Consider the following 272,706-nt stretch of genomic DNA (forward strand, 5'->3'; position numbering starts at 1 on the left):
TTCTTACAACTTTTCAGGAAATGCTGAAGAAAAAAGTGACAAAACCATATTCACCAATTGCCCAAGCTGAAGTAATTCAAAAAGAAGGGGCTTGCATATGGTCTCCTCCACAGCTGCCTGCATCGGTGCCGCTAAGTTCAACTTTTGGAAGCAGCGGTGTCAATTGATTTTGGAAGGTTAATTTAGCATCTTATTGGGTCATAGGCAGATTCTGCTGAGCAATACTGATATTGACTCCTACATCTCTGTTATTTTCAACAGGTATGGGATAGAAGCTTTTGGTTTTTATCATTGCACGAGAACTAAATTTGCTTTTTTCCTCGAGGATTTTTCTCTGGTCGAAACTTCAATTGCTTAATGAAGAAATGAGCAAACTGATACAATTAGGAAATTAATCACCCTAAATAAATGGGTACCAGTTAGGGAATTCCACTGACAAAGAGATTTAATTTGGTCTGCTGTAACTAGACTATGTATACCCGTGTATACATGCTCTTAATACACAAATATTCAATTTTTGTCTAATTCCACGTGGTATTAAAGTTTCTAGATTCCTCTTGACCTTTGTTGTCATTTATGCTTAGGGCTTCGTATAATTCCAAAGGCTTTGTAAGACTCCAAAACTAAATCGAAGCGACCCGACCGAGAATGGAGGGTGTGGACTGAAAACTGGATTTTCGTCTGGTCCAGTCTGAACTGAAAATTCACTCTGGTTTTGTTTAAACTGAGGAGCAATTTTTTTTACTCTTCTAAAACGTTTTTTAATTAAAAAATAAAATAAAATAAATATATGTACACATACTGACATTGCCTGTATATACTTTCACAACTTAATTATTGATTTCTTAATTTTATTAAATTAGTTAACAAAAAAAAAACTATATATATACACACACACACACACAGACTAAACTTGTGTCTTTTTCTAACTGGTCTTTTTGCTTTCAGGTGTAAAAAGACCCTACAATGAACTACTCATCAATTGGGAATTTGGGATGCACATTGACACGAGCTTCTTGGAGGATACATTTCAGAGGACATGTGTTGCTAGTTTGTTGCAACAAAAATTTTGGAATACAAATTGAATTACCTTATACCTAAATTTGTATATAAGATAAAAATTCTGCCTCTCACCTGTGGATTCTTTAAGTGTACATATACATGTACATATGCACTTCAATTGCCTTGTACTACCTCAAGATCTGTCAACCGCACGAGTATCATTTGGTTCAGTGATCAATGTTGATATATCAATGTGTTACTGACCTGCACAGCAAGTCATGATTTCCCAAAAAACTGAAGAGTAAGATTTACCATCTTATTTATTTGTTCACAATACAAAATTTCACGCTATCAAATCTTCCCAGCTCCTCAAAAGATCAAAGCCTGTACAGGTTGTAGGTTGAGTTGGATGGAGTAGGAGTTGCAGTAACCATATATGCATTCATGTTACATGTGTACTAATTTCGCATATGCACGAAAGGCAGGTGCAGCCAACTGGAAATAGCTCGTATCGGTCATGTGGGTTGAGTTGGATAGTTTTGACTGACCCTCTAGATGTATGTATATATATTCATTTTACATATCTATATAAATATGCGTAGAGTTGTCTGGAGTTAGGTTTGTCCATGACCTATAGATTATTAGTTAAGAGTTCTTGATGATTCAACATGAATTAATATAACACGAGCACATAAGCTTTATACGAGTATGGTCGACTAAAATTAGGTCTATTATGGTGGGTTGAACCTGATAAATGTTTCTGAGTTTCACAACCCTTTGTGACTTTCTTTATGACTTCATATAAACTCTTCTTCCCCCTCCCCTATCCCACTTACCCCTTCTTCCTTCCCTTCCTTCTGGTAAAACCTAAATAGCAAGTTACTCTGGGCTGTCTTACAAATTTCAGTTATTTAGGATATACTCATTTTTTAGAACCTGTCATCACCAAGTTCAGGTTATGATATGTTTATTTTAATAACACTCTGTAAATTCTGAAATGTGAAAGATTAAAAAATTAGTTTAAAATTTTAAATAAATCATTCATAGTCTTCTCAAATATATATTTTTTTTTTATAAATTTTAGAGTTCTCCATTTGACAAGTTTACATAAACCTGTAAATTTTCTCATGTTATAACTTTTCTCAAACTTATAAGAACATTAGCTTGAGAAGCTTTTGAATGCAATATTATGGTTTTTAAAATGGCAACATGATGGATAATTATCCATGGTCTCATTAGCATTTCTCATAATTTCTCAATTCTAGTGGATTCAAAAGAAGACTCACTCTAATTTCATAATTCTACAGGCAGGCTACACCCAATCATGGTAGTTGTAGAGAATCATGATGTGGATCCTAATATACAAAAGATTAGCTATCCCGATGTCTTCACGAACAACCCCTGTGTTGCTTGCTGAAGACGAAAAAAACTCTGTTGGCCTTAACGACAGAGAGCAACTCGTGCATCGAGCAGCTTCATTACAGTTAACATGGCTGGTTTATACTTATTCGCAACAGACGGGTTTTTGCTCTTTCTGCAGCTTCTCCCAGAGGCATAAGACTAACCTTGGACCTTGATAATGGGCAAGAATATAGTTTGATTCACATCCAGCATTGTAGAATCTCTCATCACTCATGTAATGCACTTCTTGACCACTGTTCTTGAATTTTTCAATCCAGATGCCCATTGCAACATCTTCTAGTTTGAAAAACTGTGTAAGTAACAGAGCAAGAAAAGAATTAGCCTACAGTTCTAGTTATTCTTAATAACTGCTCCGTAGGCAAGGCTTCCTACTGCAATTAATCAGCAGTAAAATTTCCAAACTTATATTTTACAGGCTATACATATTTTCCATCTTGTTCTGAATAGAGAATGTGCTCATTAGATAACTATGTTGATTAGGTTTTCATATTATATGCACCAGTTTTACTGTGAATAGGCCAAATTTTATGCATATCACAAGAAAATGCAGATTTGTTCTCCTTCCCTGGATGGCTAAATGTGTCCTTGAAACTCGCAAGGACTCCAGGAAATAGATAATAGTCTGTAATCTTTGCTTTTGATCGACATAAACAAACAGAGCTTACTTGGAGATCCATCTCTTGATGGCCACGAACAATGAATTTTGCAATGTCTCGGGAGACTATGTAGCCTGGCCCATGTGCCCATGGTGGATATGATGCATGTGGCCATTCCTTCACAAGAGAATATAATCAAACTTAAGAAGCAGAAGGAAGCAAATATTACCAAACACTGACACAAAACTTGTACAAGTATTAACTGGTACCTCGGTACTGATATACCATTTGCTGTCTTTGTCCCTGTTAGGTGAGGATTCAAAGGATATAAGACCATACACAAGCCCATTAGATGCCTTCTCCTTGAGACTAGAGAGAACTTCATCAATCCTAACAAAAGCATCATCATCTGTTTTCATAATATATTTTGCAGGAAGGATTTTGGTCTGCACGGATGTTAATAAACAAACAAATCGAATGAGTAAAGGAAAAAAAAAAAAAGAAAGAAAGATCGCAGGGATATTCCCAACATGTTGATCAATGAATGACTAGGGAACCAGGCACTTGTTCATGCCATACAAGACGACCAAAAATCAATACAGCACCCTGCCTCTTAAGTGAGAACGAAAAGGATGAATTTCAGAGGATATAGTTCATATCTGTTTAGGGACTTTAGCAAATATTCAGTACTCACGGCAGGCAAACTACATTTCTCTATCCACCCAAAAACAAAAGACGGACTTGATACCACAATGTGTCATATATTTCAAGTACGTTACTACAAATTTCTACTGCCTTAAAAGTCCTATTACACATGATCTGAACCCAGACAATAAAGACATGTAAATCTACAAAGGGAATCTACAGAACCAGTTAGGAGTTACCATTGGATGGTTTGAAGGAAAAAAATCTAAACATTCAAGCTCATAGGAAGTCCCTTATTTTTCAATACTTAAACATAAGAATTACATACCCCAAGAATGCAAATTGCAATTGTTTTCAAACTAATCAGGCTGTAGTAGTCAACGAAAGGCATAAATTGGATGTCCTTGTACGCTTGTGCTTCTTTCCATAGCTCAAAATTAACTTGCATGTTCTTGTGCTGCAGGTACCAAAAATAGGTAATATGTTAGCAAGAAAGTTTTATTTTCAGTAAAGAATGTCGACCATTAGCAGATTAAGTTGAGATCAACAGTCACAGGTGATAGCAAGCCTTTGGACATGACATATTCCTCTTAAAATGGTTATTTTCCCATCATGTACATTTTAAACAAAACTCACCTCCAAAGGAATCAAGGATAATCTATACACAGTTGGCCCTAATCTGGCACTGTTACATACAATATTTCTTTTCACAACATGTTGGTAAGCTGTTCTAGTGTTTTTGGAAACTAGAAACTGACTGTTAGGTTCCAATTCATAACTTACAAGGCCAATAAGAAACCGGACTGCTACTTCACCAGACCTTACAGCCTTGTATTGCATCCAAGACCTTCTTATTGCCATCCGTCGCTCGAAATTGTTTCCGGTAGAGGAAACACCTATCAACATCACTAGTCTTTTCTTGGAAATTGAGGGAGCTATGAGATGCTCATCAACGACTAACGTCTGGTCTTCAGATACAGGCAAGGCTTTAGCCAATGCAGACAAAAGATTCAAACCACCAGCAACTCTGACTCCACCTACTGACCATGGTTCAAGTTTCTGCATTTGTAGAAATTCCATCCAGGGCGGGAGTGATCATTCCTATCATAATAGCATACTATCATAGTACCCATTTTCTTATTTTAAAATCTCTAGCAATAAAAATATTCATAAGGTACCTCCTTATATGCAAATGATGTTTCATGTCTTCCGTTCACTGTCATATGGAACCCCTCGAGACCAACCCATAATGTGGCAATAAAAGGACTTCCTCCAACAAATGGGAAATTAGCAGTTGCATGTGCGCTTTCCCAAGAAACATTGGTCAACTTGTCAGCACTAGGACGACTCACATTTTGGTTCTTGTCCATGGTACTTCTAACAATATGTTCATTGCAAAGTGCAAGTTCATCAACTGGAGAGTCACTAAGAGATGTTAAATCACTGACACCAAGGAAGCTCCTCCAGGGTTATGCATTCAAAAAAATTACAGCACATGAACTGAAGAACCGTGAAAATTTATTAACAGAAAAGGATCCTGTGATGTTATATATTTCTTTACTAGGGGACAAAACAGTGATCCTCTGATGGTCAAGACAGAAATGTGGGGATTATTTAACTGGCAAAAAATGCATTGGGTTTACTTTCTTAATGCAATTATGATATTGTACAGACTATAATATTTCCATTTCTAGTATTAACCAGGAATTCCTTGATTAGCTTACCATGCAAATACGCCAAAGATATCTTCTGATGAATTTGATTACCTTTTTTTCCCGAAAATATTATATCAACCTATTCCAACAAAAACAGAATCGAGATTTGTAAAAGAAAAAGTACCTGTCTGGCTGTTAGCAGAACCATGAGAAGGGCACCTCTCTTCTTTGCCCCACCCAAGTTCACTGGTCCAAGTGTTTTGAACAATAAATGGCTCTTCTGTCATATTACCGCCTGGAAGACTGACATTGTAATGCAAGACAATAGGAGAACTTGGCTCGCCAGAAAGTTGTGAGCCAACAAGTTCAATATGAAAACTTCTGCTCTTTCCATCAGGAATGCCAATCAATGTTATGGAAGAATCTTCAACTAGACCACAAGGGAGTTCAAGGATAAGTCTGTCGTTAGATAATGGCTGGTCAAGTGCCCTAACAGAGAAAGGGCAGGTTCTATTTCTTGTTTTATCATTGTCACTGGACTTTGAGACCTTATCCCTCTCAATTACTGAAAGCAAATCCTTCCAAACTATGGCGGCCTCTTTAATCCCTTGAGCCATTTCAGGCAAAGAATCAGACCTTGAAAGTAGAAAACGCATATGAGTCCAAACAAGCAAGGAATTTGACTCTTCTTCAGAAACATTTCTAGGAGCAAACAGATCATCAAGGCCATCAACATTTATAAGATGCGGCTTCTTCACTGGTTTTTGCATTTTCTTGACTTCCATCTTAGGAGATTTAACAGAAATGCTGCTCTTTGTGCGAGAATCATTTGCTGGATGGTTCCTAAAGAAATCATATGCACGGTGCTTTTGTGGTTGGTTTCTTTCCTTTTGCGGCTGGGCAGCTATTAAGCTGTAACGGAAAATTAAGATCACAGCAAGAGCCATAATCAACATCCCACCAGACCACCTCTTCATTCTGAATGAGGTAAAAAGCATTTTAAACTTGGCCATAGATATATATTCCAAGACAAATCTTGACAGCCTCTTCACAACCAATGAATTTGAGTAAATGTATAGTAATAGCACGGAACATTAACTGTTATGAACATCTACTGCAATCTCCATTTGCTACTCCAAATCCAAAACTTCTGCAATTGTATAATAAACAGGTAGATCGTTAGTTGGAGCAAAATACAGGCACAAAGCAAGTGTACACTGGAAGCAGCTATGCTTGAAGACAAGACAAAAGATGGCACATGTGGAAAAGATCCAAAAATCAAGTAGACCCAAAAGAAGTACTTCAAGTACTTCTTTATACAGACAGTTAGTTGGGAGGAAAACCCAGAATACCATTTCTGAGGTCTAAAAAGGAGGCTTAAACAAACCGTAAGCCCCTTGTTCTCTTTGCAACCAACCCCAAGAATATATATAGACGCAGAGTTAACTCATAAACTCGTGATGAAGTATCAACTAATTGAAGCAGAAAATAAACCCAGAAAGTTCATAGTTTAGCAGAATTTACAGACCCAAGGCCAAAAAAAATCCTTTTTTGCCTAGGAAAGCACAAGCTCAACTACACCATACAAACTAGTTTCCCTACTTGAAGAACTTCAGAAATCACTGGATTGGTCGGGGTTCCTAGCAAAGAAAGATCACTGATTTGAAACATGAATATTGCAAAATGAGTAGCTTATTTTAATAACAAACGAAAAACAAAATGAAAATCTTACCATTTCCATTGATCCAGTTATGGTCTACTACCAGAAAGCTCTAAAAGATCTCAAATCCAGGGCAGAGGCACCCAGATACAAATACTGAGCCAACCTCAGTGCTGAAACTAAATCTAGATACCCAGAAGAAAAAAAAAAAAAAAGAATGAGGTGAAGCAAGAATGGCTGGACTCGTGAGGCATTTGGGTGCAGGAAGAACACAAAGGTTCATTTTGCAGACGAAGAGAAAGGTTGGCTTGTCAAAATGAAGCTCACTCCATACCTGGTATTTATGGATCTATTTGTAATTATATCTAAATCTTAGTGTATGTATATATATATATATTTAATTCACATGATATATACATGAAAATATATTTAAATATATAAATTATTATCTTCCTATTAATTACAATTTGACTTAATCCATAATTATTAATAATTATGTAGTGGACACTAGAAAACCATATATACAATTTAAGGTAAAAATATTTTTTGACTTTTTTATTACAAGTAAACAAATAATAATAATTACTTTTACCGCTAATAAGTGTAGGTTATTTAATATAATATAAATTTATCTTTTTCCATTTATTAATAAAAAAAAATTATAAAAATATTTAATTTATATTAAATATAAAATATTATTTAAAATTTAAAATTTTATCCTTCACAACTTTAGATTAAATAAAATAAAATAAAATAATTTTTACTCTAAGGTTGTAATCATAAATATAAATGGCAGCCTCGTCACACCCACTAGCGAATTCCACGACCTTAATTGTTTATATCTACCATTAATTAATTAAATTAAAATATAAAAAATTTAATTACTTTGAAATATAAAATTATTTAAACAAAAAAAAAAGGACACGTGTCTTAGGTAAGAGTCTAAGACACGTTTCTTGGAAGAGAAAAGTAAAAAGCACGTTTCTATAAAAAATAAATAAATAAATAAATAATTACAATGGCAATTCATTGTAATTAAATTAAAGGTTAGTTTTAATTCTATACAAATATCATGCTTCTTATAGAGGCAAAAGGAGTAGGAATGAAATTTTTTTAATTGATTCTTTACGATTATATATATAATATATATATATATATGTCTCGTATAAAACATGCACCACTAGTAAAATAATTAAGATTATAATCACTTCATCGTTAATTATATAAATTTAAATTTCATTAATAATATAAAATTTACTATACAGATATCGTCGTTATCATATTTTATTAAAAAATAAAAAAGAGTAATACGAGATTTAATAGACCAATTTACTAGTAGAAAATTTTACGTGATTGTATGCTTTAACGGTAACATATTAATAATATTTGATTTATCTTAATAAATTATAATAATTTTAATAAAATAAATATTTTATCACGATTAAATTTTTTTAATTATAATAATAATAACAAATTAATATCTAATATGGTTGACAATTGTACGTTTTTTTTTTTTATTTATATAGTGAATGATTTAGTTATATATATGTGTATAATTTATATTTTAATTAAATTAATAAGAGATTTTTATTGTCCCTAAGTAGGTTTCTTAATATATATGTATATATTTTTATAATAATTATTTCAATGGTTGGTATAGAAGAGACTTTATAACAAAGCTGCCGACAAAGGGGTAATAATAAATTGGGCATGCAGTCAACTTTCCAGGAATACTCCAAAGTCAACATGTATGGAAATTGTTTTTTATTTATAATTTAGTATCGTTAATATCGAATTAAGGATGCTAAATTCTGATTATTTACTAAATTAATCTTTAGATTAAGATAATTAACCGAACGGCACGGGCGTGAGGGGGGTAAAATAAAAGTGTTAAGAAAAAGGCAAATAAAATAGAAGCGTGGAGGTGGCGTCCACGTAGCCGCTACTTGGACGCCGTCAGGACGCTACCGTGTGATACACCATATTTATACGACTATATCGGATTAGCTTCAAAGCATTACTAATCTTTCTCTCCATCTTCGCTTTCACTTTCTCGCAGAAATTCACAGAGGCACAAACAAACCCTAATTCACCCAATACTTCTTGTTTATCATTCTACTTCTACTTCCCCCCTCCCCCACCCCATATTCAGAAGCCCTAATTCATCCAGTTTCGATATATTGGGAACTCCGGTTTCGTTACTCAAGATTCGAGTACAGAAAAACTGGGTGCTATTCCAAGATGATTGTCAGTCCAAAAATGGTTGCAGAAGCCGAGGTTATTTGCCAGCAGAGTTTACCGGCGGGTTTGGACATGAAGTGTCACGTCCGCGCCGGCAAAGAACAGAACTATCCGATCGACGTTAAGTCTCCGTCGACTTCCATCCTCCGTGAGGTTTTGGTCACCGACTCGATTTCCACCGAAATCTCGCGCCTTGAATCGGTATGTGTCTTCTCTGTAATTTAGTTGCTTGGTTAATAAGCTTTTCTCGATTTATTTGTTGTGGATATCTTGTGAATACCACGTGTGAATTACTGAGAATTTGTTTGCTCTGCTCTAGTAATTCTTGAATTTGATGGGCTGTTTATTTGCAAGATTAGGCCGAATAAGCAAATTTTGTGAAGAACTACATGATCATTTGTTTTATTATAAAATTTAGGAGTATAATTTTGGTGCTATTGTGACTATTGGGGTTAGGTCGCAGTATTCTTTTGGTGGGGGTAGGAATTTTATTCTTTCCTCACTGTGATGCCTCAAATATAGTATAGGAGCAAGAATACCTTCTGGGTAATTTTTATTGGGCAACTGGAATTATGGCTGGTATTTTATATTTGAAATTAGGGTTGGGATTTATGCGCTTTTATAACCTTTTAACAGCAATTGTCGTTTGTGGTTCTTGTAAGAAGTTTCAATGTTGGGTTACATCAAGGTAGATAAGTGTATACAGAATAACAGCCCCGAATTCCTTATAAACATAATAGAACGGGAACGTGGAAGATATGGTGTTTGTTCCATGGGCTATTAGGTTTAAAATCTGGAAATGAGTAGTCCTCGTTAATGGTTTTTAATGGTGAGTTTTCAGCATGGAGTTTATTTTACTATATGCAGCCATTAACTTGCCTCTTTCAATATGTTCAATAGGTTGTTACTTGCTCGGAGATGATTAAAGATGCTGTTATGGAGTCACCTGTTGCGAAGTTTGTTCCAAGCATTCGTTCAGGCAGCTATGCTGATATAGGTTCTCGGCCGTCCATGGATGATGAGCACCTTTGTATTGATGATTTATCTGCCCACATAGAATCTTTGTTCAAAGTCCCTATACCGAGTGCTTTCTATGCGGTATTTGATGGGCATGGTGGGCCTGAAGCAGCTGCATATATCAAGAGGAATGCTATTAGATTGTTCTTTGAAGATGCTGATTTGCCACAGACATTTGATATTGATGCTGTCTTCTTGAAAGAGCTGGAGAATTCTCACAGGAAAGCATTTTTACTAGCAGACCTTGCTTTGGCCGATGAAAGCAGTGTCAGAAGTTCATGTGGGACAACCGCACTTACTGCTTTAGTACTTGGAAGGCACTTACTTATTGCAAATGCTGGTGACTGCCGTGCAGTTCTTAGCAGGAAAGGAGCTGCAGTTGAGATGTCTCAAGATCACAGACCTAGCTATCTTCCAGAGCGCAAGCGAGTTGAGGAGTTAGGGGGCTACGTAGATGATGGCTATCTTAATGGTTCTCTCTCAGTCACAAGGTCCCTTGGAGACTGGGAGTTGAAGCTCCCACTTGGATCATCATCGCCTCTCATTGCAGACCCAGATGTCCAACAGATTATTCTAACAAAGGATGATGAATTCTTGATACTTGGGTGTGATGGGATATGGGATGTAATCTCGAGCCAGTGTGCTGTCAGCCTTGTTCGACGTGGATTAAGGAGGCATAATGACCCCCAACAATGTGCAAGGGATCTTGTCATGGAGGCCACAAGACTAAACTCGTCAGATAATCTTACTGCTATTGTTATCTGCTTCTCCTCCCCTCCTCCGCTTGAATCGTGCCCTTCTCACCGAAGAAGGTTTAAGCTCAGCTGTCTGACTGATGAAGCCCGAAATAGATTGAAGAACTTGTTAGAAGGAAACTGATGTACACACAGCTTGTTTCTCACTAGTAACTGAAATAGTTGTTATGAGAAATGATTATTATCTGTTTCTTTGGGCAGCTTCAGATAGGTTAGAAGAGCAGCTGGAAATTTTGTAGTTGTAGGGGTTAAAGATGAGATAGAGAAGAATGTTTTGGGTAGTTGAGGCAGATGTAAGTACTGTGCGAGATTATTTGAATTCCAATGGATTTTGTTCATTGCAATTCCAACCTGTTTCTTTATGTAGCTTCATATAGTTTCTGCATATGAAGTTGCAATCTGGGATGAAGTAGTGTGATTTGATTGATGACTTCCATCTGCCTTTTGCCAAAGTTGCAATTGCAACACCTGTAAACTTAACTATTGAACAATTTATACTAATTGAATACCCTTAGGCTATACATATGATGGTATCAAAATAAGACTTTCAAACTTCAAAGTTTTTCACTTTTTAGTATAATGTAAAATATATGTTTTTGTATTAGGTAAGAGTTAGAATTTTTTATATGTTATTTGTGTGATAGATAAGAGTTTGAAGTTTTTATTTTTTCTCTCTGTAGAAGTGGAGAAATACTCAGGGGTGAAAATGATTTCCTTGTCGATATTTCTTCTGGGTTTTGTGCCTGCTTGGATTTGGAATTTGGTGAGAGAAATATCCAGAGCAGAAGGTATATGTATTGTTTGGCTGGTTTTGTTTCAGCCAAGTGACAACTCCAGATAATGATCTCATCATCTTAGCAACAAGGCCATCTGGCCACCACCAAAAATTCTTTTAAGAGAGAATTTGTAAGGCCACCATTTCATATTTGTCTATCTCCATTTTCAATTATAATATATCCCAAATTCTTCTGATTCTTCCTCCTACCTACCTACCTAAACCTAAATAATGCTAAATGTCCAATCAGAATTTGCAGAGCCATTATCAGAAAGATCTTGGCCAATGATATCATGCCACTTGTTACAGTCTTGTAATATTAATATCACTAAAAAAAACAAAGTAAAAATCTAATAAAGAGAGAAAAATCTAGTAATTGGAGAAGAGAATACCAGTAAATAAAGCAACAGTGAGTGGAACTTTCTAAATTGTATTTTGAAGAGTATTATCAAGTCAGCAATGACAATTTCAGAAGGGTAAAGAAGTCAAATAATCATGTTGATCATCTGCAAATGAGTTTATATCTATATCCTACACTTTACCACACTAGATTTTACTGCCTTTCGAACAGAAAATCAAATAATATAATCTTAATAATAATAATAACAATACACAAATTAAGGTTGAAAGAATAAAAGTTCATTTTCTTCTCCAAATATTTCTCAAAAGCCGCAGCCTCTTCTGCACCAGCCTCTCTGTATCTTCTGAGGGAAAACGCAACAGGGGAAAATGGCAATGGCAAGCTTAGCAAGGAGAAAAGCCTACCTGCTTACGAGAAACCTCTCGAATTCTCCAACTGATGCTCTCAGGTACTCTTTATCCCTCACCAGCTTCTCTCGAGGCTTCGCTTCATCGGGATCTGAGGAGAACGACGTCGTCGTCATCGGCGGTGGACCCGGTGGTTACGTGGCCGCCATCAAAGCCGCCCAGCTCGGTCTCAAGACCACCTGTATCGAGAAACGTGGCACCCTCGGAGGCACTTGTCTCAACGTGGGATGCATCCCTTCGAAGGTAATGCTCTCGTTCAAAGTTTCCGAATTTTTTGGTTGGTGTAGTCGAATCTTCGACGTAGATCATTGGGATCTGATGATTATGATAGTTGATTGTTGTTATGTTGGTTTTCGCTTATCTTTCTTCTTCACCAATTAAAATGAGATACTGTGGGAAATTTTTGGATTGATTTTTGACGTGATTTATTTGCGAATGTGATTATGTTGATGCGAGTGATCTTTCTCTGGCTTCTGGTTGCTAGTAATTAGAGAAATAATAGAGTAGCATATGAGGATCGAGTCTAATTGGATTTTGGTAACTGTTAGTGGTTAAGCTTATTATATATCATATGCTTTTCCTCTTCGCCACTTATTACTAAATTTAATGGCTTCTAAACTTGGAGGCAGAAAGTTATGTGGAATGAGCATATCACTTATCAACTAGTCGTAGCTGATGCAAATTTTTCTTGAAAGAGAGCAGTTATTTTCATTTTCCCGCGGGCTTTTTCCAGTTATCTTCATGTTTTGGTCCTGATTTCTTGATGAAGTTGGGTTTTTTTTTTTTTAAACAATGATTAAGCAGGGTTTATTTTGTTAATTTTCTAACTCCTGTACCCTAGTTTATTGATCATGTTGGAAATATATCATTTTTCTGTTTTGTTGATGTTTAGGCTCTTCTTCATTCTTCCCACATGTACCATGAAGCCAAACATTCCTTTGCTAGCCACGGTGTGAAATTTTCTTCTGTGGAGGTAGATTTGCCTGCAATGTTGGCTCAAAAAGATAAAGCTGTTTCTAATCTCACCCGAGGTATTGAAGGTCTATTTAAGAAGAATAAAGTTAACTATGTCAAAGGCTATGGAAAGTTCATCTCCCCATCAGAAGTTTCTGTTGAGACCCTTGAAGGGGAGAATACTGTTGTGAAAGGCAAAAATATCATAATTGCTACTGGTTCTGATGTTAAATCTTTGCCTGGTATCACCATTGATGAAAAGAGAATTGTTTCGTCAACTGGAGCTCTGTCTTTGTCTGAAGTCCCGAAGAAACTTGTGGTCATCGGAGCTGGCTATATTGGTCTTGAGATGGGTTCAGTTTGGGGAAGAATTGGCTCTGAGGTCACAGTTGTTGAATTTGCCCCAGAGATCGTTCCAACCATGGATGGGGAGATTCGCAAGCAATTTCAACGTGTGCTTGAGAAGCAGAAGATGAAGTTCATGCTTAAGACTAAGGTGGTAGGCGTTGATATCTCAGGTGATGGTGTGAAGTTGACTCTTGAGCCAGCAGCTGGTGGCGAGAAGACCACACTTGAAGCTGATGTTGTTCTGGTCTCAGCTGGAAGAGTACCATTCACAGCTGGACTTGGGCTTGACAAGATAGGAGTTGAAACTGATAAGATGGGACGAATTTTAGTCAATGAGAAATTCGCTACAAATGTGTCTGGTGTCTTTGCAATTGGCGATGTAATTCCAGGGCCTATGTTAGCTCATAAGGCAGAAGAAGATGGGGTCGCCTGTGTAGAGTTCATAGCTGGTAAACATGGTCATGTGGACTATGATAAAGTTCCTGGAGTTGTATACACTCACCCTGAGGTTGCATCCGTTGGAAAAACCGAGGAACAACTCAAGAATGATAATGTGCAGTACCGTGTTGGGAAGTTCCCTTTCTTGGCGAATAGCAGGGCCAAGGCAATCGATGATGCTGAAGGAGTTGTCAAGATACTGGCTGACAAGGAAACAGACAAAATACTAGGAGTTCATATTTTGTCACCCAATGCTGGAGAGCTCATCCATGAGGCAGTGCTGGCCATCAATTATGATGCAGCTAGCGAGGACATAGCACGAGTATGTCACGCTCATCCAACAATGAGCGAAGCTCTGAAGGAAGCTGCCATGGCAACCTACGACAAGCCCATTCATATCTAAAAAGCAGGTGTTACTTGCTAATTGTTTTTTATTTGAAAGAATTTCAAGATGAGTTTCGAAAATACTTTTCCATTTTGACATGGTTCTTTCTTGAAGCCTATATGACATGTTTGAATAGAATTTGCCCGCCCTTCATTTTCCTTTGTCTATGATGACAGTAATGCGTTCGCATTGTCTTGTAATCTGTTTGGTGAAATGAAATGCCTAATAATGACAGCACCAAAGGAGATAGTAATTCTAGACAAATTTTTGCCAAGTTGAATTATCTTTCCTGTAGCTGCCAAGTTTTGGCTTATGATTTCTTTACTATTGCTCTTTTTGGGTGATTTGATCTCGTGATCTATAAATATATGTATGTATATATGTGTTTTTAATCTCCATCCTTCACAGGAAAATTGGTTTTACCAGATTGATTTGATTTGGTTGTGGGTTTATGTCATTTATAAATTTTTAACTTAAATTTGTACAATTTCAACAAAAAGAAAAAGTTCATGGCAATGTTTAAAACAGTAAAAATTACTTTCATATGCTAGTCTGTGTGAAATAAAAAAAGTAACACATTTCAAATTTTATTAGACTAATTATCTTATAATAGAATTACATAATTTCTTAATTAAAACAAATATCAATTTTCAAATAAATGTTATGAATCCACCCATAATCTCAGAAATATCTTATGTAAAAAGAATATATATGTATATATATATTTGACAAAATTATCTGGAAATTCATGAAAATGGATTGTCCAAGAGTAAAGGTCCAAAACAATTCTGGGCATTGATGACATTCACTGTCAAATTTTGCAACATATCAAATGTCGCCAAGACTGTAGCAGGAGATGAATGGAATGGTAAATGACGCCAGAACAATTTAATATGAATCATGAAAGGAAAAAGGAGACAGAAGAAGTGAAATTTCATTCATCAAGCTGTAGCTGGTCCTGCCTCCAATGAACACCTTAGAAGGATAAATAAAACATTTAAACAGCTCTCTTATGTCTTCTCCTATCTTTGGCAGCTCCCGACCATTTTGTCTCTCTCTCTATTAAAAACCCCATGCCTCTCCTCCCAGTGAAAACAAAAAGCTCACTCCAAGTTTTCAATCATAGCCTATTTTTTTTCATGGCTCCTCACACATGTCAGGTCTCCTCCTGGCTTGTAGAGCCAACCGAGCATCCCTCTCCCTTTCAAATTCTCGGAGATCTGTTCGTTGCAAGAAGGAGACCTTCTCTAGATACTGGTTTGAGCTCTTCCTATAAGCACCCAATTCATCTTCCAGGCCTTTATTATCTTCCTTGAACTCTCCCCAGTCCTTCTTCGTCTTGTCAAGAACACTGAGTTTTGGTTTCTTTTTGATTTGTTCAAGAATGGCATCAACAGCTGAAGATGCAGGAGCTTTGGACTTTTCAGTTGCCTCCTTTGAGTCCGCATCAACAAGCTTTTTATATTCAATTTCTTGACCAGCAAAGTCCCGAACCTCAGTTATCTGCATCAGAAAAGACTCATTTTAGTCAAGAACCTGGTCTGGAAGTGTTAACTCTTTTAATTGCTTGGACAGTTAAAACAAATCAAATGGTCAAGCTGCAACTGATTTTCCTGTGAAGCAAATCAAATAGGCCAGAAAAGCAAAGTAATGAACTGTACAACTCAGGCAGTATCGGGAGTTTAAATTAGACAAACCTATGCCAATTTACGATGTTCATGTAATGTAAACCATCACTTAGTTAAGGCAGAAAATAATGTCAGAACCAAAAGGAGCAGCAACACACAAACAAAATGCACAATAAACAGGGCTAAAAAGTAAAGAAGCTAACCTCAATTTTCCCCTTGCCCAATGAAGTAACACTGGCATCTTTAACTGCTGAAAGGGCAGCAGCAGCAAGTTTCTTGGCCTGTTCACTGGCTCCATTCTGCATAGGCTCTTTCCGGAGCACGCCCTGTTCAAGGGATCCTACTTTCTTTGGTTCCAACCCCAGATACATCTTCCAATTCTATAAAACAGAAACAAGGAAGAATTTTGAGGTAACCATCTTCTTGACAATTGCCTAACAAACTGAATAAGGAAAGAAAATTCTCACCTCAGATACCTTCTCATTAGTTTTAGCATCAACAGTTGAACTAGGACTAACTGAGTATGATTTGACTCTCCTATTAAATCTTCCTTGATTCATTTCCTCCCACATTGCAGCAACACTCTTCGAGACACCACCAGAACCATTCTCAAAAATGCTAGACGATGTCTGTTCTGTTTCTTGCAAAGGTGCCAGACCAAGATATGCCATCCAGTTCTAAGAAGTAACAAGCTTATTAACTTACTTGAACCATAGAAAAACCATCAGCATGTAAGTCCATTCAGAGACAGAAAATAAAGGAGTCCTTACATTGGATCTCCTCTCAGACGTTCCATTCCTGCTTGATATATACTTGTTTGTGGTCGGTTTGCAGGTTATATTAGATACTCCTTTGTTCATTTCGTCCCATAGTGATTGCACCGAAGTTTTAGTCTCTAACAAAAATTAAAGAGGATATATTAGTACTCTCTGTTTATTGCCGTCACTAATGTTTCAATTTTGAGAGGAGTCAATAACATTACTGTATATTAGAAAAAGTCTAAGAGTGACGCAGGAGTATTCAATAATCCATCTTTTTGACACATACTCAACCAGAGGAAACAGAAATTTCACACACGAGGCTTACAAGAAGATGCACGTTATCACAGGACTTCAGTTAAGTTTTCAAAAATAAAGGGCCAAGAGAATGGACCAAAGTGTTTGATGAACTAATTTGAAAATTCCTGCCAGCCCATCATTTTTCTGTACATTCTGAAGGTTGCAGGGAAAAAAAGAATAGGAGAAAAAGGAGAAATACACCCAAAAAGTAAATTCCTCATAAGCTCCCTTATAGTGTTTGAATACTTGGGAACAAATTAAAAAATTTTGCTTCAATTGCATCTACCCACATTGCTACCTTATTCTGTAAGTCAATTATGCATCAAGCACCTGATAAAATCAAACGACTAACTCAACTCAATAATGTTAATAACGCCCACGAGATTCTGATATAAACCCTAGTTCTTACAACAAATGTTCATCCAACGTGATCAAACCACACAAGTTGCCCATACTTGTTCACTTCCCAAGCCATTCAGGACTCTTAGCATTCAATTTCAGATCATTACATTGGTAAACATCATGTAAAGCCCATTGCTTTTACCGCTATTTTCGGTATGCTTTTGACAAACTATCATCTTCCAAATTAACAAAAAAATATTTTGAACCCAATAGCCATATATCGAAGTTCGAAAGAACAATTTTAAGAAGTTCTTAAGCAAGAAAAAGAACCATAAGAAAAATTCAAATCCAATCAGACGAAAACTTCTTCATAAAAAAGGATCTTCTTGCAGGAGCCATTTACTGAGCAACCAAACAGAGCTTCAGAAAAAAAGGATAATTCATATAGTACAAAGGAAAGGCATTGTTACCTGAGGGATCGGGTCCGTTTTCGATATCCATAGACTAGAAAAGCTATATCGATAGAGCAAGCTCTCAAAGCGTGCTTCCTGAGGAAGTAAGATCCGATTCCAGCACAAGCTTCGACCACCGTGCTACGACACTTTCTTATTAATATATAAGAAAAAAAAAATGAATAAAGGAATTAAAAATTGTGTTTATCTGTAAATTGTGAGGGAAAACAATCGACTGAAATCTTTTTTTGAGGAAGACGAAAACCCTAGACAGATAGCTCATGGGAAGACGCGGAAGGACGGAGGAGGAGGAGAAAGAGAGGCATGTGATCGGACCGTAGCCAAACGGTGCGTTTCGATGCTGGATTTTTTGAGCAAAAAGGCCAAAAAAAAAACATATTTCTAAATTATTATTTCTAAAATTTATAATTTTAGTTTCAAATATCAACTTTATTTCTTTAAATTTTATTTTAATTTGTAGAAATTTTTAATTTGTCTTTAAATTCTGAATAGCGATATTTTTTTTTTGGGTTATATTTAATTTTTTGTTTTAGTTGTTTTATTTTTTGAAATAATTTATTATATTTTAATTTTTGAAGTTAAATTTTAAATTTCATTTAATTGAATTGTTCTCTTAATAAAAAAATAATTATATTATTATTAAAATATGTAAATTTTTATTAAAAAAATTAATATACCAGCCCTCTTAAAATTAACACAACATAGAATTTCTTAGAGGATCAGAGAAAATTCTGAGTTACAAACTAGAATTTAGGGTTTAGAACAGCAAAAGTAAAAATAAGAAGAGCAAGCCTGACTGACCATTGACTTTTTTGTATTTGCTCGTTGAGTAATGAGCTAAGTAAACGTATATATATATATATATGTGTGTGTGTGTGTGTGTGTGTGTGTATATGTGTTTTCTTTTTGCATGTAACCATTATATGCTTTAGACTATACTCAGACTTCCTGCAATATGTAAGCAGTCTATGACTGAGGCAATATATTCAACCTTCAGCCAAAACCACCATCGGTTAATAGATGATTATACAAGATCCCTTCGTATTTCTACAGCTTGGTAGATTCTAAACATCTAATAGCATGTTGGAATAACAGGAGGAGTAAGAAGAAGAAGAAGAGTGAGCCTAACTGATGATTGACTTCACTTGTATTCAATCCTTCAGTAATAAACAAGAAACGTTTCCGGGATTCTTACATAGTATGACGATTGACTTTACTAGTACTCAATCGTTTATCGATGAAGAGTAAGAAACTTAAAATACGGGATCTTTACATAGTGCCTTGCCCAAGAATCTCGAATCTCGAATCTCGAAAGCAAGAGAAGCTTTCCCATGGCAGAAATCAGAATTGTATGTGAATGAAATACTCGCAGCAGAATATATGAGAAGATGTTATCTATCTGCAATTAATTACAGAATTAACACTTAAAAAATAGATCTAGAGTGTAATAACAGCCTAATCAAGATCCTGAGACAGCTCAGCTATTTGGGCTGCAGTACCAGTCCTAACATTCTTCCTCTAGTTGAACCTTAATGGCAATGCAGTCAAACTCTCTTTGAGACAAATAACATGAACACACTGAAGGTTACACACACACACACGTAGACTCTTTGTATATAATCATTATATGTTTTAGACTGTAATTAGAATTCTGTAACATGTGAGCAGCCTATGACTCAAGACAATATCTTCCAACTCTGTCAAAACCACCATTTCCTCAGAGACGATTATACAAAATTCCTTTTGCATTCCTCCCGTTTGTTATGTTCTAAACGTCTAATAACATGTTAGATTTTAAACCAAAATGATGTAGTATGTATAATAACCCAACATATACATATATATACATATGTAGTAGTCATTGCAAATCCTCTTACTCCTGTTGATGTGAGATTATGGTCACTTGATACAAGTGAAGGATATCAAAGCAGATAGCTCACATGAGCAATATCTAGGCCAAATGGTCCGCAACAGTTTTCCTTGCAAAAGGAAGTTCAAGCAGGCATGAGGAAATTACTGTAACACACAAAAACTCCACATCGGTAGAGCTTGTAATTCCTCTTGCATTTCCACCCTTGTTAGGTTCTAAACGTCAAATAACATGTTAGATGTTAAACCAAAATGACATAGTGAGTAGAGTAATCCAACATAAATATACATATATATATGTAATAATCATTGCAAATCATCTTACTCTTTTTGATGCGAGATTTTATGGTCACTTGATACCAGTGAAGGATCTAAAAGAAGAAAGCTCACATACAGAGAGTGCATTCTGACAATTGACAAGTTAAAAGGAGGGGTAAGACTATGGTGAATTGGTGCTCCTTGTATAAGAAGACGGAGGAGACATGTAACAACTTACTACTTTGGTGCCTCATTCCTACACAGTTTGTGGTCTATGGCTTATGATTTGTCAGGTGTTATTTGGGTTACGACTGGTACGGTGAAGGATGAACTACGGGCTTGGAAGGGATTAGTAAAAGAGAAAAAATACTTGGAGCTTATTCCAATAGCAATATTTTGGGTCTTGTGGAAAGAAAGAAACAGAAGAGTATTTGAAAGGGGTGGATGAGGGTATTGACAAACTCAGAGAGAGAGAGTTTTAAAACCTTAGTTTTTTGGTTCTGGGTCAACATGGGCAGCATGTTGGGAGAACTAGTTGATATCCTTACTGATTCATAAATGATTTTGTATAAAGGTTTGCACCCTCTTGGTGCCTATACTTAATGATACATTTATACTATGTTATTTCAAAAAAAAAAAAGCAGAAAACTCACATGGGCAGCATCTAGGCCAAATGGTAAGCAACAGTTTTCCTTACAAAAGGAAGTTCAAGCGGGCATGAGCAAATTACTCCAACACCAGAAAAAAACTCCTTAACATCTGTAAAGCTTGTAATCATTATAAAAATTTTGCTTTAAATTCCAAGACCCTAATAATCGAATCCTTATTGGCCAAAGCCAATTAAGTAAAATGAAGCAAACAGACCCTGGAAAAAGATCACATTTTACATACTAGAATAATACAATTTATTCAAGCCTCCCTTAATCAAGACAACAAGGCTTTGGCATACAAGTGTTAAACCCCTTCACCAAATCAAACTAAAAAGAATCACATAAAACCCTCAAAAGGGAGTTTATCCAATTTATTCATTTTGCCTACTAATTACTCTCTCCTTCGTTATCCGTCTATTATTCAATGAAGCAGAAAGCAAACACCAATGGCAGAAAACCTGATAGATTTAGAATACCCTTTTGAATCTAGAAAGAAACAGTAGTGGGTTTGTAGTCAATCACCACAAATTTCTCCAGAACGGGCAGGAACAAATTGGCAAATTCAACATGCGCAGGGTGATCTATGTACTCAGCAATCCCTTCTGTGCTCTCGAAGGCGGACTCAAACACATGAGTGAAACCCTGATGCAGGTTCTCAATACTCACATCCTTCCCCCTATCAACAAACAGGGAAGATTTTTTTTGCTTAATTCATCTGGGTAAAGAAGAAATTCATGGAAAAAAGTGATTGAGAGAGAGAGAGAGAGAGAGAGAGAGAGAGAGAGAGAGAGAGTACCAGTGGAAAGATTTCATGGGTTCAATAAGATTGACGAGATTGGCGTACCCTTTGATGAGTTCATCGATTTGAGCAGGTAGGGTTTCTTCTTTGAACTTTGCCACCAATACGTGCTTCACTACTCCTTTCGCTTCCTCCATTTCTGCTACCTGGTAAGTATTGTTGACATACGTATTATATCATTATATATTTTTGGATGAATATTATTATATCACCTGATCTTGGAATCACTACTTGGGATTTGGGTGATCTAAATCAATAGAGCAGTTTTCAGTTGTGAAAGATAAACAATCAAAATATAAACCCACAAGAAGACGCAATTTCCAAAACTACCCAACTGGACTAAACAAAAGGACCCGATGTTCAATGGATTTGATCTGTTCAAGTTAAAAATTCTGAAAATTTCCAGTTTCCCAGTACAGAAAATAAAATATTATTTAATACCCAAAAAATTAATTTTAAAATTTAATTTGTAACTCTTTTAAAAAAAAAAAAAAATCTAAAGCCCTCTTAGAAATAATCCGGAACAGTACTACAAATAAACATAATTAATAAATTCCATAAATAAATATTTCTTCCTCAACAGTATATATCCAACAGTGAATTACAATATATCCAACTTATTTTTATTCTAAATTAATATGGAAATATATTGTTCCCATCAAAGGTTGGATTACAATATTAACATAATAAACTGTAATTCAAACAACACACAGACCACAATATTCAAAAGAAAATTTCAAAAAAGAAATTACACAGAGAATATATATATTTATATATATAATTATATCAATTAAGGCTCCATTGTTAGAAGCATAATTATTAGGTAATGAACTAGGCAATTAGTTTATGTTATTTAAGCCGCAGAAGGTGCCCTCCTGTGATGAGACACATCATTGTCATCAGCCTGCAACTGCTCTGCAATCAAGCTTCCAAGCTTTGCGTGGTCTGACATGGCGGCTTCGCTTATTATATTCTTGTAATCAAGAGATTCATCTTCATATATCTCCCACCATTTCTTCACCAGTGTCTTTATATCTTCCCTGTCCATATTCTCTTCTTTCCCAGTGTACCTCCATGGCTTCGATCCCTGCCCACGTACGGATATTAAACAACAGTTTATACCAGTCTTTCCTTCTATACATACACCTTATCATATATTTTATATATGTACATGTGTGTGTGTATATATATATATATTGTTGATGTAAATTAATTGTGCGAATATTTTGTGTAGATTTCAGAAAATATTATGGAAAACCTTAGAAAAAATTTAGATCTTATATATATTTTTTTTATTTCACTCTTTACTTTTGTGTATATTGAAGATTATTCTCTCAATATATATATATATTTATACATTCATGCATATGTAAATAATCAAATGTTAATAACTTACCGCAGCACAGTAATGAACAACTTTAACACGGTCCAAGTCAACATTTTCAGGGTGGCGCCACAGCATAGCCAGAACAAGATTGTAAGTAGGAGGAAGAGGCTTGTAAATACGGTTGAAGTACATGTTGAGAAAATCCTACAAAGTAATAATAATGTAATTAAATGTTCATAATTAAGTAAGTAATACAAGATTAGCGGTGTTAATTAATTATAAGTTTAGTTTAATTAATTACTTGCTCGGCAAATGAAGTGGGAGGGGTGACTCTGACGGTGTCCAGGAGGTCAACGTAAGTCAACAGATTGGGCTGGAAGACGAACATGCCGGCGTTGAAGTAGAGAGGAGGAGGCGGGCCCATGTGCGGTGGCCACTGGACTCTGTCCGGAGATTGTTGACAGTATCCGATTTTGTACTGGGGAGAGTGAGTCCATGTCTGCTCGCAGAAACAGTCCATCACGGCGTAGAAGAAGCAGTTCTCTAAGTCAAAGAGATGGTCAATGTTATCGAATACTTGGATATCTCCGTCCAAGTATATCATCTTCTCGTACTCCACGAACTACCAAACACAGCAATGTTATGTATATATATATATATATATAGAGACATATGCACTAACTTCTTTATTAACATACAAATTTATCCACTAACCCACTAATTTCTCTAATGAGAAAATTTATTATTTACTTTACCAAATTAAATTATAATAGACGATAAAATTGAAGAACATGTACGTAACTTTAACAATATTTAATGAAGCTACCATTCTGTATCTGCTTATTTATATGTATATATATGTTGATGGGTAAACATATAAATATATCTAAAGATATAAACACGAGCATGGAATGTATGTATAAGGATATAATGTCAAAAGCCTACATGCCATGCAACACGTGGACTCAAGATCCTATATAATCAACCATGTATGCACGGCGTATAAAAGTGAATGCATGGCTTATAACTATTAGTTGCGGGAAATTAATATGCATATGTCGTCTATACATATCTGCCAAAACCCACCTTCCCGAAGAAAGTCCAAATTATACCAAGTGGGTAGAAGTCGACAAAGATATATATGTATATAGACTGCTATAATATCCATGCATATATGTACATATGGGTATGTACTTATATCTATCCATATTTAACCTCTAAAATATTACATATATTTATTTTTTGAAAGGCTTATATCTATGTATATAGCGTCAAAAAGGGTAAAGACTACATGCTATATTACACGTGGATTCTTAACAGCTTCGTATATAATCATACGACCTACTCGCCAATTATCATTAATGCATGGCTCGTTAATAATGGCGGCAAACATGCGTAAAACTAAAACTATAAGATACATACATATAGAGTACAATTACACATAACGCATACTATTATACATAGAAACCATATATATGTATATATATATTATAAAATGGTTTACCTCCCAGATGCGAAGTTTGGAGTAGTTGATGACATAGTAAGCCATGGCGAACTGCGTCTGGTTCTCTGGAGGATAAACAGGCTGGATCTCTCGAACAACGCAGCCCTGAGATTCAAGAATCTGGCGGTGCTCCTCCGGCACGTCGGGCAACACGGCGACGACAAGAGGGTATTCAGACTTAGCCTTCCTCAAGCCCTTGGCCAAGCCCACCACGCCTTTCACGTAGTCTCCATTGCCTGCCAGGAAGGTCACGTACGCCATCTTGGGTCCGGTCAGAGCTTGCTGCTGCCCATCGAGAGTTGTCGGAGACATGGCGAGATTGCTAGTCGGCTCAGAACAGAGACAAGGCAGGTAAAAGAAAATGTTGCGGAAATTAAAGAGGTGTGGCAAAGTGTTGGAGGGTTTTTTTTTTTGAGCGGTGTGTTGAAGGTTTAAGATTGTGGGTGTTTATATAAGGAAATGGAAATGGTGGTGAGGATGGGAGAGGAATTGATTTGGGATCTGGTGTTGCTTGATTCTTTTTCTCATGGAGTTTTCAGAGAGTTCTTTATACACGTGGTGGAGAAGGAAGGAAGGACACTTGCCTTGTTTTGGAAGATGACACGGCGAAAGCAGTGTTTCTTTAGGTTGCAGGGTATGATTCAGTCACCACTTGTTTAATTGTTTGGAAATAATATATAAATAATGGTGGAATTCACTGCTCAATAAGCATATTATATCTAACAATTTTCGAATTACAATACATAATTTAGTATAATCGAGAACTTAATTCGCTAATCTGTTAATAAATTTATAGTAAATAAATTAAATTTTAGCCGTTGATGTTAAGTCGATCGACGGCTGTGACTTTGTTCTGTAAATAAACAGTCGGTGGTGCGGATAGGGTTGAAGAAGTGTAATAAAGCAGAGAAAGGAGACAAATATTGGACGTTTTTGGCGTAAGCATGACGTGGCACAGAGGACTGCCACGTGGCACTGATGCAAATAAAAATGTGTATGTATATATATATATATATATTAATTTTAATTGAAGTAAAAGGTGGTATGAAGAGAATCAATCAGAAACGAGGACGAAGTTGGAAGGTTCCACAAATGACTTGTGCATGTATATACACATATACACGCTTACAAAAACATATATACATATATACATACATATACATATATATATATATATATGTATATACGTATACACGTGTCATGTCGTTTTGCTGGCTGAATATTATGGAATCAGTTTTCTTTGAAGGTTGTCGTTTCAAACTTCTTATAGTGCATGGGGTTATAAGTAATGCATAGAATCTTTTGACGAACACACGAAGAAAGCCGCGATAAAGAATCATATCATGCATCGAGTGGATCCCATTTAACTTTAGCTCATATATTATACATACACACACACACACACACACACACATATATATATATATAGATATATATGTTGTAAGTAAGAACTGAATTGAACTCTCTTAACACGCGCGCGTGTGTGTGTGTGTGTGTGTGTATATATATATGCTCTCAAATATGTCTGTTACTAGTTAATGTTCGAACAACATCATTATTAAATAAAAGAACATACATATATATATAGGCGGTATAATATATATATATATATATATATTTACGTACATATTATTATCACCAGCATTATTAATTGGTGAAATAAAAAATGTTATATGATTTATATATATCATTTTCATCTTTATTCCTGATGAATCCAAAAACATGTTCATCGTGGATTTCTCTCCTTTTTTTTCTTGTTTTTTTCACTTTGTCTTTTAGATTATATATATATATATATATATATATATACACCCATATACATATATAAATATATATATATATATGTGTTATTTATTCTTGATTCCAAACATTGTATATCTGATCCACGCATCTCCTAACTCATAGAATTCAACTTTATTCTTGTATATACTCTTTATTCTTTCTTTCCCAAAATAAAATGGAAAGAACAAATAAATTTGTCTTTAAACATGATGAATCTCCCAATCGACGAGTCTCAAAATCTAAATCGATTTTTCGGGTACAACGATCTTAGAAAATTTCGTAATTAGATCAAATTTCAACTCGTACTTAACCGAATAAAATTGTATATACAATATGTAATATAAAGAGGGTTTTTTTTTTTTGGTTAATTTAGAATATCTTAAATTTCTTTAGTTGTAAATTTTCTAAAACATGTATATGTATGTCATTACATTCTTTATATAAATTAATTGGTACTTTCGTGAGTTCTTAATTTGATTTAAATCTTGTTTTTAATTAGTAGATAATGGGCAGTTAATTTAATTAAGTTTAGTGGCTTATTGATTTTGGTTTATGTGAATAATGAGATTTAATTAATTGCTAAACAAACTTTTTTTTTTTGGGGGTGTGTCCAAAAATATCATCTCTTTCACAGATTCTACCTTCTTTTCTTCACGTAACTGCTGCCAACAACTCCACAAATCTCCCTCTACCAACAATAATTCTAACCTTTATATATATATATACACACACACACACCCATGTACGTATTCATGTTTCCAGTGACGACAAAAGTAATGGGCTAGCGTAATACGAAATTTTCAGGCATTAAAATTTCATTATACATATACATTCAATACAGGATACATATATGACATTTCATTACTAAAATTTTAGGATAACAAAATTTTCAATTCATTTAACTAGGTATATTCATTGATTATATGATATACATACACTAACCGTGTTATAACACAAATAATTTTGAAAAAATAATGAGAAAAATAGAGGTGTGTTCCGATCAAACTCGCGAACTATTCATAGAAAAAAATAACATATCAATCGTTAAGGTAAAAAATAGTTAGTTATACGATATTAAGTTCGTACATGAATGTTAATACTTACGGACTCAATAGAAAGTAAAATTACCAAATCAGCAATTTCTTCATTTCTGTAGATTACCAGAGAGAAAAGAAGGATAAAAAAGTGGGGAAAAAAGGGCGACCCACGAGGACGAGAAGAGTGCGAAACGCATGGCAGACGAGGAACAAACGACAACACAAGCAACAGCCAATACACCAATAAGCAAACAAGAGACCGAGAGTAAATCAACTATTAGGCTTTGGGGGGGGGGGGGAAAGAGTTGCAGATATAGAGAAGTAGTAAATAAGCTACAGCAATCTTTTTACAAAGAAAAAAAAAAAATTAATGTTACAAAAACTTAAAAAGAGTTAATCAAGATTCATCAGCAGAGGGAACATCAGTCAGATCCAAACCTTCTGCTGGCAAGTCTGATGTCAATGGACCCAATATCCCATCAGAGCTGAGACTTAAGCCGCTCTGCAAATTTATGTAAAGATATCAGAATTTTGTTGACAACCCTCTGCCTCTCTTTCTCTAAGAGCTTATACTTTGAATTCCCTTTTTCTATTTTTGGAGAAATTTTCTTACCGTCTTTTTTTTTTTAATTTATCCCAGTCTGAACTTAATATTTTTAAGGAAATTATAATTAGGAGTACCTCGGGCTGGAAGCGGAGCATGTCAGCACGAGCCATGGCTTCTGCCTGAGCAATTCTCTGCCTGAATGTCTGAGCCATTTCCTCGGCCTGTGAGGACAGAAACACAAAAATGAATGCATGGATAAATTGTTATGTAACTGAAACTATCTGGTTTGCGTTTGATTCAATTCCTATTCTGTTCTCATCTGATTCCTACCCCTAACTTCGTATTAGTCTTGACATGTAAAATAAAGTTTTAGTTTATATGTTTAATTTCATTCTTTGCCCTATCTTGAATTCTTTTAAGGAATTGACTATAATGAATTAAAATCAAACATAAACATGTCAGAATGCTAAATGTTCAGAGTAATGTGAAAACTAGAGACAATAATTAAGTAGAAATGAAATGAGAATTGAAGCAAACCCATCGTCAGCATTAGTGCATCTTTGTTCTCTATTGTTTGAACCATGACCAAATTTAAAGCACTCGATTTGGACTACCGTAACAACAAAGCATAATTGACATTATTGCTTCCAATAATTGCTGATAAATGCAGCTTTGAAAGATGGTTAGGTTCAAGAATTTACCTTCTCAAAGACAAGCTTTGGATTGCGAATCATATCTCCAGGAGTAGGCTCTAACTTCTTCGTAGACAGACTCACCCGGCCTCTTTCTCGGTCATGGCTCAGTATCATGACCTACAATACGAGACTTGGCTCATGAATTATCTCAAAAAAATAGTTCCATGTGAAAAAAGTGATAATAATTCTCACCAATATCAAACATAAATTGTTGTAGCATACCTTGAGTGTATCACCAGGCTGAAGAACAGTTGCAATATCTGACACACGATCATGACTGATCTGACTGACATGAAGAAGGCCATTGATTCCACCAATGTCAATAAAGGCACCATATGGTTTAAGGCTCTGAACAGTTCCAAGAACCACTGATCCAATCCCAAGCTGGGCCTGGCTGTCCGCCACAGCTTTGCGGTTACTGAGCACAAGCCTAGCCTGTTCCTCATCAACCTCCACAAACTTCAGAGGCAACTCCTTTTCAAGAAGCTCTTCTGCCGTTGATTTCTGATGAGTAAATAACAAAAAACATTGACAAAATCTTAGACATATCTAGTGATAAAACAATTAAACACAAATTACAAACGAAGGACAGACAATTTGAAAGAACAAAGCATGACTCATCATTCTTAGTAACAAGAAAAGAATGATTGACAAACTCTAAAAAATAAGTAAATTGGAACATAGATTGCACATACAAGATGGCCCATAGTTCCTTTTGTTACAAATCAATATGCTAATAATATAACAATCAAAACCATTTGGCTTGAGAAAACATTCTTGCGCTAACAACGGTCCAGCCCACTCATTGATTTGAGATAGAGAGCAGAAAAAGGATAAGTAATATTTCTCCTTGTTTATAGATGAGTACAAATGTGCCACCTGATTTTGATAATTTATGATGCACGAGGTCTCACAAATCATTCAGTCCTGATGCAAATTCATTTTTCTTTTTCCCAATTTCAATTATGAATAAAAATCTGAAAGAAACAAGAATTAAACTTAAAATTACAAACAATACTGAAACTAGGCCAGGGGGCGCACACATCACTTTTAATGACAAGAAAAGAATGATCCATAAACTTAGATTGAACATACAATGATACAGATAAATGTGCTAAGAATATGATAATCAAATCCATCTGAATTGAAAAAAAAAAAAACAACAATCTCGTGCTAACAAACGGTTCAACATTTACTCATTTGAGAAAAAGAAAGAAAAAAGGACAAGTAATATTTCTCCTTGTTTATAGATGCTCGAAAATATCACCTGATTTTGATGATTTATGATGCATGATTTTTAAGGAGTCATGTAGTTTTTATAACTTGCTGCAATCTTATTTTTCTCTTTCAAATTTCAATTACTAGTAAAAACTCTATTAGAAAATAAATAGCCTTGATCCAATAAAAGCTGTTTAAAGCACGGATTGCCTCTATTAAAAATTATAAGTGATCATGACAATTCCAAGATGAACTTCTGTCATTTATGCAGGCTGCATCCAACAGGAGATTTAAATATTAAACAATAGCCACTACTAGAAATCTGAAACAGCAAGAACAGAGCCTCGACATTATTGAAGCAAGTTATAGAACTAACCGTTGATATTTGCGAGAAAGGAACAAACCCTCGAATGCCCTCCACTAGAGCCACAACTCCACCCTTGTTTGCACCAACCACCTACATAGATATTCCAGTCAGACTCATCACTTTAGCAGATTGTCCAATAATGGAACAAATTAAGTACCAAATCTTAGAGGAAACTGTAATGAACAAGATATTCATCGAACCATCCTAATAACTTCAATTTGTTTCGCCTAATTTTTCTTGTATAACCAAAATGCAGCACAAATTAGAGGATAAGACAAGTGCAAATCTGTGATATTTCATCCATACCCACCTTGCCCTTCACAACAACATCCTCAGCCTGAAGCTGCCGGCATCGTTCCCAGGAAAGTTCATACTGGATCATCCGCAAGCTCAGAATCAAACTATCATCAGCATCATTTTCACCAATTATGACAAACTCCTCCCTCAAACCAGGAAATATACCAGCTTCCGCCACATGCTTAATTCTATGAATGCAAGCCTCCTGAACTGGCAAGTAAGCTGAAGATTTTGCAGTAATGTCAACTAATGCTCCATTTGCTTCAGTTCGAAAGACTGTCCCCTTCACCTGAAACACAAAATCACACATTTATTTACACACGCGATCTTCATCAGGCACTAATTCCCCGTTTGCACGAGCAAGAAGAACAAGTACACAGCTTCATGGTAGCAATTCGCATTTCCTATTCTCAATTCCGTGGAAACTGAAGAGCAGAAGGAAAGAAAATAGAGAATACGGGGATAAACCTTGGTGCCAAGCTCAGAATTAAAGTCGTACTTATCGAGAGCGTTGTGGAAGCTGTCGAGAGTGAAGGCGACGCCTTCCATAGGGGCAGTGCGACACCGTTCGTAGGCTTCCTCGAAAAGCTCCTTGAGCTTCAGCCTCTCTCTAGTCTGCGCATTTGATATTGCTACGGCAGATACTAGGGGGAAGGCAACAGCGGGCTTTTGTTGGGTAAAACTCTTGGCTTGTTTCTTGGATAAACGCGAAGACGAGAGAGGCGGGCATCTTAAGCCCGTGAACTGCTGAGCTAAAGACGCCATTTTTTCTCTATCCTCTGGCGTCTAGTTTTGGTGGATTTCTGGTTTGAGTCGGATAAGGCAAGAGAGAGCCGAGGAGATGAGAGAGAGACGGGAGAAATTATACGCTACGCCGCCACTCGCCATGTCAGCAATCATCGTCCAATCAGAACGTGACACATCAGCAATAAGTTTTTCGATATTAAATAAATTTTATTTTCTTTGTTTTCTTGACTAGGTAAATTTGGACCAATTTTCTATGATCTGATCATCGTCCATGATCGTGGATTTCCTACTTCATGATCAAAGGGGTGGTCATATGTATAGATGGATATATAAGTGTGGGTTTAGTAGCCCCTGTAACTCACTTCACAATCCACTCTCTCCCCAAGTGGGTGAAAAAACACATTCAATAAGCACTTGTCAAATCACCCGTGTGCTGAGAGAAAATGAATTGGCTTCTCAGAAATACATACATATATATATATATATATATATACACACACACACATGTATTTAGATTATGTTCAGAATAGACCAATAGTTTTTACAAAATCCCTTTAAAATCTATACTTAATTCATAATTAACAGAAGAAAAAAATAAAATTAAAACAGTACATTCTAAATTCTTCAACTGTAAAAATAGTCCAGTCTTGTCCGACATGTACACCTTGGAAGTTTGAAACTAGTACGAAGCACCCATTTGCCACATTGATTTTTTTTCCTCTTTTTTACTCAAAATTCTGCTCCGTGCGTATAGGTATATGGGAGAGAGGTTCATATCAACAAACTCCTAAGAAATACCAGGGCTAGCTTTCTTCTTTGCTGGTCTTTTTGCCTTTCTTTTGCTTCTGCTTCAGTTGAGTTAGACCAGCAGCTGTGATCTTCACGTTACCAATTATGGCGGCAACCAGTTCGGGATCGGTGCATGCCTTCATCAATTCCTTCTCCCTGTTTGTTGCTTCCGACATATGGCTAAACAAATTCATGGCAGTTTTTGCAGCTACAAAAAATTGAAAAGGAAGAAGTCAGATCCACAGTGCAGTTTTTGTCTGCATTTTTTACTGTATTAGAGCTGAGAAGCTAAATGAAGCTGCGCGTGCACGGTGTAACCCGAATAAAAACTGTGTTAACAGAATTTTAGTCACTGCTATTTTACTTTCCAAGTGTCAAAGAAAAAGCATGCATACCTTTTCCTTTCTTTGCGGAGCCAGGAATTATCTTCACTCGGTATTTGTATGACTGCAGTGCACTGTAAGGACCACAAACAGGCACTGCATATAAGAGAATATCACTGGATAGTGGATTCCCTGTCAGGTAATCCATGTCATTTAGTCTCCCTTTCTCGTCTTCGCATATCTCATTAACATCCTCCTCCTCCATGGCCGCCCTGTCCATCTCAGTAAGATCATCTGGAGCCGCACGCACATCATCTCCAACTCTGTTATTTACATGTTCATGTGAAGAATCATTTGGATGTTCTTGACAATCTCGGGAAAGGTGACCTGCCTTTTTACATTTGTAACATATTTTCGGAGCATCTACAGGACCTGCCAGATTTTAGAAATTAAAAATAGTAATGACAGCAGCAGTTTCAAGTAAAGTTACTAGAAAGGGAAAAAGGACACGGTGATTTCATGCTTTAGTACGAAATAAAAACTGATTCAGCCCCATCATGAAATTCCACAACTAAGATATTGAAAACATACCAGAAGCAGGCTTCTTATCCTCTTTGGCGGCTGCATTTCCATTTTCTGACTCTCCATCATTCTTTTGAATCTTTGCAACAGACTGAAAATTTCAGGAAATAGTCATTCTCAGAGTAAATAATGGGAAATGAATTATGAGTACGCTACCTTAACAAAAAAAGGGGTCCAAGGCATAGAGACCCAAAAGCAAGCAGCAAGAGGAAGAACTACTTTTAAATAGAGAAATAACGATTTGGTCATGCCAAAGGAAAAGATAAATTAAAGCATGTAAAAACACTCACGCCCAACAGTGCCATCCGAATGCTTCTCTCTTCTTCATCTTGATCAGCATACTTCTCCTTCATCTTCTTCAGTTTACCCCTTTGCCCACGGCTGATCTTCCCACCACCTTGTTTTTTATTCTGACCATCTTTCTCAGGCTGAATGGAAGAGAAATCATTGTCATTTAATTTTTGCTTTCCCTGCTCAATATTAGCCTCAATAGCATTACTGCTCTGCCCCTTCTTGAACTTTCTTCTTTCAGCTTTTGAAACATAAGGCTTATCTCTTACAGTGGCTTTTTTCTCTTCATGTTGTTCTTCCTCCCCCAAATCATCCTGAGATGTTTGAAGCCCATAATTCTTATGTGATACGGTAGCAGATCCAAGCCCAAGAGTTCTATCGATGAGGTCCTCAAGTTGTTGGGTGACTGGAGAAACATGTCCAGTATCAAGGGAATTCAGGACAGGCTTATCAACAGCAGGGGATCCATTCAAATCAATTGCCATAGCCTTTGCGGGTTCTTCCCCAAAAACTTCCGTCTCTGTTTCAGAATCAGATTGTTCTTTGGTAGGCCCACTTTCTTCAATATAATTTGTCCCATCCTCTTCACCTCTTACCCTTCTTTCATTTAAATGTGATCCCAACGAGCTCTCATCTAAGCGAAACAATAACCCAAAGCCCATAATAAGAGGGTGAGGTGGAAGGAAGTTTTTCTTCCCACGCACCATGAAACTGCCGACTGTGAGATATTCTCCTGTAGGAGCAGTTTTACTGACCTGGTGAGGATAAACCCACCATGCACTAGTAACAATCTTTGAGTCCCATGCCTGACTATGACAAACCTACACCATAAAGATGAACAAGTTAGATCATGCTGCATGTGTTATATTTTATACCATCTTTTGTTATTACAGCATTAAAAATGACTTACTGTGAAACAGCCTGCTTGGTTTAAAGTGAGAGGTGGCACAGGTTGTTCAGGCCTGTGATTTTTTATCACTGTACTTGAGGCTCCATGCAGGTCTGCATGAACATATCTGTTCAACATTCAAAATCAATATCACCAGTGGAAGTTCAATATTCCAAACTAACTGTCCAAGCATAAAGCTTTTTAACAACTGATATGTCCTCTTCCCTATAGAACTGATGATTTGCATGTAGAATTCAATGAAGTAAAATTATTACAGAATCATAGTGCTAAACAAACACGATACTTGATCCGAGGTTGGCACCAACACAAAAACAATGCCATACAATCACAATAGTCAACCTTAGTAGAACTGGTGTCAGGAAAAGCTATCAACTGGCATTCCTTATGATGGCCATTTTCATTTTGTCTTCATTTTGGAGAAAGCCATAAAGGGAAAGGCAGTCAAAAGAAGATAAAAAGCACAACATTGAACGTCCTTTACTTACAGATCTCCTTTGGACATATAGCGCTTTACTATCATTTCATTTTGCTGAGCATCACGTCCACTAATGACCAAATAATTCTCGCTACTGATGAACCAGTTGAATTTCTCAAACCAGTGAACTTTCCTCATATGTGAAATTGTTGCAACAGTTTTTTCCTGCATTTTCAGGTGAAAGTAAAGATTAGCACAAACTAGTAAAAACGGGATAGAGAGTTAGCATACGCAAAAGAGAAGCTACCTGAGAAAGCTGGATACGAGTTTTTCTCTCAGCTGCTTTAAAAGCTTTTTCATGTGCTGTGACAGTCTTTTCCTGTTTGCTCTCCTGTTTCTTCTTCATTTCATACCATCGCCTAGCATTAGCATGTGCTGAAAGTGCCAAATCAACTTCTACCTGAAATACGAACATGCAAATTAGAAAAAAAAAATTGTAAGCACAATTATAGTGCACAAAGATTGAGCAGAAGCCAGCAAATGAATCGCATCACTACAGGTCCCCGGTTCGGAACCCGGGCTCAGACATCAAAGACAGTTCATCTAAAAAAAATTAACCGCATCCCTAGAAATGGACAATAGAATGGAAGCCAGATAACAAATGCCTCCATTATTTTCTAAGAGAGAAGTTAGTATTAAACAGTACCAATGGGTGCAACCTGCATATGGAAACATTATAAAAAATCTATCAAATGTCAATCAGGTTCCCTAACTTATCACAAGTGCTAAGAAGATAAAAAAGAACTAAATCAAAAGACAATACTACGTTCTCAAAATTGCTTAAATTTCTTAGTTTCTAACTAACCTGTAAGGTAGCTAAAAGGATTAAACCTAAATTCTTATTGTAGCATTTATACCATGGATGCCTCACCAAGTGATTGAAAGATATATTTCTACCTCTTCCTTTGTTGTTCTTGTTAATAGTTGACCTTATGACATCCTTTAGAGGCCTTAGACAAAGTGATCCTCTTTCCCCTTTCTCTTCATCCTTGTCATGGAGGCTTTTCAAAAGACGCTTCTTCAAGCCAGAGCTTATAATCTCATTGCAGCATCAGGAGTTGGTAAAGGATTCAAGAAATGAGGTCACTCACTTTTTGCTGATAATAGTCTATTGTTTCACAGACCTAAAATGGATGTCTTGATAAAAGTTGGATGTGTCATCACCTGTCCTAAAGTTGTATCCAGCCTCTGCATCAACTTGGAATAGCCAGAATTAGCTTCTTTTGGTGTTGTTTTGGGGTGGATGAATTCACTTACACTTTAAATGTATGATGCTTCTCCCTCTCAAATATCTTGGTTTCCCCCTAGGTGCCAAGTTCAAGGATCTAAAGTATTTAGGATCCTACTATCAGCATTATAAGTACTTTGCTTTCAAGTGCTTTTTGTGAGTCCCTTTCGTGAGGGATTCAGTCCTTTTTGTGAGTACTTTTCGTGAGGGATTCAGGAGGGTATGTTATCCCTTGCAATTTTGACTCGTCTTTCTTCATCTTAACGACATTTCTTTTTCTCCAGCAAGATGGAAAAGAGTTAGCTGTACATGAAGAAGATCCCTCTCTCCAAAGGCAAAAGGCTCACTCTTTTTGAAAAGACGCTCCCCCTTATCAACAATACTCTCGATTTTGCCCATATAACCTCTCTTTTCTACCTTGCTTTCACCAGTCAGCACATAAAATCTCTATATGCTATGAACAAGACTTTCTTGGCAAAGTGGCTCTGGAAATTAATGTCCAGAGGAAGTGGCTTGTGGAAAGAGTTGACTATTTCAAGTACGGGATTGAAGGACATCTAGGATTAATTAAAGTTATGTTCCAAGCCTTTGGAATTGGATTAGTAAGGATACAAGCTCTTTTATTGACATGATATTGTTTAGACTAGGCAGTGGTCGGAATATAGATTGCCTAGCACCTATGCTATTGCTAGGGTGAAGGACCCTTGGTCAATCAATGATATTGTGGTTAGAGATGGTGTTTCTTTTCCCTTGTGTGACATCCATCTGTTGTGGAATCTTAATGGTTGCGAGATTGACAACATGGTTTCTCTTGTGACTCTCTTACATTCTTGTCATTTTTTATCTCGGTACACGCAACCACCTTGTATGGGCTTATATAAAGAATGAATTGTTCACTGTGAGATCCTTCTACCACAACCTCATTTCCCATAACGATGTGGGCTCAAGATAAAGTTGGTAGCAAATCTATAAGAAAAAAAAAACATTTCTCTCATGTTGCTTTCTTTCCTTACGAGACTGCTTGGGGCAAAATTATTGGGATGGTCAACGAATGCCAATGGGCTTGCAAGAGAGTGAATTCCCAGACTCTCTTTCTTTGTTGTCCGGCAGCTTGAAAGTCAAGGAGTTCATCTCTTTGAATTGGAAAATAATCATGGGATTCATCTCTGTCCATCCCAAACTTGTCCTATACAGCCAGTGGTTTGGTTGCATATGGATTATTGGCATGAGATGGCTTTGGTGTGTACAAGTCTAGGAGAGACCTTATCTCCCTCATTTTGGTGGCTATCATTTGGGTTATTTGGAAATAAAGGAACAAGAGGCTTTCTATGGCACTTTGTCTCTTTTTACTAGCATTAGAGATTAATGGTTCTAGACTTGAAGTATTTTGTTTAATGGTCAATATGTTAACTATGGACAGGATCTAGTAAGCTTGTAAATATATTTTTTTTTCTTTTTGCAATTTGTAAAGCTTCTTATCTATTTGGGAGGCACGCCTTCAGTTCCTTGTTAATATGGTTACTTCTCTTATTCAGTTAAAGGAGGCCTCCATTCCAAAAACAGAGGTCTCTTTTTAATAAAGAAAAAGTGGTGCAAACAAGGAAGAAAAACCACCAAAGAAAAAGGATAAGTCATCCTCATACAAGAACAAAAAGAAAAAAGAAAGCAAAAAGGGCTTAGTATAAGTAATGGCTTAGTTTGCAAATGGAAACTCCATTGCTTTGCAAACTAGACAATGGCAATTTTACCCAAAAGCAAAAAAAGAAAAAAAAAACGAGTCATAGTTCATAAATGTGCCAGAAACACCACCTTATTCCAAATACGAGAAGAGCATTGAGCTCATTTATTAAAAATTTTGGCTTTGTGCTCCAGAAACATATGCCCAATAAAAAGAAACACAAAGAACAACAAAATGAAGTACCTTTTCCACTGGCAGTGTCTTTTCATCATCATCCATTTCATCGAGATTGTTGCTCAAGAGCAATGTCATGCAGTTCCTCTCAAGATAGAGTTTATCAATGAGCCCGGCCACTGGATTTCCAGATTTCTTCTCTTCCTTCACCATCCGAGCAAGATCCTCCCAATTCATTCCTTTTGCAAGAGCTACACGGACAGCTAATATAGCAGCATCCACATCTTCTAAGTTGTATTCTATCAATTCCGCCATTTTGACACAACGATCAACTTCTTTCATCAATGTTTGGACACGATTTTCCTAGTATAGAATGTAAGAGCATCAAACATGCAAATAAATTCATAAGAAATCATAGAATTTATGCTCGAGCAAATTTTCTTTGACAACCACTGGTATCAACTTCTAAAACATGGAAACATTAAAAAAAGTGTAAAGAAATAAGAAAAGAATACATTATTCACATTAATTCATCAATGCATGCTAGCACAATCAAATGATACCATCCTAAATAGAACTGTTACCTTATAAATAAATGTTATCACTAAGCCTTAAGACAATAAACTTCAGTCAACTATCAAATGGTTTTTTTGGAAGAAAAAAAGGTAAGTTTGTTTTTTAGAAGGAAAAATAGTTTATTATTATTAATAAAGCACCAAAAGTATCTGATCCATAAACAAAAACCATATAATCTCTAAATTACAAGCAACATATCCTACACATTTACAAGTTCCCCTTCCCAAAGAAGGGATGACTCTAAACAATGACAAGAAATTTGGAGCCAAGCAACCTCAACTCAAAGTATTGGTACTTTCATCCTTTCAAAAACCTTCCAATTCTCATTTTTCCATCTGCTTATAACACTTAATATACTGAGAGAGTAGTACGCCAAATTATCTTCTCTACACTTTGATGTATCGATTCTAGAGTCTACTTGTTCTGCATCATATATAATACATAGTAAATCTGATAAAATCTAGTTTTTTGTTAAGATTATTTTATCAAATTACACATTGATGTCCTTGGATCCCAAAAGAAAACATCATGTTCAAATCAAATAGCACTAAACCTCTCTATTACAGTCCAAAAATTTGATCTCTAGCTCTCAAAACCACGACTATCTTGCAGAGAAGCCAATTATAAAAAAATTGCAAGCACCATATATCTGAATATAGAAAACCATCAAAAAACATAGATGCCCGTCAAAACCTGATCCAAGCGTATTTTGTTAAGTTTCTGAGTGGCAGAGCTCTCTTTTGCTTTTTGCTGCTGCTCAGCCCTTTGACTCTCAATTTTGCTGTAGAACTCATCCAAAGCTGCATCAAATGTTGCAAACCTCATATTCTCTCTTGATTTGAATTGGTTCAACAAAATAGGGCAGAATTCATCATATATCTGCAAAACATAACTAAACATGAGAACATTATGAAACTGGACGCCCAAATTTCATACCGTTTGTTTGCAATGTGTCCGCTTTGTCAAATTTAAAAAGAAACTAAAACAAAAAAGAACAACAAAAACACCTATTTACTCAAGATTATGGAACATGGAATAAAGAAACATTGAGAAATATAATTATAACCTGGATAGAACCATCTGGTTCAGATAGGGTATGTTCCTTCACCAAATTCTTCTTCTGCATTAAAATGTATCCTTCAGGAATTCTTTCACCAGAAATAATGTCCTCAAGCCAGTCCTCAAATTTCTCAATGGCTTGGACCAACATCTGGATTTTATCATCATCTAACTTTCCATCTTTGGAAACCTTTGTATTTGGAACAAGACCAGCATCTAAAATAATATGTTCAGAAAGTGCAGGCCCATAACCCAATGCTTCCCCAAGAACATTCTTCAAAGTGGCTTGTTTGGTACGAGTAATATCACCAACGCTTTTCTTTGACTCAGCAGACTTCCCGCCCTTGCGGTTATCGTGCTTCTCTTTTGATGTGTTGGATTCCTCAGTTGTACCTTTGTGAGCCTTAAGAGGTTCACCATCATCAGGCTCCTGAGAAGTGAGCACAGCATGCAACTTCAAAGCGGAAGTTCGCTCAAACACTCGACATATCTCAGTTGGGTACCGATGACGCGACATGATTGCAACTCCTTTATCATCATCCCTGCGATTTATAGTCATATTTCTAAAAGTCAAAACCATTTAAACAAAATAAGATGTATCATTTATTGCTTCCCACAAGTATGCTCAACCAAGAGCCACTAAAGAGATTTTCATCCTCCCTTTAAAACAAGAAAAGAAAAAAGCATACCATTATGCTTGATTATTGTATGTGCCACGTAGAAAGGAATAAAGAATGGAAACTGGACTAGAACCTGTGTGACCGGAGAAGAGTCATGACTGTAAACTCAGAATCTGTAAGGAGAATGTTTCCTTGGGCATACAGTTCCAAGATAATATAGTGCGCATTAGTGCCCAGACCGAACTGGAAGAGAACAATCTGAGAATAATGCAAGACGAAATTAGACAAAATTCACAACCATACAGTAAACTGATGGTCAAATATACAGAAGGATTCAACAGAGCCATACCCTATCATAACCAAGCTGTCGCACATCTTCCAGCCTTCTTGTTCTAATATGCTTTCTTAATTTCAGAGTAAACCCAGATGGACTGTTACTCTTGTCTCTGTGAACAATGACTATGCCAAAAGTTAACAGCATCCTTAATTGATTTTCTTCTCTTTCTTTGTCAGGTTATCTTTTCTTTCTCCAAAAAGGAAGAATAACGAAGCAGATATAGAATTGATATGTCACAATTATGAATCATAATAAGGCTCCACTTAAGCCACCTTTCCTTGAAGCAATCACAGGATAAACTTTGCACTAAGCCACCATTTCATTTAGCATTTTTTCCATGAACTACAGAGGTAAAAAATCGTTCCTCAGTGAGTGTTTGGTTCAGCTTTTATTTTTTTTCAGTAAGAGCTTACAAGCTTGACAAGCTAAAAGCTCTTACATCAGCAGTTTAAAGTAGCCTTTATTTTGAAGAGATTGTAAACTCTCTATAAAATACTGGTACTACCCGATTATAGACCAAAACAACGTTTCAACAATTTTAAATGTTACATCCTTATACAATCTGTGGTATTCCTCCTTTTAAGCCACTTTTTTTTCATTTGGATAAAATTGAGAATTCGTGAGCTATATCTCATAAACCCTATAGCTTATAGAAGCCCTCTTAATCTTTTATCCGTCAATGATAACTAGAAATCAGCACATGCAGATAAACTAAAAAGAAAAAGATGAAGAAACAGGAATCGAGAATCAATTGACTTCTCATTATTTTTCTTTAAGCTTTTGGCGGAACCATACAGAAATTAGAGAATTAAACATTACCGAACATAAGCAGTGGTGTGCAAACGGACACCGCTTTCCATTAACAATAAAACCTTCTCGCTCTCTCCCGATTCCGTCACTCCGCTACTATTCACTAGCTTGAACATATACGTCTACCGTAGACCATCAATCAACAATAGTTCCATCATCAATATCCACTTAGTACAAGCTCAAATTATGGAAAATGATATCGACAAAGAAGAAAATCAAGGACAAAAAGGAAATGGACCTTAGGCGAGAGATCATAAACATTGGAGCAACGCATGCCGATTAGCCGCTTCAAGCACTTGACCTCTGCGGCCACATCGGCCGTGTTCATGCGCACCTTCACCATAGCTACTCGGTTTTCGTTGATTTCTTTTTTCAATTAACGAATATGTATATATACACACACACACACACAAACAAAAGTAAATATATATATATATGTGTGTGTGTATGTATGTGCTAGGTTTTGTTTCCGAGAATCTTGCAGTAGCTCTCTGCAATGGAGAGTTACATGTTGGGGAGAGGAACTTGACTCTTGAGACTTGGCTGCCACGCCTTCCCCTATCAAGTTTCTTGGAAACTCTTCTGGCGAAATCAACCGTTTGGTTCCTCTTTATTTTCTCGTTTTTTTTTTTTTTTTCTTCTTGAGAGAAACCTCTTTATAGAACTGAAAATGACGATAACAGAAGGCCACATTTTTCACTAACCAAAATAAACAAATAAAATGAGTGAAGTGAGCGGAAGTCAAAAACATTCGTAATTGAAAATTTTGAGAGGAAACAAGATTTGTTCATCAGATCTGAAATCTAAAAGGTTGACAGATTTTCAGATTTATTGATTACCTGAAATTTTTGTAAAAACATTAATAAAAACCAAGAAAATTTGAAGTTCCATGGATGTCCCAATTCAGAAGACTTAACAAATAATTTTGCTCAACCTATGGTCCAGTTTGTTGCGAGGAAGAGAAGAACTACCAAACAAATCAAGCAAATTCAATTAATCCATTGAGATGCAGTAATGCAGAGAGCAGAGAACCGGAAACTGCGAACGAATACAAAGGCTCGTTGCCATTTCGCGACTTCGAAGGAGGTAAGAAAAAAAGAAGATCACTGAGAACCATGCATTGACACCCATTTTATTTTTCTACCAGCCATCAATGTCAATATCAAAGTATAATTATAGCTTCTACAATTGACTTGAGTTACAATAAAACATTCCTTCTACTTTACAGACTAGTACAACAGACAGATGCCTTCAATGAACTACAGTTTTACAAGAATCATCCACTTGCGAGAAGTCCTGGAGTACATGAGCTTCGCGAAGTTGGGACTGAGTATCTGCCATGTATATACATTGAAACAGAAACTGCATCTAGGCTTTATGTATCTGTACACCACTATACTCGGGCCTTAATCTGTTTTTATACTGTTTGTATGCTCCATGATGGCCTTGGTAAATGGTCCTTGATCATTACCATAAAAGCTCAATAGAAATGGTACTATATCATGAGTCAAAAAATAGGGTTCCATCAACCAAAGAATGGAGCTATTACATTGATTCTGTTCAAAAAGGAGACGGGGAGTCAACATTAGCTCAAATCAAAACCAGCATCCGCATTTATCGCATACAAAAGTTTGGTCTCCAACTGCTCTTTGCTGCAAAAGGAACATGTCACACAAAAGTGAATAAGGGTACCAATAATGCAAACCTAAGGCATAATAATAGAAAAAGAAGCTAAAAATATAATCCTAAAACGATAAAGATGTACATATTTTTTTCTATCTTGGGAGAATGGTGAGGGCTGACTATGGTCTTAGATGACTTGTGAGTTCTTTTTCTTCTTTTCCCGATGAATATTGAAGACCTGAGTTCTAAGTTCAAGGCAAAGGGTAAGAGAAGTAAACCCTAGTACCAGAAAGATTACCATTCTCTTTTTCAGTGAGTAAAAACCGGTTGTAAATGGGAATAGCACACAGGAATTCTATTTGTTCAAAATACGTTTCCCTCAAAAGTTTTTGTTTTAGTAATTTGCTGTTCTGTTCTGTTCTGTTCAGTTAAACAACCAGAACCTTAATATAAGATCTTATTGACCTCACAATCAGTAAGAGAAAAGAACAGCAACAAACCTTCTGTAAGGTGGAAGCTTCAGAAGATTCATACAAGTAGCTGATGTGGGTAATCGGTCTAAAGCTTCATCTGAGGCAATGCCAGCAGCCCTGGAGTCCAGAAAATGCTCTAAGTAATACTATATTACATAAAGATGTCTTTGTTTCTTCTTTTTCAAAAGTACTGCTGCTGATAGCAACACGATAGAAGCTGATGCTGTTGATTTTAAACTCTGTACATCTATTACCTCTGTATACAAAATAATGGTTCAAGATATCTGAATCCAAGCAGCGGTCCTCGAGAGCACCCAGTCACAAACCTTTAAAAAAACCACCAATAACTATTATCTTTGCTGATAGTTGTTAATCTTTGAAGCCAAGAGAACTCCAAGGTTGAAACAGGCAAGTAATCCAACAACAAGAGTACAACTTACTTCAAAAACTTCTTCTGATTTTCCAGTGAAAAACTTTTGAGGACTTCCCAAAATATTTCAATGACATAGTGCTCCTGTCAAAATGAATAATGAAAAAATTAACTTGTCACTCCAAATGGACACCTGCGTTATACACAAAAGCTGCATCTCCATATTCCACTAAAGCCTCCTTTCTTTATGGAATGGTATCATAGTTAGCAGTTATTTACAAGCTCATGCAGTATATTTGTATTTCCCGCAGAATAAAAATCAGCAATCCAGCACTTATCTTTCATTCAGAAAGCCCATTGGACCAATGTAACCATCAGATTTGAAAATTGATAAAAATGATAATAAAGGAGCTTACAGCATGATAGCCACCCGAGTAATTGGTGTGGCTTCGTAAGTCATCAACATCCAAACTTTCAAGGGAACCTGATATCAGCAGCTGGGAATGAAACAAAAAATCCAAAATGATTAGGCAACAAAGCTCAAGGTAAAATAGGTTTTCCAGGAAACAATTAATTTCTTGACAAATTCTGATGTTTCAAACAGAACGTAAGAAGTAAACATAAAATCATTCAAGATAAACACATAGTCCCTTCATTTACAAAGTAAAAACTAGAAAAAAAAAAACATGCACAACAAATGAGTTGATAACCAGGCACTTTTTATATTTGAAATATAAACAAGAGTAAGGAAGAGAGAGGAGAGAGAGAGAAAGAGTGGTTGTTATTTAGGTGATGTAGTTCCATCAGGATAATCCTAAATTAGGTTTCCCGTGCCACTCCTTAAATAAAAACCAGCACCGACAAATGTTAACATTATCAAGTGGGGTCAAACATGTCAGAGCTAATTTGCACTCCTTTTCACAAATAAGATCAATTGTCTTGGAGTCAAAGTGACAAATTATAGATAAGTCAAGGTACCTGTAGCTCATGCTCGTTAAACATATCAATCCAATCTTTCTGCATAAGTTGCTGAAAACCCCTTAAGAAATAAGAACTTTGTTGACGTATCTGAAAGAAATGTCATTCCACCATAATATCATGATTGTGCAAAGGAAGATGTGGTTTTAGAAGAATGGCTTGAATAAACAAAACAAACTAAAGATGAACAGTTGCAATACCTGAAAGTTTAAGCGGTGATTGGACACAAGATGAATAAATGTAATTACGTTCTCATTAGTAACACGTATATCTTTCCCTCCTGGAAGCAGCTCTTCTTCTGTCTGCTCTCCATATTCATTGTTAACAATCACGAAGTAGAGCTCCAACTCTGAAATATTCCCTTTGTAATGCTGTTGAGCAAAGTAAATACCCATGTCAAACAACATCTAGCACAAAAAAAAGCATCCCATCTATGTACATTCTTTGTTCTTTTGTGTGTAATTATATGTCAATCAAAGCCCCCACCTCAGCTCTGCTTCCAATCTTAGTTTCGGTCACCAATGTTACACTAAACAAAATGAATAATTATTATGGAAAAAAATAGTCTCTTGACTCACTTCAAAACACGAAATTCTATAGAGTAATTGTTATATTATTTAGGAATCTGTTCACATTATACTTTTTTTGCAGTTTTCAACACCAACACCAGGAAGAATCGGTGTCCAAAAGTGAGGAAAAAGAAATCAGTATCTTAAATTCTTGTCATGGTACATTGGCTTGCTTTCCAAGAAATGGTAGCAAAGTAAAAAAAGTGAGACTTGCAGCAGAATTTCAATATATAAACATTCTTCTCCTCTGTCTAATCATCTAGCAAATATGAATAATAATATTATTAACAAGACAGAAGCGCAGAAAAAAAAAAGGCATCACCTTTAAGAAAATAAGGTGGCGATATAATTCAGGGTCCAAGGATGGCAAGTCATTCAAGTAGTTGTACCTAACCAACAAGGGGAGACAAAATGAAGTCAATATATTAGTAGTACATTAAGTACGCGGAACATAACTCCTTAGGCTATGTTCTCTTCTAAAATGTTTTTTCCTTTCTATTCCTATTTTGTAAAGACCTTTTCATTTCCCAGTTTCTTGTTTTTTTAAATATAAAGTATAAGTATTAATAACAGCACCAAGAGAGCATCAAACCCATATACATGGAAACATTTACATATCTATCAATGTATCAATAAGGTCCCCCAACTCCTCATTGAGTGAGGAGAATGATCAATTGACAAAAAACAAAGAGTTTGGAACCATCTATTCTTAAGTAACTCAAAATCATTCACATCATCAACCACATCAAAAACTTTTTTGTTCCTTTCCTTTCAAACAACCTAAAAGATTATAAGCGGAATTGAGTCTGCTCACTTCCTCCTTCTTCCAGTGCCCTTCCACACTCAAATTTCATCTTGCACTGATCCTGCCCTCACCCAGCTTATGCCTAGAAGCCTATAAAACATGGTCCAAATTTCATTTCCCATTTTCTTAAAAAATAAAGAAATGGAAAAAAATAAAAATTAATTCTCAAAAAGGAAAAATTAAAAAATATCCTCAGTGAAAACATTTTTGAACTCCCGTAAAGCCTTTTTAAAAAATAGAAAATTGTATCTGCCAAGTTTTTTTTTTTTCCCGTGATTCAATCACCATTGCTGACTAATATAATGCTGGTAAATACTTATTATGCTTAATAATATGAAATCATATATAGAGCAAGGGGGAACAAGAAAAGAAAAAAAGAGAGTAAGAAGATATTATTGTTTCATCAAAGAAAAATTATTATTAGAAAGGAAGGATTACAACTAAGAGAATAAGCTATACATCCAAAAGAAAAAGAAACAAACAGATGTATTAATACCAAATAGCATCCAATCCCTCTCAAGGGTGGGTAAAAAGAAGATATCATTAGGAAGAGAAAGCTCTTGAAGGAACAGTTATTTTCTAGAAACTTTTTCCTTTTTCTTTTGTGACAACTGAAAATTTGTACATAGAAGACAATCCTAATTTTCCACAACTAAGTGCAAAATAGATATCCAGTATTTGTTAGAGATAAACAACAGCCAATAGTTGGCAATGGTCATTCTTGCTTTTTCCATGCATGACACAAAGCCACAAAAAATGAAATGCCTACAAAATTAGACTGGGAAGCCTATTAAACCTTACTTTTGTTTCAATTTGCTCAAGAAGAATGTTGCAAATGGTATGTCAACAAGAATTCCTTCAAACATTGCCTACAAGAAAAGCAATATCATATCAAAACCCCACAGCAAACAAAAATAATAAGAAATATAGGCCCAGGAAACGGAAACATCCAACCATACAATTTCAAAATGCTGACGATAGTAATCAACATACATACAAGGAAAATTAACTATCCAATATGTGCATTGCAGAACAACCATAAATATGACCAATATATCTAAAATAGAAATTGATACTAATCTAGAATGATTAACTCAATATTGCCTTAATGGATTAAAAACCACAATTCTATTAATATAAAACTATTATACTATTTAGGACTCCACTATATAGTATTACTAATTTTAAGATTTTATTATTTTTAGCATTTAGTTTTACGTATGTATCAGGAGTATTATTTCTTAATTTTATTATTATTGCTATTTCTTATTTAGTTTTATATAGTAAAAATTACTTATAAGATATTATAAGCACTTTTATGATTTTACTTTTCGATATAAACTTCAGTTATTCAATAAAATATTTTGAGTTTCTCAATTTTTTGGTTATACAATGTGATCAAACTCATAAGCACATTTTTAGATTTGTTAGATTTTATGTCTAGATTTTTACCTTTAAATTCCTAAGCAAATTGCTTCTAATTTATCCTACGATAAGAGACTCTTCTCCATAGACATCTCAATCAAAAGCCTTCTGTCAACCAGTAGAAATTCCTAGAATAGGAAGCCTGCTCAAAGCATGACCACAACAAAACCACAAAATAACTTCTTCAATACGCAGTTTGAGAAAACGCATCCAAATACGGGACCAAATAGATGTGACAATTGCTTGACTGTATGAGAGGTGCAAGAAGATGAAGAGATGTGAGACCAGGTCACCAAGGCTGCTAAGAACTCGAACAAATCAGCTTATATAAAGAGATGTAGCTGAGAGGAAATGGGGACAAACAGAAGAAACAGCTCTATCTTAACTACAACAAACCCTTTGTTTACAAAGATGTATGAAAAACTTTTCTAGCTGGGGTTCGTGGAGGAACCTAGTTAAAAAAGCTCATGGCAGCCGGGAACTTCGGGAAGAGGAACACAAGATTTCATGCATGCCATCACAGGCATTGCAGCTTTCCAGCTTATTCTTGTAGACTCTGGAGCATTCACTGCTTTATTGATGAAATTGTCGTCAACCAATTGTCCCTTCTCTTGGAACTATACGAGAGTCTACAAGTTATGGTAGCCAATGGTGGCAAGCAAGTGTAAAGCCTATATATGTTCTAACTCTCAATAGCTTCGGCATGGTATTAGAGTCAATAGCCTTCGCCAATTAGGGCCAACTATATGGAATTTTGCAGCCATGCGTTTCTTCCATAGGGTACATTACAAACTTACAAGGGTCAAGAATATTGAACCAACGGGAGCTCCAAGTTAGCTTTTGTCTCCTCTATGAAGAACCACCATCCAGACCGGCGAAGGCTGTTAATTGACTTTAAGCAAATATTTGCTGTGCATCTATTGGCTTACCACCTCAACAATCACATGATCCACATAATGATATTGAAGATAAACACCAAGATTCTCGTAGTAAAACCTGTATTACCACACTTATAAGGAAAGAAAATTTTGAGAGACAAGTTGAGTTTTTTTTTAAAAATAAAAGTATATAAATGTATTATTCACATTGGTATCAAGGAGGTACTGCCCGTACACATATTACTTACAAGTCGATAAGGTGATCAATGACATTTCCAAAATCATCCATCCTATTAATGTCGTGACCAAAAAGCATAGAACCAAAAACAAGTTGAAGAGATATTGCAACAAGGATAAGTCCAGCCTAGTCAAAACCTCTTCTTGGCCACAGTATTACTAGCCAAAAAGGTAAATGTTACATGGCGATTATGTCTAGATTATTGTTCCGTCAACCAAAACCCAATCAAGGACAATATTTTATGTCATTGATTAATGAACTCCTTAAAGAATTACATGGCACCCAATTTTTTAAAGACTACACATGCTTCTGGCATCATCAGAATAGGATGCATCAAGAAAATGTTAGAAAATTGTCTTTCCAACACATTACAGCCACTATATGTTCTTGGTTTTGCCATTTGGCCTACCCAAATGTTGACCAACCCAAGCTCTCATGAAAACAGTTTCCCAACCACATTTTTGCAAGCTTGTACCAGTATTCTTCAAAACATCCTATTCCGCAGCAAAACAAGGATCGAGCATATTCCTCAAGCCAATGTTCTCCTTGCTTAACAACAATAACTTGATTCTGAAGATCTCCAATGCCTTCTCGCACAACCTGAAGTCTCCTTCTTAGGCCATACTACTTCTATCAAGGGCATGGCAGGCTAGTCTCATACTTAGGCCATACAATTTCTATTGAGGATGTGGTAAGCTGGCGACAAATAATTCAAAATTTTTTACCATGCAACAACAGACCAGGCCAATTACCACTAAAAGGATTTGAACTTTTCTGGTAACTGACTGCTACAAGGATTTGCGAAAGATTAAGCAATTATTGTCAAACCTAAGATTAAGGAATTACTGTCAAACCTTGATATCAATGCTTACACAACAAATCTTTAATTTGGATCCTAGAAGCCTTGGCCGCATTTTGGGAAACTGAGACTATCATGATTGTTGCAGTTGTTTCGAACAAATCCTGATTTCTCCCAAAACTTTATTATCAAATTCCACGCCTATGACTACAACATTGGTGCAATAATGGTGAGTATACTGTGGGAAGATTTCCCATGATAAGGACTAACCATTATAGTTTTAAATTTCTTTTGGGACAGAGAATGGTAACTTGTCCACAAAACAATAGTTGAACACTATAATGGGATTTAACTTAGTGATGGAGTACTGCACTGAGAAAGAAGACATGGTGACAAATGCTTTATCCTGATATATGAGGATGTGGTACCTTAGAAACAATCTCCATATTGATGTTGGGCAATTTATGGTTAATTTACCTACTCCAAATATGGAAAAAAATGTAAGTACACATATAGGATTCCTAGGCACCATATATAAGGGTCTATTAAATCTCAATCAAGTACCGATAAATTCTCAAGATATATTATTTAGTATGTAACTGATCTTCTTAAGAGGTTACAATCATATTTATAGAGTGCTAGGTAGGTCTTTCCTAACTAGATTACGAAATACCAAAACTAATTTAGAAATATTACTTGTAACAAACTAGGAATACCAAATATTAAAAAGAATAAGAAAACTTATTTCCAAAAAAAAAAGATTAAGGAAATAAATATAATAACCTAACTACCATTTTTCTTAAATAGTAAACTGATATTATGACCATACACCACCACATATTTCATGCCATCCCATATTACTCTTTTACAAGGTCCCACCTAAAACTGTCGTTCTGGGGATTTTCCCAGCCCTTAATAGCCAATGAAAGGTACCAGAAGAAACTACAATGTATTGCTAGTGATCTTTATTAGGATGATTCAAAAGCAACTGGTGCAAGACTTTGAAAAACTTGTTAACCACAAAATTGAACAGTTTTTCATGACGGTTTATCTTTTACTTCATGATAAAACCGTGCTATTGGTATTCATGAATTTCTTATCAAACTATGCGCACTTCCCACGACTAGCACACACTTACACAAGTGCAACTCAGTTAGGGTTTATCTTTTACTTCTCTATTCCAGGTCCCTTGATCAGATCCCAATTCTGGGATCATACAGAAATAGATTAGCTAATGCATCAAAATAGACACGCTAACAACAAAGGGCACTGATTCTCATGGTTTTTTCTGGTACAACAGCCCTTGACTCTCCACGGGAGATTTAATTTTTCCACATCCAGAGCCATATTTTCCATAAGAGGCCTAAATTGATACGTTACCTGAATACACAACATACAACAGATGCCATATCTGTAAAAAACGCATCATATCATTTCAGTAATATGAACAACAAAAAACATACTTTTGCAAGAAGACTTCCAAGAAAATGGAAAAAGTGGAGGTGCTGCTCATGAATCATCCCCGATCCAGGATTAGGGTAAAGCAGGTGATCAGCTGTTTCCTGCATAAACAAAGGAAGCAAAATTGAAAGAAAAATGAGTCGGGCAAAAACCGAAGCAAGGTCAAGCATATAAGATCCTCCTGTTAATTGTCTACTAATTATGACTGCTTCCTGTTCTGCAAAAGATCATGCTTTCTTCCAGTTGCTGATAAAACAAGCATGCTACCTTCCACTCCTTCATTACAACAGATGCTCTGGAATATTCCCCATCCAAAGGATATGAATATCTGATAGAAACTTGCACGCAACATGGTATACAAGTAGATCCATCTGTATCTATGACTGTTCAAGGATTAGGGAGGGAGGATGGAGGCCATTATTTAGTATTGGTACTTTTTTTCTTCTTTGTTTAATTCTATGCTTCTGCTCTTTTAAATTTCTGCAGGATACCTTATCCTCCTCCTAAGTTGCATTCCCCCCCCCCCCCCCCATCTAATATATTTTTATCCTACGAAAAAGAAAAAGATGGAAATCACAAATGCAAGTAGTTGGATATGTTATAACCTTGAATAACCCATATTGTACATCAAACGCTGCTCGCGTAATGTTCTCCATAAAATCTTTAAAAATACCACCTCCGTCGATACCAGCCTCCTCAACTCCAAATTCATTGACGAATGTTACACGAATCTATAGGTAAAAACAGCAAACAGAATTACTCCAGTGTTCATAGATCAGAATTGCTATGAGAAAGCAGAGAATAACTATCCAAATAGTTATTTCAATACATACACAATCATGCATCTATGAGACAGGATCTAAATACATTACCAGTCCTCGTAGGTCTTCTTCAGATAATGCACTCATTTGATTGTAAGCATCTTCCAAAATGTGATGCCGCCGTATTCTAAATCGGTTTCGGGGAACAACACCATGAGACCCTTGTCTTTGTCTAACATTTGTTAGTTGTTGCTGGCAAACAATAGCAAATAAATCAAAAAGAGAAAATGTTAGTGAAAAAAAAATTTCTTCACTAGGAACTCCAAAAAACAACGGCATCCAAACTCAGTCATCATCTTACAATGCTGTCCAACCAAAAATCAAAGGCAAACTCAAAACCTGTTCGTCACTTACTGAGAATATTCTAACTCTGCTTGTGAATGGTACCAGGAAAGGAGCTTGCTTCAATATCTCATATGCTCTTGTACCTTCTATTACAGCCTGGAAAACAAAAAAGATGTTAGAAAGCAGAAATCCAAGGAAATGAAGATGCAATTTAGAAGCAATTACCTGAGAGATAAACAAATCATTGACATCCTCAGCATGAAAGTCACCAGGAGAAGTGAACTGTCGTCTATTATTCCAGTCTTGTAACTACAGCAGTAATTTATATGACAAATTAGGAAAACTAAAGAGCACAATCCTTGTGGCATGTCCAAAATCCTCATCCCTAATAATGGGCGGTACCTCATTTTTGGTACTTTGTTAATATATGCACATCATACTTTTTATCTCAAAAAAACAAAATATAATAATCCTTGCAGCATACTGCCATCTATCAAGAGCATAATTTTTGTTCACCAAAATAGTGAAGCTAAAAATCTAAAGAGATATATAAAAATTACCATAAGAATATAAAACACTAAAATGTTCAGTAAAAAAGCCAAAGAAAAAATCTATTAAACAAGAGACCAGATATTTCTCAACAACTGTTTATCTCAAAAAAAAAAAATTCACAACGACTGCACACCTGAGAGAGAAGCCCAGAGACTGCAGTGCTAACTTTATTCTCAATAACATCAAGAGGGCCTTTTTTATGAACAAAGATGTGAGCCACAGATTTTCCCTTATTAGAGTGCATCATTGGATTAACCCAGAGCAGCTGCCACAAGGCCTGAAGCATTGAGCAAATGCATGTATCAGTCGAGACATATAATTTGAAAATAATATACCAAATTTTTCTTGAAAAGAAGAAGAAGAATTAAAGAGCACCGATAGATTCAGACCAATTGCAAAAGAAAATGAAAGAATAGAATTTAACATAGTAAGGGTGTGGGGCTGGAAGTTCGAGCATGCTTAACCTCCAAATCCTGAACCTCTCCACTGTAAAGGTGCTCCTGTAGGGTCTTTTCCCAGTGATCCCTGTTTGGTTAGAAAAAAAGCACTTATGTCCCGGATCCACAAACTTCCACATTTTAATCAAATTGACCGGGTGAGTGTTGTTAGGTGGTGGCATATGCACACTCTGATAATGTCCCAAAAGTTGGTCATCAAACACTAACAAACACGTTGGTAATCTCACTTAGAAAAGACCAACTTCCATTCAAGTTATGCTTCTACGAACTATACCCATCTGGCCAAAAGAAATCTTAGTGTCAGCCCTAATTCCTTACAGCATCTAACCATGAGGACTTGGTAACTCTCCTCACACATTGAGGACATGGGTTCAATCCCAAGCTTAATTACATCCTTGGGACATAGCTACACCCAAAGAGCAAAAAAATTGATATCATACCGGCAGTTCAATGTTTCATGTCTATCGAATTTTACGTTGGATATTGAACATTTAAATTAAGAACTGACGTAAGATCTTTTTGCCATTTGAGAAATTTCAGAAAATTAAAAAATTTATATCCACTTTAAAATGTATGTTGAAAAATATGTAGTTTAGAAACAAACCTGTCTCAAAATGACAATTAGGCATCTGATATCCTTCAAAGATAATGGCTTCTCTCTCTCATAAAACTCCTCATTATCAACTATCATAAGCATGTGCCTGATCAACAAGAAAGCAGTTAAGAGTAGCGAGGCACACTTATACCAGGCTCAAATAGATATATATATAGATCTAGCATAAAAAAGAAATAAATTTTTGAAAAGACATAGCTAATACATCAGGAAAACCACCAGAATTAAGAAACTAATCTTACTTGTAAACAGGACAGAAAACAGCCAGGGGTAGCAACCAACCAGGGGCATCCCCTGAGAGATATGCCAAGTGTACAGGCAAAGATGACCATTTTTTATTCTTATGAGACCGCTCCATAAAATTCCAGAGCACTGGAATAAGCTCAGTTCTATAAGCTAGCACCGTCATGATTCTTTCAAGGGGTAGAGTCTTGAAGGCAACATGCAGGAAAGCACAAGCAGCACCAACAGCTGCCACCTCCTTATCATCTGGTTCTTTATGTGACTGGCTGACAAGTGAAATCCCTCCAAATAGAGCATTTGTCTGCACAAGAAAAGCAAAATTCCAGACTATTAGATTGTGCTAAAAAGAAGTAGAGATGTCATCAAATATAGGGAAATTCTTTAGACCCCCCTTCAGTAATTTCATTTAACTTTAGACAAATAAAAGATAAAAATGTAATTTGCACAATTTTATCACTAAAATAATTATATTTTCTACATTTCAATTACAGAAATTAACTCTAATATTTTATTTTTCCACTATTAATATTTTCTTTATTTTCACATCTTTCAACAATAATTTTATAAACTTACACAAAAAGATGCAATAGTAAATAATATTTACTATATTGCTCTAACAGCAATTTAGTAAAGTTATATTCTGTACCAAGTAGAATATCAATGGAAACTAATTAAAACTGAATAAATTGGTAAAAACTAATGATTACCAACTCGTAAACTGATACCAATAAAAATTTATTACAAAAAACTAAAAACAGAATAAAGTTATTATTAAAATTAAAAAACCAAAATCAAAAGGAATATTATTATATTATTGCCCACAAAAAATGGAAAATAGGGAGAATACAACAGCAGGAAAAAAAAAATTCTAACTTTTTTCATGAGACGGAAGAAAATGAAGTGATTTTGGGTAGTTATGATAACAAAATAGTTAACACATTCTTGTCCTTCGTTTAACATTACAAGAAATTGATTGAATGAGGATTCAAATGTGTTATAATAACAAAGTATAGGGGGACAAATGTACCATGAAATTGATTGAATGAGGATTCAATTTGTTATAATAACAAAGTATAGGGAGACAAATGTACCAATTAGGGGAATAGTTGTTACTGTAGTAAGAAATAGGGGGTAATAGTAATTTTCCTACAAGTTATTATCATGATATGGAAAGATCACATACCAATTGCAAAAGAAAACGTGAATCTATGGCATTAATTATCTGCTGTTCCAAATCCCCATTTAAGGTAATTTCCATCCCCGTATCACCCGCAGCCATATCATCCTCACCAACTGCAGACCCTGAAATTCAGCATATGCATTCATAAACTTTCTTGGGAATAGAGAAAATAAATATTTTTAAGAAAATGAGAAAGATAAAACGTACAAAAAAAGAAGGTTAACCAAGACAAGGACAGAAAAGCTAATCAGGACAAATGTAAGTCTTTAAAGTGTCCATGTACCCTATATACTCATAAGCTTTCTAATCAAATATTTCAAAGGAAAGCATAAACTCTTGCGCAAGTTCTAACCAAACAAAAACTATAATTGATACAAGAAATTTATGCAAGAAGAAATTCTTCCAGAAGAGCACAAGAGGCAGAAAAGACAATTAAATTCAAAAGAGTCAAATTGCTGCAGAAAATGGAGGAAGGCATACTTCCTGTACTTTCTCTACTAGAGGATTTTACAGGAGGCAGTGCCTCCAGTAAAAATGTTGCAACAGCAGCTACGTCTGTAGCCTGAACAAATCAAATATAAGTACAATTAGCATCAAATAATTTTGCCCAGAACCTGTTTTAATTGTTGCTAAGAATTCATAATTTAATAAAGCAACTTAAGCTAACAATACAAGCCAATTGAATGAAGTAAATTACTCAGATTAGGATAAATAAAAGTAGCAAATTACTCATTGAAAAATTAGGTTTAGCTCATTGTTAAACATCTTCACTATCAATTTCCCTAAAATGATTGGATTCAAGTATACCAAATGCCAATTCATATGACTGAATATAAAACGAGATAGTGAAAGGTTGAAATAGCCCAGCAGAAATCCTTATCTACACATCTTGACCAATTAAAAGATTTCAGTTGCTCAAATTTTTTTGTTGGATAGAACCAGTTGCTCAATATTTTAACAGCTGTTACTGCTGGAAATAATAATAAATGCTGTAACTGAACTTATCATGAGGTATGATAGTAAAGCAGACTAATGAAAGTTCCCGAGAATCAAAAAGGGAAATTTCCTATATGAAACAAAAACATTAAATTTATAAAATAATTCTGGTGTAGAAAAATAAAGCATTTCCATTTGAAACAGTTGGCACAAAAGATGATGCCTAAATATAACTTTCGTGAAAATAAGCATATATTGATCATTCTGTGGCAAATATTCCAAAGATCTAAGTATCAGAAAGCTCATCTTACAAGCAGAAATTTGGTAATGCTGACTTTTTGTAGGCTACAGAGTCATTGGTTGCAATTTCTCAAATATAAAATCACATTCAGGTACAAGATTTTCTTGAAAGACCCTAAAGTATGCAGTCTCTTGAACAAGGAAGAAAATGAACTAAGTAATATGGATAAACATTATTGATTACTACCACTCCTTAAGAAAGAGAATGAGAATAATTTGAATCAGCTTCCTACCATTTCGAATGAGCAATCAGGCCGAGAAAAAGTGACTCCAGCTACTTCTAAAATGTTACCAAGAAGGCAGGCATAGCTAGGAAACTCCAATGATATATCATCAGGAAGTACATTCATATGATCTTGCATGCCAGATACCATCTGATGAATGTAATGTTGACTCACAGCTGGATTTGCAAAACCCTAGATAACAAAAAATCATCCCAATTACAAACTGAAAACTACAATTAGAATTCCGTACTTCAATGTACTAGGATTTAGTACCCAGCAAGGTTAAATAAAGAACAGATGAACAACTCTATAGAACAGTAACCTAATAACAAAACAAATCTACAAAATAAGGTATGAAGTAACACCAGAATATTCTTTTTTTGGAAAATAGATTTCAGGCTTTTTTCAGCAATATTTCCAAGTAACTATAAGGAAAACGGTGAAATTGCATCAATAAAATTTGAGTATAACTCTTTACTATCTTTTCTTTCTTCTTTCCATTAAGCAAGAAAATACCTTTTTCAAGTATGGAAAAAGTTGCCACAAGAAAGGCAGTGTAAGTATCTGGGATGAGAAACTCCACTTGGGATCAACACTTGAGCATATACATGGCTCCCCACCAATGTGATATACTATGAGCATAAGTACGTGCTCCAGTGAAGATATTTCCGCAATAAAACGAAAAGCATCACTTTCCTGCATCATATAATATCAAGTAATTTCATAAAAATTGGAGCACAACCTACAAAATTAATTACCTTACAATAAATTAAAAAAAAAAACAAAAACAAGAAAGCATGCATCTGTGCAAATTTATCTGGACCAATAAAATGATTACCTTTGCTGTAAGAACAATTTCTCTAAATAAATGGAATGCATTTCTTTGCAACAGATAGACGACTACTTTAGAAGCCCATGGAAGTTGAGGATTTATCAACAATACAACTGTTTCTAACAACAGTGCTGGTGCCATGCTGGTTAGATCTTTAGTTGCTAAAAGCTGATCCTTCAATCGATTTCTGTTTAACAAAACAATAATTTAACCTTATTTTCAGGCAAATATAAAGTATAAAAATTAACATCATATTACCCCAAAATAAAAGTTTGTATCAATTACAACATGATAGATCCCTGAAGCCAGCATTTAAAACACAATACTCCTAGAAATACACACATTCAATTTTTTGCAGCTGCAGTATACACGTTTTGGTGTGTGTGAGTTTGCCTGTAAATTCCAGCGCTTACTGCCCAATGACATGAATCATTAAAGCGATTATTAGACATGCGATGATTTTAATTTTTCTTCTGTTCTATTCCTTCTGACAGGGGATTGTGGAGAGAGGAGGCCAAGAACTCATGAAAACAATAGGTAAAGTGAAGAACCCACTTGATATGTATGGATGAGAGCTTCATGAAGACATAAAAAGTAAACCACTTAGGTAGCTCCACACTTAAGTACGATAAAATGAAACTTATCTCACTGTTATCCACTATGATTTACAGGAACGAAGAGACAGACAAAGAGACAGACATTTTTATCCCTAGAATAGAACAACTCCATAAATCCAACTAATCTCAAGTTACCAAAGCCTTCGAACTTAAGAATCTAACTCTATAAACCTCTATTGTGAAATTGGATGAACCATTTTTTTTTTAATTAGAAAAGGAGAAATAGAGAAAGTATTTTACTTCTCTTAGGGTAGGGGATGGCTCCCTATTTCTTTATTTTGGAGGACCATTGGTTGGGGTGTCTTCTCTTGCCTATTGATTTCCTCCTACCTATATACTTTCTAAACATAATGCAGCTCTTGCTTTTTTCATGAATCATTTAGATGGCATCTGTCTTAGAATCACTTTTTGTTTAAAAACCTCAATGACTTGGAAACTTTAGGTTTTTGGTCCTTTATCAATTTTTTTAATATGTCATGCTCCTTGAACTAATTGATGAGTTTGGCTACTTGATTCCTTGGGTGTGCAAATCTTCTTCCCTGGTTTTCTTCCCTTGTCGATAGAGAAGTAATGGTTTTGTCTCTCTCTAATAATATCTCTTTGCAAATTTTGTTACTTGCTAAAGGAGAAACAGTAGTTTTATCTCTTTCTAATATTATCTCTTCTTTCTTAAAAGATGGGGGGAAAAAAAAGAAACTATGCTGAAAGACAATAAATTAAGATCTCAGGAAATAGATTCTCGTGAGAACCATCCACATTAGCACAACAAGGCTCAACTCTGAAACAGTAACCAAATCTAGACAAGATGAAGGATACAAAAATATGGTGGTCAATTCAGAAAAGGCAATTAAGCAGTCAACCTATTCTGATGTATAGCCTCGATACAAGCAAATACAAGTTTCTTCACTTTGTAATCCACCAAAGCACGGCATGATGAATAGTCCCCACCAGCAAAAAGGCTCACAATATCTCCTGGTGCACAATAAGATATTGTTAATATTAGGAAACAAGAATCAAAAAAGCAATAACCTATAAAGCAATATTTTATTCAAAGAGATTTTGTTTTAACTCCAGAAATGTTAAACGTAAGAGATTAAGCAACAAAAAGACGTATGCAGAACCATGAGAGCGAAGTACAGGAGAAGAGACAAAAACTATATAGTTAAGACGGACTGATAGATAAAAAATTAAAGATGTAAAATGTGCACTGGTTATGAAATAGACCACTAAAATTACCATAAAAATACTCTAAGAAGGTATCATGATTGAAATACCATTATTCTGAAGAAGATGCTGGAGCCACTGGCATGTCGCTTCGAGGGTAGCAAAATCACCATCATTCTGTGCATTGAAGAAAAAAAAGAGCTGCCGAAGGAACCCTGAATCTGGTCCAAAACAATGTCTGAACCAAAAAGGAAAATCAAACAAATTAACGGATGACGTAGAAGAACTCATTCAGAAGAACAAAGATGCAATGTAATAGAAGAGAACAAACAGCTGCAGATATCGATGAGGATAAAAACAAAAAGGAATCCAAGAATTTTCTACAAACCATCAGAAGTCAAAAGCACTGGATAAAAGGGACATAATATCCCACCTGTTTACATTCTCGCAGTATTCTCCATAGGTTTCATAGAACTGCTCTCTCAACTTAGAGTGTTCAACTCCCACAACCTTTCTCCCTCTGAAATATTTCTGTAGCAAGTAAAGTCAAGATCTTGAAACCAAAAAATGCACAAATATTTGAAGAGAATTAAAGACTCTCAGGTGCACTAGGTACGGGTTAATAAATTCTCTTCTTCTCAAAAAAAAAAATGAAAAAAAAAATTACTTGAAGCAAGAGCAAAACTCAACTCAGCCAACTATAAGTGATATCATATAGACTACCATACAACAAATGAGAAATTGACAATTCATTCTGGCCTTGAAGATTTAATAGGAAAAACTAGTAGAGAGTATAACCCCATCATATAAGCAAATCTGCAGCCAGTAAAGTATGAACTCGAAGCAAACTTTGTCATCCGCATTATAAGAAGACGCCAAATTGAACTATACTAAGTGTATTTTCTTTTTAAAATAGCCATATTAGGTAGGACCTAAACTGACCAATAAGATGTGAGTCCATGGGCATGTAATAGTTATGGCTTGCCTATCCCCATTAGCAAGCATCCCATATTTCTTTACAAAAATGCATCCAAATTAATTTTATTGCCAATTTGGGAAATTTGTGTACTCCTTGTAGGTTTTTTGTGATAAATCACGATGAGATCCACTTGCCAAAAATAGACCACTTCATTCTTGGCATGTATTCCTATAGGAATTTGCATTTAATACTCCAATGCCAATCAACGTGCATCCAATGTCTTCAAATTTTCCATTGCCCACATAATATACCTTTATAGCAAACTGTTTGGAACTGGAAGCAAATCAAATAGTTGCCCTAAATTCACTTTTTTATTTCCTGCCAATAAATTCTCCAATAGGATGTAGTAACAACAACCTTATGAACAGCAACACCCATTTAAAATTCATCCTGAAAATTTCATCATACCAATGCAATGCAATAACATAAACCCACCCATTATTAAGCCATATATGCCACCCAATCATCAGAGTTGTCCATCAGACCAATCCCCCGCCTCCTCTTAGCAAAGAACTACCGGCTTTACAGATACAAAACTAGAAAAGTGAACTCGAATTGATAACTCAACACATACTTAACATCAGCATGGCGCACTAATGCAGCAATCTATCCAGTAAATAATCTCTCAAAACCATTATAACCCCCAAAACAAGAGTATTCGAAGAGACGAGCTTCAATTTAAAAATAATAATAATAATTAAATGGCCAAAACGGAGATGGTCAAAAAACGTTTAGACAAGAAGAACAATTCAATAAAACCTCACTTGAATTTTTATTGCAGCAGAGTTCTGCTGGCGCAACAATAGCCTCCGGTTCCTCTCCAGCCTCGTTTGCTCGATGAGCTTCTGAGTGTCTCTTTCCTTCGAGCTCCGACCCCCCAAATCGACTCGTTTTCGAGTCGTTGATTCTCCCGTAAAGAACATTTTGTCAGCCGACTCAATTGAATGTAAAACCTAATCACAATACGAACGAGTACTAGAGCACCGTTCGATGAGCGATCAGAGATTCGTTGGTCCGATAAGCTCTACCACCCCTGTAGTAAGTTAGAAACCGAAAAGTAAGAAAGAAATGGGAAACGGATAGAGAATTCGTTGTAATTACGATTATATGAGACAGGAGAGAGAGAGAGAGAGAAGGACTGTACTAGGTGTTTGGATTGGAGGAAATCAGACGAGAAAACGAAGCGACAATGACTTGAGTTTTCTCGCTTGGAAGGCAAAAAGTGAAGGCGAGAGTCGGAATTGCAGTATTTATTGGAAGGCAGGCAACGGCGCCGTGTTGCGTTTAAGTCGTGATATTACAGCATTTCAACAACTCTAAGTCATTGGGTACGAATCTAAACAATTACAAATACTGAGTATATTTTTATTTTTTATTTGATTCTGACGTAATTAATAAATTGGATTTTGTATTTAAATTAAATTTGGATTCTAAAATTTTGAAACTTAAATAAATAAAAAAATATCTGTAATATTTAGAAAATGAATAATGTACCGTAGTTATAAAAACTTAAATAATAATTACTGTTAATTAAATATCTTAAATATACCCACAAAAAATACGGTTTGACTCGAAATTTTGGTGGGGAATTTTAGGATTATTTAAAAGAAATATGATTATAAATAATAAAATGATTTTCAAAATTACTTGCAACAAATAAATTATTATTAAAAAAAATTAAATTAGATATATGTTTGGATAATGTATTTTTGAATGTTGGATGGTCCTACAGTAGGCTCCAGAGCCCAGGCCCCCTTGGCTACGAACCAAACGGTGTCGTTTTAAATGATTTTTAAGCAGTTGGTAAGATTGCTTCAAGGCCCAACGTATTTGGGTAAGGCCATTTAAAGGCAGTATATCAAGAACTTATAGTTTTTTTATTATATTTATGTAGAAATAAATAATTAAATAAATGAAGAAACTATAATCCCCTATGATATACATATATATATATATGTATATATTTGATTTAGCTTTAACAAAACCCATAAATATATTAATTTTATTTTAAATATTTATACAAATATATAAATATATTTTTATAATATTTATATAGATTTATTTGTTAGACCACCTGATAATTTTTCCCACAGCCTAAATGCCAAAAAAAAAAAAAGAACTTTAGAAAATGAAAATGGACGAGAGTCCAACAGATATGATAAAATTCCTGACGGTCAAAGAGAATTAGGTGACAGCCGAGCTGTAAATATATATATATAAATAGAAATGATAGTCGGGGTATTTCCCAACTTAAAGACTTTTGGTCAACAGTCAACGAGTAATTTAACGACCGCAGCCGTAGATTATTTTGACTGGCTTTTCAGGGCGGTTTGACTCGATTATTTTAATTATAAAAATAAAAATTATTTTGTAAAAATAAAAAATATTGGATTGATAAAATTATTTTTAAAATGTTTTCATAATTTTTTAATACAATAATATTTAGTTTTTGTCTGCCAAACATGTTTTCTAAAATTATTTTTATTTTCATTTATTGAAAACAAATAATAATAAAGGAATCCAACGTAATATTAATTTTTTTAAAAAAAATAATTTTAATTTTAATTTTTTTAATAAAATATAAATATAATCATCAATTATACAATACATAAACACCAACTACGATAATATATAAATAATTTATAAATAATAGCACGTCCAATAGTATAATTCAACTTGAATTCAGAAAAATAAATATAGATTAGAATTCAAAAACCAATACAAAATCATCATACACAAAAATACAATCTAATAAAAATACGCGGATTCTAACTTTTAAATACATTAAAAAAATGCACACGTGGAGACCATTTTCGTAGTTCCGTTCATCTTTTTCTTTCTTTCTAAAAAGAAAAAGAAATTTTTTTGAACATTTAAATGAAACATTTGCAATGATTTGTAAGATATTTTAATAATTCCCGATTGGGGTTGGATCATTTTCATCAAACTAATATTTTAAACTTAATATAAATGAGGTAAAGAGAGTTCACTTCCTTTGTTGACAAGGAAGTAACTAGTTAAGTAATTATTTGTCAAAATAGTTATGATTATATATAATTTTTTTGTTAGAAAAATAAATCGAAACTTAGTCAATTACAAAATCATGATTGCTTAAAATAAGTGTCGAATAATATTTTAAACAATCATAGTGTTAAATATAATAGTTCATTTGTAGCTAATTTCGAATAAAAAATTGAGCTTGTCCCTTGTTTTCCATTTAAAAAACTAGGGTTGAGCTTTAAGGTGCAAAGCACGAAGTGTTATTGCATTCACATGTAGATTTGGACAAGGTAGTGTTTTGGATGTCGAAAAGGAAAAAAAAAAAGTGAGTTTTAATTATTGTCTTTAATTGATTAATTGCAAGAATCCCAAGTACATGAACTTATCGTAGATCTAACCCATAGTTTTATTATTTTTTATTGACTAAATCATAGTCTAAAAAGAAACAAGAAATAAATATGTACACAACTTAACAAACATCGACAAAATAAAATAAACTAATGAGTAAAGAGAATAATAAAACTTAGTATACTAGTTAAGAATAAAAAACTAGACATTAGTGCGATAGAGATAACAAAATATTGCTTACAACAATATAAAAAGTAAAAAATAGACAAAAGAATAAAGTATATGTAGTGATTTATAAGCAAACACGTCTCCACGCAGGGAATCACTCATAGATTATATTAGACAACCAATGAGAGTATGACAAGGATAGTAAAGAGAAACTTCAATGGGATGGCAAAAAGTTAAATTAGACTAAGAAACAAACATTATTTCATCAAATCAAATGGGATATAGAGTAAAATAGTTCACGAGTTTTATTAAATAGATGAAAATCATGGTTTTGAGAAATAATTAAAACTTTTAATTTCATCTAATACAAACTATAAAAACCATATATTTTTAACCTAAGATGAAGCCGTCATATAGTCATTTTCCCTAACCTAATGAAAAGAGCATGTGAAACTTGACAACAAAATTCGGACTAATATCTCTCTGCTAGCATGCAACTTTTTCGAGTACCTTTAATAAAGTCATATAGAAGGTAAATAAATCATTCAGTACTAATTCAATCAATTTTATCCAAATTCAAAATAAGAGATGTCTCATTTTTTATCTTGCGAAGTCTAAACTCCAATTTCCTTGACACTAGTTCCCAAGCACATGCAACATGAGGAATTACAACTAAAGTTAACCCTCAATACTTCATTGATAAGATAATTGCTTTGCATTTTAATATTTTATCTCCTAAAGCTACTCAATCCCCATGAATCTTATTGCCAACTAGACTACACCTGAAGAAACTGTCTTTAAGATCGAAAATCAATTGAAATTGTAACACCCCGAGCCTAATGAAAAAAGTTATCTTAATAATAATTTCAAAGAGTTTTAAATTCAATTTTTTGTTAATTTTTTTGAGTTATATGCATTTTTGACATATTTTAAATAATTTATGTAACACTCAGCTCCAGAAATTTGGCCTAAAATAATTTAAAATTAATAAAATAAATAAATTAAAATAATATAAATTTTAATTTCTATGAAATTTTTATGAAAATTGAGTTTTGGGTGCATTGAAAAAAAAATTCGAAAATTATTACCAAAATAAAAAAAAAAGAGATGACTTATTTGAAAAGAAATCTACAAAACTGAGGAAAAAATAAAATTTTCAAAAGTATGGTTACGTGGACGGAACGTCAACAACGCGGCCAGTGTCCGTGGGCTGCTGTTCAGAATCTTGATTTTATTCTTTTTAATATGAAATAGTTAAATCGAGGGATTAGCTGCACTAGAATAGTAAGAATATAACACTTATCACTGACACGAAAAATCGAAGATTAGTAAAAATTATAAAATAATTAATGGAGCCTTTAATTTCTGTAAATTCGTTCAGTATAAAATCTTTTATTCTACACTTACTGTTACGAGTTTTCAAAATCGACCTATAAAGCCAATAAATCATATAACAATATGATTTCATATATAAGTAACAAAAACAACAACTTTTCTTTTTATCTGCATACTAGTACATCTGGGGGTCAATAGGGATGTCCACCTACGCATGAATCTAATATTTAAATTTGTTAATTAACCGGTAGTTCCCATACCCCGTCCAGTAATAGGCACCAAACACAATCGTTTTGATGCTCCGTCTGATATGATGGTAAACTATATCTCCAAAACTCTTTCCGATATGGGACTGTTCGACTGAGAAAATATTCACAGTAGGGTTCTTTATGTATCAGGTCTGTCCACCCCTTCCCAAAGTTCTCAATAAGCTTTTGATACATAGATTTACACCATTAACCAATTACCACTTACATGTCAATATCTCATATTTATATATCAACTGTAAGTCATGTAAATAAACGATATGTACATCAAGAAACATGAGAGCTATGCAGTTAGGTAAACTAAACAACCGAGAAAGTAATTTAAACTAGCAATTCAATGCACACAACAAAATAGTAAGTATTTTAAGCGATACAGAAAAAAGTAAATAGTAAACCAGGGCAAATACGCACTGACTGGTTTCGACTCTACTAGTGACTTGTAATCTTTTTTAGGGTTTTAATCTACTATAACAAAAAAAATGGTGAGGAATTTTTACCACAGATCGGCGTTCAAAATACCGTGCTCTCTACTACACCTCCTGGCAGCGCATGAGTTTCCTGAATTTTTTATACGAAAATTAAAAAACCCGTCACATATCCAAAAATACATCAAAAGGCCAAAATAGGAGTTAAAAAACATCTTTGGCCAATTTAAGGGTTCCGACACAGCGGCACCGTCGTGCTCCAGCGTCGGCTCCACCTCCCACAGTGGCGGTTCACTTTAGCCTACTCGGTTTTGACTAGTTTATGCCATTTTTTGTTAGTTTTGCCTGTACATTTGCGAAAAAAACGAGTTAAAAGGCCTTGATTGGCCGAAAAAGGCAAAAACACAAAACCTACTGGTGAGAGGGTCTCCGGGTATGGTGGTTTCACCGGTCCTCCTTTGCAGCTTAGTCGGCTAAACTGCACCAAAGAAGGACGGTAAATACGGTGGTCAAAAAATTCTGTAAAGCGGAAAACGGGAAGGGGGTCATCAAAGAGGATTTTAGGTTTTGGCCGCGGCAGCTCAACCGAGCTTAGCTCGCGGTGTAACGGCCCCAGAAATTTAAAATGAAATGTGTATCAAAAATATCAAATGCGGAAGCGAAGTCAAAAAAAATTTGATTAACATCCCTTACCCTAAAACCAAAAACGTGCTCACAAAATATAAAAGATCAAACTACCTAAAGGAGAAACTCGAAAGTAAAAGCTACGAATATGACTATGGAGTCTTTAGGCGTCCCCTTCGTCGTCCTCCTGCGGAATGGGCTCGGGAACAATGTCTTCCTGATCTGAAATGATTAAATAAGGAATGAGCTACACTAGCCCAGTAAAGACATCACGATATCTCACCGTCGCGGAGGTAAAGGTGGGTAGAAAACACAAAAAGACCAATGGAGCATAATTTACAACAAATTCTTTTATCAATAATAAATCTTTCACCATCCACTTACCCCGGTAAAATTCATAAAACAGAATACGAAAACAATAACATTATCATCATCATGAAATCATATATAAACTGTATAACATAATACTTATCACGCCTTTTGTAATTCAATCATTACACAACATATTTTCCTCATTTACCAGCCCACTAGTATCCATGGGGATCTATAGGGGTCCCGCTACCCGTTAACCCTTAACACTTGAAATCAGATTCCAGAGTCGTCCCCATACCCCGTCCGGTATGGGCGCCAAAACTATAAACCCCATTACCCCGTCCGGTATGAGAGACCACAATCCCGGTAGTGTTTCCTACGGACCCGATCCGTCCACCATCTCCCAGGATATCTAGTCAGGTTGACCACATTATACAATTCCCAATTTACATAATCTTTCATTCTCCTTTTCCTCAGTCAGCATCATCAATTCACACACAAACAAGCAAAACAGTAATTTATGCCAAACAGGCAACATACAGCATCAGTATCTCAGTCATTCAATTCATAATCAATAAAACAGTAAAATATGCACACGAAACTATAAAATGAAAACATCAAACCTCATACTGCATTTAAAACTGTAAAATAGGCCAAATAACAGTTAACCGACAAAGACACTAGACTCGGGCTCCATTAGCAACCTTAAGCAATTTCACACATTCGTTGATTCAAGAAATACCGTTTTATCATTATTGAACTTTAATACCGTGATAGAAAATAGGGTGAAGGGTCCTTACTCGTTTCGGGGTCCGAACACGTCTTCACAGTGCGCCTACAGGCTGTCACTAATTTTTCCTGAATTTTTTCTGGGGAACTGAAACGCACTACTGGTACCTGCACGTGTTCCAAAAAATCCCAGATTAGGCCCAGGGCCCCTTTTTGGCCAATATCGCAATTCCGGCACGGCAGCTCCGCCGTGCTCCGGCGACGGCGCCGCCGCTTGCATCTGCGATTCGCCTCGGTTTGGCCGTTTTCAGCCGTTTCCGGCCGAATTCGGCCAAACTTACATCGGTCCTTGCGATAAAACAACCCTAGGGCCCTCAGGGGGCTAAAAAATTACGAAAAACCGAAGCTTACCGGCGGCGGTGCTCTCGGGTGCGGCGGCTCTCCGATGAGGTTCGTGTTTTGGTGATTCGGCTCCGATCAACCTGTAGAGAAAAGAATGGTGATCACTGTGATATAAAAATTGCATCAAACAGAGGCCGGGAAGGGCCTCATCGGAGGCAAAAATCGAGGAGGGGCGCGGCGGCGTCGCTGGGTTTCGACCGTGTTTTTCGACCGTTTGGCCGGGATTTTGGCTCTGATTTGGCCCCAGGGGAAATCAGCGTGGAAAAACAAGTCGGAGGTATGAAATTTACCTCGATCAGCGGTCGAAAATCTCCCCGGTGCGGCGGCGGGTGGCGGTGGTCGGCTTCTCCAGCGTCTGGTTCGTCTTCTCCGGCGAGGGCAGGCGGCTAGGGTTTTTGTGGTCAGGTGTGGGGGTTCTATTTATACCCTTTTGCCTTTTGATCTCAGCTGTCCATTTTGTTTTAATCTGGGCCGTCCGTTTTTGATTGAATCTGGGTCATTCGTGCGATTGCATCTGGGTCGTCCGTGCGCCCGCTTGATCTGGACCGTCCGATCGCGCGTACGCGGATCGCCAACGTGGCCCGTCCCCGGTCGACGTGGTTTTGCCACGTGGCAGGTCCTGGTTGGCCAGGACTGCTGACTTGGTCTGCTGACGTGGCGCTTTTTTTTTAACCTAATTAAAATATTTAAAATAAAATAATCAATTTTTTTTTCCATATTTTCCAGGCGTTACACGCGGTTTGTAGCTCATCCGTCGACTCTTTGGCTCCAATATGGGCATGGGGAGACTCGATATTGAATTCTGATTAGAAATGAGGAAAAAATTACATGTTTCGGCGTCAGCAGTGGCTCTGATACGGCGGCAAAAAGCAGTTGGTTTCTTTTCGGTTGCCTCTTCTTCTTCTTCTCCAACAGAGACTGATGCAGCAAGGGTTAGGGTTTCCTGAACGCGATGTTTAAATGCCCTCTCTGAATCGATTTGGGCCATCCGTGCGGAGACATGTGGCCCTCTCCCATCTGTTGGATCCTTCTTATTCGGGGAATGAATTTGAGCCACATGATTAGATTAAATCTGACCTTTCGATCACATTTGAGGGAGAAACATATTTGAGCAGTCTGTGTGCGCGGGATGTGATCTGGACTGTCGAATTGCCCAGGTACGTTGATCGCCTGCTTGGCCTCCCACGTGGAGCCGATGTCAGCGTCTCAGCCATGTAGTGTGTCATGCTGATTCGTCGTGGCTACTAACTTAGACATCCCACGTAGCCATATTTTTTCTTTTTGTTATTTCACTTCCTGTTTTTAATTTTTTTTTCAAAAACACCCAATTATTCACAATTTCACTCATTTTTCACATAATTATTTTCAATTTCGTACCTAATTCATTTTTTCTCAAAAATTTAATATAAATTAAATTAAAATAAAATTTAGTTATATTTATATTTTATATAAGTTGAAAAAATTTATCTCATACCAAATTCCGGACTCGAGTGTTACAGATGGAACCAGTAATCGATCAGTATATAATTGTCTCTAACTTATATATGTTGTCTATTTATTATTATATTGTTTTACTTACCTACTGTTACTTCATATACTTTAATTTATCGATTTTAGTATCTTTTCTTGTTTATTTAGTTTATTTCACTATTTTCATCCTTATCCGTTAATTTAGTTTGAAACAAATGTCTTAATTACGTTTTCTTGAATTATTGAGTATCAAATTTTATTGCCTTTTAAAAGATCGTTATATTGTCCTGTAATTTTGGAATGTAAGTGTTTCATGTATTTAATGGCTACATGGTAATAAGGACTAGTATGTGTATCCAACGTGCTAAAAATTAAAAGGGTTTACCGGGTGTCATGGAAAACGGTATACGGATCTGATACATAGGGTAAATCTTCTCGTGAACGTTACCTTAAGTCGGACGGGGCTGAGGAATCCCATACCGGAATGAGTTGGGAACTATTTTATTACACTCATTACCGGACGAGGTATTGAACCGTTGATGTGTTTGGCATTCATTGTCAGACGGGGTATAGGAATGATCGGTTGATTAATAAAATACATACTCTGTACATGTATAGTGAGAACCCCTATGGACTCCTATTAGCACCGGTAAGTAAATAAAAAGGTAAATATTGATTACTGTTGGTATTTTAAAATGTAGAATATGAATTATTATTCTGGTTTTTTCCTTTATAAATGGTATCTGAGAATTTAAAGGTGAGTGGAGAATAAATATTTTTAAGTTAAATGAATTTACTTAAGAAATAAAGATAAGCTTGTTTAGTTTTTTTACGCTTTCTACAAATTTTTAATTTTCTTCGTATGAGTGGTAAAGTGTTGATATTCTTACTAAATTAGTGTTGTTCACCCACTTATTATTAACAATTTCAGATCATGACGATTAAGATCCGAATCCTGACCAATAAGAAAATTAGGAAAAAAATTGTCTCCCGCTTTCCCAGTTACGTAGCGGAGATTGATCACACAGATTTTCAATTTCTCGTAACTTTATTGGGTATAAACTGTATAAGGAATGTAACTCCAAATTCTAAATTACTTCTATAAAACTAATAAATTTCAATATTATTATTTAAGTAATTGCGGGCCTTTACAGGAAAAGCCTAAAACGTCTTTTAAAAGTTAAGAATTTTTGTAGGTCTAACAATCTATTAAAGAAAAATTTCTCATTAGGAAATTGAAGTAGGCTAACTATCTTGCCTCCTTAACCTCACCCTCATCCCTATAACACCAATGAATGTAACAAAAAGTTTGTAATTTTGAATTTCTTATTACCCATTGAAATTAAATTTTTTCAATAACCTTAATATACTGCATTTATAATTTTACTCTTAGAATCTTACCAATAAAAGTTGAACTTAGGGTAAAAGAGATACCACCATCACCAACTACTTAAATTTTGGTTGGTAGTTTAAGAAGCTTAATAAATTGAGTTACATGAAAACTATAATGATTAGGATTCTTATAAGCATATATATTATATCTATTATTACCAACTTATATATATATATATATATATAATTACCACTAAGAAAATGAATGATAATGAAAATTAGTGTCTTAAACCCAAGCATAGCATAATTATTACTTGTGAAAAAGATTAATAGACTAAATCATTCTCTTGTCCTTAAAAAAGGAATCAAAGTTTAATTTTGATTAATTAACATAATTAGATTCAACTAAATGCATTATAATGCTTGTCTTTTACCCAGCAAAATGTCTCTGATGCTTACAAAAGCAAAGCACATGCGCGTCTTATCGCCTTGCTTTCACTTTGGAGGGATTATTAGTCTTATTATTATAACTACATAATTAATTAATTGTGTGTGAGACAAATCCCCTCTTAAACTTTATATACATATATATACATATATATATATATATATATATGCTGCTCGTATAAGTGTGTTCATCCTTATAAACTCAGACTGGTTTGTTTCACTGTATTTACAGACTCAGAAAATCTCTATTCTGAAATCACTCCAAACTTTCTTCATACATAGTTTTCTACTCCATCGATTATAACTGGTGTATACACTATACACGCACGCATGTATATATATATTATAGGTGTTGTTTAGCTTAATTTTGATCAGTTGCTAGAATAAACTCATGACTGATAGTTTAAGGATTTTAGGGGGCGGAAAAAAAAAAGTCAAGATAATTTAGTGGGTATGAGGAGTTACCTTGAGTTCTACTTATATATATGTATATATGTATATATGTTTGTGGGTATGAGGAGTTACCTTGAGTTCTACTTATATATATGTATATATGTATATATGTTTGTGGGTATGAGGAGTTACCTTGAGTTCTACTTATATGTATGTATATATGTTTGTGAGTATGTGTGTATATATATATATATATAAAGAAGTAAGTTTGGATATATATATATATATAAAGAAGTAAGTTTGGACTTGTAATCTTATTAGTCAAATTCTCTAAGAGACTGGTTTTTAATAATAATTAGGACAATATGCACAATTGTGAACAAAATAAAATTTGATTTTTATATAAGTTCTTTACTTTTGGTGTTGAAACTATATATTTAAGTAAGTGTTTAATCATAATTTAATTTTGTACTTTTAAATCTTAAAATATTTTTAATTAAAAGTTATTTAGCATTTATTAAAAATAATTATAAAAATGTTATTTTTTTAAAAAAAATTAAGAATTTTATGTTTAATAAAATTAACGTGTCGAAAACATATTTCGTCTTTAATTATTGTCAAAAGTTATTTAAATTTCAATTATAAAATATTTTTGAAATGTAAAAATTACAATTAAATGATACGTCAAATAAATTTTAAGTCGATCAAGAGAAACTTAGACAAAATATGCAAGATTTTATTAAAATTATACTAATATTATGTTCACTAAAAATTTATTATATTTTAATTTAATTTCTAAATTTTAATTATTTGATATGTAAAATTAAATCACAATTTACGTAATTAATTATGATTAAATCAATAACATTCATAATTTTAATTATACAAATGTTATTATTTTTTTTATTAAAAAAAGAGTATACAAAAATAAACTTAAATATTGCACATTCTAGATTAAGACATTCCAACGAATTCGTTTCTGGACGAAATCGGCAAAAAGTTGATGACGGAAGTAGGGTCCAGGAGGATCCGAAAATCAAAAGATCAGCGCAATAATTCTCTTTTCTATAAACATGTTCGAATACGATCTGTTCTAACTTCTAACAAAACGAAATCAATAAATATAGTTTTTTTTAAAAAAAAATCAATATAAATATGATTACTAAAATTAAAAATATCAAGACCATGTAATAAATTCTTCAACTTTGTTTTTTTTTTTTCCAAATTTGGGACCATATGGATTTTTTTTTTTTCAGTCTTCATCTTGACTAATATATGTATATATATGTGTGTGTGTGTGTATATATATTAATTTTCCACTCTCCATTAAAGCCCACATGGTAGTTTAATTTGTTTTCGCTATATTTGAGGAAAAATTATAATATCCTTCAACATATATATATATGTGATATATATATATATTACATATCATATATATATCTTATACATTTTTGGCTAATTCCCCAATATAATTTGTTACCTAACTTCTTCCAATAGAAATATTTTTATTTTTCGGTAGAAAAATATTTTCATCAAAGTGTGGATGGTATATAATATTGTATTGATATATATATATATATATATATATAGAGAGAGAGAGAGAGAGAGAGAGAGAAAGAGCTTAGTTTGAATCATGTTGATACATTAAGGGTCGGTTTAATTAAATTCAACAAGTACTAAAACTATAAAGTTTAACCTTAACCACATATATATATATATATGTTTAAGGGGTTGATTAAAACTAAAGCTTAAAATGGAACCCGAGAATATATTTACGTGTATAGATATATGAACGTGCATAATACTGGAATATATATATATATATACACACACACGCATATATATATATATATATATTTGTGATAGTTACAATTACTAGGAAACATGTTCACAAATTTTTTATGTCTAAAAAAATCCGAATTATTTTAGAAACAAACTTGGCACAATTATAGCCCTAAACGCAAGATTATAAAATTAATATTGAAAAAAGCATATATATGTATATATATATATATATATATAAAGAAAAGCTAAAACTCAAAACGTGGGCAAGTCCTTTTCGATTGTAGACTTGATCATCAATCCAAAGCGGAGAGAGAGAGAGAGAGAGAGGGGGCCATTGAATCTAGACAAAAGATGGTTTCATTTCTCGAGTCGTTTCTCTTTATAGATATATAATCGATACATACATAGATAGATACATACATACATACATACATATATAGATATAGTTTCGATCTTTTTCATGGACACAATTGTCCACATTACAATCAAAATCTATCCTTAATTCTTGTCCTCATCACTTTCATACAGTTATTATTCATCATCTTTTAGCATCATCATGTTGCGAAATTTGCGTCTATTGATTTGTGAATATTTAAATTATATTTTTTGGACAAATAAATTTAAATATGTGAATAAATAAGTTATACATAAATATAGAATTATAATGCTATATATATCAACAAAATATTGTAATAACCGGACGTGGAAAAAGCGGTCCAAGATATTTTTTTTAATTAAATTACTTAATTTATTTTATCTTTATTTAATTGAAATTTTGAGAAAAAATCAATTACAGACGAGATTGAAAATAATTTTGAGAAAAAAAATGAGAATTTGAGTTCAGATGATATTTTTAAAAGAAAAATTGAAAATATTGGGGTCAAAATATAAAAATAAAAAATTCTGTCATTTGGGACGTCGAATCGAAGTACGTCACGTGTCAAACATGCTGACGTCGGCGCCACGCGGGATGTAAAGGACCGGAAGCTTAAAGAAAATGAATTTATACTTTAAATACAGAAGCGAAAAATAAAGTTATGGTTTACATTCCTTACACAATAGTTTATAACGTTCAATAGGGATATGAGAATGTTCATTCTTAAATATAATAGTAATTAAAGAAAAACGAATAAATAAGTAACGGCCCCGGAAAATTTAAAAGGAAATGCATATAATAATTTGAGTGCGGAAGCAAAATAAATGTTAAGATTAATATCCCTTACACGATAACTTAAATGTACTAATCAAACATCACGGAATAAATTCTTTGAAAGAAATACGAAAAATGAAAAAAATAAAGGAAACTATAAAGTATCTACCTTCTACTCGCAGTCTTCTTGTGGATCGTGCTCAGGAACCAGGTCCTCCTGATCTAAAATGGTTAAATATGATATGAGCTATACTATCTCAGTAAGGACATCACACTATATCGCTGGTACATAAATAAAAGTTGGTAGAAAATCAAAAACAACCAATGGAGCACAATTTTAAACCAATACATTCATTAAAAATAAAATCATTTTCCCTTTTTACTTACCATTGGGGAATCTGTGGAAACAACCTATAAAAAAAAACATCATACATATCATAACTTCAAGCACAATCAGTAACATAGAACATATCATAAATTCATATTCATTAACAATAATTAATCATTACCGTTTTTCTCGTTTCACCAGCCTATTAGTATATATAGGAATCCATAGGGGTGTCTCCGCTACACATGAACCATTTTCCTTAATAATCTTAATTCCAGGGCCGTTCCCATACCCCGTACGGTATGAGCGTCAAAACATTAAACCTTAATACTCCGTCCGATATGAGGGTGAAGCGGGTCATTTTCATACCCCGTCCGGTATGAGTGCCAAATGACCAAGTCTCCATATCCCGTCCGATATGAGACAACGTTCACAGTAGGGTTCTCTATGAATCCGCTTCGTCCACCATCTCTCAGGATATCTAGTGAGGTTGTCATCTTATCTGTTTATTAGATCACATCCCTTCTCCTGTTTATCCTTAATCTCCGTTACCAAATTAAACACGATCACATAAATAATGAACATGCATACAGTAATACAATCATATCTTAAATCTAAAAATTACACACTGGTCAAATAATACAAGAATACATGCATTTAAAACTATAGAGTAGATAAATTAGATACCATCATGCATTTAAACTTTAAAATAAATCAACTGGAATCAATAAAAAGTAATGTCCGATTTTGGGCTCCATTTGCAATCCGTAATTAATTATGCATATTTATCTAACTTGTACAAAGAGTCGTATTATTATTTATTCAAACTTTACATCTATAATAGAAAATAGGGTGAGGGGTCCTTACATGAGTTGACACTAAAAACAAAATAATTACTGCACCTATGAGCGGTCCCTGAGTTCCCTGAATTTTTTTTCGGGATCTGAAATGCACTTACGGTACCTACACATGTCCCAAATAACCCAAAAATCATACTCAGGCCCCACTCAGCCAATTTCAGAATTCCAGCACGGCGGCTCTGCCGTGCTATGGCAACAACGTCGCTGCCCACGGCAGTGACCCGCCTCAAGTTGGCTGTTTTCGGCCGAATTCAGCGAAACATGCATCGACTCCTACGAGAAAACATACTTAGGGCCCTTGGTGGGCCAAAAAAACGTAGAAAATCGAAACTCACCGGCGGTAGGACTCTTCGATGCGAAGGCTCCTCCAGCTTACATTGCGGCTGGGTATTTTGCTTCGGTCAACATGTAGGGAAGAAAACGGTGATCACAATAGTGGAAACATTATATCGAACGAGAATCGAAAAGGGCCTAATTGGAGGTATTTTTCGAAACACCCCATGGCGGCGTCGCCAAGCTTCGGCGGAATTTTTTGGTCAATTGACCAGTTGTTTCACTCTGATTTGGCCATGGATAGTTTTAAAATTGAATTTCGTGCAAGAGGAAAAATTTTTATCTCGTTTGACGATCGAAAATTGCTCCGGTGCAGCGGCGAGTGGCGGCGGTAGGTTCCCCGGTGGCTTGATTATCTTCTCCAGCGATGGGCTCTAGCAGCTAGGGCTAGAGCTTGGGTACGAATGGGGTTATTTATACCTATTCGCTTTTAATCTGGACCGTCCATCACTTTTGATATGGACCATCCATCGTTTTTAATCTGAACCGTCCGATCGCGATTAAATAGGGAGTGAATTTACGTCATTCATCGCGATTCAATCTGAATCGTCCGTGCGCGATACAATCTGGGCTGTCTGTGCGCATTTTAAATCTGGGTCGTCCGTACGCGCGGGTACGGATCTCAGCTGTTCGATCGCGCGCACCCAGATCGCCCACGTGGTTCCCCCCGCGTGGCCTCCCGCGTAAGCGCCTCTGCCACCTGGCGCGTCCTGGTTGGTCGGGGCTGCTGACCAGGCATCTGACGTGCCGTAATTTTTCTAAATTGCGTTTTGACCTCCGATTTTTTATTTTTCTTTCAAAAATACCTCCAAAATCATAAATTTCACCCTTTTTTCTCAAAATATTTTTCAATTAAATCCTTAACTAATTTTTTACCATTTTTATTATTATTATTATTATTATTATTAAATTCATTAAATCAAAGTAAAATAAAATAAATTCAATTAATAATTAATTATATTTATAAAAAAAATAATAATAAAATAAAAATAAATTAAATTAAATGTTGGGTGTTACAAAATAAGTTTCATAAAACAGGTTTTACTAGTGCTTGAAGGGAGTTCCGGTGGTGAATTACTCACAACCCTTTTTCTGATCGGGATCTTGATCCTGGTCTTCTTGATCTGAAATTGTTAATGAAATGGTGAGTTATACTAGCCCAGTAAAAATATTACACTAATCACATATATGAAAAACTTAAAATTTGTAAAAATCAGAAAAATAACTAATTTAGTTCTTATTTTAATTAAATACATTTAACATAAAGACGTTTATTTGATACATATCATTACAAGTTTTCCAAAAGCAACCTATGAAAAATAAAAAACACGTTAGGGAGCCTCGATTGGCCCAAAAAATCAAAAAACAGAAACCTATCGGTGGTAGAATTTTTTAGTGCGGCTGCTCCGCTGGCTTGCCTTCGCGGCTAGGCATTTTCCTTCGGTCATCCTGTGAAAAACAAAACGGTGAAAAAATCGCACAAAATTGGAAACGGAAAGTGGCTCATCAGAGGTGGTTGCAGGTTTTGCCCGCGGCGGTGCTGTCAGGCTTCACCTGTAATTTTCAACTCAACTGCTGTTTGTTTTGCTCTGATATGGCCACATGAGTGCTCAAAATCGAATTCCGAGCGGTAGAAGAATTTTTTACCTTTTTTGGCCGTCAGATGTGGCTCCAGTGCGGCAGCAGGCGACGATTGGCTCCCTTCTCTGAAGGGGAGTTGGCGCCTATGGTTCAGGTTATGTGTGATGCGAAATATTTATACTTATTTCGCATTAATCTAAACTATTTATTGAGTTTAATCTCGACCGTTTGATCACGACTAAGGAGGAAACAAATCTAAATCATTCATCACGTTTGATCTCGACTGTCCGATCGCGACTAAAGATGAAGCAAATTTGAGTCATTCATTATATTTGATCACGACCGTCTGATTGCACTTGAGGAGGCAATGAATCAGGACAGTCCACACGCGGGGGAAGACGTCTGGGCCGTCTGATCGTGGGACATGCGAATCTCCAACGTAGCCTCTCGCGTGGCATCGAGTCAGCGTGCCTTGCCACGCGACGCGTTCCGGTTCGTCGAGACTGCTGACTGGACAATCTTACGTGGTACAATTTTTTAAAATTACGTAATGACCCTTAATTTCTGATTTTTATCTCAAAAATACCCTTCGAACTTAAATTTTTACTCTTTTTTTTCAAAATTATTTTTAATTTCATCTACAACCTATTTTTTTTTTTATGATTTCACATTAAATTAAAATTTATTAATTTCAAAAAATAAATTTTTATATATTTTAAAATGTTAAAATTAATCCCGGACTAAATTTTGAATCCGAATATTACATAAAACATGATTAACATGGGTATTTAATTACATGGATTTTTTACACCAAAAAAAAAAATTTGAGAGAGATATAGGTTTGACCAAAAGGGTTATGTTAAAATGGTCCCCCTTTGGTAACACATGTCTTAACATTATGTGATTACATTACATTATATTACACCTAATTGGATATATATATATATATATATATATATATATATATGGCTCCACCAAAATGACACTTCTTAAGTTCTTTTCATATTGCTAATCGTTTTCAATTTGTCACATTATTGAATTCGAACCTATTTCTTACACATAATTCTAATACAATTTCGATAATAATCTCGTTAACTATAACTAGTCAATGTATTATAAGTGAGTTAAATTAGTTTAAGTTGATTTATTTAACCCGTGTCAATGTACTACCACGACATCCTACGTAACCCGTCTCTCACTCTTTCAATGTGAACTCAATTAAACTGAACGACATAAAATTATATAATTAAATTTGTCTTTTTGTTCTAATACTAATTTTATATATTAATAATAATAAAATAATAACGATCATAAAATATAAAATTTTAATTAATTAATTAATTAGTTAATTATATCTTATAAATTAAACATTAATCTATATGGAAAGTAGTGTTGTAGAGTTAGAAACCAACATTGTTAGCTTTAACTTTATTCAATTGGCAAGAGACCATATATATATATATAGATATATATATATATATATATATATATATGTATGTATGTATATATAAGGGGGACATAAGCATATTCTTTATTAATTCTTAAACCTAGTTTTAATTATTTTTAAATCTAGAAGGCTGCATGCGTGCGTCTAACATATGAGACATCATGCTCCTCTTTTTCTTTGATGTTTTTGGCGGCTTTTTTCTTTGTTCTTTATATGTACATATGCATATACATATACATACATATATATATATATATATTTGTACGTATATATAGACATAAACTAGCTTAGTTTTTGTGTATTTGGATTTACATGTTACTAGTTCAGTTAGCATGTTTTCCCACGAGGCATAATATATTATACATACAAAAGTAGATATATATATATATATATATATATGATACCTTTGAGAGTGATGACTTGTAGAGAGCTCCATTCATTAATTCTTAATTTTTTTCTTCTAATTGAGATTAGTTGTATATGTGGTTTAACTTATTTCACTATTTAATTAACATAAAACATGTATATAAAGTAAAGGGTATCTATATATACACACACACACACACACAAATACAAAAATGTGTGTGTATATATATACATATATATCATAAATCTTAAAAGAAGTCCTTTTTGTTGTTCCAAAATTGGTTTGATTGTGCAATAAACATGTTAGATTCAATGGATTGATATCATTAATTTTCTTGGAACAACTTTTTCTCACCACTTTATTTATAATATTTAATTAATTATATTAAAATAACACACACACACACATGTATATATATATATATATATATTTTTCAATTATTGGGGAGTGTCTCCTTTCCTTTATTCTACTAGGAGAATATAGATGGTTTGTCAAAGTTTCAAGATAAATATATATATATATATATACCTAACATATAATATGTTTTATATATATATATATGTAACATGAATTAAGATTGGTGAGAAGTAAATACGCATGCTTTAAAAGGGGTCAAACAAATGGGTTTAACCAAAAGAAAATGACAATTAAAAATTATATATATAACATATATGTATGTATACATGTTTTTCAGTCAAAGACGTGTAAGATATACAGAGAAGGTGGTCATAATAATTTAATTTAGTACATGATAATTTATTTAATCATAGATTTTAACAAATCATAAGGTGCCAAATATAAACTTACAAACAAGATTATATATACTTATATATGCGTGTGTGTGTGTGTGTGTGTTGTATATGTGTGTCTCTCTCTGTGTGTGTATATATATATATATATATATATATATATATATGGATATGAACACCGTCCACCGGAAATGTCAACTGTCAACGCCAATAAAGCAGAAAAACCCGGGCTAGCTTTTGACAAAAAAGACGAGGAAATCAATGGATGTTGTCACTCTCATCAAACCCCATATATATATATATATTCAATGATTCACTCTCATATAACATATCTATATATATATATATAGCATTTGTAATTTCTCCAGTTGAATTTACCTATGTGATTCACAAGTTGGAAGTTTGAAAATGGTGGTAAACTTGGTATACGTGCAACATACCATTACACATGCAATTCCGTATACTTAATTAATTAGTACAACTTTATACACTAATACATATATATATATATATATATATATATATATACACGTATCCGTGTTTGTGTGTGTGTGTATGTATGTATATATACGTGGTGGTGCTATTAGATTCTGTTGCTGTTATGCCTAAATTTCTAATTATATTTCACCGAACAATATCTTAACTCATTTCTAATTATATATATATACATATATATTAGAGTTATTTTAGATATTAATTAATTTCAACTAGTATAATTAAAATAATTGATAGAATATTAAAAATAATTTACTATAAACCCTCATTTTAAATTCCGTAAAAATATCATAATAAAAAATAATATATATATATACATATGCTTATTTGGTGGGGTTGGATGAATTTAAAAATAATTAAAGTGGTGTTTAAGGTTGATAAGAAAGAGATAATTAGTGTGGTGGAGACACGTGTCAAACATACAGAATGTTATTTAATTATTTAATTATCTTGATTAATTAATTAATTAAGTAATTAATTAATTAATTAATTTTCAGCAGTTGAGAGTTAAAGTGAGTCTAGCTGGAACCAATCTACACCTCCTCCCTTTTCACGTAAACCCCTTTTCACACTTGAGCTACTTTGAAATTCGGTAATTTTTATAATTTGTTTTATTATAATTTAATTCATAATATTATTAAATTATTTTTCTATTGATATTAATTTAATTAAAAAATTATTTTAACAATTTATTTAAATAGATATAAAAAATTTAACAATTTTAGTTCTAAAGTATGTTGATTTTTATATATTATAGTAAATTTAATAAAGTTTAATATAACTTGTTATATGCTTTAACTATATCCAAACATATAATAATTTATTTCTTAAATCAAACATATACAATTTTAATCATAATTATTTCAATAATCTTGAATACCCTTTAATTATTTACACCAAAATTATATCTTATTTTAGAAAGAAGTGTATAATTTAATAATAAAATAAATTAATTTTTCTAAAAAAGGAATCATAATCATTATTGTGCACTAACTATGCTAATTATCATATATTCTAAAAAGAGAATTTTATAAATTAAGTGGAAAATGATAATTTATAAAATAAGAATCAGAATCGTATCATCATAATTTATGCTTCATTTGGAGAGAATTATGTTCTCTCATGGGTTAGTAATTAATTAAATTAATGTGATTCTTATTTTATTCGGAATTGTATTAGTTACTAATTAATAAGAATATATTTAAAAAAATCACAAGTTTTAATCTCATTAAAAAATATTAAGCTCATTATTTTATAAATATATTATATGTTAACAGTAATCGAACTATAATACTTCATTTTATATGATTTGATATTTAACTTACTAATATATCGGTAGAACTATAATTATAAAATTGAATTCAATTTATAAAATTACATTAAAAATATAAAAATTATCATTTTAAAAATGTATTATATGTTAACAGTAATCGAATTATAATACTTAATTTTATATGATTTGATATTTAATTTATTAATATATTAGTAAAATTATAATTATAAAATTGGGTTCAATTTATAAAATCACATTAAAAATATTAAGCTTATCATTTTATAAATATATTATATATTGACAGTAATCGAATTATAATACTTAATTTTATATGATTTTATATTTAATTTACTAATATATCGGTAGAACTGTAATTATAAAATTAGATTTAATTTATAAAATTAAATTAAAAATATTAAATTTATTATTTTATAAATATATTATATGTTGACAATAATCGAATTATAATACTTAATTTTATATGATTTGATATTTAATTTACTAATATATTAGTAAAACTATAATTATAAAATTAAATTCAATTTATAAAATTACATTAAAAATATTAATTTTATCATTTTAAAAATGTATTATATGTTGATAGTAATCGAATTATAATACTTAATTTTATATGATTTGATATTTAACTTATTAATATATTAGTAAAATTATAATTATAAAATTAGATTTAATTTATAAAATTACATTAAAAATATTAAATTTATTATTTTATAAATGTATTATATGTTAATAGTAATCAAATTATAATATTTTATTTTATATGATTTGATATTTAACTTACTAATATACTAGTAAAAATGTACTTATAAAATTAGGTTCAATTTATAAAATTACATTAAAAATATTAAACTTATCATTTTATAAATGTATTATATGTTGACAGTAATTGAATTATAATACTTAATTTTATATGATTTGATATTTAACTTACTGATATATCGGTAGAACTGTAATTATAAAATTAGATTTAATTTATAAAATTACATTAAAAATATTAAATTTACCATTTTATAAATATATTATATGTTAACAGTAATCGAATTATAATACTTAATTCTATATGATGTAATATTTAACTTACTGATATATCGATAGAATTGTAATTATAAAATTGGATTCAATTTATAAAATCACATTAAAAATATTAAGTTTATCATTTTATAAATATATTATATGTTAACTGAAATCGAATTATAATACTTACTTTTATATGATTTAATATATATCTTACTAATATATTTGTAAAATTGTAATTATAAAATTATATTAAATCTCTGCAAAAAAATATTATATTTATCAATGAAAATAACATTTAATTTTAATTTGATTTTTTAAAATAATCATTGGACACTGAAAATTATTAAAAGAAAATATTTAAGTTCAAATTGTAGAACTTTTATAATTATTATAAATAAAAAATAAAAAATTCGGAGCACTTTATAATTATTATAAAAAAAATAACATAAGATCCTTATTTTTTATTTTTTAAATTATTCCTTCCAAATATATCTCATTTAAAAAAAATTGTCGTGGAGTGATGACGTCACACAGACACGTAGGGGGATCTCACACACACACATATATATATATATATGTGTATGTATATATTATATATAGATATATATATATATGTATATATTGTGGGCTATGAGGGAAAAGGAAAGTTCACGTGGTCGCATAATTGCTAAATTGCATATTAAACCTTATTGTAAGGGACAATTTATTAATTAAAAGTACAACTTTAGACTTTTAAGCACTTTCACCACTTCACCACAATTTAACTTTCTTTTCTCATTTAAAAAAAAAAAACATAATTAAAAAAATAAGAAAAATAATATTATAAAAATTTAAATCATGGTTATTTTTATATTTTAATTAATAAACATAATTGCTTAAATAAAATTTAAAATAATGTTACAAGTTTGAAATTATAGTCATCTTTATATTTTAATTAATATAAGTACAAAAATTAAAGCTTAATTTAATGACATGCAAGAAGAAAATATTGCAATTACCCTTTAATTAATCAACTTGGTCATCAATATATACATATATATATACGTGCCTGTATGTATATATATATATATATGTATATTTAAAAATGCCCTAAATTTGGGGGAACAATAATTAAAAGCAACTATGATTAATATTGAGTAATCCTAATCTTGGATAAGGATTGGTCCAACATCTCCATAAACCTCTCCTTAATTAACCTAATGTAATAATTAATCAATGTAAAGCCTACTAATGCCGTCCTACTAATTACAGCTTATAATGGTCAGCTGCCCCAAGCTCTAAGAATGAAGAAGAGGGCAAGCTTATTAAAAAATTAAATAAATTAAACATAATAATTATTCTAATTATACTAAAAATTTATAATATTACGAGTTAAAATTGTATTAAAAATATAAAAATTTATCACTTTATTAATGTATTATAAATTATTGATTATATTTAATTTAATTGAAGTAAAATTTTAATTTATTAATATATTAATGAAATTACGATAAATAAATTTATTACGAATGAATAAATAATTATTTCGTGATAATTAAATTTCGTAAATTGATATTTTTATAGTTAAAAGAAAAAAAAAAATTTGCGGCCATAGTGACAAAGGCAATTGTAGAGCAGGGGGTGACCTATTTGGTCTATTGAATCCCCCAATGGACCAACCAAAAAGTGAAATTTATGGCATTGTTTAAAATACATATTATGATATACCCAAATACGTACGTACATATATATATATGTATGTATGTACATATTTATTGTATTAGGATATTGCTATTTTTCATGGTTGTAAAATAGCAATTTAGTATATTTTCTATTTACACTACCATAATTTTAATATTTTAAATCATAATTTATTAAAAATAATAAAATTTTATTAATTAAGGAACTAATATATTACCGCGCTCGTAATTGAAAAAATTTATATGACGAATATAATTTTAAATAGACAGTATTAACGTAGATTTTACTGAGACCGAATGAAATATTATTATGTCAAAATTTTATCATATAAATGGCGTAGTATATTTTATTAATTTTAATTAATGCACATAATTATAATTTTTTTTATACACCATTGTCCATAATATTAGTGAATTTTTTAAATATTTTATTTATTCATATATTTTCAATAGATATTATAATAAAATTTAATTGGTGATTCAAATTAAAATTTGTATTTTTAATTAATAGTTAAAATTTAAATTTGAATTTTACAAAAAAAATTATTATTTTTGTACGAGTAGAGGTAAAAATTTTAAAAAAGATTAAAAACTCGTCGTACAAGAGTTAAGAAATATTTATAATATCGTTAATAAAAAATTATTAAAAATTATTCGATACTTAAATATGAAAATACATTTTTTATCAAAAAAAATACATTTAATTTCAAAATACATTTTTTATAAAAAAAAAATACATTTAATTTCGTTAATAAAAAGTTATAGTAGGAGATAATTCGGTAGTTGAACATGAGAGGGGGATAAGCTTCTAAAAGTTAAAAAGAAAACTAAAAGCACTTCCGCGGAACTGATAAACACACCCGCACAAGCAGACGCAGACGCAGACACAGAGGAGGAGAAGGAGAAGTCAAAGCGTCAAAGGTTTCAAAAAATCTCTCACTACACACAATTACTATCATTACATACCTTTTTAACTTATATTATTCGACTATATGTATATATTTTATTATATACCCAGCAGACCCAGTTTATATTGCGGCTTGTTCTCTACTTCCTCCCTCATTTCTCACGAGCCACCTTTTCTTTTTTGTTTATTAATTTTCTAGTGTTTAATCAGTTTTCTCCATTTTCAAAACCTATCCAACTCTCTATCTATAAAAACCCACCTTCTCTGTCTAATCCCCTATCCTCATCTCTCTCTCTCTCTCTCTCTCTTTCTCTCTCTATATAAACACACCCAATATATATATATATATAGAGAACAAGAAATCCGTCTGTGTGTCTATATATACAAACACAGACAAACAGACCATTCTCTCGTTTCAATGTTCAATCAGTCTTTTTCTCCATTAGAGGGTGGCATGGAGATCGTGGAAGGATTCTGTAACAGCAACAACAACAACAAGACAATTACAGGCATTAATCATGATGATCAGGATGACGATCATCAAGAAGACATGGAAGAATTAAGGAGAGGTCCTTGGACTGTTGAAGAAGACTTTAAGCTCATCAATTACATAGCTAGCCATGGCGAAGGAAGATGGAACTCCCTCGCTCGCTGTGCAGGTAATTGTTATATATATATATATATATAATTATATATATACACATATCTGTATATATATGTTACCCATCATGTATTCATGTGTGCTTTCTAATTTTTTTTCTTGGAAAAGAGCCAAACAACAAGTTGCCCACTTGATTAGAGCTTTGATTAAAGCTTTTTAGCCCATTACTCAGCTTCCTTTTTGCTCATTCAAATGACCTTTTCCTCCATTTGTGTGCATATACACATACACACACACACATATGTATATATACCCACTGAAGAAAACCTACAAGTCTTCCTTTTTCTTCTCCTAATTGATTCTTCTTCACATGTACTTGGCGATCTATACATGTACATATACGATAATCGAGTACATGTAGTAAGATTAAGCCAAAAAAAAAAAAAGAAAAGAAGAGAAAAAGCTGCACATGTTTAAGGGGAAAAGGTATACATACATACATACATACAAATATATATATATATATATATATATAGAGCCAGGAGATTAACTAGGGAGATAATATTATCGATCATGATAATTGATATGATATTCCACTTGAAGAATAATGAGATACAAAAGGATCCGTACGTACATAAGATATTGAATAGATTTTCATTTTAAAATAAAGCTGAAAGCACAAACACATTCCAGTAGAGTTGTTTTGTACTACTCAAACTCTCCCACAAAGCTTTTTTTTTTTTTATTTAAAAAAAAGCACTAACTCATTAAATTAAAGGTACGAATTAATTAACTTCTTGTTAATTAACCATTAGTGGTAATAATATTGATTAATTAGTTAATTAATTAATTAATTAACTTTACCCAAAAAAAAAAAAAAATTATTAATTTCGTGTCCGACCCCGTATACAACAGGTCTGAAACGAACCGGAAAAAGCTGCAGATTACGGTGGCTCAATTATCTCCGCCCTGATGTTCGACGTGGAAACATCACTCTTGAAGAACAACTCTTGATTCTCGAACTCCATTCTCGTTGGGGAAACAGGTACTTACTTACATCTATACTCACACACACACACACACACATATATATATATATATCTATATATATACTAGTATAGATTGACGTCAATTACCCACATTGTAAGAACAGGAAAACACCGTTAGTCAACCTGAATCTTTCGCACCAACAGCAATCATCTAATCAATTCTGTACTGTTTTGAAACTATATATATAAATATAATGAATTGGGTAATTTATAAATTAATTTAATGTTAATTATATGTGTATAGATGGTCAAAAATCGCTCAACACTTGCCGGGAAGAACAGACAACGAGATAAAGAACTACTGGAGAACCCGTGTCCAGAAACACGCCAAGCAGCTCAAATGCGACGTCAACAGCAAGCAGTTCAAGGACACTATGCGCTACTTATGGATGCCTCGCCTCGTCGAACGCATTCAAGCCGCCGCCGCAGCCACCGGAAACGATCACCGCCGTTTGATCTCCACGGCGGACAACATCGACGGCGGTACGGTTCAACAATTCGCCGGCGGTTCTGGGATCCTCACGACGAACAACAATGATAATAACCACTACGGGACACCCAGTTACACGCCGGAGAATTCGAGCACGGCGGCGTCTTCGTCGGAGCAGTCGTTTGGGGCGCAGGTATCGCCGGGATCGGAGTTGACGGACTATTATACTATCCCGGTTAACGATAACCCTAACACGGATAACTATTTCCAGGCTAACAACGGCGGGGAAGTTGGATACTCAGAGTCGTTGGTCAGTACTTGCGGGAATTACTTCAACGGCGGATTAGGGTTTGAAGGTTTCGATCAGATGGACTGCCAGCCGAATCACAACAGTAATAATAATGGTTCTTGGAGCTTCCTGGACAGCCTTTGGAATGTTGATGATGCATGGTTTTCACAACAACCATTCAACATGTGAAAACTCAATTTATTGATGTTTTAGGAAAATTCAATTAGCTGAAAACCCAAAAAATACATATATATATATATATATATATACATACAGGATTTCATGATAGGACAGAGGAGTCTAGATTATATCATAATTAAACCTAGGGAAATTCAATTGTGAATTTGATCAGGTTTGATTATTTAGATTATTGTGAATTATTTTCTTTTGGTTTGTAAGGTGAGCTTTTTTCTTTAATTTTATTTAAAAATTATATCGTATATCAATTCATTGATACTTTTATTGGCTCAAATATTTATTTAATTAGCATAAATTAAATAATAATAAATTAAAATATGTGCATAATAATAATTGGTGGATCCACCATTACTTATATATAAATATATAATAATTGAAATTTATAAAATAGGAAATTTAAAAGCATATATAAGTCATGCTACTTTAGAAACAATTTGTCCACGGGGTCTGAACCAGAACATTAAAAGTCACACATCCAATAAAAAGTTTCTAGAAGACAACAAAAAAGCTTCTTTCACTAATCAACCTCCCCAAACGTGGCTTAACCACATTTCTTGTCTCATCCAGCTTCTTAATTGGCCATTAACCAATTTCTTTCGAAAGCTAATTACATCATTACCATAATTCATCCCTAATTACGTCATAATTATGTCTTAACCACTTGTTTCATCTTTTTTAATCAAGTAATTAAAATTTCGTAAAAATTAAAAGAGATCCGAGTTCCCGCAAAAGCTATGCGTCGCACGTGCGAACGGAACCCGGAAGCGGACAGAAAACACGTGCCGATGTTTGTCCGTATGGCGGCTGAGGAATCTCTTTAGTCCGCGTGCCGATGTTCGCCCCGGTGGTCCCCGCTCCGCCACGTGTCGATTCTTGAACTGGAATTTACGGTCTTTTTTTTATTATTATTATTTAATTTAAATTATTTTCTCAATAATTTAATTACCGAAGCACTCGTGGCCGCAACCCTTCAAATTACCGCATCCCCTCATTTTCCACGTATGACTTTATTTAATTAATTACACCCTAAAAAATACGCGTATTTGTATTTGTAATTGTATTTGTATTTGTATTCCTCTTTGTGGGCCCTCAATATATTTATTTTAATTTTTAATATCTCTAATAAATTAAAAAATGGGAATTAAAAATAAAATTAAAAAAAAAAGAAATATTACTCTACAACTGGATTCCACCACAGTTGCAATGACTTATAATGCCGACACGTTGATTTTGGGTACTTTTAGGCTCCGATCTAATCTTCAAAATGTTGGATCTTTTTCTACGGGGGCCCACATCGAGGTGGGACCACGACTTATGTTTCTAAAATTCCTTAAACCAAGCGGGCCCCACCGTCCTCTGACGTGGAACCTACGTGGCATTCCCGAGAAGTGGTCGGTTACGGGTTCCCCCGCCAACAATCGCCATTGCTTTCAGAGTTCAACCCGTGCAAGTCTCTCGGTTTTGATTGGATAAAAAAATTCGTATTAATAATAACAAATATTATAATTATCCCAAATGCTCAAATAATATTTATTTCACTAATAAAAATTGTATATAAGTACATAAACATACACACATATTATATACATATACATATATATATCGATTTCAAATGCGTTATGTATATAATAAATCATACATATATATATGTGTGTTAACCCAAATATGATATATTATATATACATATTTTTATTTGGGTTAATTTAATTCATATTTATCCCTCTATATATACAATGTCATACCCGTGATATTTATATATATATATAAAATTATGGTTTGACTCCACATACGAATTTATGTATGTGGGTGCATTTTATACAATTCGAAATCAAATTAATTCATTAATTATAATAATATTCATTTAATTGTTATTAGTTTATAAAATATTTAATTTTTATTATATATATAATTTTTAATATTTAATTTTATCAACTTATAATAAATGGAGACGCAAATTGCTTGTAATATTAATGCCTTAATACTTGTTTTCTTGTTTGGAAATAACAATGCTTTCAAGTGTTTTAGCATTTAAGCCTCTTTAATTTTCTTCTAATAGCTTATATTTTAAGCCACAAGCTGAATTAAGTAGTTATAAGAAAGCACATTAAACCTAATAAAGCACATCACACACACACACACACACACATATATATATATATCTCACCACCACATGATCACCATAATTATCACCATTGCATCTCCTAATTTTAAAAAAATGAAGTACAAATAACTATAATACATATTAATTAATGGGTTTTATTCTAATAGTTATTCGTATTCTCGTTCAAAATATAAATTTAACATAAATATAATATATACTATATTATGTTATATTTTTTTTTATAAAAAAATTACAAATATACATTAATCTATTCATGGTAATAATGACATAATTTATATACATTTTCAATAGAACTTAAAAAAATTATAGCAAAAAATTACATGCATAAGTATATCTATATGTGTGGGTGTGTGTGCCCCCTAAATACTTTGTATATAACTCCCTTACTTTGCGTAATAATACACTAAGCTAATGTGTGATGGCGTTGCACCAAGACCTCAAGATCTAATCACAATCTCATACTTCCCAAAACCATTGAATTTCATGTGGGTTAGTGATGATTTACAAATGGGTTGTTAGTTTAACTTCCTAATATGAACATATATGTATGTATATATATACATATATATATGTATAGGTGTATGCATGTGTGTACATGTACATTCATTGTTGAAAGGGAAATTAAAAGATGTCGATGATGGTCAATCTATGGCCGTAACTAGGTATGGGGATGATCACATATTTGTCACACACTTAGTTTAGGTGCATGTACATAGCAACATCGTATAATGGATATGATTTAGTCTAATCCATATATGTTATTTCATGAATAGGCATCGAAAATGATTGTTACTAGAATTTCGAATCATCATCCCCACGAGCAAGTTTTTTTTAAATCAATAATTTTAAAATAGTCGAATGGTTCGTGTTCGCAAATTTGAATACTCCAAAAAAGTTAAATAACTTTGACATTTAAACAAAAATTTACGTACGAACTTTTTATAAATTTCATACTCAGTTTCTAATTTATAACTTTCTATTCACACTTGTTTTATATTTTATTAGTTGTGAATTTTTACCCGTCTGATTCGAAGAATATTGGTTCGAGAATTTTGAATAAATATGTGTAAAGAAGAAAAGGAAAGGTGGAAAAAGAAGAATTAAAGAAGTGGAGTGAGGATAATTAGGAATCAATTTGTGCGTCTAATCATAATTAGCAATCTTAATTTTGTATAAACAATTAGTTACCAATGGGATAAGTAGCCTAATAACCTTGACTGGTTTAAAAATTAAGTTGACAGGAATTTCATTGAATTTTAAATTAAGAATATTAGAAAATTGGAGCCAATCATTATATATATATATGTACATATAGATATATTTATATTTGTTGGACAAAAAATTAATATTAAAATTTAGGATAAAGTATAGTTTCATGATTTATTATAATTCAAGCTGATTCATTATGATTTAATTAAAATTATGATTTTTAGAATATTTGTAATTAACTAATTTAATAAATTAGTTTTAAAAATTTGATACTTATTATAATTTAATTTATAGTGTTTGTTATTTATTCCAAATTTTAATTTATTTGAATTTATTAACAGAAAAAAATGATCTAAAAAAAGGCACCTCTAAAAAATTAATTTTGACTAATTACTTACATTAAAATTTAATTAAAATTATTCTTTAAAGTTACTTTTTAAAGTAATAGGACATAATCTTATTATTTTAATTTTTTTATTATGAAATAAATGACATTAAATTACAATAAGAGAAATATTAAAAACTAAATTATAACATATGCTAAATATTTTAATAATTTATCTCAAAATAAATAAGTTTATGCATGATGAAAATTATGTTATATACTAATAATAGTATTATTATATTATTAAACAAATGTACAAAATGTTAAAGGTTCTAATCCTGTATTCTTTTTTCTTTAAACAGTAACGAGAGATCAATTTTAGATCGATTCAAATTGAACATACATATGCATATCCAATTACGACCTGCCCGCAAGAGCCTGGACCGAGTGTTAACTGAGGGCATGCCCGTTGGTTCCGTACATAGATGCCCCCCTATGCAAGAAACGCGGAGGCGTCAGCCCTGTCCCGTCTCTCGAAGCTCTTGCTCCGTAAGAGGCCATTACGGATGTGACAGGGGCTACGAGTCACTCCACGACACCTCTTCGCTTCGAGGTTTGGAACGTGCCTGCGAAGTAGTATCTCCGGGAATGCATGTGTTTAGGAAGGTAGGCCCATGAAATGATTTTTCTTCACCACAAGTGGGCCAAATTTTAAGTGGGATTGGGCTTCTAATGTGACACAATTATATAATTAAATCACAAAATTATTATATTTTGTCCCACAAAATTCCACATAATCATTATAATATATATAATTATATGGTTTTTTTTCATGATAATTTACCAAAAAAATAAAAAAAGTAGGGTAAATATAATTCATGGTATATATTTTAAAATTAAAATTAAAATAATTTTTATTTCGTTCAAAAATATAATAAATTCGTCGTAAATTTGCTAGGAGATTCAGGGTTTGGATTGGAGCGTGCTGACCACGACCGAGCATAACGTGTGGGAAATTTCTTCTTTCCTTTTACTTTTATTTGGATAAAATGTGTCTTACAAGTTACACCCGCAGTTATCCTGGACAAATCAACTACGTCTATTTGAAACCACGCGCCAAAAAAATAAAATGTCGCTTTAAAATAACGCGATATTTCCCCCACCTAAAATATCTTCGTGCCGAGATATTTTAGCTTCTTATCTCAGCCAATCGTCAGTTTCCACGTGTCCAAAGTGACTAAATAAACAATATTTTAAACAACGAACCACCAGTATTAAACTGCCACGTGTCAGTTTGCGTATAATGCTGCGGTAATCCGCCTTTTTGGAAAGCGGAACGGAAGCTGAGGAATTGAAAGAGAAAAGAAAACGAAAAACTTCACGCTTTTTTGATTTCCACACATTTGTTTTGTGATTTTCTCCTTTTTGTGGGGGGACCACCGCCGACCCATCTGATCCATTCTTAAAATATGCAAATTTCTTAAAAGACAATTTTACCCTTATCCAATAAAAAAATATTATATCATATTATATAATATATATTATTAATTTTGTATTTTATGTAGCAAATTTCATTTTAGATTAAGTTTTTTTTTTTCTTTAAATTTTAATTTTTAAATTTACTGCCTAAAAATATATTAATTTCTTGAATAATATAATTAAAATTTTAAAAAATATTTTTAATTTTATAGATATCGAACTAAATAATTCAAATCGACAAATAAATTATAATCCTAAAATTTTCACCTAATTAAACGTATTTTAATATATATTTTAATAATCATAAAATTATTATAATTCGCTCATGCAATTATTTATTTATTGACCCAATTAGCTATTTTCATGAAGTTTTATTATGTATATAAAAATTAAAAATTTTGTTAGAAGATGGTTTTTAATAAAATACAATATTATATTTTTTTTTATGTACAACTAAATATTTTCGAGTAAAATAAAAATAATAATTTTTTAAAATATTAAAAAAAATCAAGATATATTAAAGACAAATTTTATTTTAAGGAAAATATTTTTTATTTGTTTATTTAATTAAGTATAATTAAATTTTGTAAAATTGTTAATTTCTTACCGGCATAATTTTTAAAAACAATTTTTTTTGGTTAGTAAATTAAAATAAAAAATAACGCGGGGATTTTAGGGAGGGTATTTCGGTAATTGTACTGCAAAGATATCAATACAACTTGCACGTGTAGGGGCACTGATGTAAATTCATGTATTTTTTGAATTTACACGTTGATAAACCTGTCCCATCATCACCGGGCCTCCTCTTTCCTCAGCCTATAAAAAGGCTTCACGGCCTTTCTTTCAAAATCTGCAAAATCTTCCATTTCCTCATACGATTCGGAGGTTCTTCATCAGAGTCTTTCTTCATTTGTAAGTATATATACATATATATATATATATTCGATTTAGATTCAGCTTCCATTTTTAGTATATAAGTATAGGTTTCAAGGTTAGTTGATCTCTGTTCTTCCCTTTTTTAAGATTAACAGAGTTGGATTTATAAATATATATACACATACGCCGGTACATACAAAACAGCCGTAGGTTTCTTGTTCTTAGTTCCGAATACTTACTTGCACATAAGCCTTTTATTCGATTCTTGGATTTTTTTTCCAAGGATGAATACTGGAAGTTGTATTGCAGTCAATAGTATGAAACCTTGTTGTAGAATCTTGATTAACTCTAGAAGCTCGTCAATATTCGGCTCTTCTCCTTCAAAATCAAGTTATTCAGTTGTTGATAATCTGTTCAAATCGCGGTCTAGCAAATTGACTCGTCGACGCAATAGATTCCATTGTCATTGTATTTGTAAGTCCCAAGCTGTTGGTTACAAGCGTGCGGTAGATCTGAATCGGAAGGCTTTTTGTGTTTCCTATTCGAATTTGGGTCAATCTAGGGTTTCCAGGGCTAATTTTCGGGTTATTAATAGAGCAGATGGTAATAGCAATAGAGGTTTGTTAGTAATTCCCAAGGTAGCGTCTGATATAAGGAACCACTCAACATCAGTCGATCCTCATGTTAATGAGAAGAGCTTCGAAAAGATTTACATTCAGGGTAGTTTGAATGTGAAAGAATTGATGCTTGAGAGCATTGAGACAGGTAATGGTTTGACGAAAAAGGAAGACGGAAGGCTAGAGGTTAATAAGCCAAATGTGAGTGTAGATGTTGATAATTCAAAGGGTTTGAATGAGACTAAGGTTGAAAGAGAAGTGTCACAGATTGAAAAGGAAGCTTGGCAGTTGCTTCGCAGTGCAGTTGTGAGTTATTGTGGGAATCCGGTGGGTACTGTTGCAGCTAGTGATCCTGCTGACAAGCAACCACTTAACTACGACCAGGTCTTTATTCGTGATTTTGTCCCATCGGCACTTGCCTTTTTGCTTAATGGAGAAGGAGAGATTGTCAAGAATTTTCTTCTTCACACGTTGCAGTTGCAGGTATTTCAACTGCTTAACATCTTACTGTAAGTTATTTATTAATATATTTGTATGAATATGATTATTGTTGTTGCATCTTCAGTTTAAACCATAGCTTGAAATTCTATTTTTTCAAATTTCTTTTGACTTTATGCATTTGATAACTGTTTGGATCTATATGTCAACTAAATAATTCTATTTGCTAGTGCCGTTAAGGCAGGACAAATTAATGGAACTGATGGAATCTTTTAGCGTAGTCAAACCAGATAGAATTCACCATCTACTATAGAATTTTAATGAACGACGATGATTCAGTTTCCCTGTATGATTTTATTTATGGTTCTTAATTCTTGTTATGGTCCATAACATCTATGCCTACTGTTGACGGTTGCCAACTCGTGCAATTTTGTTTTCCATTTCAAACTGCTCTATGGTTACCCTGTTCAACAAGGAGTCATTTCACGGTAAATATTAGTATAGTTCTGCTCATTTATGAAGCTTATTCCCGGGGCATTTTTTCCAAGACATTGGCTTGTGAAGTATTACCATGCAAGACGTAAGCATTGGCTGTCTGAAAAATATAAATTGAATGAAGTTTCATTTTTGGTAGAGTTGGGAGAAAACTGTGGATTGCTATAGCCCTGGGCAAGGTTTGATGCCAGCAAGTTTTAAGGTTCGAACTGCTCCCCTTAAGGGTGGCAGTGGAGCAGTCGAGGAAGTTTTAGACCCTGATTTTGGTGAATCGGCCATTGGCCGTGTCGCCCCTGTTGATTCTGGTAATACGTTAGTTGCATATCTGGATTTTCACCAGATTTTCTTCTCAACCTGGAATTCTACCTTTTTCCCTCCTCAGGTTTCGAGGTTATGTTACCCTCCTTGGGATCTAATATTATATTGTTGCCCTTTGCAGGGCTGTGGTGGATTATTTTGTTGAGAGCATATGGAAGGATCACAGGTGACTATGCACTGCAAGAGAGGGTGGATGTCCAGACCGGCATAAGGCTCGTTCTGAATTTATGTTTAACTGATGGATTTGACATGTTCCCAACTTTGCTTGTCACTGATGGTTCCTGCATGATTGATAGACGGATGGGCATTCATGGGCATCCACTTGAAATCCAAGTAATATTTTCGATAACACTTTCAGTTGAGTGTTTGATGCAGATTTTGTCATTGTGTTATATGTCAGCTCAATATTGCGCTTGACATGGCTACTATAATTGCAGCAATGAGAAACTTAGATATAGGCTGACATTTAGTTGTGCTAATTATGCTTCATGATATTCTTCATTTTCCATGTTCTTGTTATTTTTTGAGGACTATTATATTAGGTTAAATTCGATTTTAAGGACAACAATTAATTAACTGGAAATTTGAGTATTTTTTATCACTTGGAATGATAACTGTTAGCAAAATCAATAGCCTTCTTTTATAAGCATTTATTTCTCTTACAAAAATTTGATGCTTGAGCATGTGACTAGAGATAGGTTTAAAATTTTAGTAGGATCCCTTTATTTTATCAGTAATATCAATTGACATCCTTTTAGTATTATAGTTTTTGAAATATTTTCCCACTGGCTTATGGCCTCAATAGGGAAGAAGGTGCTAAGTTGTGTTATGGCCTACAAGCCACAAACCCAGCTCAAAAAAAATAAAAACTCCACAAACCGAACTCAAAACCAGCAGTTTACTGGTCAAGTTTATACAATGTGGATCTACAGGAAGTTCAAAACAGAGTAGAATCCCCAGTTGACAGCAATTCTGCTGACTCTAGAATTTATCCCTGTTTAGGATAGTCAGATGTTCTCACTCAGGATTTAGGTTTTCGGATCTTTGCTTCAATAGGCCTGTCACCTGATCACGAGTCAGGGAGCCTAATATCTTGGTGGAATGAGTGAAGATTTCCCATGACCCCCTGCTCCAAAACGGGGGCAGATTCTGAAGTCAGCAGAGTTGCTTTTGACTGTGGCTTCTACTCTGTTTTGGACTTCCAATGTGTCCCCCTTGTGTGTACCTGACCGGTAAACCAGTAGGATTTGAGTTTGGATTGTAGCGCGTTTGGTGCATAACTAGTTGCTTCCTGGAAAGGACTCCAGGAAATGAAATTGATGCACTTAAATGGAAGTGAACTGCATAGTTTGCTGATTTTTCATTACACATTTGGTCCACAAAGATACAGATGAATTCATTGTTGTTTTAATTTCATGCTCCTATTTGCTTCATATCAAACTCTTTGCCACTACTTGGATTGTTCTTTTGTCTACAACTGCTGACAGATATAGTTGCTTACAGGCCTTATTTTATTCGGCTTTACGCTGTTCTCGTGAGATGCTTATTGTCAATGATGGAACAAAGAATTTAGTAGCTTCCATCAATAACCGACTGAGTGCACTGTCATTTCATATCAGAGAATACTATTGGGTGGATATGAAGAAAATCAATGAGATCTATCGATACAAAACAGAGGAATATTCTACAGATGCCATCAACAAGTTCAATATATATCCAGATCAAATTCCTTCCTGGCTTGTAGATTGGATCGCTGAAGAAGGAGGTTACTTTATTGGCAATTTGCAACCTGCTCATATGGACTTTAGGTTTTTCACTCTTGGAAATTTGTGGGCCATTGTTTCTTCTCTGGGTACTTCGAAACAGAATGAGGGTATTGTCAATCTGATTGAGGCCAAATGGGATGATATTGTGGCTCAAATGCCTCTTAAGATTTGCTACCCTTCTTTGGAGTCTGAGGAATGGCGTATAATTACTGGCAGTGACCCGAAAAATACGTGAGTTTCTTGATATCTGTCCTTCCAAGTAAATGTCTCTTCCCCCCCACCTCCTACACACACATGCACATCTATATATTTTTACCAGCATGGCAGCTGAATCTGAGTAGCTTTATTAAAGCACTTATCCTCTCTGTTTGTACGCAGTCCCTGGTCATATCACAATGGTGGATCTTGGCCCACGCTTCTTTGGCAGGTAAGCTTAACAATGCAAAAATTGGAGCACACTCCGTCGTTATTTTTGCCGATTAGATTAGACACGCATTGAGAGGGAGTCCGGCATAAGTTCAAACAGAAGAATTTAATAGTTGTAGCAGTCTTGTATTGCTAGTTTAAAAATCGTATGAGTTATTCAACTTACTAAATTTGTAGGTCTTTTAAGTAATAACTTAATTAGATTTGACTAGATTTCATCCCCCAGTATAATTGTCATATTTTGCCATCTCATTAGAAGTCCACGAGAACTGTCCTTGAAGTCTTATGTTTAAAAAAGATGTACTCATACTCATACATATATAATTATTTTACTAAAAATGAACTGAATATCCCTAACATCTGGTTATGGCATTCCAGTTCACATTAAGTTGTATAAAAATGGGGAGACAAGAATTAGCAGAAAAGGCGATTAGCTTGGCAGAAAAAAGGCTATCAGCAGATAAATGGCCGGAATACTACGACACAAGAAGCGGGAGATTTATAGGAAAGCAGTCGAGAGTTTTCCAGACATGGACCATAGCAGGTTTCTTAACCTCAAAAATGCTGTTGGAGAACCCAGAAAAGGCAGCCCTGTTATGGTGGGAAGAGGATTATGAGCTCCTCGAAATGTGTGTTTGCGGACTTGGCAAAACTGGGCGAAAGAAGTGTTCACGCCTCGCTGCAAGATCTCAGATTCGTCCCTGAAATTTTATCATTTGAGAAGTGGCCCTGACACCCCTTACTCACCTCTTTCTGTTTGTTTTTTGGTTTGGGTCTGGCTGGCAGATTTGAGGAAAGCCCAAGGAGAAAGATAACACTTACTTGCTCGAGATTCACGAACCTGTCTGACTCGGAGATGACTTTGACTACAACTCAGCAATAGCTTTACAGTACTTACTACTTACACTCTTGCATTTTGTACCCACTAAATTGTACTATCATTTTTACTTTAGTTAGATGGCTGTGTTTTTTTTTTTTGGAGAGAGCCTTCACCATGTTTGTATTGGTTCCTGTACAGACATAACTTGAATTATTTAGGATTTCACTGTATTATTCAGTACTTCCTTTTCTCTTTTTTTTTTTTTGTTTCTCTTTATGGTAGTCGCCGGACATGTATATGATTGTAATTCGCCGGGATCGAATCAGGATGTCCGTTAATCACCAATAACTTAAAAGTCATGAATTCAGATTTCATTAAACATTTAGAATTTATAACCCTTCAGAGATATTATGAGTTGATGATATTTTGATTTAACGAGTTATGATATATTTAGGTAAAAAGAACATTTCATAATAGTTAAATTCGTTTAATTTCAATAGGCACAATTGAAAAAATATCCGACTTAATCTTTTATCATTAAAAATAATTACATAAAGTTTTCAATTTTTTAAAAATATTATGACTAGTTGGTAGTTGATTAATAATATTTGATTCAATAAAATTATCCCCCGTTAAATTCGTTTTACAACACATTTTTTCAGGCATAATATTCAAAAGTGTTTGTACTTCTTAATACATGTTTCTCAGACCAATTTCAACAACTTTTGAGAATTTTTGACACGCCCACTTCGCAAGAAGAAACTAGCAGCTGATAAATAAAGCAAGATTTCGTGCATCTACTCGAACTTGAAATTCACCCTATTGCATGCCACAAAAAACCATAACACCTCATTCACAGAGCCACAGGCTGCAACTACTAAATATAATAGGAAACTAGGTTAGGTTAGAATGCAAAACAACACTATATATATATATGTGTGTGTGTGTGTGTGTGTTTGTGTGATATGTAGTTTTGTAAGCAGAGGATTATCTTGGGAAGAGTTTAAGTGGTCCTGTAAAGGTTAAGCCGGGTATCTCCCAAGCGCAGAGAATAGGAAGTTTTCTTGTAGTCAGCCCAAGTGAACGGCTTATAAAGACCAGGCTTTTGAGGTGTTAGCATCTCTGGAGGAGCTTTTATTAATGTGTCGAGCGGCGGTCCTCCGAAATAAGCCATTGATATCCTACTCTTCTCCCTGCTGCTCACTACGGCTCTATGCCTCACACTCACCAGCCTTCCGTTTGTCATTGCCTTCCAACATTTTTTTCAAGACACATTAATTAGTTCCCTCTTCCCGACCCAGAAAAAGAAATGAACTTGCGATAAAACAACATGTAATGAAACTTGTAAGGGTGGTCGAAACCGAGTAAAACAACACTACTGGACAAAAACCCATTAGTTAGATGTAGGTAGTTTTAAAAGATTAACTTAGAAACAAACAGTAAATTACCTCAGTAATTATTTCTAACGGTAAAAATATGGAATTGGGTTGGAATTACAGTCAAGATTTTTATCCAGAAGAAATTGGTCGATAGAAAAAAACCCTAGAAACTGGTCATGTTGCCTAACCAGTCAGACACTTTTTAGTTCCATTTTTCTGTAACATCTCTTTTCCTCATTGAGTAGAAACTGGTGGTACGTGGGTCCTCTATTGCTTACAGATTTAAATATAATGAATTTAATATTATTAAAAAGTAATATAACAATCGGAATCTACAAGAAATTACAGTGGTTCCCCGTCAATCCCATTTTACCCTTTTGAGACAACTGTGGTAATACTTATAAGTTCCATTCCCATGGTGATTTGATGTAAAAGTAACTCTATCACGGTTGCTTTCTTTTTCTACAGTCTGATTAAGTAATAATAATGCAAATAAGAACGTATATACATATATATATATATATAAAAGTATAGTTCTAACGAGGGTGGTGAAAATGGTAAAAGTAGGGGGAAGAGAACCAACCTGTAAGAGGTCACCCACATTGACATAAAAGGCAGTGGGATCAGGTGAGACCGGGACCCACACTCCATCAGAGAGAGAAATCTGGAGACCGCCCACGTCGTTGGATCTGAGTATGGTCAAGATCTGAGGGTCAGAATGCTCCCCGAATCCAACCTTGGAGAGAGCAGAAGGCGATGATGACGTGTCGTCATCAGCCAGCAGGGGCGGGTAGTGATTGAGCCTCAACACTGAATCGCTATCGACGGCTCTGATCAGATCACTGAACAAGGATGTCTGGGGGATTCCCAACCCCTCTGCCATCAGATCCAAGATTTCACATGCCACCCCTGTAACTGCTTGTATGTAACTATTCACCACAGAGCTGTCACAAAATCACCATCAACTGTCACGTAAGTTTTTTTTTTTTTTTTTTAATACAAATTATGTGGATAAAGGTATGAAACAGGGTTGTCACTGTCACTCTAGCGAGAGGAGGCTGCAGGGTAGGATTGATAAAGTCACAGTGACAGACAGCGATAGACCCCCCCACCCCCCTTCCCTTTCCCCTATTTGCCTATATTATTACTTCAATTGGTAAAATAGGTAATTCCCACTTCTCTCTGGTTTGGGAAGGACTCTTCCTCCTTTCATTTAGGGCAATTATTGTTGCATTCTTCTACACATGTGCTTTCCATATTTATATTCACAAAATAACCCACGGTTACTTTAGCATTAAATTTTTAATTTTTCCAAATAAAATATTTTTTTTAAAAAAAAACCCACTATTAATTTAGGATAATAACTCAAACCCTTAATTTTTTTTAAAAAAATAAAGAAAATATACTAAATTAAATATAAAATATTATTATAACTTATTATAAATTCGAATTAAACTACACATTATTATTAACAAAATAATATTATAATAAATATATAAATAAAACACATAAATTCACACAAAGAAAACATACAATAAGATGTATTTAAAAAAAAAATGAATTTAATAAATTCCACTATGTAAATTATTCATCTCTAAATTAAAAAATAGTTGTTCCATGTGATTTCTAAGTTTTTTATTATACCCTATTAAACTCATATATATATATATATATGTACACACACACACATAAGTATGGTTTATGTATGTATATATTTTAAATTCTCTCTATTGTTATTAATTAATCTAGTTATTTTTTTATATAAGCTATTTGACTTTTCTCTACCAATTGGTTTTTCTAATCATACTTTTCTCTTAATTTGGTAAAAAATTGTCTATAAATAAATCTATGTATACATACATATATATATATATTAGTCCGAGAATAATTATATATAAGTAACTTATAATAATTACTATATATGTTAGTATATAGATGTAATATGTTACTACTAATTTAAGTAAAAAAACACATTACAGTATGACTCAATTATAAGTTATGTTTACTTAATTTGTTATGTGCTTAGGACTTCGAACCCATAAAATAACACCCAAAAAATAGAAATTCTACATTGAAAACACCAAAACAAAATAATAGTTTCAATAAACTCAAACCCAACTCACCATTATATATATACATATATAGGTATATATGTATTAAAGGTATAGTTATAGCGTGTGTATATAAAATATCATGCATGCACACACACACACACACACACACACATAGTTCTATATGCATAATTAGCAATAAGCAAATTAACTAGTTAGGTCTAATTACAAGGCTACAGATGTATATATACATATATGATTCTTTTGATCAATGCATACATATATATATATATATATTATTTAACCACTAATTCATCATGAACGTAATTAATTAATCTCATTCATAAAGCAAGAATTTATGAATGTTAAACTAAATATAAATGTCCAACTTATTACAAGGTTATTAATCTTATACTCCGTTTAAGTTATATTTTTATATATATATATATGTATATATATATATTGAAGATTTGTTTATATATACATACGTTTTATTAGTTAACAATAATATACAACTTGCTATAATTTCTATCTTTACTTTGATATGTGGAAAGTTAGATAAACCAAAAGCATATATGTAGATAGAACATACATACATAAGAATATAGAACATGAAATGAACTGAAACATACGTACATGCGATTAATATACACGTGTATATGTATACGAAGTTACCTGAACTTTGGCGGGTCATTAGAGAGAGTTCTGGATCTTTGGGCAATGGCTAGAGGATTAGCAGGAAGAAGAAGATACTCAACCTCTCCCATGTCGCCATTAAAGCCAATATTCTTAAAGCCATAGCCAAAAGGGTTTGCAGGTCCACCTCCCTGCTTCTCAGCTAAAGGCTTAGCGAAGAAGTTAACACTCTCCTCCTCCATCTTCTTAACGATATCTTCTGCGACGCCATGGTTGATTACCTTGAAGAAACCGTACTCTTGGCTGGCCTTCACGATCAGCTTCGACGACTCAGCTCTGTCGAGCGACAGGTCCACCATGGGAAGCTCCAAAGCTTGAGTCTTTTCTGAGCTCCGAATATTCGGGCTTGGAGCAACGACTACCATGGTGATAATGTTGCAGAGAGAAGATGATTTATATCGAAAGAAGAAGAAGAAGAAGAAGAAGAAGAAGGAGGGTAGTCAAATATTTTCAAACATTAAAACCTACAGCAGCTTTAATATCTTGTTTAGATAAAAGAGTTAAAACTCATTATATTAAAAATTTAAATATATTAAATATAAATAATTAATTATTTGTAAATTAATATTTATTTATACACAAATTCAAAAAGTAATTATTGATTACGTAATTATTATAATTTATTAATTTTTTTTGTTATATATTTGAATTTCTATTTTTTTTTTCATAAATATCTTTGAAAAATTTCTCTCTCACATTCCATGCTTGATTTTACAAAGAAAAGAATTTCTTGGATTATCAAATTCCACCACTGTTGACTTTGACCAAACCTCACCAAAAAAGTCATTCCCGTTCGCACTTCTAAACTCCCACGTGTCACCTTTCGAGTGGCTGATTAATTATTAAAATAATTAACTCCCACTGAATCACACGTGTCACTTTTTGAGTGGCTGATTAATTATAAAAATAATAATTATTTTTAATTCGATTTCTCGGTTTCCTCAAATGTCTTTGGCAAATGAGTTATAAGAAAGGTGACGGAATGCAACACATCAAAATTCGAGCACATAATTTTTTAATTCATATTAATTATAAAATTAATTTATGAGTAATAATTAATAATAATGAAATAATTAATAATAATGACAGATCATAAGATCGGATCAAGAAATTAAAATAAAAAATATTTAATCTAATATTAAAACCACATATTAATCTATATATATATTTATACATATGTTACCAAGAAATTAATTCATATATTTTCCCGAATAGTGAAATTATCAGATATATTTATATATGTATAAATACAAACTTAAAAACTTTTTTTTTTAAATATAAAATATCTTTAAAATATAACTAATATCAAAATAAAATAAAATTAAAATATATATAAATATTTATATATATGATAGATAAATAGACTTTATATATAATATTATCAGTTTTTTAAAAAAATTAAAATTAAATAAATGTAAATAAAATAATTAATTACAATAATTAAATATTAATTAATTACAATATTTAAGGGCATATATAGCCATGGGATTCCAATAAGCGATCTCACACTTGGTGAGGAGAGCTCATTGGCGATCGATTATGATACTATATATATATATATATATATAAAGTGTATATATATTTACATACGTTATGGGTATATGTATGTATACTTTATATAAATATATAAAGTATATGCGAAGTATATTCGTAGAGTATATAGCCATGGCATAAATATATAAGGATTGCATGTATGAAGTGTATATATATATATATATATATATTTACATTTCTAATCACTAAATTAGGTACAATCTAAAGCAAGGGTCAAAGCAAATGCAATATATATATATATATGTATATATAAATAGTTGTTTTGAATATTTTAAAAAATAATTTAAAAAAATAATATAATGATGACTATAAATTATATATACATATATATATATATCATATATTAAATAGAAACTGCTGGTATGGTGTTATTTGTATTGTTGGTTCATTTATATTCCCAGTAGTAAGAATTTACATTGGGCTAATGCTTGGTAAAATTCAGGCTGGCCTAATAAGCCTGTTTTCCCAATAGCCCAGACCTTTCCCCCCCACAACACCCAACCAATACGTTGTCGTTTCTCTCTCTCTCTCTCTCTCTATATATATATATATATATATATCATACTCACATAACATCATTTCATTAGATGCATCAAATAAAATAAAAAGATCAACATGGACACCGAAACTTTACTAATATATTAAGTTATTAATTTTATTAAATTAAATATTATAAATTAATTGCTGTCAGTTCATAATACACTTATAAAATATAAGTTGAAATAAATAAAAGTAAGGTCGAAGAGGGAACCCTTTTGTTTGTGAGATTCTTGAAAAAAAAAGTTATTGAATTTAGGGTAATGTATATGGGTCTTACAAGAGAGGAGAGATTATCATACTCTATATATATATATATATATCATACTCACGTAACATCATTTCATTAGATGCATCAAAGAAAAAGACCAACATGATTACCGAACCTCTATTAATATATTAAATTATTAATTTTATTGAATTAATTATTATAAATTAATTACTGTCAGTTCATAATACACTTATAAAATATTAAATTGAAAAAAAAAAAAATGACGGGGGAGGGATCCCTTTGTTGTGAGATTTCTAAACAAAAAAGTAGTTGAATTTATGGTATATGTATATGGGTCTTACAAGAGGGGGGGAGATTGTGATAATTACCTCTCTTTATATATATATATATATATATGTATCATACTCACGTAATATCATTTTATTATATGCATAAAAAAAAAATAAACATAGTCACCAAATCTCTACTAATATATTAAGTTATTAATTTTGTTAAATTAAGTATTATAAATTAATTACTGTCAATAATACACTTAAAAAATACAAGTTATAAATAAAAAAAAAAAAAGAAGAGTAGGTAGGGACCCATAAAAAAAAAAAAAAGAGGAGGAGGTAGGGACCCATTTGTTATGAGATTCCTGAACAAAAAAAAGTGGTTGAATTTAGAGTATATATATATATATATATCATATTCACATAACATTATTTTATTAGATATATAAAAAAAAGATCAATATAGTCGCTAAAATTCTATCAGTATATATTATATTATTAATTTTATTAAATTAAATATTATAAATTAATTACTTTCATTCATAATACACTTATCAAAATACTAAATTGAAATAAAGAAAAAAAGGGAGGGGGGAGGGACCCTCTTGTTGTGAGATTCCTGAACAATGAATTTAGAGTATATATATATATATATATATATGGGCATTACAGAGGTGGGGGGAGGGGGGAAGATTGTGATAATTACAAAATTGAAGAATATAATTTAAAATATATTTAAAATATTTATATGAGTGTTAATATAATCAGATGGTCTTTTCACTGCCACAAAAAAGAGAAGAAGTGGATAGAGGAAATTAGGTTTTAAATTCCCACTTGTGGACACAATGATTTTGTTGGAGTCAATTGTCAAATACTCTTCAAAAACTTTTAAAAAAAAAATCTAAAAGGTTTTTCCAAAGTCCAAACCCATAATCATGCTTTTTTTTTTTAATCTATCATGATTATTTTGTTTTAAAAAAATTAAATTATTATAAAATAAATTACTTATAATATATTAACCAAGTAAATTTTTAGCTCAATTGAATTAATATTATATATTAATTATTAATACGTTTTTATTGAAATTCAAATTCGTAATATTTAAATAAAATTTACCAGTCTCATAATTATTATTACTTATTTTTTTCAAGTTTATAATTTTTATGAATTATTTATATCATTCCATTAATTAAGTTGCCAATCTTGTATAGACTCATTAAATTTTTTTAATTGAATAGTCAGGATGATTTTATAACTAGTTATTGATAGTACATAATGTAGCGCCCGGACCGAGGAAAAAAAAAACCACGTCAGCAGGTCCGGTCAGCAGTCCCGGCCAACCGGGGCCTGCCACATGGTAAGACCACGTCGCTCCTGAACGGGCCACGTTGGTGATCCGCGTGGGCGCGATCGGACGGCCCAGATCAATCGCGCGATCGGACGGCCCAGATACAATCGCACGGACGGTCCAGATTTAATAAAAAACGGACGGCCCAGATTAAAACAAAATGGACGGCTGAGATCAAAGGGCAAGGGGTTATAAATAGAACCCCCACACCAGACCACAAACCCTAGCCGTCTGCCGCTCGCCGGAGAAGACGAACCAGAGGCCGACCGCCGCCACCCGCCGCCGCACCGGGGAAATTTTCGACCGCCGATCGAGGTAAATTTCATACCCCCGACTTGTTTTTCCACGCTGATTCCTCCTATGGCCAAATCGAAGCCAAAATCCCGGCCAAACGGCCGGAATACGCGGCCGAAGACCAGCGGCGCCGCCGCGCCCCCTCTCGGTTTTTGCCTCCGACGAGGCCCTTCCCGGCCTCCGTTTGATGCAATTTTTATATCACCGTGATCACCATTCTTTTCTCTACAGGTTGACCGGAGTCGAATCACCAAAACACGAACCTCGCCGGAGAGCCGCCGCACCCGAGAGCGCCGCCGCCGGTAAGCTCCGTTTTTCCGTGATTTTTTGGCCCCCCGAGGGCCCTAGGGTTGTTTTCTCACAGGGACCGATGCGAGTGTGGCCGAATTCGACCGAAAACGGCCGAAAACAGCCAACCTGAGGCGACTCGCCGCCGCCAGCGGCGGCGCCGTCGCCGGAGCACGGCAGAGCCGCCGTGCCAGAGTTGCGATTTGGGCCGAAAGAGGCCCCGGGCCTAATTTGGGTTTTTTTTGGAACACGTGCAGGTACCGTTAGTGTGTTTCAGTTCCCCGGGAAAAAATTCAGGGAAAATTAGGGACGGCCTGTAGGCGCACTGTGAATCGTATTCGGATCCCGAAAACAAGTAAGGACCCCTCACCCTATTTCCTAACACGGTATTAAAGTTCAAAATGATAAAACGGTATTTCTTGAATTAACGCATGTGTGAAATTGCTTAAGGTTGCTAATGGAGCACGAGTCTAGTGTGATTGATGATTTACTGTTATTTGGCCTGTTTTACAGCTTTAAATGCATTATGAGGTTTGATGTGTTCATTTTATAGTTTCGAGTGCATATATTACTGTTTTATTAATTATGGGTTGAATGACTGAAGAACTGATACTGTATGTTGTCTGTTCGGCATGAATTACGATTTGCTTGTTTAAATGTGAATTGATGATGCTTATTGAGGAAAAGGAAAATGAAATATTGTGTAGACTGAAAATTGTACGATGGGGTCAGCCTGACTAGATATCCTGGGAAATGGTGGACGGACCGGGTCCGTAGGGAACCCTACCGGGATTGTGGTCTCACATGCCGGACGGGGTATGGAGATCTTATGGTTTTGGCGCCCATACCGGACGGGGTATGGGGACGGCCCGTTTCACCCTCATACCGGACGGGGTATTGAGGTTTATGGTTTTGGCGCCCATACCGGACGGGGTATGGGGACGGCCCGTTTCACCCTCATACCGGACGGGGTATTGAGGTTTATGGTTTTGGCGCCCATACCGGACGTGGTATGGGGACGGCCCTGAAAACTGATTATGAATGTTAAAGGTTAACGGGTAGCGGGACCCCTATGGACCCCCATGGATACTAGTAGGCTGGTAAATGAGAAAAGGATATGTTGTATAATGATTGAATTACAAAAGGCGTGATAAGTGCTATGTTTTACAGCTTATATTATTCCATGATTGTGATAATGTTATTGTTTTCTTATATTGTTTCATGAATTCCACCGAGGTAAGTGGATGGTAAAGGTTTTATCATAAATAAAACGAGTTTGTTATAAATCATGCTCCATTGGTCTTTTGTGTTTTTCTACCCACCTTTACCTCCGTGACGGTGAGATATCGTGATGTTCTTACTGGGCTAGTGTAGCTCACTCCTTATTTAACCATTTCAGATCAGGAAGACATGGTTCCCGAGCCCGTTCCGCAGGAGGACGACGAAGGGGATGCCTAGAGACTCTGTAGTCATACTCATAGTTTTATTTTCGAGTTTCTCTCTTAGTTAGTTTAATCTTTTATATTTTAAGTACGTTTTTGGTTTCCGTGTAAGGGATGTTAACCGAAATTTTGATCTCGCTTCCGCATTTAATATTTATAATATAATTTCCATTTTGAATTACCGGGGCTGTTACACATAATACGCTAAAAATATAACGAATTATACGTTTTTACTGAAATTTGAATTCATGATCTTTAAGTAAAATTCACCAACCTCGTAATTATTATTACCTACTTTCTCTTAGTTCATAATTTTTATAAATTACTTATGTCATTCCACTAATTAAACTGCTAATCTAGCATGGTTAAATTTCTTTAATTGAATAGTTACGAAAATTTTATAATCAGCCATTGATAGTTCACAGTACATAAAATAAAATAAAATATGCATTTTTAATGAAATATGAACCGGTAATTTTTAAATAAAACTCATCAACCCTGTAATTATTATTACCTTCTTTCCCTCTATTCATAATTTTTATGGATTACTCGTGTCGTTTTGCTAATTAAGTTACTAATCTAGTACAGACCGGTTAAATTTCTTTAGTTGAATAGTCACGTCACCTTTATAATCAGTCATTGATAGTCTGCAATATACAATAAAATAACGAGATATGCATTTTTAGTGAAATCTGAACTGGTAATTTTTGAGTAAAACTCATCAACCCTGTAATTATTATTACCTACTTTCCCCTCATTCATAATTTTTATGGATTACTCTTGTTGTTCCGCCAATTAAGCTGCTAATTTCTTACGGACTTGTCAAATTTCTTTAGTTGAATAGTTACGTCACTTTTAAAATCAGTCATTGATAATCTCTAATACATAATAAAATAACGAGATATGCATTTTTAGTGAAATTTGAACTGGTGATTTTTGAGTAAAACTCATCAACCCTGTAATTATTATTACTTACTTTTCCCTCATTCATAATTTTTATGAATTACTCGTGTCGTTCCGTCAATTAAGCTGCTAATTTCTTACGGACCGGTCAAATTTATTTAGTTTAATAGTTAGAACGATTTTAATTTTTTTTTTTTTTTTCCAAATGTGTAGGAGTCTTTTTATATTAGATTTCATAAATTTATATTAGATCCAATTTGGGTTTAAATTTAATTTGAAAATAAGAACATGAACCAGGCCTGCACCACACATAAAGGTCTGGTTCATGTGGTGTAGAAGAAGGAGAAGAAAGAGTTAAAGAGTATATTACTGCCAGATCGACCTTACTCCCTCTTGTCTTCTACAAAACGAGAGAAACAAAATTAAATTGCAGGAATTTTCTCTGCAACTCTTACTCTAATCTCTCACTTTCATACCTTTTGTAAATATATTTTTATTTTAATACTACAATTATTATTTTTTGTGGGTACAAGTGTATATATATATATATGTATATATATTTAAAAGACAAACACAATAATTTATACAGAGAGGATATTTTGTGTGTATACAAGAGAGCAGTCACGAGGAGAAGTAAGTCTTACACAATACACAGAGATCTAAAGAGAATAATTATTCTCTTTTACTTCCTTTCTTCCCCCAACAACAAATAAAACAAAGAAACTGCTGCCTGCAAAAGCATTTTTCTGCACCACATAACACCAAATTCATATTGATGGCCTCGTAAATTATATTGATTTTCTCTTTTCTAGTTTCAACTGTACAAAACTATGTCCTTTCAGATTATCCAAAACTAAAATACAGAATACGATTTAGGGTTTTGCTTTTTTTTTTTTCTCGGTTGGAAAATTTTCATGGAGAGACATGATAGGTGCTGGTTTATATTTGAGTAGCTCAGGAGGGATAGACAAGGAAGGAGAACGTGAGTTGGACGGGAACGGAAACAGACAATCATCAAACACCGTGTCAGTCGGTGACTGACATAGAGTTTGTGAGTAAAAGAAGAAAAAAGAGATCGAACACAACGTGGGGTCTTACAAGGTCAAGAAAAGGTCTTACAAGGTCAAGAAGGAAGCACGAACGGATTAAAGAAAGCGGGACGAAGAATGGAAGAAAGCGACAAACAGAAAAGAATAAAGCTCGGGTAGGATAGCACCAATAATTTTTTATCCGAAACAATAAGATTTTCCCAAGAATATGAATGGAGTTGTACGAGTAGTCCTTGAAAGAGTCGAATAATTGGTTCTGCTGCTCATACGGCTTCCATGCATCAATCTTGTTTTGCCTTGAGGTAGGTGATGGTGATGGTGATGGTGACGGTGACGGTGATGATCATGATGATGAAGATGATAACCTGCATGACAATCATGTAGGTGGAACATGAATAATAATCATCTCGTGATGATTTCAGAATGATGGACATCAAAATCAATAACGTAATTGGAAAAGCAAATGAGAAGCATACATTTACGTAATATAACAACTAGTAAGAACCCAAAATTTTTACGTATTCCTGTTACTAAAATGAAAATATACCCAATAAATATCTATGCAAGACACACACACACACACACACACACACCTGGTAGTAAGTTCATTCCTGAAGCTTCTTTTTACGGAGAGGGTGAAATGTGAAAGTGGAGAAGAGGAAGGAAGAGTGAGAGAGAGCGAGGGAGGGAGGGAGGGAGGGAGGGAGGAAGGGGAAAGCCTTTTTAAGGGGCTGCAGTGATGGACCTGACAGTGACAGGCCCAGGAAGAATGTAAAAAACACGGGCTGGATGACGTCAGCGCATAGTGGGAACCGCCTGCCCAAATTTGAGGTGGGATTGGCTGTGGGCGTTGGAGGGTGCTGACCGTTCTGCCCGATCAACCGGCAGTAAGTCAGTAAAAAAGTCAAAAAGTGTGCCTGACTTCCAGTAAAATCACACGTGTGTGCCTCTAAATTTACCCTCTCGCAGAGAAAACTGCACACGAGTAATCGCCCCGCAATAATTAATTACCCTCTTGTTTTTTTTTTAATTAATTAATTAAAAGAAAAAACAAACAATTAAGGCCTTAATTACAGTTGTCTCAGAGCTAATAGTCAACCCAAATCAACTAATTAAGGTAAAAAAAAATATTAGTGGGTGCCAGTTAATTATAAAGTAATTGGTATTTATTTTAATGGGATAATTTTTTTTTTAACTACAATATAATATATAATATATATATCTTAATCTTGTACCACATAAAAATTAAATTTAAAGCTCTGATTTAATTAAAAATTTAAATAATTATTGGGTAAAAATGAGGTAATTAATAAAAACAATTTTTTTATAAATAAATATTGATTTGAATTTGAATAAAGCACTATAAATACCAACCAATAAACAACATTAATTTTTTGTTAATTGGGTTTAAATTAATTATATATTTTTTTTAAAAAATAAATAAAAGAGATGGGAAAATGGGTATCTAGGTAAATGGAAATTAAAATTTATTAAAAAAATAAATTAAAATTTGAAAATTTTCAAAGATTTGTGGTCAGAATAATATATATAATAGTGGGTATAATTAAAATTAGATTAAAATTAATTAAAGAAACAAAATTTATGTTGAGGTTTGTGTTATGGGGAATGGAACCCGCGAGAGGTGAGAGTGTGCGGGCATATGACCGTCACGGTCTTCAAAGTGACGGTCAAAATAATGTTAAAATTTCCCCCTTGTTCTTCGTTATTATTATTATTATTATTTAAATATCATGATCTTGGTTATTTTTATAAATTTAATGTGACCTCTTTCACATTTCTCGTGCAATTTTGATGGGTTCCATAAGATTCGTATAATACTTCTCACCACAACACTCCAAAATTTTGTATAAAAATGTCGAAGTTGCGTGTAATTTCGAAGTGTTTGTGGTTCGATTGAACTACTGATCGAGTAAATTTAGAGATTTAATCAAAAATTAAATCGTATTAGTTTTAAATCGGTACTCAATACACCTAATAATATTTTAATGTATTTAAACGTAATATATTTATACATTAAAATGACTATTATAATTAATATTTTTATTTTATTAAACATCATCATTAGAAATGATCGTTTGTATTCGAATTCGCTTTAATCTGACGTGCTCAAACTCGATCGTGTATGCTTTTTTTTACATTAAATTGTGTATTTCAATTAACCGAAGAACAAGTTAGTAAAAAAAAAAAGATGTGGGTTGGACACGTTCGGAGTTGACATTTTAAAATCTATTCAGACCTGACCCATTATATGTATTTGAATTCGATGATGTCCAAACAAAATATATAATTTAAACCCACTTAAGATTATAATAAATTCAAATTTATTTTCTATAAAAACGAGTTAGATTCATATTTAGTAAAATTCACTTTTAATTCAACCGTTGACATTTCTGTTAGTCATATATAGTAACCCGACTTTAGTAATATAGTCAAAAATCTTTATCTTTTTATCTAATTTAGTTTTCTTTAAAAATATATAAAAAAAAAAATATTTGATATAAGTTATATAAATATAATATATATTTTTTATAATTATTGTGGATGATGTAATTTGGCTATGACATAAATTAATTAGCATTTCCTAAAGTGGCACTAATAGAGTGACAGGTTAAGCCCCATACCATGCCCATACTAAACTACATTATTTATAAATTATACATATATCTATATTCTTATTTAATAAATATATTTTATTTTAAATTTATGAATTCCGGATTTATTGAATACGTAAACTCAAAATATTATAATTAATTGTGATTGATTTATAATATTTGATTAAATAAAATTAAATAATTAATTTATTAATATGTTTATTGAATTATAATGATCAAAACGAATTAAGTTTCAACAAATTTTTTATATTTACAAATAAAATAAATATTTTGTAATAATTAATTTTTTTAATTTTCAAACTATTTTGTTAGTACTATTTTTCTTCAAAAAAAAAAAATCATGTTGGCATTATTAAAATGTATATTTACAATTTTTTTATAAATAAAAATATTATTTCAAAATTTTAATTGATTATACTTATTATAATTAAAGAAATTTATTAATAATAAAATATTATTTTTTATCTAAAAATATAATATAATTGTTGATATTTTACCGACTTCATTATTATAGTTCTTATAATATACTAATAAGTTAAATATTTAAATTTATTATATCAAATATTATAATACACATTTTTCACATTTGTACTAGTTTTTATTAATATCACCGATTAATTAAATCTGAAAATTTCAATTTTAAATTCACTTGGTACTTCCTTTTCTGAATTTGTTTGGTACCATACACATATACATACATACATACATACATATAATATATATATATATATATATATATATTATAATGTAGCTTTATTGTTGTTTTCTGATATAGTAGTGGTTAGAATACACGAAAATGAACAGTGTAGCTAGTAAAAATAAATAGGGGCGGTGCAGATAAGATGAGTAAGTTGATGTGACTCGTGATCTTTCTCCCATGGTAATTTCTTTTACACCCTTCAATCATGCATGCATGCATATATATATATATACATACTTACATATATATATATATATACATATATTTTTTATGTTTTTTCTGCAAATTGATAAATTTAACTAACAAGTAGAAAATAAAAAGTAAAGGGACAAAAAGAATTTGCAAGCATTGCTCAAGTTTTCAATATATACATACATACGGCTATATATAATATCCTAATCTTTAAGTTTCATGGGGTTGGAAAAAAAAGCATACCCAATTCGTGAAATCATTTACATATTCTAATATATATATATATAATATTCAAATATTTCATAGAAGAACTCAAAATTTGAGTATGAGAATGAGAACATGTAATAAATCTTACGTAGAATAAAATTTGACATTTTCAAAAAATTTATACATACATATGGTTATAGAAAAAAAATTCATGAAATATATAATATTCTAATTTTTAAGCTTCATGGGGTTGGAAAAAAAAATATACCCAATTCGTGAAATCATTTACATATTATAATATATATATACAATGTTCAAATATCTCACAAAGAATTCAAAATTTGAGTACGAGAATGAGAGCGTATAATAAATCCTACATAAAATAAAATTTGATATTTTCAAAAAATTTATACATACATATGGCTATAGGAAAAATATTCATAAAATATATAATATCCTAATCTTTAAGCTTCATGGGGTTGGAAAAAAAAACATACCCAATTCGTGAAATCATTTATATATTCTAATATATATATATTTAATGTTCAAATATTTTATAGAAGAATTCAAAATTTAAGTACGAAAATGAGAGCATATAATAAATTCTACGTAAAGTAAAATTTGACATTTTCAAAAAATTTATACATACATATAGCTATAGGAAAAAGATTCATAAAATATATAATATCCTAATCTTGAAGCTTTATGGGGTTGGAAAAAAAAAGCATACCCAATTCGTGAAATTATTTACATATTCTAATATATATATATATATATATATAATGTTCAAATATCTTGCAGAAGAATTCAAAATTTGAGTACGAGAATGAGAGCGTATAATAAATCTTACGTAGAATAAAATCTGAAATTTTCAAAAAATTTATACATGTTTATGATTCAATAATACTTACACATGGGTGAGAACACATTAATTTTTCAAGTAGAAGACATCATAATTGATTTTTTTTAAACAATAACTACACTAAACTTACGTTTTTACTTGAACCCATATTTCTATATAACTATAAATAAGTGGGAGAGCCAACACGAAATGCATACGTGCACAGATGAGCGGAAGAGTGTATGTACATGTACATATGGTGAATGATGGAAGCTTAGAACAGTAATCATGTGAAGAGAGAGAGAGAGAGAGAGTGGGTAAAGGGGTAAATAATGTTGCAGAACCAAATCAGGAAGGTATATAATAACGTATCATGCATGTGGGAGGGAAAGGTGGTGCAAAAGGAGATTGGGTGTTAGTGTGGTTTTTGACACCAATCCAATCCGTGCGTGCCTCAATTTTTAGTATGTTGTGTTGGGGTGTGTCCAAAATTGGGGCCTGTTTGGTTTTGTTTTGGATGACACCCATTTTGGAGATAAACACCAACCCTGCAAAGATACTTCATTCCCAATTTTCCTTCTTTCTTTTCTCTGAGAAAAAAAGTTAATGAATAGATAAACAACTTAACTTCTGACCCCTCATGCAAAAGGTACGCCGTTAGAGCGAGTGCGCTTTACTAATAGAAAGTCAAGGCTCTAAGCTCCGCTCCTTCAACTGATCGTTCGCAATCGATTTCAGGTTCTTATTTGGACATTTTGTTTGGGCTTCTGAATTTATGTTCTTAATTTCCTGACGTTTTTCCGGAGAATCAGTAAATATTTCTACTACGAAAAAATGGAACTTCTAACTGAGATATGATGGGTTTGATATGTCGTGAATCTTATAAAATGAACACATCGTATATATTATACTTGTTATTGTATTTACAGAATTAAAATAAAAAGTTTACATAGAAACGAAAACTTAAAAAGCACAATCAATATGTATGTCATTTGGGTATTTACTTTGAAGAAAAAAAGGCATCGAAGCCAATATTACCCGTGCTTCTAAGTAGATCACGAGCTATATTTCTTTTTGCACTGTACTCAAAGTAGAAAACTCTCTGTTCACTTTTTTTTTTTTTTTTTTTATTTTGTATATTTTAGAGTTACATCGAGTAACATTCAAGAGTTTTGAGATGAATTTTGCTCGTTTAAAAATTAAGAGATTTTTTTAGGTCAATATATATACTAAGCCGAGCATAAATGATGATTTTCGTTCAGCAGTGAACTCTTCATCCAACAACAAATACTATTTTGATATGGATTATGTAAGTCTATATATGACTAATTTTAATCTTAAATTGTACGGTACAAAATTCAGTAACAATCATTTAATTCACGACCTTCTAACATAAGTTCTCCCATTAGGTTTGTTGGGCCAACTTTTGCTTATGTAAATTTACGTCATCAATAGTATATTCTTATTTATCTAAAAAGATTTTGATGTATAAAAGTTTATAACAAAATTTAAAATAATTGATTTGATGACAATTAAATATTTATTTATAGTAAACTTACGGTATAATTAAAAAAAAATATTATTAATAAACAAACATTTGTATTTACGTAAATAAAATAATTTACGATATATTATGTAACGGCCCCGGAATTTTAAAATGAAATATGTGTATTAAAAAGGTCAAATGCGGAAGCGTAATAAAAATTTTGATTAACATCCCTTACACTAAAATCAAAAACGTGCTCAAAATATAAAAGAACAAACTAACTAAAAGAGAAAACTCGAAAATAAAAGTTATAAATATAACTACGGAGTCTTCAGGCGTCCCTTTCGCCGTCTTCCTGATCTGAAATGATTAAATAAGGAATGAGCTACATCAGCCCAGTAAAGACATCACACTATCTCACCGTCACGGAGGTAAAGGTGGGTAGAAAACACAAAAAGATTAATGGAGCATAATTTACAACAAATTCTTTTATCAATAATAAAATCCTTTACTATCCACTTACCTCGGTGAAGTTCATGAAACAACATACGAAATCAATAACATTATCATTATCATGAAATCACATAAACTTTATAATACAATATTTATCACGCGTTTGCATTTCAATCTTTAAACAGCATAATTCCCCTTTACCAGCCTACTAGTATCCATGGGGGTCCATAGGGGCCCGCTACCCGTGAATCCTTGACGTTTAAAATCCTGATTTTCAGGGCCGTCCCCATACCCCGTCCGGTATGGGCGCTAAAACCATGAACCTCACTACCCCATCCGGTATGAGGGTGAAACAGGCCGTCCCCATACTCCGTCCGGTATGGGCGCCAAAACACATAGGATCTCCATACCCCGTCCGGTATGAGAGACCCGGTTCCTGGTAGGGTTCCCTACGGACCCGGTCCGTCCACCATCTCCCAGGATACCTAGTCAGGCTGTCCACATTATCCGTTTGCCAATTCACACAACCTTTTATTCCATTTCCTCAATCACCATTATCAAATTTCACGCAAACATGTAGACTAGTAATTAATGCCAAGCAAGACAACACACAGTACCGGTTCACCAAAATACAAATCTTAACAGGAAAACATGATACATGCGTACGAGACCATAACAATAACTACATTTAACATCATGCTGCATTTACCACTAAAAAATAAATCAAACTGTAACCGACCAATCCTGTGTCAGACTCGGGCTCCATTGGCAACCTTAATACATTATACATTTATAAAACCACACAAACAGTTTAATTAATTATTTGACTTTAAAACCGTGATAGGAAACAGGGTGAGAAATCCTTACGTGTTTCGGAACCTGAAATGGGCTCTACCGTGCGCCTGCGGGCTATCCCTAAATTCCCTGAATTTTTCTTGGGAAACTGAAACACGTTACCGGTACCTGCACGTGTCCCAAAAATCTCAGAATCAGACCTAGGGCCTCTTTCGGCCAATATCGCAATTCCGGCACGGCGGCTCCGCCATGCTCTGGCGACGGCAAGCGGCGGCGATTCACCTCGGGTTGGCCGTTTTCGGTCGTTTCCGGCTGAATTCGGCCACACTAGCATCGGTCCCTGCGATAAAACAACCTAAGGCCCTCGGGGGGTCAAAAAATTACGAAAAAAACCGAAGCTTACCGGTGGCGGTGCTCTCGGGTGCGGCGGCTCTCCGGCGGAGTTCGTGTTTTGGTGATTTGGCTCCGATCAACCTGTAGAGAAAAGAATGGTGATCACGGTGATATAAAAATTGTATCAAACGGAGGCCGGGAAGGACCTCATCGGAGGCAAAAATCGAGGAGGGGCGCGGCGGCGCCGCTGGGTTTCGGCCGTTTGGCCGGAATTTTGGCTTCGATTTGGCCACAGGGGAACTCAGCATTGAAAAACGAGCCAGGAATATGAAATTTACCTCGATCGGCGGTCGAAAAACTCCCCGGTGCGGCGGCGGGTGGCGGCGGTCGGCTCCTCCGGCGTCTGGTTCGTCTTCTCCGGCGAGGGCAGGCGGCTAGGATTTTTGTGGTCAGGTGTGGGGGTTCTATTTATACCCTTTTGCCTTTTGATCACAGCTGTCCATTTTGATTAAATCTGAGCCGTCCGTGCGCGTGCATCTGGGCCGTCCATGCGCTTGCATCTGGGCCGTCCGTGCGCACGCTTAATCTGGGCCGTTCGTGCGCGCGGGGACGCATCTGGGCCGTCCGATCGCCCACACGCGGATCACCCACGTGGCCCGTTCCTGGGTCGACGTGGTCTTGCCACGCGGCAGGTCCTGGTTGGCCAGGATTGCTGACTGGGCCGCTGACGTGGCGCTGACGGGGCGCAATTTTTCTAAATTGCGTTTTGACTTTCGGTTTCCGATTTTCTTTTCAAAAATACCCACAGAATCCTAATTTTCATCCCTTTTTTCTAAAAATAATTTTAATTAAATCCAAATAATATTTTTACCAAATTTTATAATTATTGTTATTTTTATTTTTATTAAATTAAATTAAAATAAACTAAATAAAAATAAAATAATAATAATAATAATAAAATTTTAAAATTATTGGACGTTACATATTAGAATTTATAAAATTATTAATTCAGTTATTGAAGTATGAATATATTATAATTTAATAAATAAATAAATACGCAGGAAATAATTATTTTGTTATAGGCGGAAAAACCGTTGGTTCTAATTGGCCTGGGGGGATTAAGTGGGGGACCAATTAAATGGCTTAGCGTGTGGTTCAAGGATTCTCACCGGGATTAAAATCGAGTGAAACGACACCGTTTTCCCGAAAAAGGACGAACTGAGTCAGTACCTCGAGTCGCACAAACTTATCGTGTCAATTCCAAATTGCCACGTGTCCATTTCTCGCGGCTTTTCTCTTACTTGTAACCGTCTCTAACCATCAAAGCAAGTCACCGCCATTCCCTTATCTCCTTTCTTGGTTCGAGAATGGCGTTTGTGGCACTCTTCGTATCGGCGACGAAGATCGCGGCAGTCCTGGTAACACTAACTGTTGCAGCCAATGCGTTCTCTTTCTCTCGTTACCGGAGAAGGAATTTGCGTCCATTCCGGTCACCCATCGATGAGTCATCCGACATACTCGCAGATTTTAATGTCGACGGTAAACTCGCAATTCCTAGAAACTCTAACGTTTGTTAATTCTTTAGGTTTTCGTCATCAGTGGCTTTATTTCGTGAGTAGTTTAGTAAATACTTGGATGTTTTTTTGCGATTTTCACTGGATTAAGTGTCGAGTAAGAGCCTAGCAGCAAACATCGGTTTAGCTTCTGTGAGTAGTTATGCTGCTTGTTATCATTGTTTTCTTTTTGTTTTGCGTGATTGCTGCTTGATAGCTTAGTTTTCTATTTGTTCTGTGTGATTGGTGGTAAGGGCTAAAAGAAGAATCTACTTGCTTCAGACAGTTTTGCTTGAAAATGAATGTATTTAATTTACTACAGTTGCCTAATATTGATGTTAATTCAATGACATTCCCTAGTATTCGAGATCATTGCTTAAAAATTTATGTTAACGCTGGATGTTGTGGATGCATTTTTTTTTTTTTAAAATGTATATGTTGTTATCTGGGTATGGGCTTACGTCTTCTGACCTTTGAGCAATCTAGTACTGGATTGACATCCTTGAGAAATGGCTTCTGTGATTGCTTTTAATTTATCTAAATATGCTTGTGCAAATTGGGATTCTCCTGTAAGTTAGTGGCCGAAACCACTGGGTATTTTCCATTTCTATCAATGTAATTATAATTCATTGTGTTATATGTTGTAAATCTCAGCGGAAGGGGAGAACCAGTTTTTCTTTGGATTGGCAACAGCTCCTGCACATGTTGAAGACAGGCTTAATGATGCCTGGCTTCAGTTTGCAGAAGAAAATCCTTGTGAGAAACCAGAATCACAGCACGGCATGACTTCAGCAGATGCAATAATGGGTTCAGCTACCGCTGATGGTGGGTCTCAACTAGTCTCCCTTCCTGGCAAAGAAGCAAATAAGAAAAGAAAGAAGCCTCTTAGGATAGCTATGGAAGCTATGATAAGAGGGTTTGAGAAGTTCATGGATGAAGAAGAAGTAGAAACCACACAGAAAGAAGAATGCCATCATAATGTAGCTGCATGGCACAATGTTCCTCATCCGTAAGTCTCCCTCTGTAGTTGATTTCTGAAGAAATTTACATGCCAGATTTCTAGTTGCAGATGAAAAAACTTCTTTGATCCTTGGTAATAGCATGCATTTGTTAGTATCACGTATTGTTAGTATTACATAATATATGGATTAGATATGTGGATATATATCAAAATGGCAACTAGTAAAGTGTGTTGTTGGAAAATTATTTCAGGGAGGAGAGACTAAGATTTTGGTCTGATCCTGATACGGAATTGAAATTGGCTAAAGAAACTGGTGTCAAGGTGTTTCGAATGGGAATTGATTGGTCACGGGTCATGCCAAAGGAACCACTTAATGGACTTAAAGAAGCTGTATGTATGATTACCTTAATGGTTTTGATGGTACATTTCTTGTACCCTGCAAATGAAATAAAATGTGCATGTGTCATCCACCCCAATGTGATTTATGATAGATACTATATATAGCTTGGTCTGAGAATATTAATTAAATCTGCAACCTAACTAGGAGCTTACCTACCTTACTGCTTTTGGTGGCGCATTGTGTGCTCATAACTTCTTTCATCTAGGAAAAAGAAGCCTAAAGGGACTCTTCAGTTTATTAAGGATTTCACTCCTGCAGTACTGATTATCCCAGGGAAGTACACCTCCCAAAGAAAAATAACAATAATAATAAAAAACAAAAACAATTGAAAACTAAATCTTGGAGAAAATGTATAATTCCTTGAAGACATCCATATGCTCGTAATAGAAACATTACCAAGGTTCTCGAAAGTTACATGTTTCTGGTACAGTTAGTTGGCAATTAGTTAATCACATTTTCCTTTTAGGTTAATTATGCTGCATTGGCAAGATATAAGTGGATCCTGGAGAGAGTCCATTCATATGGGATGAAGGTGATGCTGACCCTGTTTCATCACTCATTGCCACCATGGGCCATTGAGTATGGCGGATGGAAGCTTGAGAAGACTGTTGATTATTTCATTGATTTCACCAGGTTGGTCTAAAAGTTTAAACTCTGCACGGGGAAGTTTCTTATTATCATTCACTTTTAAGTTTTACTTCTGGTTTTCCAATGCCCATTCTGGTTCTCACCTGTATTTCATTAGAAGCAAAGACCATAAGATACCATTCATGAGTTACCTGAGAAGTGTTTTCATTTTCTTGAGGAGTAATGGAAAAGAATAGTTAAACTGAGACCGAAATCACTTTTACATGGTGATGATTCAATATCGAATACTGAGCACATGGACATGTCCGAGTTATTCCCTTGTAACATATGTTAGAGAAGTACCTGGTTCTTATTTACTTGCTACGTGATAACCATTGTGCTTCAAACAATAAATAAACTTTTTTACTTTGTGAAATAACTCATATTCGATGTCCAAGTTCTGTAACATCTGTGTTACTTCATCATGCAGGCTTGTTGTAGACAGTGTTGCAGATATGGTAGATTTTTGGGTAACATTTAATGAGCCTCATGTCTTTTGCATGCTTACTTATTGTGCGGGTGCTTGGCCTGGTGGTCATCCTGATATGCTGGAGGCAGCCACTTCTGCTTTACCAATGGGTGCTTTCAAACAGGCCATGCATTGGATGGCTATTGCTCACGCAAAGGCCTATGACTACATTCATGGACAAAGGTTCTCTTCTTATGAAGCACTGGAAAATTTTTCAGGAAATATCATATAATTAGTAAATTAATGCAAATGTATCGATAAGATCATGAACACATTGCATTCCAAATATCTTTGAGGTTTCCACTTCTGCTCTTTCCGCTGTTGTTTTCAAGATGCTATAAAATACTTAATGAACAAAGGCCTTAAAGAAAAGTTTCTCTCTTGGAAGCTCTAAGGCCCTATTTGAGTTTTAAAATATGGAGATTGGATTTTAAAGATGAAAATAACAGAAACCCGTGGCCAGAGACATGGACACATGCGTGTATCATACTAGGTTTCTAGCGAACCATCTATTCAAGTCTCTGAACTTATTATTGTCTTAAACAGTTGGCTCGGTTGCTTGAGTAGTATCTTTTATTCTTTTAAGTCGTTTGTGGACCTGCACTGTGAGACTTTTTGTCCTTGTGCCCTTCCAGAAAGGGGGAGAGCTAGAATATTTTGAACAAAGAAGTGAAATATTTAAAGAGATGTTGATGGTAAGGTCAGTATGTAGTACTTTCCTTATGTTAGTATTTATTTTTAAAGAAAGAAAAGGATAGAAATGTGTTTATATTTTTGCAATTAATTTCATCATTGACTGCACATGACAATTGGTGGGTTTAGAATTATCAAAACTCTGAAAATAAATCTCCATTTACTAAAAGATTTCACACAATATATATATACACACATAAATTTGTTTATCTCAAAAATTATACACACATAAATTTGGAGTCAATTAACCTCATGATAAGGGAGCTGACCTTTTTCCTCACAGTATGTATATATATATATATATATATATATATATATATAAATATAAATTTGGTGGAGTCAATTAACCTCCCGACAAGGGAGCTGACCTTACTTCCTAATGACTATATTCTTTTTAGCCTTCCTTTTATCCTATAATTTAAGCTACATAGAATTTATGCGTCTATTTACTTGTTGTTACGAACATATGATAAATCTGAATTTTTGTTTCCAGCAGTGCCGTATCAAAACCGATGGTTGGGTTTGCACACCATGTGTCATTCATGCGGCCATATGGTCTCTTTGATGTTGCAGCCGTTGCAGTTGCAAATTCTCTTAGCCTGTTCTCTTATGTGGATAGTATCTCTGACAAACTGGATTTTATAGGCATAAACTACTATGGACAGGTTTCTTCCTTTTTAAATTCGAATTTACCTTTAAGATCTTGAGTCATTTATTCGTGAAAGTAGTTCGTGTATGCTTAATGGCTCTGTTCTTCCAATGCACAGGAAGTGGTCTCTGGTGCTGGATTGAAGCTAGTGGAGACTGATGAATATAGTGAATCTGGGCGTGGGGTTTATCCTGATGGCCTCTTTCGAGTTCTAATTCAGTTCCATGAAAGGTACAAATACCGCAACTTACCTTTCATTATCACGGAGAATGGGGTTTCTGATGAGACAGATTTGATCCGCCGGCCATATATGTTGGAGCATCTACTTGCGATTTATGCAGCAATGAACATGGTTTGATTCTTGATTCCTGGTTCCCTGGAAATTTTGAAAAACTTCATAATTTACTGATCAGTAAAAATTTCTTTTTGGATCTCTTTTGGTTGGTTGACAGGGTGTTCCTGTGATTGGTTACTTATTTTGGACAATTTCTGATAACTGGGAGTGGGCTGATGGATATGGTCCCAAGTTTGGACTTGTCGCGGTTGACCGTGCCAATGATCTTGCCAGAAATCCACGTCCTTCTTACCATCTTTTTTCAAAGGTTTTTTAGTTTTTTTCCCTTTGCATTTGCCTGCTTGATACTATTAATCATTTCTGCTTTTCTTCGATGGCTTTATGCTTTTTGGTTGCTTTGTTTTTGTATTTAGGTGGTTAAAACTGGTAAAATTACATTTGAAGACCGGGCACATGCATGGAGTGAGCTCCAAAGAGCTGCTAGGGAGAGAAAAACACGACCATTCTATCGTGCAGTCGATAAAAATGGTTTAATGTATGCAGGTAAACTAAGCAGCTTGGGTACATCCGATTCTTATAATTGAAATTATCTTCTTTTATATATTGTGATTTATTGTTCCCAATTCTATAGACACAGGTTCTTTTGCTCAAAATATTTCACTTACCGAACTTGTCCTTGAAGTCATGCAAACTATATACCAGATGCTTTCCTCAACTAATGCCTTCATGCTAATTAACTTTGACATAGGTTTCATAACAACTAGATTCTTGGAGTAGAAAATGCCTTATCTGCGTTTAGTGTGGAAATCTAGGATCCCTCGGGAAAGGCATGGTGATATCTTATTTGTTGACATGTTTCCCCTATTACTTGTTAGTAAGTATCAAGCCTTTGGCAGTTAAATTCTCTGCAGAAGCAGAATCAAATCCAGCTTCATCTTAGTCATGGCAGTTGCCTATCTTTTGTGTTAATGCTGCATAAGGAAAAAGAAAAAAAAAAGAAGAAACATCCTGTTAATAATGTAGGAATGATCACTCAATTGTTTTCACAGGAGGCCTTGATGAGCCTACACGGCGACCCTACATAGAACGAGATTGGCGGTTCGGACACTATGATATGGAGGGCCTCCAGGATCCATTAAGCCGACTGTCAAGATGGATTCTTCAGCCTTTCTCTCTCAACAGGGAAAGAAAGTATAAAAATGAAGATTCTGAGTTGCTTCTTGAGCCTCTTGAACTTAGCATGTGACTGCTAATCCATCTCTGTTCTTGCACTAAGTTCTGCTGAGGTCGGGCAGCATCAGAATCTTTTGTGAGGTATATTTGCTTGCCAATTCCGAGATTCATTTATACAGAAGAATTTTTGATGCGTTATATCTACCTTTAAAATTTCTTAATGGGCAACTTATATCTGTGCTTGTTTATCTATAATCATATTGTCTTAATTTGGAAAGAGTGGCTTCTATGTAGCAACTGCTTCAGTTGAACACGCAAATGATTATGTATTTCATCTTTGCTACCGTATTCACCTTAGCTATTGTTCCAGATGATGAGAATTGCCATATAGAACCTATGGTCGGATCAATGGAAGCTGGATGTGGTGGGCCGTATTTTGATTACTTGAAGTCTAGAATGTACCATTTTCTATTTCCTTTCCGTTTCATATTTTCCTTGTGGACAAGATGCGACACTGTGCATGGTCTAATATCCACGGTAACATGGCCAAATAATGCTTCCACAAGTTTTCTTCTACTGTATTTTCTTTAAAATGCTGCAGTGATCCCTTGCCTGGATTTGTAAAGGCTGTCTTCCACAACTTATAAAAAACATAGAGATAGATGGATGATCTCAATGACTTGGACACGCAAGGATTTAGGTGGTGCAGACTTGTTTGGAGCATCTAAGAAGTTTGCTTTCAGTGGAGCTCGATCTGAACTTTTGTAATCCATTTAGTACTACTAGAAAATTGTATTTTTTTAATGAAGCATGTTCATATGATAGATGTATATATCACTTGAATCGAAGTGTGCTACACTATGATCATTTGGGTCAAATACGCAGTGTGCTAATAATACTTTGTGCCAATAATACTCTCGTCTTTATTCTCTTAAAGAATTTAAAAAGTAGAAGTTACATTGCTTGCTGAGGTAACCATTTAGTTATTTGAAGTTATACCTAGGAGAGAATTCATACAAAATTCTTAGAGATCAAAGTGAAGCAGGAACTTCTCCAAACAAGTTACAGTAAGGTGTGAAATTTATTATATCTTTCAAAGCTAAAAAGAATGCAGACAGTTTCTGGAACCAGATCTATTAGAGTTGTCACAAGTATTCCCCCTTGGTTATCTTCCAATAGCCGGTGAGAACATTTACACTGACCAAAAAATGAGCTGCATACACACTTCTTACTACTCAATCATTGAATAGACTACATAAAATGTCATTTTCGGCACTTAGTGCGTAACGATAGGTAGTAGTACCTGGAGCAGCTGAGCTAAATGACACATCAATCCAGACAAACAGGAGATGAAGACAAATATCACGCGGAAGAGAATTTCATCTTAGTTATTTGTGATTGGAAGGTAAGAATCACCTTTTACCTGTCTTAGCCAGTAAAATGATCAATTTACTGTTCGGTAATTGGTTCCCTGAAAGATAGTAGTGCTATGTTTGTTATGCAAAAATCATTGCTCTGCTTTTGTGACATCATATCTTCTACTCCAACTCTTATCCAGATGATTAGATTCTATTGTCTCCTCTCTCTCTCTACCTCTGTCTCACGCATACACAGTTTTATGTTTCACTCAAGTGGTTCATTCAAAGTTTGGAACAACAATGAGCTCAACTCCAGTTAAAAGAGTTCCATTATATTTCTCATTTGCATTTCTGTTTCTTGGTTCCTTAATAAATTTCATTAAAGCTTCGGATGTGAACACGGAAGCCCAGGAATCCAACAGGGTAATTCATCTACCAGGCCAGCCTTCTACCCCGTCTATCTCCCAGTTCTCAGGCTATATCACTGTCAACAAAGACCATGGGAGGGCCTTGTTCTACTGGTTCTTTGAAGCTCAATCTCAGCCGGCCAAGAAGCCTCTTGTTCTCTGGTTTAATGGAGGTTTGCAAATATTTGTTTCAGCTGTTGTTGAATGTTTGATCATTCAGTACTCTTATGGTGGAATATCTAATAAGGCAGCTGTTTTTTGTTGTTGAAGGACCTGGTTGTTCATCCATTGGGTATGGTGCAGCCTTGGAATTGGGTCCTCTTAGAGTTAGTGAAAATAGAACTGGGCTTCACTTTAATAAATATGCTTGGAATCGAGGTACCTTTTAGTTTCTCTACCTACTTTGATGTTCATATAGCTCAAGTATTAGTCATTGTCAGCTGGGACCTATTGGCTTTTTCACTCTTCAGACTTTCTTTTTGAACGCATTTGCAGAAGCCAATTTGCTATTTCTGGAATCCCCTATTGGAGTTGGGTTTTCTTACACAAACATGTCTTCTGATATGAACAAATTAGATGATGGCTTTGTGGGTAAGTCACCAATTATATATGTGAATTCTGCTCCATTATTGTTTGGTAATTAAGATATCAGTACTTAGCAATTATCTTCTTAAAGCTGAGGATGCCTACAATTTTTTGGTGAATTGGCTTGAAAGTTATCCGCAATTCAAAACTCGTGATTTCTTCTTGGCGGGAGAAAGTTATGCAGGTGAGATTTTCATATGTATATATATATGTATATCTGTCTCCTTTCCCCCCACCCTCCCACCTCAAGTCTCTCCCTAACTGAGAATTTGTTGATCTGCATCATTTTGCAGGCCACTATGTGCCTCAACTTGCAGAGCTTGTATATGATCGAAATAAGGAGAGAAATAGATACCCACATATCAATCTAAAAGGTTTTATAGTACGTAAGCCTCACTCCTGCCTAGAGTGCTTAACCTATAAAGACAGACATACACACACACATATGCATCTCTTCATGCATATAATAATTTTTCTTTGCATGCATATCTTCAAGCTTGATACAAATTCCTTATTCAAAATTTTTTTCGAAAAAGGGCTGCTAAAAATTCTCTAAAACTAACGCATTGCAGGTAGGAAATCCTGAAACTGATGATTATTATGATTCCAAGGGTTTACTAGAATATGCATGGAGTCATACTGTTATATCTGATCAGCTTTATAACGAAGCCAAACAAGTATGTGATTTCAACCTTTTCAATTGGTCTGAAGAATGCAATGAGGTCATGAGCATTCTCTATGAGAAATACCGAGAAATTGATATATACAATATCTATGCCCCGTCATGTCTTACCAAGAGCACAGCTTCGGTAGCCGATAGTAGACGTGATCACAGTGTTGAATCACTGTCAAAGGTGACAGTCTTGTGAATCTTACAGTTTCTTTAGCAATATTGCTCCTGATCTGTGCATGTATAATGTTGTAAGAAACATTTATAAAGTGAGAATTGGATAATTGTAATTTTAAGTTTGCCGAAAGTGAGTTTCTGCAGGTAAGTGATAGAGGGTTAAGGAGGTTGAGAATCCCTGGAGGGTACGATCCATGTTATTCTAGATATGCAGAAGAGTATTTCAACAGAAGGGATGTTCAGTCATCCCTCCATGCAAACCTTAAAGGTGGAAAATGGAGGGTCTGCAAGTAAGTCAGAATTGTGATATCTCGTGTATCTGTGTCATATGTGGAGTAAGCCATATATTGATATATATATATATATATTTCAGTATATTGATAGTATACATATATGTTTCTAAGTAATGGTTAGATTATTATGATACTGGTTTGAAGGCTCTGATTCAGCGTATTGGTGTTGCAGTAATGCCATCTTCAGGACATACAACTATACAGTGTTTTCCATTTTACCGATTTACGCCAAACTCATCAAGAGTGGTTTGAAGATATGGATTTACAGGTAGGTATCTTTTTTGAATTTTGCTTTTCCAGATCTCTCCAAACTTTTTTGAACCCGTGGTGAGCTCAGCCTGCTAACTTTGGAATCAATGGTGTAAAAAAGACAAAATCGTGGGTTGACTTGTCAGTCAGTAGTGGCAATATGATTGAACACCCGTGACGTTGTGCTGGCTGGTTGGCTGGCTTGTTCTTGTTTGATTGACAATTAATATTGGTTTGTGTGTTTTTGACAGTGGGGACACTGACGGTAGAGTACCAGTCATTGGGTCTCGATATTGTGTTGAAGCTCTCGGTCTTCCTCTCAAATCTTCTTGGGGCTCTTGGTTTCATCGCCATCAGGTTCCTTCCTCATCCTCTTTAATTTGTCACTTTCTAATTTCAACGTCCGCATACAATGCTTATCAGTTTAGGTAATAACAAGTTACACCAACAGTTACCAATACGGTAATATAGTGGTTAAATTTTTACCGTTAGATTTGAAGATTGTAAGTTTGAATTTTATAAGAACTGCAAATTTATTATTTTATAAGTGTATTATAATCAGTAGCGATTGAGTGATGTATAATGTTTAGTTTCAACGATGAAGTACTTTTGAAGATGACACTCAGAGATATTGAAATGCAGGTCGCAGGGAGGATGGTGGAGTACGAAGGGTTAAGTTTGGTGACGGTGAGAGGGGCAGGTCACTTGGTCCCCCTTAACAGGCCAAGTGAGGCTTTGGCACTCTTTCATTCATTCTTGACCGGAGAACAGCTTCCCACACATCCGTGACCATTCTATATATATATATATATATATATATCTTATATTTATTAGTACAACCCAAATTAAGCTTGTTTGATCTCTTCCACAGTATGTTTCTAGAAAGCTTGATTCACCTCAACTCTTCATTATCTCTCCATCCAATATTATAAGCTTTCTCTGACATTTAACTTCCGGGGTCTAAGGAAAAAAAAGCTAAATTGTTATGCCCTTAAAGCCCATATCGAGTAAACAGCCAAGGCTTAATCTTATCTTAATTCACCGTATTTTCAGTTTCGTAATCTTATACAGGATATATACATTTACATTTTATTTTTTATATTACGTTAAGTTAATCTAAACTACCGTACAACGTTTTATCTTATTCGATTTTACTTCCGTCTACTTTTTACAAATTTAAAAAATTTAAAATAATTAATCTCTAACGTAGTAAGATCTAATTTCGAATTGAAAAATACATCTAGTTGTGGGATAGTCTTATCGTAAGATCACGCTACGATCGGAATGTTACGAAACATCATATTATACTTTATATTATGTTACTCTAATTTAAGATAGTGAGGAGAAAAAATTGAAATGTAATCCAAATCACTAAAACAATAATGGCAAGTGGCAATTATTGATAAATAATATCTTATGTATAAATACATTATGAACGCACCACGAGTATAATATCATAATGCATATGTACATATATACATACATATATATAATATGTATACATACTTTATACTATGTTTTGATTGAGTACACACCCTTTTTCTTCCACCTTCGAGATGGTCTCTTTTTGGGTGCCCAAAAGTGAAATACCTCTACATATTGGGTTAGAGATACTATGTCCAATCTGGTTTTAATTAGTGTAATTAATGATTGATAGTAATTATATAAGCAATTAATAATATCCAACTTAGTTAGTAAAAAAATAATTTTAATGTGATTATATTACTATGTTTGAATACAATAGGAAAACAAAAAATCATTATTAATTTTCAATCAAACGAGAATCAATAATATGATATGTATTAAGATATAGTTTAATTATAAAAATTTTTAACGACCGATCGAGATTATGAATATTAGTACGATGAATATAAATAATGTTTTATCTTTTTTATTTTTTATTTATTAAGAATATGTTCGAGTTTAATACACATAAATTACTTGAGTACGGTAAGATATAAAATTTTTATATTGATATTCTAATTTTTGTATATCTCATATGTAACGGCCCCGGAAAATATTAAAATGAAATTAGTATTTAAATATATCAAATGCGGAAGCGAGATCAAAATTTCATTTAACATCCCTTACACGAAAAACCAAACAAACGTACTTAAAATATAAAAGGTTAAACTAACTAAGAAAGAAAACTCGAAAATAAACTATGCGTATGACTACAGAGTCTCTAGGCATCCCCTTCGTCGTCCTCCTGCGGAACGGGCTCGGGAACCATGTCTTCCTGATCTGAAATGGTTAATTAAGGAGTGAGCTACACTACCCCAGTAAGAACATCACGATATCTCACCGTCACGGAGATAAAGGTGGGTAGAAAACCACAAAAAGACCAATGGAGCATAATTTACAATAAACTCGTTTATTAACAACAAAACCTTTTATCAATAATAAAACTTTTACCATCCACTTACCTTGGTGGAATTTATGAAAAACAATATGAGAAAAACAATAACATTATCATAATCATTGAATAATCTAAGCTGTAAAACATAACACTTATCACGCCTCTTGTAATTCAATCATTGTACAACATATCTTTTCCTCATTTACCAGCCTACTAGTATCCGTGGGGGTCCATAGGGGTTCCGCTACCCGTTAACCTTTAACATTCATAATCAGTTTCCAGGGCCGTCCCCATACCCCGTCCGGTATGGGCGCCAAAACCATGAACCTCAATACCCCGTCCGGTATGAGGGTGAAACGGGCCGTCCCCATACCCCGTCCGGTATGGGCGCCAAAACCATAAACCTCAATACCCCGTCCGGTATGAGGGTGAAACGGGCCGTCCCCATACCCCGTCCGGTATGGGCGCCAAAACCATAAGATCTCCATACCCCGTCCGGCATGTGAGACCACAATCCCGGTAGGGTTCCCTACGGACCCGGTCCGTCCACCATCTCCCAGGATATCTAGTCAGGCTGACCCCCATAATACAATTATCAGTTTACACAATCTTTCATTTTTCCTTTTCCTCAATCAGCATCATCAATTCACATTTAAACAAGCAAATCGTAATTCATACCAAACAGACAACATACAGTATCAGTTTTTCAGTCATTCAACCCATAATTAATAAAAACGTAGTGCATGCACACAAATCTGTAAAATGAACACATCAAACCTCATTTTGCATTTAAAGCTGTAAACAGGCCAAATAACAGTAAATCATCAATCACACTAGACTCGGGCTCCATTAGCAACCGTAAGCAATTTCACACATGCGTTAATTCAAGAAATACCGTTTTATCATTTTGAACTTTAATACCGTGATAGGAAATAGGGTGAGGGGTCCTTACTTGTTTTCGGGATCCGAATACGATTCACAGTGCGCCTGCAGGCTGTCCCTAATTTTCCCCTGAATTTTTCCCGGGGAACTGAAACACGCTAACAGTACCTGCACGGGTTCCAAAAAAAATCCAAATTAGGCCCAGGGCCTCTTTCGGCCCAAATCGCAACTCCGGCACGGCGGCTCCGCCGTGCTCCGGCGACGGCGCCGCCGCTGGCGGCGGCGAGTCGCCTCGGGTTGACTGTTTTCGGCCGTTTTTGGCCGAATTCGGCCACACTCGCATTGGTCCTTGTCAGAAAACAACCCTAGGGCCCTCGGGGGGCCAAAAAATCACGGAAAAACGGAGCTTACCGGCGGCGGCGCTCTCGGGTACGGCGACTCTCCGGCGAAGTTCGTGTTTTGGTGATTTGGCTTCGGTCAACCTGTAGAGAAAAGAATGGTGATCACGGTGATATAAAAATTGCATCGAACGGAGGCCGGGAAGGGCCTCGTCGGAGGCAAAAACCGAGAGGGGGCGCGGCGGTGCCGCTGGGCTTCGGCCGCGTATTCCGGCCGTTTGGCCGGGATTTCGGCTTCGATTTGGCCATAGGAGGAATCAGTGGGGAAAAACGAGTCGGGGGTATGAAATTTACCTCGATCGGCGGTCGGAAATTTCCCCGGTGCGGCGGCGAGTGGCGGCGGGTGGCGGCGGTCGGCCTCTGGTTCGTCTTCTCCGGCGAGCGGCTGGCGGCTAGGGTTTGTGGTCTGGTGTGGAGGTTCTATTTATAACCCCTTGCCTTTTGATCACAGCCGTTCATTTTGTTTTAATCTGGGCCGTTCGTTTTTGATTGAATCTGGGCCGTCCGTGCGATTGAATCTGGGCCGTCCGATCGCGTGATTGATCTGGGCCGTCGGATCGCACCCACGCGGATCGCCAACGTGGCTCCTTTTGGAGTGACGCGGTCTTGCCACGTGGCAGGCCCTGGTTGGCCGGGACTGCTGACCGGGCCTGCTGACGTGGCTGCTGACGTGGCCGCCCTTTCTTTTTTTTTTTTTTTTTTTTTTTTTTTTTTTCTCCTCCTTTCCGTGTGCTACATCATATATCAATTTGAGTTAAAATACGTATTATTTATTTTTTTAATAATATATTTTTTATTTTTATTTTTATCAAATATTATAAAAGTAAATTTTTAAATGTACGATTCGAACTATATAATAATAGAAAAAATGTTATTACTACTTCGATATTATTAACCGGGTATAATTTTATCTATAAATTAAATTAAATGATAATTATATGTTTTAATAATTTTTAAATAATTATGAATTTTGTATAATAATTTTCTTATTCTTATGTCAACTTCTTTTATTTTTTTCTTCAGAAAACTGAAAATTTTTGTCATTAAATTTGTTTTTTTTGTTATTTATATATAGACGTATATGTATATAATAGTGAGATATTTAACAATATATATATATATATATATAATTTAAAGAATTTATCAAAAAAAAAATTGAAGAAATGCCAAATTGTTATTAAAGAAATTAAAATTGGCGTAAAAGAAGGTGAAAAAAAAAACCCTTGGAAGTAAATGCTAGAGGATTGCGAACCAAACAGCTGCTTCTCCACCAACCTCCTGGTTCAGACGATAACTCGCATCACCCTCAGCCCAAGGATTCCTCGCCATTGACTAGACAACAAGGAAAAGGGAAAAAAGGAACCCAACTGTGCCAGACGATCCCTTAAAATTCGATTCTCGGGGGAGACCAACACTCTGTCTGTCTGTCCGTCTGTCTCTCTCTCTCTCTCTATATCGCTCTAGAGCTTCTTGTGAGTATCTCTGCTACTTTTTGCTCAGTCAAATTCATCGAGATATATATATATATATATATATATGTATATATAATTATTCTGTATTGACGTTCTCTCTTTGTTTAGCAATTTCGATTCGGTTGAAGATAGCCGATGGTTTATTAGATTTAACAAGAAAAATACCACGCTTTAGGGCCTGTCTTGTTCTGTTTCGATTCTCATTTATTCATTGGTTTAGGGCTTTTTTGTCACTCGTTTTTGGGTTTTTTTTCCCCTCGTTATTTCCTTCTTCTGAGTCTCTGGTAGTTGCTACTGCTTCTGGGTGCTTGTCTTCACTGTTGCGTTGAATGCTTTTTCGTGTTCTGTATCGGACTTGCCCATCTGCGTATAGTTTAAGATTTTCGTTTTACTTAATTCTGAGTTGTTTCTGATTTGTGTTTCAAATATTTTATCACTCCAACGCTGTTCTTCTACTGGGTCGTTCTTGACGTTTATGAGATTTGCGGGTGCCGGGAGTTGATGGTTTGTTTACTGTAAATTCTCAGTTGTGCGATTTTCTGTTTGCGGCCATGCTTATACTCAGATACCGATTGATTGTTTTCTACACTATTATTGAGAATTTTGCTGTAATAAAGAGAAAGTTAATCATCACTTGAAGCATGTGCGGATCATTGCAGTTGTTCTGCTTTTGTATGTAAATTGCCATCTTTGGTATTCATGTTTTGTCATACTAGGTATTAGGCAATACAATTTATTTAAAGTTATTTGTTTTTGTTCGGGTGCCCTGCTGTAAGAATTTGCATTTGATTTATGGAATTTAAACCCCAAAAGGAATTATGAAGGCTAAAACAATACCATCTGTGTAAGTAGATAGATATCCTTGTATTTATATAAACATCGTAAATGTTGGTATGATTTTGGTAAGAACACTCCAAACTTAAAAAGAAGTGTTGATAGGTCAAACCAGGAAGTTGGATGAATATGTAGTCGTAGAAAAAGGAATTATGAAGAATGTTTAAACAATACTATCTATATAAGTAGATAGATACCCTTGTATCTACTATATAAACATCGTTAATGTTGGTATGATTTTTATAAGAACACTGAAAACTTAAAAGGAAGTGTTGATAGGTCAAATCAAGTTGTGTGAGTCGAGAGAGGGATATGGGCATGAGAACATTCTTCTTGGTCAGGGCAAACAGCCATCATTATCATCAATGTTTCCAGCCTCTAGTGTTACGGTGGGATTTAGGTTTGCTTTTATAGTTTTAGATAATGTATTAAGTCTGTAATGCCTGATTCTAAGCTATGTATCTATACACAAAAAGCACATTTCGTATCAACTTTGTTACCTTTCAATCAAAGTACATCTGTTCAAATTACCTTTTGATGCAGAGTTGAAGGCTTCTGCTTATTTTGCCTTGCTAAAATGGCATTATTATGAAACATTTCATGTACAGATGGGAATATAGATGGACATACATTCTTTTCGTTAGGGAAATAGATAGATAGATAGTCGTGTAGGTTGTGTCTGTTGGCTTATTCCTTCCATCTCTTTTAGTCATTACTTAGTTTTTTGGTGGTCATAGTATTGAAGGAGGAATTCTAAATGTAAGATATTATCATAAAAAAGAACCTAAAAGTAAGAACCCTTTTTAACATTTTTATTTTTATTGGAACCTTTTTGTCATATGGGATCATCATCTCTTTTTGCATCAGGTATGATTGTGACTTTTGGTTCCTTGGACCTAGGGCTTCAGAGGGTAATTGACTTTGACATGTCAAGTATTCCATCTACGAGAATAATCTATTTGAGTTTGAAAATTTTTCTCTCTTATAACCGTAGTACAAAGAAAAGTAGGTTTTGGGTTGGTCAGGCCACTAAAGCTGTTTAAGATACATCGAAGGAGATACTACTGAGGTTGGCTCTGCATTTGCATTTCAAGATATGTTTTCCTTGCAGTGTGTGCATGACTTACTCCACCTGTGTGTACCTACATATTTATATTTCCTTCAGGTATCATACTAGATTTTTGTTCTTTACAAATCGACCACTTTGTTGGTGATTTCTCTGTTAATGACATGACGCATGCACCGTCTTGTGTCAAGTGACTTCATCTATCTGGCTGTAGGTAGTTTTTGCACTCTTAGGTTGGCTTAATTGGCGTGTGCTCGTTCTTTTTCCATTTGTATTCTGTTGTCATTGTGCCCCTATTTGGATCAATTCTTAAATCAAGAAACATTCTTTGGCAACCTTGTATAGAAAAGATGATTGATGTTTTTGCTATCAAGGAGCCTGCTTGCATCATGGTGATTTTTGGTTAGACTTCTTTTGAATTTTGTGGAGATGAAGCTCATGAAATGATCTATCTGTTTGTAATGCCATTGATCCTTCAAAATATGAGAAAATTCTTACCTTGCTTTTTTCTTTTAGGGAAGAAACAAACATGTGGACTGACTACCAAAAGTTTTAGTGACAGGTAATTTCTTTTCTGGAAGAGTCTTATGGGTTCCTTGATCATTAGGAATGGACTGATTTAAGTTCCTCTCTGAAATAGTGCGATATATATCCCATGGCTCGCAGAGGTAATAATCAGAAGCATGGGCAGGATCATCATATATCAAACCACAAAAAGAAGGGCTCAGATTTCATGCCAGTCATGAAAGGGCAGGGAAAAGCAAGTGAGGTAAAGGTTTTTCATGGGGAGGAGGTACGAAATGGCAATCAAGCTAGTGAGTCGTTTATAGAGACTGCAAGCAAAAGTCATCATGCTGACGATGAGTATAAAAGTAAAGAAAAGTGTGGGAAACCTATGGAGATTGAGAAGAATGCAACAGATGGCTCTGAAAAGTCCACTTCTTTTGGGAGTCTTTCTGGGGATTTCATTGAGAACATATCTCCCTTGCAAACTGGTGTTACAGAAGAAAAGAGAACATCATCCAGCGGTAATCTTGGTCCGAAACGTGCAAAAAGGGTTTTGAACGTGCTGAATGGATTGCACATTAGTAGTCTGATGGAGAACATAGAGTTCTCAGATAATGTGGTGGTCAGGTACTTGAGAGATTATTATGTTTTTCTCTTGAAGGCAATGACTGAAGTCATGGAGAGGCAGAAACCTTATATATTTAATCTAAAAGGGAGAACACATAAAGCTTGTGATCATGTGAGAATGAAGATTAAGCAAGCATATCCTATTGTTAGGAAATTGCTGGTGCATGTTGGGAACATAATGCTTCTGTTGTCACTGGTTTGGTTGGACTGTACACTTAGGGGTATTGATTCTTTCCTGCGCATGGGGACAACATCCTTTTTCTCAATTATATGGTGCAGTATTCTTTCAGTAACGGCTATGGTTGGGGTGTCTAAATTTCTGATTGTCTTGGTAAGTTGTACTCATCCTATGACTTCATTTTGATCTTTAATACTCACTGACATAAGGGTCAAAGTTAGTCTGTGGAACAATTCTTTGAACAATCGCATATTGTGAACTTGGTTAACCTATTAGTTGCATGAAATATATTTGCATGATGGGCTAGTATGATACATGTAAAAGTCCTATTCATGCTTTTTTCCCCTTGTGGATCATATATTGTATGGTCATCTAAGAGGCATTTTGCTGTGTTCATATGTTATTTAAGAACATTAGATGCAAATAATATTTCTGAAAGATGCAAGGGATATGAGGTGTTCGAGGAGCACAGAGTGAATTCAGTTGGCATTAATTGGACAACACAATTAGGATTGCACTAGACAATGCAGTTGGCATTGGTAATATATTCTGTTATAGGTTATGGAACATTGCATACATGTCTTCAAAGTGAATGATAACACATTCATCTACTAAGTTATCTGGGTGTCAGTTGCTTCCCAAAAATTTATGCATCCCACTGAGGTGGTAGTCCAAGTGGTACTGCTCCATTCTTCCCACTAGCTAGTCATGGATTTGGGATGCGAGTGTGGTTAGTAGTCCATGCTTCTAACCAATGTGGGGAAAGAGTGCTTCTGCTTACATCTTGGTGGGGATTAGTGGTTGTCGGTTGCCCTTTGGACAATAGTTACAGTTTAAATCAGACATTTCCCAACATGTTGGGTGACCCTTGGTTCTGCCCAAAGAGAATTGGTTGATGGCTACGCTGATCATATTCAACAAAAGACAACATACTGTGGAGTTATTGATTCCATGTAATGCTGCTTCCTGATTTACCCTAACAATATCGCCAACAATAATGTGGTGCTAGATGAACCACTTCAAATCTGTATTTTAATAATCTGCATTTAGAACTGTTTTATTTTTGTCATTCACATATATGCTAATGACTTTACTAAAGTTTTCATCTAAAGGTTGATTTAGTTACTTGTGCTGTTTTTTCAATTTTGGTTGCAACTGTTTGGATCCTGCATCCATTTAATTGGTTGATTATCTGATAGATAGATCCTTATGTGTCTATTAGCATATTAATTTAGTTGCAGTTAGAATATTTGGGCGGGATGTTTATTTCAAAAAAAAAAAAAAAACCTGGGCGGGATATATTTTCATATTTTCTAAATAAATTTAGTTGAAATTATCCATCCTTATTTCCGTGTATCAAATGTTGTATTACTCAGGTCATAGCTGCCTTAACAGCATTATTTGTTGGATTCACTCTCGCAATTTTGGTAGTTGCGGTATCTGGGTCTGTTTTTTTATGGTTCTATGGAAGCTTTTGGACAACTGCCCTGGTCATCTTCCTTGGAGGTAATCACCTGGCCTATTTTCCTTCGTGTTAATTATTGATTTACCCTTTTCTTTTGTCGAAGCTATTTCAGGTCTAACGATCATCAACATTCAGGTTTGGCATTCATGTTGAGCCATGAGCGCATTGCACTATTAATCACCACAGCTTATTCTGTATATTGTGCATGGATGTATGTCGGGTGGCTCGGATTGCTCTTGGCTCTTAATTTTTCTTTCATTTCAAGTGATGCTCTTATATACTTCCTAAAAAATAACATAAACCAACGAAGACAATCTGATAGACCTGATGAATTTACCGCTGGAGTGCAAGGTCAACCGGGATTTTTCAGTGATGAGTCAGTGCATGCTTCATCCTTTGAAAATTTTCCGGGCTCGGCAGCCGATCGTAACCCAGGAATGCCTTCAACAAGTGAAGCTGAATCTGAATTAACGTCTGAAATGGAAGTAGTTCGGTTGTTGAACTGTACTGATCACTATACAGCACTGGGCTTGTCGCGGTATGAGGACGTTGATGTTTCTTTACTCAAGCGAGAATATAGGAAAAAGGTGTGTGCTCTTTTTCTTTTCAGCAATTAGCAAGATTCAACATTTCCTTCCTCCTTGCTCTTTGTTTGTTCGGACAAACTTTAAAAGTATTATTTCCCAAATGTCCAATTTAGTTTTTCATGGCTGTCCAGGCATGGGTTCATTAATCAAGGTGCACTATATCATGGCCCATAACTTATTTCAGGAAAAGGAAAGATACATATCTGTACCCATTTATCATTTCTTTTTATGGCATTATGAGAATGCTTATCTAAGTGGGAATTCTTTTAATTTTTGGTTACCAAAGAAAGTCTTAAAACCTTTCCTACCCGGAGATCAAATTTAGTTTTCCACTTTTGACTAGACATGGCTGCCTAGAGTTACCAATAGATGCACAATATCATGATAATTACCATGTATTTCAGGCAATGCTGGTCCATCCTGATAAGAATATGGGAAATGAAAAGGCTGCAGAAGCTTTTAAGAAACTTCAGAATGCATATGAGGTGAATATGTTGGTTATCATTTAAATGAGTGTTGGTTCTGTTATACTTATGTATTTTTTCTGGATGATGATTATGTAATACTTTTATGCCCATTAGGTTTTACTTGATTCCCTGAAGCGAAAAGCATATGATGATGAATTAAGAAGGGAGGAGCTGCTGAACTATTTCCGTAGGTTTCAAAATGTATCTCAGAAGGTTTGAGCATAGATCTTATTTCCGTTCTATTCTCCACAACAAACTTTTTGTATGTTTGGAGGAAGTAGTGCCATCTTGCATATACCCCCAAAACAAGAAAGAGACCTTTTAATAGATCATATTAATTCATGTATGCATATTGAAAATCACTGGCGATATCTCCACTTAACTAATTGGTTTGCCTTTCTCCCCTCCTTCCCTTCAGCAATCTTGTGGTGAAACTGAGTTTATCCGTAGATGTCTTCCAAATTTGCCCTAGACTTGTTATCAGTCCCAACAGATTTTTACCCTCTTTTTCTCTTCTACCATTGTTTCATTCATTTGTTACATTCATGTGTCAAATTGATGCAGTTGGTTATTTTTCCTAGAGTCCCTCTATGTTGATCTTGTATTCTCTAGTCTGTCCTTGTGATAAGTCATCTAAAATTGAGCAAAAATCTTCTTCTGGCACTTGATGATCCTTTGGTCTAAGCATGCATTCTGTTAACTTGAGCTGTTAATGCAATTGATTGATCAGAATGGAGGATATGGTTTCTTTACCTCTGGATTTGCTCGCTCAGAGGCCGACGGTGAGGATATCTTTGGAGATTCAAGGAGAATAGCCTGCAAGAAATGTGGCAATTTCCATTTATGGTTGCAGACCAGAAAATTAAAATCTCAAGCAAGATGGTGCCAGGTTTTCTTTTCCTTCTAAACATATAATGGTTTCTGATTGTCATGAATTGAAGGAAGTTGGTTCTTACATTATTATCATTTTGCAAGACTCCATCCTTAGTGTTGCAGCAGCGTGTCATCTTGTTTCAAAGAGATCTGGTTCTTATGTTTTTCACAATTGGTAGTTTACCTTTTGAAGGACTGCAAGGATTTTCATCCAGCAAAAGACGGAGATGGATGGGTTGAGCAATCTCTGCAACCTATCTTCTTTGGATTACTTCAGAAGGCATGTGCATATGATGCTTGTCTAACACTTTCCTCTTGTGATTCATCTGCATGTATGACTGTAAAATAAAAAGAGTTGAGGAAAAATACACTGTGTGATTTTATATATTGTAATTTGATATCTGTCGTTTAAATTTAGATTAATATCAATGATTTGCCTAACAAAAGGTTTCTTTTCAGGTTGATACTCCCGTTGCCTACGTATGTGCAGACAGCAGAATATATAATGCTACTGAATGGTATATCTGTCAGGTAAGGCAGTTATCTCTTATCAATTGTTGGTAGTGTCATGTATGAGAAGGAAGTCATCCAGCCAAGAAATGTTGGTATCCGATCCCGCTCATCATATTCATGAATAATCCACAATTTTGTTACAGGGAATGAGATGTCCAGCCAATAGTCACAAGCCAAGCTTCCATGTGAATGCAAGTGTAACCTCTAAGCATATTTCTGGAAAGGGAGCTACTTCAGGACAAAGAGGTGGTCGGATACCAACACCTAACATGGAGGAGACAATGACGGAAGAACAATTATTTGAGTGGTTCCAGAATGCTTTCCATGCTGGTGTCTTTGCTGGCGGCACCTTCACCGAGAACCCATCTCCCAGGCCTGGGAATACTTCCAAGAGCAGTGGCAACCATTCCGGCGGTGCCAGTGCCAGTGCCAGTGCCAGTGCCAGTGCCAGTGCCAGTGCCAGTGCCAGTGCCAGTGCCAGTACCAGTGCCAGCAACAAGAAAAAGAAAAAGGGAAAGAGGCAACGTTAAGCTTCATGCTACGGGGCCTTCCCATGCTCAGAAATTCTTATAAGCATTCAGAATCAGAACAAGAAACATCAATTTTAGTCGGTAAAGGTTGTTTTCTTTTGCCGGTGTGACTGTGAGTAAGCCCCCCCCCCTTGAGCCGATCTCCTCTAGACCTAACAACTTGTACAGCATTTTCTATAGCTTTGTAAGTTTTGAAAAGATAAAAGATGTAGACCGTGGCACCTGGTTGAAAATAGTTTCCCAGCAGAAAGTATCTTGTTTTGGTTTTCATGGTGGGGGCATCAATGGTTGCACTGGCCTAAAATTTTGTACCCTTTACAAAAAATTTACAGCTTCAGAAAAAGGGATCCGAGTAGGTTTGAGATTTGAGTCATAACATGTCCGGGATCCAAATTCCTTAATTATTACTCTCTTGGAAGAAGAAAGATCTTGTTAATACATCACCTTTCACTCATCTGCTGCACATTTTTTACTCATTGAAAAATCTGTTCTTGGCTCCACTTGGTGTGTATTTATATGTCATGGTTGAAGATAAAAATAATATTTAGAATTCAAGAGTTAAAAAAATAACATGATGTTTTTATCTTAATGGGTATTGAAAGTAAATATTAAAAAGTCAAATGTCTTTATAGATACATATAGTATATTCAAAATTTTGATTTATTGTATAATTTAAGAGTGTTATTAATATATTAAATAAAAATAAAAATTATATTTTTAATATATATATATATCCTCGGCTTGATGGTTGGGTGGATCAGTAAATTATAATTACAAAAGGGACCCTCAACTTTTTGTAATTACCAGAAAACCCCTCCTGTTCTCCCCCTGCTGACTGCAACAAAATGTTTAGATAAAAAATTTTACGAGTGTCCGCTGTCCACCTCCAAGCCTCTTTGCCAATTCTCCTGTAATGGAGTCCTTACTTCACACCTCCTCAGCGGCATATCTATCTCCAAGGTTAACAAATCTGAAACTTGGCAATCAAAACTCAACCTTGAACTTATCAAAATGGTTTTCCTCTTCTTCTTTTTCCTGCAATCTTCGACATGGGAGACAGTCTCTCTTCATTAGAGTGGAGGCTAAGAAGAAGGACAAGAGCGACAAGGAAGACACTCATAGCTTTGTGCCGAGACCAGATGAAGCCACTGGTCCTTTCCCTGAAGCCGTCCTCCTCAAAGAGGTAACAACCTTTTGATGTCGCCATATTTTCTCTTTTTCCCATACTAATTTACCATCCTTGCCATTTTAGAATTCTACTACCTTAATTTGTTATTCTCTTTAAACTTCTTGAAGTAATTTTCGCCAGTTTTCTGGCGTTTGATTATGTGAGTACTGTAAAAGATGATGTCTTTTTGTTGGGTTTAAAATGTTGAAGCTGTTTATCTTTCGAATTTCGTTTAATTATTGGTTTCCTTTTTTGCATCTTCTTTGTAATTGAGCTATCTGGTTTATTTTGGGATAAGAGGTTTATTATTATTATTTTTTAACTGTAGAAAAAAGTTCAGGAAGATGGTAGATTGCTCCCTGAGTTTGCAGATGCTGAGGAACGTAAGTGATTTAACATTTGCATAGCTGTTGAATTTGGTTTCTATTGTTGAGTGAACGAAAGCCTTTTCAGTATATGAAACTATTGCTGATTATATTGTTCTTTGATTTTACAGAGGAGCTCTATGAATTTCTGGACCTTCAGCTGCAAAGCCAATTGAATGTGGAACTGAGTAAGCATATGCGTGTGTATATATATATATTTCTTTTCTTGGGGGCTCATAAGTAAGTGAATTTAGTTAATTCCTCAGAAATATGATACTTTTTAATTGTAAACAATACTTGCATTTGGTATTGAAGAAGTAATTGTAAAACCCACAGGACGTTACTGGTCAAAATCTACTGTAACGTAACTTTCAAGTTTATGCCAATGTGATGTGCCAAGTCCTTTTGGAGTTTGGTGGGTCATGCTACATCTGGCCTTTGTTTGGAACAAATGAACAATGGAATTTTATGTTATTTGTAAATTATTTGAATATGGAATTTATTTAGAAATTTTGGTTTGTTCCGAAAATGGTAGAAAGGAAATGGATTGAAGAAAGCTGTTACTCTGTGATGCTATGAATATATAAGATGTGGTTTGGCCTAATCCAATTTGCTTGTTTGAGTTGAAGCAATTTGCCTCTAATTAGAGTTGCTTGAACTACAGAAACTTTTCCTTTTTGTGAGATGCACAAAGGTTTAATTGATCTTAAGCTGTGGCTTACATTTCATTCATTGAACCTAACATGCTCAATTGCTCGTATAACTTACAATATACACTGTCTTCGTTGTTTGGACAGTGCGCCACTACGAAGTGGTTTATTTAATCCATGAGAAGCACGCAGAAGAACTCACAAGTGTCAATGAGAAAGTTCAAGGTCAGCTTTTACTTGTCTGTTGTGTCCGCATTTTTAGAGATACTGAAGTAGCTTAGTTGTGTCATAGTATGCTAATTGAACTTTGATAGTGTTTCCAGGATCTCCCTGATTTCCGTACTGGTCAATAGTTTTTACTAGCATGTTTTTCGGTATTATATTCTAGGATCAGCAAGAACCAAAATGCTCATATTCAGTTTTGTGCAAGAAGCTGGGGTTAGCTACTTGCTTATGGATTACCTCATTGGCATTGCTATGAAGATGGTTATTTTAATTTTTTTAAAATAAAAAGTATAAACAATAATGAAACCAAGAAGGTGCCACCCATGTACAAGTATTTACATCTCAGTAGATATTTGTATGACATTTCTAATATCATCTATTCTATAAATTTGATGACCTAAGACCATAGAGCCAAAACAGTGAATTTATCTGTCCCTAACTTCATACATCTCATTCTCAATTCTTTCAAACACTCTTCTGTTCCTTTCTTTTCCGACAACCAAAAATATGGTTAAAGGAATAAGATCCGCAGCTTTTCTCTTTTCACAAATACCTTCCCAAGCCCTCGGCTCATTCCTTACTGACCCTGCAATGACCCAATTAATCCCCAACAACCTATAAACTATGATCTACAAATCATGCTTATTTTAGTGATTATGCTTGTAAAATTTTTAGTATAAGTTTGTTTCTTGTTGCGGTAGAAATCTACCATATGTTTCTTATGAAATTAATTTGCTTGCTGTAGCTTTTCTGAGGGAAAAGAAAGGCAAGATATGGAGATTGAATGACTGGGGTCTTCGAAGACTAGCATACAAGATACAAAAAGCCAGTCATGCCCATTACATGTTGATGAACTTTGAGTTGGAAGCTAGATGGATTAATGATTTTAAGACCATGTTAGATAAGGACGAGAGAGTCATCAGACATCTTGTAATGAAAAGAGACGAGGCAATCACTGAGGATTGCCCTCCTCCACCCGAGTTCCATACTCTTCGTGCAGACATGGACGACAATGATGAAGAGGAGGATGATGAAGATTACAATGAGGGCTACGACGATGAATTCGACGAGGACTCGGATGGTGAAGGAGAGATAGAAGTAATCTATGATGATGCGGAGGCTGAGGAGAACTATGGTACTATTTACAAAGATGAGGAGCTAAAAGGAAGCAGGAGTAACGAATCAACTCGTGCAAATAAAATTCGAAGAGAAAAAAATTTGGAAGTTCTGAAAAAAGTAGGTAGATTTTGATCTTGGATTCCAGCTAGACATTCAAGGCAAGTTAAACAGTCTGTTGTGTTGCTATGTATGATTTTGTATAACAATTAAAGTAGGCGGTTTTTTTAACCAATGTTAGGTTTTGCCGAGTTAATACAAGAAAGAAGGTAAGGAAGAGAAAGTATTTCCATTGTTAGTTCTTCTTAGTACAACATAATGCACAGAAAATTTGCATCGGACAAACAGTTAAAATCGATTCTGAATATGCAAAAAGGCAGGGATGACGACTGGGTTTCAACTTGTGAATTCTGTAGTTTTATAATATCATCTTGTAAATCCACCTACTTACCTAAATTTGAAAGGAAAATCGCTCTAAATATACTCTCAAATTCCATGGTATGGTCTCTGAAAATTTTGATTATTACGAGCTATGACTCCAAGTCTTTTAAATGATTTTCAGAAAGACTTCATTTTTCATGAAATTTATAGTTATACTTCATTTAATATCATAATATAAACTAACCATTTAACAAGGGGTATGAAAAATTTATACAGATTAAGAGAAACAAAAAACAAAAAGTTCATATGAACCCTGAGATTCATGCAAATCTCGTATCATGAACTATATAATTTGTAATCTTTTATACTATCTTTCATGAGCATGAAAGTTTTAGTTTTTCTTTTCTTACACAATCCTGTTTTTTTACAGGAGAAGAGAGAAGAATGTATATATATATATATATATATATATATAATCTTCTTTTAGTGCTTGTCACCATGAATGTACCTTCATACCCATAACTCATTCTTGTATAGAAATCACTCTAAATAAATACTCAGTTTAATATTGCAATTTTCAAAATTCTAAATATCATGAACTATATTATACATAATAATATTCTAAGACATTTTTTTTATAAACTTCGATTTATAATTTTTTAGAACCAGCACATAAATCTCATTGATTTTATTTTATGTGAATTCAAACTAAAAACCAATTCAAGTGAAATCTCCAAATAAATATATACCTATTTATATATATATTTATAAATTTTAAAGTATTATTTTTTAATACTCTCATATTAATATTGAAAAATTATATAAATTAGGGTTTTTTTTTTTTTTCTGTATTCTTCAAAATTTCCTTCTTTTTTAGTGACTCATCCTTTATTTTTTTTTTCAATTAGAACTAAATTTTTAAGTTTTTATTTTACTTTTTTAATTTTATTTTCCTTAATTACATTAAGTATGTGCACAAAGTCTAATATTTATCCCATAATTTATGCAATTTTCAAATTTAAAAAATATTGCAAAATTTTAAAGTATTAAATCTTTTTGAGTTCAACTTTTCTTCCAAAATATTTACTTAGTTTACGTGAATTCTACGGAAATAATTATTTCATATGGTCTTCTAAAATTTTTAATATCTTGAATTATATGGTCTTACAAGTCATTTTATTAAACTGCCCTCCTTAAATCCTCATTCACCGATGATAAATAAGCACAACAAGATAGATACCCACATGGCAGTCCCACAATCAGCCAAGTATTCTATTCCCAAAAAATGCAAGTTCCGTTTCAAATGCATCTTTGTATATTATACACGTTTACGTAAGCCTATAAATACATATGACAAAACCCTTCACACACCACCAACCACTAGCCAAAAAGAGATAATGGCACTCACCTTCTCTGCTTCATTGATCTGTGTTCTTGTTCTGCAATCTTTCCTCTTAAAAATAAACTCGCACCCATATGGGTCTGATGTGCGAAAGGGTGATAAGGATTTGCTAGAGTTCCCGTTGAATCTGGAGTACTTGGAGGCTGAGTTTTTTTGCCATGGCTCATTAGGGTATGGGTTGGACAAGGTTGCTCCCGAGCTGACCATGGGAGGTCCTCCTCCTATTGGTGCCAGAAAGGCCAATCTTGATCCCTTAATAAGAGATATCATGGAGCAATTTGCATGGCAAGAAGTTGGACACTTGAGGTTTTGCATACGCATTGTTCAATCTTCAGTTTTTTTTAATTATTTGTATTGAATTGCTTCGGATTAGATTTTTTACTTCATTTTCGCGTAGGGCAATTAAGTCGACGGTCAAAGGATTTCCAAGGCCGCTGTTGGATTTGAGTGCAGCAACATTTGCCAAGGTGATTAATAGTGCATTTGGGAAGAACTTGCGGCCTCCTTTTGATCCTTATGCCAATAGCATCAACTTCCTTACTGCAACCTACATAATTCCTTATGTTGGACTTACTGGATATGTTGGAGCAAGTCCTAGGCTCCAAGGTGCTACTTCCAAAAGAGTAAGTCCCTAGCACATAACAAAGAATGAAAACCGTAATATTTCTAATTCATAAAATGATATATATATCAAATTATTTTGTATTTTCTTTTCAAGTTTGTAAACTAATCTAATTTTGGGTTGTTTCAGCTTGTTGTGGGGCTTTTGGGTGTGGAATCCGGTCAAGATGCTATAATCAGAGGATTATTATACGAGAGGCTAAATACGACAGTAAGACCTTATGAGAGAACAATTGCAGAGTTCACTGATCGCATATCTAATCTAAGGAACAAGCTTGGTAGAGCAGGGTTGAAAGATGAAGGCCTTGTGGTTCCTAAAGAACTGGGCGCCGAAGGCAAGATCGAGGGAAATACACTTGCAGGAGACAAATACTCGGTTTCCTATGAAAGGACACCTGAAGAAATTCTTAGAATTGACTATGGAACTGGAAATGAATCAATTCCTGGTGGTTTTTATCCAAAGGGAGCTAACGGTGCCATTGCGAAATCTTATTTATCTACCGCAAACTACTAAAAGTGGGAAACCTGACAGTTTTAAGTTACCACTGTCAATTTAAGCAACTATCTTGTGTGATTAATGTTGTTCTTTTGAGTCGATAATTATGTCGTTTCATATCTTCTACGTATCTTGTCTTTTTGACTATTTAATCCTACTCGTTTATAAATGTACAAGTTGTCATATAAATAGTTCGAGATAACCAATAAAGTTAAGAATCTCATGTTCACAATTCAATCATTCGCGACACAAAAATAAAGAGGGCAACTGTAAAGTTTGATGCGCTTAAACCCATAATGCACTTGCAATCAGGTACTATTAATGGTTGACTCAATCAATCAACAAGAGCTACAAATCTGTACACAATTAAAAGTTGATGACTAACAAAATGCACTTGGCCAAGTCTGCATTCATACTTGAAGTAAGAATCTCTGCAGATTGCACATCAAATTGATTTTATGTAGTCTCAATCAAAAATTTTATAAATACTATGAGTTTTTATGTATAATTTTATTGAACATTTATGTAAGAATTTAAAGTTACAATTTTTTTTCAATACTATAATGTAGATCTAGTAAAGAAACAAAGTGTGGCATTTTTCATGTTTCTTAGACAAATTTCAATTTATGATTTTTAATATGATTGAATTGAAGAATTCTCAAATATAATGTTAAGAGTTCTTTGCTATTCGAAATTCTTCCATTGCTAACTATCACTTTTTGTATTCTTTTAAGTTTTTCTTCTTATTAAGTCGATAGATTCTTTCTCTTCTTTTTCTTTTTTTTTTACTCAAAAAACATCAACCCTATTTTAATTAGAGCTAGATTTCATAGGTTTTTTTGAAAAAAAATTAATTTCCTTAGCCGCATTAAGTATGCACCACTAAGTTTCATCTTTATTCCCTAATTTACGCAAATTCAAAAGACAAATTATTCCAATATACTTGCAAATTCAATACCCTAATTTTTTGAGGTGAAAAATATTTTCAGCTATGAACTACCATTTTTTACTTTATTTTTCTTAAAATATATGGTCAACTTAGTCGGATTCAAACAAAAAAAAAACATCATTGAAACAGACTCAATTTCGATGTTATGATTATCTAAAGTTTTAAATACCAAAAATTATATAGTTTTGTAGGTCATGTTAAAAGCGTATTTTTACTTTGCATTTAGCATGCCAAAAGTATTTTGAGTTGTACTCCTTTGGTTGCACAAATGCTTTTAAAGCACAAAAATCAAAGCCGAAAGTTCAACCAAATGGGGTCTAATATATATTTATATATGTTAATTAGGTAAATACTATTTGTAGCATATATTATTAATTAATTTATTTTGTTAAATAGGTCATGAAAAGATTGTATTTTTCATTTATAAGTACGATAAAAGAGTTTTTCCTATTAGAGACACAATACAACCTAAAAAAGAAAATAAATTTATAGTTATAAATATACAAAAATAAACCTTGATTTCTAGGAAGAAAATCATATCCCCGTAATTATAAAATATACGGTCATGGATTCTCAACACTCTCCTTCAAGCTGCCTGAAAGTCGTCATTAATAGCAAGTTTGTTCACCAATTTTATCAACTTGCTTCTTCAGTAAGCCTTTAGAGAGTACTGCTACTTGTTCAAACATAGAAATATAGGACATAACAACGAACCCAATTTCCAATTTCTCCTTAATAAAGTATGTGTTAACTTCAAGATACTTAGTTCTATCATGGAGTAATAGATCATGTGCTATTGCAATGGTGACTTTATTATCACAAAAAACTTCCATGGATAAGGGACTAGTAGCTTTTAAGTTCTTCAAGAAACTATTTAATCCATAAAGCTTCACATATACAATGTGCCACCATCTTAAACTCTGCTTCAACACTATTTCTAGCCACCATATTCTGTTTTTTCTAAGCCAAGTCGTAAGATTTCCTCCAACAAAAGTACAATACCCGAAGTTGATCTTCTGTTTTACTTCCTTTGAATCATGGGCTAAGGCTCCCTTCGCTAGGGTCATACCTACACATGAATGGATGAATTATTGTCATATCTTAAATTTGTAATCAAATCAAAATGATCATCATTTCTTTAATTTACTTGCCAAAACAATATATTTCAAGCCAAAAGAAAAAGAACACCCTAATAATTAATTTTGACTCCAGAAGGAACCTTACGTGTAAAAAATATTCAATTTCCATTATTGTTTTAATTATTTTTATTATTTACCTTGTAAGTAATATACTTGTCTCATTTACATAACAGTTAAGTATTCAAGTCCAAATCCTCATGTTCCATTTCTAATAGATATTGTAAATAGAGATATGTATATGTAAGCCTATAAATACATGTGACAAAACACTTCATACATCACCAACCACTAAGAAAAAACAATGGCAGTCACCTTCTTTGCTCCATTGATCTGTGTTCTTGTTCTGCAATCCTTCTTCTTAAAGATCAACTCAAGCCCATATGGTTCCGATGTGCCAAAAGGCGATAAGGATTTGTTAGAGTTCCCATTGAATCTGGAGTACTTAGAGGCTGAGTTTTTCTTGTATGGCTCATTAGGGTATGGGTTGGACAAGGTTGCTCCCCAGTTGACTTTGGGAGGCCCTGCTCCTATTGGTGCCAAAAAGGCCAATCTTGATCCCATTACAAGAGATATTATAGAGCAATTTGCATGGCAAGAAGTTGGACACTTAAGGTATCGTATCCGCATTTTTCACTCTTGAATTTTGTTTAATTATTTGTGTTGAATTCATTTGGTTTGTCTTATCTCATTCCTTGACTTCTTCCATTATTTAATATAAAGGGCAATTAAATCGACTGTCAAAGGATTTCCAAGGCCACAATTGGATTTGAGTGCAGGGTCATTTGCCAAGGTGATTAATAGTGCATTTGGGAAGAACTTACAGCCTCCTTTTGACCCCTATGCCAATAGCATCAACTACCTTATTGCATCCTATGCAATTCCTTATGTGGGACTTACTGGATATGTGGGAGCAAGTCCCAGACTCCAAGGTGCTACTTCAAAAAGGGTAAGCTCCTAATATATAACGAGGAAAGAAATCAATAACATTCTTAATTCATAAATGATATTTAAATCAACTTATTCTATAATTTTTTTCTTTTACTTGTCAAATAATTATCCAATTATCTGTTGCATACAGCTTGTTGCGGGGCTTTTAGGCGTGGAGTCTGGCCAAGATGCTGTAATCAGAGGGCTTTTATATGAGAAGTCAAATCTGAAAGTGATGCCTTATGGGATAACAGTTGCAGAGTTTACCAATCGCATCTCTGATCTAAGGAACAAGCTTGGCAAAACAGGGTTGAAAGATGAAGGCCTTGTGGTCCCTAAACAACTGGGTGCTGAGGGCAAGATCCAGGGAAATTCTCTTGCTGGTGACAAATACTCGGTTGCCTACGATAGAACACCTGAAGAAATTCTTAGAATTGTCTATGGAAGTGGCAATGAAGCCACACCTGGTGGTTTCTATCCAAAGGGAGCTGATGGTGCCATTGCTAAATCTTATCTACACACTGCAAACCATTAATAGTGTGAAACCTGGCTGTTTTATGTTATCACCATCCATTTAAACAATTATGTTTTGTGTATAATGTTGTTTACGATCGTGACAACACTAAACTGAGCCAATAATTGTGACATTTTATTCCATTTATGCATCTTGAATTTTGAATTATAAACCCTTATTTAATCATATACAATAAGCATCATTAGTTCTTTTCTTGTATGATGTTGACTAAAAAATCATCTTCTAATTATAAGCTCTTATCACAGAGAGACCGGTCCATATATTTACAAGTTATCATATATGTAGACTAAAATAACCAGTAAACTTAAAATCTGAATAAATATATAAGAATCTCAGGTACGCAACTCAAATCACTCGATTTAGCATCAACTATTAGAAATATTATCAGTAAAGAGAAACAGTCAAGATTGTCAAATCATTTTACTCAGGTTGGGAGAAAAACCTTTCATGGAATCATCTTATACAATTAATTCATAGTAACGACATGCAGAAAAAGCACTTCTACTTAGACCTGTCAATTTCAAAGGATACAAAAAATTATAAAACCAAAAATAATATAGTTAAATTATATCTGGATCAAATTGAAGTTGCAAATAATTTTGGTAAACAAGGTGCTTCGTGCCTGCTAGACATGGGAATGAGATTCCTGTTGGTTTGTTGATTAAATAATTTATATTTCTCTATATTTCTTACGTGCATCTGTAAGTTATTTTGAACTTTTCAAGAAATGATCACGTCATTTGCAAGAATGATAATTCTTCTGAGTTATAACTTTTGAGTATTTCATTATCACTTAAAGTCAAGCATACAGCCCGTGCATCTTACAGTTGTACATTTTTTAAGCAAAAATTTTCAAATGAATAATTTCATTTCTTTTAAGCAACTTCACTACACAAGAGTCCTATCTAAATACCCATTTTGGGAATTCTACAACTAAAATTTATAACAAGAAAAAGAACAGCATATGTGGGGGTTTGGATCATTATTATTATTCTTATAATATTATTGTTAAATAAACCTATTCTTATAATATTATCGTTACAATAAACCTTTCACCTCAAAAAAAAAATAATAGTATTATTATAATAAATTTTAAACTAATTGTTCATGATTGTAATTAAGGAGTATTTATAGTAACCAAATATTATTATTAGTACTATTATTATTATTACTATTACAGCTATTATCACGTTATATCACCATGATCGTTATTATTATTATTGTAAACTATTACTAATAAATGAGCCAATCGCTTTACGTGAAATACAAGCTATTTGGTATTATTGTCATTTTAATCAATAATAGTTTTGCATCTAAATCAATTTTTTTTATCCTTCACTAAAGTCATACTTACACCTAAATGGACGAATTATTATTATATCTTATATTTCTAATCAAATCAAAATGACCATCATTTCTTTACTTACTAAAACAATTCATTTCAAGACAAAAAAAAGAATATCGTAATAATTAATTTTAACTCCAAAAGGAACCTTACGTATCCAAAATTTCTTATTTCTTGTTGTTCTAATTATTTTTATTATTTACCCTGCAAGTAATATACTTGTCTCATATGCATTACAGTTAAGTATTCGATTCCCAAATCCCCATGTTCCATTTCTAATAGATCTTGTACATAGACATATGTATATGTAAACCTATAAATACATGTGACAAAACACTTCATACAACACCAACCACTAAGCAAAAACAATGGCAGTCACCTTCTTTGCTCCATTGATATGTGTTCTTGTTCTGCAATCCTTCTTCTTAAAGATCAACTCAAGCCCATATGGTTCCGATGTGCCAAAAGGCGATAAGGATTTGTTAGAGTTCCCATTGAATCTGGAGTACTTGGAGGCTGAGTTTTTCTTGTATGGCTCATTAGGGTATGGGTTGGACAAGGTTGCTCCCCAGTTGACCTTGGGAGGCCCTGCTCCTATTGGTGCCAAAAAGGCCAATCTTGATCCCATTACAAGAGATATTATAGAGCAATTTGCATGGCAAGAAGTTGGACACCTAAGGTATCGAATCCGCATTTTCCAATCTTGAATTTTCTTTAACTGTTTGTGTTGAATTCATTTGGTTTTAGTCTTATCTCATCCCTTGACTTCTTCTATTATTTAATATGAAGGGCAATTAAGTCGACTGTCAAAGGATTTCCAAGGCCACAATTGGATTTGAGTGCAAGGTCATTTGCCAAGGTGATTAATAGTGCATTTGGGAAGAACTTACAGCCTCCTTTTGACCCCTATGCCAATAGCATCAACTACCTTATTGCATCCTATGCAATTCCTTATGTTGGACTTACTGGATATGTGGGAGCAAGTCCCAGACTCCAAGGTGCTACTTCAAAAAGGGTAAGCCCCTAATATATAACGAGGGAAAAAATCAATAACATTCCTAATTCATAAGTGATATTTAAATCAACTTATTCTATAATTTTTTTCTTTTGCTTGTCAAATAATTATCCAATTATCTGTTGCGTACAGCTTGTTGCGGGGCTTTTAGGCGTGGAGTCTGGCCAAGATGCTGTAATCAGAGGGCTTTTATATGAGAAGTCAAATCTGAAAGTGAAGCCTTATGGGATAACAGTTGCAGAGTTTACCAATCGCATCTCTGATCTAAGGAACAAGCTTGGCAAAGCAGGGTTGAAAGATGAAGGCCTTGTGGTCCCTAAACAACTGGGTGCTGAGGGCAAGATCCAGGGAAATTCTCTTGCTGGTGACAAATACTCGGTTGCCTACGACAGGACACCTGAAGAAATTCTTAGAATTGTCTATGGAAGTGGCAATGAAGCCACACCTGGTGGTTTCTATCCAAAGGGAGCTGATGGTGCCATTGCTAAATCTTATCTACACACTGCAAACCATTAATAGTGTGAAACTTGGCAGTTTTATGTTATCACCATCCATTTAAACAATTATGTTTTGTGTATAATGTTGTTTACGATCGTGACAACACTAAACTGAGCCAATAATTATGACATTTTATCCCATTTATGTATCTTGTAGTTTGAATTATAAACCTTTATTTAATCGTATACAATAAGTATCATTAGTTTTTTTCTTGTATGATGTTGACTAAAAAATCATCTTCTAAATATAGACTCTTATCACAAAGAGACTACTGTATAAATGTACAAGTTGTCACATAAATAATCTAAAATAATCAATAAACTTAAAATCTGGATTAATATATAAGAATCTCAAGTTCGCAATTCAAATCACTTAATCTGGCATCAACCATTTTCTAATTTCATATATGATCAGTAAAGAGAAGTAGTCGAGATTATCAAATCATTTCACTCAGGTTGGGAGAAACACTTTTCATGGAATCATGTGATGCAACGAACTCACAGTAACGATATGCAGAAGAGGCACTTCTGTTTATACCTGTCAATTTCGAAATATATAAAAGATTATAAAAATAAAAGAATAATATAATTAAATCACAACTTGATCAAATTGAAATTGCGAATAATTTTGGTAAACAAAATACTTTGTGCCAGCTAAACATTGGAATGAGATTCATGTTAGTTTGTTGATTAAATTATATATATTTCTGTATATTTCACATGTGCATCTATAAGTTGCCTTGAACTTTTCAAGAAATAGCCAAGTCATTTCAAAGAATGATAATTCTTCTGACTTTGCAACTTTTCAGTATTTTATTATCAGTAAAAGTTGCACATACATTTAACAGTCTTGTTCTACACTCACGCTGTCTGTTTGACGCATCTTACTACTGTGCATTTCTTTAAGTAAAAATTTTCAAATGAATAATCTTGTTTCTGTTCAGCAATTTCACTGTACAAGAGTCCTACCTAAATACTAATTTTGGGAATTTTACAACTAAAATAATCATTTCTTCACCTATCGACATTAAAAAGCTTCAATCTAGAATAAGAACTTATTTATCAACTTAGAGGAATAACTCCTACCAGCATATGGGGTTTTTTGAACGAAGTTATAAGTAAGGAACTTGTTGTCCTTAGTAAGCATAACGCCATTTTCAGGCTATTTGTCAGCTTAAAAATTCTGTATGAAATCTACAATCAAGCAACAAATCAGTGGATGGGCGTCAAAACTTAATATGAACATTGTATAACCCAAAACCTTTTACTTCCACCGAATGAAATGGAAGTGGTGAGTATAAAGTTCATTGTGGTTGGAACTAAATTTACCCGCAATCAGGTACCTTCAATTGTTTGTCCAAACACTGTACAAGAATACAATACTATACACGACTTGCAAAATGCTCTTGTCCAAGTATGGGTTCATGCCTTAAGTAGGGAGCTTTTGCAACAAGCACATGAAAATGACTTTAATCTCACGTATTATCGAGATGCAAACCCTTGTACACAAGTATTTACATATCAATTAGAGTACAATAAGTTTCCCAAGGTTCTCAACAGAATAAAAAAGATGACCCTGAATTAAAAAACTTAGGGTCTGGAACCAATTATCATTAACTTTATCAACGTTATTGTTGTCCTCAAAGGCTCTTTTATTCCTTTCCTTCCACACCCACCACCCAAAAAGTAGCAAGGGAAATAAGGCTCACATGTCTTTCCTCACCTCTGATCCCTTTTGACGCCAAAATTTCCTCCCTTATTAAACCATTCATCGTCCAATTAATACCCAATAGGCTGTAAGAAAGAGTCTATAGACTATATGCAAATGGTACTGCAGAAGTAGATGGTTACATGACTCTACATCACTTCTGCACAGATAACAACCACTCACCAAACCCTAGCCCTTATTATCAGCTTGTCCAATGTTAAAATGCACCCTCCAGCAGCCTCCTAAGCAAAAAAACAACTCTATCCGATGCTTGTAAGGGAAGCCTCTTCCAATAGTCTCTCTTTGTCAAGTAGCTGTAGAAGGAATTTACAGAGAAAGACCCTTCATCATTAAGACACCAGAGCGAACGGTCTCTACTCCCATCAATCTTGAGTCTCACAAAGGCAAGGAGTAATGATGTGAAAATCACTGAAGAAAAGATCTGTGATAAACAGGAGGTCTATAAGACTCCTGAAGGAAGGAAAAGGCTAAGCGATGATGAGCTTCTTGGACATACTCGTAAGTGTTCCTGAACAGACAGTGCTCAAGTACAAGCCTTAGACTGCAAATCAGAATTTAAAACACCAAGGAATCGGACTAAGAAGAGGCAGAATTGGAAAAGACGGGAAACCAGGAAGTTATTGAGCCTTACAGCCAAGGAAAGACTTGGCACACGAATCCCGGTGCAAGAAGAAGCCCAAAAGATGGTGTGGGTGTGGATCCCCGTATCCCTACACGTGTGTAGGCCTCCACCCGTGTGACACGTGGTTCCGGTCCAGTACCGTGGACACACTGGCAGCAGTGGCCACACCATGCGCACAAGCGCGCAGACGCTGGCCGCATGCACAGCCCGTGGGCATGCACGGACAAACCCTCCCGCACACCCAGCATGCACGCCAGTGCACGCAGGACACACGCAGCAGGCGCACGGCAACGCACATGTGCGCAGGCAGCTGGTCGCATGCCCAGCAACCTGTGCACACGTGACCCGCGCCCAGGAAGCAGGCCTGCACCGCCCACCTGGCCCAGCCAAGCAACCCGCAGCCTAGCCCACACAACCCACAGCCCGACCCGCACACCAAGCAGCCAGCCCGTGCTGTTCACTCTTCATAGTCCTCTTTGAACTCCAAGATTCACTTTTCCTACTTCTACAAGGTGTCCAACCTTCCCAATTATTCCATGTGCAAAATATGTCAAATTTAAAGGTAGACGAGAAGATATCCTTGAAAAATTAGGAGAAGGGAACTATTATTTAATATTATTTAAATATAAATCCTTATCTCTAAGATTATTTAATTAATAAAATTAAGATAAAAATAATAAATTTTATTATTTAATTAATTATGTATTTATTTTTCAATTAAATTAGGAATTAGAATATGGATAGGAATCCTAAATCCTATTCCATGTAGAAATAGAAATCAAGAGCCTATATAAAGGTCTTAACTCATGCATTGTAAACATACCTTGAGAATTAATAAAAATTAAGATTTGAGCTTTCTATCTAAATTAGCTTAGTGCTAAAAATTAAGATTTGAGCTTTCTATCTAAATAAGCTTAGTGCTAATTTTCTTCTCTTCAAGTTCTTCGAAGGTAGGTGAGCTTACCAAAGTCTTGATTGAGCCGAAGAGTTGGGATTGACTTATCGAGTAAGTCGTGGCGTCCTTCCTTTTCTCGTTTTTGTTTTCCTCTAACTTTTTTTTTATATTCCTAATTTTAGGCTTGTGAATTCAATTAAAGAGAGGGGTTTAACTAAGAAGTTAAGTTTTGATATTGCAGGCGATTGGATTGAGGTTCCAGGAGTCAAAACAATCATTCCCATACCCTCCCACGTCAAGTTATGTCTCGTAATTCCTAACTTCCTAGTCATTGAGGTTCTTCATGACCTTCTTTATCATTAAGATACTAGAGTCAGCGGTCCCTACTCCCATCAATCCTGACTCTCGTAAGGGCGAAGAGTAATATCTCATACTCCCTAACTTCTCAATTATTAAGGTTACTTGTGACCTCCACATACCACTCCCCATACCCATAGTGTTAATGTACGCATCTTGTAGCAAGACATCTTTGTTGCAAGCAATGGCATATGTCTAAGAAAACTGAGCCTGTTAGTCCAATTTTGCATACTTCAGGATCTGTAACTGCCATCAACACTGTCAATCGAATTGACAAGTTTTTTTCTCATCACATTGTGGTACTTCCTTTTAGTAAGGCTACTTTGTTGTGAGAGTAGGCTCCTTGGATAATGCATCGATCTGGACCATTAGCTTTCTTGGCACTTGCTAAGAAATATGCAATCTTGTTTACATTGTGCATGATTACATATAACACCCGATTCGAAAATTTGGCACGAGATAATTTTACAATTAATAAAATAATATATTAAAATAATTCATATTTTTATTTTATTTTAATTTTGTGAAATTTTAAAAAAAATAGATTTAGGAATGAAATTAAAAACAATTTTAAAAAAAAAAATGTGAAACTGTGAATAAGGGAGGATATTTTTGAAAGAAAAATTCAAAATACGGGTATAATCGCAAAAAGAAGAAATACAGCCACGTGGGACGGCTACATCAGCAGGAACAGCTAGTCAGAAGGCGCCACGTGGCGGACACGCTAACATCGATTCCACACAGGAAGCCACGCGAGCAATCCGTGTGCCAGCGAATCCAAAGGCCCAAATCGCATCCCGCGCGCATGGACGGTCCAGATATGTTTCCTCCTCAGGCGTGATCGAACGGTCAAATTCAATCCAATTATGCGGCCCAAATTCATTCCCCGAATAAGAGAGGTCCAACGGACGGGAGAGAGCTATGTGTCCTTGCACGGACGATCTAGATTGACTTGAGGAGGGTATTTAAACTTCGCATTCCATAAAACTCTAACTCTAGCCGCACCAGTCCTCGTCGGAGAAGAAGAAAAAGGGCGGCCGGAAAGAAATTGACCGTCGTTGCCGTCGCACCGAAGTCATCGCTGATGCTGAAAAGGTGTTTTTTTCCTCATTCTCGTTCAGAATTCGATTCTAAGCCTTCCCACACCCGTATCGGAGCCGAAAGGCTAACTGGTGAGCCAGAAAACACAAGCGAAGCTCGTTCGAGCCGCCGCAGCCGAAATCCAAAACCTCCTCTGATGAACTCCTTCCCATTTTTCGTTTTCCTCGGTTTTCTGACCATCGTATTCCTCGTCATTTTCTGGTACAGGTTAGCCGAAGGAGAACCCCGGTCCTGAAGGAGGAATGATGGACCGCCGCATCCGGAGACCCTTCCACCAGTAATGTTTTGGTTTTCGCCTTTTCCGGGCAACAAAGGCCCCCCTAACTTGGTTTTTTACAGATTTCCATGCAAAAGCGGCCTAAACCGGCCTAAAATGGCCAGACCGAGAGGAACCACCGCCGTGGACAGCAGAGCCAGCGCTGGAGCACGGTAGCGCCGCCGTGCCGGAACCCTAAATTAGCCGAAAAAATTTAAAAACACATATTTTAGCCTTTTAGAACATTTTTGAATACATGATGGGTATTTTTAATTTCCACAAGAAAAATCCAAGAAACCTGAAGACCATCAGGAGGCGTAGTGAAAAGTACAGTGTTTCGAACATTAATTCAGAGTAAGAATCTCTCACCTTTTTTTCTATTATGGTAAATTGAAATTTAATAATCAATAACATTATATTTTGTGAAAAATAGAAATCCTTAAAATTAATTACAAATCATTAGTAGAGTCAAAACCGGTTAGTGTATATTTGTCCTATCTTGTTGTTTATTTTCTCTTATACTGCTTAAAATACTTATTATTATATCGTATGCTTTAAATTATTGATTTTAATTACTTTCTCGGTTATTTAGTTTATCTACCCGTGTTGTCCTCATCTGTTGATTGGTTTTCAATGAATGTTCTAATCATATCTTCTTAATTCACGTATTGTCCATTTGCATGATTTACTGTTGATTTGTAAAAATGTGATGGTATGTGATTTGGTGATTGGTTGATTATGTGAATTCATGTATCAAAGACCTATCGGGTACCCTAGGAAAGGGTGTACGGATCCCGTACATAGGGAAAACCTTACCGTGAGCATTATCTCAATCGAACAGGGTTGAGAAGTCTTATATCGGAAGAGATTGCGAGGTATAATTTACCCTTATACCGGACAAGGTATTGAAACAGTGGTATGTATGGCGCCCATTACCGGACGGGATATGGGAATGGTTGGTTAATCAATAACTTGGATATTAAGGTTCACATAGGGAGGATCCCTATAAACCCTTAGGGGTACTAGTAAGCAGGTAAAAAGGTAAATTGTTGTTATTACTCATTTGATTATGAAATCACAATGTTATTCGGGTATTGTCTTCATATGTTGGTTTTCAAAACTCATAAGAGTAAGTATGAAATAACAGTTTTTAAGTTAAACAAATTTATTTAAAAAGAAATAATGGCTCAACTAGTTGTTTTATGATTTTTTACCAACCTTTGGTTTTACGTATCGGTGTTAAATGTGATATTCTTACTGTTCTAGTGCAGCTCATTCCCCCTATTTAACCATTTCATATTAACAAAACCAATATTCAAACCTAAACAGTAGGAGGGTTGCGATTAGAGGTCACCTCCCGGACTCCATCAGAGTCACCCAGCGGAGCTTAACTCCATAAAATTTTATTTCATTTTGTTTTAACTATTTATTCTATTACTATGAACTGTTATAAATGGACATTCCCGTAACCTTATTGAGCATCCTGATTTACTGTGTAAGAAATGTAAACCCTAAATTATTAATTGCTTCCACCTATAATTAATATAATTCAATATTTCTATTTCTCTAAGTTTTAAACCTTTACATTGCAGATGTGGTCTCTCGTTACAATTCAAGAAAAAAACCAATTTATTGTTGAAATGCCTGGAAATCCCCCGTGACACATGCTCTAGAAACAAGTTTTTGTCTATTAGTCTAGGATATATATGGTAGAAGTTTGTCACTCGTCAAACCCAAACCAAACCGCTTTAAGTCTGTCCCAATTAACCAAAAGTGAATGATTATGGGTCGGATCGAGTCAAGAGGTTTTCTGATACCAAGTGAATCGAATTCGAATTTGAACACGTAAAACTCGTCCAAACTCAACTCAATACTACATATAATATTATATATTTTAATATACAACAATTTTATCCTCCTACCTAACCATATCCACATTCTGGATTTAAAAAAAAGGAACCAAGAAGAGAGAGAAAGAGAGAGAAATAGAGAGAGAACTTGCTAGAAAATTTGAATTTCTAACCTTGGCTGGTGGGAAGAGCAGCAAGGCTGAGTGAAGGCCATAGAGCATGTAAATTTGTAGTCGGGTTGCACCCCATTGGTGCATGTGAATATATATTATATTTTTTCTTCCAAAAGAATATATATGATATTTTAATATAATTAATATCTCATATATTTAAATAGTATTGATATTATATATAATATTTTAATTTACTTAATATATAATATTTGTTATGCTCAAGCAGGCAAGACAGTTTTAGCCTGAAATTCTAACAGGCTTAGATATACAATATTTTTATGAACCCCCATAGGGGGTTCAGGTTTCTTTATTTTAAGGAAATCGGACGGTTCTCATGCTTCATGAAACCCCGTTCGTATTATTTATAAAAAAAAAAATGAAACCCCGCCCGTATCCGACACATTGTCATCTCTAATACGAGATCAAGTCACAAGTAGGTTGATAGAGAAGTCTTCAAGTAAGTGTGTAGCTTGCTTAGTAGGTCTGCAACCGTGACAGCCTAAACCCACGTTCTCTTGAAAAACACTATTTTCTAGAATAGATGTAGGATGCTTTATTTATTATTGGGATAGGTAAGTATAGAGGTATCACTCCTAATTATGAAACCTAGAAAATAATTAAAGTAATATGATTAAGAAAATTCTAATATTAACTTTCAAATACACCTAATATGAAAATTCTAATATCAACTTCCTAATACATCTGACTTCTTAAAGTACAAATTCTAGTAGACCTAAAAGTCGTAAATAGGAGGTTGGCAGGGCTCCTAGAGGCTGCGGTTACTCTTCTGCTTTACTTCCAAGGGTGCTGGTTTGATAAACCTAAGTGGTGAACCGGTTAGGGTTTTTATTAGGGCTTATGTGAGTTTGGCACATAATAAAAACAAACATCCTATTTGACAAGAGAGTCTGAGATCAAATAAAAGATGAGAGATACCTTAGTGTTCATCCAGAATTAGGGAATTTTGTGAGCCCATCCATTCTTTCTTGATCCAAATTTCAACAGAAACTTGAGGAAATTACAGGATCAGAAAGAACTTGAAGCTTGTGATGGAACTTCCCAAGAACCTGATCATTGGCAATCCATATAGTTGGGTCCCAGATTACCACTTGCAAAGCTAAGGATAGGTTGAATTCAAAGCATGCCCAAAAAATATCATATTGAAAATCCATATTCAATTAAAACCAGTATCTGTACAATCTTGCCAATAATTGGACACTATATATATTTGTCCCCTGTGCTTTTCTTCTCAGCATTACCTATGATGTTATCCAGAATATGAACTGACCCTAAATGACCTAAGTTGCAGAAAAAACAGCGGACTAACACATTCCATGTGGCAATGTTGGGTCTGATCCCTTCATTTATCATGTTGTGAAGAAACCTTGTGGCTTCCTCAACCCCAATCCAATTGCAGATCCCCCAAAGAAGATTAGTGTATGAAACTATGTCAGGATGCCACTCTCCTCCTGCACTAGTTTTATCCAAAAGTTGGATGGCAGCACTGACCATTCCCTTCTTACAGTATGCAAGAAGTACCATGTTGTATGTGCTAACATCAGGCTTTTTTCCATCCATCAGCATTTTCCAAATCAGTTGCAACATCCCCTTGATCATACCAGCACGGCTAAGTCCATATAAAAGGATGTTATAAGTAATCAAACTCCATTTCATGCCTCTTTCTTCAATCTCTTTGCTAAGCTGAAAAGCTTCATTAATTTTATTTACTTTGGAGAGACCATGAAGTAGCTCATTATATGTTGTGATATTAGGTAAGCACCCATAATCTCCCATTTCATCAAGCACTTCTAATGCCCACTCTACTCTTCCTCTGCCACATAAACTGTTGATAAGCACATTGAATGTAATTGCATTAGGAGGACAATGTTCCCTTGCCATCTTCTCAATAAGATACTGAGCTTGGCTAAACATAGAATGCTGACAAAGGAGATCGACCATGCAAGTGTAAGTCACAACATTAGGCCAGCAACCATTGATTACCATCTTGTTCCATATCTCAGAAGCACCAACCAAGCTACCAGCTTTTGCAAAGCCATCAATAAGAGAGGTATATGTTGTCACATTTGGACGGCACCCCTTTTTCTCCATCTGATGAAAAACAGATAGAGCTTCATCAACATTTTGATTTACACAGAGGCCATGAATTAAGGTGTTATACGCAATAACATTGGGTAAAAACCCCTCTCTGATCATCCTGCTCCAGAGGTCGAATGCTTCAGGCAGTCTATGTCTCATGAAACAGCCCTTCAGCAAAGAAGTAAAGGTCCAAATATTGGGATCACATCCTCTCTCAAACATCTGACCCAAAACTGCAAGAGACAGCTCAATATTCCCCACGTCACAAAGAGAATTAATGATTGTTGAGTATGTTATAACATTGGGGTCAATGTCCAATTCCACCATGTTTCTTAGCAATCCAAATACCTCCCTGAATTTGCTTTCTCTACAGAGCCCTTTAACCAGAGCATTATAAACACTCACAACTGGTTTAAATCCCACGACAAGCTCCCTTGCCTCGTCTACCATGTCAAGCTTACACATTGAGGATACTATAGTTGTGTAACTCACAGCATCAGGAGAACACCCTTTCTTCGACATTTCTATAAGCAACTTGCAAGCACCATCCACCCTATTATTTTTACACAATGCTTTCAAAAGGATATTATAAGTAAAGACATTCGGTTCCATCCCATCTCTCTTCATGCTCCTATATATAGAATTAATCATCTGAAACCTACTTTCACTAAGCAAAGCATCCAAAATATGATTATAAATCTTAACCGTAGGCGTGCACCTGAATTCTCTGATTCTGTAGAACATCTTTAGTGCCTGCTCAGCTAGCCCCATCCTCTGATAAGAATTAATCACACTTACGAACAGATCTTCAGAACAACTGAATCCTTCCAGTTTCATTTGCTGCAAAAGGTAGTGAACGCCATCTGTTTCACATTCTTGTGCCAGTTTCTTGATCATAACTCGATATGTTAATGGGGTGTGTCTAAAGGTTCTTGAATTAGCTAAGAACTTGAAATACTGCATAGCCAGAGAGACGTTGGGTTCATTGATCAGTCTATGTAACACTTCAGATTCTTTGATTTTTTCTGGTTTTTGCTCATTTTGAATGTTCCTATCAAGACTGAAAACTGTGTTTGTGTTGAGGATAAATGGAATTGAAGGTTTGTGGAGTTTGAATAATAAGGAACATCCTTCTTTCAAGTACATTATTTATACACCACTTCTAGCCCTTCATTCAAAGCTGAAAACCTATAATCTCAAACTTGAAATTTTCTCTTTCAGAAAAATAACACGAAACCAATAAGAGCGTAAAAGGCCGTAATAGCTCTAGTACGGCCGTCAATCAACCTAAAACCTAAAACTATGGAGATAAGAACACGGTGATGAGAAGCACGGCTCGAATCACAAAACTCAAAGAAAAACATCCGTATAAAACAGCAAAAATATATACTATAACACAATACCTCAAATTACAAGGACTTAAACTCAAAATTTGCAAAGAGGCCGACTGACTGAGGCGAGAAATTCAAACTTACAAAATTCGGTGGAGAAATGTTGCGGTGGTGACGATTATACTCCCTGTGTAGACAGATGAAGGCGGCGGTACAAGATGATGCCACGGTGGTGCGCGAGAAACTGAAGACTGGAAAACGAAGAGAGAAGGCTTTAATTTATGATTTCAAAAACTATTGAGGTGGTGGTTAAAAAAAAGTTTGGGTCGAGGGTAAAATTGCAATTTTCTCAACCTTTAGGTGCCATGTTGTAATTTACAAACCTTTCATTAGACTATTCCAAACTCAACCTCTCCCTCTCCAATCAGCAGACGGCAATCATTCATCACTTCCTGAATCTCGTCGGCATCTCTGAGATACAGAGCCGGCGGCCGTGGGTAATACGCGTTCGCCCATCGTCTTCAACACAAGGTATGTCCTTTCTTCTTCTCCCACTGCTGTCTTCTTATTCATTTTAATGTACAGGTGAGGTTTTCCTTTTAAGCAAACCCTTTTCTTATATTTTTCTTTTGCTTCCCTTCTCTATTGAATTTTATCTTTTTGATACTTTCTAACTCTTCAGATCTCCTTGCAATTCGACATATTTATACACACATACACACACACACACACACATACATATTGGTTGCTTTGTGTTTGATTGGTACTTGATTTAAACTCTGTATGCTTTAGTGTTAGTAGATGCCTCTTCTCTGTTATTACATGGTGAAGCTGCAATTGAAGTAAAATTGGGATTTGAAATTTCTATAGGAGCTTGTTTGGATTTTTTTCTATTGACGCAGTGTTTGGTTTCCAAGTTCCGTTGCGTTCTTGGCAGTGAAATTTGCATTCTTTGTTATAATCTTTAGGTTTTTGTGTTACTTCGGAATAGCTAATAGTTTTTGTGTTACTTCGGAATAGCTAATAGATTACTGGGGTTGTGAAGAAGTCCAAGTGAATTAAACTGAGAAGAACATATACTACACTTGATCCTAGCCAAAAGGCCGAGAGAAGGTGTAAGAAGTCCAAGTGAATTTGATACGGTATTTGATCTATTTTGATAATTCTGTTCACTGAATGACTTTGTGGGTGAACTGGGTGTTGATAGAGGTCAGCTATCGTCCTTATAGATGCACTTGGCAATCACCTATTTGATAGAGAATTCATCAATTGTTGTTGATCAATTTTTCATTGCTTTCCTCTTACTTTGTTTACTGAAAACGTGCAATATTTGTGGTTGTCACTATTATCACAAATCATAGTTGAACACAAAATTTTACTTGGATTTACCATGTCGGCTGAATGTGGTACGCAGGATCATAACATGTACATATGCTAAATGCCAGGACTGTGACTGACTTCTTTTCAGCTCATTTTTTAGGGGCCCGTTCTCTTTCTTTGGGCTGTCTCCTTATGTGTTTATCTTCTTTATCTCCTCAATACACTTTGTGAACCCTTCATCTATCTTCCCTCTGAGTTCTTAAGCTGAGTACTTGATAGATCAGATTTCAGATTTTTTTCCTTGACTTGAAAGAAAAAGGTACAATAATGCTTTGCTTGTTTGAACAATTCATTTATTGTGCTTTCTGTTTTCAATGAACTTATCACTGAATTAGAAAAGAGAAGATATGGCTGGACATAATGGCTCGGGTTCATCAGAGAAGAAATCAAGAGATTCCACAACTGATATACCAACATTCAGCGCAGAGAATTTGCAAAGTAACATGAAAATTATATACTACAGGTTTGTATTTATTCTGATAGAAAATATTCCCCAATTATTTAACTTCTTTAGAATGCTTAGTTACCTTATTGCTGTAATAGGAAGGTTACTCCTTCAACTACATTATCTTGCCTTTACTTTTGCTCTATATCACTATATGTAAGGCTGGATATTTATACTATCCTAAACTCAATCTTTTATGCTAATCCCCAAGCTGTATTTTTCATTTACAGCCGAACATTTTTGTCCATCATCGGTGGGGTTGTTGCTGGAATTTTGGGGTTCACAGGCTTTGCTGGATTTATCCTTTATTTTGTTGTAATGGCAATTACTTCAGTGGGACTTATCGCCAAGGCAAAGTTCTCAGTAAATTCTTACTTTGATTCCTGGAACCGGCTCATACTTGATGGCTTTCTGGGTGGGCTAATGGTATGCTTTTCTATTTCTTTCCTACGTCTATTGCTTTATATAGGTTAACCAAACATCAGTTGACTCAAGTAAGCTTTATTCTTAAACGAGGTTGGGATCAGCTACATCCCTTTCATCAGGTTTCTTAACTAAATTCTATACTATAGAGAGTCTAATTTTCTTTGCCACTTAAAAGTTCAACCATTGTAGGCTCATTTTTCTCTTTATTTCTTTAGACTGTATATGTATATAAAGTCGTTTTTTGGCTTTATGTTGCACATATATCCAAATCATCTAATTTTCACTTAGGTTATCCTCCATTTATGCTGCCTCCTTTTTATACCGAGGCAGAGACTGTAAAACATCTTAATTCAACTGAACTTTTCTTTTAAACATGTTGATTAAGTTTTGGTAACAGTATAATAAACTTCTTTGTTTTGTGTTGCGTGGTATCTCAGATTTTGATTTTTCTATTTTGACTCAATTTCTGGACATAATGACTGCCAGTTTCCCTGTGCTTGGTTCATTTTTTTATTCAATCCTTAGTCAATTCCTACTTATAATTCGCCATAGTGTTATGTTAACAACATAATTAGAACATAATGAGATGGTAGTATCTTAAAACACAAAAAATTATGTTCTGCTTATGTCACATTTAGACTAATATTGAACCAAATGCAACCTTAATACATTTGAAATAACCACAGGAGAAGTTCAAGGAAGTTAAACACCAATATGTCCTTTTGGTTCTCTTTTGATAAGAACTGGTCATCATCTTTTTCAGCCATTGGAAAACAAAATTGATAGTCTCTGCCACTTCGGGTTACTTTAGTTTTTGCAGCCCTTAGGAGTTTGATAGTTCAGCACTTTTCAAGAAATTGCAATAGACCTCCCAACCATCACCAAATTAACTTATAATAGCGATGAACTTTTTACTTTATATTGTTAACCAACTACTACAAACTCATTGGAGTTGCATCGTTGAAAATATGTGCATTAATTAGCATCAACATATGCTCACTTTTTGTTCATTTCATCATTTTTATCACCTTAACCAAACTAACACAATTTCCTTCTTGTTTTTGTTATTTCACAGTCATTCGTGCTGTTTTGGACGTATCCTTTCCCAAGGTTGAAACAGTCACAAAAAATGAAAGAACACTTTCATGTTTGGTTACATTTTCATATCCTTTTATCTCTTTTTTGCTGTTTTCTTTGACGTAAACCAGATTTGCTTACGACATTGTCCATATATTCTGAGAATACATCGGCCAAATCTTGCATGGAAGGCGAGCCGTGCGCTGCTGCTGGAATCTCAACAGGAACTGGAATCTCAATGCGAAATTTGCTTCTTCTTTTTTATTATCCGTAGCAATTCATAGAACAATTTTGGATGAATCTCTTTGATCTTATTATACTTTACCTCTTGTGAGTAATTGCTGGAGGAGAACTTATTTCCTGATTGCTAACAATGTGAATGAAGGGGAAAACTTCAAATATAACACTATATTTGAAGAAATGTATTTTTTTTTTTTAATCTTAAATTTACAAGTTTATGTTTTTGTGTTGATAATCATTATAGATTATAAAATTCAATATGAATCAGCCACAAGCTTTTTTCTAGCAGGACATTCCATCAAGAGTCTTCTCTTGGTTATACCTCTCCAAGAGGAGAGAGGGGAATAGGGGATTGTCAAAAACACAAAAAGAAACCAAGCTGGTTCTTATTTTTGTCGCTCAAATGATTTTGCAAAGCTAGTTGTTTTTAGTTCATTGTTTCAATTACCAAATTAATTTTCCAAAATTCTGCATATTTTCAGACTGATTGGTTTCAGATTAAACTTATATTCGTTAAAGAATTCTTTTGTTCAATTAGTTTAGGAATAAAATAAACTTTAATTGTTCGTTTCGTCGTAGTATCGAAAAATTCAGATCTGAGTGTTCTTAAGAATATTTCTACTTTGTCATTACTGATTGCAACAACTGGCTTGAATTTTAATAGGAAGTCTAGTCAGAATTGCGAGGCTCTTGTGACTTGAATAATTACTGGGGAATACCTTACTGTCGTTCTCGATTCAGTAGACGTAGAATAGAAATTGTTAATAAAAGGTGATTGAAGGAAGTCCATCCAGCTTCTGGGCAACAAATAGCAGAACTTTGTATTGCATTTTAAATTATTTTACATGTAAAAATCGAAGAATAAAAATCCTGGTGTTCCAAATTTAACCAATTCCATATACACTACATTTGGCATTAAGTGTTGTCTGTATTTCATATCTTATCATCAAACCAATTTGTATTTGTGGTTCAGGGAAAAACCTTCCGTGGAAGAATCTGTGCCAATTAATTCACAGGAAAAGCAGGCAGAAGATATATTTCAATGCCTATTTCTGCTCAACCCTGTCAATTTCAAAATACACAGATTATAGGATCAGATAATAATATAAGCAAACACAACGGAATCAAATTGTCATTGCAGTTATACTCAGCAAAAACGCAATTCTTTGGGCTTGCTAATCCAATTTTCATTGAAGTTATATTCAGATAAAAAAAATAATAATTATATGGGCTCGCTAAACATAAGAACGGAAACTTCATGTGAAGAATGCTACAGTTAATTCAGGCTCACAACATAATTGTAATAACTAGCATTTGAGCTGTACCGCGTTCATATTCAAAGAATAATAGTTAAAATGCTAGTGCTCTCAATTAACATTGTAAGCTAGAGCTTCCAGTAATAATATCATGTCATTCATATTATTTTGTTAAATAAATTATAAGCATATTTCTGAGCTGTAAACATAGTTAAAATCTGGATGAAATTTTTTAACGTGTCAATCATTAGTTAACAAATATTTGTTTCAACTCAATCCAGTTCATAGATTTAGATCTGGTAACTTCACCAAAGCGTTAGGTAGATGACTACTTAACCAAACTTCTTTGGATCGTATAGGGGTTTGAAGGATTGATTACCCCTAAAATACTGTTAAATCTAAGAGCATATGGGGGTCTGAAAGCACTGATTACATCTAAAATAACATTTCCTTCGGCTCTAAACATTAGAAGGCTTCAAATAAAAATAAGAACTGATTTTATCAAGTTAGAGAAACAACTCATACCAGCATACGGGGGATCCGAAGAAACACAAAAGAAAGGAAGTATAGAAGACTTGAGATGGCCACTGCCGTAATGAGGTTGTATATAAGGCGTTTGTTGTCCTTAGTAGGCACAAATGCCACTTTCAATATATTTGTCAGCTCAAAGAGTCTGTATGAAACCTATAATCAAGCGATAAATCAGTGCATGTTCACCAATACTAAAGCATGAAGATCCATAAAAACATTTCACTTACTGCTATATAAATGGAAGTAGTGAGCATAAAGTTCAATAGCGGATACTCCGGAATGAGAGAAAGCAACAATTTTGGCTGACCATCTGGAATTGCTGATCTGCAAGTTTGATAGGAGCACCATTAGAGAAAATACTTAAATTGCAAACATACAGAGAACTCCTTTCTCGTTTATATTATACAAGGATACTGAAAGACACATATGAGTAAAGCAGTAGCCAATCTATGCAGGAAGGGCTCAACATACCTCAACCAGATATGAAACTGTGAGATGTAGGTCTCCAGTGTTATCTTTCCAAGCCATCTATAGGGAACCATTGCAGCAGGTCAGAGTAGAGTCACACAACGACTATATTACAAAATATTTACTGCAGGAATCTATCAGGATCTGTTGCTAAAGCAACTACATGAATTTTTAAAAAACAAATTAAATTGATTATATGAAAAATCCACTTACGCAAGAAGGGTCAAACTGTAGCTGCGGAAAGACTGGGTGACATTTCTTAAACATATGTAAACACTGATAAATGAGGGGAAAAACATGGTGTAAGTATATAGCAAAAGCTTTTCAGGTTTTCAGTATATTAACGCATAAAGAAACTGGCATACGTTATTGGAATCCATGAGGTATAAGGATGGTATTTATTGTAAGTAACCTTGTCCAGCTTGTATATGTACTCAAACCAGAAGTATCCCACCTAGAAATTTCACAAAAACTATAACAGATATAGAGATTTGAAATGTATAAACTTCCTACTGAAAAGGAAAAAATTATATAGTCAAAGATACCAAGACCAAAATAATCTTGATATATAGACTTGAAAAAGAAAAGGTTTTTAAAAGATATGAATATTTTACCGTCAAAGATATCAAGACCACAGTTGTTTTGATGGCTATACGGCACTTCACCTCTGCTTCCTCCAGTTTCTCCATCCACCTTTCAACCTATAATGACAATGTCACTTCCTCAATTTTTGGCTAAAATAAAACAATCCGTAAAACTCAAAATTCAAGAACGGCTAGTTACATTTATATTTACATGAAAGACATTATCGACATTGAAAAGGGGGAAATGATAATTTCAAACTTACAGTTGGATGATAGTATGCATATATCATTCCAATAATCCATATGTAACGATCAAGGCCTGAACGGAAATGCCACTCATGCAAGCGAGACAATTGAGGTTTTGCAGGGTCAGCGTAACCTGCAACATTTTTAATGTATGTTGATTAGATCAAAAGCACAGCTTTTACATGGAAAGCAAAGCTTAGGGAAGCCACTAACCAAGGAAGACAGTGAATGGACTCCAAACAATTTCAAAAACTCCTGGAATTTCCCATACAAGAATAACTACCAAGAAGCAGGCGACAATCTTAAGGGCTATTACTGATCCAATCTCATTATACTTGTTCAAAATACCCAGTGCACCATATACCATCAGAGTGAAGAGGGTATGCATTGGGCAAATGTAGTATAGCATATAACTGTTGTTGAGGACAATGCAGCAAAAGATCACGAAGAAATTAAGCCGCCACATCATCTGTTGAACCAGAAACAATCAGCTGGAAGCAAATCAGGGTAGATCTCTGACAATATGCTTAAGGGGTTACATACATACCTGAGCAAATCTTGCAAGACTGAAGTCTTTGCGTACATAATAATAGGAAAAATTACCAAAACCAGTCATCCACACATATGCAGCAATAAAAATGCGGATTGCATTATAGATTTCTGTAGCAGCAAAATAATGGTACATCAAAAATAACACCTGCAAGATAGAACAACAAAGACTAAAATTAGCATAATGGAGCAACACGAGAACAGTGGACAGTGAATAGATGAGTCTTATGAGTATAATTCACATGAGTTCATGCACTCAGTACATAATAAAAAAATCTCTGCTCAAACCCAGACAGGCTGGAAAAGGAAGAAGTACGCCTTGGTGCATGTATGTGCTCTGGTTGAGACAAGCACCAAAATTAAGTCTTCAACACCCAAAAGACATTGAATGGCAACCTTTTGTCCTTTATAGACAAACAAGCAGACTGCTGGAAGCACTGTTTAAGAACCGATATGTAACATTAAATAGCAATATGTATCATATAAAAGAATCACAAACCTGCATCCAACCTTTCCACTCCTCAGTTTGATGCCTATTCAAGTAAAGAATGGATTTTCCCGAGAATGATGACTTATCACTGTGTATCTTGAAAGAAGTTATTGCGGAAACTATGATGAGAAGAAAGTATAGGAATAAGAAGAGATCCCGATTGTAACTCTGCATAGACAAGCGATTATCAAAAGAAGAACACAATCAGCAATTGAAAATAAAAAATTATGCAATTAATGAATAAATGAAGTAAACACCCGTTTTAGAACTAGTTACATAATCCCTGACTCACAATTTAGGGCAAATCTTTGAGCCCAATATCCAAATTTTCTATGCACGATAGAAAAAATAGGGCATTTTAGTTCATCATAAATATTTTACATCAGTTAGATACATGAACTGGATTAAAAATATATATAAGTGTTCTGCCAGGAACAAGAATGGAGGATCATGAATACTTTACACACATATAGTGAAGCAAATTGAAGCACATGTTAGGAGAATTCTCAAGGCATAATCTAAAAGGTTTATATTAATGCAACATTTTTTTCCCTAAAATCTTGGACTTCCCACAAGCTATCTTGTGATTAGAGAATCCATAAAGAACATAAAATAATTCCCACATGACGAGTCAAAATGAATAATAAAAAGATAATCTCATTCTTTCAATCAAAAAGTACAATGTTATAAAAAAAATTTCACCTTCTGTGATGAATTAAAGACATCTGTTCGATCACATATATAATAGTAGGCCAAAAGGACACTAAATTCAGCTCTGCACAAGCAAAAAGAAAAGGTAAAATTAAGCCAATCAAACTGACAAGTCCCAATTTTCATATATAGATGGAAAAAGCTCTCTTGTTTTTCCAATCAACTAAGCACAGTACTCACATAGCTCTAAGCGTCAATCGATTTTCAATCAAGAAAGACTCATCCATCAGAAGAAACCTGAAACGATTCAATCCACCTATAAGCGGGCAAACTTTAAGCAAGCATCAGTTAATCAACAGTCCTAAACTTAAAGAAGCTAATAAGTTTTTCTTAGCAACCTGATAAGAGGAGACGTGGTGGACGAACTTCGGGCTCTGGGAGAAGCTGCATGAAGACCTCCTCCCTCAAGTAGAACAGCTTTGTCATCTTCTTTTATCGTGTCATTTCCCACTTCAACTAGATTGATATCAGAGTGCCTACTAACATACCATAAACCTTAAAAAATTTACACATTCAAGCAAAAACACATGTATACAATGTGGGATGAACATTTACAAAGGAAAAAAACGAAAGCCAAATACAAGCTTATAAACTCACGCTTTAGAGCAGTTGCAATTTTTCTTGTACTCCAAAAATTCGGAGTAAATCCAAGCTGCAATTATCGGCACGACTCCGAGCAAAAATGATACCTGCAATCGCACAACATTTAGCGGCTGATGAGTCAAACACAAACTTGAATTATCTATAGAAAAAAGGATAATTGTAACAACAAAACAGAAAACCAAACGGAAATTCACACATGAATCAATCAAAACAATCATTAAAAACAAAAAAAAAACAAAAACATTACATTCAGAACTGACAGTAACAACGACAACAAACCAAACAAAAACACAACGGAATCAAGAGAAGATCTAAAGCAAAAGAAGCTCAAGATGCCATAAAGCAAAAGCGAATCCTCTTAGCAAGTACCTGACCGGGAGTGACGGGACTAGATATCGCCATTATTCGGCCGATAAGACGCTGCGAAACAAGACACCTCAGGGCAGCAACACGAGACGCAAATCTACACGCATTTCACTGCAACTGTTGAGTTATATATTTTCGCTCGAAAACCAGATCCGAACGAAATCTGGCTTTCTCGACGGAGAAGAAGGAATAAGAGAATCAAGCAGAGGCCTAGATTTGTTCAGACGCTCGGTAGCGGCGGTTGGTACAGAAGCTTCTGTGCGCAATATAATCAGCCCGTACAGATTTTATCCTCCGAAATCTGAATAAAGATGCAGCAGAAGGCGGAGGAAGAGAGAGAGAGTCCCAAAGGGAGTGAAACAGTGAGAACCAAAAATACTCCGGTTTGCTTTTAAGCCGTTCGTTAAGAGATTTGTAAATAATCATTTTTTAAAAAACCAAAAAATTACTCTAAAATAATTAATATATTATTAATATTTGTTTAAATTAATTTTTCTTCTACCTGTCATTAATTTAACGTGGAAATCATTATTTTAGGATTTTTTTTTTTTTTTGTTTCGTTTACTTTATGATATGATGGAACTAATGAAGCTCCCGCATTTTTCAGCCGTCAGATCAACGCGGGTGTAAACATGGACGTTGCTGCGGTGCTGTATGGAATCAGCAAAGAGGAAGGTTCGGGATAATGACGTGTCAACTTCTCTCTTTTCCCCTCGGCTCTAAGCACATTCCCTTTTTTTATCATTTAAACTCACCGTTTCCTTTGTTGTTGGTGTTGACTCCCGTTGATTTATCATGCGGTAACCTCGCAGCCATTATGACGTATATTAATGCACCTAATCACTATTAATTTCAGATAAAGACATTAACAAATTAATAATTAAATACTAATTAATTTGATTAAAAATTTATTAAACAATTCATACGAGAGATGGTTAAAAATTTAAGAAATAAAAATAAAATGTTTTCGAGAAATAAGTCGAATATTTGTTGCGAATTAGCTGTCGGCAATCTTTGAAGGGCGTGCGTGTTGTTGGGTGGATTGGGATCCACCGACACTAATTTCCATATTAGAGTGATGACAGATACGGCGCGTCTCTCGGGTCTACACGGTTCTTAAGTCAAACGAGACTTCTGTTCTGTGTACAGATCTACTTTGAGATTGGATCCAGTGAAGGTATTATTAACAAATTATTATATTGGTTTTGACCCGCTGCCAAGTTTTTATTTCTAATTTATAAGTTGATTTCCAGGAAAAGAAAAGAAGAAAAAAAAAAGATTGCGCCAAATAATGAAGTATAAAATAAAATTACTATATTAACATTTCTAAATATTTAAAAACTACAATGGCTCGGTCTGTAGAATATTTTTTTTTAATAAAAATAAAAAAAAAAAAGAAATTTTATAAACGAAACCCAAAGTGGGTAAATTTCAAATTTTTGGGCTTGGTTAATTCTGATATTGGGCTTATATTTTCAAGAGTGGACCAATTTGCGGCCACGAGTGAGTGGATAAAAAACCGGAGTTAACTTGTTGCTTGGGCCGCGATCTTCTTGCCCGCTCGGTCAGCACTGCGAACCCAAGCGGCTTGCGTATTCGGCCCCTTGTTGGCATCTGCCCGCTCGGTCAACTTGCCGTGTGGTGAAATTGCTGAACCAAAAGCCAAAAGTAAATGCCGTCAGTATACAACCCACCAATCATTTCCAAACCATATTATTTTAAGCACATCAATCATCTCCTACCATGCGCTCAAATTACTAAACGACCCAAAAATATGGGCGTTTATTGCTCTACCAAGAAATTATTATATTCCCAACTTTACCCTCCGGAGAAAAATTTTATATTCAAAGCTTAAAAAGTCTTTTTGTACTTCGGAAGACCTCTCTGCCCTTCCCCCTCCAACTCCAAAAAAAAAAAAAAAAAAAAAACTCTGCCAGACCCAAAAATGGCATTTTCCTCGAATTGGTTAAAATATTTGACCTAAGAAAATTTTGCCTGCCTGCCGAATAATTTTTTTTTTTTTTTTTTAACTCATTTTAGTTCCAATTTTCACATCGTCCTTCATCACACGCGCAGGACAGTTCTAGTGACGTCAACCCATAAACACCGGATCTCATTATTTCCCGAAATCTCATGAACCCGACCCAACTCTCATGGCCACTCCCGTCACGGCGTCTGCTAGCCATTTACTCTAACCTATTGGTAACAAAGCATTAGATTGGCGAGCATACGATCACCATGACCAATGATACGATTTAAGACCCGATTGACCCATGAATCCGACCCGATTCTTGTTCATGGTCACGGCCATGAAGATGACTAGCCATGTGTAAACTACTAGAAATTCTATAAAAAAAAAATAGACCAGAAAACACGTTAACCTCACAAACCCAGTCAATCATCGATCATCATTCGGCAGTTTAGAGAGCATTTTAATACTCTTCACCAATCCGGGTGAATAGAAATTGAAAAGGTAAAGATAGAGCTATAAAATCACATCAAGATCAACCAATCATCTAAAACTGCAATCAACCTAAAAGATGAAATTTTTACCGAGAGTCTACAGCTTATCTAAAAGACCATTAACTTACACAAATTCTAAGACCCAGCTATTTCCATTTGTTTCTTCTTCGGACCCTCACATAAACTAACGCAAATTATCCTATTAGTACTGCAACATCATGATACACCAACAAAAACCAACATGCATAAAGCACCTTATCCTTCTTTCTGCAAAGAAGGAAATGGTGTAGGAGAGAGGGAGAGAGATTGACCTATGCATCAATGGTCATTCCTCAAAATCCAAGGCCCTATCGCTTGGATGGTCTCTCATCATCCTCTCCACCATCGTCATCATCATCGGAATCATCCCTATCTGACCTCTTCCTCTTTGGAGGATCCTCCACCTTACCAGCATCTTCATCATCCTCATCCTCATCATCTTCATAAATATCTTCAACACTCCCTTCTGCCTCAAAATCACTGCCATCTTCCTCGTCTTTAGCGCGGCCTACAGGCCTGACAAAGTATTCTGTTGCCAGATCCTCCTACATATAGAATATAGATATATAGGTGGAAAAATTAACAGCTTATACAGTACCACTATGACTATGACTATGACATAAAAAAAAAAATGTAAGATTTTCGAGAAATCATGCCAACAAAACAATGAAAGACGAATGGCAATGCTATCATCACAAAAACAAGAACAAATTAAGGCAATAAAATTTAGACTCTACCTCCATTTTGCTCTTACGTTTTCTCGGCTACCAAACAAAGCACAAGACTATCCAGTCTTGTAATTGGAAATTCATTAGATTAACAGAAGTTTAATTCTTTTTTGGTGGTAAAACATAAGATCTACAAAGTGATATCAGAGTGAAGAAAATACCAAATGCTAAATATCTGTAATAAAGCACTTGGATCACATTTTAAAACACTTCTCTAAGTTCTAACAATTGCAAGCATGACACATTAGAATGCAAATTTGATATTATCTCAGATGACTGAGGCAAAGTAACAAATTTTAGTTAGATTATGGGGAACTCCATCCACCAAAGCACCACACGAAAGACAAATTACCTGTAAAGGAAGAGTGAACAACTACTAAAGTCTAGACAATATACAGAATACAATGTTCTCTGTAGACCCAAAACCAACTATTACACTATGGACAAGAAACATAATTTCAGATCCTTAGCATTATAACATTGGATCCCTGAAGTAATCTCCCTAGACAATGTCTCTCCAGACCATTAGAAATAGGACATGCCTAAAAATAAAAACGATAGCACTGTGACCACTAGCAAAACAGACAAATGGATAATAGTTTTGGTACAGAAACACTAGGCCACTTCAGGTCAGTTTGGGATTTTTTACCCAAAGAACAAACAAGAAAAGGATAACAAGAACAGCCATGGTACTTCGTTTGATCTTTAAATCTTTGCAATACAAAAGTTCCAAATATTTTTTTATCATGATAAGCACATAAACCAAGATAATAACTAAGAACCCTAAATATCAGCAAAATATAATTACAAGAAAATCTTCTACATCAGCATAATCTATTTAAAGACCACAATAAGTATATACATCAGATCTAGGCTAGGTCATAGCCATAAGGCCCATAACACTCTCCAGTAAAAAAATCAAATGAGACAAAATGAAAATTTAAGGGAAAACATAAATTTCTATGCAAGTATGCTAGAACACAAATTCATGAATACGGTTATTAGAAATGAAAAAACGGCAGATTATGGTAGAAAAGCTTAAGATCTCCAAGATATGCACCCAGAGAAGACGACAGGATAGGTAAATCAAGATGAAGTAAGCCACAAAACTAGTATAGACCTTGATTTCTAACAGATAACAACGAAATCAAACTAATATACGATCAAATGCATACTTTTCCACATACAAATCATAAAATCGATTATCACAAGCATAAAATCTTCAGATTTTAACAGATAAAAACTAAATCAGACTAACATACGAGCAAATACATACTTTTCCATATACGAATCATAAAATCGATTATCAAAAGCATAAAATCTTCAGATTTTAACCCTAATAATTTGCAGCATATCAAAGTATTGCAAGGAAATTTTGTATATACAAAAAACTAAAAACCTCAGATTTTTACCTCTTCTTTCGCTTCCTCGTCCTCTTCGTCTTCGTTCCCCTCACTATCGTCATCGTTATCATCACCTTCACCGTCTCCATCGCCATCTCCATCGTCGTCGTCATCGTCATCGTCGACCTCATCGTCGTCGTCGTCATCTTCGTCGTCGTCGTCAACTGAATGGACCAGGGGTTCACCAGAGTGGACAGCTTGCACGTCACCGACATCTTCTTCCTCACCTTCCTCCTCATCGTCATCGTCGTCGCTGTCTTCCTCGCCGTCGTCGTCATCACCATCGTCGTCTTCTTCTTCTTCCTCTAGTTCTACTACATCCTTCGATTCGCTTTCTTCTTCATCGCTTTCTTCTTCCAAGTTCACAACCGGAATTCCGTTTTGCTCTACGAATTCTCTCTCTTCTTCCTCCTTGGACTTCATCTCTTGATGCAACTGGAAGGAAGCTATCGAGAAAAACAATTTTTTTTTTCCAGGAACGAGTAAATTGAACAAGAGACAGATATGTCGAGAAAGGGGAGGGAAGGGGGAGAGAGATAGAGAGATGGGCGAGAATTGGGACGAGCTCGGTTCGTTCTACCAGTAGCTCCTGCAACTATAATCCAAGCCGTTGAAAGTAAGATTCACGCGGATTGATGACGTGGAAGGAAATCGGACGGTTCTCGTTCGAGATTGATGTGATTTTATGGTCATGGAGTATTTGCGGGTCGCGGCGCGGGTGCTGATGCCTTTATGCATTTTGCCTCTACAATCAGCTGATTGTCACGTGCCAAGAATAATAGGGTTCGGGTAGGGTTAAGCGTTCTCGAATATTTCAGTTGGACCCAAACCAACCCGACCCGTTTTTTTAATTTAAATCAAGCCCCTTTTTAAAATGTTTTTAACGGCCCAATTTCCCTTGTTTTATAGGCCTCCATCCATTCCTTTCCTTCACTGAAGTCCATCACATGGGGAAGAACTTTGTAATTAATCAAATCTTTTTTCAATTATCTGATTATTATTTATTACGTCATCATTCATTGTTTAATAATTATAATAACAACAAATATATTTATATAGTATTTGTAGATATCTAAAAATTAGTACTTATATATAAAAAAACATTATAATAAATATCATGATATAATAATAAATAATAAATTATATATTCCATAATCATTCCATACTTTTACAACCCACAATTAATGGCCTTAAATTTTTTATTTTATTTTACTAAATATGACTTTTGACGTCTGGCCGAAATTTTAGGTGTTGGGAACTAATTAATTTAACTGTATAGGAAAATATTATTTTTTATTATATTTATTTTTTCCACGTCATCATCTTCTCAGTAGTGCCAACTGTCAAAATCCAACACGTGTACATACCTAGCAGATTAAACCAACTCACGCCATATATATATATACACAGGTACAAAGAAAAATCCCAAAAATAATTACTCAGGGAAGATCCGTATATATTTCAATTAAATGGTTGAATAAGATCGGCTTTCACTCTCACCGACAAGCTAATCCATTTGTCCACGGCTGACTATGTCAGCTTTCAGGTGGCTGGAGTTCGATCTCTCCTTACCGACGTGGATATTCCGGTGGCCGGCGTTCGATTTCTCCTACTTTAGATCGGCGACGTGGAACTTGCAAAGGCTCATCCGGTGGTCGGAGTTCTCAATAGTCGTCGACGATGTTTTGTGGAGCTTCGTCGTGGCGTTGGAGTCCTTGGCTTTGGCCGCTATGCTTTGCTTCTTCTTCGTCTTCTGTGGATGTACTCTTTGAGGTTTTGATTTCAGGTTAATTAACTTCATCCTTTTCAAATTCTTACTTTCGTCTTAACTTTCTATGTATATTTTTTTGAAATTATGCGTATACGACAGAGAGATTATAGTACTGGAGTAGTATTTCGGCGGGATGGAATTTGCGGAGGCTCATCCGATGGTCGGAGTTCTCAATAGTCGTCGACGATGTTTTATGGAGCTTCGTCGGGGCGCTGGAGTCATTGGCTTTGGCCGCCATGCTCTGCTTCTTCTTCGTCTTCTGTGGATGTATTCCTTGAGCTTTTGATTTCAGGTTAATTAACTTCATCCTTTTCATATTTTTTTGAAATTATGCATATACAACAGAGAGATTATAGTACTGGAGTAGTATTTTAGGGCTAAATTAAATATAATTTCAGAATTATAAGACAATTATTAAACATCTTATCTTATATATATATATATGTATGTATATACACACACATACAATTAATCATATCATCAAATAGTATTAATTATTTATGCAATTAACTAATTAATTAGTTGTACTTTTTTACCAATTAAATTAATTTTATTATATATATTGTATATTATATAACATTCAAATGATATATAATTAATTTAATTAATATATACATTATATACTATTTCTAATTTTTTTAATTTACATATTTCAAATTATGCATTTGACGTATATACGTCAATGTCCATGAAAAATAACTGTGCTTCAATTAATACAAATATGTCAAAATTATATAATTAATTTAATTTTTACGTACCAATATAAATAATAATATTAGTTTTAATTATAACATTTTTAATAATTATTATAATAAATTACTTTAATTTATAATATTTTAAGTTACATCTCTAACGTACGACCAATATGTATTATTAGTAATATATACATTTTATAATACAATAACATCATAAAATGTAGGTTATTGATAAACATAATTTTTATTCGAAGTAATTTATTTTAAAATTTAGAAAATAAATTTAGCATATGCTGGAAACTACTAAAAAAATATATTTAAACAAAACTACTAAAGTACAAAAAATAATAATATCCTGTATTTATTGTCTAGAAAAATCTCCAGTATACAAATATATATATATATATGTATCTATATATATTGTAGTTGTCTTCAACGGTGATAAGAACAAGTAATAATCACCACGTTAGTTGGTAGGAGGACAATATATCACATCATCTGTTGACTATTTTAAAGCAATAACTCTAGATAAATATATATATAAAAAATAGTTTTTCTAAATATTAATAGTATTACTAGTAATTAAAATTATTATTAAACTATTATAAAAACCACCATAATTTACAAAATCATTAAAATTGTTCGTTAATTTAAATTAATTCAATTTATAACGTATTTTTAATTTAATTCTTTTTATTAATTAATGATATTTTATATTCTTATAATTATAAATTATTATTTTAATTTATGTTCATTTTTGTTTAAAAATTACAATTATTATTTTTTTGTTTAAAAATTTTATAACATAAATTTTTTTTATTGGATTGTTCCTAATTCATTTTTTCTAAATTATATTATCTAAAATATCAAAATAAATTTATCATAAATTAAAATTGAATTCCGAATTTATTCTACATATGCAATGCTGGAGCAAAAAGGAGACGTAAAGAGATGACTAATCAAGGAGATTCTACGAATCAGACGGTCAGCACGAGGGTTGGGAAATGCATTGGGTGGACCTCTCCGTATTGCATCAGATCCTCACAGCCGCCATGTAATGCAATTACAAGAATCATGATGGTGAGAATCAATGTTGCTTTCCAATCACGGTTCGGCCTGAGCCTACGTACTTGGCCCATTCAACTTTACTTGCCCATGGTGAAACGTAGCAAAATAGCTATGGATCATTGACAATTTGTCTCTTTTCTCTAACAAGACATTACTGAAAATGTGTCATTGAATTAGTTTCCCCACAAATATATACTTATCATTATGTTTCCATCAACAATTTTGAATTTTTATTTCATTTGGTAAATTGTCTTTCTGTAATGTCCGGGTAAGAGATTTGGTACGGGATTAATTTTTTTAAAAAATAAACATATAAAAATATAATTTTTAATTTTATAAATTTTTATTTAATGTAAAATTAGAAAAAATAGGTGGATGATAAAATTGAAAATAATTTTAAGAGAAATTGGTGAAAATTTGGATTCGAATAGTATTTTTGAAAGAAAAATCAGAAACTGATAGTTAAAACATAATTTTAAAAAAATGTATCACTAATACCACCCAGTTAGCAACCCCGACAAATCGGAGCATGCCGCACGCGGGAGGTCACGCTTGCAATCCATGTGTTCGGGATCAGTCGGTCTGGATTTGTTCCCGGGTTTGTGGACGGTTCGGATCCATTCCTTCATCAGGCGCAAACGGACAGTCGCAATTAAATGCGATAAACGGTTCAGATTCATTTTCTTTTTAAACGTGATCGTACAGTCAAGATCAAACGCGATGAACAACCAGATTAAAGGGAAACGGATATAAATACTTCACTTCACATTGAACCTTAACCTTAACCGTCAGTCCCCCGCCAGAGAATGAGAACCAGTCGCCGGAGAAGGGAGCCAACCACCTCCCGCCGCTGCACCGGAGCCACCTCCGACCACCAAAAAAGTTAAAAAAATGTTAACTTGCTTGAAATTTAATTTTGAATACCCCCATGACCAAATCATAGCAAAATGACCGATGGATGAGCTAGAAACTGCGAGTAAAATTCGGCGGCGGTGCCGCATGAAAAACAAAAAACCGCATCCGATGAGCTCCTTCTCGATTCCTATTTCATGCGATTTTTTCACAATTGTAATCACAATTCTTTTTTGTACAGGTTGACCGAAGAAAAACCTCCAACCATGAAAGTGAATCGGCAGAGCCGTCGCACCGAAAAATTTCGTCGCTGGTAAATTTTTGTTTTTTAACTTTTTTTGGCCAACTGAAACCTCTTAACGTATTTTCTCGCATGGATGAGTATAAAACCAGTCGAAATCGACTAAAACTGCCTGAAAACGGCCAATATGAAGAAACCACCGTCGTGGGTGGCGGTGTCGTCTCTGTATGAAGAAACCACCGTCGTGGGTGGCGGTGTCGTCTCTGGAACACGGCGGTGATGCGGGCAACAGTGATATCACTGGAGCACGATTGTCGTGCCGAAATTTTGAAATTAGCCAGAAAATATTTTTAACACTAATTTTGGGTTTTTGGGGGTATTTGTATGTATTTAAAGCGTATTTTAATCTCTGAATAAAAATTCAGGAAATTCGGGGACCGCCAGTAAGCGCAGCTGAAAGTTTAGTGTTTAGGATACCGATTAGAGTAAGAATCTCTCACCTTATTTCTTGTTATATAATTGAAGTCTAATTATAAATAATACGGTATTTTGCGTAATTTAAAAAATTTTGATGATTAATTACATGTTACTGATGGAGTCGGAATAAGTTATTTATTATTGTTTATTCTATTTTAACTAATTGATTAATTTTATAGTTTTGAATGTATAATAATACATTAGAGTTGGTAAGATGATTCGGTTGTATTTTTTTGATGCATGTATTATTTGTTTTGCGTGATTTACAGTTAAATTGTGAAATTGAAAATTAAATGAAAATGAAAATTTGTTTGATTAAGTGAATAAATAAATGGTAACCTTACTGAATATCCTAGGAGATAGTAGATTGACCACGTAGATAGAGAACCCTACCGTGAATATTGCCTCATACCGGACGAGGTATGGGGACGGACCGTTTCACCCTCATACCATATAGAGTATTGAGGGATGGTATTTTTTATGCTCATATCAGACGGGGTACGAGGACGACCAATTAGTTGACAATCTTGAATAAGGGTTCACGCGTAGTGGGGATATCCCTATAGACTCTAATAGATACCAATATGCAAATAAAAATGAAAAGTTATTGTTCTGGCTAATTAAAAATGAAATTATGATGTTATTTGTGTTATTACCTCTGTAGGTCGGTTTTGAAAATCTCGTTACGGTAAGTATGTAATAAATAATCTTATTTATGATAAATAAATTTAATTAAATTAAAAACTCAATTAGTTATTTTTATAATTTGTACCAATATTCATTTTTGTATCGGTGAGTAATGTGACAATTTTATTAGGTTAGTGTAACTCACTATTTTATTAACTATTTTAGATCAAGAAAATTAATATTCAGATCCCGATTCACAAGAGAGTTGCGAATAGGATGTCAAGTTGTTTGTTTTCTATTTATTTATTTAATTTTTTATTTATTATTTTAGAATTGTCATTCACGTAACCCTATTGCGTATTCAGAATTATTATGTAAGTAATGTAAATTCTAACTTTATTATTTCGCTTCTGCATTCAATTTATAATTTATTTTCTTTTTAAGTTCCGAAATGTTACACTTTTGTTTTTATTTTAAGATATTTGCATTTTATTCATAAAATTATACAAATCAATTAACAATAAAAAAATCACTAAAAATTATAAAATTATGAAATGTTATGTTGAAAATAAATATAGAAATTATAATTTATTTTATTTATTAGTTTAAATTTAAATATAATTTATCTATATTAAATTTAGAACATGTTTATTTTTTTAAAAAATAATGTTATTAGTAGAAATTTATCTTTTATGAGATTCGACTTATATTTATTTATTAAACAGTAGTAGATTATTTTTAGAAAATTTAAATTTGATGTAAAGCTATTTAAAGATATTTTAAATTATTTCTTTTAGAAAGAGTGAAATTAATTAAAGTTTAAGTTTTTTTTTTTTTTAAATCTCAACATATTACTTTTGTGTTTTACCAAAAATTATTTTGTTTTTATTTTTATTAACTAATCTTTATGTATTTTATTAAAAAAAATGCACGTAAATATGAATTTATGAAATAGAATGAAGAAAACATTTTTACGTGGCAAGCGAAATATTATGTTTTTCAATACAATAAGTAATGAAAAAATTAGTCAATGCTCATTTCTATCAATGTTTTGTTTATAAATTTAATTTATGATCGATGAATATATGGTAATTAAATAAGTAAAAAATTAAGTTAAATTTAAAAATTATAAAATATATATATTTGGTGAAGTCCTTATAAAATGATATAACTATTCTAACCGTGAAGGAAATTATACACAATGAAAAATTATAAAATAATTTCCAATATAAGTTAAATTATAAGTCTTTTTCCCATATAATTAATTGGCGAAAATTATACATTAAATTACTAAAAGCAATTAAGTTCTGGTTAAAATTAAATTAATAATGTCTAAGAATATAAAAATATAAATTTACAAAATAAAAAATAAAAACAACAATTCTCAAATTTTTCAAGCTTAAAATTGCCTTTAACCGCCTAATAATCTATCTATAGCAATCCGTGTTTCGAGTTTCAACCGTCATCACTCGTCACCTTCGTCCTCTTCAGACAATCACCGCTGTCATTTACTTGGGTAAACGATAAATTTCATCCATTCAAAATAACAGCCGCCAGGCTATTAACCCCGTAACAGCCAATGAGATTTTGCAACGTGGAACCCCAACAGAGAATCTAGGAAACAGTGGAATCCAATAGTATATTGCCACGTGTCCGACACTATAAAAGCCTTCGTACACACCACTCGCATTAACGTACGCCACCGCAAAAATTCAAATCCCGCTAACGCTAATACAAAAACTCAGAGAAACAAAACGCGCTGGAAATATTATCTGACTCCCTCGGTTCCATTTTTAGAGTTCTTCGTTTTGTTTTTCGTTTTCTCAAAATCCAAAAGAGTTTTCAAGAAACAAGAGAATTATCGGAAGGAAGAAGATTTGACGTTGCGTGTGGATTTTCCGCGACTCGTTTGTGCATGGCAGCACATGCCCATCGCAATCGTAGCAGAAATGTTATCGTCCGTGTCGTTCCCAGTCCTCACCGGTTCATTGATTTCCCTGCTTTGAACCCAAAAATCTCTTTCCTGGATCACTCGTTTCGGGCGATAAACCCCTGCTTTTCTGAACCTCAAAATCGGTTTCTGTTTCCGTATAATCCACCCCTAGACATTCCTCCAACTGGCCTCCCTCCGAATTTTTCTGTGTTGATTCGAATGGAAGAGGAAAGCTCACTCTCTTTTCTTCAGGTAAGTAAATTAGGTTAGTATATATGTTATGTATTCCCTTTCAATGGTGGTGGTTGATGGTTTTGGTTCTATATTATGATTTGCGTAATTTACCCTGTTATGATATTATTTTGTACTAATATGATTTTGGTTCTAGAAAATGCAACAGGTGAATATCTTAATTTTCTACATTATGCTTGTGGTTGAAAATAATTAAGTTGTTGGTTTTAAATTTTGTAGTTTATTGATAATGAACGATTGGTTCCATCTTCGGAAGAGGAAGAGAAGAGGAGAGCTGTCATTGAGAAGCTTAAGAAGGTTTTCCAATGTTTTAATTTTTGTCCCATTTTTAATTTTGATGTGCTTCTCATGGAGATATGGAGACTGTTACATTGTCCACGAGATATAACGGTTATTTAATTTTAGCTACGATTTGCTTATGACATTTGTATGGAAGCTTGTGATGCTATATCTTACTTCCAGGTCTTTTGAGTTGGAATCTCTAAATGCGAGCTTTTGTTTATGATAGATTTATTTATGTCTTTCAATGTCAGTCAGGTTTATCAAGGTTTGAAATGGTTGTTAATTATCTTGTAAGGTCCCTGTTTTCATTGTTCTTATAAGATTTGCCAGCAGAAACAGAGTTTTTAAGCTTTTACTTGTCATATCTTCATGCAGATAGTGTTGAAATGGGTAAAGAAGGTTGCTTGGCAACACCGACTTCCAAAACAACAAATTGCAGCCACTAGTGCAACAATATTAACATATGGATCTTATGGCCTCGGAGTAATAATCCTTTACCTACCCTGTTCTCCTTTTAGAAGATTTCTAGTGCTTGAGCTCATTCCACACACCTAAGCACATAGATCGATAGCTAAATAAATAATTTGTTGGGTATCGTTTTACTCCTCAGTTTGATTTCGATATGCACTTAAACTTCCAGTGCCAGTTTGTTTAGATTAACTTGGACGTCTGCACATATGACATAATGGAAATATAATGGCCTTATTTTGTTATAACGGTATTAGCATGCTATGATTTCCATATCATGATGAAATTTATATATCTCTTCCAGTTGAACAAACATTTCTGCATAATAACCTGAATGTACTGGCATCTAGCAACTCGCACGTAGAAAAGCAATCATGCCCTTTTTGAGCACTCTTGTAGTTAAGCATGTGCATGTTCTGCGTCCGCAGCTATTAATATAAATAGTTGTATCATTGTCACCTTCTTGTTAGTTGATGTATTTTTTAATGAATTCAGGTTCGCGGTTCCTAGTCAGATAACCATAGTATACCTAGTTGTATCATTTCTACCCTCTTGTTAGTTGATGACTTTTTCGATGTATTCAGGTTCATGGTTCTGAATCAGATATCGATGCATTATGTGTTGGCCCGTTCTTTGCCACTATGGCAGTAAGCTTGTTTTGTTACCCCATTTATGAATTGTTTGTTTTATCCATTGTAGTTTAAATGACACTAATACCATTTAAAATATAATCATACAGGAAGATTTTTTTATTGTTCTGCGCAACATGCTTAAAAGCAGACCAGAAATATCGGAGATTCACTGTGTGAAAGATGCCAAAGTTCCTTTGATGCGGTTTAAATTTGATGGTATCTCAGTTGATCTCCCATATGCCCAGCTTAAAGTATTATCTGTTCCACATGTAAGTGCAAAACTATGTTATGTCTCAAAAACATTTTAGAATTTATAATGCATAGCTGCTTTGTCATTTTTATGTCAATAATTCCATAAAATTATTTTTTTTTCTGAGTTGTTTTCTCTCAAGGCACTTTTGTGTTTTAAATATTGAGTATCCACACATGCTGAAGGTATGAAATGGCATTGTGGATATTGAACTACTGATTATATATACCATATTTTTTTACTATTTATTAACGTGTGGAATATCAACTCCTTGAGTTAATGAATTGCAGAATGTTGATGTCCTCAATCCATTTTTCTTGAGGAACATTGATGAAACAAGTTGGAAAAGCTTGTCCGGAGTACGTGCAAACAAACACATCCTTCAGCTGGTTCCGGATTTGGAGGTTGGTGTCGATTATGTTCTAGCTTATCAGCATTTGTTTCTATTCTCTCTTCCTTTTTCTATTCTAAGATATTGTTCTAGCTTACCAAGTGAACTATAAAATCTCATGGCTGCTACATTACATGTCTCTTAGAATTGTGAATCCTTTAAATGGAAATTGGAAGGATGATCTTCAATATTATTTGCAAGATGCGTGAATGTGGTATAGAATACCTGCAACATGGTAGTTGATACTCTATAAACATAATGTTTAAATGATCATTTATGTGTTCTCAATGCAAATATTTAGGGAATAATTTCTAGTTGCTACCTCCTTTCACGTATATTTCTTCATAGTTTTTGTCTGGCATTCTCATATTATCTGAAATGGCCTAGCTACTGGACAAACTTGAGTGTAGTTTGTGCTGGATTTTTCTGTGGGTACATTATACTATAATATCCTGTGGGTTTCAGTAGGTTTGTGTTCAAAAGCAACAGGCTCAACTCATTAATGGATGCAGGGTAAATTCCTCACAGGGGAGTTACTTTTTGTGTTGAGGCAATCAGGATAACAATTTTTTTACTAGTATGTAACATTTTCTTTCGCTAATAGGATATAATGTGTTCCAGAAATTCCAGTCTATGCTTCGATGTGTGAAACTATGGGCAAAAAGACGAGGAGTGTATGGCAATGTAAGTGCAACATCGTCTTGTCTTTTCCGAAAGCACATATCATGCTGTTATTTCATTTTGTTTAGTGCTTATGCATGATTGTTTGTTTCATATTCATACAAGTTATGACCAAATATTGAGTCAGTCTTGTTCTTACTTGACAGCTAAATGGATTTCTTGGAGGAGTACATTTGGCGATTCTTGCAGCTTTTGTATGTCAAAGTGATCCAAGTGCCTGTTTGAGTGCTCTGATAGCAAACTTCTTTAGCACATTTGCATTTTGGCGATGGCCAACTCCGGTCATGCTGCAAGATGGAATGCTGCCAGTTTGTATCTTCCCCCCTGAAACAAGGTCATTAATGCCTATTCGGTTGCCATGTTGCCCATACGAATTCTGCCATTCCAATATTACTAGAAGCACATTCTACAAAATCAGAGCAGAATTTCTTCGAGGTCAAGATTTGGTTAAGGTAAGCTAAGTATATTAATGAAAATCATGATTGTTCTTTTGTAATCAAAATCATGTATTCCTGTTTTCCTGCTTTCCAACAAAATTTTGAACCTTATATGTTGATGTTTGGAAAGTGATTTATGGTTCATGTTCCAAGCGTCCGGTCCTGCCCCCTTTTCCCCCACTGTTCTCTGATTGAGAAGCTTTAATGTCCCAAAAAATCAAACAGTATTTAGATCAAAAGAGAGGCAGAGAAAGGTTTAGATTTTATGAAGTCAATTGTCATTATATATATCTGTAAGTTTTGGAATTCTTTGTTCCAAAACTATTATTATGGAGTCCTAATTCATATATTTTGGAATTGCAGGATCGTTTGACCCCCGACTTCAACTGGCAGAACATCTTCACTCCCTTTCCATACTCAAAAGTGTACGCACGTTTTCTCAAAATTTACCTTTCCGCTTCCAGTCAAGACGAGCTGGGAGACTGGGTGGGTTGGGTGAAGTCACGCTTTCGCTGTCTTCTGGTGAAGGTACGGACATATTTTTGTTTTAGCTAATAGGGCAGTGCAAAGCAAATGGGTTGAATTGGCGGCGGCTAAGGATACACATTATTTAATGTATCAAACCTACTGCCATGGCGATTGGAATTCAGGAGAACCCAAAAGTCTTTTAACCTTACTGTGCAATAAGAGACTAGTTTTCCCCAGCTTTTTCTTTTAAAACAATACCGTTTAGTTAATCCTTGGCAACTAGAAAATTTGTGTTGTTCTGGTGCATTTATCCTTGTATAAATGTTTTACTTACAGCTGGAGGAAGCACACGGTCTCTGTGATCCTAACCCTACAGAATACATTGACATGGATGTAAAAGAGCCAAACGTTGTCTTCTACTGGGGCTTGCAGAATACAGATGACAACAAGGCTTGTTTCACAGACATAGAGTCTGTTGAGGTGGACTTCATGAAGAACATCAACACTGGGTACGTAGGTTCTTTTGGGGGGCTGGAATTGTCAATCGTCCAAGCTTCCCAACTTCCCAAGCATGCTGCTGGCTTCGACACTGCGAGTAGGAAAGGAACAAGAGCTTGTTGGAAGATTATCGACTACAATCGACAAAGAATGCCAATCTACTCGCAGCATCTTCGTCAATATGTTATTGGGTATGTGGCAACTAATGGAAACAGTACTGATACAATATAATCCTTCAAGTGGTGGGGAATAAATTTGCATATATCTCCAAATCTTTTTATGGGGGATTGATTTTGGTTGTCTCCTTTTTTTTTTTTTTTTTTGTTTTTTGTTTTTAGTTTTTATTCCTTTCAATTTCCATTGTCTTTTCATTCTGGGAATTTAGTTTTAGTCAAATTCTGTGTTAGGTTGTTTTCCATTATGTAGTGAACAGAAGAGATCATGAAAGCTTGAAAAAAAAAAAAAAAAAAAAAAAAAAAGCAAGCCAGGATGAGATTTAGAATTTGATTTGTGAAATTCTTGCAACTACAAACCTCAAGAGTTGTGTAATTTAACTTTTGAAGCGTGAATTTCATAGGGAACTTATAGATTTCAAATCATATTTTCATTTATCTACTGTTATTTTTACTTGAAACTGTAAGAAAATATGAATTAGATTCGAATAATCGAAAATGTATGTTATGAGTTGAATGCTACTGCACCAGTTGATTTTTACGGCTCGATTTCAGGTTTCATGTAATATGTTCATCTCTTAGCTCCAAAAAGATTTTTTGTTTAAAGTACATTATATATATATATATATGTATATATATATAATGCCTGTGATTCTAAGAGAAGTTGTTAAAAAAGAAGTAATCATATATTAATCCAAGAAATCTCCAGCACTGACAGCATGAATATAAAATTCTCAGGGTTTTAAAAATTTAAAATTTTCTCACCATGAATAAAAGGAACAGCAGAAGAAGATTCAACTCTTCAACTGACTAATAATACTGGCTGCCACCAGGGAGAGATCATGAACTACTTCACTCCGACTGCTAAACGGCGACTTTCGAGGCATCGGCGTCAAGGTGAACTGCTCTTCGCACACATTCGCATTATTCGCCACAGCCTTTGCTTCGTCTCCTGCCACGGCGTACTCGTGCGATTTGTTCAGAGCTTCGATGGCCGCCGGCAGATGCCTCGTCACCGCCGCGCCGTACTCTTCAACGCAAGTCCCGTAGTACTGGTACAGAAGTGGATCTCTCACGTTCTTGAAAAGCTCCAGAGCGTACGTAAACGTCTCGTTCGATTTCTTCGTGACTAAGTCCAGGGATATTCCTGCGAGGCCGTTTACGTCGGCGGTTGAGCTCCGAGGATCTGATTGAAGAGACTTCATGCAAAGTTGGTAGAAGTTTGTTTTCTTGCAGACTTGAGTTATCAAGTCGACGCCGTTTTGAGGACGTTCGACAGAGAGTGCTGCTACCGATTGGAGGATTAGTAAGGGAAGTAGGAGATGCCGAAGAGAAATGTTCTTCGTCTCCATCATTTTGTACAATTGGAGATTACCAGAGGAAGAGAAAGAGGAAGAGGAAGAGGGAGGCAAAATGCGATGACTCTTTTTTTTAAAAAAATAAAATTAGGTTTTCATATTTATTAATTTTCCGTTACGAAAAAAATTAAATTTATTTCCTATTTTAAATTAAATCAAATCTCCTGTAATTAATTCCAGGATTCGGCGTTTATTATTATTTAAAGAAATTAATTAATTTTTAAGAAATATTATTACTTCATATATAAAATTCTTTGATTCTATTTATTATTTTACACGATATCATAACTATATATTTCCTTTTAACTTAAAAAAAAAAACAATTTAACTTTATTTAAAAATTATGACGTCATAAAAAAAGGTACAACGGTATAAAACAGAGAGCAATCGTGTAAAGCTTTACAATTCCCGATTGAGCGAAGATGAAGATGAAGACGAAGTTGCTCGTCTCTCTCCAAATATTCTCGTTGATTGTTTCTTCTCCAAACGTTGATTCTTCGTCTCTTCTGCCGTTGATAGATTCGACCTGCAAGCAAACACCATTCTACGACCTGTGTGTGTCTAATCTTCAATCGGATCCGAGAAGCTCCACCGCCGACACGAACGGCCTAGGCGTCGTAGTCGTCGGTAAAATCGAAGCTAAGTCCGCCGAGACACTAAACGCCATTAACGGATTGATCAAGCAGAAACCGGAGCTGAGTCAAGCTCTGAACTCGTGCGCTGGAAAGTACAACGCCATCATCAAAGGCGATGTGCCTCAGGCTACCGAAGCGTTTCAGAAAAACGATCCGAAATTCGCAGAAGACGCCGCCAATGATGCTGCAAACGAAGCTGATTCCTGCGAGAAGTTGTTTAGTGGCCGTTCGCCTATTACCAGTTCCAATACTCTCGTGAATCAGCTCTCTCTTGTGGCTGCCGCCATTGCTAAGTTGTTGCTTTGATTCTAGTGCCTTCCTCTCTCCTCGGTTTGTGTACAACTATTTCTTTTTCAATAAATATTTTTTTTAGTTAGAATATTTATTTTCATAATGTAATAAAAAATAAGTAACAACTTGTCTTAAAATAGTAAAATATTTATTTAATTGAAATTCATTCAATTAACCTCTTAAAATAGTAAAATTAATAAATATTGTAAATATTTTTTATTTTTTAAAAATATATTTTTAATAATTTAATAATTAAAATTTTTATATTTTACTTAAAATTCATAAATTTAAATTTTATCAAATATTTATAATTTACTGTAAATATATAATATTTAATTTAATAAAAATAAATTTATCTAATAAAATTAAATAAATATTGGGTTTGATTTATTATAATTATTTTAATTAAAAATAAATTTTAACTATTATAAAATTATTTAAAATTATTTTTTTATCAATTATAATAATATTTATATTCCGCCTTAGCTTCCTCGTTCGAGGTATTTATAAGCCAAGGAGAAACTCCCACCATATCCACTCACCTTTAAATCACTGTTTCTTTGCTATCGGCTTCTCGACATCCGACTGGGTAATTTCCCTGGCACTTGTTCTTCGTCGTTTCATATAATTTTTTTCTGAAATTATAATACTTGCTGCTTTTAGTTGGGAATTTTTTCTGTGTGGGTTTTGGGTATTTCATTTTTATGTTGGTATGAGCCGTATCGTTTTGGCATCAGTTGCGACTATCTTTTTACTAAGATCTTGATAGGGTAATTGATTCCAGTTTGGGGATATGAGAAATTTTCCAATTTCACTGGTTTAAATCTGATGAATAAGTTCGTTTTCGGAATGGATGGGAAATGGGTATATATCTGTTTTAAGTCCATTCTTTGATTTTAGTTTCAATTTGCTGACCGTATTTGCTGAACTGGGTTACTGAATATATATATATATATATGTTTATAATTTTAGTTTACTCTCTATTTTCTGCTGATTTAGTTTCGGTGTAAGCAGTTCCATCTTTCTTGTTCTGGGTATATAGTGTGCTTGCATATAATGGTTGTGTGGTTGAATCTGGTAGTAGGTATTGGATTTCCAGCTTATGGTTGGTTTACAAATATACTTTTTTTGGTGTATGATTTACTGACTTTTGTTTGCCAATTTTTATTAGTTCCACATTTTGCCCAATTTCCAATTCGTATTATCTTTCAGTCAATACTGATTTCTTGCTTCGATCATCAATTTTTTACTCGTTACATGGGTCACATTGCGGAACAAGTGTCTAATATCTTATGTATATAGATGAATGCAAATAATCATAGGTACTTAACCCCACCTTAATTGGATACTACAATTTTTTTTTCGAAATGATCCAGAATCGAACTGTGAATGAGCTAATTAGACATTTCTGGGTTTTTTTCTGATTGAAGTGTTCTTCACAGTCATGCTAATATCTTTAGCCCTTTTAAAATGTGTCTACTTATAAACTTTTGTCTGATTTTTCAGAATGGTTTGGTTTTATTTACTGGCAGGGGCTAATGGAGGAATATATGCATTTACGTTGAGATATGAGCAATAACAAATTTTAGGGTGAACAAGTGCATTTAGGAGCTTTAGCATAAAAAGGTTTTGACTTGTTGCTCATAATCAATTATTCAAATCGGGAAACAGAGTACTCTTATTCCATGGATTCTTTATTCTCTCCCTCTTCTCTTTTATTTCCATTGCCTTCACGTTCCTTGCCATATTTTCCATTACGATATCAGCATCTTTCATTTGATCAGCCACATCATCATGATGGCATTTTTGTCTCTCACCGGTTTATTTCATTTCCTGTGAACTCGTACCATACCTTACATATTACCCGGCCTTCTCTTAGTGCTGCAATTCCATCAAATGAGGGGGCTGTGTCTGTAATCAACTTTGAAGACTTCATTGAAAAAGATTGGTCGTTTCTTGATGCAAATGATTTAAACTCCGAGGAACATAGGCAAAAAACTGACCGCATCATAAAATCAGGAAAAATTGAAGAGACTTCCAGGATTTTGGTTTCAATTGGTTCTGAAGGATTTGTGGATCAGTTGGTTGACTCATCACCCTGCCAACTGTTGCTTGTCGTTCATGACTCCCTATTCCTGTTAGCTGGTATTAAGGAGAAGTATGACAAGGTTAAGTGCTGGCAAGGAGAACTCATATATGTGCCCGAAAAGTGGGCACCTTTTGATGTTGTATTTCTCTATTTCCTGCCTGCTTTGCCCTTCAAACTTGATCAGGTTTTTGCGACACTGGTTAAGCATTGTTCGCCAGGTAACTTTTCTAGGCAGTAAAGAAACACTTCCTTATTTTTTCGGGTTGAATAGTTGATCTAATTCAGTACTTTAAGGCCTAAGTATGTGTCATCGGCTTAAAAACTGAATCCTCAAGATATTCTATGCCCCTTTTGGTTCATTTTCCACTCAACTTGTAATAATTTTTAGTTCAAAATATCATATTATTCTGATATGTATAATCACAACATAAAGTTTCATGGTTGAGCACTCACGAAATTTCATTTCTTGCTTGAACGAACTGAAACTGACCTTAGTACAACGGGGATTTCCGTTCTTGAGACTCCTTTCTAAGTTTTAACTTCCTTTTTGGCTGGAAGATATTAAATTTAACTCGGTAATATAGACTCTTGTACTTCTTTATTTGATATCAAGTAGCTTTAAACTATTAGAAATGTTGTGGATTGTAAAATCCCTTGGTAAAAAAAAATTGTTTTTACTTCTCAAACTTCAGTTTTCTGAGAAATGTTTGTACAGGTGCAAGATTGGTTATCAGCCATTCTGAAGGAAGAGAAGCCTTGGAGCAGCAACGCAAACAGTTTCCGGACGTGGTTGTCTCCGACTTGCCTGACAAGAAAAGTCTAGAGAACGTGGGTGCGAATCATTCGTTTGAGGTAATCGAATTTGTTGATGAACCCTTGTTTTATCTAGCTGTTTTGAAGTTTTCCGGGGCGAAAGACATCTCAAGTTAGGTTTAGATCGCTTCAAACTTTTGTAATGGATTTAACTTTCTGTGTATCAAATTTTACATCTTCAAATCATTTTCAGATTATTAAAAATACGTAGTTTGGATAACATATACGATTTAAATTCAAATCTTACCTAAGACACTGAATTTTTTTTCTTTCTTTTTTTTTTAAAAGGAAGAATTTGAAGAACACAAAGAGGATCACATGTTAGTGCAAAGTGGTTGGTACAGGGGAGTCCCAATTTGTTGTGTAGTAGAATCTAGAAAGACCCAAAATCACCGGCCTATTCACCAACACACAGTAATATAATTCCTCAAATAAAGTTTGACAAAAAACGTGATGTCAGCATCTACGTAATCGTTCGACTCCTTATCAAAACACTCACGAGCTTCCCTTCTATTTTATACCCAAAAATACCAGGTCGAATTTAATTATTATAAATATTTTTTTTTATTTTAATATATTATAATTTATTAAAATAGAATTTAATTTAATTAATATATAAATTAATAATTTTGATTAAATTAAATATTATAAGTTTTCTTAATTATTATTATTTTAATGAGAGTTTTGTCGTTATTTATTTATTTATTATTAAGTCTTTGAAAAACTTGTACGTGAGAAGCCACTACTTTCTCTCTTACAACTCCAAACCTCAACTCTCTCTTCATCCTCTCCCCTGCAACCATGAAAACCCAATTCGCCTTCTCTCCCCGAACAATCTTCCTACTTCACCTCACTCTCCTCTTAACCTCTCCATCTCCATCCCGCTGCACCGACCTAATCGATCAAACCTGCAAAATGACGCCGTTTTACGACCTCTGCGAGTCCTCTCTCAGATCAGGAGCTCAGATTGCGGCGACGGACATGAAAGCTCTGGCGACAATCATGGCGAACGTGGTGTTAGGGAACACGACCGACACTCTCAATTACATCGAAGGACTAATCAAGCAGAGCAGAGATCCGGACATGGAGCATGCGCTGGCTAATTGCGCCGAGCTGTATATCCCGGTTGTTAAGTACAATATACCGCAAGCCATTGAAGCGTTGGGTAAAGGCGAGTACGGATTTGCTAACTACGCCATATCGGATGCCGCGAAGGAGGCGGATGCGTGTGAGAAGGGATTCTCTGGTTCGATGGAATCGCCACTGACGGAGAGGAATAAGCTGGTGAGGAATCTGTGTGATGTGGCTGTTGCTATTTTGAAACTGGCGTCCAAAGGTGGTTGATGATCAAACAATTATCTGCTGCTTTCTGGTTTTAATAAGGTATATCTATTTGGTGTATTATATATATATATATATAATTATTTTATAGAGTGAAAATATGTATTTTGTTATAATTATAATAAAAAATTAATGTAAATTATTAAATTAATTTTTAATATTTAATCATTTTATTAAATTTTTTAAAAAATTATTTTTTCATATTCAAAAATTTTTAAAAAAATATTAAATGTTCGAATTTCTAATAACTTTTACCATACTTACACTTGAATTTAATAATTTTCTATTTATTATTAAAAATATATAGTATTTATTTTAATACAAATTAAAAATGAAACTAATATATATATATATATTGAGCTAACAACTTTTTACGGGGGATGACATGATTCAGACACAATTATGAGAAGAAAATTGGTATTTAGACCACATAATTTAGACCACAGAATCGGCATCTCCATTTTCCAGTGTTCTTATTTTGTTTGGTGTGTGGACTGTGAAATTCTCAAATACACAAACAAATATAAGCTGAGACAAAAAAAAAAAAAGAAAGATGGGAATCCACATTTACTTCGTACCGAAAAAATCTAGTTGTTATCGATTTTTAACATTTGAAAAAAAATATATATTATCATTATCTCTTTCGTATTGAGTTAAACTGTAAACAGACTTGAATTTTAGGGTGTGAAAATTATCTGATTTAAAAAAAAGAAAACGAGAAGGCATCAACAATTAAAGATTGTAGACAAAAAAACAATCATCTTATCTTATTCTTTTATGCACTAAAATTAGTATAAATGTCGGTATCGGTAAAAATTACGACGAATTTCGTATCTTCGGTGATGTAAATTGTGAATAAATTTGTAGGACCCATTTAATTTCAATTTTAGAAGTGCCTAAATTTCATTTCAAAATTTTTAATTTAGTAAATCTACTCTATCAACCAACAGAGTGGTGGCACATAATTTAACAATGGGCCATTCCCACTTCAAAAACCAGTCAAGTCTGGCTTTGAATTCATGAAAAGAATAACATCTTTAGAATTAAATCACACCAGACTGTGTTAATTTAACTTTTTAAAGATGGGTTTAATCCATTACATCATCTGTGAGTTTGGAGTTTAGAGTTTGGAGTTTGGAACTATATTATATATATATATATATGAATATTGTATAATCAAGCGTTACACCCACAAGATGGCCAAAATAGTTGACAAGAAGGCAACTAAATTACTAAAATACCCCTCGGGTGTTAAATTTAAGTCAACCCCCCTCCCCCTACAAAACGGAGAGAAATTATGCAAGAAACTCCAAAGCCAACAGAGGCCGAGTATGAAAAAACAGCTTTGCTTAGAATTCCAATCTGCTGTTAGTTCATCTCATCCTGCACCTATTACCAGCTTTTCTCCAGGATCCATACCAGATGTCTGCTGTAATAAACTGCAAAAGTGCCATAAGAACAATATGGGTTTGAGGTTATGTACTTATATATGTTTTGTATGCATGTATGTACTTGTGTGCTGAGACTAAAATGAAGAATGAAATAAGGTCTTTCAGCTCAATAAGAGAGGTATCATACTTTGGGAAACCAGAACCGGGTGCATTAGGCTCGCTCATGGATGGATTCCCAACGTACTGAACCGAAATCAAACCATTGTCTGCTCTTCCTGCCGGAACCGCAGAGCCTTGGAAGCTTTTAGGCGCTTTGTTTGATGACATGCCTGCAAAGACACATGAGAGAACAAAGATCGGTTAAAAAATAAAAAAGTTCCATCCTAAACACTGCCCGCATGAATTGAGCTCAATCAAACAACTCTTATCAACACATCAAATGATGTTCCGGGTTGAGAAAATTGTTCAAGAACAATTTGTATCCTTATCGTTGAACATGTCTTTTTAAATTCTACTTTTACATAGCTTGAGCATAATGCTTCGTGGATTCATTAGGGCTCGGAAGAAAATAAAGGGAATCAAATGAGAATTCACAACATCAACTCCCTCAGTACGATTTCAACAAATTAGCTTCTAATTTCTTGGCCTCTTGCCAAACAAGAAACCAGTAAGATGCCTTACGCGGAAAAGAAGGTAGGAGAGGTGACCCCGAAAGGTAAAAGAGCACAGGAAGAGATGCAATTTAAGTATAAAAAGGGCCAAAAACTTTTGAAGTATGCTATAAAAGAGTTGACATAAAAAAGGTAACGTCTGAAGCAAACAGAATTAGCGGATAAGGAATTCAATTATGTAATATGTTCTCCATTCTCACTTGCAAATGGAAGGAAAACACACGAATTTTCTGAATGAATGGCTTTTGAAAGAATCAAACTTGAGAAAAAGCAGCAACTATCAGAGGAACATAGTAGACTAAGATAGAAAAAAGCGACTGCATCAGATAATTGGGGGAAACATCTCAAAAACCATATCCAGATATCCTGAACATGACTCTCCAAAAACATGAACTAATACAAAAAGTAACAAAAGAAGGGATTTGTGCTAAGCCATTCATTTGGTCCAGGTACAAATTAAAGATCCAAAAATAAGTGACTACTAACAGGGGTTTGGCTAAGAAAATTGTAAATTCAGTTGGAAATATTACCTTGGAAAATTATCACAAGACAGAAGAGAATGGTGAATAAGATGGCAAATAGATTCCCGTTTGACGATGATGATGCCTTTGCTGCTTTCATCTTCTTCAAGGCTTTCATTCGCTCAATCCTAGCCCGCTTCAACATGGCAAGTTCAGCTATCTCTCGGATTAGTTTCTGGTCTGCTGCATCCAAAGATGGTCCTCTCGGAGGTCTAGGAGGTTTTGGAGCCTTTTTATTGCTAGATTTTTTATGCTTATCCTTCTCTACACTCTTATATACATCATTCTTAGCTTCTCCCCCTTCCAACTTCCTGTTTGTAGGTGAATTGACATTCTGCCCTGAAACTCCAGCAGGATTAGAGACATTACAACATAAACCTACCCTGTCTTCGCTAACCGTCCCCCCTTTTTCAAGATCAACCTCAAAATCTCTCTCTCTCGGAGCTATATGGACCATTGTAAAAGACTACCAATTCCAATCTTACCGTCTATCTTAAGCTAAACCCCAAAATTAAAGACCCGATTTCTCAACACCAGTAAAAAAAAATATTTAAGCCGCTGATATCAGCCCGTTGCACCAACATCACCACTTTGCGAGTCAATCTGATTAGCGAGTTAAAGGCAAAAACTGGCACTGAAAACATCCCAACTTCAACTATTCCAAATCATCTGGCTTTTACAGTTGCCAACATGCCAAACTTGTATTATGCCTCCGAGGAATATACTTTTTCTAGCTAGAACCAACTAATGCCAATCCTCTAAAGTAATAATCCAAATATATACATGTATACAGCCCTGCATTGATTAACAAAAAAGAAAAGAATAGAAATCAATCACAAGAAAGGTCCCAGTAAATCCCATGGAAAGCTTGAAAATAAAGCAAGTAAGGACAATTTATAGCATCAAAAAGGTAGGAGTTGGGTAATATTCAATCAAACCCACGAGACTAAAACGACAACCAAGCGAATCACTAGCATACTCACAACCTAAACAACAAAGGAAATTATTATAAAAAGGGAAAGTAAAATTACCTTGAGGAGAAAGCGAAGCAAAAAACCAGATCCGATGCGGGTCAAACTAAGAGCAAAGAAAGGAAGATTAGGAAACGAAAATGGCAAGTCCCTGGTACACGCGTAAAATCGAAAAGGGTAGGTGTTTATAAGTGCGGGTTTTTGGAGAAAAAGATGGATAGATGGGGGGGAGAAAAGCCGGGAAAGTACCGGATAAAGGAGTAGATGATTACTGGGATTTCTTTTTCTTTTTCAAAAGATTTAATAAGATAAACTCCACCTCTCCCTCTCTCCCACTTGTTGAATCTGTAAGAAGAAGGATCAGGGGGGTGTAAGAGTGTTTGATATGCGTGTTGATTGTGTCGCGGCGTCATATAAATACAACGGGAAATAAGCATGTGATAGAGGAGATCAAACGAAACTTCATTCACCGACACGACAAGGCGGATGGATGGTTTCTTATTTGCTAAATGATCCCTGTATTTCTTTCCCTTTCAATTTTTACCCCCAATACTTTTCTCATTCTATGATTTTTGACATTACCCTCATTTTTTTTTTGTCACTTTCGTACAATATTAATTATTAAGGAACAATATAATATATATATATATATGTGTGTGTAATACATCAAATGTTGTCCTTAAATTTTAGGGTAATATTTAAGAGAAATGTAGGATAAATACAACCCATAAGATCATAAATATCCAATAAAATCTTGAATTTAATTTTTTAAAAAATAATAATAATATTAATTGAAATTGAAAAAATAATTTAATTGAAGACGATTATTGCCTTGTAGGTAGGAAATTATTTAGAACCCACACCCATTTAATAGTTTTAAATTATTTGTTAGCCCCATAACCCACTTGGTGATAGAGATTGTGTGTATACATATATATATATATGTATGTATGTATATATATATATATAACTAAAGTATTTTTTAATTAAGAATGTAGATTTTGGTAGTTATTAATCTACATGTTCAAATTATACAGTTAACCAATTTGTGATTAGTTTCAAGACGGGGCAAAAGAGCATAGACATGTATCATGTATATATATATATATATATAAATATTTATAATTTTTCGACTATATCTTGCTCTTGAAAAAATTTATAGAATTAAAAGGTAAAATCATATTCAACTATTTAAGTTCATTATTTCATACAATTATATAATATTGTGTGTTTCAAAATTACGTGCATGTATTAAACAATACACGACCAATTATTCTTAAAGGTCATATAATACTATTTATAAATTAATATATTTTTTCATATAAATATTAAATACGGGTAAAATATAACAAACAAATAATAATTATACATCAATATTATTACTGTACAATATAAAAAAAAGATATTGTGAATAAACAAAATACAAATCCATGTGGCAAGTGTCAGGTGGTCGTACTGCTGCATGCATGCAAGAAAAGTGATGTGTGTGAATTATGAAATGAAACAGAAGAGAGAATCGTGGGGGCAGCATCTCACATTACGTTTGTTACTTAACTTCTAACCAACATTTAATGCATAATTTGGACTGTTATTTTCTGCCTCGTGCTGTCTCGAAAATTATATTAAATCAATTATTGATATTAATAATTACGAATTAAATTATTACATGAATTTCTGAAACTTTACATTTGCTATGATTTATTTATTTATTCATAGTATTTTCTTGTTTCAGTTCATTTTTTAACCCCAAGAAAAAAATTTTAATGGTTGGATTATTTAAAAAAAAAACACAAAAAAATAAGTTTAATTAATAAAAATTAATTTTTAAATTATTATTTTTTAAAATGTTCAAATATAATTAATAATTACGAATAAAAAAATATATTGCACTAAATAGTAAGAACCAACTGAATTTTTAAAATTAATTTAGTGATTTATTATAATAAGTACTTATTACATGATCTGTGCATTTTTTTAATTATCATATTAGCATTTTAATTATCAAATAATTTAAGATAAATAATCATGTTTGTTATTAATTAACGGCCAAAAATTGAGGGGGGCATATTTAAAAATAAGAGGGGTGGAATGAGATCCGACTCGTGCAGTAGAGAGAGTCAAGGTCTGGGCCCGTCCTACCATTTCCTGGGCACTTAGGACTCGACCTGGGAGATGGACACGACCACGTGGGCTTGGATTTTTTAAAATCCACCATGCCCTGTGTGCCGCAATTATAGGTGGTCCTCACCTCCAATAATGTCCTATTTTTATTTCCCAATTTTAATTTATACGATGTTATACACTGCAGGTAATTACTGCGGGAGTCATATAATAATTATTTTAAGAGATGGAAAATCATTTTGATATATATATATATATTCTTCAGATCGCAATTAATGATGGAAAATAACCATATAAAATAACTTCGTACCATAGAAATATATTTAGTTTAATTATGACATTAAAGTTATGAAGAGAAAAAAAAAAAAAAAAAGACATGTCATTCTATAGACGCATTAAAATAATAAATTATAAAATAACAAAAAATTAAATTAGGATACAATGTTATTAAAAATATGCTGAAATTAAATTGAATTATAATAAAATTAAATTATACGAGATGAAATTATAATTTATTAAAAATAAATTTATTGTCAGGTTTAATAATTTTAATGGAGAAATGTATTAAAATGGTGTGTTCGAAATAACGTAATCTCTGGAGCTTTATTTACCTGATCCTCTGTAAAGGTTCGCAATCAGAGTCCTATCGAGTCTTGTTTTTTGCTCCACTAGAAATTTCGGGATAATATCTTTATCTTATTCTAATTGGATATTTTGTTGGCTGTGAGATGGTGATTAAAAAAAAAAAAAAAAACCCAATCAAGACAAAGACAGAGACCTATGGGGAGTCCTTCCCGTTGATGAGAAGGGGGGAGGTGAAGAGAGGCCAAAATACCTCCGGCTCTTATCTCAACCTATAAATGGACATAAACAAATGTCTTATTCATGAACCTAGAACAATTAATCAGACTTCTCTCGATAAAACTAAAATTTGAAAATAGCTGCACCGCTCGAGGGCTTCGAAGCAAAAACGTAGAGCCCGAGATCATTCTTGTTGATCACACCTCTATCGATCCTTTTTTGGTAGAAGCGTTCCTGATGCAGAAAACAATGTCAGTATCCCAATCATCGTTGCTTTTTCGAGAAATCAGATTAGAAATTTCCAGTTAATGAGTTTATGCACCTTGAGATTGAGGATGAATTGAGGAACAATAGCCTCCTTCACGAGAGCAACGGCACAACCACCCCATCCAGCTCCCGTAAGCCTTGCTCCTAGAGCACCGTGATCCCTACAAACCTTCACAAGTTCTTCCAACTCGGGACAGCTAATCACAAGAATAAGCAAACATGATCGGCATCATCATTTTGAACTAGAGATGAAGAAAATATATAACCTACGACTCTGAGGACATTGATTTATTTGAAAATTTGTAAGAAAATTGAAGATGCAGAGAACAAAATGGTCCAAGGAAGGAATGTGATAAGATCTCAGTTCAACAGAAGAGGATGAGGTAAAGGGCACATGTGACGGGGGAAAGAGTTGGTCAGAGGAATTATGTCCCCTCAAACGCATAAGATTCACATGAATGATGCAGTGTGCACCGAATTTACTTTACTCACATCTAAAAAATTAATAGTCCAGATCACGCTCAAAAGTAGGAAATTTCCTAATTTACTAGGAGCTTCTGCAATTAACTAGATGAATTGATAGTTCATCCAAAGGTTTAGTCATTTCCCATTTCACTAGGAACTCCTGTATCAGAAACAATTTTTTATCCAAGACTGAAATTTCTCTTTTATCATATTGCTCGTACATTGGCCATTATCAATTCTTACGAGCTTATTCTGTAAACTGAATAGATAAGCCTTTACCTGCACTCATAGAGAACACTACAACTGTGGTGGCTGTCATTCATTAGATCTCCAAGCTTCTTTAGCATGTCCTCCTCACTGCAGATCAAATTTTTGGGTTTGAAAGAAGTCAGAAACTTAGAGCTCAGTTCCAGTATAGCCATAAATTAAATATGAAAGATCATAAAAAAATGGCAACCAAGTTTCTTACGTCATTTAGTGTAGTTTTGGAAACTAAAACTAGAAGGGAAAAGCAAGGAAGAGAAAGCATCATACTTCTTTTTTTCCTGGTTTGCAAGCTAAAGAAATGGAGATGAAGTAGTTATGTGAAAATTAAGCAAGCATTTTTTTTGCTCAGTGAAGAAAAGAAATATACATTGTTACAAATTTACACCCTTTATCTTCTTTTATATCACAAAAGAGCTTCTGATTCATTAGCCGACTAACTCCACACATAACATATATACATTGCATATAGGTATAATGCATGTACATTGTGCATATGCAGTGTGTAAACAATGTACATATGTAGTATATGTAAAGTGGTTGTGTATATTCAGTGTATATATTTTTGAAGTGACTGTATGGGTGCAGTATCTATCTAGTGCATATATGTGCATAATGTACATTGCATCTATCTAGTGCATATATGTGCATAATGTATACATGCAATAAACCCCATGGTATGTATATATACACAGTCAATATATACTATGTATTTACAAACATGTGTGTGGATAATACACATAAACATTTATATATAGACATACATATATGTCTGCGTGAGTATTACATGGAAGGAAGTATATTGAGAAAACTAATTTGCAAGACAATAGAACAATTAATAGAAGCAAACTGAAGCAATTCTTCAAATTTAGAAAGTAAGTTTTCAAGCAACATGACTAATATATTTGAAACATAAAGTAGCCATGGAAAAGACAAGCAGTTCTTCAAAGTTTAAAAAGCTTTCCAATGTACATGTCGAGTCTAGACCATTGAGAGAGATTCAAAAAAAAAAACGACTTGATAATGCAACAAGCTTCTTTCAAATACAGTAAAAAAGGAAATTACTTCATTTTTAACCAATAAGCACCTAGCACAAATTTTCTAAAACTTACTTCATTTTTAACCAATTTTAACCAATAAGCACCTAGCACAAATTTTCTAAAAACTGAAACAAAATACAAAGCTACGCTACACCATGTTTTTATCTATTAAAATATGAAATGCATTTTCGACATGATAACAATCACAAGCATGTAAACTCACTTTAATTTCGACGATACAGTATCTTTGAAAGCATGTACCCGTCGAGCTTCAGAATACACATGAGCCGCCCTCTGAAAAATGCAAGTAGACAGTAAATGAGAAATTTACAAAATATAACAATCAAGAAAATAAAATATGTTTTTAAGTATTATGTCAACTATTATTGAATTGTAAGAATATGCAACTAAACAATATTTTTTGAAGTATTATGTCAACCACAATTGCTGAATTGTTAGAATACACAACTATACCACAATTAAGGCATATAATGATTCACCATTTCCTGTTAAAAAATCAGAACCTTTAATATTCATCCATAACTTGTGCCTAGTTTAAGATCAACAGTACAAGTTTCAGGACCGATGTACTGGCTTCTAATGAAATCGCTACTTCATTTGCAGATAGTATGCTGTGGGAAATAGCTAAGGGAAATGCCTTAAACTATTTATGCACATTTTTATCAGGGTGAACATAAGCAAATGGGTACTTAATTCCAGGCACAACTACATAAGCCTCAAGAAACGAATATATAAAAATGCAGAGTTCTTAAAACTCAAAAATCAACATCATAAGTTATAAAAAAAAATTCTGACCACTCTGAGTTCAAAGGAAGCGTGGCAGGCAAGGATGGGGAGAAGAAGAAAGAACCTGATGTAACTTGAAGTGCTTAGCAGCTTTTAGCACATCCAAAGAAGTTGGATGATTGCCTAAGACTGATGGTAATTTTTCCTCAGTTATTTTCTCAATCTCCTCAGCAATATAAGGCTCCTCCTTCAGAAATTCCTGTACCAAAGATGATGAAGACAAAATTCTAGTTCAACAAGTTTTATTAAAAGCAGAATCAGTGCACATTCTACTAAAAGCAGAAAAGAAATGACAGATACCTTAACAGCAAGGACAGGATCTGAAGAATTACGACTGCCGGCAAATGATACACATAATCCCTCAACGTCGGAAAGAGTCTTGACTTTAGATACTGCTTCTTTTGGTTTCATCCCAAGCTTTATGCCCAGTACAATCTGAATTACCCGAAAGGATATTACAATATAAAAGAATGTTAGCAGAAAGCCCAGGAACTTATGCAAGTGTCTGTTATAGTCTATTTTTCTGTTTAATGGATTTTCTAGATTGACTTAAATTTTACTATTTTGATTATATTCTGATGCCTATAAGGAGAAAATCCTAAATTAGTTATTCGGTACAGTAATTCTATGATTACTATACAAATAGAGCTATTGATTTAATAATTCAGATCTGATGCCTCCAATTTTTTATTCTTATAATTTTTTCTTTTTTCAAACACTCTAACTAAGCTCTCTTTCTCCTACATCACCAAGACACATACAATGCAGTGAGGAGGAATAGTAAGAGAGTAAGGAGTGGGAAGGTGAAGAAAGTACAAAAATGTAGCCAAATGACTTACAGCAGCCAGTCGACATTCAACAACTCTATTATTATAATTAGTAGCTGCAGTGACTGCCTTTTGAGACTCTGCCAGAGAGTGCCCTATCACAAATGTTCCTCCAGCAGGAAGTTGCACATCAGTTGCACGGATAGGGTTAAAATCAATTAGCTCAGCAAATCCACTTTTAGCCATGACAGAGATTGCCTATTAAGAGAAACAGATTGCGGTTTCAGTGCATGATTTTCAACACTACAATATTTAACAAGATTTTCGACTTACCATGACAGGGACTACATGGTAAGAGAAAACACTATGGTTTCGTTGACTAATTTTCAACAGTATAGATGGTATCAATTTTTTGAGCACCTTCTTAAGGCATAGAATGATATAATGACTATGCATCCTAATGATAGAGTTTGGAGAGCTGCCATAAGGAGTCACAATACATGCTCACAAAATGACCGCAGACCAATATGGATTATGAAAATCATGTACACCACTTAAGCATAAACAGTCTATCTTCTGTTGCCTTAGGCTGTTATTTCGAGAGAGTGCTAAGTCATTATCTAATAAACATTACAAGTCCTAACTCACTATGTCATCTAAACCTGGCAATAAATATGAACCACAAAATTGGACCTTTCGAGAAAAAAAAAACAGTAGTTTCTCTATTTTCAAGTGAAGAGGGGCCTAAAATGACCCTCCCAAAACAACAAATCGTGGATCCATGTACTGGCAAAATGTCAACAAAACCTGAGTGGAAACATGTAAAATTTTGTGTAGATTTCCAATCTAAAAAGATTCTCTTGCCATATTTCAGAGCTAAAAAGGCACATGAAACTCAAAACTAACATAAGAAATTAAATAATAGAAGAAACAAGTTGACAAGTAAAGAATATTTTCTGGCGAGAGGCATCAAAATTAAATAAAGTGGATAATTAGATAGTAATGTGTAACCTGGTCCATTCCACCAGACTGAGTTCCGATATGACGTTCACAATCGCAAGTGAGTTGTGCAACGTCTTTCTGTTGACAGCAGAAGTCACAGTTAAGGAAAGCACATACAAAATATAAATCTTGTATATTGTAACATTAAGGATATAGCAATGTGCACTTTAAAATCTGTAATAAGCCAACTAAATTCACAAACCTAGTCAGTTATTTTATTTCAAATGTTATTAACTGGACCATGTCCGAATATCATCATAGTAGGATTAATAGTAGCAACTAAAAACTAAAATGAGATTAGAAGAAAATTTAAATAACATAAGCTTTGCAAAATTGTGATTGGAGAGTTTTGGTTGAGTAATATACCTTTGGAAAATTCACACCAAAGACAGCCATAATACCAATGGTAGCGGAGCAAACAAATGCTGCTGAGCTCGATAGACCAGAACCTACATTAAAGAATAATCACTTAAGACTAAATTTCACTTAGAAATAAAGCAGAGTCAGGAAAGGTTCACTAATCAACCTTTATTTGGTAGCCATAGAATAACATGACAGCATACCTGTTGGAACTGTTCCATCAATAACAACATCAAGTCCAACAGGCAGACCAACATCCACTCCTTTTGATTTAGCATACTCATGGTAACCTTTATATCTGGAGGATACAATCAACTATATGTTAATTAATTGTATCTACTCCCCAATCTAACATAATCCGCAAAAGAAAATCATATCATATTGATCCGCTTCAGTTTGCCATGAACTTTTATTCTTCCAGAATAAAGTTGTTTCTCCTAATGTTTTAGATGGATGTTACTTCAAAATCATGTATATGCTAAATGAGTATATTCATCAAAGCCAGCTGGCAATTACACCAGTTTCGATTACAAGGACTTACCCACAAATAAAATAATGACCCCATTTGTGATTCTTCAGGTCAACTTCCTGCAGGATACATAGTCAAATGTCATGTACTATGACAAATTCAAATTCCTTTACGTGCGGCAGAAAAAAGGTAGAAGCATAAAATTAACTTTTTAACATCAACATACAAAGACAACCAGATTTAATCAATCTAAAACAAGCAATTCTCTTACTAAATAGAAACAGTCAAAATTCGAGTCGCAGAAAAAATTAGCGAACAGTTCAGTCCATTAAAACCAACATACACTAAATTACTATGTATATATTACCTGGTCAGGATCAGCAGGATAAGTACACATGGTATATTTTTCGTTTACATTTGCAATTCGAAGCAACTTTTGATTGTTTCCTGCATCATTGTTCTTGCGGATCGCCACGATCGTATCTTGGCGAATAGCCATCGGCAACACCGAGTATCCTTCATAGTCAATATGCTCTCCAATCAAATTCACTCTCCCTGCAAACAAACAACCATCAAACCATCCACGAATTATAACCAGCAAAATTAGAAACAAAGGAATTCGCGAATTCATCAGGCAGCGAGTTAGATGGAGAAAGCTGAGTGGTTCCAAAAATCCAGCTAAGAACACAGCACACTCGTTTTATCACAAAAAGAAAACAGATAATTGGACGGTGGAAGGCCGACCTGGAGATCGCGCGAAGATTTCGGGCGGGTGACCGAAGACTTCAACGAATTTAGCTTTCAATCTTTCAAACCTAAGCTGAGCTTCCTCATGGAGAGATCCCTCTCCATACACCGGCTCCAACGATGAGAAAATCGGAATTGGAAGCTCCTCGTGTTTCGCCATTTTCACACCTCCGAAATTCAACTCGAGAGCTTTTCAAAAAGAATCGAAACCGAAAACAAAAAAGCAGCTTTCTCTGCGAATCCTTTTTATATTTGCCTTTTTAATCTATTCATTATTAAAATATTAATTTATTAATATATTATTTAATTCGTGTTTGAAAGATAACAACGAACCATAGATTCGGATAACATCAACGGTAGTGGCATAATAATATTTGTTTCTTTGAGACAGCTACTGCTATCTTTTCGTTATAACACATTGACTGAGATTCCAATAAATAAAATCCGCGTAATTATCAAAATTTCCTCTCCTAAAATGACTTGGTAAAATCAAATAAAACTTTGTTTGATTTATCGTTTAATTCTTTTTAATATTACTTAATTGTTAATTTTTATTTTTTTTGCTATATTTAAATTTAAGTTTGTGAAAAATTCTAAGTGAAAATAAAATTATATTTAAAATTTATTTATTATAAAAAAAGTTTAAGTTAAAATTTTTATAAAAAACATAAAAATGTATTTAAATATTATCGACTTACAGATAATTAGTTGATATATTTAATAATTTAATAATTAAAATACATAAAGGTATCGTTGAAATTTTTTGTTTACGTACACTTTTACCCAGTTACCGCGCGCAGCGATTAGTGATTGTATCCTAGCAGCTACTGAGTAGCAGCTGTGTCAAGTCATCATCACCCGTTGCAACGCTGCCGTTTCACGGCAATTAATGAGTAAACCAAACTATTCCAAATGAAATCTACGGTCCAGATCATTCCACAGCGTTAGAATCACGGTTTGAGCGACTATATACTAGCTACTCTCCTCACAGGCGCGAGAACTAAAAAATCAAAACAGAAATCCACTCCTTCAGCTCTCCCACGTACAGGGTATTCTTCTACGCAGAAATGGCAGCAGCGACACTAATAATCACCGGCGTCGTCAACACAACAAACTCGCGCGAGTACGTCGAGGACTTCTTCGGTGCCTCTACGACGGTGACTATGACGGCAACAACTTCTGGAATTGGCTGTACGAGTTTCGCCACCGCTACCGTCCGCTATATCTTGTGAGAACTGATTCATATATGTGATTGCAGCCGGGTTTGGCTTTGCTTTCGTTTTGAACATAAACGGCGGTGTAGTGTTGCAGTTTTCAGATCTCTTATGAAGTTAAGATGTAGGAGCTATTTTGGTGATTCGGTTTTGTTAAGCTCACGAGAGAGTTAGGCATAGATTGCTCAGAATGAATGCGGACTTCATTTTATTTTTTCATCTGGATCCACGAACAGAACTTAAATAGCTATAATAAAAACTTTTGAAGTTTCTTCCAGAGTTCATTGTTCATTCGGTGTTCGTATCATGTTTTGTTATGGCGTCTATTTAATTTTTTAATCTTTTCACCGTCAGGTTATGAGCATCATCAACAAGTATTTCAGGTATGTGCTTACCAGTGTAGAGATCTTGTATGCTCTCTGTTCAATTTTTTTCTCGCTCCGGCGAGCTTGTTGATTGACGGTCAGAGAAGGTTTTCAATTCAGGAAGACGACGAAGCTCCTGAGGGGATGTTAGCTTGCGGAGAAAGGAACCGCCAAAGCAACTGCGTTTTGCCTTTTCACTTTTGTACGTCTCATCTTACTGGTATACTAAAGCGCCAAACTGTCAAGGTAATGATTCAAATAATTAAAAGCAAGCATGCACTAGTTCGTTAGTCCCTTCACAAGCACGAAAACTGAAAAATCAATATAAGAATTCAAGACTATAATAACCAACTCTTTTTTTCCCAAGATCGGTCTCCTTTTCTCTGCATAAATGGCAGCAGCGAGGATATCCAAAGTCTTAAGAACAGCAAAAAGTCGCGCGACTTCTCCGTGGAATTCTTTGGTGCCTCAGTGAAGGTGACCGTGACGGCAACGATCTCGGTTGTTAAAAAATGGCTCTACTGTTGCCGCGACTATATCAGCCATCTGGTGTGGACCTCGGGATCCAGTGGACTCCCGTTGGCGTCGAATCACAGGTAGATACACTGCAACTGTGCGTGGGGAGCCGATGCCTCATCTATCAAATAGGCTACGCCAACCACGTCCCGTTGATCCTCCGACGTGTTTTAGTGGGTAGTCGCTTCACATTTGTTTGAATCCCAGTTGGACGGCATAAGAAGAAACTGTTCGGTTCCAAGCACAAATTACAAGTGCGGAAGCTTTTAGATGCGAGGGGTTTAGTGCGGAAAAGTTTTATATGGTTTTTGTAGATTCATGAACAAACCATAAAATTAGCAGATGACTGATCTGCTCAGAAGTCTTTGATCATTTCGTATTCATATAAATCTCAACTGATAGTCTGGTTATGTGCTTATTAATATACAGATCCTGTATTCTGTATTGCTTGACTCATCATTTCCTGTGTGGCTAAGCTCGTTTGATTGGGTGTCAAAAAGTTTTCAGCCGGAGAAGACGACGAAACTCCGGAAGATATTTTTCTTGGAGAGGAAACAGCAAACGATGTCGTCTGTCTTATGTAGTAGCAGGTTTTTCTACTTTACCACGAGTCTTCCTAATTATTATTCCTATATAAATGTAAATATTATCATATAAAGCACTAATACATTGATCACGACCTAAAATCGTGTGTATTTTGGGAGTGGATTTTCATTTGCCATACGTTTTTAGCCTCTTTACATTTCTGAATTCTTTGCTCATTTAGTTCTCTATAAACCCTAGACACCATAACCAGAGGAAGCGGACTAAACACCTGTCTATATAGTCCGCGATAGAGAGAATCACCATGAATGACCAGTTCATAAACATATGTCCCCCACCATGATCCTAACCCACACCGTGAAAGGACTTTCACAGTCAACTTCTTCGATTACCCCACCATTACCAAAGTCACCTCAAAACCTTATGTCGTAAGCAGCTGGCTCTACCGGCTCCTTCACATGCACCGAACTCGTCGCCACAAGCTTGTTGTAGGCCTCGGCGTCCAATGGCTTCCCTCCAGTAACCCTCGAGCCGCTACCCTCCAGCTCTGCATTGGTTGTCATTATCTCGTTTTCCAACTCATGCATGCCCCTTCGGTTCCCTTATCTCTTCGCCGTTTCCTCCATGATGAGAGAAACACGTTTGTGGGAGTTTGGAACTACAACGACGAGTATCTGCTCCGGGAATCGGAGCATGAACTTTCTGTTTCGAGGCTTATTGAGCTTCGGGATGTTGCTGCAGAGAGGAGGGGGCTGAGCAGTAACTTGTCCATGGAGAGGTTGGCACATATAATATTGGGCGCCGAGGGTGTGGAAAAACCGGTTTGTATTGGGATGAGTAATTGGGAGGCTTACTGGCTTAGTGACGAGCAGGTTCAGTATGCTTGTGTAGATGCTTTTATTAGTTTCTCACTGGAGAAGGAACTACAGGCTTGGGATTGAGTCTGTGAGTCGGTTTGGGATGAGTAATGGGGAGGCTTACTGACTTAGTAACATGAAGGTTCACTATGCATGTGTAGATGCTTTTGTTAGTTTCCCACTAGGGAAGGAATTACAAGGCTTGGGGTTGGGACTATGATAAGTCTTGATCCTTTTGTTACAGGTTTGGGTTTGGTCTTAGATGCTTCTTTTTGGATGAATTTATATGCCATATATAGCCGTATAGGTGCTCACTTTAAGCTTTTGTTCTCTGGCTGTGTAGATTTTGTAATCCTCCCCTGAACTTCTATTAAAATAGGCTATTAGGGATGCAGACTTCAATGCATTACCATGTTCTGTTATATATGCTAACTCAACTTCATTGCAGTCTTCTATATTTTTTGCTGATATCTGTTTCAATAGTCCTTTGGTGAAATGGGGTATTGTTTTTTTGCCATTTGAGCAACTTCATCTGCTTTTGTGTTCTTCTGAATTTATAAGGAACTGCTGGTGTCTTTGTTTTAAATTTCTAAACATAAATGTTTTTATGCATGACAGAGCCTGGATGTGAATGAATGCTACTCTTGTTTTGCTTACTATTATTTTTATTGTATGCATGGCAAGATTCTTCTAGTTGAGAATTACAGGTACAAAAGGCAAATGTAATTCTTTTTAGAATATCCATAACATGCTGGTTTTGTTGTCCGTAGTAGGATATCTAAATAATTGTCCCTCTTGTAAAATTTAATGGGAATTGGGATTTCATATTCTTAATCAATGGAATTTTCAATTTATTATTTTAATTTTGTTACTGAAATATTTTTACTATTTTATAATTAGATTAAATCTGAATTTAAAAATAAAATTTACAATAATTTTAAATTTTTTAAAAAATAATCTCAATACCAAATCTCTTATATAACAATATTTATATTCATTAAGAAAAAATATATATTTATTGATATTTATTAATACTCTGTTTTATGGTTCACATAATGTTTCTTGTTTTGATTGTGAAATATTAAGATAGTAATTTAATACAGCGTACATAATATATGTATTCAATGTGTCTAGTCTTTAAAACTAACTAGACAATTTTGCGATTTATAATTTTTTCTGAATAAATTTACAAATCTACTAATTAAATAATATAGATAAATCAATAATTATAATATAATAAAATAACTACTAATTTAAATTATATATTTAATTTTTTTTTTTTACAAAGAGAGACCAAAGTCAACAAAAAATTAAGAGATCGTCATCCACATTTATGAACAAGAGACACTCATGATATCGTCAGTGAGTAACTGTTTGAGATCATTCGGTATTTGATCATGAGAATTGAAGATTATCGGCAAAGATAAACTGACATTTGTCAATCAATCAATGCATTTATTTATTTTTACTTTAGACATATTGGATCGTGACCTACCAGTCTTGTAGTAGTAAGTGTTTGATCTCACAAATGAGGACGACATACGTATTAGTACCATAATCCTGCTTAATAAGTAACTACACTGTTAAAACGCTATTCATTTTTAAAATAATACTATAAAATTTAGTATTCTAAATGAGTTGAAGGTCAACGAGTGCATTTAAAAGTTCGACCTGAAGCACAAAATATCTGCCAATTTTTCAGCTGAAGTTTCGCAAGCAAGCACCATCCTCGTCGCTAATAAATCCGCCATAGCAGACGAGATTGGTAGTTACATGATAAACATCATTAACGTTCACATTCCACCAACCATTTGAAGGTTTATGCAAAATTAAAAGTTTTTCAATCTAAGATGATATTAATATATATTAGTAAAAAATATAATATATATATATATATTTACGTGGGATGTGTATTTATTGTTTGATAAACTTTTTAAATCATTTTATACATAAAATAATTAGATGTAAATAAAATAAAAATGAAGCGGGCCTTTTACCCGGCCCAATAAATGCAAATTTCTTAAACTTTACTAATCATTTTCCTTCGCAAGAGGATGCGCAAATACAAAATACCCACGACCGCTTTCCTCCGCTCCGCCCCGCCCTCGTAGTTTACGCTCGCAAACGCCCCTTTCCCTCTAACTCGTCATTGAAAACACATACTTGCAAGTCCAAGCTCTCATCTTCGCTTCTCTTTCTCTCTCTGTCTTCTCCAAAATTCCCAACTCATTTCTAGGGTTTAATATTCTGCTTCCTTGGTCGAAGCAGTCAGTCAGTCAGTCAAGCTGGATAGGCACAGAGGAGACCGCTATGGCCCCAATAGCACCACCACCAACAACGAGGACTCTAACCACAACTACCGCCATCACTCCAGAGGTCCTTCTCGCTTCTCTGACGCTCCTCCCATGAACCGCTTATCCGACAACAGCAAACACGACGCCGACGAAGAATTTCACCATCAACGCCGCCGCACCAGCCCCAGCAACTTCCGTGTTCCCATTGGAGGTGGTCACCGCCCCTTTGACAGTCCCCCGCGTCGACATTCTGGTGGCGGAGGCGGAGGGTTCCGTCCTATGAGTGTGGGTGGGGGTGCTGGCGGTGGCGGAGGATTTCCGCCCATGAACGCTGGAGGTGGTGGTGGTACTGGAGGGTTTGGCTCTAATTTTCAGGCTCCGCCGCCTCCACAGCCTCTATCTGGACAGAAACGAGGGTTTCCTTTCCCTGGCCGAGGTGGTTCACCAGGTAAGCTTCGATTTCTTTTTTCTCACCTAAAGTACGTTTCGGAGCTAGGTTTTAGTTTAGTGTGTAAGTTCCTTTCGCGGTATGTTTTAGTCCCAGTTCAATAGAAATTACGTGCACTTTTATTTCTTAAAAGATGACGGACGCGCCTATGCAGTTACTTCAATCTTGTTAAGAATCTTTTCTGCGCCTTAAGTTGTCTGAGTTTATGCATATGTCATAGAAATCTGAGAACTCGTTACTTGGATTTACTTTTGTCTAAATTCTCCTCCAGTTATTTGGCGACACATAATCAAGCGGTTATCATTCTAATTTTCAACATTATTTAGCTGTCACTGCTGTTATGGATTCAAACACTTTTCTGCATGTTGATTATCGTGTTCAAGCACTTTTTCGATATTATTTTCACTCTTAGCACGTTCCTTTCGTAATAATTGGTGACTATGGGGGTGACGTGCTATGAACTAGTTATTGTCATCATGTTTTTAACTTGCTATATGTGAGGTCAGTAGGCATCTTGCTTGTCTCTGTTGATACATACTCATATTGTTGTTGTTCTCGGACAGATCGTTCCGATGGTGGCAGTTTTGCCAAACTTTTTATCGGGTCGGTGCCAAAGACAGCTAGAGAGGAGGATGTAAGTGAATTTAGTAACGGTTAGATATGTAGACGATGAAAGATGCAGTATTTCTAACATTAAACGTTTACATAGTTTTGTCTCGTATATTCTTATCGTTTAGCACTTTATTTATTTCTAATTATGAAGTGGGGAACAAGTGTGTTCTCTTTCGCTTATCTCAAAAAAGAAAGTATGTTCTCTTTCGCTTCTATTTATTTATTCTTTTATCAAAAAAGAAGTGGTCTTCAGTTTTTATTCAGGGGATGCCTTCGTAAAGTTTTTATTTATCTTTTGTGATTGTATGAAGTAACTTGGTGTTAGCTAATATTTTGTGTCCTTGACATCAGATTCGCCCCTTGTTTGAACAACATGGAAAGGTTGTCGAGGTAGCCTTAATCAAAGATAAGCGAACTGGACAACAACAAGGTACATGGAAATGCTTTTGTTAGGAAATTATTGTGATCTAGACCCATCTTATTTCAGGTCCTCTGAGGGGCTGATGGGAGCAACCTAAGCTCATATTTCATCTCAGTTTGTTTTGCAACAAGTTACGGGCTTGTTGGTTTTCGTCCAATCCTTTTTTACTGTCGGTCCTGTCAAACAAGAAGGCAACACGTGTAAACTTACTAATAACTGGCTTATGTATAGAGGTTGGAAATTTGGACGAGAAATAGATCCTGCTCATGAAATACTGGCTGCGGCAGTTGGGGCATTACCCTGGTCATTGTCATGGGAGTGTCTATTTCCATAGCTCTAGTTTATTTATCGAGGATGTTAAGTGCAACTATTGTACAGATAGTGACAAGATACTTTTTTTTTTATTGATTTTGATGGCATTGGTGTAAATTTTGAGGAATTTTGTGTTTCTTCTTGTCTTAGTCTTAGTGGGAATCCTTATTTTTGAATGGTTTGGGATGATTGTGTACCAGTTTTCAAACAGACAGAATGGATGAATCTGAAGTTTGTGTATCAGGGCTGGATGGTAATTGGATTGTATGAAAATAGACCATCCTTTACATATCCCTTAAAAGGTGCTTGGGATATTATGCATGTGGATGGATTTTTTTCTCTGGTCATGGATGTTTGATTTTCTGTATCCAGTCAAATTGGTTTAGTTAGTTCTAGTTTAGTGTATTGGAAGCTTTTCCTTCATTAGTGTTTACTGTTAGTCAATGGATGTTACCATGTCCGAGAGATGATTCAGCTTATTTCAAGTTGAACAAAGATTTTAGGTTTGTCTGGCATCATATTGAGATACAAATCCGAACTCCCTTTTTCCCTGTGTGGCAACTGTGGCCTTTTACATATCTGTGTGGTTAAGAGTGTGTTCTTTTGTTCCGTTTTTTTCTTCTTTTTTCTATTGGTTTTCAGAGGTTAGTGATATAGAAACATAATATCATTCTTAGCACTACTATCACAAACCCTTTTTGTGAACTGTGTTGGGCTTCTTATTATTTAAATTGTCTATCTCATATTTTATTTATACTATTTCTTTTCTTTTTAAAAAAATATAATGTCTTTTTATGTTGTAAATTGATGAGTGCATAGGCCTATGGTTCAGGCTTTTTGGTTCCTTGATTGTCTTTGTGCACACGGTTAAATTGTTTAGTGTTGGTGATCTAAAGAATAGAGGCCTATTTCTTGGATGCTTTTGGGGGTTCTAAATAAATCTGCTCAATGTAATGTTCTAATTTATGCACTCTGTCCGTGCTATACGCCTTTGCAAGAGAACATGAATGCTCATGGGTTTCACCGTGGATGTAAATAATTACTCAAAGAGGATCTAGATATTTATGGGAATTTCGTAATATCATTTATTATCATTGTTATGCAGTATTTGGGATTTTAATATGCGAATTTGTGCTAAAGTTTGTGCCCAGGAATTCATATTTTTAGTTGTATGCATTTCCACCTTTTCTGCTCGAGGGTCTACTGTTCAAGTTGAAAATTTTGTTGAGACATGTCAGATACTCCTGCAAAATTTGTTTTGGGAAGTTGGCTCCATGGATGTCTGTAGGATGTGGTGCACGCTTGTGTTTAGTGGATGTTCTTCATTACATTACTTTCCAGCCAAAAGTACAGGAGCTTTTGTGCTCTCAAACTTTTAGTTTTTATGTCTATTAAGCTTTAGGTTTGTTTGCTTCTATGTCCAAGAAACAGTTGTATGGCTGTTTTTTTTGTTCGTTGATTGGGAATGGTTAGCTGTGATTGCTAATAATTCTAACCTTTTTCTTGAGATGTTGGATGTTTTATTTTCATAAAAAATGTCGGATGTTATTTAGTGATGAATGTTTAAAGTATTTGTGGATAAATGTTTAAAATATATTTTCTATTCCCCTAGAGAAAAATTTGGAAACTCAAATTTTGATCTGAACCTGTATTATTTTCCATTCAGACTTTGGAGTTCTTTGATCTTGGTCAGGGATCAGGATTTGGAGCAACTAGATGCATGTAGGTCTGAAAATAGCAAGTTGCAGGAAGACTTAAATAGCGGTCAATTATTTGTGGTTATAAGGTTCTCCATTATTGTGCTTCGATGAATTTATAAGATTTTACAGTTCTTTTATCAGTTTGAGTTAACAGTGGATCCAGTGTGCTTGGTAGACGGGACTCAGATTGTCTGTTTCTGTACAGTTTCAATTGTTCCACTATCAGTTGTGAGTTTAAATTCCAGAGGGGCAAAAATATAACCCAGAAAGGGATTTTTAGCAGTAACAATTGTTTAGACTTTTTGAGAGTTCTGCTTGCTGCTAGTAATGCCTTGATTTATCTGTTACCTTTGTAAGTGACTCGAAAGTATGGATGGCTGTCTTTATCTACTACTAGCTTAAGGCTGTTCTGTAAGTATCATTGCAACAGTGGAAAAATTTCCACTTGGAAAATGCACCTTGACTTCTGAGATTTCTACCGGAAAAATGGGGTTTTATAAAATGAGTCCTGGGAACAGGCTGTTCAGCATGCCTACCATTGATTCATACTAATTCTTATGGGACATTGATTTTTATTGTTGGCATGTATTAGATGATTTTGTGTTCCATGTTGTGGTGGGTGTACATATTTGTGATGGTTCATGAGATATTACTGTACAGCAGATGGTTTTCCTTTCAATGAATGGAAAATTTGTAGTGTTTGACTGCCAGCGAATGGATGTATATTTTGCATTGTGCCATCTAAGTTAATATCTCTTTTGAGTAAATAATGCCCTATTGTTCATACAGTTCATGGCTTTGGTTTTGGGCATTGCAATTCCATGGTGTTTGCCTACCAGAGCATGGGTTTATATTCTGGTGTTATTTGATTAAGGTGTTGATCGTTGTACTGATTCTGTAGAAAATCATGATTTAAGACTAATTTAAGAACCATCATAAGAGTGGAAGATGGTCACACTATTCCCATTGCTAGTGTATAGTGTGATGGTGTAATTCTTGAAGTCGTTTGACAAGTAATAGTTCTTATCTTTTTGATTCGGCTGGTTTCATGCTTTAAGATTAGTAGTTCTGAGTGACTGTAGTAATTGAATGCGATTGCATTCTTCTGATTGCTAGTGTAGTGCTGTAGTGCTTGAAGTCTTCCAACAAATGGCTCTTTAGCTTTTCCAATCCGATTCAATGTCCAAGGGGATGGGCATTATTGATTAACAATGAAGTAATATATACTTGGTACTAAAGATTATTAGTATTATTATTCTTATTTATTTTTGAGGAGAGAAGATCAACTCCAACTATTGTCATCATGCAGAGCAGAGTTCATTAGAATTATTATTATTATCATGACTGGTGGTGCTGCCTGAGTTTTCATATTCCAACTAGCAATTGACATTCAGTGCTGTGTGTTCTACAGTTTGTAATTTGTTATTGTTTTAGAACTCTATTTCTGTCTAAGCATGTGTTATGCTTTTGTTTAATGCGTATATGGTGCTTTATCATGTACTTGTGCATTTATTTAATGCACTTATGGTGCTGTCTGATGTATTTGAATGGAGTTGGCTGTCCATACCATTGTTAGCAAGGTACAACTGACCTTACAACATCAGCACATAAATTTCATTCATTATGCAGGCTGTTGTTTTGTAAAATATGCAACCTCAGAAGAAGCTGATAGGGCCATTAGAGCCTTGCACAATCAACATACTCTTCCTGGGGTAAGTTCTCTTCGGGCACTTGTTCTGCAGCTACTCATATTGTGTTCATTTTTCCCATGCTTAAATATGTTTCTTTTTTCTAGGGAGTTGGTCCTATTCAAGTTAGATATGCTGATGGAGAACGAGAACGACTGGGTAGTAACTTCTAACTTATCCGGATTTTTGGAATTAAGTCTCTGTTGCTTGTCTAAATATGTGTTTGATGAAACACTCTTTCTGCTCCTAACTCTTGGAGCAGTTTAAACTTCAATGTTGATTTGGCATGAGGTGTGGAATCGCTGCCCAAAATTCTGGATTGGTGGATGCATTTCAACCGTCTTCCATGCTTTAGAATCTTTAAGAGTTGAGGAAAGTGATTTTGGACTAGGTCTTTTCTCTTTTCTCATTTGTTTTAATGATTCAGGTCTGATAGCTGTCTAGCTGATTTAGATGTTATGGATTAGCATGGGTTTTGGAAATGGCAATTTTCCTGGTAGAAGGTCATGCTTTTCCTGAATTTGAAATAGTTTCCCCAGAATAGATTTTTCTTTGAATATTTTTTCTTCACAGTAGATGGTGCCTTGCGGATTTAAATCAAATAAGTTAGAAACTCAATTTCCTTAAGCTGAGAACAACTCTCATCTTAGTTGTCTAAGATCATAGGGTTCTTCACAGTATTGTTATTCACTTTTCAATTTTTTATTTCTAGTTTGCTTTTTTCACCCTTAGTCTAATATAAAAATTTTTGTATCATCAAGATCCTGATACTAGGCTTCGTAATTCTTGGGTTACAGTGATTGCACTTCATTATTGTTTGAACTTTCTATTTCTTCATTTGTTTCCTACATACATATACATATTTATGTTTATGGTTTTGAACTGCCAATCTAATACTTAACTGACTTGTAAAGACGGATTTGGAAATGGGATGAATTAGAAAGGTCAACCTTATGAATGGACAATCTCCAATACATCTTTTACTTAGTATCAGTGTTGTTATTTTTTATTATATATTGAGCTGTGTATGACTGCTAGCTATTATTGAGGAAATTTGTTCCTAAAGCGTATTGGTTATTTTTTCAAGCATGTCCCATCATGTTGTCAGATTATTCCTCTTTTTAATATCATTGTTTTTTATGTTAGGTGCTGTGGAGTACAAGTTGTTTGTTGGTTCACTAAACAAACAAGCTACTGAAAAGGAAGTTGAGGAAGTACGTCAGATGCATCAATTATTTCTGTTTATATTAAACTTTATTTTGAAACTTGTATATTGATGTTGAATTGTTAAAGAACCCTTCGGGTTTTAGTGCCATTTTCAATATGTTCCAGCATATGTATTTCCTATATGTAAAAAAAAAATTCTCTATCACGAATTTGTTGTAGCATAATTTTTTTTTGAGAAAGCTATTTTTCTTGCAAATTTGCACTTTGCAGATTTTTTCGCAATATGGTCGGGTTGAAGATGTTTACCTCATGCGTGATGAATACAGGCAGAGCCGTGGTATGTTGAAGGTCTTCATTTTTTCCTTTTTTTTTGAAGGTCGTCTGTCTTGGTTGTCATATTATGTATAGTGTTTATGATTGATCCTTATACCGTTGAACTTTCAGATCTTTATCTAAAATATATATTAGAATGTCACCTATTGGCTTGTGTGATGTTTGATATCTTTTTATTTTTGGTGAATAACAACCTTGATATTAGCAGTTATATCTGCACCAGGTTACGCAGTATGTGGTCTTTTATTGCCCTCAACAAGACAAAAAAAAAAAAAAAAGTCGTCTATGTAGTGTCATGTAATCTGGTTTTATCATAATTTTCTTTCAACACATTAACAAACATTATTTAAGTCTGTGTTAGGAACAAATCTAGTAATTTGGTGGGATTCATTTGTAAACTTTAGTTGGTTGAGCTATAGACTTTCAGGTGGATCTGGGACTAGATATTCAAAATCTCATCAAATTTGATGGAATTAGGAATATTATTGATCCAATTCAACATGAAATTCTTTATGAAGTTGATTTTATTATCTATTAATAGAACTTACATAATGAAGATAACTGTGGATTTGCAAATAAATTCTACCCAATTTCTGGATGTGTTTCAAACATAGCTTGAACAACATATTAGCCTAAGATGCAGATTTGCCAAATTCTCACATGGGGAAATGTCACTGGAAGCAATTGCTGTTCTTTGATGGATGAGAGGGTTAAATTAGCATCAGTTGCGCTCATCATCAATTAAATAGTCAAGTGTTCCATATGGCACGACGGGATTTCTCTCAATATGTTTGTTATGCTTTCCTTTTCAATTCGCGAGATTAAATGGAAGCCACTGTTAAGACATCTATATATTGTTTATTACATGACATGTCGTCCTGTAGGATGCGGATTTGTTAAGTACTCGCATAGAGAAATGGCTTTGGCAGCTATAAATGCTCTTAATGGGGTATACACGATGAGAGTAAGCATGGCTTGCCATTTCAATGATCTTCCTACTTAATTATTAAAGAGCTTCTTATGCTTATCTTTTTCTCTCCTTGTCTTCCATGTCTTAGGGTTGTGATCAGCCATTAACTGTCCGCTTTGCTGATCCCAAGAGGCCTAGGCCCAATGATTCAAGGTTTTTCCTTAGATTTGACATGTGTTCCTTTTTCCCCTCCTCTTTTTTATCAGCAAAAGTCTGTATTTTTGGTTTTTCTTTTTCTTTTTTCTTTTCTGAAGGGGTGGGGAAGGAATAGGGATACACTTCAAATGATTTACCACATTTCTATTATCCAGTAAAGGGTTATTCTTTCTATCAGTTTCTTGTTTTGTTATTGGCACTCAACCTATTGGCAAATCAGTTCATGCCTCCTTAGTATAGTATCTTTTTTTCCAGGGATGGTGTACCTGCATTTGGAGGTCCTGGTTTTGGCCCTCGTTTTCAAGCACCAGGGCCAAGGTAAATAGCAAAAAGGAAGAGTTTTCTTTAATTGGTTTCAGTTCTTTTTCTTGAATTTTTCCTTCTCACTTAATGTATTCCTTTGATTCAATTTTCTCTCTGGCAGACCTCCACTTAACTTTGGTGATCCTACTGGGGATCGAGCTCCACCCAGTTCTTGGAATCCAATGAGTCCACAGAATCTAGGTCCTTCTAATCCCGGAATTCGTGGTTTTGGGAATCAGATGCTTCCTAGACCTGGTGATCTAGCAATGCCCCCAAATTTGGTGAGGATCAACACAGACTATCATGCATCATTTATTCATTTTTGTTGCCCTTGGAACAATTTTGGCAGGAACTGCATTGTAAATTACATGCTAGCTGAGGGTCAGTAATAGTACCACTTGTCTTCGAGAAATCATTTGAGCTTCACTACATGCTATTTTGAAACTGTTCGCCAGGAATGATTTGTTGGTAAGAAAGATAAATGGTTGTTTTTTGGCCCAGTTCCTCTTTTCGTTCCAACCATCAAGGGTCGGGTCTTAAGTCATTGTTATGAAAAGTTTTATTTCCCATTACATGCTATGCATTGGCTTCTTTTTTACCAATTTTAGTTAGAGAATTCCTAATTACAAGCAAATCTTCTGTTTTAATTTTTTTAAGAACTGTTTCTTACCATTACTGCAAAATCATTAGGTTGCCCCCATTAGTGGCTTTGGTGGCCCTTCCAATGGTCCCCTTCCAGTCCCAGGTCCAGCAGTTTCATCTTCGTCCACATCACAACAGGTATTTGAAGATTGTTATTTCGGTGCTTTTTTAGCCTCCATAGGTTCTCCCACAATGAATTGGATATTCTTGACACATTTTCAGAGTATTAACCACCCTCTACCACAAATCCCATCTGTTGGTCAGCAAGTATCACCATTGCAGAAGCCTATCCAATCACCTCAGAATCCACCATCTGCACTTCAACTGCACCCTCAGGCTCAATCATCTTCTTTCCCCCAGTCTCAAACTTCCCATGCCAGTCAGCTTCAAAATTCTGTTCCTGCTGGTCAGGTACCTTTCAGTCAAACAATGCCATCACAAAATTTACATGGTTATAGTGGACAGTTGCCTGCTTCTCAAGTCCAGCTTCAGCAAAATGCATCATCTGCAACAGCACAACAAGGTCCTTCAAATATTAACTTACAGCCCAATCCTGTGTCTGCGGCAAGAAATCAACAGCAGCTGCATGCTCCCGTCCAGCCGCAAGTACTGCAACCTCTTCAGCAATCGCCTTCTCAGTTAGCTCAGTTATTATCACAGCAGACACAAACTCTACAAGCAAGCTTCCAGTCATCTCAGCAAGCTTTTTCCCAGCTGCAGCAACAATTGCAATTGATGCAACCATCAAATCAGAGTTTAGCGCTCCCGCCTAGTTCCCAGACTACTAAACAACAGGTATAGAAGTACTAAATGGCATAACATCATCTATGACATTTCTGACCTGAAACTAAATTTGTGCAACATACTTGTCCAAATGACATTTTTATCTCGTCTAGATCTCAATATATATTCGCACAGGTAAAAATTATATCATGAAATTTTTTCACTTGGTCTTTTATGGTTAGCCTCATTCTTTCTGTTCCTATCGAAGTTCAGTGTTGTGATGTTCACATCCTTGAGGAGCTTCTGACATATAGTCTGAGAATGGTTTATAACAAAAACTATTGTGACAATGTTACTTCATCTTGCTGGCTCAGTGGAATGGAGCCCCATTGCAAACAGTTTCCAGCACTCCTGCTACCACAACATCCACAGTTGTACATTCAACTGCATCTGCTGCTTCTGTGGTACCCGTAGTTACTCAGACAGTAGCTCCTGTAAAATGTAATTGGACCGAGCATACTTCCCCCGATGGATACGAGTACTATTACAATAGTGTAACTGGTGAAAGTAAGGTGAGAAATAAAACAGTTAGATTCATTTTCTATTGGTTGGTTTATTCCTTCAAATTGTTTATTGAGTGTTTACTGTTATGGACATGCAGTGGGAGAAACCTGAGGAGTTGACATTGTTTGAACAACAGCAACAGAAACAGTCTGTGCAGCTGCCTCAGAGCCAGGCACACCCTCAACTTCTGTCTACCCAGCAAGCTCCACAGACACAACAGGTGCAGCTTCAAGTTCAGCTTCAAACACAGCTCCGCAATCAACCATCATTACAGCAATCTTTCTTTCCTTCACAGGTCATTTTCCTTTGCATAATGTGTCTAGAAATATAATTTGTACAATTACTAACTCCACTTCTTGTATTCAGTATCCAGCATCTGGAGTTGGTAGTCAAAATGTCCAGGTAATTTATCTTCCAAATATTTTTGTTTATCATCTTGCTGCCATTTCACCGTCCTTCTATAACACTTCCATAACAATTAGTAGATAAGTTCTTACTTGTGAAATGAATTGGTTTACATGTTTCTTCAATTTCAAAGTTAAGCTAAGAGCACGCTTGACAACTTTGCATGGTTTGATGAATTAATTGTTGGATATAAAATTTGCTGGAAAATGAAGCTTGTTTTTTTCAGTACTATTTTCTTTTTAACTGTTAAGGAATGTTTTGTATGTGAGGCTTTAGGTTTACATGCAACAATGCAAGTTTGGAAATGTCAAATGGATATGCTGCAGTAGCACTTAGTAGTTGGTGCTATAGATTAACTATATGCTAATCCTTCAAGTTTTAAAGTGAACCTTAATTAATTTTAAGGTACCGGATAGCTGATCATATCTAAACTCTTAGCGATATTCTTAAATTTCGTTTGATTTTATTTTCGACTAATCTCTGTCCATTAATGCTAGAATATTTTCAGTCTTGCTTTAATGGTAGATTGTATTAATTCAAATAAAAGAAAGGACAAATTACTAAATTAGTCCCTGAAATTTGGCATTTGTTACAATTTGGTCCATGATGTTTTCTATTTGTTTCAAATACCTGGGTTTTTTTTCCCTTCCTAATGGAAAAATGACTCAAAAGAATGGTTTTGACTTCAATGGGGTCTGCCAGAAGAGATTATCCAGATCCACTTCAGATCATTTTCCTATTTCTCTGGAAGATGATGGTATACAGTGGGGTCTGGTCCCTTTCAAAATTGAAAACAGGTGGTTAAAAGAGGATGTTTTTTGGCGGCTTGTGGAAGATATCTGGGAACAAACTTTGATTCAAGAAAAAGCTAGCTTCAGGATTGCTGCAAAAATGAAGGTGTTGAAGGAGGCTATAAAGGTGTGGACTAAGGAAGAAGAAATTAAAAATGATGAGGAAGTCAGTTCTATTCTGAGAAGCATTGAGGAGTTAGACTTTAAAGAGGGGATGAACAATTTGGAGGAGGCTGACTGCATCCTGAGGACCAACTGAAAGGTAAACTAGCTAGTAAATTTGCCTTGGATGTAGAGTCTTGGAGACAAAAATCTGGGGAAAAATAGCTGAAGGAAGGAGATCAAAATACAAAGTATTTCCATGCTTTGGCGAGCCATCACAGGAGATGTAATTATATTGATGAGTTGTGGGTAGACAATATCATCTTTAAAGGAAACGAGAACGTGAGGAATGCTGCCAAGACCTTCTATGCTGGTTTGTATGTGGAAGAATTCAATAGAAGACCTAAATTAAATGGGCTGCAATTCAAGAGGCTGTCTGAGAATAGTAGTAATATCCTGGAATCTATTTTTGATGAAGAGGAAATCTATGAAGCCTTAAAATCATGTAATGGTGACAAAGCACCAGGTCTGGACGGATTCAATATGAATTTCGTTAAAGAATTCTAATATCTTATTAAAGGGGAGGTGATAGAAATGTTTAAGGAATTTCATGAAACTAGGAAGTTTGTAAAATCTTTAAACTCCACATTTTTGGTGCTTATTGCTAAAAAGAAAGGTGCCAAGAACATTGGGGACTTTAGACCTATTAGCCCAATTGGGAGCATATACAAACCCTTATCTAAAGTTCTAGCTAGGAGATTGTCTAAAGTGCTTGGCAAAGTTATTGGGGAATGTCAACACGCTTTCATCGAAGGAAGACAGATTTTAGATACTGTTTTGACAGCAAATGAAGTGGTTGATGAGTTGGTTTCGGGAGATAAGGATGGTTTACTTTGCAAACTTGTTATGGAGAAGGCATATGATCATGTTAATTGGGATTTTGTTGATTACATGTTGAAGAGATTGGGTTTTGGTCGAAAATGGAGAGAATGTATGATGTTCTGCATTTCTACAACCTCATTTGTGGTTATGGTAAATGGTGGTCCCTCATTATTCTTCAAAGCCACTAGAGGATTAAGGCAAGGGGACCCATTATCCCCTTTACTATTTATTATTGTAATGCAAACACTTAATGACTTACTAACGAAGGCTTTGGAGCTACAACTAATTGGAGGTTGAAGGTGGGCAGTGGGGATAATTCCATTATAGTCTCCCCCTTATTTTTTGCTGATGATACGCTTATTTGCTGCCAACCGGACGTCGGGATTTTAAGGCATTTAAGCTGCACCCTACTATTTTTTCAAGCTGTATCGGGGCTTAACATCAACTTGTGTAAATCATAAATGGTGAGATTGGGTGATAGAAGTGATGAGACTAGGCTGTCTAAAGTTTTGGGCTGCAAGCCGGTTAACCTTCCGATAAAATATTTAGGCCTTCCCCTTGGGGCCAAGTATAAGGATGTGAAAATTTGGGAGCCAGTTATTGAAACTTTTGAAAGAAGATTAGCGGGATGGAAAAGGAATTTTTTATCCAAATTTGGTAGGTACACTCTCATCTGAACTACCATAACAAATTTCCCAATCTATTACTTATCCACCATCACAATACCAATTGAAATTGCTAAAAGGCTAGAGACCATCTAGTGTAGATTTTTATGTGGTGATGAGGAAGGTAACAAAAAATACCACTTGATTAATTGGGCTGAAGTTAAAAACCCTGTCAACAAAGGGGGCTTGGGCATTAAATCTCTGGCTGAGTTGAATATTACCCTGAATGCCAAATGGTTATGGCGGTACTTACAGGAAGAGGACAGACTATGGAGAAGGATAATCTGGGTAAGATGGGGTGATCTGTTGAGCAGAAATGATGGTGGCAGAATCAACAAACAGCATGGCCTAGGGCTATGGAGAAAAATCCTGATGGACTGGTACCGTTTTAAAGCTTCTATTTAGTGGAAGATTGGCCGTGGAGATAAAATTAAATTCTGGAAAGATGAGTGGATTGAGGGGGGCAGTCTTATGAGCCGATTTTCTAGAATTTTCGAAATTTCTTAGTCCAGGAACATGGTGGTTAAGGAAGCTTACAAAGAGTTTAATGGCAACCGGATTTGGGAGGTGAATGTATACAGAAATTTAAAAGATTGGGAGATACAGGATTACCTAAACCTGTTGAAATTGCTGGAAATGCATAAGTTGAAGGAAACAGAAGATAGGGTGATCTGGAAATTGAGTCAGAATGGACAGTTTTCTTGTAAATCCTATTATCTCTACCTTAGAGAAAGAAGGGCTGGTTCAGATTGCAATTTTCCCTTTAAGCAGATCTCGAAGCTAAATGCATCCCACAGATTGCATTTTTTGCTCGGGAGGCCAGTAGAGAATGTATTTTAACTATTGACAAGCTGATGAGGAGAGGACACCACATGGCTAACCGATGTTATTTATGTATGGTGTCTGGTGACTCATGAGCTGTGGAGTATGGTATATAGTCTTCTTGGGATGAAGTGGGTAATGGCTGGTACGGTTAGGGAGGAATTATGGGCTTGGAATGGTATGAGAAAGGATAATGTTCGTTGGGGTATAGTTCCCCTAACAGTTTATGGGTTAGTTGGAAAGAAAGAAATCTTAGGACTTTTGATGGGAAAGAAAATCCAATGTATATATTAAGAGATAGGTGGCTCTATGTTTATGGGGCGTGACATTGTTAGAGATGAGGATTTTGGATTTGTCATTGATACCCTAACTAGTATGTAAACAATTATACATGGTGCCTTGTGACTATATACTTCTTAACTTTTTATTTTTAAAAAAAGAATGGTTTTGACTAATTAACTAAATTAATAAATTAGTAACAATAAAAAATAATTCTGATATTATTATTAATTTATTACTCTATTAATTTAATTAATTAATTAAAATCATTCTTTTCAACTGTTTTTTGATGCGTCCGAATATGACTAACTATTTTAACTTTTTCCATTAGAAAATAGAAGTAAGTTAGACGTTTGAGACAAACAGAAAATGTGAGGAACCAAATTGTAGCAAAAAAAATATTAAGGACTAAATTGTAACAAATGATAAATTTTGAGAACTAATTTGGTATTTATTCTAAAAGAAACTTCTTTTAGAGTGTAGAGATTTGTAATATTAGATTAGCAAGTTATTATAACTATACGAAACCAGTAACATAGCATCATCACATCATTAATACAATACCTATCTACATGCAGACACCTCTCTGCATGTACATGGATTCTAGAGCAGTCAAAGGATGCCCTAGAATATCCTGTGGCCATCCTAGTGGTAGGGATTGCTTCTACCACTGGAGTGATATTAGATTGCAGTTGAAATTGCTGCCACTCCAAGGTGCTATTGTTAGTGGATATTTCTCTCTAGTTTAATCAAGCTTTGTTATGGTCTTCTTTTTACGTAGAGTGCTAATTATAAAATTTCAACTCTTAATTATTTAATTTTGGGGTATTCTGGCTTCGCAGGAACTTAATCGTGCCCAATTGCCTGGGGCAGCTACTTCTGTTAATGATCCTGGACGCTTCCAACAGGTACTCAAGTGTAATATTTTGATATGTTAAAATTATTTTCAAAACAGCATTTTGTTCCTGATATCTTATGCTACTGTAGGGGCTTCAGGCTTCTCAGGAATTGATGTGGAAGAATAAGCCATCAGGTTTAGATCATTCCTTCTCATAATACTTCTGTTCCTTACTAGTCAAGGAATTACAAAGCAAGAAGCAATGAACATGGCCTTTCTCTCCTTTCCCCTTTGCTGCCTAGACATGTGCTTGTTTGTGATGCATATATGTATTATCTGTATATGCTTATCGATATTCTTATTAATGGTTATCCTGAACAAGATGCCATTAAGATATTGACCTATCTCGATATGGTTATCGATATTCTTCTTAATTGGTGAATCATGGATGCTCCTCTTAGTAGAGGATGGTCAATCTTGAGAGCAATTCCAGCTGTATCTTGCAGATCCTTTAGGATGATGCTAAGGCACGCCTGAATATTCTTTTGCATAGCCAGAAGATGTTCCTTTTCTATGCCATATATGCTCTCTATTTATGCCTTATCTAATGTGGTGCTTTATCTCCAGGCAACTGAAATAAGAGATGTAATTGCCAGAGTCTGATGTTGGCAGAGTGAGGAACTCGCCGTTTCTTTGCAGAGGTATGAGGAATCTGTAGCAGATTGAGTCAAGAGGTAAGGCAGAAAAACAGCAGTTTCTTTAACTCAAATGGTAAATGGGATCTGTGAGGGGGATGTTACTTGTCCAGCATCATCAGTTTTCTCTGGTTCTTTCAAAAGTACTGGGATGCTTTGCAGTCCCACAGTTTCAGGCGATTAAGCCTCTGTACCATTGTATTCATGGGGCAATAAACTGCCTTTTTGACGTTGTAACCATGTATTTCTAGGGAGCGTGTAAAATAGTTAGCATCCGTAGTATAATAGGAAAAATATTAGTTCCCGTTTAGATTTTTGTTGATGGCCACTGAAACCTCATAGGAAATTGGAGGCCTCTTAAATTTTTATTATTATTTATCAGCTAAACCTGCCGTTGCTAAACCCTTCAAAGAGTTTCCCACACCTGATGCATATAAAGATTATAGTACTTAAATAAAAGCCTAGGCTTCCAAATAAAAAGCATGTAACCCTCCAGATGCCAGTCACCGTAAGGTGAGTTTTAGAGATTAACGGTTCTGCAATTTCTCCTTATCTCTCCACTGGACCCTGTTAGTGGCCCCAAGTTTCCCATTTTGAGCATGGATTTGGTGAAGTCTTCGAAGAAGGAAATTGGGTCGTCAGCATACAACTCTACAAGCTCACGTGTTTCATCATCTTCAGTAAGAAGAGCTTGATCTGATGGCAGCAATCCCTCGCCAGATATGAGGTTAATGTAGTACTGGTTGTCGAATGTTGCTGGGGTAACCAGGTCAAGTTGTGCCAACGCAGTGTTGCCAGCATTGGGTACTGAACATATCTGCTGCAATGCTTGAAGGAACTCCAAGTTAACATCTGGGCTAGTGGCTGTTCCCTGGAAACGGGAGCTAAATGTCGAGCATCGAGCCTTTCCCAGTGTATGCCCACCTGCCACAATTTTAATGTTGCCTTGTCAATGCTACTATATATCTAAGAAGCTGAGGGGTCTTTGGAAAGAAATCATAAATTTTTGGCCGATGTTCATGTATGAAAAAAGAAGTGTGGGAGGGGATGATGAGATTTACCCGAGAGCACAACCAGGTCCTTGATGTCAAGGCCAACGTTCTTAAACATGGTAACAAGGGTTGGGACTGTAGAATTAGGGGCCGGTATGTTGTTGTTTGCTGCTGCTTTGCTCGCACTTAAGCTGTCTCTCCTCCCCATTAGCACCTCCCAGCTTGGTCCTCCTGACTGCATTTTTTAAAATTCTTTAACCGAAACTTATTATTATTGTTATTATTATTGTTACTCGAAGCTGGGGGGTAGTACTCACTAGAACAACGGAGTCTCTAGCCGCCATTGCCAGAATATCAGCACAGGAGACAGTTTCGGGGCAAACAGATTCCAGTTCAGATTTTATCCCGTTGATCACTTCAAATCCTCTTAGAGAATTCAGGTTGGGCGCTGCACTTTTTTCTCCAATAAAAGTGCCAGCATCATCCAACAGCACTGAAGCATCACATCCCTGCAATTTTAACTCATAAATCATAACAGATAAAAGTGCAAAAATAGAGATGCGATTGATTCGAGTAAGAGTAAACATGCATTGACAAAGCAGTCATGAAAATGAAGCCGAAGTAGTGAAGCCGCCATTCTAGAGTCCTGATAGATTGCATTTTCGACCCATGAGAACACGATAGATTTTGCTTCTGGGCAGCTGTTTTGGTACCATTTGACGTCCAATGCAACACCTACATCGTCAAGGCATGTTTCATTTAAGGTGTTTGACATGCTTGCCATTGCAAGCCTAAGCACAAGCAAGTAAAAGATGAAATAGTCCACCATTTTTGTCTGTTAGCAAAATTACAAGATGAATAGTAAACTTAATTTTTATGTTTGGGAGAGGGAGAGAACTGGTAGTGTCTTATATAGCAAGTTCCATGAAGAATCTGGATTTGATTAGGGTTTGAGAATTCACACAAAATGGAAGTAGAAGAAAGAGGGATGACAGAGTCAAGACTCGACAGGTGGGGGAATGGAAGAGGTCAAATTCATAAGAATTTTTTACCTACTGCCATGTGCCTTTTTCACTTTTTGAGTCATTCTGTCAAACTAGATGCTTGTCGATTGCTTCACCCTCTTCAGATGTGCCACTCTATTGTGTCAGATTTTGTTTACTTTTTTTACCCATATACTTATATATATATATATATACACACACACACACACACATACACACACACACACATACACACACACACAAATGAATAACATATATATGCGTTTATACGTACATTGCGAAAGTAGTCGTTCATGAAATTTGATTGGAATTAAAGCCTTCAGAACTCTAGGGCGATAGATATATTCTTTTAATGGGAAATATATATTAATTCCAGTTCCTATACTTATAGCTAACAGTAACTTTGTGTTTACATATTATAATCCCTTGTGGTAACTTTGGATTTACCTCACCTAATTGATACGGAACGAGTAAAAAAAAATACTCAAAAACTAAAGGTTAAAATCTGTTTCTTTCCTTTTAAAAAATTGTTTTTACTGGTTGGTAAGGTAAAAAATGATTATCAGTCGATCAAATCATATGCACCCATCATTATATACGAAATACACCAACTTGCTCTCTCTGTCTATCCATTAATATATATATATATATATATATTCTTTCTATATGTATGTATGTATGTATGTATGTATGTATATGACCTATATAAACTATTTGCTTTTTGTTCCTTTTTCATGTAAATTTTTATGATGGAACTTAATATATGTATACTAGTAAATTAATAGTAATTTTTTTTTAATTTTAATTTTGTATGTGAAAAAACTTCTCGTAAGTAAATAAATGAAGCATATAAATATGGAGCGCACATCTATATCTATATCTATAGATATATAATCTATAGATATACCCATCTTGCATGTGCCTAGCCTGCCTCTCTTTCTCATCTAATCATCCATGTAAATTTCTTCTTCTTCTTCCTCTTTTTTTTTTTTTTTTTTTTGCTAATTAAGTCTCTAACAAATTTAATTACATCCTTAATCTTGTTTAATCTAATTTAATTATTTCAATTACATTTTAATTGCGTGCACGTATCTTTGTTTATAGACAATACAACACGGACCTTTCTAAAAAGCACATTTTTCTCCTTTTTTTTAATAAATATTTTATTTAATTTAATTTCTCAGTGTATAAAAATTAATTTAAAAATATTAATTATATAAATATGAATTATTAGTGGGTGAAGATCAAATCCCCTTTCTAAGATATATTAATAATTAAATTTAACTTTTAGGAAAGTTATGGTTATCAAACGATCAGACTAAAATACAAATTTGCATCCTTCAAAAAGAACCAAACTAGATTTTTGTCACATGTAAATTATTTACATACGAACATAAGGGATTGATATATATATGTATATACATTATACATATATATAATTAGTAATTATTTAGATGGTATTATATATATATATAGAGAGAGAGAAATATGTATTATATGGTAATTATTGACTGAGTAATTGAAAGAAAATAAATAAATATTAAATAAAAGTTAATTAGTGGCTAGAAAGTTTAAGATACCAAATCAATTATTCTAAACTTAATTAATGGAAAACTTTCTCTGAGAATAAAACAAGAGGACGATTTATCGAAATATAATTTGTGTTCACTTTTCGTGATGCATGTTTAAAGACAAACACCCTTAACTATTTTATCAATTAATGAAGAAAAAAATATCACTTCACAGAGATTTTATATGTGTGTGCGTATATATATATATATATATATATATATATATATCTATATGTACATGTATGTTTATGTATATGTATATGTATATGTATAGAAGAATTGATTTTTTTTATTTGTTCAGCTTAACAGATTCAAATTCCGCGAACATCATTAAGAGAGTAAATGTCGACCATTATGACTTGAACTTATACCCTTTTTATTCATTCACATATATATATATATATATATTTATATTTATATGTGTGTGTGCGGGTATATCGGTGTAATCAGTTTGCTTTGACCCATAAGCCTGTGTATTCATACTATCTAGATCATCTTGCTGGCAAAGTATTTCCACTGATAGATAATTTTTCCTTTGAATACATATCATGCTTTTCTGGATGTATATTTTTATAGATATATATGTATTCATATATATATATATATAGTGGTTTGAACCCAAGAAGAATAAGAGACCAGGACTTGGTTGGGTGTAAATTTAAAAGCGTATTAAAATTTAGCTTCTGTGGATCCAGCTTGAACATGAGTCATCTAGAAAAGGAAACTGATTAGATATCTTGAAAAGTGATCCACAGCACCTTATCCCCTTCTTTTTCACAAATCAATCACTGCAAACCCTTCAGATAATCCACGACTATGCATCAACTATCGTGTGTATATATATATATATATATGTATATATATATATCAATCACTGTAAGTTGTATATATACTTCTCGTTAAACATTAGTCATCAATTAATTTCCATCCAATTTTTTATTATTATGAATTTTTTAATATGCGGGAGGACACATATTTATACATCCATCTATTCTCACCAAGTTGCATGTTAGATATATACAGATGCATATACACACATATCTATCTATTTATTCGAAAATCTATTAATATACGTACGTAAAATAATTAATAAAGCTACTGATGTATAGTTTTCTTTATTCTACGAGTATATCTATATTCCCAGCCATCTTATCTTGAAAAAAGAAAAGATGTGCATATATAGAGCCATAAAAGAGTTGTTGCAATACTTTAGTTGAATACATATATGTATATATATATATATATATATGCGTAAGTCTTGCTGTCATGAATATATATATATAGTGTAGACAATATTTTTATTGAATACAAATTGTGAATGGCCATAAGTAGAATGTATTTTAAGTGATTGAACAATCCCTCTATTCCCATTTGCACATGGACAAGGACTCCACAACTTCAATGTAAATACATATACGTATAACCCGTGAAAAACTTCTGTATATATGTAGATATGTGTATTTCCGAATTATAATTCATAACTTACAAGCTAGCTATAGCTACCAAAATGTCATACCATCTGATCTCTACCTCCCACTCCCCTAGCCCAAATGTTAACATCATACAGCTTCACTCTGTCTAATCTTTATGTGAGACGTATAAATGACCATATATATACATATAAATATACGATATCTTTATATGTATACATGGCATATTTACATATCATACAAAGATTAGTCAGAGTGAAGATGTATGATGTTTGTGTAGGCATAGCTTTGCTAGCAAGTGAGCTTGAGAAAGAAAACCCATGAAACTAAAGATGTGTATGGGTCCGGATGTACACATAAATATATATATTTATTTATATCTATGCATGTTTATACGTGTGTGTATGTATGTGCTTCAATTTGAATTTGTTGTACTGCATGCATGATCTTGACATAAGATTGTGTTTCCAAACGTTTTCATTATAATCAGGCTTTCCCCCACACCTTTAGCTGAAAGGTAACTTTTCCCAAGCTCATCCTTTCTATATATATTTTCTCCTCTCCTATTTCCCATAAAGTACTCCTATGCATATCAGTCTTTTAGACAGCCAAAAAGCCAGCCACTACAAAAAGTTAATCCCTAAATTGAAACTATAAGAAACCCTAACCCTAATTCCTTTCTTTTTGTCATTTTACATCAAAAAGATTTCAATAAGGTCATTATAATATACCAATACACACCAAGAAATTAATATATATAATCACTAATTCAACAAGATCAGTATAACTTTCACCACGAATAAAAATAATAGTTGGTTCTAAAAATTCCGATAACAACACCAACAAATTGAGATGTTTAATAAGCCAGATAGTATATCGATTAAACCTAATTTTTCTAGTTAATTAATTAGTTATTGTCTAATGAGAATGCTTATTAGATAAGGTTTTGATGCAGACAAGATTTCCATGTATTAATTCACAACAGCAAGAAGAGGGGAATTGAAGAAATGAAATGATTGAATTAAGAAAAAATTGAAGATACAGGAACGTAATTGAATAACCTCTACATACATGAAGAATAACTAGGTGGCTAGTATTACTACAAAATAATGAATATATATATATATATATATAGATAGCCGGAGCAGAAAAATTAGCCAATATCCCACGAGCTTAAAAGACTACTCTAAATATATATAAGCTAGCTCAATATATATATAATGTTACAGTGACATGATCTGAAAGCTATGTATCACGAAAAAGGTGAAGTGGGTTTGTTCTCTAGAGATAATAAAATTAACCCAGAAGACCAGTCAAATTAATTAAGTTAGAGAAAATTACATACCACATTAATTACCAGCTCATGATCAGCTCATGCAGTACCAATTAATACAAAAACCCTCCATTAATATATCATCATTTCAACTCCGTTTTCGGCTCGTTAATGGATCTGATCATCTGAGATGGGACGATATCTTGAAGAAGGCCATGGTCTCTGAGCAAAGAAAGAGTAGGAGTTGGAGATGGAGACGGAGCTGGTGGTACGTTGGCAAAGCTTGAAAACGACGTCGGATCAATGAAAGTAGTAGTACCAACTGGACCAGTACTAGTACTGGTGCTTATATTAATGACGTTCGAGGAAGGAGATGGGCTGTAGATATAGGGTCGTTGGTGATGTTGCCGGTTCAAGTATGGAGGTTCGAGAAAAGAAGATGCTGTAGCACCGATTAAGTTTTCAGCCGTTGGATTCTGAGGGAGGATTGACCCGATGCTTCCACGTGGTGTAATGGGACATGGATGTGTATGTTGCCCTTCGTAGGTTGTCACTACAATTGTTGGATCCTCAGAGGATCTCTCCACTCTCTTCTTCACTCCGCATCCTCCACTGGTGCAACGATAGTAGCTCCTGTATATAACAAATTTATACATATATTTTAGCAGCTATATATATGTGTGTGTGTGTGTGTGTGTGTGTGTGTATATGTGTATGTATATGGGAGGAGAATGTAGATTTACCTGGGATAAGGGCTGTTCTTGACAGCTTTTTGGCCGTACTTCCTCCATCTGTAGCCGTCGTCTAAATGATCGACTTCACTCTTTGTCATGAACGCAAATCGTGGCTCTCTTTGCTTTTTCTGGTTCTTCTTCTTCGGTTTCAACCTGGAAAAAATAAACCCACCAAGCAAACAACAAGCTTTTTCATTAAAAGAACAAATTATATGAAAAGAAAATCGAAACAGAAACAGATCAAATATATTTGTCTATATGTGTGTATATCGAGTTACAACTGATTCATTCGTTTACAGAGTTTTCTCCTAGAATGATACTGGTCAATATATTATGTATATTTGTGCGTGTGTGTGTGTGTATTTATATATTTGATAAAGTGCTGGATACGCAAATAAGGTGAAGACTTAATCTAGTCAGCTTGGTTCAGAACTTACTGTTTCTTGGACTTGTCTTGATCTTGCTCGTCCTCCTGATCTTTCGTACTCTGTTGATGATGATGATGATGGTCATCGTCATTTCCGGCCTCGTTTGAATACGAAGAGATCGAAGATGAATTAGGCGTAGGTGGGTTGTTTAAGACCTCCGATGACTCAGCAGCCACCGTCGTCGACACCGGCGACGGCGCCAGCCCTTGTTTCTTCTTCTCCTGCTCCTGATCTTGTCCCTGTCCCTGGAATTGTTGTGTTGTTGGGAATGGGAAAGCGTTGGTGGGTGGGTGATGAAGCGAAGAATAATAATCGAATAAAGGAGAAGAGGAAGCAGGAAAATCATGGTTGATACCCAGTAAGTCCGTAAAGCCAAAAGAATAACCAGACCCAGAACCCGAACCAGAACCAGAATAACCGGAACCGCCATGATCACATGGTGTCATATTGTCAAAGATGCTTGAAAAAGCCAAAGTAGCCTCGTCGGAAAACATCGAATTCGCCATATTCCAATTGCTCGTCTCTCCTAATTCCTCTTCTATCTTCTTCTTCTCCATATAGAATTTCTCATCAGTTGCAGACAATCACCACCGAGTAATAATAATATTCTTCTTCTTCGTCATTTCTCTTATTATTATTATTATTATTCCTTAGCGCTTTTAGTTTCCTCCTTCTCCTCTCCTTCACCAAGTGTGAAACACAGTGTTTGGATTTGGTTCTGTCAAGTGTGAATGGGCTGCTCGGGTTGGGTATTTGGAGAACAGCTTGGATTTAGGAGGTTTCCCATTTGGTTTTTTAAACTAAATTTAAATTCAAAAAACAAAAACAAAGAAAAGCGTAGGATGACTGACATCTGTCGGTCAAGAATGTGTACGCTCAAAGCTGGGGGTGAAGGACGGTGTTGGGCATTAATTGCTCGAGAACCGACCGTGGGGTCCACATTTGCCTACGCGGGATTTTGACGGGTTTAGCCGGTAGCTTGTCGACCGTGAGAACTTGAGGCCCAACACGTGGGCTAGCAGAAAGTTTGTGTCGTCTGCATGTGATTACTGCTCCGTCTTTTTTTTTTTTTCCTTAAAAAAAACACAACAAAATTATCAAAACAAAAATTCCTCATGAAGCCAGCAAAATTTTAATATTTTAAAATTTTAAAAAATAAAAAATTTATTTAAAATTCTTAATAATAATTATTATTATTATAAATACAATTTTTTCAATTTTTATTTATTTTAAGTTCCTTTCACGGCTTTATAACGGCAACATTATCTTTTTGTTTTTACGTGATCACGTGCTTACCACGTCAAAACGCAAAACACAATGCCCCGTGTGAAATGACTTTAATGCCCCTCGTTTAACTTTTTTTTTTCCCCTTATAAAAAAACTCGGGAGAGGGCCCCATTTAAATAGTGTATTTATTTACGTTGTAATTAAGAATTTTAAAAGTTTGTCACATCTTGAAGTTCCTACTTGGTGCATAATTAAGTATGATAATAAGTTAAAAAAAAACTATAAAAATAATTATATAGCATTCATGCACATATATATATATATTTATTTATTTATTTATAATAATATTTTAACATTATTATGTTATATTAATTAGTCCAATTCCATGTTTTTATTTACGTTGAATGTTTATGAAATTTCTTATTTAATATTTAAAAATACAAAATTTATAATTATAAATTTAAAGACATAATAAGTAAATAACAATTAAATTTTTTATATTGAACAACCAATTTTAAAATATTTTACATCTAAAAATATAATAAAGTCATTAAATTTTAATTTAATTTCATCATTATATTAACATATTAATAAAATAACATTCCAACTAATTAAACTAAATATTATTTTTTTATCACTATCAAATTATAATATATTTAATAAAATTTAAATTTGAAATAAGATATAATAATTAAACGTTCATTTTTTTTTAAGTCATGATATATATTTATTCGGATGTTTATTATTTTGAATATAAAAAAAAGTTGATTTAAAAGTAATATTGAAGAAGTTGAGGGGCAATTTCGTAAAAGACTAATTTTCATTATCTATTTTAATTATTTTTAATTTTTTCTAACAAAAAATAATTTTTTTTTTAAAAAGTTGGAAAGTAAATAACGCGCGGTGAAAAGAAGTTTCGGCTAGGAAGGCTCGCCGTACGCTGACGCAATTCACGCGTCACCGTCTCACCGGACTCGCTCGCTTCTTACCCGACAAGCCAACACTAGTTTAATTTTCCATTTTTCTTAATTAATTTATTTTCTCAATTTTTCAGAATAAGATAATAATATTAAATAATAAATTATTTATTTTTAAATTAATTTAATTTCTTATATTACGTTCTGAAAACTTCAATTTTTTTTTTTTATTTTATAGAATTGCACCAAATTTAAATTTTAAAAAATAAAAATAAAAAGAGGGGAAATAATAATTGGAAGAATTTTTTTTTAACTTTATGCATGGGAATGGTCCCATATCGGAAATTAAAATAGACAGTCTGCATCACTATGATCAATTTGATCTATTATGCAAATGCAATGATGGTGCATGGTACAGACTTTCGTACAGTGTGATGTCTACATATGTACATATATACATATCCATATCTTCATCAATTATACGTACACACACACACACACACATATATATATATACATACACACGCGCACACAAAGGTATTAAGGTTCTATTTACATGTTAATATTTATACTTTTGGTCATTTTCCAAAGGCGCAAATACGACTTTTTCTTTTTGTTTTGCCAAACTTTTCATCGCTCAACCTAACTCGTACGTTGATTTTTCTTTTCAAATTCTGCCGATAAATAAATTATCGAATTTTGATATTAAACGAGAGTTGTCGAGACCCGAAATAATGTATTATCTAAATATTTTCGAGGGTTAAAAAAGAAAAAAATATTATATATATAATGTGTATTATTTTAACATATTTATGTATATATAGACTCTCTTTTGTATCGTAAGAAGTATATTTTATATCATATTAAAGTTTATCGGACGATAAATACTTTTTTATTATTGTATATATTATCATGTTTTTAATGTCGTGATATTAAAAATTTTTAATGAATTATAATTTAAAATTAATAAAATTAAAATAAAATAAAATTTATTCCTATTTATTTTTTTAATAAATAAATGCATATAATTCATGTATGGTTTTCCTGAAACGACGTTGGCAAATCGCACACTACACGGCCCGGGTCGTCATCGCTGCTCAGAGCTCGATGAGGGGACGAGGAAAGTTACTCATCTACTCACACGTGTCAGATCGGACGGTCCTCGTTTTTTTTATTTTTTTAATTCAAATGGCTGTAAAAGCACATGCGCTTTACGCGGTTTTAGTATATTCCTACATGGGTTGCTTCTAAGTCACGCCCTATGTATTTCCTTTTTAAATTTTATTAATTTATTAAAAGTATTTTCAGTCAAAAAATTAAAACTAAAATATTATTTAAAAAAAAAAAAATTGGAATTATTACTCCAAATGCCTAAAAATGTCGACATTAAATATTTTCTACAAGCTTTTCTTTTTTTAAAAAAAAAATTTATTACTTTTAGATGGTTCCGCTTTTCTTAATTATTTTAATTTGCGGAATTTACTATGATAAAAAATTACGCTCTTTATCTTTAGCAGAAAAATTGGCGATTGTTCGATTCTGCAGGCCGAGTTTTGGAAACCTTCAATAGTTTACAACTCGTTTGAAATATTAGATACCGCAATATTATCTTAGAAATAGATAGCTCTCTGATCGTACGTTTGTTTACCAAGGAAGATTATTATACGAATGCGCATGGTGTCTTTGTTCGAAAAATTAAAAATTTATTTTGTTATAATTGACGTGTTCGCATACAATATATTTATCGTGAAAGAAACAAATGCACAGACTGATCGGTAAATACTAATTTTTCCTTATAATTGGGTCTCCATCAACATGTTCGGTGCCCGTTAATCTCCAGCAACTTCTCATAAATGATGTCATATGTGTCTCTTAATTTCGGATGTACATAAAAAATTCTTGTGTAATTTAGTTTTTTGCTTTTCTTGTGAAATAAAAAAAAACTCTATATATATATATATTGTTTCTTAATTATTAATTAAAGAAAATTTTCATTTCACTATTAGAATTAAACAAATAATAATAATTAATAATCATTAATTATTAGTTAAGTAACGTTATTAACTAGAGACCATAATTATTTTGGGTTGTGATTAAGTATGTTTGAAAATTTTAATATTTATAAAATAAATTAATTAAAACGGGTATAAATTATAAAATTATTAATAATATTTATGGTATTAAAAGCTGCATGTTTTGTTGACTTTTGCCTTACGACATGTATCTCCCTGCAGACAGTCTTTTGACCTTTTTTTTTTTTTTTTGGCTTCCTTCCTAAGTTTAAATCTCTGTAACAAACAGACAAATTATCCACGGTAATTCCGATAAAGTATTTACGAATTCTTAGATTAATTTAAAAAAAGATTAGTGTAAATTAAGGTATTAAGAATTATTTATGTATGTTTTGGTTAAAACTATAATTATTGATTAATTAACGGGTCAAATTTGAAAAGTAAATATACGTTGAGGGTACGCAGTTAATTACTGTGAATCTAGAAGGTCAAAATAGTCGTTGTTGAGAGGATGAGGATGTAAATTATATTTATGGTCGATGAAGAAGTCAAAGTCAAAGGTCAAAGTGTTGAATAGTTGTTTATTCAACCACACTGCAAATTTTTTTTTTTTTTTAAATCACAAATGGGTTGATCCTTTTCGCATTTGACACGTGAGGTGGTGCGTATCTAATGCCAAACATATATATATATATATATATATATACATAGAGAGAGAGAGGGAGAGAGAGAGGGAGAGAGAGAGAGAGACACAGAGGGAGAATTAACACGTTAAATTTAATTTTTAAATTGTTTTATTATTAGACGTGAGAATTTATAGTATATGATAGGGAAGTATGGTAGTCCTTAAATATTTCTATGTTGTGATGTGGTGATATTCTTGTTATATATATATATATATATGTATCAGCATATGGGTTGTTGTGGGTTTATAGACATATATATATATATGGTGTAAAGTGATATGGATATGCACATGGCTAATGCAAAGTTTCACATGCTATAGCTTAGATATATGTTGTGGGTTTATATATTTGCAGACATTAATCCCATCAATCATAATTTTTTTCAAGAGATCGTACCATGTCATATCCATCCCATGTTAGTCATATATAAATATATATATAAATATACGTAATCTGCTTTATAATGTAGATACAAAAAATTATGTGTACTACATGGAGGTTTTGTACGTGTACGTATATATGTATGTATATACATATTTATAGGTTTAGGGTTCATGTTGGTGATTCCATTTCTAGACTAATGTTGACATCATCCACAAATATAATAATCTGGTTACGTATTTGCTAAACAAAGTTAGATTCTAACTAGACTAGAGCAACCCACTTAATATTCCTAATTTATAATTTTATTATTATTGTAGAATTATGATTATTCTTGCTTCATTTATGCTTTTTTTAATATACGCCATTAACTATCAAACATATATATATATATATATCTACACACACACACATATACATATATATATATATGTTTGCATGTGTTTTCCGTTTTATTTTACAATTAAAACTCTCCTATTCTTCATGACCCAAGACGTAGTACATCTATATACATCCATTATACCAATTAATGGGATGAGACTTAACAATTATATATGTATATATATATATACATTAGTTTATAATCGAGATTGATTTCAATTTTCTCTAATACAAAATTCATTAATATTATGTTGTGTTTAAAAAATATTTCTAATTTTATTTTCAGATTTTAACAGTGTCTAAAAATTGTTTAAATTTTTAATTAGTCTAATTGCTTCATTATAATTATTTTTTATTTCGATATCATATAGTCCTTTATTATTAATTTATTCTAAATAGTTTTTTAAATTATAATTTAAATTTCAAATCAAATTAATTAAATAATTATAGTACACGAGCAAGTTGTAATTAAATAAATAAGCTAATAATTAATTCAGGCAAAATCCAAATTTTACCTTACTAATATAAGATAAAATAATGAATAGAAACCGGGTCGGGTCTCCGATCCATTAAACCGTTGACTTTTGGTGGTATGATGAAATTAAAACACTCAGCGCTGATTGCGGCATTTTGAAATTAATTACTCCTTATTAAATTCCCGCACCCAAAAGTATTTATTATTTTATTTTTATTTTTATTTTTTATTATAAAATTTTAGGCATGAGATTCCAGAGAAGAGATAATTCTGCTTTTTTTTTTTTAAATTTATTAGAAAATATAAAAAGAATAAATAAATAATTTCGTAAATTTTGAATAATAATAAAAAGTCAAAGTCAACAATTGATGATTAAATAAATATGGTAAATGCCTGTAGAGGCTAAAACGCGCAACTATCATAAACGGACAAAATGACTTTAATTAGGGAAGGCAGTGAGGACAAATCAGCCTCGTTTTGCGTGCACGTCTCTATAAAATTTTGTGATTCGATTTAAATTTTTATTGCATGAAATAAAAGGTGTACCTTCCCCCACTAAATAAGAATATTAAATTACAAAAAATAAAAATAAAAATTACATTGCAAAATTATTTTCAAAAATAATTATGCATAATTAAACATAATATAAAAAGCGAAAATTACATACTATATACATTATATATATATATGTGTGTATTAAGGAATGGGGTGGTTAGTAGAATACAAAAAATAAAGTAATTAATTAACTATTAAGAAACAGGAGTCAGTAATTAATGTTGACATATTCTGTTGTCAAAGTCAAGAAAGTTTTTAATTACTTCATGTTACATAATTTTCTTGTTAGCTAAGGATATGTTTTTATATAATTTTTCTTACAAGAACTGTACTAAAAATATATATATATATTCTCATATTTAAGGAAACAATTATATAATAAAATAAATAATAACTATAAGATATTACTATACATATATATATATATATTATATTACACCTCCTCTCAAAAACATAATAGAATGTGATAGGAAGCAGAAGGAGAATGTAGTGTGTGTGTGTGTGAAGAAAGATAATGTAGTTAATAATATATGTAGGCAAAGAACAGCAGACTGTGATTGGATTTCCTTTGAACCCTTCGTGTGGCTGCTCCAAAATTAAGGATATAACCTATATCAGGACCCTCTCTTTCTTATATACATATATATATTCATATCAACATATACATATACAAACCCCTTTGATCACAAAGTACAGGTAGAGGTGAATCAGAGACGTGACATCAGGTTCACGCCTCTTGTCTCTTCCTCCCCTTGCAGTTTTGCCGACACTTTTCTTTCTTTAGCCTCACTAGTCTCAGCCACTTGGGTCCCAATATCATTCTCTCCGCTACGATCGCTACAATCTAAAAAAAACTATATAAAAATAAAATACATACATATGTATATGTATGTATCTATCCATTTCCAATTTCACCACTTCTTTCTAATATTTTCAAGAATGAAAATCAACATTGATTACTAGTTAATAACATGCTAATCCTATTTCAATTGTCGATTCTGAAAAAGACACCTTCCATTAACTTTAAATTAAACAAAGTAATTGGACTAAGTAAAATTAAGAGTCAAAAGCAGTAGTATTTCTCCTACGCTTTTTAATCCCAGGGTCACAAAATTCAACATATTATCATAACTCTCCCTTTCTCTCCCTCTCCCTGGACCGCAGTCTTCAAATCATATTCAATTTCACTAGTCAACCAAACCCAACCCCCAACAAAACCTTTAAAATAAAACTCTCAAGACCTAGTCAACAACTTAACATTTTGGATTAATAAGGAGAATTAGCAATTAGATATATATATATATATATATATATACACACACACGTATACAGATATATATTCTTTTTTTTTTTCCTTAATATTAAGACATTATTATATTTCTAAACCTTTCAAAAACCTCTCAAGTGGCTTTTGACATTATCAAATGGGACCATCATTTAAATACATGTATAAGAGAGAGGCCATGTCCATGAAGTCAAAAATTAGAAAGAGAGAAGTGAGAGACCTTTGTTGTGCTCTTCAACGATTACGTTACATCATCTTTCTTGACTTGACTGGATCAATTGTTCTTTTTCCTCCTTCCCTCATTTCCTAAACTTCCCAGCAGCTTTCTTGACATTAACAACTTTGGTTTGGCCCCCACATGGACTCTCCCTACAAATTGCTATTTCCATTAAGAGAGAGTTGCAGCAGAGAGCTGTATTTCCACCAATGGGTGCTGTATTCTTTTTCATTATACAGAGAGTTTGAATCGAATTTTGTCTGTTGAGGTGTAACCATTCACGAAAAAAACCTCAGTGAAAAGGGAAATAATCTAGTAAAGTGCTAACCCTTTAGAACATGTATCGATATATTTAAACTCGAGACGTTTTTCCTTTCGTTTGTGAAAAGTGTAGGATTCTCTTTCTCTATATAAAGAAGAAAATGAAACCCTAATTCCAAGATTTAGTTATGAGAAAAATTTTGCAAGTTCCCATAATAATCAAAATGCCAAATTTCACTAGATTTCTCAATGTCTCCCTTCTCTCTCTCCCCGAAAAAAATTTGAATTAATAAAGGCAGTTGTTCCTTTTTTCACTTGAAGTCTGAGGGTGATAGAATAAGACAACCTAAGCAGCAAGCATGGCATGTTATACTTCAAACTGAAGAATTCATCTTTCCAATAACTACCTCAAACTGCTTTTACTACAAAGGTATTTTCTCTAAATTCCGTATGGAGATTCTATAAGTTTCGTCTATGGCCAACATATCAACTACGTAGATTAACTGTGTTGTTTTTAGAGTTTAAGTTTTACTTTGATGGTACCCTTTAACAATACAAAGAAGATTATAAGATAATATTGGAAACATAATTAATACCTTCCTAATTTTGGAAATCTAAACCCAAAGTTTTGGAAGCCACCACAAGTTCTTCAAGTTTTACGGGCTAAAGACGCAGGACATTCTAACCATGGTGTGCCAAGTAGTCTACATTCTACAAGACTCGAAGGAGACAAACCCAACTCACTGAAACCCGTACATTTTCTAAAAGGCTTTTAGCCCAACAGTCAAGATGTGCACCACCAAGAACCTGTAGAGTATAAATATACACAAATAAAGAGAGAGAAGAGCTACAAAGCAGATCCAGCAGGTGATCAGGATGCAAAGTGAGATGTCAAACCATACCTTCTTACTCTTCTGCATGCCATCAGAAGTTGCTTTACAGATTGCTCCTGCTTTGACCATCAACAGAGCCCTCAGCATGCCAGCATCGAGCATGCACGAACCTACTCCTGATTTCGGCAATAAGTTGTGAAACCAGAATGCATTAGTGTTCCCTAACCTATGATGTATTCCAATCCTGTTCCTTTCCAATATAAGATCATTTCATTACTAAACAGAATAATATATCAAAGCTTCCCATCATGTGTTTTTCCTGGCAGACTGTTGCAGCCTTATACCATACGAAACATCTCAATCTACAAATAAGCATAAGATGGTGCTGACATCAGATGTCCCACCTTTTCATCTGAAAGACTTTCACCGACACATATCCTTGACCTTGAAGCCCCTTCTGGTCCCACTGTTTCCACCACTAACCCAAATTTTCAAATTTAAATCATAGTTCATGAAGTGCCAGTTGGAAGATCCCAAAAAAGTAAATTTCGAATTCCATGCACTGATACATCAAACTAATCAAGCCAACTAAGGGAACAAACATCGTATGCATACAAGTGCAAGACATCCATCATCCTAGAAGTCGCAAACCAGTATAAAAAAGCGTTACAAATGAAGCCCGAAAGTTTTATCATATATCAAAATTGATCCTACTAAGTACGATAATTTTCTTCTTCCACCTCAGGTGCTTGTATGGAGAACCTGAAACTGCAGAATACAGATAAGACCCTTAAGCAAAACTTTTAGAGCACTAGAAGTAAAGGACAATGATCAATAAAATGAATAAAGAAAAGACTAAAGCAACACTGTCCCGAGGAAATCACACTCTACCTCCACTGAATCAGGGAGAAATAAAATTTTCATTTCACAAATGTTATGCAGGAGTAGTCACAGCAGCAGCAGCAGCAGCAGCAGCTTGTCGAGTCCTGCGTTGATGAACATCCCAATTATAGACACGGGCAACAGTGACCTGTCCAACGGGCATAAAAATTAATCAACAACACAATCACTTCGCTTGTAAAAGAAAAGAGGAAAGAATTGGAAATTAAGACAAATTGCCGAACTTCACTATACAGTTTACAGAAGTAATGCCTCTCATGCTGTATACATCTTATAACTATTCTTTACTCCCATCCCATAAAAGGGAAAAGAAAATCTTTCCACGTTTTTTTTCTCGGTTCTTTTCCTGATGGGATGGTTTGTTCAATTTATAGAAAGTTCATAATACAACTTCCAATAAACCCAGCCTGGGCTGAAGAATAAAGAGTAAAGAAAAACATAATGAAATCAATAGTACCTGAGTTATTGTCACTTGATCCCTCAAGAATTGCAAATCAGTCACAAGAACTTCCAAGCTGGCCTTAGCATTATCTAGATTCTTCTTAAGAAGAGAAGTGGCCTGCATCACAAAGATACTAAAGAACTTATGCTTGTGTCCCAAATGAAGAGAAAGGACCCAACAGCATGTAAAATATAAGGCTGGACCTCTTCACATGAATATTCCAACATGACATTTGCTCCAAGCCATAAACACACAGAATCTGTGTCCTCAATGCGAGCCTTTGAATATATGCCTTCAGAAACTTCAAAATCAGCAATAAGTGCCTGCATAAAGATCAAGAGCCCAAGAGAAAAAAGTAATATTCTTAGCACATATATGCATTTGGCACACCACTATTTTTATGTTTTTCGGGTAAAATTGCATCAAATGAAATATAAGAATAGTTGTACGAAACTTATGAATAATGAGCAGCAAATAAAAAAGACAGAAAACTTCCCGTTACAAGAAAGAACTCTAATTCTTTGGCCGTTAGATTGAACAACAAAAGAGAGGATGCAAAGTCAATTAACAAATAAAGTAGAGATAATTTACAACACACAATCAATTTGTATCTAACATCTAACATATCAATTCCATCTAATGCCTAAAGTATCAATTCCCAGTAGTAAAAATATGGAGATAAATTATTTATGTGGAAGCTCTTTAATATATGAGATGAATCATTATTTCTGAAGTTTTAGCTTAATTACAAAATTTCCAAGTTTCACCATAAGTTTGCATCTGCCGACTTTTCATTCCAATTTCTGACCTCTATGTTTATCGTTGCCTTGGCTTCTGGTTTGTACTTATAAACATGAATGAGATTTTTTACATAGACCATGGTTTCTCATTTCTCTCCTCAACCATTTCTCTCTTTCTCTCACAGGAGATGTAAATTTATTTAGCTCTGTCCTGGGCTGTTTGGTCTTTCAAGATGCACACAAATATGGGATAAAAGGAAGAAAATGGGTTGAAATTCTTTTTCTTTTTAATAGAAAAAGATGTATTAAAAGGGAGGAGAAGATACAAATGAGGAGGATTAGATATCCTCCAAAAGAAACAAAGCAAACAAGGGGTTGAGATTATTTTTAAATATATATTTTTTTTTATGTCAGAACTCTGCTCAATCATATCCAACAAAGCAAAGAAATAGAAAGCTTGCTGATAGTCAAGGCAAATCAAATGAAAGCTTCCTTTCCTGCATAAGCATCTTCAGTTTTCCCAGCACCTCCTAAAAACTGTCCCAGATTAACCATTAAAGACTAAACTAGCCAGATTAAAATCCATCCAACAAAAGAATAAACATTGTTAAACTTCTTTACTCGCAGGTTCCAATACCAAGAGACATGACAAGCACCACAATGTGATGGACTTCTTCATATAGAAGTTAAAGAGTCTGAAGCCTATGTAAGATCAAATAAACAAAAAAGAACATGCAAAAACGAACCTCACCAGTACCCTTCTTAGCTTGTAAAGTGGCAACCACATCCAAGCACTTCTCAATATCAGGAATCTTTCCCTGATAACCACATAAGAATACAGTTTCACATAAAATAGTGACACAGTCGAAAACCGAGCATAGATGAGTAACAGCACATCGAAGACAAATTAGATAAGTATAAGCACAACAAGAAAAAGGAGATAAAAAAAAGAAAAAGGAGAAAAATTAGATAAGTTATTGAAATAATGTCACAACAGTTATTGATTTTAATTTTCTTTCTAAAAAAAAAAAAGAAAAAGGAGATGAAATGCAAGGTTACATGTCCATCATCTAGGTCTCAAGAAGTAAAGAGAACCTTTTTTGGTCATAAAGCAAAATTACAAAAATAATGAAATCTAGATTTTTGGCTGCAAGCTGAAAAACAAAATAGGTTACTTTTTTGCCCTGCCAAAACCTAAAAAGAATACTAAGTCAAGGGCAGCTCCAAACAAGTTAATCTTCCATTTAGGACAAATTAACCTACAGATTAAATAAGCTCAGAAGACTTTGAGATTGTTATAGAAAGAAAAAAAGTATGCAACAGTACATTGTTGCCATTTCATTTACCCAAGCTTCCCATAGAGCCCCTATTATCAAGTAGTTATTAGAAAGCTGGACACATTTTCACATGAGATACAAATAACAATCTGCCTGTTAAATGGAAGCATCCCGATTTGCTTCTAAAGGAGGATATTTCCTGATGAGAAGAAACCTTAGCAAAATCACAATGAATGAAACAATGCCACAATGACTATTTGAACAGCAGTATTTTCAGCTCATACTTCATGATAAACACAACTTAATAGGTAGGACCACAGAAATAGAGATCGTATATTTCAAATATTATACATATAATCATATAAAAGACAAAGAAATAGGACCGGTAATAGCACCTGAAGATCTCTCTGCTGAGCAAGAAGTTTCATCTCAACCAATTTATATTGCTGAAGCCTACAATAATTTATTGGGGAACCATATGTTAGAACTAGATATAATGTTATAAGACCAAATTGAATTTGAAAACCTTATGCATGCAACAGGATAAATGCACAAAAGGGCAATATATCCATCTAAACACTCAGTTCATCCATCAGCCTATGATCATTTGGTAGAAGAAAGGATGAAATAGATATGCACAAACTTTCAAAATGAGAAATATAGCTGTGCCGAGCTTAGAATAAGTGTACGATTGGGTTTAAACTGAAATTTCGTAAGATCCCGGATGATTGAAATTGAAGAATATCAAAAATCGTAAGATAAAAAATAGCCTTCTTTCCCTCGTAAATACGCACCAAAATCAGTTAATTGATCCAAAAAGATTAGGAATAAATTAGAATTGTTCCCAAACTAGAATAATTTAATCATGAACCATCAAATTCAATGTCAATGGTATATGACACGAAGATATGAATTTCAAAACAACACACTTAAGGCAGTTAAATTCGCAAATATCCATTTAGATTATTCACTGAACTAATGCCTGAAGTTTGTTCCTCAAATTTGAGAGTAGTAAATCCATGCTCATTCGTCTCCAACGAGATGCAATAATAAATAAAAACTAGCACGGAGTAACAGTGTAAGATCACAAGGAGCCAAGCGTAAATACTGAAATCGCAAAGGTTGATAGCTGAAATAGTGAAGTAATCAAGATATGACTGCGAGAGAAAGAGGAAGACCTTTCTTGGAGAAAGGAAAGAGCGGAAGTAACATCGAGGCCGGCCTGAGAGAGGTAAGTCTCCACATCTTCTACGAACTGAGCTGCCGGTATACCTCGTCTCTCTGTTACACCACCTCCTGATTTTGAAGAAGACGATGCCATTCTCAACCGCAACACCAGACAAATATAGCAAACAAAATAGAGGTGTAGATAGATCAAAAACAGAGACGAATAAGCAAAGCTTTTCTCAGTGGAGGTTTTGGTTCTTCGAGATTCTGCTGCGATTTGCTAGGAACTGGCTGGGTTTTAGTTAATACTCTCTCGCCAGATGCAACCAGAGCCAGACGCAGGACGACGGCGGCACAAAGTAGGCAGGAAAGTTTGGAGTTACCAAACTTTCAAAATGGGCTTCGGCCTTTGAAGTGAAAATTAATTACCCGCTCGTCTTACAAAGTTGGTGGAATGATGCATTTAAAAATTTATTTATTTATTTATTAACTAGATTATCTATATATATATTATTATTAATATTACAAAAATTAATATAATTTAATTTGAACCTACGTTCTCTTTAAACGTACGATTTATTTTGCAAAAATAAATATATTAATTATTTAATTAAATAATAAATAATATATTTAAAATTTTATTAAGCAAAATACCATTACGAATATCCTTACGTTGCTTTAATATTTTTAAAATTTTATTTTTTATTATTTATTATGATAATATATCACGTAAAAATTTTATATTTACCCAACTGAGGTCAGAAATTTATTGATAATTGAGATAAAATAAGAAACTTTGGAAGGCGTTCTTCGGATATTTTTTACCCCCCTAACGTTGTACGGTAAAAAAAGTTGAAATCAATTATAAATATTTTTTAATATATTATCATATGTATCTTTTTAAGCAATGTAAAATTAAATCTTACTTTTTACCATTTTCAGATCTCGCGCTCCTCAATATTTTTTTACTTGGTAAATATTTGTTACTTACCCTCTTTTATCAATTTCATGCATACTACTTTTACTGAAATTCCCCCTTCTTTTTGGAAAAACCAACAATCTTCTTCTCTTGAATGAAAGAGGAAGATTTGATCGAGAAGTATCATAAGCTTATCGAACGAATGAACCGATAGACACTTCAGATCCTATAATTCACATTCCATGCAGACAAATACCAAAATTAATGCCGATTGACATCACAGTAATGTAAAATACGCACCAAATAAAACTTAGTTTTCAAATTAAGCTCGAAAAATAACTTGGTCCAGACAAATAACCAACTTTGAAGTAGTTCACAAAAAGACCAAATGGGAATAGATGAATACAGCTATCAAGTTCCTTTCTTTTAAACCCAAGAGAACCAACCATGGAAACTACTCATTGTTGGCGGGCCTCAACTTTCTTCTTTTGCCAGAGCCTGTCGAGGGCACTGTCAGCATCACCCTGCATGGTTCCCAAGTTAGTTCATTGCTTAAATCATGGAGATTTCGAAATCTAAATTGAACTTGGAAACAGGTAGCTAATTGCTTAGACTATGTATAAGAAAACGCACCTGGGCACGAACAAATCCACAGAGGGCAAAAGTGGTGAACTGTCCAGTGTAGACACCATCGGCATCCAAATGTCCAACATTAATCTGGACAGATGCGTGATCCTTTGCCGTGATGAGTCGATTTGTTGCAGAACTGCAACCACGGCAAATCATGAATTAATAACCAGATTAACATTGCTTGATTTGAAAAGGAATTGATCGATGAAAATATCAATATACCATTTTCTGGGGATGTAAAGATCCATGTTCTGACCATCTTCGTTCTGCATCTTGGCTGATCGTTTGTTAACAAGAAAAAAGTTAGCTCGATACACCTAATTTGACAGCAATATCCTCACATCAGAAACAAATTAAACTAACAGATACAGCAATACCTAGTTATCCTCTCGACCGTTCTCACTTTTATATCAACGAAACAATAGAAGAAAACAGAAAAACACTTGCATGCGCACACGCACACGCAAACAATATTAGTCCACATCCTTGCAAATTGATCTTAAATATCACAAACAAGTAGAAACATGAGATGAATTCTCATCAATTCAACAAGGGATAAAACAATACTCAAGAAAGGACACTGGTGATGGTAAAAACGTAGTATGAGAAGGGGGAGGAGTATATAAATGGGTCCAAGCCATGGTGAGAGGAAATAAAAGGAAAATCGAATGGGGAAAACAGTTTCTCACCCTTCAAGTATCTCCAATTAGGTGCATCAAATACAGCATGGCATACTCAACATTTTTTGCACTTCAAATTTCCTTCTCTCATCGACAAGTAAACAATCATAGAAAGAAAAATAATGCTGCAATCATATAATAAACTTGCTGCTCTTTGTGGTATTTGACTCTCCTATTGCAAACTTAAGGATTACTTAGACCATTAGAAGAAGCTCCTACTTAATCAAATAAAAGAGGAAGAATAACACCAGCCACTTAAGATTAAACACAAGACATCAGTTACCAACATGAAGCTCCAAATGGACTCAGGGTAAAGAGAGAAATTAACAAGAAAAACCAGCTTCTAGCTCTACCAAACAGCAAAAGCAATTGGTACTAAATATTCCAGATACAAATAAACAGAGTCCAACCCCTCAAACTTTTCATGATAATATCCATTACTATCAATCTCTGATGACCTAAAAATCCTAACTCCTAAAGCAACTGAACTTAAACTCAAATCTTAACAACGAGAAAGTTCGATTATCCACCGAAAACAAATCATAATGTATATGAACAACCGCAACATCAGAGACTAAAACGTTAAAAGAAAGCAAAATAAAGACGACAATGATGGATTTCCAAAGCTATAACAACAACTTTAAAGAAACAGTGTGGAGCTTTACCAACTAAGCTAGCAAGAGACTCCCGGCGAGACAAAAACCAGTTGCCGGTGGACTTGAATCGGGGAGGTAGCTCAGCGGTAAAATCCTGCTAAGCTAGAGAGAAGGCTAAAATATGGCTTTTATACCCCAAGGGATTCGAATGGAGAAAAAACCCTAATTCGCCTTCGTCGGGGAATTTCATTTAATGGGCTTAGATTATATGTATACAACGCCTGGCCCAAAAAGTATATTAAACCCGAAATTAAGGTACGTTTGGAGGAATTTTATACGCTTAATTTTTATTTAAGACAAAATTTATTAGTTTAATTATGAGATAATATAATTTTAGGATGATAAAAAATAATTCTATCAGAAAATTAAATCAAACATTAAAACAACACACATACTGTCTCATTGATTGTGAAAATTCTTGAAAAAATTGTTCTAATTTTATATAAAATTTTATATTAACTCAAATTTGATCAATTAATCGTTCCTAGCCATCAAAAATTCGAACACAGTAACAATTTCTACTTAAATTTAAAATAATCTGATTATTTTTTTCCAAACACGGCATCTGTCTCTTTAATTAGATAAATATGCAAGGTTAAATAATTTTAAATTATTTAAAAGATAATTATCTAAAAATTTAAAACTTTATTTGGTACGTACAAATATTTTATTGAAGATATTTTATATTTTTAAATTTTTTATTTATATTTTATTTGTGAAACTATATATGTTAGTTGGTAATTATAAAATTTTAGAGCATTATTATCAATTTATAAACTATTTTTTTAATATTTTAATTAATTTATAAAATATAATATGTTTATGGAAATCTATAATCTAATCATATGATTTAGATTGCAACGTAACTAAATTATATATACTTCATTCATAAAGGACAACTGGGGGATGAGTTAGGCATTACAGCAGAGTTTGAAATTTCACGGCTTATATATAAATGTTCCCCGCGTCATTTTTCAGTTAGTTTGAAATTTCACGTTCATATTTCTCTCCCGCCAAACAGAGAGGAAAGCTCAAAATGACGGAAAATCAAATTGCGCAAAAGGATCTCATGCGCTCTTCAGATGTCTTGAATCGGATCTCGAAGCAATATCTACTGAAGAGAAACCGAAAGGTATTTCTTACACAAAAACCCTGGCCTCTCTTCGTCTCTCCATTTGTTAGGTTCAAAATTGATTTTTCTTTGCTCTTCTTCTTTTTACGTTCTGAAGATCGCTAGGAAGAGCTTGGGCGATGCATTCACTTCGGTTTCTGAAGATTTGTTACCGGAGACTTCGAAGGAATCAACCGATTCCTCTCCGACTTCTGATATTTCTGATGCTAATTCCAACGGTGAAACAATAGAAGTATGTCGGCTTCTCTCTGTTATTATCCGGTTTCTTTCTATCAAATCAAACGCTGTACGAGTGTACCTGAATTCTTATTGTGTTGCTCTTTCCATTTTATTTTCGCAGATTTTCACCATATGTATCGTACTACATAAAAATTGATACTATCTCACAAATTGTCTAATGGAAATAGTTTGCAAATCACCGTTTACTTTTTAGTTACTGATAAATTAATCCTACCTCATCTCATCTCTAGAATTCTCTGCTTCTGTATCAGAGCTTTGTGCCGAAGCATAAATTTAGTCCAGATATCCTAGCTTCAGTACTGGAAACATTTATGCAGTACAATGTCTCTCCAACCTCTGCAATCACTGATTCTGTGGGAAACAATGGACTATACAAGCTGCACAATCACAAGATCGCACCAATGGAGGAAGACCTAGATCTGCGTTACAAGAGAGATTTGATGGATGAACTTATTTCAGTTAAGGATTGTGTTGTGCTTCTTTGCTTTTTGCTCTGGATACTTGTGGTTTCAATGGTTCTATACTTCAGTTCTGGAGGCCAGACATCTTATATTGGACCCCTTCCCACTTGAATCGCTGCATAGAGGTGGCGGAATGTTAGCTTGTGAAACGTAAGGTTCGTTTCTCGGTTGTCTGCTTTGGCATCAATGTTCTTTTACCAGTGTAGTTCATATCTTCAATCAACTTTTGCCATGCTTATGTTGAGATTATGTTGACATGAGAATTGTGTAGTTTTTTTTAGCAGCCGAACTTATTAGATTAGTTTGGTGACAACTACTTTGCTGTGAACACTTCCTCCTGTATGTATTTTGCAATGTGTAGATGCAGTAGCGGAGACTAAAGGAACATATCCAACTCATAACATCAAATATAAACACTCTAAACTGCTTATTTTTTATGTGTTGATTGCAAGTACGCATTCTTAATAAAGGAAAAGAATAAAGAAGAGATGTATTAGATGCATATACATAGTTATGTAATATGGATGACAAGTTGTCTACATTCTTTATTTCTACCACCATAGCGCCCCCTAACTGAATGAACTGATACATGAGATTACAATGTTAGGACTCACTTCAGATAAGACTCACAGGTTACTACAATTAACATTTTTGTTTAGTCCGTTAAAATAATGAGTATTGTTGTCTCCTTTTGCTGTTTTTGTTGTGGCCTGTTAAAATTGTATAGTCCCTTTTAAATCTGACATCTTGAAGATTCGTTGTTCGTCCTATTGTAGAGAGTAATATCTTTGCTGCTAGGATAATTGTTCATGACCCTTTCTTCTTGTTGGTCCTCGAGGTGTCATCCTTGGTTCTCTTGTGCACAAGTAACAGTATTTTGAAATATCTCGGTTGTAACTTTTCCAGGAGAGTCTACTGTGATTAGATAAACTCTCTTCAACCTGTACTTAGCCCTTTATTTTAGGATTTTTTTACTTCGCTACTCTATGGTTGCAATACCATGTGTTACTTTCCCTTCAGACTACATGGAGTTAAGTATAAGATAATACGTCGTGCTAATTTTCTCGCCATTGGATTTCAACTTTTTGCCCCACAATAATAGTTTAAATTCTATTCAGGTGCAAAAGATTTTCCTTCTCGAAAATCTTCTCTCAAGACTAGTTTTTCAATTTAAACTGACACTCAGTTGAAAGTCGCTAAACTCATGTATCAAACATCTGTCTTTGAATTGTGCCCTCCCCGCGGTGAATCTTATAGTCATATTCAAATCCATATATGGTCCTTTTCAGCTTTCAATAGCATACCCACCTTCACTTGTCACTTACTATTTGGGAACGCTGTCTGATCAAGAGTATGAGATGTACTGAAGCCGCCGGTCCGGAGCACCATGCTCAAATTTCGTGATCAATGTGTAATGTGGGCATATCTAAGCGTTAGAAGTCCAAATGATTAGATTAGAATTGTCTATCAAGATATCTGGTTGGAAAGATTGTCCACTGGTGCTAAATACATATGCAAATGGTTCTTATGAATCAAGTATCGAGATGACTTATAATTATCAAAATTTAACGCTTCAGATCTATGAAGAGTAATCTGGTGAGGGTGATGAGTCCTCTCGCTTAAGGCAGGTGGAAAAAATAGTTCCAGAAAAAGGGATCTGCTAAGGACATCCTCAGGAGTCAATAACCTTAATGATCATATTAACTAAACATTAAATCTAATGTGATCTGAAGGAAATCTTAAATGGTGGTTGAAGGCTAAATGGGAAGCGAACAGCAAGATAAAACTATGGTGCAGTGAGAAAACCAGAAAGCTTGACTAAGTTAGACATATGAGAGAGTTTATGAGAACCTCAATGATCATTTGGTAAGCCTTTTATCTTCCTGATGAACACATTATATTCTGGCACTTAATAAAGAAGTACTAGTTTTGTATAATTTGAAATAAGGACTAGAAGGTGCAATCCAAACATAGGTAGTTACGACCACGCAAATACACTCTTACAGGCATTTAATCTTTTTCATGACGGGACATACAAGATTCAAACTTGAGTGTTAGATAGGTGATTAATGGGTCAATAAAGGGAGCCTGAAACTCACTTGTAAGAAACAGATCTTTTGAAATAGTAATGCCTTTGATTCATGTAGATCAATCATACAAGTTCTTTTTCCTCTAACGGGAGGTTATTTTGAAGATGAAGTGGGTTTAGGAGTGATTAGCTGGCCTAGAAAGTAAATAATTTGGAATGTTTCTGAACAGTGTTCATAGTTTAAGAATGAGATTATAAAACTTGAAAAGCTAGCTGCACTTAAAGCCAAAAGTTCGGTGTAATTCACAATTGAATTATGAGTTTGTTGAACAAGAGAACTTTTTTTATTTGGTGGGGTTGAGTAGGTTCGGGGAGGAGGGAGGGAGAGGAGAGAGAGAGAGAGAGAGAGAGAGAGAGAGAGAGAGAGAGGCTACTTGTACTTTAAAGCAAAGTTTTAGTGTAATTAAAGGAAAATTTGCATTATCATTGATTACGTGCTTTTCTTTCAGAGGCATCGTTTTGATACGATCTGATTCAGTTATGAAGCAAGGACATTTTTGTGTGTTTAGTAATAATTGAATCATTAAGTTTTCTTCCTGTAGCATTGAGATGTCAGTTTCAGTCATTCCAATATTACACGCTGTCAAAATTCACTTGAGAAGATTCATGATCAGTGCACGTCCTACACTAGGTTAGGTCTTTTGGATGTTTTAGATTTTGAAGTGCATCCAGATTGCTCTCAGATGTCTTAGAAAATGTTAAATTTTAAATAATTGGCCATCAAGAGCTGGGCTTGCATTATAAGAGACACTACAAATCACATAATTAGAAAGTCACCTCTTTGGAGGTTATCACGTAACGATACATGTAAGGTGTGGCATGTCATCAATTTCATAACCACTATCTGGATTCACTATTCTGGCCATGATGTCATTCTTGCTTTGATGTATTTCCGCTCATACACCTTTACGAGGGCTTGCACTTGGGATTTGAGAACATCAATTTGCATTAATATAAGTGTAAAATTGTTTGATTCTGGTGATGTATTATTGAAAGGGCTGCTATGAGGATCCAGTCATTATAAATCTCCCAATTAAATATTGTATTGCTGTCATATCTTGTTGCAAATTGCTGTCTCTGGAACACGCACAGACATTCTACTGTTCTGCTTTTTATTTCCATGTTTGGAAGATATTCTTACTAGCTGCGATTGTTAATGAGGGATTAATCATGTTGTGTCTTTTTCCTGGTTCAGTTGGAATGTATATGATTTGTACTATGCTACTCTACAGAAGCTAGCTCGAGGATGAAAAATAAATTCTTGGCTGGGTGAAGAAATAAAGGCAAGTAATAGCTCTCTACATAGTCCCGAATTCTCAAATTATCTAAGCTGTGAAATTTCACCGAAATGGATTTGGTTGGATTGACTTAAGGTTCAGATTCTTTCTTTAGCGCTGATCTGGTTTGTACAAGGACTGTCATCCCAGTTTGAACTCTGATTGTTCATGAACTTTAGATACTTCGCGTAGCGATTCACGTATAAGGTTAGGGTTAATAGTTAATAGTGCTTGAACTCCAATTCTCAAACGATTCAACAGTAGTTTTGATAACCATTTAGGCTTCGCATGAAAGCCCGAAAGCCAGATCTTCACATGGACCTGGTTACTTCACCAGACTTCTTACTCGGACTTGTGAAAGAACCATGTACAGATGAGAATACTAACCCCGTTAAAGAAGCTTACCATCTGAAAACTCTTTTTTCTTTACATTTTTTTCCTTGGATTAGATATATTATGAGTTTGTAATAGGACGCAAGTGCGTCCATGTCCTTAAAATTTCTTATGTTCTAGCACCTGAACACTAGATCATTGGTCGCTGATTTGTGGAAACAAATAGTAAAAAGTTTTTGTACATCGTACTCTGATAACAATGAGGTTCGGTTCAGATTTACTGAACAAATCCTCTAACCAAATTACAATCAGCTTGAGTTAGCCTCCACCATCCATCCCCATGTTAAGTACCTCACCTAAATCCAATCTGAATCATGTTGGCTCATCTTTCACCATCCTCATGCAATAAGTACTTACTTTTTGGGGCCGGTTAATGCCGCTGCCCTCTTTTCTGCTCATTGTGTTATTGTGTCTCGCGGAAGGGAGGCAATCTCTCTGGCACATCATCATGCCCATTGGTGGTTTTAGGTTTTCAATAATACATTTTTAAGGTTCTCTTTTTATTGTTCCCAAAGTGAATTGACATACACATGGCATCAATGATTTTTGTTGGAGAATTAGGATTAGGCTCATGATTACGGTATTACTGGAGAATTTTCGACAAAGCAAAACTGCATCGTATAATCCACAGATCAGCCTGTCTAGTTCCCTATTTGTTTTCACTCCACGTTTTGAACCAACTAGTCTGTAGCCTATTCATCTTATTCGAAAATAAAAACAAAGCCCAGGGGCTGCCAAATCAATACTGCCCCGAAACTGGCATGTTCATGTTTTATTTGTTTTTTCTGTTGGAAGGCTGGAACCCTGCTGTAGCTTATGCACACACATGATGGCCAACAAGTTACCATCAAACAGGTTTTAAACAATCTCTCTACAATTAAAGAGGAGGCTGCTTTGTTCATTATTGACTAACCACACCTTATTGTCTTTGAGAGATGAACTTGGTGGGAATCTGCTTGTTCTTTTCCTTTTAGGAAAAAATATTTTTAATCTTTTGGCTCAAAGAACAGCTGGAAAAAATCTCGGGTCTGCCATCCAGTCATGTGATAATATAGTTGTGTTAAACCCAGAAATTAAACATAGATTTTATAAGCAGAGCAGGTAGTTTCTTTCTTCTTTTAAAATAAAAAATAAAAAATCCTTCAGTGCGGGTTAAACTATTTTTTTGGGATTAGTGGCAGCTTTTTCGATAACTATAATTGGGAAAGAAAATAAATATCTATAGACCCGTCTTACTAGAATTGAATTGGGGACCTCCGGTGCAGGAAATGTGGAGCATAACTGTCCGCACCTCACAGAGGAAGAAAATTCCAAACCTCCAACAAATACAAAAATAAAGCCGAAGATATAAAAGTGCCAGAGAAACAACCCACATTGCACATGCATTTTCCTTTCGTTTATTATCTTTTTCTTTTGTGGATCATCACGCCCAACAATCATTGCACGGAATGAAAACAAATATTGTGCTGGGTCCCACTTCCAGTCCCATTAGTGGAAGCCAACGCCATATATTTATCCAATGAAATTTTGACACCTCATCCACCGTGTGTATTCATATATTACATAACTAAATCCTCTAACACGGGAGTCCCAAAATGTAACCCTTTTGGTGCCACCTTTTTTTTTTTTTTTTTTTTTTGGTTTCTTGGACATCCAAAACGGCTTTCAATTTCAAGGCCTTTTCTGTTTGTCATATTATTTTTTACACCTACTGACTGCTTCGGCTGCTTTCATCTTTCAATTTCAAGTGTTTTACTTCCTCTCATTTGAAAATGTGAGTCTTATAAAAAAGTAATTCAGGAGGAATCTAGTTTGTGTGAGGAGAAATAATGCTCCCTTGCAATATACCTTAAATGGTCTTCTTTAATTGTTGCAGAAGTAACAGGAATTTTGATTAGTTGATCTAATCTATAATTGAGTTTTTATTATACAATTAAGTTTTTGTCATAAATTGGAATCTCTCTCCCAAGAAAGTGAAAAATCTGATGTATAAGATTAAACTTTAGGTTCAGAAATATCGATTACCAACCTAGTTTTGTTTATAAAGAGTTATTATGATTAATTTGATTTTTCGTTTCTGTTTAATAATTAATATCCATGTATCATCTGTTAAATAAATATATAAATTTTTACTCATAAAGTATTATTTATTTGTCTGTGTCAATATATTGTTTTATTACAATTATAATTCGGAACAGAAAAATAAGTTTTCTTTTTAATTAGGAATTCTTTATGAACAATTAGGGTTTAGAATAGTATGCAATGGATTCTTAATCCTCACTCTTGTGGGGTACGATGATTTCATCCATATTTTGGTGAAATTGTATATAATTAAATTTTAGTTTTTAGAATTTAATGGAATTTTAAAAGTTCTGTTTTAGTTTCATTTGTAATTTATGTGGTATTGAATTTTTTTTATTTTTAAGTTGTGTTTAGAATAAACGAACTTTATTTATGTTTAGGACAAATAAATTTTGTATATCAAATTTATTTGAAAATTAAAATGTATTTTTAAGTATGCAAGGTGGAGAATTTTTAATACCGAGATAAATATTGAACCCTTAATATAATTTTAAATAAAATTGAAATAAATTGATATTTATAAGTTTTTTTTGTCACGTAAGGTTTGTTTGACTTTTTTATTTTAATATTTTAACTAATTTCGTTTTTGAACTTAGTCAAAATTAAATTATTCACACGACAATAAGATTTCAAAGAAACAAAATCCATAGCCATAATGAAGAATCTTAACTTTAGGTTTTCTTTTTTATTTTTTAATAAATCAAAAGATTATGTCGATATTTAATTTATTATGACTATTTAATTAAAAAAATTAATTAATAGATAATATTTTTTTACCTAAAAATATAGTAAATTTGTTAAAATTTAGTATAATTTAATCATTACAATTTTATTAATATACTTACAAAATAAGTTTTTTGATTCAGTAAATTAAGTATTATAAATTAATTATTATTAATTCATAATATACTATTAAAAAAATAAATTATATATTATTACTAAATTACTGCATTATTAATTTTTAACATAATAAAAAATAAATTAATCTTATAAGATATTAAATTTATCTATAAAATCATTTTAGTAATACTCGAATCAATATAAAACTACGAGCGATTATATTTTATATTTTAAAAATATATTTGAAGTAAATATACAGTATAAACAGGAATAGATAATTAAGTATCATAATTACTTTGAAGAATTCCTTACCGATTACTAATGTTTTAACATCTTGAGGACATTATCGTAAACGATGGCTTTCGAAAATTTAAATAAAAAAAAAAAAAAAAGCCCATGTTGGTTGACTGCATTAAGCACCTGGTTTGGCATCACATGGGCGACAGGACACGTATTGAGTAGTCTATTTTTATTATATTATATTTATATTTATATACATTACAATAAAAAGAAAGTGGTGTGATTATTATAATACTATATTATTCTTATTCTTAATTATGTGGTTAATAATGGCATATCCTCTTATATTAATAATCTAATTAAGAAAGGCCAAGTAGTATGTAGGGGCATATGCGTCTGTTACAGATGGAACACGCACCGCCCCCACCCCCCCCAAAAAAAATGCGCACCCACATAATGCAAAAAAGCAAGTCGTGCACTAAATATTCACATCCACAAAATATTAATATCACGCTAATATTATAATTATTAATAAATTAATTATTTTTCAAAATCATTATGTTGGTAATTGTGGGTATTACGGGATATAAGTAGTATCAGTTTTTATCTATATATATATATATATATGTACAGATCATAAAGATTAATTTATTTAATACTGAGCTTAAATTTCTCTACCAACTTAATCAAGAACAAATAACATTTATATCGATATTACAAAAATTAATATTATTAATCACCGAAATTATACGCTGATTTTTTTTATAAAGAAATTAAATTAAAATATTTACTTAAATTTAAAATAAACTTAAATATGAAGTCAATTGTATACAGAAATTAATGTGGAAGTCCAATCAAATCAGCCACCACTCGACTACCAAATCCCTAAACCCAAACCGGATGGTTACCAACAAAAAAAAAAAAAAAGAGGAACCAAACCCGTAAAGCAAAAAACTAAATAAATGACGCGTGCTCTCTTCCCATTCCATTCGCTTTATATTCCTCCCCCCCCACCCTACCCTTTCTCTCTCTCTCTCTCCACTTTCACCCACAGCCTGACACCTCACCAACTCCGTTCCGTTTCTCCGTCCTTGCTTCCTTCTTCCTCTTCCGTCGATCGATCAAATCCGTTGCTGTTGATACGTAAACTCCCTTCTAACAGGTTGTAGGAAGTAACACTGATCGTCTTCTTCTCTTTCCTTATTAAATTCTTTTATTGACCATTTTCGTCTTTCAATTTCTCAAGTTCCATTTACGGATTTTGTAATTTTCCAATCGGATTTTGATTGAATCTTTTATATCTCCGAGGAATGAATCTGAATTTGTATCTTTTGTTTGTCTACCAGGTAAAGAGAAGGTAATCTGATTCTGTTATTGTTCGTTACCAGAGAGGCAGATACTGTTTCTTCTGATTCTTTCAACAAGAAAAAAAAAAAAAAAAAAAAAAAAAAGGAAGATCAGTTGCGGCAGAATTGTACGGACAGGAGAATCATCGTCATCAACCGATGGCATCTCTGATCTCGAATCATCAGGTAGTAACCACCGCGAACTCCGATCGGGCGCGTAAGAAAAAGAAGAAGAAACCTCAGCATAATAAAGAACAGCAAAGTCAGAGCCAAGGCCACGCCAGATGGAAATCGGAGAGGCAACAGCAAATCTATTCCTCGAAATTGCTTCAGGCTCTCGGTCAGGTCCGCCTCTCACCCGAATCCACCGCCTCCTCCCCCTCCCCGACCCCCGCCCCGCCGTCGGTTCCGCGCCGGGGCCGTGCAGTGCGCGAAGCCGCGGACAGAGTCTTGGCTGTGGCGGCCAGGGGGAGGACACGATGGAGCCGAGCCATTTTAACCAATCGTATCAAACTCAAGTTCCGGAAACATAAGCGGCAGAGGACGCCGGCGACCGCCACCGGGAGTAGCCGGTCGAAGAAGCCTAGAGTTAGTGTTTTGAGGTTGCAGGGGAAGGGTGTCCCGGCCGTGCAGAGGAAAGTGCGCGTCCTTGGCCGGTTGGTTCCCGGTTGCCGTAAACAACCGCTACCAGTGATTCTAGAAGAAGCTACCGATTACATAGCCGCGCTGGAGATGCAGGTTCGAGCCATGAGCGCTCTAGCCGAGCTTCTCTCCCGCAGCGGTTCCGGCGCCGGCTCCAGTTCGGCAACGCCGCCAAGCTGATAACAAAATCTGCTTGGTTAATTTGCCAAGTGTCATTTGGTTTATCGCTCTCTATTTTTCTCATTTTTAATTTTCTTCTTAAAATTATTTTTAATTTCAGACCCTAATCTCCCCCCCTATCTCATAAACCTCCTGTGAAATATAAATCCCCGTACTGGTTTTCCCATTTAACCCTTCTCTCTCCATACATACACACACACACATACATACACACATCCTTTTATATATATATATATATATATATATCCTGTCTTGGGGTGATTTGGAATTTCCATTTTCATTTTCATTTTTCTTAATTTTTAAATTAAAAATACCAATTTAACAACGTAATAAAATTATATATTATGCGGATGAATTACCATTTTTTTTAAAAAAAATTACGAAAAAAGACATGAATTTTAGGCAGAAGATAATAATGGTAGCGGGAGATGTGTCATTGAATATCCCAAACTGATTATCCAGATAAAGCCTGGCACATGTCATGTGGCCACCAAATTTGGGCACATGCTCCCTTTTCCTTATGCTGTGTGATTAGTATTCAACTACCTCCCGCTGCTTAATTAATTACTATTTTTAACTTCAAAATCGATTAATTAATCACCGATTAATCACTAATTAATATTATTAAAAACAAAACAAAAATTAATCACCAGAAGAGTTGGGGTTTTGATTCTCGTATTCTCGCGTGCGGGTCAAATTGAATTCGGGTGCCCTTCAAATTAAGGGGCAGGAGTAGGGAGGAAGCGACACGTGTCATCCATCTGAAGAAACGCTCGCTGTCACGGCCGTACACCCAATTTTACCCACACGAGTGCCTGCGTTTCATCACTATCAATGTACATCAATTTAAATTTTTATTTCAACCCAAAATTAAAATATTTATAAAAAAAAAATTATTAATTCCATTAATATTAAGAAACTAAATCTAAATTAATTAATTAATTTTTTCTCATTACAATAATACCATATGCAGAGGTGTGCGACACACACACACATATATATATATATACACATTGGATTTGATAGATATCCAAATTGCCAGCTGACATTTTAAGATTAAACAAAAGTGGGTTAGGAGCTAATCAAACACATACACATACATACCCATACACATACACATACACATACACAGACACGTACACTAAAAAAAAAAATAGATATATATATATATGATTGAAAAGATAAAAAAGGCAAACCATGCACTTATTATCAAACATCAAATTACATGACATTAATTTCCAAGACAATCATCATCAACCGTTGATCTCATTAATTTCTAATCTATGATATACATATATATATATATGTGTGTGTGTGTGTGTGTGTGTAACATCAGCAACAATAATGCACATGATAATACCCACCATATCATATTAAAATTAAAATTATATCATATTAAAATAATTAATTACCCATTACAAATAACACTTTAATTCAATATGCGTTGATGTAGTATTTTATTAAATTATTAATTACTACAAAAATATCACATCGTTATTTATTAATTACTATACAAAATAAATTATCAAAATAATATATATACATATATAAATCTTACATTTGAAAAATAAATTTTTATCTAAATCGATTTAAACTGAAATTACATCGATCATATACTTTTTTAAAAATTTAATTTTCAATCGATTTTAATTCGAATCGGTTGATGTATTTCGAATTTAAATCGATATTTTACGTCTAGTTGTGATTGATTTTATTTATAACGGAATTAATAAAAATACTTTCAAATTTAATTACATGTTGTAACATTCCTTTTGTTATATTCTAACTCTTAAATGGTCAAATAAATAAAATAGTCAATAATTTAATGCTCCGCATACACAATATTAATTATATCCAAATTTCCTAAAACATGCTAAATCACGTATAGGAAAAAGTCACAATAATTACTCACATGTGACATGCCATGATATAAATATATATACACTCCAAAACCATAGATATCAAAGCAATCATATAAACATATGCGTGTGTATATATATATATATATATATATATCTATCTATCTAATTATTACCAACAATCAAATAATGTACTATTTAATATCTTCATATTTTATTTAAATACTACAATTTTTTTTTAATTAAAAATATAAAATTTATTATTTAAAATGTATTATATACTGAAAATAATTATTTTAAACTATTTAATTCATTAAGACGGATAACTTAATTTATAGATATATTAATAGTGGTACGAAAATTAAATTATATTAATTAAGATAGCAATAATTAATTATAAATTTAAATAAATATTTTTTTAATCATAAAAATATAAAATTAAAATGTTGGAGATAAATATTATATTTTTATATATATGTGTATATATATATATATATATAAGGTAGAGTATAATTTGCCATGTAAGCAATCAACTCTCTCTATCAATCTTTTAATCTTGTAGCTTTTCAAAGCTTTTGATAAATGGGATGCACCATGTGAATGCAACAAAATTCCAAAAGCAAATAAAACGACATAAAATTAAAATTGCATTGAGTCACCTAAAGTACTCTAAGCCCACATGGAGGGGGCCATCCCATGTCTATTAAACCCAAACATATTACCTACAATAATTTATAACTATATATTTATTATTAATATAAACCCATTTTATTATTAATATTCTTAAAAAAAAGTTAGTATTATCAATAATTAGTATTAAAAAAAAAAAAAGTAGAGACCCACTAATATATATATATATATATATGTATATGTGAGTTATATTATTACATATGATAGCATATATATATATATATATAGTTGGATGGATTCATATTAGCTTAAGCAATGCAAAACTTAGAGAAACAACTATAGGATAAAATTTTCCTTAATCAAGATTATCGGAAGGTGACACATTACTTACCTACCTTTAAATCCCATGTGATAATGTTTCTTCTCCTAATTGATAATGGGGAATTAATGAAATACATACATATATATATTTTTTTTACTTAAATATGTATATATGTTGCATTAAATTGTATATATAATATTACCATTTAGGTTAGTAATTTCCAAGATAAGAGGAACATATAAAAATTATATTTTCTATAACAAAAATGTAATACTAAATTACCTCAACTAATTAATTTTAATTAAATAATTATAGATGTGAATTACAACAAGAATGATGGGTGACAAGAAAACCATATAATTCAAATTAGATATACTATTCTCAAAACAATTTATTTGTCATATATATATATATATAGAGAGAGAGAGAGAGATGGGAATTTTGATTTATTTATAATTTGTTAAATCTAAATTTGTTGTATTATTGTATATAAAATTGTAGTAATTCCCACATAGCAAATTATATTTGCAGCCTGTTTGTCACCTTCTAAAAAAATTACGCATTAGAGATTTGATGGGTGCATGCATGGGAATTGACATGGGGACCAAATGTTTACACCCATATATATATATATGTATTATATGTATATTATAATAATTCAATGTGCACCCGATTCATTGTATTAAGGTCCCTTTTGAGAAGAGTGTATGTCTTACCTTCTCAATTGGAGAGAGGAGATAAAAAGCTTGTTGGTTAAGTTTTATTATTTAATTTTAAAATAAAATTTATTGTGAGATATTACAAATGCCTATATATTCATATTTACACACAAATATATATATATATGTCTTTTTTTTTAATTCATACCATACTTGGATATGTTTATATACATTGATGACTAGCTATACGACATAGATAATATATACAATATGTAAAAAGCTTGCCTTTAATTAACTAGTAGGTTAGAATGTTAGCTAGGCCAAAGTGCAAGTAATAATGGATCAAGTTTTAATTAATTAAAGTAAAAGCAAATATTAAATTTAATTATTCCCACAAAACCTTTTGTAGGTGCCTATCTAAAGTAAATAACACTTTGCCAAACTATATATATATATATATATACATATATATATGTATATATTTATATGCATATCTTTCAAACCAAATATTCACTACAATGCACTTACACCCTTTACTCTTCCATGATTATCTTTATTAATCTAAAAAATTAAAAGATTGGAAATTTATTTATTTTTTATAATTTATTTAAAAATAATTTTTATTTATTTTTTAATAAATAAATAGGATGAAAATAATATTTTGATCCCGAACTCGTTTAAGTAGATTCTCTCAATCTCGGTCTAATATAATTTATTTATGTAAATTATGGTGGATTCGTATTTGATTTTTAAGAATAAGTACACATTTTAAGTATGAATATATTTATATGTGTTTGTATTAATAAATATAATCAATATTTTTAGTTTTTTTTTTATATATTACATTTATATTAACCAATATAATTCAATAAATACTAACAATACTCGCATTTACTATGAGTTTGGAACATATTTAAATTCATTTTTCATAAATATGTGTCGAATTTGAGTTCGATAAGATCATTTTCGAACTCGTTTTTCATAAATACGTATCGGGTTTGGGTTCGACAAAACCCTTTCCAAACCTATTTTTCATAACTATGTATTAGGTTTAGGTTCGATAAAATCTTTTTCGAATTCATTTTTTATAAATATGTACTGGATTTGGGTTCGATAAAATATTTTTCGAATTTATTTTTTATAGATATGTATCGGGTTTGGGTTCGATATAACACTTTCTGAACCTTACGCTGTTGTTATTTATATTATAACTTTAGAAAATAAAAAAAGATGATGATATTTTAGTTAGATGGGGACTAATTTTTGTTTTGTGTTTGACATCACTTATTGACACACCATGTGCAAAGGGTATTTAGATTAGATGGATAGCTAACCTCTTTTGTTGTGGCCTAATTATAGGATGGATTAAAGACTCTTAAGTGTTAAATCTCTCAATCTAATCTAATCTAATCACCTCATTAATCAAACTAATCACCTTATTAATCAAATTAATATTTTCATTACTATTATTATTATTTCAAAAGTATTTATAATTTTTTTTATTATTAATGATACAAAAATTTAAATATAAACAAATTACGAGACAAATAACACTGTGCTTATAATTAATAATCAAATCGTTCGTACAAAAAAAAAACAAATAGTTCGTTAATTATTTGTTTTTTTTCGTAACTACTAAACGAAACGATAATCATAATTAAAGATAATAGTACAGTGTAATTATGCGAAAATTCTAATGATTATTTGATTAATGGTTTTAATAACTCGGTATCTTTTAAATAATAAATTAATGCAATCTAACCAAAATATTATATATATATATATAATTTATATTTATAGTATAAACTAAGTATCTCTTAATTTATATATTGTTTGTACATTTAAAGAGAATCTTAATATATATAATATAAATATATATATGTAATAAATTAATAATTTCAATATGATTTTTAAGTTGAGATTGTGGGTCGTGCTTATTTTACATAATTTTAAAGCTAAAAACGAGAACCCTACCAATTAATCCTAAATTTCAGGATTTAAAATTGACTTATTGAACCAATAATTGTCAACTTTAGCCCGAATTATCAGTAATCAATTGATTTAATTAGGTGTCTAAATGTTTATATATATATATTTTTTATAGTGATATATACACACACACGTTTATTAGTTAAGTGGTAAATGTATATACTAATTATAATATAATATAATTTAAAAAAAATTATACATAATTAAACTTGAAATTCGTATAACTTTTTTATAAACACAAACAATAAAATTAGACAGTATTAAGTTACGTGTTTAGATATAATAATTTAATGGAATTACATTTAATTGTAAAGTTGTTAATTTATTTGACAGAGAAATATGATACGAATTTATAATTTAGTGTCTTTTATTTTTTGAAATAAATATGATAAACTTCCTTTAATGCAGAACATCAAACACGAGAGCTGAGAACTCATACTAAGTACAGAGATTAGTGTAACATTGAAAAGTTATAACTAACTAGTGAGCTTCCATTCAGTGAGAATAGTAGAATATTTATTGTAAAATCGTGGTATTATACGTGACTGACAAATAAATGGCTGGCAAGAGATATAGTGGGCGGGAAATTCTGGCATAAGATATGGAGAGTGCAATGAAAATGAATTAATGTGAACCGGGCCAACGTTAAACTAGTTTAGACGGAATGAGGTATT

General features: G+C 34.2%; 38 protein-coding genes, 2 long non-coding RNA genes and 2 pseudogenes across 68 annotated transcripts in view; 22 read left to right on the plus strand and 20 right to left on the minus strand.

Moving 5' to 3' along the window:
* The window catches only part of LOC110808326 (calcium-dependent lipid-binding family protein), an 81,259-nt gene extending 80,128 nt beyond the window's left edge, over nucleotides 1-1,131 (plus strand). For 2 of the 3 annotated variants that reach the window (XR_015818970.1, XR_015818971.1), the window contains 2 exons: nucleotides 18-261; nucleotides 949-1,131. Coding sequence is in view for 1 of the 3 variants with exons in the window: in XM_088219452.1 (XP_088075578.1) it covers nucleotides 18-167 (150 nt within the window). In the remaining 2 variants the exon portion in view is untranslated. Of the gene's footprint in view, nucleotides 1-17; nucleotides 266-948 lie in introns of those variants that run through there. The other variant, XM_088219452.1, reaches the window with a different exon arrangement.
* Nucleotides 1,132-2,212: 1,081 nt separating this feature from the next.
* LOC110808363 (Galactosyltransferase family protein) lies at nucleotides 2,213-7,333 on the minus strand. Its single transcript, XM_022033846.2, has 8 exons — nucleotides 7,053-7,333; nucleotides 5,505-6,470; nucleotides 4,844-5,079; nucleotides 4,449-4,724; nucleotides 3,994-4,122; nucleotides 3,290-3,466; nucleotides 3,090-3,197; nucleotides 2,213-2,713 (listed from the first exon to the last, which is right to left on the minus strand). Exons 2-8 carry the CDS (start codon nucleotides 6,331-6,333, stop codon nucleotides 2,507-2,509), a joined length of 1,962 nt encoding a protein of 653 aa, XP_021889538.2. The 5' UTR covers nucleotides 6,334-6,470; nucleotides 7,053-7,333; the 3' UTR covers nucleotides 2,213-2,506.
* Nucleotides 7,334-8,979: 1,646 nt separating this feature from the next.
* LOC110808327 (putative protein phosphatase 2C 13) lies at nucleotides 8,980-11,516 on the plus strand. Its single transcript, XM_088219978.1, has 2 exons — nucleotides 8,980-9,422; nucleotides 10,122-11,516. The coding sequence occupies exons 1-2, from the start codon at nucleotides 9,222-9,224 to the stop codon at nucleotides 11,115-11,117; spliced, it is 1,197 nt and encodes a 398-aa protein (XP_088076104.1). The 5' UTR covers nucleotides 8,980-9,221; the 3' UTR covers nucleotides 11,118-11,516.
* An 861-nt stretch (nucleotides 11,517-12,377) lies between these two features.
* LOC110808357 (dihydrolipoyl dehydrogenase 1, mitochondrial) lies at nucleotides 12,378-14,925 on the plus strand. Its single transcript, XM_022033836.2, has 2 exons — nucleotides 12,378-12,779; nucleotides 13,429-14,925. Exons 1-2 carry the CDS (start codon nucleotides 12,498-12,500, stop codon nucleotides 14,677-14,679), a joined length of 1,533 nt encoding a protein of 510 aa, XP_021889528.1. The 5' UTR covers nucleotides 12,378-12,497; the 3' UTR covers nucleotides 14,680-14,925.
* Nucleotides 14,926-15,574: 649 nt separating this feature from the next.
* On the minus strand, nucleotides 15,575-18,496 carry LOC110808358 (craniofacial development-like protein). Its single transcript, XM_022033837.2, has 5 exons — nucleotides 18,160-18,496; nucleotides 17,060-17,184; nucleotides 16,757-16,966; nucleotides 16,493-16,669; nucleotides 15,575-16,164 (listed from the first exon to the last, which is right to left on the minus strand). Exons 1-5 carry the CDS (start codon nucleotides 18,188-18,190, stop codon nucleotides 15,799-15,801), a joined length of 909 nt encoding a protein of 302 aa, XP_021889529.1. The 5' UTR covers nucleotides 18,191-18,496; the 3' UTR covers nucleotides 15,575-15,798.
* Nucleotides 18,497-21,047: 2,551 nt separating this feature from the next.
* Nucleotides 21,048-22,110, minus strand: HS1 (heat stable protein 1). Its single transcript, XM_022033816.2, has 2 exons — nucleotides 21,736-22,110; nucleotides 21,048-21,615 (listed from the first exon to the last, which is right to left on the minus strand). The coding sequence occupies exons 1-2, from the start codon at nucleotides 21,873-21,875 to the stop codon at nucleotides 21,426-21,428; spliced, it is 330 nt and encodes a 109-aa protein (XP_021889508.1). The 5' UTR covers nucleotides 21,876-22,110; the 3' UTR covers nucleotides 21,048-21,425.
* Nucleotides 22,111-22,347: 237 nt separating this feature from the next.
* On the minus strand, nucleotides 22,348-25,055 carry LOC110808334 (galactinol synthase 2-like). The gene is made up of 4 exons (XM_022033801.2): nucleotides 24,570-25,055; nucleotides 23,367-23,687; nucleotides 23,135-23,269; nucleotides 22,348-22,825 (listed from the first exon to the last, which is right to left on the minus strand). The coding sequence occupies exons 1-4, from the start codon at nucleotides 24,879-24,881 to the stop codon at nucleotides 22,592-22,594; spliced, it is 1,002 nt and encodes a 333-aa protein (XP_021889493.1). The 5' UTR covers nucleotides 24,882-25,055; the 3' UTR covers nucleotides 22,348-22,591.
* A 2,579-nt stretch (nucleotides 25,056-27,634) lies between these two features.
* On the minus strand, nucleotides 27,635-31,352 carry RPS1 (ribosomal protein S1). Its single transcript, XM_022033821.2, has 7 exons — nucleotides 30,981-31,352; nucleotides 30,526-30,801; nucleotides 30,225-30,305; nucleotides 28,853-29,134; nucleotides 28,637-28,747; nucleotides 28,070-28,156; nucleotides 27,635-27,890 (listed from the first exon to the last, which is right to left on the minus strand). Exons 1-7 carry the CDS (start codon nucleotides 31,275-31,277, stop codon nucleotides 27,786-27,788), a joined length of 1,239 nt encoding a protein of 412 aa, XP_021889513.1. The 5' UTR covers nucleotides 31,278-31,352; the 3' UTR covers nucleotides 27,635-27,785.
* A 396-nt stretch (nucleotides 31,353-31,748) lies between these two features.
* On the minus strand, nucleotides 31,749-41,805 carry EMB1441 (zinc knuckle (CCHC-type) family protein). The gene is made up of 14 exons (XM_088219975.1): nucleotides 41,350-41,805; nucleotides 41,121-41,233; nucleotides 40,314-40,410; nucleotides 40,098-40,222; nucleotides 39,352-39,886; nucleotides 38,979-39,164; nucleotides 37,779-38,072; nucleotides 34,877-35,029; nucleotides 34,640-34,794; nucleotides 34,155-34,260; nucleotides 33,244-34,065; nucleotides 32,963-33,044; nucleotides 32,444-32,803; nucleotides 31,749-32,256 (listed from the first exon to the last, which is right to left on the minus strand). The coding sequence occupies exons 1-14, from the start codon at nucleotides 41,452-41,454 to the stop codon at nucleotides 32,063-32,065; spliced, it is 3,327 nt and encodes a 1,108-aa protein (XP_088076101.1). The 5' UTR covers nucleotides 41,455-41,805; the 3' UTR covers nucleotides 31,749-32,062.
* Nucleotides 41,806-42,218: 413 nt separating this feature from the next.
* On the minus strand, nucleotides 42,219-61,236 carry UPL6 (ubiquitin protein ligase 6). 2 transcript variants are annotated; one of them, XM_088219977.1, is made up of 28 exons: nucleotides 61,079-61,236; nucleotides 60,699-60,967; nucleotides 59,389-59,486; nucleotides 59,066-59,193; nucleotides 58,652-58,763; nucleotides 57,181-57,361; nucleotides 56,859-57,038; nucleotides 56,352-56,534; nucleotides 55,363-55,444; nucleotides 54,886-55,004; nucleotides 53,702-54,003; nucleotides 53,451-53,547; nucleotides 52,522-52,665; nucleotides 52,062-52,145; nucleotides 51,906-51,992; nucleotides 51,603-51,743; nucleotides 51,336-51,461; nucleotides 50,733-50,831; nucleotides 46,731-46,798; nucleotides 45,447-45,513; nucleotides 44,756-44,926; nucleotides 44,556-44,645; nucleotides 43,994-44,074; nucleotides 43,648-43,721; nucleotides 43,462-43,533; nucleotides 43,235-43,324; nucleotides 42,661-42,763; nucleotides 42,219-42,570 (listed from the first exon to the last, which is right to left on the minus strand). In XM_088219977.1, the coding sequence occupies exons 2-27, from the start codon at nucleotides 60,855-60,857 to the stop codon at nucleotides 42,697-42,699; spliced, it is 3,102 nt and encodes a 1,033-aa protein (XP_088076103.1). In that variant the 5' UTR covers nucleotides 60,858-60,967; nucleotides 61,079-61,236; the 3' UTR covers nucleotides 42,219-42,570; nucleotides 42,661-42,696. The 2 variants fall into 2 exon arrangements, with proteins under 2 accessions (XP_088076103.1, XP_088076102.1); XM_088219976.1 differs by having other exon boundaries at nucleotides 42,219-42,763.
* Nucleotides 61,237-85,357: 24,121 nt separating this feature from the next.
* Nucleotides 85,358-88,000, plus strand: MYB108 (myb domain protein 108). The gene is made up of 3 exons (XM_022037821.2): nucleotides 85,358-85,836; nucleotides 86,694-86,823; nucleotides 87,072-88,000. Exons 1-3 carry the CDS (start codon nucleotides 85,596-85,598, stop codon nucleotides 87,733-87,735), a joined length of 1,035 nt encoding a protein of 344 aa, XP_021893513.1. The 5' UTR covers nucleotides 85,358-85,595; the 3' UTR covers nucleotides 87,736-88,000.
* A 5,724-nt stretch (nucleotides 88,001-93,724) lies between these two features.
* On the plus strand, nucleotides 93,725-98,875 carry A/N-INVC (Plant neutral invertase family protein). 2 transcript variants are annotated; one of them, XM_022051155.2, is made up of 6 exons: nucleotides 93,727-94,855; nucleotides 95,445-95,610; nucleotides 95,745-95,956; nucleotides 97,127-97,620; nucleotides 97,768-97,816; nucleotides 98,194-98,875. In XM_022051155.2, exons 1-6 carry the CDS (start codon nucleotides 94,040-94,042, stop codon nucleotides 98,518-98,520), a joined length of 2,064 nt encoding a protein of 687 aa, XP_021906847.1. In that variant the 5' UTR covers nucleotides 93,727-94,039; the 3' UTR covers nucleotides 98,521-98,875. The 2 variants fall into 2 exon arrangements, with proteins under 2 accessions (XP_088075761.1, XP_021906847.1); XM_088219635.1 differs by lacking the exons at nucleotides 97,768-97,816; nucleotides 98,194-98,875 and having other exon boundaries at nucleotides 93,725-94,855; nucleotides 97,127-97,624.
* Nucleotides 98,876-99,275: 400 nt separating this feature from the next.
* LOC110821505 (gibberellin 2-beta-dioxygenase 2-like) lies at nucleotides 99,276-103,237 on the minus strand. Its single transcript, XM_022051364.2, has 3 exons — nucleotides 102,741-103,237; nucleotides 100,598-100,958; nucleotides 99,276-99,884 (listed from the first exon to the last, which is right to left on the minus strand). The coding sequence occupies exons 1-3, from the start codon at nucleotides 103,124-103,126 to the stop codon at nucleotides 99,639-99,641; spliced, it is 993 nt and encodes a 330-aa protein (XP_021907056.1). The 5' UTR covers nucleotides 103,127-103,237; the 3' UTR covers nucleotides 99,276-99,638.
* Nucleotides 103,238-110,190: 6,953 nt separating this feature from the next.
* LOC148253639 (uncharacterized) lies at nucleotides 110,191-111,471 on the minus strand. Its single transcript, XR_015819363.1, has 2 exons — nucleotides 111,274-111,471; nucleotides 110,191-111,045 (listed from the first exon to the last, which is right to left on the minus strand). It is a non-coding gene; the product is annotated as an uncharacterized LOC148253639 (long non-coding RNA).
* Nucleotides 111,472-119,633: 8,162 nt separating this feature from the next.
* Nucleotides 119,634-126,052, plus strand: SFR2 (Glycosyl hydrolase superfamily protein). Of its 2 annotated transcripts, none has more exons than XM_022051049.2 (11): nucleotides 119,634-119,859; nucleotides 120,528-120,882; nucleotides 121,086-121,224; nucleotides 121,701-121,867; nucleotides 122,292-122,513; nucleotides 123,517-123,688; nucleotides 123,791-124,024; nucleotides 124,125-124,274; nucleotides 124,381-124,510; nucleotides 125,017-125,281; nucleotides 125,511-126,052. In XM_022051049.2, exons 1-10 carry the CDS (start codon nucleotides 119,688-119,690, stop codon nucleotides 125,211-125,213), a joined length of 1,938 nt encoding a protein of 645 aa, XP_021906741.1. In that variant the 5' UTR covers nucleotides 119,634-119,687; the 3' UTR covers nucleotides 125,214-125,281; nucleotides 125,511-126,052. The 2 variants fall into 2 exon arrangements, with proteins under 2 accessions (XP_021906741.1, XP_021906742.1); XM_022051050.2 differs by having other exon boundaries at nucleotides 119,635-119,859; nucleotides 123,520-123,688.
* Nucleotides 126,053-126,195: 143 nt separating this feature from the next.
* On the plus strand, nucleotides 126,196-129,940 carry SCPL33 (serine carboxypeptidase-like 33). Of its 2 annotated transcripts, XM_022051052.2 has the most exons (11): nucleotides 126,196-127,078; nucleotides 127,176-127,283; nucleotides 127,401-127,496; nucleotides 127,582-127,674; nucleotides 127,784-127,872; nucleotides 128,063-128,167; nucleotides 128,288-128,344; nucleotides 128,482-128,627; nucleotides 128,803-128,898; nucleotides 129,131-129,236; nucleotides 129,522-129,940. In XM_022051052.2, the coding sequence occupies exons 1-11, from the start codon at nucleotides 126,799-126,801 to the stop codon at nucleotides 129,666-129,668; spliced, it is 1,323 nt and encodes a 440-aa protein (XP_021906744.1). In that variant the 5' UTR covers nucleotides 126,196-126,798; the 3' UTR covers nucleotides 129,669-129,940. The 2 variants fall into 2 exon arrangements, with proteins under 2 accessions (XP_021906744.1, XP_021906743.1); XM_022051051.2 differs by having other exon boundaries at nucleotides 128,063-128,344.
* Nucleotides 129,941-133,727: 3,787 nt separating this feature from the next.
* On the plus strand, nucleotides 133,728-142,091 carry LOC110821506 (Chaperone DnaJ-domain superfamily protein). Of its 6 annotated transcripts, none has more exons than XM_088219520.1 (11): nucleotides 133,728-133,990; nucleotides 136,407-136,452; nucleotides 136,531-137,355; nucleotides 138,579-138,708; nucleotides 138,803-139,254; nucleotides 139,659-139,739; nucleotides 139,836-139,934; nucleotides 140,452-140,610; nucleotides 140,788-140,874; nucleotides 141,054-141,125; nucleotides 141,251-142,091. In XM_088219520.1, the coding sequence occupies exons 3-11, from the start codon at nucleotides 136,546-136,548 to the stop codon at nucleotides 141,635-141,637; spliced, it is 2,277 nt and encodes a 758-aa protein (XP_088075646.1). In that variant the 5' UTR covers nucleotides 133,728-133,990; nucleotides 136,407-136,452; nucleotides 136,531-136,545; the 3' UTR covers nucleotides 141,638-142,091. The 6 variants fall into 6 exon arrangements, with proteins under 6 accessions (XP_088075646.1, XP_088075650.1, XP_088075648.1 ...); XM_088219524.1 differs by having other exon boundaries at nucleotides 136,557-137,355; XM_088219522.1 differs by having other exon boundaries at nucleotides 136,412-136,452.
* A 331-nt stretch (nucleotides 142,092-142,422) lies between these two features.
* Nucleotides 142,423-145,459, plus strand: LOC110821442 (Translation elongation factor EF1B/ribosomal protein S6 family protein). Its single transcript, XM_088219526.1, has 5 exons — nucleotides 142,423-142,820; nucleotides 143,134-143,188; nucleotides 143,302-143,358; nucleotides 143,968-144,045; nucleotides 144,791-145,459. Exons 1-5 carry the CDS (start codon nucleotides 142,551-142,553, stop codon nucleotides 145,294-145,296), a joined length of 966 nt encoding a protein of 321 aa, XP_088075652.1. The 5' UTR covers nucleotides 142,423-142,550; the 3' UTR covers nucleotides 145,297-145,459.
* Nucleotides 145,460-146,900: 1,441 nt separating this feature from the next.
* LOC110821527 (ferritin-like catalase Nec2) lies at nucleotides 146,901-148,298 on the plus strand. Its single transcript, XM_022051395.2, has 3 exons — nucleotides 146,901-147,250; nucleotides 147,342-147,567; nucleotides 147,696-148,298. The coding sequence occupies exons 1-3, from the start codon at nucleotides 146,940-146,942 to the stop codon at nucleotides 148,077-148,079; spliced, it is 921 nt and encodes a 306-aa protein (XP_021907087.2). The 5' UTR covers nucleotides 146,901-146,939; the 3' UTR covers nucleotides 148,080-148,298.
* A 1,320-nt stretch (nucleotides 148,299-149,618) lies between these two features.
* Nucleotides 149,619-150,077, minus strand: LOC148253640 (uncharacterized). The gene has a single exon (XM_088219758.1). The coding sequence runs from the start codon at nucleotides 150,075-150,077 to the stop codon at nucleotides 149,619-149,621; it is 459 nt and encodes a 152-aa protein (XP_088075884.1).
* A 373-nt stretch (nucleotides 150,078-150,450) lies between these two features.
* Nucleotides 150,451-151,684, plus strand: LOC110821272 (desiccation-related protein PCC13-62 pseudogene; annotated as a pseudogene). The gene is made up of 3 exons (XR_015819044.1): nucleotides 150,451-150,761; nucleotides 150,870-151,095; nucleotides 151,228-151,684. The product of XR_015819044.1 is annotated as a desiccation-related protein PCC13-62 pseudogene (transcript).
* A 1,640-nt stretch (nucleotides 151,685-153,324) lies between these two features.
* Nucleotides 153,325-154,560, plus strand: LOC110821273 (desiccation-related protein PCC13-62-like). Its single transcript, XM_022051065.2, has 3 exons — nucleotides 153,325-153,635; nucleotides 153,746-153,971; nucleotides 154,104-154,560. The coding sequence occupies exons 1-3, from the start codon at nucleotides 153,325-153,327 to the stop codon at nucleotides 154,485-154,487; spliced, it is 921 nt and encodes a 306-aa protein (XP_021906757.2). The 3' UTR covers nucleotides 154,488-154,560.
* Nucleotides 154,561-162,593: 8,033 nt separating this feature from the next.
* LOC110821526 (Pentatricopeptide repeat (PPR) superfamily protein) lies at nucleotides 162,594-165,158 on the minus strand. Of its 2 annotated transcripts, none has more exons than XM_088219822.1 (2): nucleotides 165,024-165,158; nucleotides 162,594-164,388 (listed from the first exon to the last, which is right to left on the minus strand). In XM_088219822.1, exon 2 carries the CDS (start codon nucleotides 164,383-164,385, stop codon nucleotides 162,670-162,672), a length of 1,716 nt encoding a protein of 571 aa, XP_088075948.1. In that variant the 5' UTR covers nucleotides 164,386-164,388; nucleotides 165,024-165,158; the 3' UTR covers nucleotides 162,594-162,669. The 2 variants fall into 2 exon arrangements, with proteins under 2 accessions (XP_088075948.1, XP_088075947.1); XM_088219821.1 differs by having other exon boundaries at nucleotides 162,594-164,505.
* A 103-nt stretch (nucleotides 165,159-165,261) lies between these two features.
* Nucleotides 165,262-168,682, plus strand: LOC110821510 (Rab5-interacting family protein). Of its 4 annotated transcripts, none has more exons than XM_022051371.2 (6): nucleotides 165,278-165,410; nucleotides 165,900-166,021; nucleotides 166,595-166,722; nucleotides 166,935-167,130; nucleotides 168,206-168,225; nucleotides 168,339-168,682. In XM_022051371.2, the coding sequence occupies exons 3-6, from the start codon at nucleotides 166,607-166,609 to the stop codon at nucleotides 168,367-168,369; spliced, it is 363 nt and encodes a 120-aa protein (XP_021907063.1). In that variant the 5' UTR covers nucleotides 165,278-165,410; nucleotides 165,900-166,021; nucleotides 166,595-166,606; the 3' UTR covers nucleotides 168,370-168,682. The 4 variants fall into 4 exon arrangements, with proteins under 4 accessions (XP_021907062.1, XP_021907063.1, XP_021907065.1 ...); XM_022051373.2 differs by lacking the exon at nucleotides 165,900-166,021 and adding an exon at nucleotides 166,360-166,518 and having other exon boundaries at nucleotides 165,284-165,410; XM_022051372.2 differs by lacking the exon at nucleotides 165,900-166,021 and adding an exon at nucleotides 166,348-166,518 and having other exon boundaries at nucleotides 165,286-165,410.
* LOC148253641 (U2 spliceosomal RNA) lies at nucleotides 165,844-165,994 on the minus strand (annotated as a pseudogene).
* A 560-nt stretch (nucleotides 168,683-169,242) lies between the features above and the next one.
* RWA2 (O-acetyltransferase family protein) lies at nucleotides 169,243-174,633 on the minus strand. 4 transcript variants are annotated; one of them, XM_088219825.1, is made up of 16 exons: nucleotides 174,255-174,632; nucleotides 173,880-173,971; nucleotides 173,621-173,758; nucleotides 173,463-173,519; nucleotides 173,274-173,346; nucleotides 172,581-172,739; nucleotides 172,080-172,229; nucleotides 171,746-172,001; nucleotides 171,550-171,665; nucleotides 171,317-171,403; nucleotides 171,068-171,156; nucleotides 170,916-170,978; nucleotides 170,706-170,762; nucleotides 170,462-170,558; nucleotides 170,229-170,387; nucleotides 169,243-169,509 (listed from the first exon to the last, which is right to left on the minus strand). In XM_088219825.1, the coding sequence occupies exons 1-16, from the start codon at nucleotides 174,285-174,287 to the stop codon at nucleotides 169,504-169,506; spliced, it is 1,632 nt and encodes a 543-aa protein (XP_088075951.1). In that variant the 5' UTR covers nucleotides 174,288-174,632; the 3' UTR covers nucleotides 169,243-169,503. The 4 variants fall into 4 exon arrangements, with proteins under 4 accessions (XP_088075951.1, XP_088075949.1, XP_088075952.1 ...); XM_088219823.1 differs by having other exon boundaries at nucleotides 173,621-173,761; XM_088219826.1 differs by lacking the exon at nucleotides 169,243-169,509 and having other exon boundaries at nucleotides 170,223-170,387; nucleotides 174,255-174,633.
* A 910-nt stretch (nucleotides 174,634-175,543) lies between these two features.
* LOC110821425 (uncharacterized) lies at nucleotides 175,544-179,562 on the minus strand. 2 transcript variants are annotated; one of them, XM_022051273.2, is made up of 3 exons: nucleotides 178,894-179,562; nucleotides 177,026-177,298; nucleotides 175,544-175,901 (listed from the first exon to the last, which is right to left on the minus strand). In XM_022051273.2, exons 1-2 carry the CDS (start codon nucleotides 179,305-179,307, stop codon nucleotides 177,062-177,064), a joined length of 651 nt encoding a protein of 216 aa, XP_021906965.2. In that variant the 5' UTR covers nucleotides 179,308-179,562; the 3' UTR covers nucleotides 175,544-175,901; nucleotides 177,026-177,061. The 2 variants fall into 2 exon arrangements, with proteins under 2 accessions (XP_021906965.2, XP_021906964.2); XM_022051272.2 differs by lacking the exon at nucleotides 175,544-175,901 and having other exon boundaries at nucleotides 176,756-177,298; nucleotides 178,894-179,561.
* A 1,002-nt stretch (nucleotides 179,563-180,564) lies between these two features.
* On the plus strand, nucleotides 180,565-182,638 carry LOC148253642 (uncharacterized). The gene is made up of 2 exons (XM_088219764.1): nucleotides 180,565-180,657; nucleotides 180,766-182,638. Exons 1-2 carry the CDS (start codon nucleotides 180,565-180,567, stop codon nucleotides 180,931-180,933), a joined length of 261 nt encoding a protein of 86 aa, XP_088075890.1. The 3' UTR covers nucleotides 180,934-182,638.
* Nucleotides 182,639-186,290: 3,652 nt separating this feature from the next.
* PAPS3 (poly(A) polymerase 3) lies at nucleotides 186,291-192,034 on the plus strand. 2 transcript variants are annotated; one of them, XM_088219432.1, is made up of 11 exons: nucleotides 186,291-186,800; nucleotides 187,020-187,097; nucleotides 187,458-187,565; nucleotides 188,135-188,197; nucleotides 188,290-188,451; nucleotides 188,723-188,836; nucleotides 189,445-189,507; nucleotides 189,651-189,956; nucleotides 190,305-190,469; nucleotides 190,746-191,098; nucleotides 191,914-192,034. In XM_088219432.1, exons 1-11 carry the CDS (start codon nucleotides 186,531-186,533, stop codon nucleotides 191,924-191,926), a joined length of 1,695 nt encoding a protein of 564 aa, XP_088075558.1. In that variant the 5' UTR covers nucleotides 186,291-186,530; the 3' UTR covers nucleotides 191,927-192,034. The 2 variants fall into 2 exon arrangements, with proteins under 2 accessions (XP_088075558.1, XP_021906759.2); XM_022051067.2 differs by lacking the exon at nucleotides 191,914-192,034 and having other exon boundaries at nucleotides 190,746-191,615.
* Nucleotides 192,035-192,789: 755 nt separating this feature from the next.
* Nucleotides 192,790-196,822, plus strand: LOC110821257 (DNA-directed RNA polymerase subunit beta). 4 transcript variants are annotated; one of them, XM_022051034.2, is made up of 4 exons: nucleotides 193,799-193,953; nucleotides 194,897-195,671; nucleotides 196,169-196,305; nucleotides 196,555-196,822. In XM_022051034.2, the coding sequence occupies exons 2-4, from the start codon at nucleotides 195,050-195,052 to the stop codon at nucleotides 196,687-196,689; spliced, it is 894 nt and encodes a 297-aa protein (XP_021906726.1). In that variant the 5' UTR covers nucleotides 193,799-193,953; nucleotides 194,897-195,049; the 3' UTR covers nucleotides 196,690-196,822. The 4 variants fall into 4 exon arrangements, 3 of the variants coding, with proteins under 3 accessions (XP_021906726.1, XP_021906729.1, XP_021906728.1); XM_022051037.2 differs by having other exon boundaries at nucleotides 196,559-196,742; XM_022051036.2 differs by having other exon boundaries at nucleotides 193,807-193,953; nucleotides 194,871-195,671.
* Nucleotides 196,823-196,914: 92 nt separating this feature from the next.
* Nucleotides 196,915-197,758, plus strand: LOC110821259 (cell wall / vacuolar inhibitor of fructosidase 1-like). Its single transcript, XM_022051039.2, has one exon. The coding sequence runs from the start codon at nucleotides 197,068-197,070 to the stop codon at nucleotides 197,608-197,610; it is 543 nt and encodes a 180-aa protein (XP_021906731.1). The 5' UTR covers nucleotides 196,915-197,067; the 3' UTR covers nucleotides 197,611-197,758.
* A 982-nt stretch (nucleotides 197,759-198,740) lies between these two features.
* On the minus strand, nucleotides 198,741-201,563 carry LOC110821258 (uncharacterized). The gene is made up of 4 exons (XM_022051038.2): nucleotides 201,222-201,563; nucleotides 200,200-200,985; nucleotides 199,186-199,327; nucleotides 198,741-199,046 (listed from the first exon to the last, which is right to left on the minus strand). Exons 2-4 carry the CDS (start codon nucleotides 200,645-200,647, stop codon nucleotides 198,986-198,988), a joined length of 651 nt encoding a protein of 216 aa, XP_021906730.1. The 5' UTR covers nucleotides 200,648-200,985; nucleotides 201,222-201,563; the 3' UTR covers nucleotides 198,741-198,985.
* A 2,209-nt stretch (nucleotides 201,564-203,772) lies between these two features.
* On the minus strand, nucleotides 203,773-210,499 carry GALK (Mevalonate/galactokinase family protein). Its single transcript, XM_088219720.1, has 13 exons — nucleotides 210,269-210,499; nucleotides 209,892-210,079; nucleotides 209,597-209,643; nucleotides 209,259-209,353; nucleotides 209,062-209,144; nucleotides 208,705-208,773; nucleotides 207,766-207,951; nucleotides 207,227-207,361; nucleotides 206,991-207,125; nucleotides 206,343-206,413; nucleotides 205,095-205,172; nucleotides 204,406-204,547; nucleotides 203,773-204,317 (listed from the first exon to the last, which is right to left on the minus strand). Exons 1-13 carry the CDS (start codon nucleotides 210,429-210,431, stop codon nucleotides 204,207-204,209), a joined length of 1,503 nt encoding a protein of 500 aa, XP_088075846.1. The 5' UTR covers nucleotides 210,432-210,499; the 3' UTR covers nucleotides 203,773-204,206.
* A 750-nt stretch (nucleotides 210,500-211,249) lies between these two features.
* Nucleotides 211,250-212,096, plus strand: LOC148253643 (uncharacterized). Its single transcript, XR_015819032.1, has 3 exons — nucleotides 211,250-211,499; nucleotides 211,840-211,868; nucleotides 211,971-212,096. It is a non-coding gene; the product is annotated as an uncharacterized LOC148253643 (long non-coding RNA).
* A 266-nt stretch (nucleotides 212,097-212,362) lies between these two features.
* LOC110821278 (3'-5' exonuclease-like) lies at nucleotides 212,363-214,480 on the plus strand. Its single transcript, XM_088219765.1, has 3 exons — nucleotides 212,363-212,446; nucleotides 212,796-212,956; nucleotides 213,232-214,480. Exons 1-3 carry the CDS (start codon nucleotides 212,363-212,365, stop codon nucleotides 213,848-213,850), a joined length of 864 nt encoding a protein of 287 aa, XP_088075891.1. The 3' UTR covers nucleotides 213,851-214,480.
* Nucleotides 214,481-215,806: 1,326 nt separating this feature from the next.
* FCA (flowering time control protein FCA) lies at nucleotides 215,807-231,980 on the plus strand. Of its 2 annotated transcripts, XM_088220435.1 has the most exons (19): nucleotides 215,807-216,508; nucleotides 217,072-217,142; nucleotides 217,472-217,550; nucleotides 221,183-221,265; nucleotides 221,349-221,400; nucleotides 222,388-222,455; nucleotides 222,679-222,745; nucleotides 223,626-223,705; nucleotides 223,800-223,864; nucleotides 224,123-224,185; nucleotides 224,292-224,451; nucleotides 224,861-224,950; nucleotides 225,035-225,607; nucleotides 225,910-226,107; nucleotides 226,197-226,394; nucleotides 226,466-226,501; nucleotides 230,888-230,953; nucleotides 231,033-231,078; nucleotides 231,511-231,980. In XM_088220435.1, the coding sequence occupies exons 1-19, from the start codon at nucleotides 216,172-216,174 to the stop codon at nucleotides 231,516-231,518; spliced, it is 2,340 nt and encodes a 779-aa protein (XP_088076561.1). In that variant the 5' UTR covers nucleotides 215,807-216,171; the 3' UTR covers nucleotides 231,519-231,980. The 2 variants fall into 2 exon arrangements, with proteins under 2 accessions (XP_088076561.1, XP_088076560.1); XM_088220434.1 differs by lacking the exon at nucleotides 231,511-231,980 and having other exon boundaries at nucleotides 231,033-231,462.
* A 30-nt stretch (nucleotides 231,981-232,010) lies between these two features.
* Nucleotides 232,011-233,561, minus strand: LOC110821264 (peroxidase superfamily protein). The gene is made up of 4 exons (XM_088220436.1): nucleotides 233,160-233,561; nucleotides 232,888-233,079; nucleotides 232,640-232,805; nucleotides 232,011-232,502 (listed from the first exon to the last, which is right to left on the minus strand). The coding sequence occupies exons 1-4, from the start codon at nucleotides 233,397-233,399 to the stop codon at nucleotides 232,099-232,101; spliced, it is 1,002 nt and encodes a 333-aa protein (XP_088076562.1). The 5' UTR covers nucleotides 233,400-233,561; the 3' UTR covers nucleotides 232,011-232,098.
* A 4,184-nt stretch (nucleotides 233,562-237,745) lies between these two features.
* On the minus strand, nucleotides 237,746-239,791 carry WRKY48 (WRKY DNA-binding protein 48). Its single transcript, XM_022051046.2, has 3 exons — nucleotides 239,020-239,791; nucleotides 238,592-238,735; nucleotides 237,746-238,481 (listed from the first exon to the last, which is right to left on the minus strand). The coding sequence occupies exons 1-3, from the start codon at nucleotides 239,565-239,567 to the stop codon at nucleotides 237,992-237,994; spliced, it is 1,182 nt and encodes a 393-aa protein (XP_021906738.2). The 5' UTR covers nucleotides 239,568-239,791; the 3' UTR covers nucleotides 237,746-237,991.
* Nucleotides 239,792-248,768: 8,977 nt separating this feature from the next.
* Nucleotides 248,769-253,169, minus strand: PFD3 (prefoldin 3). The gene is made up of 7 exons (XM_022051301.2): nucleotides 252,778-253,169; nucleotides 251,995-252,052; nucleotides 251,069-251,140; nucleotides 249,786-249,905; nucleotides 249,598-249,699; nucleotides 249,132-249,270; nucleotides 248,769-249,008 (listed from the first exon to the last, which is right to left on the minus strand). The coding sequence occupies exons 1-6, from the start codon at nucleotides 252,918-252,920 to the stop codon at nucleotides 249,175-249,177; spliced, it is 591 nt and encodes a 196-aa protein (XP_021906993.1). The 5' UTR covers nucleotides 252,921-253,169; the 3' UTR covers nucleotides 248,769-249,008; nucleotides 249,132-249,174.
* An 809-nt stretch (nucleotides 253,170-253,978) lies between these two features.
* LOC110821391 (small ribosomal subunit protein eS21y) lies at nucleotides 253,979-255,818 on the minus strand. 2 transcript variants are annotated; one of them, XM_022051214.2, is made up of 4 exons: nucleotides 255,661-255,818; nucleotides 254,538-254,592; nucleotides 254,319-254,451; nucleotides 253,979-254,209 (listed from the first exon to the last, which is right to left on the minus strand). In XM_022051214.2, exons 2-4 carry the CDS (start codon nucleotides 254,585-254,587, stop codon nucleotides 254,144-254,146), a joined length of 249 nt encoding a protein of 82 aa, XP_021906906.1. In that variant the 5' UTR covers nucleotides 254,588-254,592; nucleotides 255,661-255,818; the 3' UTR covers nucleotides 253,979-254,143. The 2 variants fall into 2 exon arrangements, with proteins under 2 accessions (XP_021906906.1, XP_021906907.1); XM_022051215.2 differs by having other exon boundaries at nucleotides 254,538-254,632; nucleotides 255,661-255,816.
* Nucleotides 255,819-256,621: 803 nt separating this feature from the next.
* LOC110821502 (protein SINE3) lies at nucleotides 256,622-262,226 on the plus strand. Of its 3 annotated transcripts, XM_088219947.1 has the most exons (4): nucleotides 256,622-256,783; nucleotides 256,881-257,015; nucleotides 257,254-257,639; nucleotides 260,769-262,226. In XM_088219947.1, the coding sequence occupies exons 1-3, from the start codon at nucleotides 256,688-256,690 to the stop codon at nucleotides 257,593-257,595; spliced, it is 573 nt and encodes a 190-aa protein (XP_088076073.1). In that variant the 5' UTR covers nucleotides 256,622-256,687; the 3' UTR covers nucleotides 257,596-257,639; nucleotides 260,769-262,226. The 3 variants fall into 3 exon arrangements, with proteins under 3 accessions (XP_088076073.1, XP_088076072.1, XP_088076074.1); XM_088219946.1 differs by lacking the exon at nucleotides 260,769-262,226 and having other exon boundaries at nucleotides 256,623-256,783; nucleotides 257,254-257,921; XM_088219948.1 differs by lacking the exon at nucleotides 260,769-262,226 and having other exon boundaries at nucleotides 256,623-256,783; nucleotides 257,275-257,921.
* A 3,171-nt stretch (nucleotides 262,227-265,397) lies between these two features.
* On the plus strand, nucleotides 265,398-266,744 carry LOC110821524 (transcription factor bHLH148-like). Its single transcript, XM_022051391.2, has 2 exons — nucleotides 265,398-265,567; nucleotides 265,752-266,744. Exon 2 carries the CDS (start codon nucleotides 265,911-265,913, stop codon nucleotides 266,571-266,573), a length of 663 nt encoding a protein of 220 aa, XP_021907083.2. The 5' UTR covers nucleotides 265,398-265,567; nucleotides 265,752-265,910; the 3' UTR covers nucleotides 266,574-266,744.
* Nucleotides 266,745-272,706: the final 5,962 nt, after the last annotated feature.

The sequence above is a fragment of the Carica papaya genome, chromosome 5, assembly GCF_054855325.1.
Source record: "Carica papaya isolate Zhongbai chromosome 5, ASM5485532v1, whole genome shotgun sequence".
NCBI lineage: Eukaryota > Viridiplantae > Streptophyta > Magnoliopsida > Brassicales > Caricaceae > Carica > Carica papaya.

Bases quoted from the DNA above. Each gene is read 5' to 3' on its own strand.
- LOC110808363 (XM_022033846.2), bottom strand. From the start codon at position 6,333: ATGGCCAAGTTTAAAATGCTTTTTACCTCATTCAGAATGAAGAGGTGG. The intron at 5,080-5,504 runs GTACTTTTTCTT...GTGACTCTCCAG, and splicing joins TTCTGCTAACAGCCAGACAG to TTGATGAACTTGCACTTTGC. The intron at 3,198-3,289 runs GTACCAGTTAAT...TCTCTTGTGAAG, and splicing joins AATGGTATATCAGTACCGAG to GAATGGCCACATGCATCATA.
- LOC110808327 (XM_088219978.1), top strand. From the start codon at position 9,222: ATGATTGTCAGTCCAAAAATGGTTGCAGAAGCCGAGGTTATTTGCCAG. The intron at 9,423-10,121 runs GTATGTGTCTTC...TATGTTCAATAG, and splicing joins AAATCTCGCGCCTTGAATCG to GTTGTTACTTGCTCGGAGAT.
- LOC110808357 (XM_022033836.2), top strand. From the start codon at position 12,498: ATGGCAATGGCAAGCTTAGCAAGGAGAAAAGCCTACCTGCTTACGAGA. The intron at 12,780-13,428 runs GTAATGCTCTCG...GTTGATGTTTAG, and splicing joins TGGGATGCATCCCTTCGAAG to GCTCTTCTTCATTCTTCCCA.
- LOC110808358 (XM_022033837.2), bottom strand. From the start codon at position 18,190: ATGGATATCGAAAACGGACCCGATCCCTCAG. The intron at 17,185-18,159 runs GTAACAATGCCT...AATTTTTGTTAG, and splicing joins AAACGGACCCGATCCCTCAG to AGACTAAAACTTCGGTGCAA. The intron at 16,165-16,492 runs GTTAGCTTCTTT...TTTCTGATGCAG, and splicing joins TGGGCAAGGGGAAAATTGAG to ATAACTGAGGTTCGGGACTT.
- HS1 (XM_022033816.2), bottom strand. From the start codon at position 21,875: ATGGAGGAAGCGAAAGGAGTAGTGAAGCACGTATTGGTGGCAAAGTTC. The intron at 21,616-21,735 runs GTACTCTCTCTC...GTTTGTTGATAG, and splicing joins CCCATGAAATCTTTCCACTG to GGGGAAGGATGTGAGTATTG.
- LOC110808334 (XM_022033801.2), bottom strand. From the start codon at position 24,881: ATGTCTCCGACAACTCTCGATGGGCAGCAGCAAGCTCTGACCGGACCC. The intron at 23,270-23,366 runs GTAATTAATTAA...ATTACTTTGTAG, and splicing joins CCACTTCATTTGCCGAGCAA to GATTTTCTCAACATGTACTT. The intron at 22,826-23,134 runs GTAAGTTATTAA...GTACGTGGGCAG, and splicing joins TTGTTCATTACTGTGCTGCG to GGATCGAAGCCATGGAGGTA.
- RPS1 (XM_022033821.2), bottom strand. From the start codon at position 31,277: ATGGCGTCTTTAGCTCAGCAGTTCACGGGCTTAAGATGCCCGCCTCTC. The intron at 30,306-30,525 runs GTGGGTATGGAT...ATATCTATGTAG, and splicing joins ATGTTGTTGTGAAGGGCAAG to GTGGTTGGTGCAAACAAGGG. The intron at 29,135-30,224 runs GTTAGTTCTATA...TTTACTCATCAG, and splicing joins CTTTCTCGCAAATATCAACG to AAATCAACGGCAGAAGAGCT.
- EMB1441 (XM_088219975.1), bottom strand. From the start codon at position 41,454: ATGGTGAAGGTGCGCATGAACACGGCCGATGTGGCCGCAGAGGTCAAG. The intron at 40,411-41,120 runs GTAATGTTTAAT...CATTGTTCACAG, and splicing joins CACACCACTGCTTATGTTCG to AGACAAGAGTAACAGTCCAT. The intron at 34,795-34,876 runs GTAGCTTCTCTT...CTGAAAATGCAG, and splicing joins CTCGTATCCAGCTTTCTCAG to GAAAAAACTGTTGCAACAAT.
- UPL6 (XM_088219977.1), bottom strand. From the start codon at position 60,857: ATGTTCTTTACGGGAGAATCAACGACTCGAAAACGAGTCGATTTGGGG. The intron at 54,004-54,885 runs GTATGTGATCTT...TTTCTTGTGCAG, and splicing joins CACGTTTTCTTTTGCAATTG to ACAAATGCTCTATTTGGAGG. The intron at 44,927-45,446 runs GTGATGCCTTTT...TTTGCTCAACAG, and splicing joins GCCACCTTATTTTCTTAAAG to CATTACAAAGGGAATATTTC.
- MYB108 (XM_022037821.2), top strand. From the start codon at position 85,596: ATGTTCAATCAGTCTTTTTCTCCATTAGAGGGTGGCATGGAGATCGTG. The intron at 85,837-86,693 runs GTAATTGTTATA...CGTATACAACAG, and splicing joins CTCCCTCGCTCGCTGTGCAG to GTCTGAAACGAACCGGAAAA. The intron at 86,824-87,071 runs GTACTTACTTAC...ATATGTGTATAG, and splicing joins CATTCTCGTTGGGGAAACAG to ATGGTCAAAAATCGCTCAAC.
- A/N-INVC (XM_022051155.2), top strand. From the start codon at position 94,040: ATGAATACTGGAAGTTGTATTGCAGTCAATAGTATGAAACCTTGTTGT. The intron at 95,611-95,744 runs GTAATACGTTAG...TGCCCTTTGCAG, and splicing joins TGTCGCCCCTGTTGATTCTG to GGCTGTGGTGGATTATTTTG. The intron at 97,817-98,193 runs GTAAGCTTAACA...ATGGCATTCCAG, and splicing joins GGCCCACGCTTCTTTGGCAG to TTCACATTAAGTTGTATAAA.
- LOC110821505 (XM_022051364.2), bottom strand. From the start codon at position 103,126: ATGGTAGTCGTTGCTCCAAGCCCGAATATTCGGAGCTCAGAAAAGACT. The intron at 100,959-102,740 runs GTAACTTCGTAT...ATTTTGTGACAG, and splicing joins AATGACCCGCCAAAGTTCAG to CTCTGTGGTGAATAGTTACA. The intron at 99,885-100,597 runs GTTGGTTCTCTT...AAATGTTGGAAG, and splicing joins ATGTGGGTGACCTCTTACAG to GCAATGACAAACGGAAGGCT.
- SFR2 (XM_022051049.2), top strand. From the start codon at position 119,688: ATGGCGTTTGTGGCACTCTTCGTATCGGCGACGAAGATCGCGGCAGTC. The intron at 120,883-121,085 runs GTAAGTCTCCCT...AAATTATTTCAG, and splicing joins TGGCACAATGTTCCTCATCC to GGAGGAGAGACTAAGATTTT. The intron at 124,025-124,124 runs GTTTGATTCTTG...GTTGGTTGACAG, and splicing joins TTTATGCAGCAATGAACATG to GGTGTTCCTGTGATTGGTTA.
- SCPL33 (XM_022051051.2), top strand. From the start codon at position 126,799: ATGAGCTCAACTCCAGTTAAAAGAGTTCCATTATATTTCTCATTTGCA. The intron at 127,497-127,581 runs GTAAGTCACCAA...ATCTTCTTAAAG, and splicing joins ATTAGATGATGGCTTTGTGG to CTGAGGATGCCTACAATTTT. The intron at 129,237-129,521 runs GTTCCTTCCTCA...ATTGAAATGCAG, and splicing joins CTTGGTTTCATCGCCATCAG to GTCGCAGGGAGGATGGTGGA.
- LOC110821506 (XM_088219520.1), top strand. From the start codon at position 136,546: ATGGCTCGCAGAGGTAATAATCAGAAGCATGGGCAGGATCATCATATA. The intron at 139,255-139,658 runs GTGTGTGCTCTT...CATGTATTTCAG, and splicing joins AGCGAGAATATAGGAAAAAG to GCAATGCTGGTCCATCCTGA. The intron at 140,875-141,053 runs GCATGTGCATAT...GTTTCTTTTCAG, and splicing joins TCTTTGGATTACTTCAGAAG to GTTGATACTCCCGTTGCCTA.
- LOC110821442 (XM_088219526.1), top strand. From the start codon at position 142,551: ATGGAGTCCTTACTTCACACCTCCTCAGCGGCATATCTATCTCCAAGG. The intron at 143,189-143,301 runs GTAAGTGATTTA...TTGATTTTACAG, and splicing joins GTTTGCAGATGCTGAGGAAC to AGGAGCTCTATGAATTTCTG. The intron at 143,359-143,967 runs GTAAGCATATGC...TTGTTTGGACAG, and splicing joins CCAATTGAATGTGGAACTGA to TGCGCCACTACGAAGTGGTT.
- LOC110821527 (XM_022051395.2), top strand. From the start codon at position 146,940: ATGGCACTCACCTTCTCTGCTTCATTGATCTGTGTTCTTGTTCTGCAA. The intron at 147,251-147,341 runs GTTTTGCATACG...ATTTTCGCGTAG, and splicing joins CAAGAAGTTGGACACTTGAG to GGCAATTAAGTCGACGGTCA. The intron at 147,568-147,695 runs GTAAGTCCCTAG...GGGTTGTTTCAG, and splicing joins AAGGTGCTACTTCCAAAAGA to CTTGTTGTGGGGCTTTTGGG.
- LOC148253640 (XM_088219758.1), bottom strand. From the start codon at position 150,077: ATGACCCTAGCGAAGGGAGCCTTAGCCCATGATTCAAAGGAAGTAAAA.
- LOC110821273 (XM_022051065.2), top strand. From the start codon at position 153,325: ATGGCAGTCACCTTCTTTGCTCCATTGATATGTGTTCTTGTTCTGCAA. The intron at 153,636-153,745 runs GTATCGAATCCG...TTTAATATGAAG, and splicing joins CAAGAAGTTGGACACCTAAG to GGCAATTAAGTCGACTGTCA. The intron at 153,972-154,103 runs GTAAGCCCCTAA...TGTTGCGTACAG, and splicing joins AAGGTGCTACTTCAAAAAGG to CTTGTTGCGGGGCTTTTAGG.
- LOC110821526 (XM_088219821.1), bottom strand. From the start codon at position 164,445: ATGATCAAGAAACTGGCACAAGAATGTGAAACAGATGGCGTTCACTAC.
- LOC110821510 (XM_022051370.2), top strand. From the start codon at position 166,607: ATGGCTGGACATAATGGCTCGGGTTCATCAGAGAAGAAATCAAGAGAT. The intron at 166,723-166,934 runs GTTTGTATTTAT...TTTCATTTACAG, and splicing joins ATGAAAATTATATACTACAG to CCGAACATTTTTGTCCATCA. The intron at 168,226-168,338 runs GTATCCTTTCCC...GACGTAAACCAG, and splicing joins TCATTCGTGCTGTTTTGGAC to ATTTGCTTACGACATTGTCC.
- RWA2 (XM_088219823.1), bottom strand. From the start codon at position 174,287: ATGGCGATATCTAGTCCCGTCACTCCCGGTCAG. The intron at 173,972-174,254 runs GTACTTGCTAAG...GTGCGATTGCAG, and splicing joins GTCCCGTCACTCCCGGTCAG to GTATCATTTTTGCTCGGAGT. The intron at 170,979-171,067 runs GTATGCCAGTTT...CTCATTTATCAG, and splicing joins ACCTCATGGATTCCAATAAC to TGTTTACATATGTTTAAGAA.
- LOC110821425 (XM_022051273.2), bottom strand. From the start codon at position 179,307: ATGAAGTCCAAGGAGGAAGAAGAGAGAGAATTCGTAGAGCAAAACGGA. The intron at 177,299-178,893 runs GTAAAAATCTGA...TTCTATATGTAG, and splicing joins ACGAGGAAGCGAAAGAAGAG to GAGGATCTGGCAACAGAATA.
- LOC148253642 (XM_088219764.1), top strand. From the start codon at position 180,565: ATGTTTTGTGGAGCTTCGTCGTGGCGTTGGAGTCCTTGGCTTTGGCCG. The intron at 180,658-180,765 runs GTTTTGATTTCA...GAGAGATTATAG, and splicing joins CTGTGGATGTACTCTTTGAG to TACTGGAGTAGTATTTCGGC.
- PAPS3 (XM_022051067.2), top strand. From the start codon at position 186,531: ATGGCAGCACATGCCCATCGCAATCGTAGCAGAAATGTTATCGTCCGT. The intron at 188,452-188,722 runs GTAAGTGCAAAA...AATGAATTGCAG, and splicing joins AAGTATTATCTGTTCCACAT to AATGTTGATGTCCTCAATCC. The intron at 188,837-189,444 runs GTTGGTGTCGAT...AATGTGTTCCAG, and splicing joins AGCTGGTTCCGGATTTGGAG to AAATTCCAGTCTATGCTTCG.
- LOC110821257 (XM_022051034.2), top strand. From the start codon at position 195,050: ATGGATTCTTTATTCTCTCCCTCTTCTCTTTTATTTCCATTGCCTTCA. The intron at 195,672-196,168 runs GTAACTTTTCTA...ATGTTTGTACAG, and splicing joins GGTTAAGCATTGTTCGCCAG to GTGCAAGATTGGTTATCAGC. The intron at 196,306-196,554 runs GTAATCGAATTT...TTTTTTTAAAAG, and splicing joins GTGCGAATCATTCGTTTGAG to GAAGAATTTGAAGAACACAA.
- LOC110821259 (XM_022051039.2), top strand. From the start codon at position 197,068: ATGAAAACCCAATTCGCCTTCTCTCCCCGAACAATCTTCCTACTTCAC.
- LOC110821258 (XM_022051038.2), bottom strand. From the start codon at position 200,647: ATGGTCCATATAGCTCCGAGAGAGAGAGATTTTGAGGTTGATCTTGAA. The intron at 199,328-200,199 runs GTAATATTTCCA...GTGTCTTTGCAG, and splicing joins TCTTGTGATAATTTTCCAAG to GCATGTCATCAAACAAAGCG. The intron at 199,047-199,185 runs GTATGATACCTC...GCACTTTTGCAG, and splicing joins CCCGGTTCTGGTTTCCCAAA to TTTATTACAGCAGACATCTG.
- GALK (XM_088219720.1), bottom strand. From the start codon at position 210,431: ATGGCGAAACACGAGGAGCTTCCAATTCCGATTTTCTCATCGTTGGAG. The intron at 209,354-209,596 runs GTAAGTCCTTGT...TGTATCCTCCAG, and splicing joins GGTCATTATTTTATTTGTGG to ATATAAAGGTTACCATGAGT. The intron at 206,414-206,990 runs GTTCTTTCTTCT...TGCATTTTTCAG, and splicing joins AGCACTTCAAGTTACATCAG to AGGGCGGCTCATGTGTATTC.
- LOC110821278 (XM_088219765.1), top strand. From the start codon at position 212,363: ATGGCTCTACTGTTGCCGCGACTATATCAGCCATCTGGTGTGGACCTC. The intron at 212,447-212,795 runs GTAGATACACTG...ATTAATATACAG, and splicing joins CCGTTGGCGTCGAATCACAG to ATCCTGTATTCTGTATTGCT. The intron at 212,957-213,231 runs GTTTTTCTACTT...GACCAGTTCATA, and splicing joins TCTGTCTTATGTAGTAGCAG to AACATATGTCCCCCACCATG.
- FCA (XM_088220434.1), top strand. From the start codon at position 216,172: ATGAACCGCTTATCCGACAACAGCAAACACGACGCCGACGAAGAATTT. The intron at 221,401-222,387 runs GTAGTAACTTCT...TTTTTATGTTAG, and splicing joins TGGAGAACGAGAACGACTGG to GTGCTGTGGAGTACAAGTTG. The intron at 226,502-230,887 runs GTAATTTATCTT...CTGGCTTCGCAG, and splicing joins TTGGTAGTCAAAATGTCCAG to GAACTTAATCGTGCCCAATT.
- LOC110821264 (XM_088220436.1), bottom strand. From the start codon at position 233,399: ATGGTGGACTATTTCATCTTTTACTTGCTTGTGCTTAGGCTTGCAATG. The intron at 233,080-233,159 runs GCATGTTTACTC...TTAAAATTGCAG, and splicing joins TTCATGACTGCTTTGTCAAT to GGATGTGATGCTTCAGTGCT. The intron at 232,503-232,639 runs GTAAATCTCATC...AAATTGTGGCAG, and splicing joins GGACCTGGTTGTGCTCTCGG to GTGGGCATACACTGGGAAAG.
- WRKY48 (XM_022051046.2), bottom strand. From the start codon at position 239,567: ATGGAGAAGAAGAAGATAGAAGAGGAATTAGGAGAGACGAGCAATTGG. The intron at 238,736-239,019 runs GTAAGTTCTGAA...TATTTTTTCCAG, and splicing joins CAAGACAAGTCCAAGAAACA to GTTGAAACCGAAGAAGAAGA. The intron at 238,482-238,591 runs GTAAATCTACAT...TGTTATATACAG, and splicing joins AAGAACAGCCCTTATCCCAG to GAGCTACTATCGTTGCACCA.
- PFD3 (XM_022051301.2), bottom strand. From the start codon at position 252,920: ATGGCATCGTCTTCTTCAAAATCAGGAGGTGGTGTAACAGAGAGACGA. The intron at 252,053-252,777 runs GTCTTCCTCTTT...AAATTATTGTAG, and splicing joins CTTTCCTTTCTCCAAGAAAG to GCTTCAGCAATATAAATTGG. The intron at 251,141-251,994 runs GTGCTATTACCG...TGTGGTTATCAG, and splicing joins CTCAGCAGAGAGATCTTCAG to GGAAAGATTCCTGATATTGA.
- LOC110821391 (XM_022051214.2), bottom strand. From the start codon at position 254,587: ATGCAGAACGAAGATGGTCAGAACATGGATCTTTACATCCCCAGAAAA. The intron at 254,452-254,537 runs GTATATTGATAT...CCGTGGTTGCAG, and splicing joins CTTTACATCCCCAGAAAATG to TTCTGCAACAAATCGACTCA. The intron at 254,210-254,318 runs GTGCGTTTTCTT...GGAACCATGCAG, and splicing joins GTGGATTTGTTCGTGCCCAG to GGTGATGCTGACAGTGCCCT.
- LOC110821502 (XM_088219947.1), top strand. From the start codon at position 256,688: ATGACGGAAAATCAAATTGCGCAAAAGGATCTCATGCGCTCTTCAGAT. The intron at 256,784-256,880 runs GTATTTCTTACA...TACGTTCTGAAG, and splicing joins TACTGAAGAGAAACCGAAAG to ATCGCTAGGAAGAGCTTGGG. The intron at 257,016-257,253 runs GTATGTCGGCTT...TCTCATCTCTAG, and splicing joins CCAACGGTGAAACAATAGAA to AATTCTCTGCTTCTGTATCA.
- LOC110821524 (XM_022051391.2), top strand. From the start codon at position 265,911: ATGGCATCTCTGATCTCGAATCATCAGGTAGTAACCACCGCGAACTCC.